The sequence below is a fragment of the Plecotus auritus genome (genome assembly GCF_963455305.1).
Source record: "Plecotus auritus genome assembly, chromosome: 5".
NCBI classification, from domain to species: domain Eukaryota; kingdom Metazoa; phylum Chordata; class Mammalia; order Chiroptera; family Vespertilionidae; genus Plecotus; species Plecotus auritus.
In genome coordinates, this window is record NC_137776.1 from 128,038,808 (window position 1) to 128,327,165 (window position 288,358).

Consider the following 288,358-nt stretch of genomic DNA (forward strand, 5'->3'; position numbering starts at 1 on the left):
AAACATAACAATCAGCATTCTCAACAACATCCTTACTCCTAACACATCAAGTTGCAAAAAAAAAACCTGTTTCCGATGCTGGCCCTCAATAAAAGCCAAAGGCATCCCAACAGAGTAAATTAAAGTAAAAAGAATGGCAGTAGGTGCCACAGTAGTATGATTGAAGTATATTGATCTCTGAAGTCCATTTTATACAGGTGTATTTTTTAGACTATATAAGGCAGATTGGCCTTTGACTGCAACAGGCTTCACATCGGAGTGCTTCTACAAACACTAGAAATTCAGTGATTTGTGTGTCCTGCAGTTGATTGACATGATTTTGTCTCTTTGTTTTGTCCCCCTTATAAGATCTATAATGTAGGTTTAAAATGTAGGTTTCGTAGAGAGCAGTGTCTACATCTTATAATGAACACAGATATATTACGTGTTAAGAAGACACGTCCTTGACATTGTTAAGTGTTTTCCAAAGGTCTAGATTTTTAGTCCATAATGTTATGTCTTTCAGAGACAGTCTAGTATTCTAATAGGTCAAAAATATTACCATCTGACAGGCAAAGGCAAGAGGCTCCCAAAGTCCTTATTAGTATACACAGAGTAAAAAGGCAATGTGATGTTCCTAAAATACTTTAGATGTTACAAGGACATGTTAAAACACAGGGTGTCTGGGAATGTCTCGTTTTTCCTGATGAAATCAACAGAGGTAGGCCAGGATAGGAGAATCCTTATGGCCTGCAGATATGTAATTTGCACTGTTTCTAATTTGAAAACTGGAATAGATTTTTAATTTATGGTTGAAAAGATTGAGTTCACCTTTGAACAGTTTAGGTAAATTAGATTGCCCCCAAGTCAGACTTGAAAAGCACCACAACCACCACCATCAGTTTCAATTTGTAAAATGGAGCCAGTGAAATAGATGCTAGGGGCACATTCACACACCTAGCCCTTAAATTATGCATAAATAAGAACCACCAACACTTCCAGCAAGCAAATTAATTTCAAAGTGTGAGGATTTCTACTGAGAATACCATGTTCAAAAGTTCAACTCAGCAATACCAGCAGGGCTGTACTAATGAATCAACTCTATAGCCACGACAGAAATGGAAGAGAGATCAGTGTTTTGTTATGGCCAATATTTCTCTGTGTCAGATGTCTGAAATCCACTAAAGTATGCTAGTCTAAAAAAAAAGCTTGGTGAATTTAACTGCCTAATATTAGAAACTATATGTTTAAAGGGTCAAAGAAACCCAAAAGAAGGTAACTAATATAATTCAAATTTAAATTCTTAATTTCCTCTCCTTCTCTAAGCAAACGTATAAGAACATTATAAGGGGAAAAATGTCAATTGCACAAAGATTTAGAAGGCAGCAATGGGTCTATGAGTTCTCATTAAGTTAGTTCTATAAATCAGACTCTATAGAATAACTGTAAAAAGCAAACCTTGTCTTATCCAGGAACCCCACGGTATGTATTTAAAACCTCATAAGATTCTATTTCTGATGCTGTATATTGTGCTAAGTAAGCCCATTTAAAGTATACACTTTAGCTTCCTTAAGCCAATGATTTTACAAGTTCATAACCATGACAAAATATATTGCTTTTTAGAATAAATATCCTTTATACCTATCATAAGTACATTCTACCAATTTAATTACACCAACATTTGTGGGACAAAGTTCTCAGAAACAAAGATTGTGTTTAATGCCTTCAGTGACACCTACTGGTTATGAAGTACACCAAATTCTTGAAGATATTTGAAAATAATAATATCATACGTCTTGATATAATATCACCCTCAGGTCTTGAAATCACCATGCACCACAAATCCTTTCTTTTCATCAGCTAACTCATTTCAGTAGCTTTTTGGTAACATAAAATATATACAAATAACCTTTTCTTTTTGAGATGAAGGATTTGGCACGCAGTAGTTCCTGTTATCTTTGCTGAGTATGACGAATAAATGCCCTTTTTGTGGATAACAGATTGTCACAAATCATTTCATTTATGCTTATGCAAAACCAGATGTCTGTTCTTAGCCAAGATGTTCAAGAGAGATGGTGCTTCTGACAAACTGAGGAGAAAAGGAAGGGCAAGGAAGGCTTCCGCATGAATTGCAGATTTACAGGATGGTCCAACCAGTGCTTTCCCTGCTTTTGAGTTCTCATTATTCTCTAGTCTATGTTATACCATTAAGACATTGTTCACATGCTCTTCTGTAGTCATTGCTAATATTATATATAACAGAGTCCATTTGGGGATCATCCTCAAAAAGCTGGGAATATGGCAAACTGGATGTAATGACTTTAATCCTAATGACCCTTCAAGTTAGGTACTATTATCTCCATTTCTCAGATAAAGAAACTGATGCTCAGAGAAGTCAGATGCCTTGTTCAAAGTAATACATCTTGACAACGTTAGGATTCTAATTTCAATCTGTCTTGAGTCCAAACATCTTCTTCGATGATGACACGTGAATTTGCTATCAGACATTTCTTTCTATCTAAACTCTAGCCTTAGTGGCTGTTGGGAATATTCCATCCTCTGTAGGCTGCTCCCGTCCCTTCCACAAACTGACAGCTCTAGCAAGGGATGCTCCTTCTACTTGTCAGCACAGTTTCAGAAACATTGTTCTGCGTTTTGCCTGAAGGTTAAAGCTACTGGAAGGTGATAGGCCTATTATAATTTTGTTGACAGTATCATACTGCCTGGACATCAAGCCTGTCTTTGTGGCTCCTTACTGCTAGAGCAGTGGTTTACCGAGAGAGCCTTTAAAAAACTGCCAGTCTGTAAGATCCTCCAATGATAGACACATGTCACCATATGTCTGTCAAATCTCAGTGTGCAACACCAAGAGTGAGCCCTACTCTAAGGACTTGAGAGATAATGACCTGTCAGCGTGGTCATCATCGATATAAGAAATGTACCTGTGTGGTGTGAGATCTTGCTGAGGGGGGAGATTGTGCCTGTGTGAGGGCAGGAGGTATATGAGAAATTGCTGTACTTTATGCTCAATTTTGCTGTGAACCCAAAACTGCTCAAAAAAAAATTATTAATCAGAATAAAAAATCTGGCCCCACCCCAGCAATTAATTCAGAATCTCTGGGAGTGGACCCTTAAAGTTCCCCAGGTAATTGTAATGCGCAGCCAGGTTTGAAAACTGCTGTGCTGTGTCTCCTGTGTGTCGGGAGGGTCTCTGCCCTCAGGGGCTGAGTTTATCCTTTTCACCAACACTCTGGAGTCATCGCCATGGTGATTCCTCAGCTTCAGTCTCCCTTGAATTATGATGATACTTATGTTGGTTATATTGTTACTTATAATATATGTAATAATAAATTCATGTCACTGGTAAGTGGCCAGGTGTGCAGCTAATATAGCATATAAACACCCATCTCACTTCTGAGTCACTGCCCCAGAGCCCCTAACACAGGACATTCTTGTGTGCCTTCTGAGACTTAGATTAGAGTTGCCAGCCACTCCATTGTGGCTCCAGATTTGGCACTGGATGCCTATAGCTCTTGCCATAGTCTATATCCACATTTATTTATAGAGATCGAGCACTTCCTCCTGTGTTTCTCTCCTGACCATTGGAGTCCTAGCTATGCTGCCTCCTCTACTGTTAACCTGGTAAAGGTTAATTCTAGCTTTAGCTTTCATGAAAATGTCCATAGAACTCAGTACTAGAGGCAGCCCATGACCTCTAAGCACATTTACCATCCATGTACACCAGCTCCTAGGTATGAGTGAGCATACTTAAGTTCCACTTCATTTTACTGGACTGCAAGCCATCTGAGGGCAGAAAACACACCTATTCATCTTTACCACTTAGTACTGTGCCTGATAAACCTAGCTAGATATTTAAATATTGTAAGTGAATAAATTACTCTTTCCTTTCTGAGATTCTGAAATAAGTTTAGAAAATTAACACTACCTACTGCCATCTATATAATGGGTTTGGGCTGCTTTTTCAATTGTGCCAGTAAAAGTTTCTACTAAGTCATTCTACTGCTTCACTTGAACACTTTTTTGACCAATGTCAAATTATGAAAAGTTCCACTAGCTATTTAGTTGCATAAAATATTTGATGTTGTCTAAGCAATCAAATGATTCACCAGAGGGCCATAATATGTCATTTTATTAAGCACTTCATTTAATTTTGGAATAAGGGATAAACTAATCCCAAATAGGAAAAGAGATTCTTAAGGCAGAACATGGCATCTGCCATTAAGGCCCAACTCTACCATTACTTAGCTATCTGAACACCTCCAAGTTACTTAAAGATCTCAACTACTTTATGGGGTTTATTATTATGTGTTTCTTATAATAAGATTTATGTGCCACTTACAGGTCACATCACAATAATGGCAATTATTTTGGTCATTATTATCATTGGCATTTTCTTTACTTCTCCATAAAAAAATTTAAATCATTATTTTTCCTACAATTCATCAATCTACATTATTTTTGGAAAGGTTTGCATCTTGCTAAATTAGCCAATAGTCTTAAAATGTAGTTTTTCATTCCCAAGAATACATTGTTTAAAAGTAAGTTGGCCACTAATGCTCAGAAAATATATTGGCGATGTAAGGAAAGCTTTCATAAAGCAAATTGTGTATATTTATCATCTAGGTCAATCAACTAGTATCCAAAAAGCACTGTTAGGTTCTACAGATATTTTATGAAGAATGGACGATCTTAGGTTAGCTGAACCACCAGGTCTCTGTAATTTACTCCGACATCCTAATTCTCAGAGAATTTTGCCTCAGCAGTAGAAAAGAAAGATCAAGTCAGCTCTACGTGATATACAAGAGTTAGACGTTGGATCAGATACTCGCATATTTAATCTGCCTGCGATTGTTTTGCTGCCCTGTGAGTAGAAGATGGATATGTTGGAATAGGAAGGATGCAGCCAGGCAGACCAGATGTTTGTTTCTGTCTGTTTGCGGCTGCAGTTGTTTAAATACAATAAGACGAGGTCTAATGAATCCTTGCTGTGGTGATGATAGTCCCCGCAGTGCTTCCAAGGTTGCATTATTTCATCTGAATTTCAGCCTGATGTCAGGGTGCTGGTCCCATTATGCCATTTTACAAAACATTTTTTTGTTGCCTAATTTGGTATACATTTAAATGTATATATGTACACACATAAATGTTTGTGCTTGTTATTTGAGGTATTTCAAGTAAGCTTTAAAACATTGAAACCATCTGATTTGCATTTTTCAACAAGAACCAGCATTTGTATTTATTTATGGAAACATTTTTGGCATAAGACTTTCTATTAAATTATAATAAGAAGCTTTCTCTATCACCCTGGGGTATCTGGCAACCAGCCTACCTCCTACCCAGATCAGTCTTCCCCACCTACCCCTGCTTTTGCACCCAAAATATGCATAACTTGTAGCTGTAGCCTTGCCTAAAGCTGGTGTTGAGGAGAAATGAAAAGTTGAATAAGGCAATTATGTATGAACATGGCTATAATTCCCATGATTTCCCAGGTCCCACAGGAATGGACAGATTGACCATCTGTAATTTTCTGTAAAATGGACACAAAAGTATTTTATGTTTTAAATTTTAAAATGTATATTTTATATCTTAAAATAACACCCAAGAAAATAAGTGAGTACAATTATTCATATGCCCTAAGACTTGGAGAGCCACACTCCCTGTCAATCTTTAAATTTCCTAATTTAATCTAATTTATTTTACCAGTCTAAACTGGTCCTCCAAATAAAAACTATTATTTGAAAATTGTAATTATCATTAATTACTACCACTAAGGCAATAATAATAATAATAATAATAATAATAATTGCTTATTTTCTTTCAAGCAATACCATCTACACACTCTGTACTTTCATTATTTCATTAATTATCAAAATTCTACTAGGTAAGTTATGATAATGCCCATTTTGTAGATGATGAAGCTGAGAATTCAAGAGATTAAAGTTACCTGTTCACGATTATACACTTCATCTCAGTCTAAGAGATGAGGAAATTATTTGTCACCTCTGTGAAGGAAGGTGCTAATAGCTATTTTATAGATTGGTTGTAAAGGCTGAATTGATGTATATAATGTACTTGCCCATGATAAGCTAATATTATTGACTTGAAAACAAGGAGAGTGAAGCTTAGAGAGGTAACATAACTGGACGGGAAACATAGAGCCAATAGGGATGGCTGTCCCAGGAATCAGGAGGACATAGTGACCGTGCTTAGCTGCTGTCAGGAAGATCAGTTTACCTGTTTGCTCTCTTAGTGCATAACAACGAAATAGCCGTTATCATGTGTTTGTTTCACAAAGATCCAAATATTTTATTTAACAGTACATGGTATTGATGAGCTTGAGAGAAGCTAGGCACTCATTGTTGTAAGGAGTTTACATAAATTGTTATGATTTGTTAAGTGGGAAGTTTAACAATCTCTATCAAAATTTATGCCACAACTCTTCTAGTGGCATCCCTTCTACTTCTCTGCTGTTATCATATAGACAAGTACACATGGAGACTCACTTCATCATTGCTGCAGCAAGAAGACTGCACAACATCAGGGATCATCAGTGAGGACTGTCTTTAAAATAGGATGCGTTCATATAACAAAATGCTCTGTAACCGTTAAAAAGAATAAGGTAGACCTGTGACACTGTCTTAAATTATCTCTATTATATTTCACTAACTTTAAAAAGAAGGATGAAAAAGAGAACATATAGCATGCTAGCATTTGTGTAAAAACAATCATAAATATGTATGCTTATCTGACTCTAGAAATATACATGGGAAGCTAAGAACAGGGGTTTCCTCTGAGGTGAAGAGCCACATGAATAGGAATCATGGGTTGGTGGGAAATGAACATTCAATTCTTCTGGTTTTGCCACTTTCAATTTTTACCGTGTGCATGCATTAATTTTGTAAAATATTTTTAAACTAAAAAACAAACAAAAAACCCACAAAAAGTGTTTATACATAGCATCGCCTATTTAAATGCAACATAGAAATACTCTGTATTTAAAGTGAGCCTTACTCTAACATTTCCTTGCCAAAAATAAGGCACAGACTGGGAAAACCTTAGCAAGGAAAACCAGTTTGTCTAGAAGGAGGCTGGGGGAAGCTGGAGCTCGGGTGACAGAGGAAGGAGGAGCAAAAGGGGACTTAGCTCTTCCTGTGCCTTAGGAAGATATCAGTGGGGGAAACATGAACTCTCCCAGAAGTTCAATCTCTACCCCAGCCCAGAGTCTAGATCCTAAAAATGGCAACACATACATCAATGTTGCAACTTGCACCTGGAGAGGCAGTGGGCATGGAAGCTGCATCTGGGGAAAGGGAATGCAGTGGAAGTGCCCTCCTGGAGAGCTGCCTCTCACAGGTTTGAAGCAGGTCATTGCATTTCGTTTTACAGGTAGTTTCCACAAAAATACCAGACATACTTGATAAACCTGTAGCTGGGGGCTCACAAATCAGATGGCTTGAAAGTGGACAGCACAGAGCCTTCTTTGCAGCATCGGATATCATGGAGAACAAATAAAAGGTCAGTGAGCGTTTTGTGAGCATCCCACCATCCTTGAGTGTTCCTCTGGAAGTGGAAGTACAGTGATGGGGATGCAGTGGGTGTGGCGCTGATGTTTCAGGATCCCAGATGGTGTGGGCCAGCCATGCAGGTGCACTTGATGCCATTGACACCCAGGCTGCAGGGCGTAGGGAAGCTATGGTTTCAGTGGTGAAATATTCCCTAACATAAAGCATGCAAGACCAGTCATGACTTTTTTCCTACTGCTTTTAAATTTCTGTCGATATGGAAATGTTTAAGAATTTCTTGTGTAGAGGCCGAATAAATCACACCTTAATTTGTTAGCTATAGAGAGAGCAGTGTTACATAATTATGGTAGGAGCAATAGGAATTTGGCTATTCCTAGATAGGAGGGGTTCAATGTGCTGTTTACAGCAGCACTGGAATATGCAGTGCTTTTGCATGTGCATGATGTCAGTCTACAGAAGCCTGTGTGATAAATCCTACAAACATTTCATTTTGCCACTGTGAGAACAAGCCAATTCCAAAACATACTGAGAGAGAGAGAAAGAGAGAGAGAGAGAGAGAGAGAGAGAGAGAGAGAGAGAGAGAGAGAAACCAAGAGAGACACCGAGACACTGAATCATGTCTATACTTAGTGTGTAGGCACTTTGTAAAAAAAAAAAAAAGTAAGCTTAAGTAAATAACTTTAACTTTCCTAATAACAAAATATTTGCTGATGAAATACATGTCAGTTGACTCTGTTTTCTTTTCTTTACAAATAATCTAGTTGTTCTTAGTCATTTGCCATCCATTCTTGCACTTTTGGTAAATGCAATTCCTCAGTTTCACTTTATTGTTACTTGGGAATTTTATTGATTTATATTATGTCTCAACTGGTGAAAACTTCCCAAGAATTATCCCACATTCTAGCTTATTGAACCACTTGCCAAATTGATTTTACTTATCAAGCTTCTTTGTTTATTCTTTTAAGAAGCTATAATGAGAGTCGATCAGATTTAGTCTTTTTCTCAAAGAAATACAGATTGAGTTTTAACAGATGTTCAGATGTTTTAATTTCCAGAGTTTGCAATTCCCACTTGGCTTTAATGAGTTCATTCAGCAATACTGGCTTTTACTAGACACTGTATGTTCTCACGCTTGGTTTTTCAGCTCTAAACCACAAAAGAGTACTAGAAAGGAGAGGCAGTGAGGCAAGTTTATGGTGGGAATGGAATTCTCACATGCCTGTGGGTTCAGATGCAGGAACAGCCTTAGCTGAGGTGTAGGAGATGAGGTGCAATGATAAATAAGAAAACACCTCAAAAAGTAAACTTTCCACTATGAAATTTAGCAACTTGCCTCTTATCAAACAAATGCTAAATCTTCTTTGATATTTGTAACTCTTTTTGATTATAAATAATGAGTTTTTCTTTACTAGGTATTTGCCTGACAAAATTTTAAATGAAAATAAAAGGTTCAATATTTGCAGATTCTCTTCTTAGACTAAGTCAGATCAAATCAATTAGAACCTAATTTAAAAGTACAGATACAATCTTTGTAGTCATCTATTTCCAAAGCTAGGCTCTTCAGAGATAGAATTAATAGCGTTGGCTTCCATATGTCAATGACTCAGCATTTATATCAGTTATTCTAATGTTTCAAGTGCTTGGAACCAAATACATAATCATTCATAGAAATCTACACTAATAAAAGAGAAAGATGCTAATTGACAATACCTCCGCTATGCCCACCAGCCAATCAGGAGTGATATGCAAATTAACCAATCAAAGATGGTGGGTAAATTTGCATATGCAGGCAGGCCTGCAGCACCATGGCCCACCCCTGGGGGTCCGGGGAGGCGGGGGGGGGCAGCGCCAGACGCCACCTGCAAGGTACCATGGGGGTGGGGGAGGCGGGTGGGCAGCACCAGACGCCACTGCCGGGTCCAGGTCCATTGCAGGCCCTGGGAGGGGCAGCGGCCGCCTAGCCACTCCCATGGGGCCCCGGGAACATCGCTGTCCAGGGGAGGCACGGCTGGGCCTGCTTAGCCACTCTCATGGGGCCCCGTGAACATCGAAGGCATGGGGTTGCTGAGACCCAGACCGGGCCTCTGGCCACAGATTCACAGCTTCGTGGAGACCGACTCTACCAGGCCACCCAGAGGCCATGTGGCTGGGCCACAGGGTGCCTGTTCAAGATGTGACACAGAGAGGAGGTGCGGGAGGAAATCCAGAGAATGGGATGTGGGGGTTCAAGACTCACTTCCTTTGGGCTTTGTCCTTCTTGGTCTTGGTTCTTTTCTTTCGGGCCTGGAGCCCAAGCACTGCAGGAGAGAGGGTTGGATGAAGGCCGAATGTGGAATAAGAGGCGTGAGGCCCAACTGCGGGGCTGCCTGAGGGGCAAAGCGGCTGGCCAGGAGGCGGTCGTTCCAACGGGCATGGAGCAGCGCCTCACCATCCCTCTATGAGGACACCCACACAGGCTCTGCCTTTGCCAGCAGGCTCTGGGCCACATCTGCAAATGCTACTGCAACCTCTAACATTCTGGGCAAAGAACTGACCCTGTGCCCCTCTGGGTACCAGGCTTGCTAGGAGTGTGCTGTCACCAATGCCATAGATCAAAGGCAAAAACCTTGTGAGGCGGGTGCACCAGAAGGGGCTCAGGCTGGGGCAGGGGACCGGCGGGCAGGGATCTGCCTCGCCTGCAGAGAGAGAGGTTCTGCAGTGGCCCCAAGATGCGGGTGGGCCCAGCCAAGGATCAAGGGGCATGGAAGGACACCCAGGTGGAGAGGCAAGGACCCGCAGCCCTGAGGCGGGGGTTGAGGGGCAGTGCCACCTCAGTGGAGGGGTGACCCACTGCAGGGTACCGAAATGACTGATGTGATTCAGAGAAGCTCCCAGTGCTAACCGGCCTCGCCCAAGTGGGCTTCACACTTCAGAGGCGGCAACTCCTGCTCACACCTTGACCCAAAAGCAAGCCCGCGCCGACCTGTCCCACAGCAGAGCATGCCTAGGCAGTAAGTGTGAAGCCTTCCACCTGCTCCGGAGAAGGGGGGGCAGTAAAGAATGGGGGCGGGGGACCGGGGAGAGGAAAGAATGTGGAGCGTCCGCAATGAAGAGGTGCTTGAGAAAGAGGCTTGGAAGCCTGATGAGAAGGTTTGTTCTGTTTGCCCAGCGGCTGCCTCTTAGGAAGGGCAGAAAGCATGGCTCTGAGGGCTCCCTGTGCACTGAGTCAAGTTCCACCGCCAACTGGAATTGGCCTCAGTTTCCTGGTCTGTAACATGGATTAAGCATGTCCCAGTGCCTTCACTGAGCTTCGATGGCCAATTGAGATACTATATAAGGAAAGTGAGGGAAGAGTGAGAAAGAAAAGGAAAGGCGAACAACACAAAAGAAAGACTGGAAGGAACCTATAAACCCATTGTCACTTAAATAAGGAATATAGTCAATAGTGTTGTAATGATGGTATGATGCCAGGTGGGTACTGGAAATATCGGGGAACACTTTGTAAAGTACATGATTGTTTAACCACTATTCTGTAACTAATATAAAACATGAAACCAATACAAAATAATATTGAATGTAAAGAAATGAAAATTGGAGTGAAATTTTTATAAATTTCGAAGTTTAAATAAAGGCTGTAAAGGAAGGAAGGGGGAGAATAAAAATAGTGTTTTTCATTTTATCACTTTATTGTCTTTTCAGTACATGAAAAAGACAGTTGTCTTTATATGGTGCTTTTATACTTTTCTAAGTCATTATCTCATTTTAATTTCAGGGCAACTTAAAGACAAGATAATTATTCCCTCCACTATTCAAAGAAAGGAAATCTTGGTGTCTGGTCCCAATGATTCAATAATCGTCAAGCCCTTATTGTAAAGCAGGGTTAGTAAAATTTTCTGTGAAGGGTCATATCTATACTAATAAAAGCTTTGGGGGTGATCAGACCAGCAGGGGAGCAGTTAGGTGTCAATCAGGCTGGCAAGGGAGCAGTTAGGGGGCAATCAGACAGGCAGGTGAGCAGTTAGGAGCCAGTGGTCCCGGATTGTGAGAGGGATGTCCAACTGCAGGTTTAGGCCCGATCCCTTGGCTTGGGCCTAAACCTGCAGTCAGACATCCTCTGAGGGGTCCCAGATTGGCGAGGGTGCAGTCTGGGCTGAGGGACATCCTCCCCAGTGCACGAATTTTGTGCACTGGGCCTCTAGTATTAAATAAAATTCTTCTATTCTAGGGGATATTGTGCTAAGGACCCTGTTGTGATGGAATTAACTATGGGAACCAAAATGAAAATCCTTGCTTGGTATAATATGATATAGTTATATAACAGGTGTAAAATATTGGTATTACTGATTGCCGTAAGTTGATGTTTTAAGTTTTTTGATATAATACACATTATAATCACTTAGGTAAGATTTTTATCATATAGGCTTTCAAGCTATTGCTAGGTGTAAAAATGCAAGATTGATAGAGTTATAATGAGAAACACAATTGAAAGAACATAATAATTTTTTTCAGGATAAAAAAAAAAAGTTAATACAACAGTCCACTCATGTTATACTCTCTTCACCCTGGCTCAGACATAATTGCAAGACATTAATTTGTGGCCTTCTTTATTTATTACTTTTTGCTTTTTCACTTCCCCACCCTCAACTCTGCCTAGTGAAAAAATGACACCTTGAAATGTTAGATAAGCCACTTGTTTCTGAACTCCAGACTGTAGGAAACCAAACACCAAAAAAGGGGCTTTCGGTGATAAAGGGCTACTAAGATTTCAGTTATTCAAAGCAATTCATGCTTAAGCAAAATATCAATTTAATGGTGCTACTTTTCCTACCTACGTCTATTGTTTTAGATGGCTTCAAGGTAGCCAGGTGAGAGAGATTTTTTTAAAAATCTAAAATAAAATATTAGTAAAGTAAACTTAATTTGGATTATTCTGGGAATGAAAGGATGTTTTATTGATAGAAAACATTACAATATAAAAGAATATATTAATAAGTCCAATTTAAAAACACTCTCTCACTATATACATGATGTTCCCCCAAAAAAGTATACAAACTTTGCATACCATTATTAATTCCAATGGGTTAAATCTGAAAATAAAGAAACATCAATTGAGCTATCAGCTCTTAAAGTGTTTATACATTTTCTTGAGACACCCTGTATATGTCAAAATACAGAAAATAAAATTCCACAACCCTTCCTGCTAAAAGTCAGAAAATCACAAAGAGAAGTATATTTCCTAAACATAACTTAGGGCATTTATTCTACATCCATTGCCAAAATCATAATTATGATGAAAGCCAAGAGGCATTCTCAATAATATGAGAAAAATGACAAGGATGTGTGCTGTCCCAGTGTGATGTTTGCTCTCAGTTAAGATCCTGGTGGGAAACAGATAATGCACTCAAGCTGGGCAACAGGATTAGAGAAACACCAAAGGATTCTGCAGCATCCTAAATTAACAATAGCAGGGAATCATGACTGCTGACAAGGCCAAGGGGCAAGTGGAGGGACCCATTACCAGAACCTGGAATGGGGAGCTATGTGGAGAGGACTCTTGACAGGATTCAACTCAGACAACAATTGAGCAGGGAAGGAGTTGTGGAAATACATACATTCCCCTCACTTTCCTCCCTCTGATTTCCTGCCTCAGTGGGTGACTATAACTAGGAGCCAGAAGGCAAGGAGGCCCTACTGAGGCAAGCCTTAAAGACTTGTCTCCCCAGGCACAGAGCAGGGTGGAGGCTCAAGAGGGGCCAAGGAGAGATAGATATTCAGCACACCCAGCCTGCCCAAGACAGTAAGGGGTGCATCCAGATACAGATAAAAAACCTGGATACAGAAACTGAGGTTTAATTTCCATATTTATTGCATCTCCTAATCTTGAAAATACCTTTCAGATGATTCAAAGGGAAAAAGGATTCCAATCTCAGTGTCAGCAAGCATTATAAAATGCCTAACTACATTCAACACCAAAATCATAAAATAAATTGGAATAAACCTTAAAAATGTATAGGCGCTATGTAAGGAAAACATTTTCTAAAGGAATATAAAATATTGCTTGAATAAATTGTCAGGGAAAATATGCTCCTAAATTAGAATATTGTAAACTAGAGGCCTGGTGCATGAAATTCCTGCACTCGGGGTCGGGGGGGAGGGGAGGCGGGCGGTTCCCCAGCCTGGCCTGTGCCCTCTCACAGTGCCAGACCCCTGCAATCAATCTCCCCAAAGAGGTAGGTCCCACCCACCCATCCGGGGCTCCTCAGTGGATTGCCCCAAAGAGGTAGGCTGGAGCTGGAGGTCCCACCTCTGCACCACACAGAGCTCCATGGCTCCACGTGGAGCCGCCAGGACCCGCCTCTGCACTGTGCATGCAACCCGCCTCGCCTTACACGCAGCCTTGCCCACACACACATGCCCACTGCGCACGCAGCCTTCTGGTGATGGATTGTTACGGCATGAGGGCATCACGGCATGAGGGCATGACAACCTCATAGGCTTTTATTAGTATCAATATGTTGTTCCTTCCCAAATCAATTCTAAAATTAACCTAATCTCAAATAAATTCTTCAAAGGACTTTTTTTCACATTTACATTTCATTTAAGGCTGCTTTAAAAGAAAACTGGCCAAAAAAAAAGCGCTAAGATTGGTTTCTAAAGATTATTGAAGAAGGTACTTAACCATTCAGTTGGTGCAAACTTCATGAGGTGCAGCCTGGTAATAGGGATAGAAACCTTAAATATGTTCATACCCATTGACCCAGTAACTCAATGCTTAGTAATTTATCCTTAGAAGGTAATTCAAGTGCACAGTGATCTATCTAGACAATTAACATTTAATAACATGGAATTTGTTAAACTATGGAAAAGTCAGGTACTAAGATGCCATGCAGATTCTAAGTGCATTTGTTTAAAAATATTGAATAGAATAAAAATACTAAAATAGAATTTTAAAATGTATGGAGATTTAAAATATTTATGTGGAGTATTTTAGTAATCTATTAATATTAACAGATTATCATATAATAATAGAGTTGTGTTATATAATATATTAATAATACTTAATTGTATATAAGGAATATACATATCTATATATATAAACTATATGACTTCTTCTAAAATTGTCTCTTTTCTTAAGTATGCACAGGGAAATGAAGGGGGAGATACATCAAAATGTTAACATATGGTTTTCCCTGGTTAGTTTTGAATGCTATTACATTTATATTTTCTTCTTCATATGTCTCTGTATTTCTCAGATTTTCTATGGTAAAGAATTACTTATATAATGTGAAGAATGTGTGTGTGATTTTAAAATATTTAATTTTTAAAGATTAAGGTAAATTGCTATAATTAAAGCTCATTCAGGTTAAAGCATAGTGTAATTGTATCCTGCTGATGTCAAATACATATGTTTTTATAGAAGCAGGGAAATAAAGTAGATCCTAAAGTGAAGAAAGAATTTATGATAGTAGAGGAAAATTATGCAGATGACAGAATTTCAGCATTTTTCTAAATTAGGTCAGTTCTGTTGACTATCACCTAGAAAATGGCAGAGCAGAGTTATTTTAGCAAACAAAACTTTTAGAGTTACAATTCCCTCTAATACTTTTAAAAATAATTGATAGCCCTGGCTGGTTTGGCCCTGGCCCGGATTCGTGCACCGGGTCTCTAGTATTTCCATAAAGCATGCATTTAAAAACAGGTGCATTGAATTTAACAAATGAAACAATGAAGCAAAATACATAAATATAAGAAAATATTGCAAACCAATTAGAAAATTATAGATTGTTAATCAAATAATGGTGAATGATCTACTTTTAAACATATAATGCTAGATAATCACCAAACCTGATTTCAGATGCATTAGAATTATATAGCTAACATATAAAGTCTAACCAGAAGAAACAATGTAAACATAGCATCTTTAAAAATGGAAGTGTTTCTTATAAAAGAAATAGAAAATCATGAAGGAAACTATAATTAAATTATATTTAAAACTTGGTCTTTTTTAAAACCAGAGATCAAATCTCAAATTTAAATTTGAAAAAGAACTCCATTTATAAAATGACAAACCTTATTAATAGTAAAAATGCAGCCCCAGCTGGTTTGGTTCAGTGGACAGAGTCCCAGGTTCCATTCTGGTCAAGGGCATGAACCTCAGTTGCAAGTTCTATCCCCAGCTCTGGTCCGGGGCTAGTGTGGAAAGCAACCAATCAGTGTATCTCCCTCACACCAGTGTTTCTCTCTGTCTCTCCTCTCCCTTCCACTCTCTAAAAACCAATAGAAAAATACCCTCGGGTGAGGATTAACAATGACAATAAAAAATTAAATAGTCAAAATGCAAATTTAGACAAACATAGGACACATTTTTTCTCATCAAATAGTCAAAATTAAAAGTATATAATATTAAATCTATTGTAGCAGACACTAATTTCAAGAGAAAGTATAAATTGCAACTATATTTCTGCAAAGAAATTTAGCAATATATATAAAAATTTTAAGAATGTTCACTTGAATTCTTTCTTGGGTATTAACCATAGGAAATTAAGATAGTCTACTGTTCGGCCAGTCGCTATGACATGCACTGACTACCAGGGGGCAGATGCTCTGACTGGTAGGTTAGCTTGCTGCTGGGGTCCAGCTGATCTGGACTGAGCAAGAGGAGCCAGACACGCCCTGGAGCCCTCCTGTGGTCCCTCCCTGGCTGACCAACCTCTTGTGTCTCTCCCCAGCCCCAGTTGTGCACTGGTGGGGTCCCTCGGCCTGGCCTGTGCCCTCTCGCAATCCAGAACCCCTCAGGGGATGTTGAAGAGCTGGTTTAGGCCTGATCCCACAGGCCAGGCCGAGGGACCCCACTGGTGCACGACTTCGTGCACCGGGACTCTAGTATAGACATAAAATTGGGATTCCAAGAAATTTTGATGAGAACAGCCTTAATATAATACTGAGTTTGAATGCAGGCTACAGCACAGGTGACCCCTTTTGTGTACATATGTATGCTCACGTGACTGAAAAAATTAAAGCTACTAGTCTTTGAGCACATAGTATTAGATTCCAGGCACTGTTCTAAGTGTTTGACAAGATCTGCCAATGTGTCCATGTGTCACCATAGCAAATACTCTTCCATTCGGTGCGCCACAACCTGGCTCTTCTTAATAAAGTTTGGATGAAGGGAAAGGAAGGGGGCTCTAATGAGAATTATGTCATTGAGTGCCCATAAGAACTCTAGGTAATTGATTATCATCTATGTTATAAGTGAGAACACTGAGGCATCATATAAGAACATACAGATAAAAATCGATGAAAGCAGAATTTATTAATCCAAGCACTTTTGTTCCAAAGCATCTACTGGCAACCACGATGCTATACTGACATCTGAAATATTGAGGGTATTCACACAGATACAAAGAAGATATTGGAAGGAAAAGCAGGTACATGTATACGGCAACTATCTCAAAGTGGGGACCATTGCAAGTGTCTTATTTTACTCTGTGTACTTTCCAAATTTCCTTTTATACGCAAATATTAATTTTATCATCAGAACTGCATATGTAGGTTAAGAATGAAATTCTGAGGAACCCTCTCTGGAACAAAGATATTTCAGTCTTTACATGAAACCATACCACCAATACTAGTACAAAAAGTACAAATTCCGTAAGTATTCTGACAACCAAACGCACTCTTATTTCTACAGCCTTTACCCTTTCCTGATGTTCAGGTGCAATCAGTATCACTAAAAACACAATTCCAAGCTTCCATGAGAGCCATGCTTACAGTCCATTCAGCACCAAGGCAAGAATAACTGTAGCTAAGTTTTAATTTCATAACTACAATCCCACACAAATTTAAAAAAAACAAACACATTCATTATGGTTATGCCTGGCCTGGCTCCAGTCTGTATCATTCCCTATACTATACAGCTAATATTATTAACAGTGCAGAGCAAATTTATAATAAGTTTTCAGGAAACTAAACTATGAACATTATTTCCCGATTTCACATTATGTACTGTTATCCATCATTTCCCAAGGAAGCTTCTTTTTAACAAAACAAAAAAATTATTTGTCCTGAATTCTTTATATCACATGTGATAATTTACTCTCTACTTTTCCATTGACTGTACTACAATCTGTGACATTTTCCCCTTCTTATTCCTGAAATACACTTTCCTCATGGGGGTGCCTGCCATTCTGGGAGAATCAATCTCTTGATGTGCCTGATATTCTTACTACCCTGAAATGATTCAGTGTCAACAGCAAAGCAATTATTTTTTTACTTATAAGAAAAAATGGAATCTATACTTTTCCTGTATGCTTCTACATACATTCTGGCAACACAGTTGGAATCAGTATCCCTATGTTAAAAACAAAATATAAGCAGACGTTTTAAGGACATTTGTAATCACTTAAGAGAACTTCAGGTCAAAGCTCATTGTCTTAAAACAGTGGGGATTATTAAAGTTGTATATTAGGGATGTAAACACTGAGATTTTAGTTTTTTCTACTCATATTTAGAATACTGTTTTCAACTGTCCCATAGATAATAAAGTTTATTAGAATCTCATATGATCATAAGGGATCTTAATTATTCATTTTTATTAATTTTTTATTTGTACTTTCATCATACATTCAATTATTCAATCAATAAATATTTATTGAGTCATAAATAATGTCTGTAGAAGAGAAATACATATTCAGTTACTAGATAGCTAATATAAGCATAATTTATATATATAACAAATATGAAGACAGCATAATAGAACTTTTATAGTAATATCTTTATCCTCCATGCTAAACAATTGCTCAAATCACTTAGTCATCTTGGGCTGAAAGGATTGGCTTATTTCTTGCTCTATCTGTATTTTTCTTTTTTCATTGTTCAGGTTCTGCATCTTGTGTATTCCTCATTGCTCTTCTCTTTCACAACCTAAACCAGGAAGGATTTCATATGTAATGACCTTACTACTATTTGCAGGAAATTCTTATTCATTACATTTGCAATTACTTTATTTTATTTTTTAGAATAAAAACTTTATTTCCAATAGATTTGGTGGTATGTGTGCTACAGCAAAAGCTGGTTATTGTAAATAGTTTCATTTCAAACCTGCATTAATATATAAATTAGGCATTATTGGGGAATGATTCATTTCTGGTAGATTCAATCTAACACTACGCCAATTCTTTTCATTTATTGTAGACTCTATTTTAATACTAGAGGTTACATTTTCATCACCACAAAAATGAAAATAACAGCTACTACTAAGGCAAAGAGCTGTGAAATTCATTCCTCAGTGTTGCTTTGAAGACATACGGATAGGTTTTTAAGAGAAAATCTGGCTTTATCCAAATGTACTATTTAACTGGAATCCTTCAGTCATCATCTATTGTTGTCTTGACTGTTTCTCCTCTTTTTATTTGACCTCAACTGATTAAACACCAGTGTTTCTCAATTCTTCCACTAAGGGCGATTTCATTTCCTACTTCTGTGCACACAGGGTTAGTCAAAATGAGTTTGCCCAAATCGGCCTTGTGCACTGCCTCTTCCTCCAGTCGACAAGGATCCTATGTTCACTTCACTCTTAGACAACTTTTGCACCTTTGCTGCTTTCTTGTCTCCTTCAGTGTGTGCACCTAGAAGCCTTCCAAGCAGGAAATAGGAGATTTCCAATTCTGTGAAGATCTCAGGTAAATCTCCAACTGCACCAAGGACCTGCCCCAGCATTCTGGCAGCCCGGCAAAGTAGGGTCAATTTTTGTTCCAACTCCCATAAGACCTGGGAGCAGCATACTGAAGATCATTATACTCAGTAAACAGTGAAACAATTACTTTTTTAAGAAAAAATTGTTTAATCCTCACCCAAGGATATGTTTCTTTTATTGATTTTTTTAGGGGGTAGGGGATGGATAGAAACATCAATGTGAGAGAGAAACAGATCAGTTGCACTCTGATCAGGAATCAAACTCACCACCTAAGTATGTGCCCTGCCTGGGAATCAAACCCACTACTTTTAGTGTACTGAACAACACTCCAACCAACTGAGGCACCCGGCCAGGGTAACAGTGAAACAATTTTATAAAAGACTGAGTTTTCCTTCACTATCTTTGGAAACAAAATCAGGTCTAACTTCTATCTCCTGGCCCACCTTTAAAACTCCTTTTAGAATACTGCACCAGCTATACCCCTTTAAGGTCATCGACTTCACAGCCAGCTTTGTTGACATCAATGCGATTACTTATTTTTAATGTTTTCTCAATCATATTAATACAGAGGTTTTGCTTCCTGTGATATGTTTTGTAAATGACTATACTAGGTCCTTGTTACCAATAAAGCCTTTGTTTTTTAATCATTGAAGTTGTCTCTATTATAGGTGTCTGTATATCTTGCTTTGCCTTCTTGATTGTTCCTTCTCCTAAGGATCTGAGTGTCATATTAGAAGAGTAACTTCTAGATTGGTCCTCAGTAGGAAGGGGTTTCTCAAACTCAGAAACATGAGTGTCATGATACTTTCTGGGGTAAAGGTGGCCCCAATTTGCATCTTCAGCCAGGACTCCTGGAACATTCCCTCTTGGGAGCCCTGGACAGTCAGGTTCAAAGCCCAGCTACCCTGAGATCATCATCCTGGCTGGTGAGTCCACAGGTAGATGCTCTGGTCAATAGTCCCAGCCATGCTCAGCCTTCCAGTCATCCCTGCCAAGGTGCCAGGGCTTCATTTGAAGCCACCTTGGATCTGCCAGACCAGCTTACTCATTGGCTGAACTATCCATGTGACTTCCATTCATGCCACGTGGAACAGAATAATCACCCAGACCAGCTTGAATTCCTTACCTTTAAAATCATGAGATGTTAGAAAATGGTGGTTCTTTCAGCACATTTGTTTTTGGATAGTTTGTTAGGCAGTAATTGGTAACTAGAACTTTCTTCCCTGACTGCAGCAGTTTGGTGGTTTTATTCTTTAGACATTTCATACCCATTTTCATGTCAGCAACACTAATATGGTAGAGATTATAAAATATTATGCTTTTTCCCAGCCAGTGTGGCTCAGTGGTTGAGGGTCAACCTATGAACCAGGAGGTCATGGTTTGACTCCAGGTCAGGGCACATGCCTGGGTTGTGGGCTCAATCCTCAGTGGGGGGCATGCAGGAGACAGCCAGTCAATGATTCTCTCTCATCATTGATGTTTCTATCTCTCTCTTCCACTCTTTTCCTCTCTGCAATCAATCAATATATATACTTAAAAATAATTATGCTTTCTACAAAATAAATTGGGATGCAGAAACATTTATTCATCAGGTGAAATAGGATTTAAAATGTCCAGTTGGCCATTTAATTTAGTGAATTCACAGATTCAGTTCAACTAGAAAAATATTTCCTGGCAGAAGAAACAGATTCTTCATAGAATAGAATATGAAGGTACTACCCTTGCTCAGCATTATTTATAAAGAATAAAACACTAAAACTTTTCTTCAGGGTTAGGGCAGGGGAGGTGAAGGAACATTAGGGAGGCAGAAAAGCTCAAAGTACATTAGGCAATTTATGAGTTTATCAGATAACAAAATTCCTGATTTTTTCAAGTCCTTTGTTTTTTGTGTGTTTTTCCCTAAGTAAGCAATGTGTTTCTTGCCACTGCCATCATCACTATTTCATACTTGCATATGTAAGATACAATCTTGCCTCCTAAACTGAAGATAAGAAGAAATGTGAAGAGGTGTACTAGATCGTGAGCTATCATTTCTATCTGAATTTGAAAGATGAGAATCCTTATCAAAGAACATAGCTCACAAAGATCTTTGTTCTTCAAAGTAGTGATGCCCAAACCAGGCTATGCATCAGAATCGCTTAGAAAGTTTTTCAAAATGCTTTTTCTCCAAAAATTATGATGTGGGATCTGCGAATATGTATGTCTGTATTGGACAAGACTCTAAGTGATAAAAAAAAAGTAATTTAAAAAAATTAACTCAAACTGACAAGCAAAAGAGATAGTTTTATTAATTTCCATTACTGAATAGTCTACTCTGTTAGATGTTTCTATTGGGGTACAGTTGCTACTTCTGAATACCCTGAGTAGTTTCAACTCTTTGTTTTTCAGTTATCTACTGATTGCCCACAGTGGAAGATGAGAATATTACCAATCTGTCCCTTGTATGCCTCCCAACACCTCTTCTGTACTTTCAAATATTGTTCAAAATTCAGGATTATAAATTCTACAGTCATGTAGATGCTTATATATGAGCCATGTAAGTACATTTTAAAATTTATATGTAAACTCTCACTGTCTCTTAGAAGTATTAATCTTTTCTCAGTTTGTTCAAATACATTGTCTTGAATGAATTTCATCTTCTTTCACCTGGCTGTTCGTGCTCTAAGGGATTTCCTTTTGCCTCTCTCTTCTAATAAATTTCTTGCTTTCTGGCTCCCATATCTTGCTCTTTCTTGATTTACTCCCTTATTTTTGTAAATGGAAGATAATATTTTTGAGTCGCAGTACAGTTGAAAAGTATTATTAGATACCCTTAGTTGTGATAGCTAACTGAATTTAGAATTATAAATTGGAAATCTTCTCTTGGAATTTGAAGGCAATTTGCCTTTGTCTTCTAGCTCCCAGAAGAGCTGTTGCTCAAGCTCAGTGCCATTGTGATCCTTGATCTTTTATATGAAACATCCTTTTCACTTTAGAACCTTGTAGGCTCTTATCTTTTCCCCCAAATATATGCAGTTTCAAAATGATGTGCCTTGGTTGGTTTAGATCTATTTTGATCCATTTTGCTGTCAGGGGACTTTATATTCTGAAAACTCATGACCTTTAGTTCTGGGAAATTTTCTTTAATTATTTGTTTGGTGATCTCATCCCTCTGTTGCTTTTGTTCTCTCTCTCTGCATCCCTGATTGATAAAAAATTGGACTTCCAAGACTGAGCGTCTGATTTTCTTATCTTTTCTCTATTATTTCCACTCTTTTTTTTTATTGTTGACAATATTACAGATGTCCCCCTATTTTCCACTTTTTGTCTTGTGCCTTATCTCCTGGCAGATTTCAACTTAATTCAAAATTTTTAATGCAGTTTTTCATTTCCACCATTGTTTTTAAATTCTGAGACTCTTTTTTGTTTTCCCTTTTTAAAAATATTTTTTATGAATGAAATCTTTTTTTTGTCTGAACTTTAAGCGGCGGGGGCGGGGGCGAAGAGGGCTTTTTTATTCCATTTTTATTTTACATTTCCCTCTCCCTACATGGTTTCTACAAAGTTATCCTATGTGTTTAGTTTTATCTCTTTCATGTTTGAAGCTTTCCTCAAACTCCTGATGTTCTTTAAGTCCCCAGTGGTTGATATCATCACCAATCACCAAAACCTTGTTTTCCCTCTCCATTAGAGTACAGTAGATGGTCTCCAGTGACAGCTGCCTACATCACTCGATCCCTGTCTACTTCCCCTCCCTTAAATATGAGATTAACAGAGTGCAGCAGGAGTGGTACCAATCACAGGCAAAGGCCTTAACAAGCCTGACAACTTTCACTTTAATTCTCTTATATGGTTCTCACTACCATATAAGGAAGCCCATGAGGACTACTGAATAATGGGTTAGCCTATGAAGGAGAAACAAGGTGCTCTGATCAATAGCTGACATCAACTGTCATTTTGGGAAAGAGATGATATCTTGGCTATTTCAGCCCCTGCTGATTTCTTGGTTGAATGCAGCCACCTCAGTGATTCTGGCTGACACCACAGAGAGCTGAAGAATCACCATATCAAGCTTAGCCCATCTTTAGAATCATGAAAAGGAATACTTTAATACATATTGTATTAGGTCACTAAGCTTGGGGGTGTAATAGATAATGGATGGAGGGGATGTTACATATTCCCACTTTATGACATTAGACTTAGCCTTTTGACATGCTTTAGCCAATAACATGTTAGCAGAAGTGATGTCTGTCACGTCTGAGCTTTAAAGTCAGTACATGGTTTGCCATGCTCCTTCCTTTCTGCAAAAAGCCAGCGATAGAGGCTGTTCTCCAGAAGCCTAGATTTGCAATTGAAGCTGACTTTGAGCAGAACACAGCATTTCTATAAGCCACTGAGATTGGGAGGTCATTTGTTATTCCAGCACAACCTGCAAGGTAATCTCCCTTTCAGAGTCTATTTCCTGAGGAAACTAACTTAAAATGGTTTTTAAATTTTTATTGTTAAAAATATTTTAGGGAGGACTTAATATCAATATCTTTAGGAATTTATCTTGGATTTGTTGAATTCCTCAATAAGGAATTTTCTATTGTCATGCTCAAGAGTATAGGTCAGGCTGTTAGAGCTCAGGGAGCAGAATTGAGAAGACTGTTGGATATTGACAATTACTTTCTGAGCCTTCCCTTTAGTATCCCTATTTTCAGTAGAGTATCCTGGGCCTCAACTGCGCCCAATATTCTCCAGGCCAAAGACCTTTGGTTTTACTGTCCACAAAGAATAAACTGTCTTCTGCTGTGATGGGGAACCTATTTCTATTTAAAGGTACCTTTAGTCACTACAATTTTTTCACTATTCCTAAGTCTACAATGCAAATCAAGTAGTTTTTCAGCTTTCCACCTCTTTCAACTTCCAGATTTTTGTTATTGTGATCTCTTGTCTTTGTGTGTTCATGACTTCCAAAGATGGTGACAAACATCCCCTCCCATATCATCTGACCTTATGCCATGTGACTGCCACTCTTCACCAATGCCTATGCTATACCAATTGTTAAACATTTTGAATAGACACTGGCTCAATCTAGTCAACCTCAACCAGCTGCTGATTCTGGACCATGGTGCTATGTAATTTTCCTTCACTGGAAGGAAATGGAGCCATTTGGAATGGTTCACAAAGGCATCCTTTCTGGTGGCTGTCTAGATAAGAAATAGCATTATTGTTACTGAAGGATTTTACTAGACCAGCTTTTAGAAACACCACTGTGATTTTGAAAATCTTCTATTAACCAAAAGATACCTTGGTGCTTTCAACTCAAGACTAGCTGGTATATTGTGTAACTGCTTTTCACCTCTGATCATTGCATATTAGATCTGAATTTAAAGGATATATAGACATGACTGAAAATAAAATAGAACCAAGTCATATTCCACATCAGATAGTTAGCATCTAAAAAAATATGTTGTGTTTGTTTAGCTCCCAATTTATTGTATCAGAAGTTTTGTTGTGTTTACTGTGGTAAAGCTGGAGCAGTTGTTGTAAGATTATTTTAGCGCAATAGTAAAAGTATTTTAATGTGTTGTAATTGCAAAGTCCTCATAGGAATTGTTTTTAAAAAAATCTCAAAAATGATAACATTGTAATCCCTGGTTCTACATTAAGGACCATATTCTTCCCAAGATACTAATGCATAAAGTAGAAGAGTAATAATAGGTACTTGAAAATGTGTACTCAGGGAAGAATAGAACCTTTTAAAATTACTTACAAATGGAAATCCATGCACAAGGATTGCCAAAATACATTTCATCACAACTAAAACTAATTTTCTATTTTTGCAAATATAATTACACTAATGTCAAATGAATTCCAAGTGGTAAACTTAAGATAAACTTTCCTAATTCCACATTCACATAATACCATGGATGGTGCTTCATGAACTATTTCTTTAACTCAGTAGTTTTCAAACTTCCTAAGAGAGGTGGAGCCTGTCTTCAAATAAAACCTTAGCCAAAAGACTAATTGCTACAAAACCAATTAAAAAATAAGATTTCTCTAGTTGAAGTGATGATGGAAGGGCCCAGAGTCCTACCCAACAGATTCTCTGACTCCTAATTCTGCTAATCAGTTTCCTCAGAGAGGTTCATGAACCACTTCTGAGAAATTACTAACACTTTTGAGATGCTTAATACCACTGATATCTCATTTATTGGGTGTTTATAATATACTAGAGGCCCGGTGCACAAAATTTGTGCATGGGGGGTGTGTCTCTCAGCCCAGCCTGCACCCTCTCCAATCTGGGACCCCTCGAGGGATGTCTGACTGCCCATTTAGGCCCGATCCTCATAGGACAGGCAGTCGGACATCCCTCTCATAATCCAGGACTGCTGGCTCCCAACTGGTCACCTGCCTGCCTTCCTGATTGCCCCTAACTGCTTCTGCCTGCCAGCCTGATCACCTCCCTAACCACTCCCCTGCCAGCCTGATTGATGCCTAACTGCTCCCCTGCCAGCCTGTTTGCCCCTAACTACCCTCCCCTGCAGGCCCGGTCACCCCCAACTTCCCTCCTCTGCCAGCCTGGTCACCCCTAACTGCCATCCCCTGCAGGCTTGATCGCCCCCAACTGCCCTCCCTTACAGACCTGGTCCCTCCCAACTGCCCTCCTCTGCTGGCCATCTTGTGGTGGCCATTTTGTGTCCACATGGGGCAGCCATCTTGTGTGTTGGAGTGATGGTCAATTTGCATATTACTCTTTTATTTGATAGGAACATAGAGGCCTGGTGCACAGGTGGGGGCTGGCTGGTTTGCCCTGAAGGGTGTCCCAGATCAGGGTGGGGGTTCCCTTAGGGCGTGGGGCGGCCTGGGTGAGGGGCCTGTGGTGGTTTGCAGGTTGGCCACACCCCCTGGGGACCCAAGCGGAGGCCCTGGTATCTGGGATTTATTTATCTTCTATAATTGAAACTTTGTAGCCTTCAGCAGAGTCCAAGGCAGGCCAGGGCTGCGGAAACTTGGCTTCCTCCATCACCAGGGGCAACCCAAGCCTCCTTCTCTCTCCGTGGCCACAGTCATCTTGGTTGGGTTAATTTGCATACTCGCTCCTGATTGGCTGGTGGGCGTGGTTTGTGGGTGTAGCGAAGGTATGGTCAATTTGCATATTACTCTTTTATTAGATAGGATAGGGATGGGCAAAATTAGGTTTAAAGTTGTGAGTACACAAAACACAGGGTTTATTTTTGAAATTCATGCACGGGGGGGGGGGGGGGGGGGGCGGAAGGGGAGTGTCCCTCAGCCCAGCCTGAACCCTCTCCAATCTGGGACACCTCAAGGGATATTCGACTGCCCATTTACAGGGATCAGGCCATGGGGGTGTGGCTAGCCTGGGTGAGGGGCTGAGGGCTGTTTTCAGGCTGGCCACACCCCCTGGTGACTCAAGCTCTCAGCCCCTCCTTTTTTCCTTTTCTTTTTTTTTTTTTCAGCACCTCCTTGAGGGGAGGCCAGGGCCAACTGGAAGCAGGTATCTGGGATTTATTTATCTTCTATAATTGAAACTTTGTAGCCTTGAGCAGAGGCCAGGGCTGGCCAGGGAGGGCGGGAAGCTTGACTTCCTCCATCACCGGGGGCAACCCAAGCTTCCTGCTCGCTCCAGCTTTGTGGCCGCCGCCATCTTTGTTGGGTTAATTTGCATACTCGCTCCTGATTGGCTGGTGGGTGTAGTGGAGTGATGGTCAATTTGCATGTTTCTTTTTTATTAGTGTAGATTGTACTATTATGTATTATTATTATTATGAATCTATTATTGCCCACCCCTGTATAAAATTATTTAATAATTCTGGTAGAAGGAGAGCCCTAAACATTATAATACAGACAAACAGTATATTCTCTCACTTTGTATAATGAGGCAGGAAAACAGACCAAAATAAGTATGAGAACTCCACAAAGTTCAACAGTGACCTAAGCCTCTTCTATCTTTCTTCTGTGCCATCCTTGGTATAGGCTACCATCCTCAAGGTAACCACATGGTCCAAGATGTCTGCTACATATCCATCTGTCTTACCTTTATTCCAACCATAGAAAGGAGGAAGGGCAGGGGGTGTGTGGAGTTCACACTGGCTACCTATCATCCTCTAAGAAAACTTCCCACAAATTCCGCCCAATAATTATAGATCCTTGGCCAGAATTTAGACACCTGGTCACAGTTAGCTGCAATATACTTTCCACATGTCAAGTACGGAGTTTGATTTTACCTAACTTTCCCACTATTAAGTCATGCTGCTACTGTCTCATGGATGCTGAACAAAGAAAAGAGACTCCTGGGTCTTTCTTAATCATGGTACAGAATATTTGTGTAGATTGCCTTGCCCCTTAAGTTCCATGGAAATGATGCTCTGGACTGGATAAAAGCCTGCACAGACAATGGGTTGCATTGCAAGAGAAGAGCACTGAGTTTGAGGTAACCCAATATTTTATAGCAAGCAGTTAGCAAACCTGCTCTTGATCCTGCTTGATGCAAAACAAAACAAAACAAAACAAAAAACAAACCTGACAAATGACCTGGGTCAGGAGTATTCTTGGCATACCCAGCAAGGACATGTGGTCATGCTTAGGGCCCATGGTGGATTGCCTTTCCCAAGATGCAGAGTCACCCTGAAAAATTCAGGGTTCTGTCTCTAAGGAAGGAGGAACGAATGAAATTGTATATAAAATAGTAGTACCTGTCACATAAGCTTTCTGTATGTTCTGATATTTCTATTTTATATATTAATTTTAACAAAGCTTTAAATAACCAGTATATGCTAAAGTGTTAAAATAGGTGCATGATTGTAATCTACCAATCTGGTTAGGTTGCAATTGGAACTTGGATACTTAGAGTAGGTATGTGGAAAATACTCCTTCCCTAAAGAGCATTTATTTGATTCATGAGGTCTATGATTTGGAGCAAGAAGAAGAAAATTTTGTTTGCTTATTTTTTTGTTATTTGTGGGAAGGGATTTTTTTATTATGTGTTTGAGGTGAGCAGAGAATAAATGAGCATCCTTGAGAACTGGGATAGTACATGTTCATGTACTCAGCCTCACTACTTGGTTGAAAATCACTATTAGGGAGATAAAAATAACCTCAAGAATTTGTGTTTCTCAAAGGTTTTCTTAGACAGTGGCAACCACCATACTTTACATTGTTGTGACACAGAATGGGATAATATTCTAACACTCTTGGAAAAGTGGATGAAACTGCTTATGACTAAGAAAACCGACCCAGGACCTCTTAATGCCCTCAACCCTGTCCAACCATCCAGAGTGCTGAAGTGATAATCTCTCATCATGTATGGTATAGCTTCAGGTGGGAAGCTCCCTCTTAGGCCAAGTGTATTAACAGTGCTGCGAAGAGGACCTAGGATGAAAGCCATCTTTCCTTCCCACACAGTGCAGCCAGGCAAGATACCCTGAGTGTTCAGGTGGCCACAGCAGAGACCCAGCAGATCAGCATTCCCATAGACAGCAGCATCAGCCTAAGGCGTGCCTAGGAGCACTAAAAGAAGTGCTAAATAAAGACTGTAATGATTATGCATCTGTACACAGAAAACTCACCAACAGACTGGCAACAATCCAAAATTATGAGAGGCTGCAGTTCTGCATAGGTAGATGGGTTCTGAGAGGCATTATAAATCTGATATTGCTGATTGTGTGGTAACATGCATTTGAAGACTGGTGAAGTATCAGAAACCTGTCACAGATCCCTTATTTGTGTCGCTGCAAGGACTGAATCAATAATATTTTACATTATATGTTAGAATTATATGTGCTTAGGTTTTCATATGTCTGTGAAAACTGTGCAAGTTCTACTTACTTGCACTAACAGACATATATATGTATGTATGTTCTAGGGCAGCCGTGGGCAAACTACGGCCCGCGGGCCAGATCCGGCCCGTTCGGCTGTTCTATCCGGCCCGCGGAGCCGAAAGAGCAGAGGGTTCTCTTGCTCTCCCCTCCGCTCCTTCACCAGCAGCAGTGTTAACATGGCAATGTCGGGAAACACGGCCGCAGCTCCTTCTTCTGAGGGGGCGGATTTATATCTGCCCATTCAGTAGAAGGAACAACCTCTCAATCTTCCAGAGGCTCCTTGTAATGCCCGCGGACGCGTCCCCCGACATCACCCTGGGAATGCGTAGACACGTTATCGTGGTGATGTAGGGAGACACGCCCCTGGAGAGCACAGTATCAGAGCATTAGCTAAAAAGGAGACCAACAACACTGTTCCCACTGAAGTTGATGTTTTAAAGACCAAAAACCTTTCAACCCAGTCTACATTGCCATCTTCATCTACGTCCCGGGCATAATTTGGAAGTTGCACTAAAGAAAATGTTTAATTTACTGTTTACACATTTTGTTCTTTTCTATTTGTTTTAGTTTTAAATTATTTTATTATATTTAAGTTTAATTTGAAAGGCTTTTGTACCTTTCCTTTGTTAGGCAATTTTATTTTGCCTTTGCCATCTTCAATATAAGGTATGTTATTGTGCTATGATTCCTCCATTTTTTGAAGTTTCAAATTATAATAATTAGTGTTTACATTCTTCTTGTTAAAATGTTTGAAATGAATAAAACTACTGAAATAAAAAAAAAGACCGTACCCTTTTATGTAATGATGTTTACTTTGAATTTATATTAGTTCACACAAACACTCCATCCATGCTTTTGTTCCGGCCCTCCAGTCCAGTTTAAGAACCCATTGTGGCCCTCGAGTCAAAAAGTTTGCCCACCCCTGTTCTAGGGGAAGTATTTTAGACTTCAAACCTAGCTCTTATTTAGACATCTTAGTAGGACTTTCTAATGAGAACTGAAGTACTTTGACCAGGGGTCCTCAAACTTTTTAAACAGAGGGCCAGTTCACTGTCCCTCAGACCATTGGAGGGCCGGACTATAGTTTAAAAAAAAAACTATGAACCAATTCCTATGCGCACTGCGGGCCCGGGACGAGTCGGCTGCTAAGCAGGACAGGCAGCGGCACCCGGCGGGCCGGATAAATGTCCTCAGCGGGCCGCATGTGGCCTGCGGGCCGTAGTTTGAGGACGCCTGAATAACCTGCCATGACTTGCAAAAGCTTAACTTAGAAGAACCATAGATTCAAACTCTATGGAGAGGAGATTTTTTAGAACCATAGATTTGCCTTTCATGTGAAATTTCTATAGAAACGTTGGCTATGAAACAGATTTAAGATGTTGCAATAAATGTCACTTTAGGGCTTATAATATTAAGTTGACCATTAAGAATGAAATATGGTTATTCTGTTCAACAAAATAACTGTGCTGCAAAGAACAAACTCTGATTTGCAAATTATTAAGTTGCCCATAAATACAACATACTAAGCCTAAAAAATCATCAATGGTAGAGATCAGAAATTATACAAAGTCCTCTGAGAAAACACAAAGTTCCACTTTTGCACATTGCAATTATACATTTTCACAAAGAAAATTATCTAGATTGTTCCCATTATTTTAAATCAGTTTCTCAGCATTACTCAGTTTTATTGTGTGTGAACTAAGAGAAGCAATTCTATTTCTTCAAATAGTTTTTTTTTTTTTTAACCCATGATGTAGGTAATAATAAGTACATGCTAGAGCTGTTGAAGAATTATAGATGTCATCTATGATCTTCTGGCTCCTTATTATCTCAATAAGATTGGCTCAAATCCCCAATTTCATAATATATGAACGGGCAAAACTCTCTTGAGAATTTCTGCAAATTCCTGAGTGGCATTTGATCCTGTGGTCACCCCTGTTTTCCAGTTCCTGCTTATACTGTATGTACTTGTGACTCTTCCACTTCATGACAATCCAACTGTGAAAACTGTCCCCTTTCACAGTCTGCACTTAGACACACACACAGCACACAACGTTTGTGGCTGTAGATGCACTAAAGTTCTGTAGTTAGGTGAGGATGGAGAAGAAGATGTTATCACTGTAAGGCAAGAAAGCCAAAAGGAACATTAGCCATCCTTGGGAATCCTACATCAGGGAAATTTCTGCTCTTTGCTACCCTATATTTTCCTCCCATTTAATACCATCAGATTGATTCTTTTTTTTCCTTCTCTGTTCTGACCTCTTCCCTTCCCCTCCCTCCCTGAAGTAATGGGGAGCTCTCAGAAAAGGAGGTCTTTGTGTCCTCTTGAAAATCTCATTTGCTATCAGTCATCCCATTCCACACAGGCCTCTCTATGTCCAAGTTCTGGAAACTTCTCCCTTCTCTCTCCTCTCCAGATCTAGGAGTTATGAAAGCTCCATCGTTACTAACCCCTAAGTACTACACTCTCCCCCAAGGCATCCCTACTCTTTGCCTACTGTTTCATTTTTAATGCCATCTGCTTCCTGCTGGAACCATGATTGATACATATGTCAAACACAATGCAGTTCCAGGCCTTCCCTTTGGCTGGTCTCTCAACCTGGATATCCTTATGGTAGTCAGGCCTCTGCTCAATGTGACTTCATCCAGAATGTCTACCAGGCCACGCTATCAAAACAGAAAGCTCATGCACCCCTACATTTCCTGTCTTCTTGTTTTTCTTCAATCCACTTACTACCACCTGACTTTTTAAAAAATTATTTTCCTTTATCTATTTCCCCACACAACCATCCCAAACACCTCAATTTGCCTGGGATTTCTCCAGTGTTAGAATGGAAATTCCTGTGTCCGGAGAAACACCCCCATCCCCGTCAAACAGGGACAGTTGCTTATCCTACCTAATAGTAGGATAAAAGCTCTGTGAGAGCGAGGCTGATTTTTGGTTTCACTGCTGTATGTATCCTCAGCAGTTAGAACAGTGCCTAGCTCTTGGTAGTAGCAAAATAAATATCTGTTGACTGAATGAATGGGTGTGCAAGATCACAGGAAAAGTGTGGTGGGAAGTAATCACCAATAAAAGAGCTGAAAAGCCCTTTGAAGCCAGCACAATCTTCATTTTGTACAAAGGGACACAAGTTAGTGGGTGTATCAGGGTCCAGGCAGAAAAACAGAACCTATGCCATCTAGTTTAGTAAAAGCAATTTAGTATGAGGAATGAGCTACAAAGGCATTAGAAAAGCATTAAAACCAAAGAGGGAATGGTGAGACTTCCCATATATTAACTATATCTGTCTGCCTCTAGTGCCTTTAAGATGAAGGGACAAAGGGTTAGGGCAGGTTAACCAGAGCTCAAGAGCCGTATGAATGGAGGTCTCTGTATTCATCCAGAGGGAGCAGGAATCTCCAAGGAGACAGGCACTGCCAGAGGCTGCCCAAAGCAAAGAGAAAGAGGGCAAAACTGGTTTCTTCCTGTCCTTCCATTGTGGAATTGAGCTGGACACCAACTGACCAAGGATCCTGAAAAAATGCTGTTTGCAAAGATAGGTAAGAGACACATCTCTTGTGGTTCCATACAAATGTTAGGATTGTATGTTCTGTTTTCATGAAAAATTCTGTTGTAATTTCAATAGGAATTAATTGCACTGAATGGGTAGGTTGCTCTGGATAGTCAGATATTTGAACAATATTAATTCTTCCAATCCATAAGCAAGGAATATCTTCCCATTTATTTTTGTCTTTCTTCTTCTTTTTTTTTTTTTTTTTTGGTATAGGTCTTTTATCTCCTTGGTTAAATTTATTTCTATGTATTTTCTTCTTTTTATGCAATTGCAAATGGGATTATTTTCTTAATTTCTTTATTCTGATAGTTCATTATTTGTGTATAGAACCACAATTGATTTTTATATATGGATTTTTATATCCTGAAACTTTACTAAATTAATTAGTTCTAACAGATTTTTTGTGTGTGAAGTCTTTAGGGTTTTCTAAATATCATATCTTGTCATCTACAAATAGTGACAGTGTTACTTCTTCCTTTCTGATGTAGATGTATTTTCCTATTCTTAACTAGTTGCTCTGGCTAAGACTTCCAATACCATGTTGAAAAAGTGGTGAGAGCAGGTATCCTTGCCTTGTATCTGATTTTAGAGGAGAAGCTGAAAGCTTTTATGTTAACTATGGGCTTGTCATATATGGCCTTTATTATGTTGAGGTATTTTCCATTTATACCCACTTCAACGAGAATTTTTATCATAAATAGATATTGCATTTTATTAAATGCTTTTTCTGCATGATCAGATGATTTTTATGCTTCATTTTGTTAATGTGGTGTATCACACTGATTGACTTATAAATGTCGAACCAGTTTTGAATCCCTAGAATAAATCACACTTGATCAAGGTGTATGATCCTTTTAATGTGTTGTTGAATTTGATATATATATATATATATATATATATATATATATATATACACACACACATATATATGTGTGTGTGTGTTTGTATGTATATATATATAATATATATATATATATATATATATATATATATATATATATATATATATAAATCCTCACCCAAGGACATTTTTCCCATTGATTTTCAAACAGAGTGGAAAAGAGGAAGGTGGCGGGGGGGCAGGGAGGGAGGGAGAGAAACTTAGACGTGAGAGAGACACATTAATTGGTTGCCTTCTGCATGGGCCGGCCAGGGCCTGGGATCGAACTCAGGACCCTTTGGTCAGCGGGCAATGCTCTAGCCATTGAGCAAAAGTGGCAAGAGCTGGTTTGCTAAAATTTTGTTGAGGATTTTTTTGCATCTGTGTTCATCAGGGATATTGGTTTGCAATTTTCTTTTCTTGTGGTGTCCTTTTCTAGTTTTGGTATCAGAGCAATGCTGGCCTTGTAAAATGAGTTTAGAAATGCTCCCCCCTCTTCTATGTTTTGGAAGAGTTTGAGAAGGATTGGTGTTAAGTCTTCTTTAAATGGTCAGTAGAATGCACCAGAGAAGCCATCTGGTCCTGGGCTTTTGCTTATTGGGAGTTGTTTTGTTTTGTTTTGTTTTCCATACTATGTTACTGAATTATTATAAAAGGTTGTAATTCAGGAACTGTTGGGCGGTTTTTTATTATTAATGTAATGTTCTTACTGGTAGTTAATCTGTTCATAATTTCTATTTCTTCATGACACAGTCTTAGTCTATTTCTCTTTAAATAAGCCCAAATTTAAAAATGTCTCCTCTCTTTGTGTCATTTTAAGCTAGGGCAGTGGTCAGCAAACTCATTAGTCAACAGAGCCAAATATCAACAGTACAATTGAAATTTCTTTTGAGAGACAAATTTTTTAAACTTAAACTTCTTCTAACGCCACTTCTTCAAAATAGACTCGCCCAGGCCGTGGTATTTTGTGGAAGAGCCACACTCAAGGGCCAAAGAGCCGCATGTGGCTCATGAGCCTCAGTTTGCCGACCACGGAGCTAGGGTAACAATTCCATTCACCACACTTTCAGGACTAACTGACAGATAATGCAAACTGTGGTCACTGGGTGCTATTTGTAGCCATTGGCTTTGTCTCTGACCTGCTCTTGCTCTGCTCCAGTTTCTTCGCCGCTCCAATTTCTGTACCGATCCTGATACCCAGCTATCTTTCCTGTTTGTTACTTTGCTTCTGACTTTGGACTTGCTTTTCCAGGCTTGACTTAGTCACGCCTTCATTTCCTTCCACTTTGATGAGCTGACTGTGCCCTAATCTTGCTGTACTCTACTCAGCACTGAACTTTTTGCACTGCATCGTTTTATATGGAGAGAAGGGAAAGTACACAAAACCTACTCAAAATATTTCAGTTTTACTTGAAAAAGAACTATCGAATTAAGAAAATATCTGGAAAATTAATTTGTTTAAGCAAAGTCCACAAAGATATAGGCAAAGATGATGATGTTGGAACAGTCTAAGTTAGGCAATTTTCATAGATCTATAAAAGGCCAGAACCATTTTTTTTTTCCTGGGACAGCTCTAAAGGGTCACCTTAGTTCCAGAGCACCCTGTAGGATCTGCACAGGGCTACGTTCAACAACTTCCTTTGCCTAGTTCTTCTTTCACAATCCCCTCACCCAGGTATTGACCCCAAGAGCATTCCCCAATAAACCTCAAACTCCCCAGGGAATCTGAGTGATGGAAAACGTTGATAAAGTAAGTACAACCAAAAAGTCAAGATATGAAGATACAATTATTTCAATAAAGAAATAGTTTATTTCTGTGTGTAGGTTTGGACGAAACCTTCCTCTTAAAAAAAAAAAATCAATACCAAAGCAGAGAATAATAAAAAATTTTACCAAAAAATTTTTTTACAGAAAGAAGGTTGGGAAGAAATAATCAGAGAAGAAGAATTACTTTAAGAGCAAATAAAATTTCAGGAAGAAAACATCTGAAACTGTTCCTTGGATCTAATCTAGTGCAAAAGTTGGTTGGGTAAAATGGCCACAGAGCAATTAAATAAATGTAATTTTGATGGGTCAGGGTTAGGATTTTCTGTGATCACATATTACTCTGCTGAGAAGTTGGATGTGGAAGAAAAACACTGCATGCAAGATGTGAAAAGAAGCAAAAAGTTATCTAGAGAAACAAATCAATAGTACATCAAGTTGGAGGAATTAAGCAAAAAAGAAAAAAAGAAACTACAGCCAATTTTACTAGTTCTGTTTTCAATAAAGGGGAAATTGTTCCAGAATTTAATTCTGGGAGTGGGAACAAGTTCACACCAAAATGTATGTATGCACAGAATGGTTGAGACCAGTGGTCAGCAAACTCATTAGTCAACAGAGCCAAATATTAACAGTACAACGATTGAAATTTCTTTTGAGAGCCAAATTTTTTAAACTTCAACTTTTTCTAACGCTACTTCTTCAAAATAGACTCGCCCAGGCCGTGGTATTTTGTAGAAGAGCCACACTCAAGGGGCCAAAGAGCTGCATGTGGCTCGCGAGCCGCAGTTTGCTGACCACTAGACCAGTGGTTCTCAACCTTTCTAATGCCACGACTCTTTAATACAGTTCCTCATGTTGTGGTGACCCCCAACCATAAAATTATTTTCATTGCTACTTCATAACTGTAATTTTGCTACTGTTATGGATCGTAATGTAAATATCTGTGTTTTCCGATGGTCTTAGGCGACCCTGCTAGCGGTTCTCAACCTGTGGGCCGCCTAAGACCATTGGAAAACACAGATATTTACATTTCAATTCATAACAGTAGCAAAACTACAGTTATGAAGTAGCAATGAAAATAATTTTATGGTTGGGGGTCACCACAACATGAGGAACTGTATTAAAGAGTCGTGGCGTTAGAAAGGTTGAGAACCACTGGTCTAGACAATATTTAAATACCCCACAAAGGCATGTAGGATGCTGGTGATGGTTGGAGTGGCATTGATGTGGGTCATGGAGTAGTGGAGGTGATGGTGGAAATGCAGGTGTGGTGTTGGTAGTATAGGAGCTATAATGGGAACGTCTTTACAGTCCTCATTGTAAGTAGCATTTATAGGCATTGGGAGATATGTCAGTGGGACACTATGAAGCCCTGAAATCAGAGATAATAGGGGATTGGAACTGGACAGTTTTATAAACTACATATAGATTCCGAACACATGATAAGGGAAAACCAGACTTTGGGTTAAAACTGTTATGAACATGGCCATTGAAAGGGAATAATATTGCTGAACATTTTTTATATCACCCCCATGTTTGTAATCAACTCTCTGTAGTATGCTCACTCCTTTCCGTCTTTGCCCCCAAATTCTAAGTTTGGGCCTGGATAAAGGCTTAAAATAATAGCCCTTGACCTGAAAAAGAAGGGAGAACGAAGACCTTGTCCTGAACATATCATTCCATCTGCCTTTTTGGTCTTTTAAGATTTGTCAAGTTGATCATTTTCTTCCCCACCTTAAAATTCCTCAGTAGCTCCTTAATGCCCTTAGAAAAATGTTACCGAGGGTCCTGTAACCACGGATTATAGCAGCAAATCCCCATGGCTGTCATCATGCACGCCTGCCTCTCTTTGGAATGTGATTGCCCTGGGAACAGGAGCTGCCTAGTCTTGTCTCTGTGAGGATCTCATACCATGTACTTAATCATCCTTTATTAAAGGATGAGTGGCAGTCATTCTCTTATCCCTGCTGTGTTTAAGGTTATTAATTACATAGGAAAAGTGAAACACCAGAGCAGAGGGTGCAAATGTGCCTTAAATAAAATAAGGCACAGGACACTCCTTTTCATTTTAGTCACCTGATAGCAGATTTTTCTGGGCTCTAAATTTCACTGGTCTTTGGAATGAATACAGAAAAGATCTTCCTCAGTCTTGTTCCTCTTTCTCCCCTCCCATGTTTACCTGATGCATCTATGTAAAAAAAAATTTAACATTAATTCAGTGAATCTGCATGCTACATATATATAATTATCATATGGCATAAACCTTTTATATATTACTACATTACATCAAGTTAATCCCTTTTTAAATTTTATCTTATACTAAATATTATACTGAATATTATTTATGTAAGGTTTTCACATGTCATGTATATGTGATCTAACTGCAACAGATAAAAGAAAAAAATCTCAAAATTTAATTAATATTAAATATAAACAAGCTCATACTTGTTGAATAAACCATAGCATGTTTTTTCAATAATTGAACTATTTCATAAAGACCAGGGCATGTATCACTGAGATAAAGAGCCAAAATTCAGAGAATATTATTGAGGCAAAGCCCTCTAAAGTAGAAACTCAAATATTCCCTTGAAATAATGTTACTAATTATGTAAGTTTGCTCTTGTCAAATTTTTCACTGTCCTTTTCTATTCTGCAATCTCATTATTGAACTAAGATTACTAATAATGTACCATGTTCATTCATTTTATATACTTTTAAAATAAAACATGTCTATGTTCACTTCATCTTCTTACAGCAAAGATAAGACCTTTCAGAGGGTAATTATTCAGTCTATGGATAATTTGAATCTTTCACTTTGAATATATATATATATTCAATTTCAGCAATCATTATCACAATGGGAAGATTAATAACTAATAATAGGAAGGCATAGACTTTAAAAGGTATGGATAATAACATCATGCAGCATATACTTTTAAATTGTTTTACTTGTCTATTCTCTTCACTACTCTTTTTCATCCAGTCTCCAGCTTCCTCTAAGTAAGCAGCATTTTAAAAGTATAACTGATAAAGCAGATCTGAGAATTCACTTAACACCCTATCATGACTTAACTTGCTAAGTGACCTCTGGCTGACTGATTATAATTTTAAAGAGAACTTTGGGAAAGAAACACATCTCAAAACCACTACTCTTAAGTATTCACTTCGAAATGATAGATTCCATAAAATCTACAATTGTTGCTATGTGTAAGAAAAGATGCAAATAAATTCAGATTCTATTAAAAGAAAAACAACCTAAAAATTCTGTTTGGATTATGTTTTGGATTATCTAATATTCTGGATTTTCATAAGTGGAAGTATATAATTAAGGAATTATTCTACTAGGTGAGAAAAAAATAGTAGTGAGAGGGCATGTTATTTTTTTACTTTTTTATTACAATTTGCATTCTTTAATATTTTGTATTAGTTTCAGGTGTACTGTATAAAGTGTTCCCTCTGATATTTCAAGTACCCACCTGGCACCATACATAGTTATTACAATCTTATTGACTATATTCCCTACCCTCTACTTTATAACCCTGTGACTATTTTGTAATTGTTAATTTGTTAATCCTGTTACCCTTTTCACCCAGACCCCAAGCCTACTCCCTTCTGGTAACCATCAGTCTGTTCTTGCAACTATGAGTCTGTTTCTATTTTGTTTGCTCATTTATTTTGTTCTTTAAATTCCACATATAAGTGAAGTCATATAGTATTTGTCTTTCTCAGTCTGACTTATTTCGCTTAGCACAATACTCTGTAGGTCCATTCATGCTCTCACAAATGGTAAGATGTCATTCTTTTTTATGGCCAAGTAATATGCCATTGTATATATGTACCACCACTCTTTTATCTTCCACATCTTCACTATTGTAAATAATGTTGCAATGAACATAGGGGTGCATATATTCTTTTGAACTTCTTTTCATGTGTCTATTCGCCATCTCTATGCCTTCTTTTGACAAATGTCTAATCAGATTATCTGCCCACTTTTTAATTTGATTGTTTGCTTTTTTGTATTGAGTTGTATAAGTTCTTTTTAAAGTTTGGATATTAACCTGTATTGGATGTATCATTGGCAAATATATGTTTCTATTCAATAGGTTATCCTTTCATTTTGTTGATGTTTTCCTTTGTGCAACAACTTTTTAGTTTGATGTAGTTCCATTTGTTTATTTATTTATTTTTTTACCCCAGGAGATATATATCAGAAAAAATATTGCTGAGAAATATATCAGAAACCACTGCCTATGGTTTCTTCTAGAAGCTTTATAATTTATAGTCTTACATTTAAGACTTTAATCCATTTTGAGTTTATTCTTATATATGGTGTAGGGAGTTGGTTTAGTTCCTTTTTTTCCCATATATCTGTCCAATTTTCCCAACACCATTTATTGGTGTTAGGAAAACACCATTTTCTCCAACGTATGTTCTTGCCTTCTTTGTAAAATATTGTTTGAACATTTTAGTGTGGGTTAATTTCTGGGTTCTCTTTTCTGTTCCATTGATCTCTGAGTCTCTTTTATGCCAGTACCATGCTGTTTTGATTAGTCTAACTTTGAAGTATAGTTTGACATCAGGTAGTGTGAAACCTTAAACTTTGTCCTTCTTTCTTAAGATTGCTGTAGCTATTCAGGTTCTTTTGTGGTTCCATAGAAATTTTGGATTATTAGTTCTACTTCTGTGAAATACTCATTTGACATTTTGATAGGACTTTTATTGAATCCATAGGTTACTTTGGGTAGTATGGACATTTTAATAATGTTAATTCTTCCTAGTATAGTATGTGCTTCCATTTATTTCTTTTTTTTTTTCAATTTCTTTCTTCAATCTATAATAATAAAAGCATAATATGCAAATCGACTGAACAGCAGAACGACCATCCAGACGCCCTTCCCTCCTCTGTGTGACGATCAATCGTGGAGCCCCGGCCGGTGGGCAGGGCCTACCTCTTTGGGTTGATCGATCGTGGGGCTCCTGGACTGTGAGAGGGCACAGGCCAGGCTGAGGGACCTCCCCCAGTTCACGAATTTCATGCACCGGGCCTCTAGTATCTTATAATTTTTCAGGTCTTTTACCTCATTGGTTAAATGTATTTCTAGGTATTATTTTATGCAATTGTAAATGAGATTGTTTTCTTAGTTTCTCTTTCTGATAGTTTATTATTGGTGCATAAAATACAACTGATTTCTGAAAATTTTTGTATTCTGCTACTTTGATGAATTCATTGATCTGTTCTAGTAGTTAATTTTTGCTGTGTGTTTTTGTGTGTGTGTGTGTATGGAATCTTTAGTGTTCTCTCTGTATAGTATCATATCATCTGCAAATAATGAGAGTTTTACTTCTTCCTTTCCAATTTTCATGTCTTTTAATTCTTCTTAACTGATTGCTGCGGCTAGGTCTTCCAATACTACGTTGAATACGAGTAGTGAAAGTGCACATCCCTGTCTTGTTCCTGATCTTAAGGAAAGTGTTTTAGTTATAAAGCTATAATAATTACAGCATGATATGGATGTAAGAGATGTAGGCACTATAATATGTGACTTTAATATAAGATAACAGAATCATTATCAGTGTCAATTTGTTGTCCTGAAGCTTTGGTGAAATCCTACATCTCTGAACTCAGGGATATTTGACCCACATATTCTAAATAGGAATACTAACCACATCCCCATGGCACTTACTAAGAAATGCAACATTGATCCTCACCCCATCACCTATCATCAACTTCCAGGCTACGATAAAAAAGAGTAGGAATTCAAAGAAGGGCTTTCAGAGTGAGGCTTTCTTTAATGAAAACTACACACTTGGTAGAGAGTGTTTCTCCTTCACTCCTCAGAGTGGGCAGAGTCTTACTCTTCACCATCTCCCCAGACAAGTGAGGGGAGCTTTTCAGAGAATCACTTACCAAATCTAATTTGTCTGACGGTGAATCAGCATTTCACTTCTCAGGCGGTGTGCTTGCTGAACGGTATGTAAAATCAAGCTCTTGCCTGGTGCCACTATTGAAACAGTGTGGTGAGAAAATCTTTATGGAAACTTGATCTGGGTCTTCTGGAGTTTGGGGAGCTCAGAGATTACTATCTGACGCTCCCCTTGAGAAGTTTGAATGTGAGGGCTATTATAATGCCTGTGACCACAGGTCCCAGACCACGTTGCAGATTTGGGTGGAGCTAAGTTGCTCAGTTTCTCTGTGGTGCCATATAGGCAACTTGGAATGTCGTGAATCTAGACTATTACTATTTTGAAAGGGATTCCCAAAAGAACTTACTGTCTGGGAAGAGGTAATGTGGGGAAATCAGGAGTTGAAGTGGAATTTAGCAAGATCAATAGGAATGTATCTCATCCCTATAATGGGCAGATGTCCAAGGAGCCAGCGTGGAGGAAGTCTCCAAGCATTCACTGAATTACCCCATGAGAGAAGGAGTTAGCCTTTGGCTATCTGCCATGGAAAACAGTTTTCAACATCCAGCCAAGTGAAAAGATAATTTTGTTCCTTTTCATCTCATTCCCAACTTCTTACCCTTAACTTGGATGATCCAGAAAGAGCAGTGAGTGAATGGAGAGGAGATAGTGAATAAATCCTATAATATCCAGCTAAACCTGGGAGCAAACAGGAGCTAATTTAAATGGAATCCCAATTAAATTTTTAAAATTTTGTTTGGATAGGAATTTTTCATACTTGAAAATAAGAGCTATTTGTACTCCAAATTCGCTATAAAAGCATTGGGGGCCATGGTAGCTTTAAAATACATCTGTGCCCTGGCCAGTGTGGCTCAGTTGGTTGAGCATTGTCCTGTGTACCACAAGGTTACCGGTACAATTCCAGGTCAGGGCACATACCCAGGTTGCAGGCTTGATCCCCAGTAGGTGGTGTGCAGGAGGCAGTTGATGATGTTTCACTCTCACATCCATGTTTCTCTCCCTCTCCCTCCTTATCTTTCTCTAAAATAAATCTGCAAATTCTTTGATACTCCTTGAGTCAAGAGATAAACTCCTTGTATGTGGCGAGCATTTGTGATTGCCGTGATGAATGAAGTATAGCAGAAGTTGCACAAAGTGACTTCCAAGGCTGAGTCAGATGAGGAATGCAGCTGGCCTGCTGGCTTCTCTGGGGCACTTGGTCTGGGAGCCTTTACCTACCTACTATGTAAGAAGTTCAGCTGTTCTAAGGCTGTCATGTGCAGAGACCACAGGCAGGAGTCATACTGAGAAACAGACAAAGAGAGAAAGAGAGGCTCATGGACTATATGGCTGCAACTAGGGAGAGGCAAGTGAGGGGATTGTGGTATTCGCCTTGGGTGCAAAATTTAAGGTGGGGGAGGCACACAAAAAACACCCAATAATCAAGATAAATAATATTTTAGTGCAATATTTTTAAAAAGATACAAACAAATATAAATGATGAATAAAGCATTAACATTGTAAATAAAGGCAGGATCAGTATTCCTGATTGTTCCTTTAGTTGCTAACTCCAGTATGGCTTGGCAAGACACTGTTACTCATCTGATTGACTGGAATGAATACAAGGCAACTTTCTGGGGTGATGGACATATTCTACACTTGGTTTGTTTGATGTCTACCTGAACATATATAATTGTCAAAAGTCATCGAACATTGAACTGTATACTTAAGATCTATACACTTTATTGTTTGTAATTATACAATTCTCTATATGCGTATATGTTTTTAGAACAGGCATGTGATCCAATTCAGTCTAAGGAATGTTGGAGGAATGTTGCAAGAGGTTCGGGGGACGGAAATTTATTTTTTAAAGGAGAGCAACTGCAAAGTTTGGTCTCTGGAGGAGCATTCTATGTGAATGCCAGAGCTGGGACTCCCATGGGTATCTATCTGTTTGCTGTCCTGAAAAGGAAGTTAATTCATGGAGATGGGCAGAGCTGAGAGATATGGGCAGAGCCAGAGCCCTACCTGAACTATGCATGATTCACTGCGTTTACTCTGTGCCGTTTTAGTTACATAAACCAGCATCCTTTTTTTTATTTTATAACTCAATTTGGGTTGATTTTGAATAACAAATTCAGAGAGACACACTGAGAAAGCAATAAACAGAGTCAGTGAGGCAATAGGAGCTAGGAGTGAGCAGAAGTCATGAGATAAATAAACGGAGTGTAGACAGCCTTGCAGGCAGTTCCTCCCACCTATGAGGCATGCATTTATAGGGTGAAGGACAGGAAATGAGATAAGACAAGATCTCTGCTCTCCTGGAGCTCACCTTCTAGCTGGGGGTGGGGACAGGAGGAAGGACAGTACTAATTTTAGAAAGTGTTAAATACTAGAAAGGAAATAATACAAGGTAAGATGATGTGGAAGGGGCTACCGCTTTTGCTGGAGAGCCAGAGAAGCCTTCTCTACAGAGGTGACATGTGGGCGGTGACCCGGATGAGGAGACGCTAACCATCTGAAGCTCTGAAGAAAAACTTTCTAGGTAGAGATATAGCAGCACAGTCCTGGAAGACAGGAAACAGAAGAAAGTGTGGAAACTCCCTAAAAACTTCACTGTGCATATAAATCATCTGGAGATCTGTTTAAAATGCAGATCCTGATTCAGGAGTCCGGGGTAAGGTCTGAAAGTCTGCATTTCTAACAAGCTCCCAGGCAATGCTCATGTGTCTGTTTGTGCACCATACTTGAGAACAAGGCATTGGAGAACTGCTCTCCCAAGTGTCGTCTCCAGCCTGGCCCACAAAGGAATTAAAAGTTACCGTAAAGATCTTTATAGCCATTTAACATTGATGCAACATCCAAACATGTAATTATCCTTCTAGTCATTCATTTTAAGTTCACTGGTCAGTGATACCTTGGAAATTAAAAACAAAAAAACCTGACTCTCCACAGTGTGAGAAACACTGTCCTGGGTCCTAGAGTACTGCAGCTGGAGGGAGCTAATCTACCTACTGAAACTGCAAAGAAGCTGGGAACATTGGAATACCAGGTACAATGGAGAGTGGAAACAAAAAACATTAGGCACAAAACATGGGGATTGGAACAATCGACATTACCATAGCAACCACTGCCACATACACCCATTCAGACAGACATATACATACATACACTCACACAAACACACACACATACAAAGAGGGAGAGGGAGAGAGGAAGCAAGGGAGGGAGGGAGGGAGGGAGAGAGAGAGAGAGAGATTCTATTCAGAACTCCTAGAAACCAGGCATCTGTTTCTCAGACAAACACCCAAATATGTCCTCTCTAACTACATCAAATAGAATCGAGCAAAGCCTTCCTCATTCTGAACTTTAGAGACTCCCGAGTGTAATGCTGCCCTCTCCACAGTAAAGCACATGAGTCAACAAGCCTTTCAGTGTGGACAGTCTAGAGCTGCTTATTTCCTCATTATTAAGAAGAACAAAACATGAAGGATCATCAGACTTTCAAGGAACCAATGAAAACAAACATTGTTAGAGGCCGAAGGAAAGCGAGATAAATAGGGACAGGGCCGCACTGAGTCATAGTTGTGGTAGAGTTGCAAAGACTCCAAGAAAGCCTGGCCTCTAGAGGTGCATCCTCTGGAATGACCTTCCATTGCTCTCCATGTGCTTGTGATAGAACAGATTTCTCTCTGTGTTTCACCTATGGAAACCATTGCTAACTATTCTTTCACAAACTCCCGCTAACTGAGGTCATCTCAGTGTGTTCCTTGAAACTTAAAAGCACCTGTCTAGCTAGCTCACTGTGGATGGCTTAACATGTATATTGTATAAGTTTGAATTATTTTAGTTGCATATAACAGAAAACCCAATTCAATCTAGTTTAAGAACTAAAGGAGATTTATTGGCTCATGGAAATGGAAATATAAGGGGTGGGGTGGACTTCAGGTAATCTGTGATCCGGTGACAAGAGGTGATCTCAAACACACAGTTTTTTCCCTCTATTATTTTTCTCATCTCAAAGTAGGGGTATTACCAAAAAGATACTATACAACTGGAGCAAATTTATATATATTTCAAAGAGGAAGGGAGAGGGAGAGAGAGATAGAAACATCAATGATGAGAATCATTGATTGGCAGCTTCCTGCACGCCCCCTACTGGGGATAGAGCCCGCAACCCAGGCATGTGCCCTGACTGCGAATCGAACTGGGACCTCCTAGTTCATAGGTAGATGCTCAACCACTGAGCCACGTCGGCCGGGCTAGAGCAAGTTCTTTCCATTATCATCACGGCTGATTTTTCTTGACTTTTGTTTGGACAACTGACTTACACCTTCATAGCATGAATGACCCCAGAGAAAAATTTTGTAGGAGAGAGATTCCAACATGTCATTCTAGCTAGCTTACATTAACTTGAGTCAGAGAGTCTGGAACAGTGTTTGGATGTGTCCCAGCCAAAAGGTAACCTGTCCCAATGCGCTCTCCCACGATTTCCTTACTGCACTAGAATTCTGTGTGTACAAAAGCTAAGGAATTCAAGGTCAGATGGTCATGACCTCCCAGTGCCTTATCTTTCTCCCTTAGAGAGATGAGACCCAATCAGACACAGGAAGGTTTCAGTGCTTCTATTCTTCTATAAACAGTTTGTTATAGGCATAGAGACAGATAGCTCTACATGTTCTCAAGTGAGATATAATTTTACATTTTTCTCATGCCTGAGATTTTTTTTAGCCATTCCCTCCTCCTAATAGCTTTCTGCTAGACACACATATTCATTATCCTAACGTTCTCCTCTTTATTCTTCATCTTCTTTTTAAAAATCTTGTCTGTTTTCAGTAGAGAAAAAAACAAAGTTAAAGATTGTTTAAAATGGTCCATTTTCCTAACATTGAACAAGCTGAAAAAAAGAAAAACATCCTAACTCCTTTCTTTAATTTGATAAACTAGAGGCCAATTGGAACAAGCAGGCAGAATATAAAAATCTTTTTTGCAAATTATAATAAAGTAGACTGCATATTTGTTATAAATATGCAGTTTATAACAAACATGCCATCTAGCTTGCACTTAAAAGAAGCATTCGTAAGAAGAGTCAGGGCTGGTGAAATGTATGGAGATAGACCATTGCCCCATAATGAGAATCCCCCAAAGTCCCTTAGTCCTTGGGAAAGGATTTGGCTTGTACTTTGCTGACCCTGGAGCCCTGCAGTGACATGACCCACGAGGGACTGCCTGTTGCCCACCTCTAAGTCAGCCATTGTTAGAACAGACCAAAGACTGTGTGCTTGTGGGGCAACTAGAAGGGTTCTCTGTATCTTTGATGGATCAAAATGGAATTTCCAGGATCTATCTTTCCAGCAGACATTAAAGTTTTGAGTAGACAACTTGGGCCTTTCACCAGTTTCAAAGCTGTAGAGGAGCTACAAATGTAAAGTAATATTATGTACTTGATTTATGTTTGTACTTGTTAAATCATAATAAAAAAAATTTAAACCAATCCTGGAACTCCCCTCTACTCCCCACCCTCCCTTTTTTTCTTACAAAAATGGTCTGAGCATTATTCCAATTTAAGAAGGAAAAAAAAAAAGAATTTTTATGGAGGACGCCTCACTAGAGATAAAGATGGAATGCAGACAACATTCCTAGTTCCTTCATCTTCAGAACCTGAGGCTATGATTGACACTTAATAGAAAGAATTGTTAATCTATATAAATGGGGTGAGTGTCAATAGAAAATAGCAGCCCTACTTTATGTGCTTTAGACTTTGGCTTTCTCTATAAAATTTTACTTCTAGGAAATCTGGGACCCTCAGGGTTAGAACAAGCACAGGAGGACAGAGCACTAGCTATATGGGTTAACTTCAAAAGGGGAAGCTGCTGCTTGGATGCATCCTCCAGGGCAGGATAATTTTATGGAGGAACTAATGTAAACAGAGTAGTTTACTGTCCTCCAATTCACTACTCTTCAAAGTAGGATTCCCTTTGCTAAAGGAGACCAAAACAATAATCTCATTTATATACTTGCAGTAAACCAGGGGATTTCCTTAAACTTGCTTCTAATTCAATGTTATGAGCACTTCCATGGGTCATTTTCCAAATATGGTCCTTCTCAAATGCAAAAGAAAAAGGTGCATGAAGTGCCAGCTGCTAGGAGAAATATAGGGGGACAATTGCTTCACTAGCTATTAAAGGTATTCTCAGGGTCCTCAAAAGTAAAATGACATATATTTCTCCTGGCAGCTAGTACTTCATACTATTTCCTTTGCGTTAGAGAATGACCAGATTTGGAAAATGGACAAATAGAAGTGCTTTGCTATTCAAAGAATAGGAATGCATTGGAATTTCTAAGCATTAAGAGGATCCTCTCCAATGGGATGCCTTGAGATAATGACTATATGGCAAGAACACAAAAGTTATACATAGACTAATTGTTTGTTATTGCAGGCATATATTCATCCCATGCCATTTAAAAACTGGGTGTTAAATTGTGGAGTTTATGGTCTAGGGGGGAAAGGAGATATTGCATAAGTAATTATAACACTAAATATAAAATTACAAAGTATGATGAATACTGTGAAGCAAAAGTATAGGATACAATGAGAATGTATCACAATGGGTTTAAGTTAGTTTGTGGGAGACATGGAGTAATGTCCATGGCAGTGCCATTCACTGAGACACTGAACTGTGAAAGATGAGAAGAAACATCTTGGTTTTTGAGATGGTTCCATTGTGGATAATCTAGGTTTGAGATCGGCAAACAGGGATGTCAAATAAACACTCGAATATATGGTGAAGTCTTGATTGAAGATAAAAATTTTGGAATCCTTTACCAAGAGATGATAAGCTAGAGGTGAAAATAAAAATGAGGGTTTATCACATAAGGAATTCCAGAACTTAAAAGTTAAGGAGCCCTGGCTGGTGTGGCTCAGTTGGTTGGAGGGTCTTCCCATGTAGAGGAAAAGTGTTTAATATGGCAGGGGGGGCTTGGGAATTCTGATGGAAAGGATAGAGATGTGTTGAAGATACAAGGGAATAGATAAGCTCAGATGAGTTTTCCCTTCATCCGAACTTCATTTTCATTTGCAAAAGACCCAGAGGAGATGAATATCCATAGAGTCTGAAAAAATCTGGTCAGTGTCTTATTTCCTCAGTGGGCAAATCTACACTGATCATGTTTGTTAAAGCACAAGGGGCTTTGGGTTGACAGCAGTCTCCATCCAGGGTACTGAGCTCACATTACTTAACTCTCAATCATTTGCAGGCAAACAATCTGTTTTGCAGCTTTCAGAAAATATCCAGTCAAAAGCCCAAAATCACCCTGGTCAGCATGGCTCAGTGGTTGAGTGTCGACCTATGAACCAGGAGGTTACGGTTCGATTCCTCATCAGGGCACATGCCTGGGTTGCTGGCTCAGTCCCCAATAAGGGGCTTGAAGAAGCAGCTGATCAATGATTCCCTCTCATCATTGATGTTTCTATCTCTCTCTCTCTCCCTCCTTCTCTGAAATCAATCAATATATATAAATAAAAGACCAAATCAGTTTCCCCCCAAAATGTATATTTATATATTAACTGTGTTTCCTTTTAAATATTTGGTGAATATTGGAGAAATGCAAGGCTGTTTTTTTGTCTTTTTTTGTCTGTTGTTTTTTGTAGACAAACAACAAATTTACATGTCTGCCAAAGAAAATAGAACTTTTATTCAGGATATTAAAGGGAATTCTTTTGTTGTTGTGGTTGTTGTTTGTTTTTTAGAGAAAGAGAGGAAGGGAGAGAAATAGAAACATGAATGAGACAGAAACATCATCACATTTTCCATCGATGCCTTCTGCACACTCCCTACTAGGGATCAAGCTCCTAACCTAGGCATGTGCCCTGACCGGGAATGGAATGTGGACCTCTTGGTGCATGGGTTGAGGCTTAACCACTCAACCATACGAGCTGGGCTGAAAGAATATTTAAATATTTTAAACTAGAATTCCTGCACTGGGGAGGGGGGGTCCCTCAGCTCTGACTGTGCCCTTTCTCAGTCCAGGGGCTCTTGAGATGTCTGACTGATGGCTTAGGCCCACTCCCCGCAGGATCCTTAGCACTGCCTTGGAGGCAGGCTGCCATGCTTGCCAGCCTACAGCCTGGCTTCTGGCTGAGCGGTGCTCCCCCTGAGAGCGCACTAACCACCAGGGGGCAGCTCCTGCATTGAGCGTCTGCCCCTGGTGGTCAGTGCACATCATAGCAACTGGTTGTTCCTTGGTTTGGTTGATTTCCATATTACCCTTTTATTATATAAAATACAGTTCTAAAATACATCATCTATACACTGTATTGTGTGTTCACCACCTCAAGTCAAATCTCCCTCCATCAGCATTTATTCCCTCTTTAAGGAAAGACAAATCTTAAGTGGCACAAAATGGAAATAAATGCTTTTCCTGGACCATGCAATTCTGAACTCTTCCTCCATGTTTATTGTTTCTGTCTTTTAATAGGAACATATGCCTAAGAATTCACATTGATTTGCTAAAAGTAACTTATAAAGTGAAATTATTAGCTCCCCTTCGCCCCATGCCTCCTCATTAAAGCGCTTCTCATCACATTCTACTGCTTTAATAAGCTTCCCATGCAGAAAGCATCCACAGGACAGTCCACATATTAAAACGTTAAGTCCCTAGAACTAGAAATAGAGGTTGCCAGTTCCGACAGATTGTGAGACTTACAAATTAAAATACAGGACTCCAGTTAAATTCGCATTTCGGTTAATCAACGAAAAATATGTTTTATATAAGCATGTCCCAAACATTACATGGGCCATACGTGTCTAAAATAATGATCCCTCTCTATTTGACACTCCCATTTAACCGGGCGCCCGGGTCTCCTCTGGCCACCTCTGGCCACCTCTCAGGGCCCATTCCCCACCTTCCAGGCCCAGAGCCCGGGTGCTGGTTTAAAACTCGGGGCCGCAGGCCAGGCCGCGCCCCCTGATTGGCCGCGGCGCGCCCGCCCCGCCGACCGCGGGCGTCACGCAGCCCGAGCCGCCGGGGCCCCGCCGCCACCGCAGTCGCCGCCGCCTCCTCCGCAGCCTTGCTCGGCGCAAGTGCGGCGCGCGCTGGGGGAGGGGGCGCGGCGCAGCGCGGTTGGCGCGGGGCCCAGCGGGCGGCTGGATTAAGTTTCTCCGTCGCGCGTGACTGTGTCTGCGCGTTTATTGAAGCTCCTCCCCGGGCCGTTACTTCGGAAGAGGGAGAACGTGGGCGAGGCGAGGCACTCGGCGTCCTCGGCTCCCCGGCTCCCCAGCCCTCCGCCCCTTTGCTTCCCTGCCGGGGGCGGCCGCCGCGAGCCGGGTAAGCGGCGCCGAGATGGGGCCGCGAGGGCGGAGCGCGCGCCCGCGCCTTGTGCGCGCGCCGGTCGGGGGTGCGCGGGTTCCGCGGGCTCCGGGCGCGGGGCGGGCGCGGGCGCGGGCGGGGGCGCAGCCGGGGGCGGGGGCGCTAGCCCCACCCCGCGAGGCCCGGGAAGCCGCTGCTCCAATGGCTCTTAAAAAGGATGAGGTCTGGAAGTTTCTTTCCTCTGCTCCTGGCCCCTGAACCACAGTCCCAGGTCCTTCATTCCTCCCTCCCCGACCCGCTTGTTTTTGCTTACTTTAAGTGGTTTGAAAGTTTTTTCTTTTCCTTCGCCTGGAGGGGCACAGTGCCAAGAAAGGGGGGGCGGGGGGACCCGGGCCTGGCGCGCGGGCCGGTCGCAGGAGCCTGTTGCTCTCCACTGCTGTTGCTCTCCAGGCTGAACGCCTCGTCCACCGTTATGCGGTGCCGGGCTGTGAGGGGTGGGTAGAGGGTGGGGGAAATGTCCCCGCCCTGGGGTCTCACGCCCCGCCGGCTGGGGACCCAGACCGCGCCGCTAAATGGTACCCCCTCTCCTTGGCGTCTGTGCCTTTTCGTCTGCTGCCCACGCTGGTACCAGCATTTTGCTTCACATCTTCCTCTCCCCCACCCCACTACCCCGTCCCCGGCGCTGTTGGGGGGTGGGGAGTGGGGGGCTGCTTTTATCTGCGATTTCGCAGACAGACCCGGGATGCCAGATGCTTCCTGGGAAGCGCTGTTGGACGCTTTGTGTCTTGGGGAGTTGCGTGAGTGTAGGCAGTGGTGATGGTGTAAATTTTGGCTGGCGTTCTTTGCGAAGGCACAAAGGCCAGTTTATTTCCTGCAGATCACTTGGAAACTGAAGCTGGGACTGCAGAGAAGAGGAGGGGCCTGCGAGGGCGGGAGGTGGCCTCCGCAGTTCAGGGGTAGAGGCGAGTTGGGACCAGGAGAAATCTCGGTCCATCTCCGAGGGTGGGGCTGCTGAAGTTGCTCTCCTTGGAAGGAACCCGGGCGGGGGCGCTGTGTGCCTTGGGTGGGGAGGGTTTGGGTGGCGACTAGGGTTTCACGGGTATCGTCAGATAAGATGACCATGGCTTTGCCAGGCCAGAAGAAAACCCCTCCGTGCTGTTTTGATGTTGAGAGGGGAAGGTTGTGAAAAGTGGCCTGTCATCCAGCTTTGATGGACAGCTGTGGTATAAACATTCTTCTTGCGTTTGGGTAGACATTACTCATTTAGGATACATTTTACAGAATACATTAACACCTGATCTGAAAAACTAACCAGGTGATGGCTTGGGGCTTGGGAGTTTTTACACGTAGAACTTGGGTGCAGGTGTTTATAATGAACTTTTTTTTTTTTTTTTTTTTTTTTTTTTTAGGGTTGAATCATCTACATTTGTAATATATGCATTTAGTGCCTGGTAGAATTTAAGTAAACAATTGTATTTAAAAACCCAACAAAACTTAAAGTTCCTTGGCTTGAACTTCTAATACAGTGCAAAGCTCTGGATGGATGCACCTGTGCCTTGCCTGAGGGAGGGGTGGAGAGGGCTTAATCTTGTCTGGGATGCCTAGATATGCTGCTCCTTAATGGAGTACTTTACAAATGCGCGTTTCTGTCTAGATTGGGCTCTGTCCTTGCCCCGACTTCACATTAGGTTCAAACAAACAAACAAAAAAGCAGAGGGTGTGTAGATTGAAGGGCCATAGGCCAAGATGGCCTGCTGCAGTGGTTTTTGCCCCTGAGGTGTAGGAGCTAGGGATGGTTTGTACACTTTTAAATGGCTGAAAGACAAAATCAAAAGACTATTTCTCATGTGAAAATTATATGAAAATCAAATTTGTGTCCATATTTAAGTTTGGTTGGAGCACAGCCACACTTAATCCTATTGTGGGTGTCTCCTTCTTGCTGTGCATGGCTGCTTTCACAGCTAGTGGCAGAGTTGAGTGGTTGCATAGCTGAGACAGGTGTATAGCCTTCAGAGTCTGAAATATGTACTGTTACTCTGTAAGGAAAAGTATTGTTTAAATACTCCCTTTTGTGATAGGTGCATTGTTTAATTTTATTGCCTCTCAGGCCCTGTTTCTGGTGCCCCTTGAACTGGCAGACTTCCCCCCTCCTCCAAAATAGACTAATTATAAATCATTGTGTTGGATTTTCTCATTTCCAAGTTTCATTCTCAACTTATTGGTATCTTTCTCTGTTGGAATCTAGGATAAACTGGCGTTTCTGATGAGCAGAAATTGTGTATTTACATATTTTAACTTTAATATAGATGGCCATATTTCAAGGCGTTCTGCAATGAGTTCTAGAAACTTCTAACTGTTGTGTTACCTGAGTAGGTTTGAGGACTATAGTTTTGTTTCTTTAGGTAAAAAGAGCAAGGGGTTAGCATGTCACGGGTTCTTTCAGAGGGCAAGGCAAAGCTAGTGTGAACTCTTCCCTACTCCTCTTTTCTACCTCACTTGCTAAAACTAACAAAAAACTGATGAAAAAACTGATGAAATTTATCTCCAACGTATTAATAGGTCATTCAGATGGGTACCATACCTCTTACTTGTGTTCCTTTTCTTTCCTTGGCAGTATTTCTTCTCCTCTCTTTTGTTTCTGGTTTTTCTTCTCTCCTTAACACATATCTTCCTTTTATCTCCTCCGCCTGACTGTTGTGGCTTGGGAAAAGAGAGATGTCAATTTTTATTGTGCTCCAAATTCCTATCATGTAGACATTGCTCTCTTTGGCCCTTAAAGATGTCTTTCCATTTTAGATACCTTTTTACTGCACATATACTGTGAGGGAGTAGAGGCTTTTACCAGAGTTTATTATATCTCAGCAAGGTGGGTGTGCTCAGGACACGTTCATGGAAATCCTAGAAGTGTAATTTTGTCTTGATGCAGGACTTTAGTCTTGAGCTGCTGGCGTGGAGGCTGTGCTTTACAAATAAAGAAGTGAACCCATTGTCTAGAGCCGTGGTCGGCAAACTGCGGCTCGCGAGCCACATGCGGCTCTTTGGCCCCTTGAGTGTGGCTCTTCCACAAAATACCACGGCCTGGGCGAGTCTATTTTGAAGAAGTGACGTTAGAAGAAGTTTAAGTTTAAAAAATTTGGCTCTCAAAAGAAATTCCAATCGTTGTACTGTTGATATTTGGCTCTGTTGACTAATGAGTTTGCCGACCACTGGTCTAGAGTTAAGATTAAGGGATTTAGAAGCTGGCATGTGAAAATGAATTTACCTGGAAGATAACTGTCTGAGTTAAAGGCAGATTATTCTCTCCAGATTACATCCCAAGTCTGACATCATAGACTTGACTCTTTTAGGTTGACTTGCAGATTGGCTCCATTTTGTATATTTATAACATGCACAAAGAACTCTGTGACTTTCGTAAAATATCTTGAGCCCATAACAGAGTTCTTAAAGTTGATGTGTTGGACTGGAAATGTCCCCATATATGATGGAGCAAACAACACATCTGTCAGTGACAGATCCTGTACTTCAAAGTAAAGAAGCAGAGCGCTTCCATAGATTCAGAACTGCTTGATGGTGCCTGTGAATGACTGTATCTTACATCATGATTGTATTTCCCAAATAGTTATATCTGCTCAAAAACCACATGTTGCCTAAAGTAGACATTAGCTTGATAGAGTTACATTGTTACATACATTATTAACCCCATACTTAAGAGAAGAAAGGTATTATTTTTTCTCTTGTAAATTAGTGTCATTCATAGGAGAGCATCCATATAAATACAGTTGGGGAATTATGTTTAGTATGGTAAAGTTGGTATATTGAGATTAAATAATTATAGTGAAGTACCATATGGGCAAGTAAGAATGAGATGAAAAACTACTTCTAGATAAAGGAAACTGATGTTAAGTAATCCATTGTCTTCCTGTGAAATATTTCCCATGAAGGTCTGAGGTAGTTACTCATTTAGTAGATAGTAATAGATGGATTCGAAGGCATATTGTATAGGGCTATAAATCAATATACTGCTATAGTTTATTATCTTAATTGGAAAAATACACAGAGAAAAGAATAAAATGTTTTACATTTAATAAAAGTTACAGGGATTCAAATAAATTAGACATCAGCATGGGATTTCTTGCTGACTACTTGTAGATGGCTGCCTTCTCCCTTGTCTTCACATGGGCTCCCATCTGTGTATGCCTGTGTCTTAATCTCTTAAGAGGACACCAGTCATATTGGGTTAGGGACCACCCCAGTGACCTCATTTAACCTTACTTCTTTAAAGACCCTATCTCCAAATACGGTCATATTCTGAGGTACTGGTTAGGATTTCAACATACAAGTTTGGGGACATAAGTCAGCCCATAAAAGAGTTCTTAAAGAGATGGCAAGGCTCTCATTGACTGTAGGCTGTATACTGGTGAGACCTTGAAGAATGGACTGGTTCAGGGTAAGGGAGGGAGGTCATGTAGGGGCTGTTATGGTAGTATAACTAAGTATTATTGTGTAATTTGATGTTTGTGAATAAAGAGAAACTGCTATTTGAGGACAAGGTATTTTAGCTTTGGCCTGAGGCCACTTGTTTTCTTTATCCTGGTGTTTACTGGGAAATTGGCATTCATTTTTGTACATAGAGCCTTAATTTTCTTTTTAAATGCATCATAAAATATTTTCATGATAGTTTTGGAGTCTGATTTAGCAGCATTTTTTATTTAAATTACATTAATCTATAAACTATGTATATACAATGTGCATATTTTGTGGGCAAATATTTGGCATAATCTTTTTTCCCCAGAAATCTTCCCATTTTTGGAAAGATAAAAGATTTTAAAAGTAATAATATGTTTTCTTTATCACAAAATAATGAAAATGTTTTTAAGTGTTGCAATTATAATTATTTATAATGTTAAAGCAATTCTTTAGACTAAAAATTTGGCCAGCTGAGTTAAAATAAAAAAAAAGGTAAAAGGAGACTTAAGTTCTTGCTTTTTTTTTTTTTTTTTTTTGCCTGTGGTGGTGAAATTTGTTTGGTCTAGGGAATACATATTTTTATCCTCCTTTTAGTTTGATTTATATCTGTGAAAACAGCATTCATTGTTATTTCCTTGTAAACAACTCCACCTCCAGATCTAAGGTGATATAAATAAATGCATGAGGTGAACATGAAAAAGGAAACACTTGTAAGAAAGGAAAAAACAGAAATATTAGTAACACAAACACCAGAGAGAGAGAGAGAGAGAGAGAGAGAGAGAGAGAGAGAGAGAGAGATCTTGAGGAAAAACGTATTTAGATTGTGTTGATGACTTAATGTTGATCATTTGAATATGTCTTGATATAGTTTACTTATTAGTGCTTATATCTTAAAACTAGAATAAAATATGTAAGATAATTATTTCTTCTGGTAACTTTTTTATGATAAAAAAGCATATTTAAAAAATATGTATGTGGAAGACATAGACAAGCTCAAAGAAGGAAAAAATTTACCTGTAATTCTATCACCTAGGTGCAACCTCCTTTCCCCCAAAGAAAACACATATTTGTGAACTGAGGATGCTAAATTATTTTGATATAACAAATGCATAACTAGAGATGTTGATCAGCAGATTTCCTTGATTGCTCATTTTCTCAGTGAGGAAATGGGGTCTGAGATTATTAAACATCCATATCTTCTTTAATAGCATCTATTTGAACCAATGTCTCTTGACTCTGAGGAGGTTAACTACCATGTGGCACACAGGACACCAGTGGAGAATGCATGTTTAAATCTTGATTTCTGCTCAAAATTATTCGTTACCTGGACCTATAGTTAATCTTAGAATAGCTTTATCTTATGGAATTGAGTGGGCCCCTGGCATGCCTTGCATCAGGGAACTGGATGTAGAAATGGTCAGGAAATCTGTCATTCTGTGCTCTCAGAACATCAGTGACCTAAGAAAACCGTGAGGATAGAATCATGAAGTTAAAAAATGTTTCCACGACTTAAAAGATGCTATCTGATCTATACCAAGTATGCCCAGCTTTTCTTAAATGTTGCTAGGCCTCCTTAGCAGGTCCTGTTTGTCTGTTACTGGATAAAGTTCACACAGCTTTAGGTTAGGTGCTCCCTCGCAATGTGCCACCTCTCCCAGCCTCCCATGAGTATTTAATTTTAATTAGTCAAAGTGTGAAGTCTGCCTCTGGGAGACATTTATTTCCCACTGTAGGACCCAGGGAGGACTCAACTCTAAGCTTCAGTGGAGTTGGAATTCTGCCTTTCCTCCCACCCCACCCACTTCCTTCCACATTCATGGTTTTGCTGGGAATAGTTAAATAGATATTCTATTCCCACTTAGAAAAGTAGAGCACAGAATGGCTCTTTATTCTGATAGAATCTGCTGACTATATATGTTGGGTCAGGCTAAGTCACAGAGTACTTTTAGATCTGTTTTGAGGCAGGAAAACAAAAGAAGAAACACCCCTGGGCCTGGATTATTGGTCCCTAGCCAGCTCCATTAAGTTCAGTGGACATTGGTTGGGGCTGAACCAGGACATTTCAGGTTCGACCCTTTCTCAAGTCAGAGGAAGGATTGTTTAATTGCTGCATACTTTATAATTGACATGGTAAACTGCACAAATTGTAAGTGTACAATCTATTGAATTTTGGTCTATGAGAAACCATCCCCACAGTCAAGACAGTGGACATAAACTATGCTCCTGCCCCCGTGTAATCCTTTCCGGCCTCCCCTTCTGCCTATCTCCCATCACCAAGTAAACACTGACTTGCTTTCTGTCCCTATAGATTATCTCACATTCTCTAGAGCTTTATATAATTGGGATCTCACAGTATGTTCTTTTTGTTTGACTTCTTTTACTCTATATTTTGGGATTTATCCAGGTTGCCTGTATTAATAACTTATTATTATTTATTGCTGAGTACTAGATCATTGTATAGATATACCATTCAGGAATATTTAAAATAGTTTAGGAATCTTTTATGCTTTGTATGTTGTCTTGTAGAGTATTTGTTCTTGGTTTCAACTGTGTGTGTCAGACTTTTGTGTTTGACAGTATTTATAAACATAAAATTTAAGTGCCCTTATTTAATGTTACTATGTAAGTCATACTTTTAAAAAACCTACCAGTAATTGTAAAATGAAGAGATTTAAAGGTTTCTAATTTTTAAAGATTATCAGGTGATTATTTTTTTTTAAAGTCACATGAGTATTGAGACTTTCCACAGCTTTTGCATCCTGTCTTGTGAAGAGGAGAAGCACAGCATGGTCAGTTTCCTAAGCGAGCCAAAGTTTGTTGTCCAGACTGCTTGCCTAATGCTTCTGACTTGCTAATTTTTGGCACTTCTTTATTTTTTATTGATTTATCTATCACTGCTTGTGACAAATTTATGTGACACCATATAGTGAATTGGTTAACAAAGGAGTAATTTGGTGCCTAAATTATCCAAATAATTGTCACGCAGTATATGTTACAACTAAGACCATCAAATACAGTAAGAATTGAAGTGGGGATAACCATTATAGTGTGCAAACACAGTATTCTGGAAGAAATTATTCAGACTTTTTGGGTCACTTTAAGCATTTATATGTCTGTCTGTACTTTCTGATCAATTAAGTGAAATTAAGTGGCAAAACCCAAAAACAACACCATTTTAGGCAGATGTGCTCTCTAGATTTTAAAAAAGTAAAAATTGATTTATAATCTTATTAACATTTAGTCCTTGGAGTAGCATAGTAAAATACAGTTAATGAATGTTGTTAAGTAGAGGATAAGAAGCAAATAGTCATGTTTATTGAAAGAGAATAAAACCTTTTAAAATGTTTTTAGAGGGAAAATACCAGTTTTCAGGATGGCTCTAGTGAGTCCTATAGAATTACATATGGTAACTAAATAGTGTAGCCTATTATATTTATCTGTGAATCAGTAATTAGGGAATTGAATTGGGCCATGCTAATTTATCTTTTATGGCTAGGATGCTAGGGCTTATGTTCAGGTAGTTTCATATTAATTTTTTTTAATATATATTTTTTGTATCTGAACTACTTGGAATCTTGCCAGCATGCTGTAAACTGTGTAAACTGTCATTCCTTTTGCTGACTATTTTTTCTTTGCCTTTGCACCAAAGGTGGTCCAGGCTTTATTATATTGTTTCCTGTTGGTGAATGTGTGCTCTTTGTTCCAATCTTTCAGGTGAATTCATTCTTGTCCCAGAAACAAATGGAATATCAGGCAAAAACAGACAAAGAAGGATTTTAATTTCAATAAATTCCTCATGTTATTGCAGCAAAATAGCTATACATCAGTTCCTCTTCTCCTCTCCTCCCTTCTATCATCTCCTCAGTTACAAGAATAATCAATCACAGAAATACAGAATCACCAGTCAAATATGTAATGCCTTGCATAACATTAAGAGACAGATATTGTCATTGCAGGCATAATAAACCATCAAGTTCTTCCTAAAAATAACAACTTAGAAGTTTGCCTAGACTCTGGATTCATCAGTTTGCATATGGTTGGACCTGGCCTGTAATTTCTCATGTATATTTCACATTTTATTTATTTACTTTTACTGTTGACTATTACAGATGTCCCCAGTCCCTCCTCCTTTGCCTCAGTGTATTCTCAGCAATGTAGACTCCCACTGACTAACAAGATTATCAGCTGATTCAGACAGTGACACCTCTTCGCTGACAGAGGAATACAAGGTTTTTTCTAGTAATTCTTTAGTACAGATTATGGAAAACACTAATTTTATTACTGTGGACATTTTTTCTTGAGTATATTCGTATTATCCAAAGGTGAATGTTCTGATTGAGTATGGAAGTGAGTAAGAGAGGATTGTGGACAGTTTTATATTTTTTATAGTATTCTCCTCCATATACAGAGAGAGACTTTATTTTATCTTTAAACTTGCTGGTATGTTTTTTTATTCTACTAGGATTTTTAACTTACCTTACAAATAATTGTGTGAAGTCTGTTTAAAAAGATATTTTATCTTCTCTTATTTTTAATTTGACCTTATTAAGGTTATTTTCCATAAGTAATTTGTTTTCATGTTGGTATAGGAAGCAAAGTGATGTCAAGTAAGCTTTATTTAGTATCAGCTAAATAAACACGATTCCTGGCCTAGTATTTTGAGTGCTTGTGAGTGTGATATTTAGTGTGATCAAGCATGAAGGGTCTTTATTTCTTATTGATTCTACCACTGAGATAATTCTAAAATATAATATATATTTTTAATGTTCATGTTGACCAGTGTTCCATCCTCCTTCCGTTCTCCCCTCTTGTTCATCTCTACGACTTCTTACTGATAAATCAAATCTGCTTTAACTTCAGCAATACCTGGAGGCTAGTGATTTCCTTCTTCTCTATTTTTTAATTCTTTTCGCCTTAGATTCACAGATGTAATTGATTCACTCACTCTTTCAACAAATATTTATCAAGTGTCTACTCTGGGCCAGCCAATATTAGTGGTTCTGGGGATATAACCTTGTGAGGAAAAAAAGAAAAAAGAAAAAAAGAAGAACCACCACCAACAAAACAACAAAAATCACTGCCCTCGTGGCACTTAAATTCTGGTAATACCTATTTTACAAAGGTATTTCAAGATCAATATGTCGGAAAGGAATACATTTCCACTCCTTCCTCTAAAAACAGATGACATTCCTATTTCTGCAGTTTTTCTTTAACCTAAGGATGTCCCAATGTTTCTAGTTTCCCAGATTAAAAACTTTGAGAGTTGATCTCTGTTGCTGTCTGTCATTCATCCCACCTGCCCCCAACATACTTGTAGTGGTCAATGAATCTTTTTATTCCCTCTAATGAGCGTATTTTCTTTCTTTTTCCTTGCCACTGCCTTATGCTAAGCTTGCCTTATCTTTGATAGGGCTGTTTTAACGGCCTAACATGTGGTTGTATTATCATTAGTTCTTTTTTCTCTTTGGTGAATTATTTGTCCTTTGGCCAGAATTGTTTTTCCAGAAAATAAATTTTAGTAATCTCTCCTCCACTCCCCATTGTATCTACTCACTGTGCCTGTCTGCAGGGCAAAGTCCAAGGAGACTATGGAAACATTGCTTTTCTAGCTCCTGAAGTTCGGTGGCCTAGTACTATGAACCACGGTCATTAAATTCTCTGTGTTCGTTACGGTTTCATTGCCTTAGCAGACAGCCTTCCCTTAGCAAGAGATGCTTTTACTATTCATTGTTCTAATTGTTCATCCTTCAGGATGATTCACATGTCACATTTCCTCCAAATTCTTTCTGACTCATGGTGCCAGCATTGGATTCCTCTGTCCTCACACAGAATTTAGTGCATCATGTTGCAGTGTAATTATTGTTTTCCACTAAGTCTAGAACTCAGAAGTTAGGTGCTGTCCTTATTCTGCTTTTGCCATATGCTTCAGATATAGACAGATAGAGCTTTGGAGCGGGTGGAGTTTATAGAATTTGGGATGGTCCTCGTACATAAAAAGTAACAAAATTGTGAATTCAAAATTAGATTAAAAGTGCATGTTTATTAAAATGAGAGTGGAAGGATCCTGTGCCCCATGCCTAGGGAAATGTAAGTGCTTAGTTAAAACTTGCGTAAGTAATACAGTGGGGTTTTTTAATATGTTATAGAAATATCATATTTATGTAATTTTTTGGCTGTTGATTTTTTTTAAAGTGTTTTTCATTGATTATTAGAGAGGAAGGGAGAAGGATAGAGAAATAGAAACATCCATGAGAGAGGAACATCATCCATCAGCTCCTCCTGAACACCCCCCACTGGTGATCAAGCCTGGAACCTAGGCATGTGACCTCTTGGTTCCTGGGTCTAAGCTCAACCACTGAGCCACAGGGGCAGCAGGGCGGCTATTGATTTTTTTTAAAGTTAGGAAACGATAGTTAGCCATTCTGTTGCTAATACTGTTGTTAATAATAATGCCCAGAGCTTCAACAGCATTTCTCATTTTCTGAGCAAGATCAGATTTCACTTGGGTGGGAAATGATTCAGTCCTTCCTGTGCGTCTGTAACCTCAGCTGACACCCTGCTCCAGCTCCTGTTAGCCTGGTGAATGCTAAAGAATTTTCTGAGTGCTTTCTAAGTTATCTTTCTGCCAATCCATCTTTCTATTTCTTCTCTCTTTTTGCTTCCTCACCTCATTATTTCTTTTTCCTTTCCTCCCTTATATGTTTATCTGGGTCTTGCTGTACAGCAAACTTATTCCCTCCCCATCTGTCTTTTCTAGTAGATAACACTTTTAAATAAGTGTCAGTTCTTTGGCAAACTGAATTTTGGAGTTTGCAATTATTGACTTCATTTCTTCCTCTTTGAAATATTATAGGGGGTGATTTTGAAGTTCCTCAGTAGAACAAAAAGTATGTATAGTTTCCAGCAATGGGAAAGGAGATGTCCTAAAGCCACATGCTTTATTTACAGCATAGGGAAAACATGGTGCAATTTACAAGTAAGTCCCAGTCCAGAAATGATTGAATTTTATGTGTTTTAAGGGGTTACTTATTTAATAAACATGGTTAATCCGATAGCAAATTGGAAACGGCAAAACAGAGAGATTAGTGTCCAGAGATTAATAGAAGTCAAAATGATGATAGCAATAGCTTTTGTATACTCTCCTCCCTGGAAGCACTTAGTTCTTTACTTGATTCTGAATTACTTTATAACTGACTATATTATTTATTATTACTATAATAAACCTTTATTTTTTTATCATAAATTCTTTAAAAATTGAAAACTATATAATGTACTTCACTCCATAGATGAGTGATAAATTGATAATATTGAATGTATGAATTTAATATTTTTAGAACTATCAAAGTCATAAATGCATTATAAAAATTTTAGACATCACCTCAAAGAGATGATAAGAGATTTGCAAGTCGCACCACAGAGGTGACCATAATAAGTGGCTTGATGGATATCTCTCAGGCTCTGCCTCTCTCATTCTGTTTGTCTCAGTCACAGGCAGACTCATTCTCACATATGCAATTCTGCCTGTTGACTTCACATCTATGGGGTCTAACAGGTAGGATTCTGGATGCAGACAGTGGGTTCACGTGTCTCACATGAGAGGATCCATGAGGTCTTTATCTTCAGGCATGTAGAGATTCCTGCACCCACTTTAGTAGCTGCTCAGCTTCCCTCATCCATGTGGACCAGGATTGGTGGATCCCATCCCCTTTCCATGGACATTAGTGGTTTTTCCAATTCTGAAGGCTATTTTATCAATGCTCTGATGGGTAGTCTCAAAAATACATCTTTGAACAATTGTGCAAGAATTTCTGTGGGGTAACCTCCTGGGGAGCCCTGCCAGGTGCAGGTGTGCACCTGTGGGACTTTGGCAGGTCCTGCACACTGTTCTCCCAGAGGAGGGGCCTTTCCCCTGCTACCTCACAATGTCCCCAGGGCTGGTCCCCACCAGACCAGAAGCCTGCCAGTCTGAAGGTGACAGTGCTCTCCCCCCAATGTTGACCTTGGTGTGTCCCCATCAGGGAAGGGGGACATCTCTGACATGTACTGGCGTGTGTCCTGCCTCTCGTTGGAAGCCCTGTGTCCCTTTAGAAAACACCGATGACTTTCCAGCGTTTTCTGCACCATAGGGATGTGGCACCTCTCTCTGGCCTTGGGTTGTGAGGAAGGCTTTCCAACTGCCCCTGATGGGTTTTCCACAGGCTGCTCCTCTGTGGCAGGGACCAGGAGGGCAGATTCTGGAGAGCATTCTTCAGCCAGTGGTGGAGGGTCCTCAGTCATGTCTGGAGGATGGCCCCAGCTCCAGAACTGCAACTGGAGGGGCTGCTGGAGGTGGCAGGACCACTGAGGTGACACCCCTCCAGCTCTACCCCTGAATCAGGCTCCTGGGACTGGACATCAAGTGTTAAACAGGAGTCTGACAAGGAGAAACATTTCGAGAAGAGAAAAGATCACCCATGTGCCTGCATTTCCATGTGCCTCCTAAACACAGAACAGCCACAGCCCAGGACCCACCACAGGACGTCCTTCCCACCCGCAGTCCAGCAGATGGGTGGTCTGAGGCCGGTCTTTGCTCCTGGCCAGTCTCTGGGGGTGCTCCCTGTGTATCTGGCACCAATGCTTCCCCATAAGCTTGTTTGGTCCTCAATCCCCCATCCAACCCCCACCTTCTCACCATTGGGCTCTGCCTTCTTGGACTCTAGGTCATCTTGCCTGGTTTGATTAACATGAGCACAGATCTCTAGGTTGGATTTGGAAATCGTGAGCTGCCTGGGGAAACTGGTTGGCTTCATGGAAGGAGTCCTCGAACCATCCATGGGCACTGGTTCCCAAGACGATCCCTCCCCCCTTGCCCCCAGTGACCACACTCACTTTGGGCCTGCTCTGGCTCTTGGTTGTGTGACTCACTTGCCCCTCACTGGTGGAGACAGGTTGGGGGTCTTCATAGACTAGTTGATGCTCCTCGATGTCCTGGGTTGAGCTCTGCAATGACAGTGATCAGCAGTAGATCAGGAGGCCTCAAGCCCTACTCAATGCTGCTTCTGCCCACTGGACCCTCTGCTCCTAGGTCAGGCCCAGCCCTGTGTCTGTACAGACCTCCTCTCAGGGCAAATTAGATTCATCTCCAGGGCTTAGGATAAACAACTGGCAAAGGGCACTGCCCACACTTCCTATTCACCCAGCCAGCCTTGACCTGGGGTGTGGACATGACTGGTCCACCAATGCTTCCATACCTCTGTGCCTATTTTGTTCATCAGTTTATTTTGTTCATTAGATTCCACGTATAAGTGAGATCATATGATATTTGTCTTTCTCTGATTGGCTTATTTCACTTAGCATAATAATCTCCAGATCCATCCATGCTGTTGCAAAATATAAGATTTCCTTTCTTATGACCGAGTAGTATTCCATTTATTAAATGTACCACAGCTTTTCCATCCATTCATCTACTGATGGGCATTTAGGCTGTTTCCAGATCTTGGCTATTGTAAGTAACATTGTAGTGAACATAGGGGTGCATATATTTTTTCAAATCAGTGTTTTGGGATTCTTAGGATATATTCCTAGAAGTGGGATCGCTGGATCAAAATGCAGTTGCATTTTTAATTTTTTAGATACTCCATATTGTTCTCCACAGTAACTGCACCAGTCTGCATTCCCACCAGCAGTGCACTAGGGTTTCCTTTTCTCCACATCCTCGCTAGCATTTGCTTATTGATTTATTGATGATAATCATTCTGGCAGGTGTGAGATGGTACCTAATTTGCATCTCTCTGATGATTAGTGAAGTTGAGTATCTTTTCATGTATCTGTGGCCATCTGTATGTCCTCTTTGGAGAAGTGTCTATTCAGATCCTTTGCCCATTTTTTAATTGGATTGTTTGTCTTTTTGGTGTTGACTTGTATAAGTTCTTTATATATTTTGGAACTTAACCCCTTATCAGATATATCATTGGCAAATATGTTCCCCCATTCAGTGGATTCCCTTTTTATTTTGTTGGTGGTTTCTTTTGCTGTGCAAAAGCTTTTTAGTTTGATGTAGTCCCATTTGTTAATTTTGTCTTTTGTTTCCCTTGCCCAAGGAGATATATCAGCAAAAATATTGCTAAGAGAGATGTCTGAGATTTTACTGCCTATATTTTCTTTTAGAATGATTATGGTTTCAAGACTTACATTTAAGTCTTTTATCCATTTTGAGTTTATTCTTGTGTATGGTGTAAGTTGGTGGTCTAGTTTCTTTTCTTTCTTTCTTTCTTTGCCTGTACTTGTCCAATTCTTACAACACCGTTTATTGAAGAAACTGTCTTTACTCCATTGAATGCTCTTGCCTCCTTTGTCAAATATTGATTGACCATAAAGGCGTGGGTTTATTTCTAGGCTCTCTGTTCTGTTTTATTGATCTACATACCGTTCTTATGCAGTACCAGACTATTTTGAATATAATGGCTTTGTGGTATAGTTTGATATTTGATATTGTGATACCTCCAACTTTGTTGTTCTTTCTTAAACTTGCTGAGGCTATTTGGGGTTGTTAGGTGTGTGGCTTTTTTGTTTTACATAAGTTTTTGGAATTTTTTTTCTAGATCTGTGAAATATGTGATTGGTATTTTAGTAGGAATTGCATTAAATCTATAGATTCCTTTGGGTAGTATGGACATTTTAGTGATAATAATTATTTCAGTCCATGAACACAGTATATGCTTTCCGTTATTTGTGTCTCCCTCAATTTCTTTCCTCAGTGTCCTATAATATTTTGAGTACAGACCTTTTACTTTCTTGGTTAAATTTATTCTAGGGGCCTTATTTTTTATTGCAATAGTAAATGGGATTGTTTTCTTAATTTCTCTTTCTGATAGTTCATTTTTGGTTTATGAAAATTCCACTAATTTCTGAATATTAATTTTGTATCCTGCTAATTTTAGGTAATGACCAAATTTCTTTTTAAAAAATATATTTTAATGATTTCAGAGAGGAGAGGAGAGGGAGAGAGAGATAGAAACATAAATGATGAGAGAGAATCATTAATTGCCTTGCTCCTGCACTGGAGATCAAGCCTGAAACCGGGGCATATGCCCTGACCGAGAATGGCACCATGACCTCCTGTTTCATGGGTGGATGCTCAACCAGTGAGCCACACCGGTCAGGCGTGACCTCATTTCTTAATATTGTTTCACTCAGGTCGGTATAGAGAATTGAAGTTATATTTTGGTGGACAGTTAAATTTCATTGGTGGAAAGAGGAGTTTCAAGGGCAGGTGCTAAATGTTAGAGATGTTCAGAATAAAGAAAATGGAGAAAGGGAATTTTTAAATTAAAAAAAAATTTAAATACTCATTTGAGGATATGTTTTTATTGATTTTAGAGAAAGAGAAAGGGAGAAGGAGAGTGAGGGAGAGAAACATAAATTGGTTGCCTCCCATACACACCCCAACAGGGTATTGAACACGAAACCTGGGTATGTGCCCTGACCAAGAATCAAACCCGTGACCTTTTGGTGCACAGAACAATGCTCAACCACAACTGACTTAACACCAGCCAGATCAGAAAGGGAATTTTTAAAAGTATCGTTTGAGGTTATAATTTGGATCTCTTTCTATCACCCCACTTGGACTGCTATACTGTACTGTCAATCTCCAAATCTTCATGGCTTGAAGCAACATTACTTTTCATTCACATGACATATTAACTGGGCCACCTCTGACTCAGCTCTGTACCCTCTTCATGGCTGAGCCCAGGCTGAAGGGCCCGTCCTAAATGCTCTGTGACAGGCAGAGGGAAGACAAAGATGGTAGAAGCACTACTTTAAGGCTCTTAAAGCTTCTGCTGGCAAGTGGCATTTGTCACTTCTCACCTTGCTGTGCTAAAGTGACATGGCCCAGTCTGACATCAGCAGGTATGGAGATGTAATGCTCCCTCAGTGGGAAAGCCATGCATTTGCAAATCTACCATGCCATAGTAAATCAAATCCTTTAGGAAACAGGTTCTTTGAAGGAGATATGCTGGCAGGAATTTTATTGAGGGTGCTCTTAGAATAGCACCTGTGAGGGAGTAAGAGAAACAGTTTGGAGCAGAGGGAAAAGGTGAACTATGAGGATTGACCCAAAACACAGTGTATGGCCTGCTCTGTGAGGCTGACCCCATTAAGTGGAATTTGCTCCACCAGGGTCTGGTGCTTGCCAAAATTTGGTGGTGTGCTCTTTTAAGAGCATTTTATAAAGCAGTCTGGGAACTGTGAAAGCATAGCTGCCTAGGACTAATCTGAAGGTAAATACCTTTTTGCTCTTCTGGTGTGTTTGTTTTTTTAATCCTCACAGGAGGATATTTTTCCCATTGATTTCTAGAGAGAGTGGAAGGGAGGAAGGAGACTGAAAAAGAGAGAAGGAGGGAGAGAGAAAAAGAAATAGAGAAACATCGATGTGAGAGAGATACATCAATTGCCGGCCTTCTGCACAACACTTGCTTGGTCTTGACTGGGAATTGAACCCTTGACCCTACATCCCATTGGCTGATGCTCTAACCACTTGCAAACCAACCAGAGCTTGCTTTTCTTTACTATTATTATTAGAACCTAGAGCTATGATTTGGTGGAAGAGACTTGCTTCGATGTCAGTCAGAATTGGGTAGGCTTTAAACGTTCGCTCTGTTACAAGCTTTATGAATGTAAGGAAAAACACTTTATCTCTCTGAGCCTCAGTATTCTCACTTGAAATTGGGTGTAGCTAATACAAAGCTGTTGTTGGGAAATGCATGTGTGCAAACCACATGCTCTGTTTAAGGAGATATGAAAGCTTTTTCAAACAATAAAATGAATGGTGGTTGATTGCCTAAAAATCACACTTACAAAAACTATTTTTATACCCTGGAGAAGTCATTATTACAGTAGATGCAATAGCAATCAATTCTTAAATGCAGTGTTATCATTAGTTGTTATTGAATAGCAGTTTGTAAAAGTGTCAAATAAATGACTGCTTCCATTTGTGTTCCAACCAAGCCTACATTTTAGACATCCAAGGGTGAATATATATTTGAAATATGTTACCTCTTGGAGGGAGTATTTGGTGATAAATTTGTAACTGAGGAATAAAATTGTTGTTGGTTCTTATTTGTTTGTTTTTAATCAGCAAAGTGGCATGGAAATTTAAACAGTTTATTACTTAGGGAATCTACTCAGGATACACACCCAATCTGATTGAGTAAGGCTTTTAAGCCTATAATTTCTTCTTTATTTTCTGCCTGCAAATTTTCTTGGAGCTGAATTAGATTATTTTTGGCTGAAACTTTCAGATACTTGTTGATGTTTTATTACATAGACTCTCAGTACCTCTGCATAATAATGGCTGTAGAAATATGGTTGCTTAATAAAATGCCCAAATTACGTGACCTTGAGAAAGTCATCTCTTTGACCTTGTATTTCCACATCTGTGAAATGTCGTGTTAGCAAGTTATGCTTTAAAATGAATAAAAGCTCACAAAACTTTATGTCTTCAGATAAGAAGTTTGAAATTATTAAGCATTAACAATTTGTTAAGCATTAATACTTTATTAAGCATTAATAATTTCAGATAAATTTGAAATGACTTCTTCTGGATGAATTTAAGAGTTCTAAATTGCTCCATGAAAAGTATTGCAGAGAGAGAGAGAGAGAGAGAGAGAGAGCGAGAGCGCATTCATGAGCCCTTCTCAGTACACGTGTAGTGCTTCTCAGAGCAAAGAGCTAACACTAAACCCACTGGTCCCCACGGGCATGGTACAGGAAAGAAAAACAGCCACGTTAGATGTCACTCTAATATGCTGTTTTCTTCCTAGAGGATTTCCTGTCAGAAATTTGAGCCTGTCTTTTTCAAAGTAAGGTTTGAAACTTGATCTTTATTCCTGTCCAAATTCAGCAAAGGGAAATTATGAAAGGCACAAACTGAATTTAGGAGGCACTGATTGATGGGGAAGGATAAAAATATCTAATTATGTGTAGTTCTTACAGCTTGGTTGATACTAAGTAGGCGACATGACAGACGGCTTTCTTCATAATTTTTGTAGAAAAAGATTCCAGAATGGGAGAAACAATTTGGAGCAATAATAGGGAAATGGGGGGGGGGTAGTAGAGTTATTTTAAAAGTTATGGGGAACAGCCCTAGGAAGTGATCTTTGGTGAAGGGCATGAACGTGAGGTAGTTGGGTGGGGAAATAAGTTGAAGCAGCAAGGTTATAATATTTTGTTCTACCTTCCCACCTCCCAATTCCACAGGTTTGTCTGTATTAGAAAAGTGGTTCCTGTTCACTACACTTTAGGAGAGTAATTTTCATCTGGTGTGATTCAAGAATTTTAAAAACATTCAATACTGACTATTTAGTCATGGCACTGACCTCTTTTCCCTTAGATTGTCAAATAAAAAAAAGACAACAGCCAACACAACAATAGCTGTTTGATGTGAATGAATCAAAATTATACCTAGGGTTTTTTTTGTCAGATCAACAAAAACTATAAAATATTTTAGTGCTGTAGAATTTTAGTAATTAGTTTATGTGTGCCATGAGATTAAAAAAAAAAAAAAGGTTGGAAATCGCTGTTTTAGGACTTTACACTGAGGAATCATTCAGTCACAACTGACAAATCCACATATTGTTCTGCCCCACTATCAACATTGAGACCTCACAGACTCAGTGAGAATCCTGTCCCTGGGAGGGGGGCTGAGAAATGACGGGTCTTCTTTTCAGTTACCTCCTTCAGCAACTGACAAGTCCTACCACAGGGCAGCTGCCCGCCTTGTGGGTCTCATGGGGACACTTTGAGTATCCCTGCTTTTTCTAAGCACCATGGGCATGGCCTCCCTGGGCCCACAGGAGAACTGCGTCATTGCAGGCGGCAAAAGGGCAGGAGGCAGGGACCCAAAGCAATTTCTTCAGAGAATTTGTTGACAGTGGAGCAATTGCACCTCGGAATTCTGAGGCTCACAGAGTTTATCCCTGTGCGTAGTTTTTGGTTCCCCAAGAATAGAATGTGGCTGGAGTGAGTACTTTAGCGGCCTGGCCTCCCGTTGTTTGCCTGCAAGGACAGCCCTTGAAGGAATCCTCTGAATTCTGCCTAAGAAGCATGCCGTCCTGTTGTGACTTGGTCTTTAGCACTGAAAATGGGGTAACAACAGGGGCAAACTGCCCAAGAAACCCAAATTCCCCTGAGTTTAACTCGGAGTGAGAGCACAGGAGTCTAAATCTTCATTCTCAGAGGCATCTAAATCTTTTCTCCGAGTCATCATGTTTAGTGTGAATTAGCCATTGAGGGCCCCTGTCCTATAAGGCTGTATTAGGAGCGAACATTATAGATAGAAAATATGTAAAAGGGTGTCCAGAGAGAAAATATTGGAATCCATAGTTATCTAACATGTATCTATGTATTCATTTTGCTTATTTAAAAAAAAATCCTAGATCAGGGTGGAGGAGGAAGGAAATAAATACAATAGATCATAGAATAGATTTGTGTAATATATTAAAAAAATGAAAGTTCAGTCTTTCAAATAGGCAGCTGATTAATAATAGCAGCCGAGATTTTAATTGCAGAGTACATACAACTAATTTGTCATCTAACCATAACTCAGTGAGCTTTAGCTTGTCAGTGAGCTACATGTTTTGGGGGACTAATTCTAAAATTGACTTCATAGTTGGGTGTGAGCAATAAATAAGGGAGCTTAACTCAAAAGCATCCCAAAATATAATTAGTTATCCTGGAAGTGACTGTGAATCTGGTAAAATGTCTTTATAAAGCTAGTTTGTGCTTTAAGGATTCTGCAATTAAGGTAAGAACATGTATACTTTTAAAAAGACAATAAACCTTTCATCTCAGGCCGACAATCTTAAACGTGAAAGGAAGTAACTTTCAAAACCGAAATGATTTAGTGAACATGTTTGTTAGTATACACATTTGTTGTGTAAGTATGGCTATAAAATATTTTCACTTCTGTGTTACATATATTTTTCTTTGCAACAGGTTTGGTTTTTCTTGTCCCTATTAGGAAATTCCTAAGAAAGGAATGAGATATTATTTTTACCAAAATTTTGTTAGATTGTTTTAGTCTTTATTTCATCGTTTTCCCTCCTGGTTTATAAATTACAGATTCCGTATCTGTTTTTTAGTGTTTTTAAATTTTTGACATACATATTTGACTTCTATTTCTAGTGGAGCTTGCAGTGAAACTATTACTTTTAGCCTCCCATGTCTGGAATATTTTTGCTAAAAATACCATTATTTAAAATATTGTTCTCAGTTACTGTGGTTTCATTTATAGAATGAAACCTTATCAATCGGATCTAGCCTTGCTATTTCAATAGTGGATGAATGCTTTGTTTACTTGAAACCTGATGGCTTTTCTCAGGCGATGATCAAACGGAATACTTCATAGCATTTTATTCATCTGCCATAATAGCAGCTACCCCATGCCTTGTTTTTCTGATGAAATTAAGGATGCTTAATTATCTCAGTGGTCCTATCATAGTTATCTTTGCTTATAGCTCCTTTTATTGAAGTAGAGTGTTCACATGGAGGAAGGGTACTTCTTAAGCGGGAATGCTTGAGGGGATTGCTTTGTTTGGGATGTGATGGTATGGTGCTATACCAAAGCAGGTTGTTTGAATGGAAGAAAGAGCCTTACACTAATTACCTGTTGCCAAATGGAGTTTATTGTATGAATGGGTGCCAGTGACTGCATCTTAGGGACCAATCAGTCTGTTTCCATCCCATTGACTATGTTGGGTCTCCCAAGCTGTGTTCTTCTGTCTCTTATCAACTGACTTGTTTTGTTCTCTCATAACACAGGCTCGCATGTGCCTCTTCCTCCTTTACTCATCCTCCTTCCATCTTTTCAACTCTGGCTCCACCACTAGTTTATTCTTTGAATGTTTGTCTTCTTAAGTTCCCAGTAGAGACTCTAGCCCAGTGGACAGCAAACTGCAGCTCGCGAGCCACGGTTTGCCGCTCTGTTGACTAATGAGTTTGCCGACCACTGCTCTAGCCCATTCTACTTTTCAGATCAGCACTTAGATTGTCTTCCTTTGGGTAAGGAGCCAAACCCTTGTTCCACTGGTTCTGGTTGGAGGAGAGGGACATAGCACAGTGTGTAATAATGTATTTCTTAGAGCAGGAGCTGTGGGAAAGTTGAAATCTATAGGGTAGGTTCAAAAGCAGGTTTATAGTTGTCCATGGGAAATAATACAATAAATCTTATCTAATAAAAGAGTAATATGCAAATTGACCATCACTCCAAGACACAAGATGGCCGCCCCCATGTGGTCAAAAATGGCTGCTCCCATGTGGACACAAGATGGCCACCACAAGATGGCCTGCAGGGGAGGGCAGTTGTGGGCAGTTAGGGGTGACCAGGCCAGCAGAGGAGGGCAGTTGGGGGTGACCAGGCTGGCATATGAGGGCAGTTGGGGGAGACCAGGGCAGCAAGGGAGGGCAGTTGGGGGGGACCCAGGCCTGCAGGGGAGGGTAGTTGAGGGGGACCAGGCCTGCAGGGGAGGGCAGTTGTGGGCAATCAGGCCAGCAGGAAGGGCAGTTAGGGGTGACCGGCAGCAGAGGAGGGCAGTTGGGGGTGACCAGGTCTGCAGGGGAGGGCAGTTGTTGGTGACCAGGCCTGCAGGGAGGGCAGTTAGGGGTGACTGGGCCAGCAGGGGACCAGGCCTGCAGGGGAGGACAGTTGGGGGGGGGGAGACTTGCAGGGGAGGGCAGTTAGTAGTGACCAGGCCAGCAGGGGAGGGAAGTTAGGGGTGACCGAGCCATCGGGGGAGGGCAATTGGGGGCTACCAGGCCTGCAGGGGAGGACAGTTAGGGGTGATCAGGCCAGCAGGGGATGGCAGTTAGGAGCAATCGGGCCGGCTGGGGAGCAGTTAGACTTCGATCAGGCTGGCAGGGGAGTGGTTAGGGGGTGATCAGGCTGGCAGGCAGAAGCAGTTAGGGGCAGTCAGGCAGAGGCAGGCAAGTGGTTGGGAGCCAGCAGTCCTGTATTGTGTGAGGGATGTCCGACCGCCCATTTAGGCCCTATCCTGGTGGGTCCCAGATTGGAGACGGTGCAGGCTGAGCTGAGGGACACCCCACTCCCCGTGCACGAATTTCATGCACCGCGCTCTAGTACAAGAATAAACTTTGTGTGTTGTATATTCACAACTGTAAAACTACTTTTGCCCCGACCTGTTCAATTTGGGTTGCCATAGCAAATACCATAGACTGGGTGGCTTAAATAACAAATTGATTTCCTCGTGGTTCTGGAGGTTGGGAAGTCTGCCATAAGATCTGGCAGGGTTTGGTTTCTGGGAGAACTGTCTTCCTAGCTTGTGGATGGTCACTGTGTCCTCACTTGGCCTATCTTTGGTGTTTGCATATGGAGAGACAGGGGAGGCAGGAGGGAGGGAGGGGGAGGGGGTTATCTCTTTCTTTCCTTATAAGGTCTTAGAAGTCTTATCTCCAAATACAATCACATGGAAGGTTACAGCTTCAACATGTGAGTTTTGGGGGCATACAATTCAATTCATAGCAGGATTGTAAGGTACAATAATTCAGCCTTTGAAATTCTTGATAAGGACAGATTTTATTTCTAGAACAGTCATGCCATTGACCTGCTAGTCTTTATATATTCTTTATCTAGGTGATTGGTATTGCCATTCAATCAGCAACTCAAGCAGGAAAGCTGGAATTCATGCTGGACTCATCTTCATTACATCCACGTTGCCAGGTCCTGTTACTTATCGCTCTTAATTAATTCTTAAATTTGTCTCCCATTTTTATTTACTTTTCACTTTCATCTCCATTTTTAAAAATTATCTCTTCCTTAACTTTCTTTTCTGTCATTTTCTCTTGCTTTTTACAAGTCTTCCACACCATTATCAGAGCGACCTTCTGAAACAAAATAACTCACTGTAACGAAATAAACTTCAAAATTAAATATTTGAGCTGGTTAAGAATGGTATGCAGGGCCCTCAGTCATTTAGTCTGTACCCACCTCTCCAGCCTCATCACCTCTGCCTCTGTCCTTTTCCTTCAGCCCCAATCCAAGTGTATGAAACTCCTTGCAGTTCTCAAGAGGTACGGTGCACCCTGGCCTACAGGAGGGAAGCTCTTTCATTATTCCTTCTGTCCCAAGTCCTGCCTGTTCTTCAGGACCCTGTGCAGGGGTCTCAGAAGCTTTTTCTTTCTGGGTTTGGTGTCCTTGTTTTCTTGTATTCTACGTGTTTGTTTACTAGTTTTTTCCTTTAGTCACTTGGCCTGTGAGTTCCCAGACTGTGTCCTCCTCATTTCTCTAATTCTGCCACCCACAACATGTCATTCATGTAGGTAGCCCATGTGTTGTTGAATCAGTAAGTAACAGAATTTGAGTTCTTTTTTAACCCTGGGGCCCCTGTACCCCCTTCCACATTTTCACTTTGGACAAGTGATTTATCTCTCCATTTTATAAAGGAGGGCAAGGCTATTAAACAGTATTTAAAGTGTGTTGTAAAGGCAAGGTTACTTGATACCTGCTTGTCTTTGGTATGTGTGTGTGTGGGGGAGGGGGGTAGTGTAAAATAGAGTTAATAAATTCTGTTATTGAAGGAATTAAAAAAATTCATAAATGTCAACTTGAAAATAAAAATATTGTTCGTGAATGTTTTTTCAATCAGGCCTATAAGAACGAGGGAGAAGTTCAGAACAGATGCTAAATGGCCGAGTGTTTTCTGTTGGATGACTGCTTGATGCTGGTGGGTAGTGGGTCATTTCCATACTTTTGGAGCAATAGTTCATTCAGTCGCATTATATTAGAATATGAATTTTGACTGAAAGTGTAAGTTTTGTTGTCATGGCCAGTTGACTTTATGACAAACTGCCTGCAAATGAGTACAGCCTTGCCTTTGCCTGCTAACTTCAGGTGGTGCCCATGCAGCTATGAATGGGACAAATGCTGGATTTAAATGCAGTAACAGGTGCTGAGCAACTTTGACAAGCCGCAAACTGTTGCAGCAAGCTTTGAGTGTTGTGCTCCTTTTACAGTCAGAATTGTTTAAGAAAACTAGAAAATTGTATGCATTTGGGACAGTTTCTCTTAGTAGAGTTATTTTCAGCCTAAAACATATTTTCACTTGTTAGTTGCCATATAATCTGCATTGGGCAGAATGGTTTGTTTTATGTCTCAAGCACTGATTGTCTACTACATAAAAGCTGTGCCTACACATTACCAGTACAGCTTGTTGAAAAGTAAAATGATTAGTCAGTTATTAAGTTTCCGTTTATCAGTAAAACCAAATATCCTATTTGATTTTTATCCTCTGCTGAAACTGGTGTTACCGACTCATCGTTGGAGAATCCTATGGTATCACAGCTAAAGTCTTTAGAGATTTCTAGAGGATTTGGCAACTGTCATTATGTTGAAGTTTTGCAGAAATCATAAAGGCCTTAAAAATGATTTTGAAAATTTGAGGTTTATTCTAAGGTAATCTATATATATAAAAGGCTAAGTGACAGTTGCATCCAAAACAACCGAATGGACGACCAAACAGGCTGTGTGGGGCGACCAGGCTGGCAGGGGAGTTAGTGAGGGGCGACCAAACGACTGAACAGGCTGCATGGGGCAACCAGGCCCGCAGGAGGGGCAATTAGGGGCGATCAGGCTAGCAGGGGGGGGGGCAGTGAGGGATGACCAGGCCGGCAGAGGGGGGGCAGTGAGGGGCGACCAGGCTGGCGGGGGGGGGGAGTTGGGGGTGACCATGCTAGCATGGGGGGCAGTAAGGGGTGACCAGGCCAGTGGGGGGCAGTTAGGGACAACCAGGCCATTGGGGGGGGCAGTTGGGGGTGAGCAGGTGAGCAGGGGAGCACTAACGGGCGACCAGGCTGGCAGGGGGGGCAGTTAGGGGCGACCAGGCCAGCAGAGAGGGCAGTTGGGGGTGACCAGGCCAGCAGGGGGGGCAGTTAGGGGTGATCAGGCAGGCAGATAGGTGAGCAATTAGCAGCCAGTGGTCCCAGATTGTGAGAGGGATATCCGACTGCTGGTTTAGGCCCGATCCCTAGGATCGGGCCTAAACTGGCAGTTGGACATCCCCTGAGGGGTCCTGGATTGGAGGGGGTGCAGCCTGGGCTGAGGAGGCCCCCCCCCCCCAGTGCACGAATTTCGTGCACTGGGCCTCTGGTATATAGATAAGTAGGGTTCTAGGTAAAATAATGGATGCCCAGTTAAATTTGCATTTTATTTTTTTTAATTTATTTAAATTTGAGTTGTTTGTTTTTGCACACCTTTGTTTTTATTTTTTTAAAAATATATTTTATTGATTTCAGAGAGAAAGGGAAAAGGGGGGAGAGAGAGAGTTAGAAACATCAATGATGAGAGAATCATTTATCAGCTGCCTCCTGCACGCAACCAGGCATGTGCCCTTGACTGGAATTGAACTCAGGACCCTTCAGTCTGCAGGCCAATGCTCTATCCACTGAGCCAAACCAGCTAGGGTTAGACTTGTATTTTAGATAATCAGTAACTTAGTGTTTAGTATGAATATGTCCCAAGTATTGCATGGGATATACTTATACTGCAGTGTATTTAATGTATCTGAAATTCAAATTTAACTAGGAAAGAGGAATGAGAATGGTAAGGTGAATTTTCTTCCTGTCAAGAGGCAGGATATTGGGGAAGTTAAATTGTTAGTTAATTCTGGATCCAAACTGCCTGGGCTGAAATCTTGGCTCCATCACTTACCAGTGGTATGACCTTGGGCGAGTTAATTAACCTTTCTGTGCTTCAGTTTCCTCAAGTGTGTGGATGAGGTGAGGGCTAGGACTTAATTGTGTAATATGCTTTGAACAGGGCCCAACTTGTGGTTGGTGCTGTGTTTGCTGCTATTATTACTTCTTCTACTTTAGCATTAGTGTTGACTACTTTGTTATTGTACCCACATCTCATTTCTTCTCTTTACTGCCCCTGATGCATCATCCTCACTGGTCACACGGATTGCCCTGAAAAAACCCTCAGAACTTGGCTTTCTTCTGATATGTATTGCATCTTTTTAAAGTCTTATCCACTGACTATGACCCACTGTTATCACTCAGATACCCTTCTGCTTCCATATAGTGTTGAGATGGGTAATGAGGGAAGGGTGATGGTGGGCTGGTGAAAGGGTGAGCAGGAGGAGTCGTGTCTGCAGTTTGATGGGAGTAGACTCCAGTTCTGCATCTCAAAAATTCTGTGATTACAAATGAGTTTCTTTATATTTAGAACTGAATCATTGGGATAGGCCACAATGGTCGGCAAACTCATTAGTCAACAGAGCCAAATATCAACAGTACAACGATTGAAATTTCTTTTGAGAGCCAAATTTTTTAAACTTAAACTTCTTCTAACGCCACTTCTTCAAAATAGACTCGCCCAGGCCGTGGTATTTTGTGGAAGAGCCACACTCAAGGGGCCAAAGAGCCGCATGTGGCTCGCGAGCTGCAGTTTGCTGACCACTGGATAGGGGTATAGGACATAGAAAGGAACACATTTTTTAAAATCTCTTGTCACTTTCATGGTTAATAATGGTGAAATCTGGAAAACCACCAAAAAAAAAAAAAAATGTCACACATTTATTTTAGGGACATCAGAACAGATCAGACAAGCTGAAATTAATTTTCTATCCCTGAAATCCAGAGGAGTGGCGCTCTCATCTGAGTGCTAATATCAGTGACTGCAGCTTGAGCCTTTAAAAAAAGAACTATGATAATAAAAATTTATTTGAAAAAGTAATTTCTTTCTTCACATAACTGACTTGTAGATGAACTCTTGGATGGCAGTGTTTTTCTCAGTTGGGAACTGACTACTCTTTCTCTGTAGATTCCTTCTAAATCAGTGGGCCTCTAAATTCATAGAGTGCCTCCCCCTCCACATCATGCCCATACTTCCTATCTTTCTGAAGTTAATATTTTATAAGGGAAATGGAATAGAACCAAATGTTATTGTGTATACCAAGATGTGGATATAATACTAAATTAATACCTATGCATATAATTTTACCCTTTCCAAACTTTATGAATACCATTCATGTGAATTAGAGATTTTCAAGTTCAGAAAAGATAGATAAGCAACTTAAACACATGTAGTAAGTGTTCAGGCTGAAATCATCAGACTCCCTAAGCCATGCTCTTTCATTGCTACCATGCTTCCTATGGGCAAATTAATTAACTATAACTATGTAGACCTGGACTTCTTTATATTGAAGTATCTGTACTTACACTTTTTAATTGTCAGACATGAATAACTTTTTTTGAGGGGTGGGGAACTTAATTGTATGCTATTTTATGAAGGAATGTTATAGTGTCCTTGTCAGTAAGAATAAACAATATGACTAGGGTATTTTTAAGATCTTGCTGCATTTTTCCATGGAATCATGTAATCAGTGCCTGATATTGGACTGCTCATCTATATGGGCTCAGCATTAATCCTGAATATATATTTCATAGTTACGATTTTTGTAGTGATCTGGAAATTGGTATATTTTATTTATCTCATTTATCACAGTATACCCAATGAGTAAATGTGTTTTCAATGAAACTAAGGTTCGGATGCTAGGCCCTTTGCTCAAGGCCACACCACTATTCAATTCCAGGCTAGAGCTAATGCCCTCTTGTTGTGGCACTTTTTAAAAAAATTTTTTTTGTCTTTGCCCAAGGATATTTTCTCCATTGAGTTTTAGACAAAGTGAAATGAAAGGGAGGGAGGATGGAAGGGGGGGGGGGAGAGAGAAAGAGAGAGAGAGAGAGAAAGAGAGAGAGAGAGAGAGAGAGAGAGAGAGAGAGAGACATTGATGTGAGAGAGACACATTGATTGGTTGTTTCCTGCACGTGCTCTGACTGGGGCCAGGGATTGAGGTACATGCCCTAGACTGAGGTACATGCCCTAGACCAGGAATTAAACCCAAGACCCTTCAGTCTGCAGGCCAACACTGTAACCACTGAGCAAACCTGCCAGGGTGAGGGCACGTTTTAAAAGGGGTGCCAGAGGTTAGCTATTTGTTTGAAATGGAGTTGATGTTTTAAATAGTATATTCTAAATTGAGGTAAAGAAAGTTAAGTATTGTTCTCTGTTATTACACAGCTAATTGCAGGCATTGATGGTCTATGCATGTGTTCATATACATCACATACTTTCATTCCTTCTAAATGCATTTTCTCTTAAAGAAATAATAAACTTGTTTCTTCTCAAGGAGATTCATTTTCTCCATTGAAGGAATTACTGACTCAGTTTCCTACAAGATAGAGGGTAACTGTAACTATGGAGACATTGTGTAAAATTGTTGGACAGCAAATATTAAAGATGGGTTAGTTATGTGGGCATTGTCAGTGGAGATCTGCTTTAAACTGTCTAGATAAGTATTGTCAGAGAAAGATGAGATCTGTGTTAATTGAAGGAGTTGAGAAGTTTTTATCTTTTTTTAATGGAAAGGAAGAGAATATTATAGTCAGGAGGGTATTTTGAAAATCTTTGAAGAACCTTCTTTTATTTATCACTCTTGTACCCAGGTTTTCATCTCTGCTTTCATGTATTATATTCCAGTGACTCACATTCTGCTTGAGTATCACAGTTCATTTCTACTTGGGATATATGATATCCCAAGTTAAGTATTATATAATACTCCCCAGTTAAGACTGAGTATTCAAGGCCAGGGCCACCTCTCCTTTTTATGTTGTCATTTTTTTGCCTATAGAATTTCTCATGCAGAGTCTAGTAAGCTTACTCTGCAGGTAAGGATATTTAAAGCAATGCAGGATTTTAATGCGCTGTGTTGAGCTCTTAAGGAAAGATTTGTATATGTCTGTCATCTTCTTTAAAAGATGCATTTTGCCTTATTTTGCAAGTATTACCTGCAAATAAAAGATAATTTTGAATTAGTCCTAAAATGATTACTTTTTTGGCCTATTAGGAAACTGTCTTATAAGTCAACAAGATTTTAATGGTCAAAGGAATTATAATAGCATCAAGTGCTTTTTATAATATATTAGAGGCCCATTGTATGAAGAGATTCGTGCAATAGGCCTTCCTTCCCCTGGCTGCCGGCACTGGTTTTCCTCCGGCACCCAGGACCCAGGCCTTCCCTCTGGCCGCTGCCTTCAGTCTTCGCCCCAGGCAGAGCGCCGCTCCTGTAGCTCCCTCTGCCCCCAGCCCTCCCGCTCATAGCAGGCGTCCTGCCCCTCCCGGCCACTCCATGCCTGTATGCGTGCTGCCCAGAGGCTTGGAGCGGCTGGGGGGGCGGGGTCGCTTCCATCTTTGTTGGGTTAATTTGCATACTCACTCCTGATTGGCTGGTGGGTGTAGCGAAGTGATGGTCAATTTGCATGTTTCTCTTTTATTAGTGTAGACTAGAGGCCTGGTGCACGAATTTGTGCACAGGTGGGGTCCCTTGGCCTGGCTGGCAATCAGGGCTGATCGGGGCTGTCTCACTCAGTCCCAATTGGGGCCGGCTGGGGAGAGGGACCGTGGGAGGTTGGCCGGCTGGGGGAGGTTGGATGTGGTCAGTGAGCATCATAGCGACGGTTGTTTGGTTGACTGATCATAACGGTCGCTTAGGCTTTTATATATATAGATAGTTTCAGAGTATAATCTTAAAGTTTTGATAAAACATAACCATTTCATTCTATTTCTTTTTTCCCTAGAGTTCTGTTTTGGTTGCTGTATAGAGAAGAACACTGAATTTTGAAAAGAAAATGTTAGAAACTATAGGTAAGATCTATTCCTTTCTGACGATTTTTATAAAAATTGAAACTCATTCCACTGCCATCTTTGAAAAACAGTTTGTTCTATATAACAGAATTCTATCATAACTTAGTTTTTAAAAGTCTTTATCTTCTAGCGTTATAGTAGATAATGTATTTCTACATTTGGACAATTTCATCTGAAGTGGTATAAAATATTTATAAGCAAAAGTTAAAAGCACATGAGATGTTTTACTAATTATGGGTTTTATGCTTAATGTAAACTCAATTCTTATGTATGAACCTAATGTTGGCTCATGTTTATTTCTGAATAGCACCAGAAAGTTTACCAGTATTTTTAATACTGAAAAAGGTAGTTTCCAATGCCATATTTTTACTTTATAGCAGGTAAAATACTACTGAGTGCTTGCTTTTAAGTTGCTAAAGATATTAGTAACAAAAACGTAGGCTGACGAGCTTCAGTGATGATGTAAGGCAGTTTAATTTCTACATGAGATCATTTAAGTTGAAATATTCAGATTTCCCCAGATCATGTGTTAATTTTTTTACACTGCTGTTTAGCTTTAGAGAAACTGGTTTGTGGAACTAGTTTTGGGTGTGTCAGGTATGGTAAACCCAGTTGCTATTGTTCCTCATCTGACACCACAGTCCTCACCTACTGCAGGGAACCCCTCAGGTGTGAGTGTGGAAAGGTATCCGGATTTCTGTCTGGCACCTTGATGAGTGCAGCTGGTGTCCTGGCAGCTGTGTGTGTTGAGGAGTAGGGTGGGAGTGGGTGGTAGGAAAAGGCAAAGGAACTGTTTTTCTGATTATGGGAATCATTACTGTGACTTCTGTTCCTGGTGCTGTGCCAGTAATGAAAATGGATGGAGCACAGTGCACGATACACATCCCTTATCATAAAAGAAGAAAATGCATGGTGGTACACTTCCTTCAGCACCCATTTGATACTAAAGGCCCACATGGTAAGGACTGCTCTCCACATAGGAAACTTCCTCACAGGAAAGTGGAAAGCAAAGGGGAAATTTAAGTTATTTAAATTATTTCTTTCTAATTTTTATTCTGCAAGTTATTATTGAGTTGCACACCTTCCAAGAAGTGACAGGGGAATTAGCACTCGATTTTTATTAAGAGAGACCATAGGAAATATGACCCAGAATAAAGTTCTAATGTGTCTCTTCTATCATTATTTGCTTTTAAAATTCTGCATATGAGTAAATAGTTTGTTTAAATTTGCATATGTTTGTGAACTCACAGTCAACATTAATTCATGCTTTAATTTCCAATTTCTGTATAATTCCACCTTTAATATTATAGAAAGTATCTCTGGTGATAATGTGCATATAATAATGCAATAATGTATATGTAAATTTGCTTTTTAAATTTTTGGAAAAACAGTTGAAGTATTAAAAAGTGGTGCTCTTGAAGAGATATGCATTATTGTGATGTATTTTCAAGTAAATTCTCAAGTATAGAATGCTTTGCTCTTAATATATGAAATTGTCATATTTTGAATGTTATAACATTATCCACATTCATTTATTTGTGAGTTAGTTATATTTCTGTTTTTTTTCTTATGTGTAAATAAAATTTTTAAAAGGTAAAAATATCAGCATTTGCAAGATCCCAGAGCATTTAGTCTTCAGTAGTTTTTATTAAAAAGTTCAAATAGCTGGCTTTAGAACTCAAATATACTTTATCTGACTTAGTTTCTGTACTTTACAATTAGCTGTGTGTAGCCTACACTCTAACTCCTGCTTCCAAACAGACTCTTAGGAGAGACCTCAAGGTTTGAGGGACATGTTTATAGTGACACATTTCAGTCCCTCTTTTTATTCAGAGTCAATTTTATGCTCTCAAAAGGAATAGTTTTAGGATGTCTGTGAGCATGGATTGATGTGTGTGTGTTTGAATCCTGTTATTGACTGATGCTGCTCTTTGGTGTAGACAAAAACCGGGCCCTGCAGGCAGCAGAGCGCTTGCAAGCCAAGCTGCGAGAGCGTGGGGATGTGGCAAACGAAGACAAGCTGAACCTTCTGAAGTCAGTTTTGCAGAGCCCACTCTTCAGTCAGATTCTGAGCCTCCAGACCTCTGTACAGCAGCTGAAAGACCAGGTAGGACATCCTTCACCCAAAGCACGCGTCCACAGTATGGCATAGATCTTGGGAAAGGCTTGTGTGGTTCCGAAAAGCTGATTTTTATATGTGTTAATGAATAGTTAATGAAGTCATTTAAACCTCCAAACGAGACACTCAGATTCACTGTGGCTTTCCCCCCCCTAGTTATTTTTGTAAAGGCTGTTGCTATATACTGTAGATGATATGACATTGTGTTGAAAGCTGTGTGAATGCTAAAGAATGAGCCCCTACAGGAGGAGGGGGTAATAGAATATGTTTAGGGTGGATGGCTGTAGACTTGGTTTCCATCATCACCACAGCTCATTGTTCCTGTGGTCTTGCTCTTTCAGATTCAGACATTCAGTACACTCACAAGATTTCAGATAAGCCTGGATTTGCATGTGTAATCGTGTGTGAGGAAGGGAAATCACCTCTATTTTGACAGTAAAAGGAATAATTACATTGTCATCAGTTAGAGGAATTGCAGTTCTCACTTCTTAAAGAAGTGTAAGTAGCAATTCCTTCCGTGACAGCATCAGATGGTGACAAACACTAGAACTTCTAAATGTAATAACACAGTGTTTTTTTCTGTAAAAATTATGAGCATTAAAAAGTCCTAGCATTTATATTAAAACCGAAACGTATCACAATGACAGAATGAAAATTGAAGTCAGCTGTCCTTTGGATTTACTTGTTTTAATCGCCATTTCTCAGGGCTTAAAGGATATATTTTTAAAATGGTTGTTATCCTCACAAGGCTTACAGTCAGTTGATGCCTCCATTCCAAGCTAACTCCCATTCTGATATTTTTCACATTACTTTAATCGTAATGGATGACTTGCTAGCAATCATTCTGCTTCTGCCTTAAAACGTTAAAAATGAAACTTGACGACTAGTTTTATAACTCAGTTGACAGTACAGCTCCAATGGAAAACACACACACACACACACACACAAAAAAAAACCTAAAAAATGTTCCCAATGCAAAAAGAACCAATAGTAGCGATAGAGAAGGAATTTGTTTAATGTCATGAAACTTCTTAATCTATATAGTTTGGTAGCCAAAAAATTAAATCAGGAAGAATCTTTAAAATTTTTTTTCTCTAGTGGGTTTCTATGTAGTGATTTTTAAAGTCATCATCATGAATTAAGAAGAAGATATGTTTTTGTTATATGCAGTCATGTTTATCCCCTTTGCAAGTTATTGAAAAGATTGGTTTTAGGTACTCGTTTTCCGAATGGATGGGTGAGGTTTTGGAGAACCAGTATCCTGAATGTAGGTGTGATTATGATGTGGAAAACTAGAGTTTATAAAGTTGAGCAGATGTCTTCTCCCCTTATTGTAGTGCGAAGATATGATTAGAATGAAAGGAAAAGTTGAAACAAAAAGTGCTAGTAAGTATGTCAGGAAATACTACAAGTCCAATGAGATAACTGTCAAAATACCCCTTCTAGTCAGCCTCATGTAAGCGGAATAGTGTTTGTACTTCCCAGGTCTGTGGGAGGGAGGGAGAAAGAGGCCTACGTGTTGTGGAGCTTGCTTTACCATTTCCAGGTAGAAGTAGGATATGGGCCCCACATGATTCAGCTGCAGCCTCCTTGGGAATGTGTGGCGCACAATAATATCATGAAGTCTCCTCGTCTGTGACTAGGTACAGGGTGATGTTGTGTTAATGATCGATGCTGACATATTTCAGGACTAAGTAAGCTGTGAGGTTGGTGAATTCTACAGGCATGTCTTAAGTGCCTTTGGACTTTTGGCTGTTTGGTCACCTGTCCAAGTACTGTAAGGGACCAAGGAAACCATGTGGCCGACACCCTGCTTATCACAACAGCTTAGAGAGATTGTGTGACTAGAACTAGAACTCCGTTTCCTTGGCCACAGCCCTTGTCCTTTTTTAACTCTGCAGCCTGTCTCACATCATCCACCCTCCCCCAAAGGCAGGTACTCAGCTGATAAAAGTTTAACATCTGTTAAAACCACTGGTAGCTTCTCGGTTGTATTGAATGGTCACTTTAGTCTCCATTCTTTACTAATTCAATTTCATTTGTTTATTGAACCAGATTTTTTTTTCTTGTATAACTAGAGTAACATTTCAAAAATTTGTATTATTTTTTGTTTTAAAGTTTAAACAAAAATATTCTAAACTTTATGTTAGATTTAAATTTTCCATATAGTTTTCCAACTGGTAATTTGTTAATATTTGTAGCTTAATATTTAATCAGTGCATCAAAGGAATGAAGTTTTTTTGTGCTTTGAAACCAGTAGCTACACAGATCTGATCAATGGCTAGCTTTTGTTTAGGCTGTCCCTAAATTATCTTTTCAGGTATATCATTTTATATGCACATTTTATAGGTGCAAGTGACTATCACCATCTTTTTTAGTATTGGTATATTTGACCCCTCTGTTTTTCTCCACCATAATTCTCCTGTCTTTTCAAAATCAAAGGGAGTGAATAATTCAAAAGCTTAAGGTAAATGCAGCATATTGGAGAACATGATCATATTGTTGCTTTACCAACAGATGCTGACATGCCATGTTGAATTAAGCCTACTATTTCTTCCTCTCAGATCCTCCTCATTACTTCTATTCAATAATGTTTAATTTTTCTAATTTGCTCTTCAGTATTAAGACTGCCCTTAGATATCAAACTGTTTCCCTTTGGCAAATTAAGCACTTGACAGGTGTGTAACTGAGAGGGCAAAGAAAGCCATGCCCTGAAGGGATGTGCTATTTAAATATTGTCAAAAATATTAACACGTCTGAGAGTATAATTGATGCCTCTGTTTAACTCTGCCACATTGTGTATTGTTCTAACCGCCAGCTAAAAGGATGTGTGCTATTAAACCTGAATAATCGCTAATGGCTCCAGTTTATTTCCTACTGCATGATTCCTGTTAAGTGAAGAGAAGGAAAAAAGAGAAATGGGACTGTGTGTCAATGATCTGTCAAGTACAAATTCTCCAGTAGTGTCCTCCCTGTCACCTAGCCATCACAGCTAATAACTGCAGAGCTCAGTGTGTATTCAGGACAAAAATCCAGCCATTGAGGGGCAAATAAACACGTTAGCAGTTTGATAATAGGAACTTGTCAGCCATGAGAAAATTGGATTTGCATATTTATTCTATGATGTTTCTCCAGTCCGGTATAGGTGCATGCTACTTTCCTGATGAATTAATTACTTTGCCTTATGAATTGACCATAGGCACTAAATCAAACATCTTTTACCCTGAGTTATTTGTAGGAAAACTGTGGATTAAAGTTACTAATTTTTTAAAAATTTATTTATTGAATTGATTGGGGTGACATAGATCAACATGAACATACAGGTTTCAGGTGTGGGTTTCTGTGTTACAAGATATGTATATAGCACCATGTGCCCACCACCCAAAGTCAGACCTTCTCCTGTCACCTTATATTAGGACTCCCTTCTCCCTTCATCCCCTTCCCTCTGGCATCCACCACATTGCTGTTTGTGTTCATGAGTTTCAGTTTTATATCCCACATATGAGTGAAATCATATGGTCTTAGCTTTTTCTGACTGATTTATTTCACTTAGCATAATGTTCTCAAGGTCCACCCATGTTAATAGAAATTTGGGACTAATTTTTAAAAATTTATATTGCTGAGTTTTTCTTTTTTAAGTTATGGCAACAAAGACCAATGGTAAGATTGAAGAAATGATGTGGGTAATTCAGGTTACAAGAGCTGCTGATGTGGGAACCAAGCCCCGAGGCTCTGAATATTATAGAGGACTCTCCTTGTAATGATTTTCAGGGTTTTTTTGGAGAGTAACACTCTCTTATTTTGTTTTTGTTCTTGTTGTTTGATATTTCCAGGCTCCTGGTTCATTCAGCTTTCTCCCAGAAAAGTCTTGGCTTCTATACATATCATCTACTAGTAGATGCATAATGTATATATACACAAAATTAAGCCAGATTTTTCTAAATGTTTCCTTGAAAATTTTGACATCACTTGAAAAAGCTGGAGAGATACTGACTTAACATAAAATCAAGTTGGAAGTTACTCTTTTGTGTTCGTGAACATTATTATATTCTTTTTCATTTTTATGCTTTTTAAAAAATATAATTTTATTTACTTCAGAGAGGAAGGCGGGGGGAGAGAGAGAGAGAGAGAGATCAATGATGAGAGAATTGGTTGGCTGCCTCCTGCATACCCCTACTGAGGATCAAGCTCACAACCCAGCCCTGTGCCCTGACCAGAAATGGAACTGTGACCTCCTGGTTCATAGGTTGACACAACCACTGAACCACACCGGCTAGGCTCATTTTTATTCTTGAAATATGGTTTTCATGGTATAAATTTTTGGTTTGTATTTCTATGTTTCTAAGTTTTCCCTTAGTTTGGTTTCTAAGTTTTACCTGCTTGGTTTATATTTCTTTGTTTCCAAGTTTTACTGTTCACATTCCAAAAACAAATTTAGCAAAACTTCTGATGGCAAAACATGTTGCCTAACAGGTGATTCAAAGATAAATCTAAACAAAGATCAATTAAAAATACCAGAAATCTAGATATTTCCAGGACCTTGGGTTCCTAAAATTGAGTGTGTCATCTAATTTCCATTTCCCAGGGGCAAAGACAAAACAAAATAAAACAAAAAAAGCTGGAGAATTATATATTGCTTGGTGTGAGAACTCATTCAGTGAACCAAATTTTCCCTTGACCATGGGAAGGTTATCTCATGGATGCTTTTATAAAAGAAGGCTCATAATCATTTATTAATAAACCTTTACTGAACACCAAAAATAAACTCTAGTGAATAAATAAGATGGAGGTTCTCATTATCTTGACAGGAAAACAGAACATATGTATTCTTATGTAATCAAATAGAAAAATAAGGAGGTAGGTGGTATGACAGGAATGGGTTGCTAACTTTGGAAGTTCACACTGGAGATAGCATGTACGATGGATCTTGAACAAAGAGTGGGAGTTTTCTGCAGAGATGGGGGATTATTTCAGGTGGTGGGAACAATGTGTACATGGGTATAGAGCAATTCTCAGCTGGGTGTGATTTTACATTCTCCCTTGCTAGGGGACATTTGGCCATGTCTGGAGACATTTTTGATTGTCCAATTTGGGGATGAGGATGGCATGCCGCTGGCATGTAATGGGCGTGCTGAACACCCTCGCTGCACATAACAACCCTCCTATGCAGAATGGTTGAGTCTATCAAGTGTGCAGGGCTGAGGTTGCCAAACTGTGGAATAGTCACATACAGACCTGTATTATCAGAAAAATAGAATATGTGCAGGCTATTGCCAAGAGAAGGAAACTTTCCAGCCAGATTGTAGAGGATTCTGCAATTTAAGGTTTTGTTTTTTAAACCATCTTTGCTCTTTTGCATTCAGCTTTCTGTGTCAAACTTCATTGTATCAAGTTGAAATTGTATTAATCCTATCTTCTGACCGTTCCATTAGATACAATATTTTAACCATCAGTCGTTTTTTTTATTTCTCCAAATTTTAAAAATTGTAGTAAAAGACACATAAAATTAAGGTCAGAGTTTTAATAACAGTTTGATAGATAAGAGTTTCAGTTATAATTGTAAAAAACATCAATTGGTCTCCTAAGAGGTGCTTCTTTCATCTTTCTAAGAATGAAATACTCTAAGAATACTAAGATTACATCACATTCTAATTTATAAAAGCGATGGCTTTTCTGCCAGAGTGTGCATGAGGGAATGTACATCCTGTTTTATTTTCTCTGATACTTTGTCTTCAGACAGGAGCAACTTTTAGAGAACGTAGAGAAATTGGTAGTCAGTGTGTATTTCAGAGAATCACTTTCAGATATATGATACCAGCTGGGGTGCTGGATGGAACTCCACTATTCTGGGGCATGCCTCCAGGGCCATCATTCTGTAGGTAAATGTGTGTAAGTCTTCTAAATCAAGCTCATGGCCAGAGTGTTGTGAAATATGCTCTGTTTAAGCAGTAGCATCAGTGATTCTTATATTTTCTTACATTTAGATTTTTATAATTGATGGAAAGATGAGAATTTTGATAGCTGAGCCTTTTGTTGCTCTGTTTTGACTTTGGTAATCACAACGATACTGTTTCGTGCCATTCATGCCTCCAAGAGCAGAAATGCCTGTTTCCTCAGCTTTATTTTACTCCTTATGTAAATAACAAAAATATGACCCCTCTCTCTATGGTTTCTAATTGGAGACTGAAATGAAGCTGATTCATCTGTAGGCTTGCAGTGATTCCTGTCTCTCAAAAATGTGTAAGTTAAATTATGACTTGGTGTCGGTAAGGGGAGGGGGACAGAGAGAAAGAAAATATGGCCCTCGCTGGTTTGGCTTAGTGCAGTGGTCGGCAAACTCATTAGTCAACAGAGCCAAATATCAACAGTACAACGATTGAAATTTCTTTTGAGAGCCAAATTTTTTAAACTTAAACTTCTTCTAACGCCACTTCTTCAAAATAGACTTGCTCAGGCCGTGGTATTTTGTGGAAGAGCCACACTCAAGGGGCCAAAGAGCTGCATTTGGCTCACGAGCCGCAGTTTGCCGACCACGGGCTTAGTGGATAGAGCGCCGGCCTTTGGTCTGAAAGGTCCTGGGTTCGATTCCGGTCAAGGGTACATGCCTGGGTTTTGGGCCCGATCCCCAGTAGAGGGCGTGCAGGAGGCAGCCAATCAGTGGTTCTCTCTCTCATCATTCATGTTTCTCTTTCTCTCTCCCTCTCCCTTCCTCTCTGAAATCAATAAAAATATATTTTTAAAAAAAGAAAGAAAATAAGCCTTGACCCCATTAACAGGAATTATCTAAAAACTGGAGTAGAATTCTTCCCAGTTCATATTGCTTGTGAGAATGAAAAGAGGTTTTTCGTATCCCTGAAATGGTTTTACTTTTATGGGAGAGTATTGCAGCCAGGTACCAGAAAAGTGTCTGTTTCTTGAGATTCTGAAGTACATGGTCTAAGAGAAGTTTAAAGAAAAGAAGTGATTCTTGTGTTTCTACATTTACCATAAAGTTTATTTACTGTAAGAATTTCAAATACTTTATTTTTGGTACAATAACAGCTTTTAAATGTTTGTTCCTTTAACTAAAAGTTTGTAAATATAGAGCCTTTGAACGGACTGAAATTCTTGTTTTATCATGGGCAAGAAGGCACTGTTCAAGCTTTTTATACAGTGCTGGATTAAAATGCAGCACCATCTTGCCATTGGGTATGCATGTGTGTCTAAAACAGCAAATGGTGTTAATTGTGTGGTGTTTTTGTGACAAAGTTAAATGCTCTTTGGAGTGAAAAAATGTGAAATTCACTGGGTATAACCTAAATGAGATTTTTCACCCAAGAATTTAAGAACAGTCAGCTTACCTTTGAAGCTATTGCAACAACAACAATTACCTTTATGAAGCCCTCATGTACTGTGGACTTTGTCTCATTTAACCAGTCCATCAGCTCAGAGGTAGGTGGGGGTTATCTCTATTTTGTCCAGTGAGGAAAATGGGGTTTAAAGATGTTATGTATTACAGTCCCACGACTACCAGTTTGTACATCTTATTTCTTTCACCGTCTCACCAACCACCCTCACATCTAGCAACCATTAAAATGTTCTCCGCATCTTAAAAAAAAAAAAAAAAAGAAAAGAAAAGAAAGAAAGAAAGATGTTATGTAACTTAATCTGGACCACAAAATTATTCATTGGTTGATTTAGGAGAAGAATATAAGTCTGTCTGATCATGAAGCCAATGCTTTTTACTTTTAATTACATTATTTCTGAACTCTTAATTCTCTAATATAAAGGAACAAATAAGTTGGGGGGAAAATAGTTAATATCATTCCTAAAGAGAATTGCACTTAAGCGAAACATTTTATAAGCTCAAATTTATTAAGATTGTCATTTGTCTTAAATTCTGCCCCCACATTTTAACCAGAGGGCCTTTAAATATAAACTAAAACTTTCATTCTCATTTTATTTATAATTATGCTCAATTTTAAAGTAAATGAAGATAGTGGAATGGATAGGCAATATGGCAAAGTAATATTAGCCTTCATGTGTTCATTTTCAGATACAGGGGTTTACAATGGCGATTACACAAAACAGAATGAATGAAACTGTTATAATTATCGCAACGTGCATGTCTTTTTCGATATGAACTGTAAACCTATTTTTGCCCACCTTTGTATTTATACTTGCCTGTAAGGTTTTGTTTTATTTTTATTTTTCTCTAAGCAGATTGTGAACAGTGAATCCATTTTGTCTTCTGAAAATGTGGGACTGGTAGGAAAAACACTGCAAAAATTCTAACATGTCGTTTGCCTAAATTTTCATTTTCTGAATTACTGTTTGTCTTGACATTTAAATTAGATTAATTTCATTTTGATATCTTCTCCCCTTTGATGTAGAAATTTTCTATGTCAGCATTTTTTGATAAGAACATTATTTTTGCTTAAGCTACGTTCTTTACATTTTTTTCCCTTGGCAGTTTTGCTAAGAAAGCACAGAAGTGTTGAGATTTAAATAAAGAAAAGACATTCTGCAAATACCCGTCCACACACATGCCTAGGCTGGGTGTCTGTGCTGTCCTCCACTTGCCATTTGTTCTTCACAAGCGTGCACAGCAGTGAGGAATGAATTGTAGTTCAGGTTTGTTTGGAGTCCACTTACTGGGAATGAAAACCATGCCATTTTCATCTTTGAATACCTTCCACCTAACATGATACTTGACTCACACTCAGCAAATGACTGCTTAATTAATGAATACATGAATATTTTTAAATATCCAGAACTGTTGTACATTAATAATTTATCTTTCCTTATTAGAGAACTAATTTTTAACATAAATAAATTAGCCAAATAAATGAAGTTGCATTGAAAATTTAGAGTTTTTCTCATAGTAACCATATTGATAAGATGTTCCTCTTTCTCCTCCTCTTCCTCTTCCTCATCATAGCAATTAGCAGGTATTAAGTTCTTACTGTGAACTATTCTGTACAGTTACCTGTTTCATCATTACAACAATATTATGAAGTATATAATGTTATTTTCCTCATTTTACAGATGGGGAAACAGAGGCACAGAGAAGTTAAGTGGTCAAGCTAGTATTTGAAAGCAGGCAGGCTGGCTCAAGAACCCAGGTCTTAATCATGAAGCTGTGTCATGTTCTGTTTCGCTGTCCTCATAAACATCTTAATGAACATATTTTAATTATATCCTTGATAAGCAAGGGTTTATTTCTTAAAATGAAAATGCACATGTAGTGTGTGTGTGTGTGTGTGTGTGTGTGTATCTTCATTGACTCTCTTTTTTTCCTTCTTTAGCTGTAAAATGGAATCTAAATAACATGGATCTAGTAACTCTAAGGCATAAGCCTGATGCTTACCAAGCACTTAATAAATATTAGTTCTCTTCTTATTCCTTCTCCTCCTATTTGAAATTTAATTGTCTAAGGCAGTAGTTCTCAAACATTTCGGTCTCATGACCTGATTTTATTCTTAAAAATTACTAAGGACCACAATGCACTTTTATTTATGTGGTTTTTATACATAAGTGTTTATGAGGTTAGAAATTAAAATTGAGAAGTATTTAAAATTTTTATTTATTAATAATTTTAAACTAGCTGTAATAAACCCATTGTATTTAAAAACTAATGGCCCAGTGCATGGATTCGTGCACCCACGGCGGAAGGTGGAATCGCATAGCCCGCGAGGAATTAGGCTCTCTCCTCTCTGGTTCTGGAGTGTGTCACCTGAGAACTGCAGCTGCCACGTCACCACAGCTCGGCAGCTCCTGCATTGAGCATCTGCCCTCTGGTGGTCAGTTTGCATCATATGTACTGGCTGGTCAGGCAGTCGGATGGTCACATGGTCACTTAGCCTTTTATATATATAGATTAGTGAGAAGGGTGGCATTGCTTTACATGTTTGCACATCTCTTTAACTTAATAGAACACAACTGGATTCTCATATCTGCTTATACAGTTGATCTGTTTGGATTTGTGATATTACTCAGTTGATACATTTAGAGAAAATCTGATGTCACACAGATATTTAGCTCGGAAAAGTTGTAATGTAGCCTTTTTAGATACTTGTGGATATTTTTCTTTGATAAGGCTACCAAGCTCTTCTTGGTAGTTTCTCAAAGTTTTTTGTTTTTTTTTCCACTGATTCCCATTTTATTTTATTTTTCATTTTAATTTCTTTATTGATTGAGGTATTACATATTTGTCCTCATTCTTCCATTACCTTCCCAACCCCTCCCCCCACTCATGCCCTCACCCCCCTGTTGTCTTTGTCCACTGGTTAGGCTTATATGCATGCATACAAGTCCTTTGGTTGATTTCTCAAAGTTTAGTTACAATGTAGACTCTGAAACCAAATCAATGAAAATTTTGTATTTTATTAAAGTCTGTTTCTCTTGCTCTTTGAATATTTTATTTTATTTTAAATATATTTTTATTGATTTCAGAGAGGAAGGGAGAGGAAGAGAGAGATAGAAACATCAGTGATGAGAGTCATTGATCAGCTGCCTCCTGCACGCCCCCCAGTGGGGATCAAGCTGGCAACCAGGGCATTTGCCCTGACCACGAATAGAACTGTGACCTCCTGGTTCATATGTTGATGCTCAATCACTGAACAACACTGGCTGGGCTGAATATTTCAAACCTATGCATAATTTTGTATCATATTGGTCATCTGGAAAATGTGAAAAGTGGAAAAATTATGTTTCATTGTATAATACAAAATTACACTTGGAGCTTCTCATCTTATCAACAGAGTCTTTAAATTACGGAAAGTTGTCATGCTTAAGGTGGCAAATACAAGTTTTCCAAAATTCTAATTATCACTTGAAAGATCAAATTTTATTATGGCAACAATTGCTGTCAGTTGTTTTCCTTGAAGTGACAGGCTTACTTCATTTTCAAGAAATTATCTGCCATATATCTAGGTAATCACTTTTTGATATTTAGTATTTTTTTAAAGTAATATGATGCTCATGAAAAAAGTATAGCTAGTTCAGATTGCAACTCAAACAATAGTGGTTTTCCTCTAGAAAATAATTGTATTTTTTATGCAGCACAAGTACTTTAAAAAGACATACTATACACCAAGCATGTCAAACTTGTGGCCTGCAGGCCGCATGCCTCGTTTATTTGACCTGGGTTAGCCTTTGAGTTTGACATGCTTGGTGTACACACTTGAGTCAAGATATTAAAAGATTAATAATTCCACTATTCCATCAAGAACTTTTTCTAGTGATTCGGTGGGTTGGAGAATAGACTGTTGCTCCTGATGAGAGGAGATGAGAAGAATTTGCTGTCATTTTCCTTTTTCATCCTACCACAGATACCTCCCCCCACAGCGATGCGAATAAAAAATAAAGGTATTATTAAAATAATCAAATAGTGTGACAAAGAAACCACTGTTTTTGAAATTAGGGGAATCTAATTGGACTCTTAGTAGAAAGTTGGGAGAGATTAAAGAATCTTGTTATATTTTACTTCATTATTGGACCTAACTTTTTTTAAGTGGTAAGCTTAAAAACATTTTTATAACAATGCATAATGAAAATAGTTTAAAACAAAACTGTGACTTTTAATTTCAAGTTATTTTCTAGTCTTTATCAAAGTGTTCATATATGTTTTAGGAAATTGGTGGTGGGGGTGTCTGATCTTTTTATGTAGAGTATTTCTAAATAGTTTAGTTAAATTTAGACCTTCTTTAAAATTATTTTATAAAACATACATGAGTACTCTGCATTATGCTGTCTGAGGCCAACATTTTAGTGAGTATGCATTTTAATCAATATATTTTATGATCTATTTTAAGAATGAATAAAATCTTTATAGATGCAGTTTTGTGTGAAAACTAGAACATTATGAAATAGCATAACCTGCTACTTGGCCTTTCACTTAAGTTGATGACAGTGTATAAAAGTACAAAGTCTTGTACTTGATTTTGTCACTTAATAAGCTAATTCAATCAGCATTGGCTTTGGTAAGTTGGTAATCATCCATATATAGTTGTCTAAATACCGAAAGAGAGAAGACAAGAATCTTACTTACTCTTTAATACATTTTCTTCCTTAGGTTTAAGTGTTCTTGGCTTTCCATCTTGAGTTTCATGGTTCATAGTTTATCCTTTTTAGCACAGGGAGATTTTAAGACAAATATGGCACTAAAACTGTATACTTTATACAGAGGGACAGGAGCAGAAAATTTTCATTTTGATTACTTAGAATGACTCCTTAAATATTCATTTTAAAACAGTTTTTATTTAGCTAAACATTCTTGGGTTAAGGAATTATTCTCTAAATTCAATCTCCTTACCTTTTAAATTGATCAGCTAATGATAGTCAACAGCTACTTTAAAATATCTGCAAATTATAATGTGGTTTTTAAACCACTATCAGCTTTGCTACTCAGTAATCATATCTAGTAAAAGAAAAGTGGGTGAACTAATCCTGGTGGAGTAATTTTATAGGATATTTAACATATTAGTGATTATAGAAAGCATTTATTTGCCTCTTTCTTTTCAACTAGAGCCCAATGTCTTGAATATTTGAGGTGCTCACTAAGTATTTAAATGAATGAAAGGAAGGTCTCATAGAAAATGTAAAATTAGGCTTATTTCATTTGAAAATGTCCCTCACCCCTTTATAACTTCCTGCTACATTTTGTATCTTGTTTAGTTCAGGAGCTGTGAGCATCTTTATGTCCAAAATAGTCTCATCACATTAAGCTAATCCCCTTTGAACATGCAACTCAATTTCTTTGATTAGCTTTAAAAATAAGGATCATTAAATCAAAGTGCCACCATCAATTATTGTGCTAGGGTTTTTGCCTGTTCAATAATGCATCAGAGTTGTGCTCTAATCAGTATTTCACTGAAAGATTTATGTAAAAGGAGGCCTCCTTTGGTCGCAAACTTGAAATGCAGTTCTATTATGTATAAAAAATATTTTTCCTGTGATTGCTATGATTTTAGGTGCTGTATTTCATCGAATACCCTCAACATCCTATCCATCTTTGATTTCATATTTGGGACCAGTTCCAGAGAGTGTTTCACAGCATTTTTGTAAATTCACATTTTTTTTGTTAGTTTTGAAAAAAAAAAAAAAGTACAAGGTGCAGATTTTAAAAAGTCTCCATTTCTATGAGGTACATCTGTTTTGTCAGATTACCCAGAGAGTGCCTATTTCTTATTTCTCATTATATTAAGGAATTACAAACAAAAAAATGGGAAATCGAACAAGATTATAAGTTTATAAATTTTTTTGAGTCTGTGAAATTAGGGTTGCAAAAAAAGTGGTCATTTTTCTTGCTTGCTTCAAAATAGTATACATTTGGCTTTCAAATAATAGAAATGTAATACCCATCAAATGTCCATAGTGCTTGGATCATTTTATTCTCGTTGCTATACTGAGCATTCAAAGTTGCAGTAACAGAACCACAGGTAAATTCCGTTTGATCCTAAGCAGTCATCTTTATAGACAGTACTTTGGAGAGATTGATGTTAGCCATTAAAATAGGACTAAACACATTAACTTCCTTTTCAATTAACAACCCAGGAAGGATAGATGAAACTTAAGAAGACAGTATTTCAATATTTTTGTAGCAGATTTAGTTACGTGACTCTGCATATTTGAAGAATTTGGTTAAGCTTAAGTACTTAGATCATATTAATATAATCAAAATATTTAAGTCATTGATTTTTGGGGTATTTTTGGAATGACATTAATTTTATAGAATAGGTATTATTATTGAAGAAAAAAACATAAAAAGCAGTTTATAATTTTGAAATCACTCAATTATGTCAGCCTAGTACCAGTATAAGATAACATAATGGTTATTTTTTCTTCTTGTAATTTGATCTGCAGATAAATGATTACAAGTTTCAAAAATGCATAATTGTTGGGGGTAAAACACATTTGCTGATGATTCACATTGACTTGAGTACCTGTTAAAGGATTTATTCTGGGAATGGAAATCAGCCCGTTAAATTCATAAGAAGTCTGAGGGGGGTCATCCATCACAATAATAGAGTAAGCTTCATCTTCAGATAGACATCTACTCTCTATTGCCCCTCTACTTAGGGTGAATGCCTGGTAATTGAACTGTAAATTCAGTGTCATAAAAGGTTTAGCTTGATATGTAGAGGCTATTTCTACTTTTTTTTAAAGGGAAGTAGTTTTATGTCATCCATTGTGGTGTCCAGATTCTGTGTTCTGGTTGTATCAGTTATTTTGCAAACTTTTTAAAAAATGTTTAAAAATTGTTTACAGTAAAGGGCAAAATTATATAGCTCAAGGATTTTTACAAATCAAATATACACATATAACCCTTCACCGAAATCAAAATATATACAGTTACCACCACTCCATAAGATTCCCAGTGTTCCCTCAGTCAGTCCTAACCTTCTACCTAAAAGGAATCACTGTGTTTTGTGTATCCTATTTGAGATATAACTAATATATAACATCGTGTAAGTTTAAGATACAGAACATGATATTTGACATACGTATATATTGTGAAATGAATGCCACAATTGGGTAAGTTACCCATGAACTTACATAATTAGCTGTGTGTGTGTGTGTGTGTGTGTGTGTGTGTGTGTGTGTGTTGAAAACATTTAAGATCTCTCTTAGCAGTTTTCAAGTGTGAAATACCGTATCGTTAACTGTAGTCACCATGATGTATAGATCCCTGTAACTTATTCATCCTTTAACTGGAGGTTTGTACCTTTGACCACCATCTCTCCATTTCTCTCTGTACCAAACCTCTGGCAACCCCCAATCTGCTCTCTCTTTCTATGAGTTTAGCTTTTTTAGATCCCATGGAAAAGTCAGATAATACACTGTTTTGACTTTTATCCCATAAATAAGTATTTGAATTTTATATAAATGCAGTCTGAGTGTGTGGGTGTATGTATATACTATATAATAAAAGAGTAATATGCAAATTAACCATCACTCTGCTATACCCACAAGCCACGCCCACCAGCCAATCAGGAGCGAATATGCAAATAAACCCAACCAAGACGGCCACAGAGAGCAGGAGGGAGGCTTGGGTTTTCCTTGCCGGCCTAGGCCTCCACTCAAGGCTACAAAGTTTCAATGATAGAAGATACATAAACCCAAACAGAAATGGCGGCAGCCATGGAGCTGGAAAGAGCAGGAGGCTAGGGTTGCCCGTGACGATGGAGGAAGCCAAGCTTTCCGCACACCCTGGCCAGCCCAGGCCTCTGCTTAAGGCTACAAAGTTTCAATTGTAGGAGATAAACTCCAGATACAAGGGCCTCCGCTTGGGTCGCCAGGGGGCGTGCCCGGCCTGCAAACCACCACAGGCCCCTCGCCCAGGCCGCCCCACTCCCCAAGGGAACCACCACCCTGATCCGGGACATCCTTCAGGGCAGACCAGCCGGCCCCCACCCATGCACCAGGTCTCTATCCTATCTAATAAAAGAGTAATATGCAGATTGACCATCACTCCAACACACAAGATGGCTGCCCCCATGTGGACACAAGATGGCCACCACAAGATGGCCAGCAAGGGAGGGCAGTTGGGAGGGACCAGGCCTGCAAGGGAGGGCAGTTGTGGGCGATCAAGCCTGCAGGGGAGGGCAGTTAGGGGTTACCAAGCCGGCAGAGGAGGGAAGTTGGGGACAACCAGGACTGCAGGGAAAGGCAGTTGGGAGGGACACAGGCCTGCAGGGGAGAGCAGTTGGGGGTGACAAGGCCTGCAGGGGAGGGCAGTTAGGGGTGACCAGGCCTGCAGGGGAGGGCAGTTAGGGGCAAACAGGCTGGCATGGGAGTGGTTAGGGGGTGATCAGGCTGGCAGGCAGAAGCGGTTAGGGGCAATCGGGAAGGCAGGCAGGTGAGCAGTTGGGAGCCAGCAGTCCTGGATTGTGAGAGGGATGTCCGACTGCCCGTTTAGGCCAGATCCCGGGATCTGGCCTAAACAGGCAGTCGGACATCCCTCAAGGGGTCCCAGATTGGAGAGGGTACAGGCTGGGCTGAGGGACACCCCCTCCCCCGTGCACGAATTTTGTGCACCGGACCTCTAGTATATCTATATATATATAAAGAGGTGACAGACAAATTAGCCAGGATGCCTTAAGGCGTCAAGACCGGCTCAGGAGGAGGCTGCATCACAACTGGCTCAGGAGGAGCTGCACACGCATATGTGGGAGGGGACTGTGTGCTGCCGCCAGCCCCAGCGGCCACAGGGTCGCTGGGGCTGGGGTCAGGCCGGAGCGGAGACACAACACACAGGGGTGCCTGCTCTGAGCCTCTGTGGCGTAGCTGGGAGCAGGCCCCCAGCGGATACACACAGGGGCGTGTGCTCTGAGCCACCGCAGCCAGACTGTGTAGGACATCCCCTGAGGGCTCCTGGACTGTGAGGGGGGCAGGTGCACGAATTTTGTGCACTGGGCCTCTAGTGTATATATATTGTGCCTGGCTTATTATTCTTACTTTTTTGTCTGTGACATTCACTTACATTGTATATATAGCTGAAGTTCTTTTCCATTTTTCATTGTATGAATATACTAGAATATATTTGTCCTTTCTTTTGTTGATTGTAATTTTGTTTTCTCCAGTTTGGGGCTATTGTAAATGAAACTGCCATGCACATGTCATTTGATGCTCATAAGTATTCGTTTCTCTTGGATATTTACTTAAGAGTAAAATTTCTATCTCCTGAGGTATACATTCAGCATTTGTAGATTCTGTCAAACTGTTTTTCCAAGTTGTTGTAGGTCTATACCAGGGGTGGGCAACTTTTTGACTCAAGGGCCACAATTGGTTCTTAAACTGGACTGGAGGGCCGGAACAAAAGCATGGATGGAGTGTTTGTGTGAACTAATATAAATTCATAGTAAACATCATTACATAAAAGGGTACGGTCTTTTTTTTTTATTTCAGTAGTTTTATTCATTTCAAACATTTTAACAAGAAGAATGTAAACACTAATTATTATAATTTGAAACTTCAAAAAATGGAGGAATCATAGCACAATAACATACCTTATATTGAAGATGGCAAAGGCAAAATAAAATTGCCTAACAAAGGAAAGGTACAAAAGCCTTTCAAATTAAACTTAAATATAATAAAATAATTTAAAACTAAAACAAATAGAAAAGAACAAAATGTGTAAACAGTAAATTAAACATTTTCTTTAGTGCGACTTCCAAATTATGCCCGGGACGTAGATGTAGATGGCAATGTAGACTGGGTTGAAAGGTTTTTGGTCTTTAAAACATCAACTTCAGTGGGAACAGTGTTGTTGGTCTCCTTTTTAGCTAATGCTCTGATACTGTGCTCTCCAGGGGTGTGTCTCCCTACATCACCAGGATAACGTGTCTACGCATTCCCAGGGTGATGTCGGGGGACGCATGTGGGCATTGCAAGGAGCCTCTGGAAGATTGAGAGGTTGTTCCTTCTACTGAATGGGCAGATATAAATCCGCCCACTCAGAAGAAGGAGCTGCGGCGGTGTTTCCGACGTTGCCATGTTAACACTGCTGCTGGTGAAGGAGCGGAGGGGAGAGCAAGAGAACCCTCCGCTCTTTCGGCTCCGCGGGCCGGATAGAACAGCCGAACGGGCCGGATCCGGCCCATGGCCCGTAGTTTGCCCACGGCTGGTCTATACTCTCATTCTAATTATGAAAATCTCATTGTTGCACATCATTGCTTACACTTGGCACACTGGTTTTAAATTCCTTTTTTCCCCAATTTTAGCCACTCTGGACTTACGTTGCAATATCATATTGTTTTAATTAGCATTTTCCTGAAAACTCATTATGTTGAGTACCTTTTCATATGCTTTTTGGTCATTTGGATATCCTTTGTGGAGTTCCTGTTTCCTTTGCCTACTTTTCTATTGGTTTCTAAGTCTTTTTTTGTATTGATCTACCAGTTTTTACATATAGGTTATCCCCAAAAAATACACACTTTGAATGATTATAAAATTAGTATTTATTAACATACAGTTCATTTTCAAAATTTAAAAGAATCTACAGAAATGTGTTTTTTTTTTGTGTGTGTGTGTGTGTGTGTGTGTGTGTGTGTGTTTTTTGTCAATCCCTGTTTTCAAACTGATGACCATTCTGGTCCAGACACTGCTGATAACATGAAGCGATGGAATTGCAAAAATCACGAATCATTTTATTCAGTTTTTGTGTGCCCTCAATTTGTCAATTGTTGCCAGTTTTGTACCGTAAACTTGATCTTTTATGTATCCCCACAAAAAAGGTCTAGTGGGTAAATTTTCTTTGTTCAAAGCTTAGTCTGGCTTCACCCATGATTTCAAATCAGTTAACCCTGAAAAGGAGTGAAAATTAAGTGAGTTATCCACTGTTAAAGTGTGTATTTTTGGGGGGACACCTTACATTTCTGGCATTGCCCTTTTAGTTGTAATCATTGTCTTCTTAATGTATCTTGGATTTAGTGTGTTAACATTCTTGTTAAGATTCTTGTTCAGTATTTTTGTATCTATAATTTTTCCTGTCTAGTAATGTCCTTCTTATGTTTTTGTCAAGGTTAAATTGGTCTCAAAAGTTTAGAGCAGTTACTTCTTTTTCTTGCCAATGAAAGAGTTTAGAAAATTGATGTTAATTTTTTAAGTATGTGTGGGAAGATTTTTAATAATGGCTTTAATTTTGTTAATAGATACAAAATTATTGACATTCTTTTAAAATATAGTTTTATTGATTTCAGAGAAGGGAGAGGGGGAGAGAGATTAGAAACATCAATGATGACAGTCATTGATTGGCTGCCTCCTGCAGGCCCCACAATGGGAATTGAGCCCATAACCCAGGCATGTGCCCTAAGTGGGAATCAAACCCATGACCTCCTGGTTCATAGGTTGATGCAGAACCACTGAGCTAAGACGGCTGGGCAAAAATTATTGACATTTTGCTAAATTTGTTTTTTAAGGTATTAGTTTATTTCATATCTTTTTTTTTTCAGCAATTTTGCTATAGATTGTATCTTTGGTAAGCAGCATGTACTAGTATTTGTCTTTTATTGTGTATACCTATAGAGTCTAATTGGGTCCCTCTTTTTATTCCCAATGTTGAAAATTCATGCCTTGTGCAGGTTTTTTTTGGATCAACGTTGTAGGAATTTAACAATTTTATTAATCTTTTCTTCTTTCTAAAGACCAAATTTTGACTTTGCGGAATTACTTTAATGTATTGTTCTCTATTTTCTTGAATTTTGGTCTAACATATGTTATTTTCTTTTTCAAGTTTGATATGCTGTTTTGTTTCAGCTTTTTTTTTAAATCTTTCATTTCTTCTATTAGTCTATTTCATAAGTCCATAAATTTCTTTCTAAGCATTGCTTTAACCGTACCCCATAAATTTGATGTGTTGTATCTTTATTATTATTATTCAGTTTCAAATGTTTAAATTTTTATTATTTCATGAAATATATTATCCAATTGACTAAGATTTTTTTTCTTGTTCTTTGTTTTTTTTTTATTTCTAGCTTAATTCTTCTGTAATCAGAGAGCTTCTGTATGCTGTTAGTTCATTGAGATGATGATATGTACTTTAGAAATACCTATAGTCTACTTAGATAAATATTTATTTTTAATTTAAAAAGAATGTGTATTTAGCAGTTGTTGAGTGCAGTGTTCTATATTGGTCAATAGGTCAATTTTATTTAGAACTAGAGGCCGGGTGCACGAAATTCGTGCACGGGGGGGAGGGTGTCCCTCAGCCCAGCCTGCACCCTCTCCAATCTGGGACCCCTCGAGGGATGTCCAACTGCCTGTTTAAGCCCAATCCTGGTGGGATCGGGCCTAAACAGGCAGTCGGACATCCCTCTCACAATCCAGGACTGCTGGCTCTCAACTGCTCGCCTGCCTGCCTTCCTGATTGCCCCTAACCGCTTCTGCCTGCCAGCCTGATCACCCCCTAACCACTCCCCTGCCAGTCTGATTGATGCCTAACTGCTCCCCTGCCAGCCTGTTTTCCCCTAACTGCCCTCCCCTATAGGCCTTGTCACCCCTAACTGCCCTCCCCTGCAGGCCTGGTCACCCCTAACTGCCCTCCCCTGCCGGCCTGGGTCCCTCCCAACTGCCTTTCCCTGCAGGCCTGGTCGCCCCCAACTTCCCTCCTCTGCCGGCTTGGTCACCCACAACTGCCCTCCCTTGCAGGCCTGGTCCCTCCCAACTGCCCTCTCCTGCTGGCCATCTTGTGCTGGCCATCTTGTGTCCACATGGGGGCAGGATCTTTGACCACATGGGGGCAGCCATCTTGTGTGTTGGAGTGATGGTCAATCTGCATATTACTCTTTTATTAGATAGGATAGAGGCCTGGTGCACGGGTGGGGGCCAGCTGGTTTGCCCTGAAGGATGTCCCGGATCAGGGTGGGGGTCCCCTTGGGGCATGGGGTGGCCTGGGCGAGGGGCCTGTGGTGGTTTGCAGGCCGGCCACGCCCCCTGGTGACCCAAGCAGAGGCCCTGGTATCTGGGGTTTATTTATCTTCTACAATTGAAACTTTGTAGCCTGGAGCGGAGCCAAGCCTTCTGCTTGCTCCGAGGTGGCAGCCATTTCTGTTGGGGTTTATGTATCTTCTATAATTGAAACTTTGTAGGCTTAAGCGGAGGCCTGGGCTGGCCAGGGCTGCAGAAAGCTTGGCTTCCTCCATCATCGGGGGCAACCCTAGCCTCCTGCTCTCTCCAGCTCCATGGTTGCCGCCATTTCTGTTTGGGTTTATGTATCTTCTATCATGAAACTTTGTAGCCTTGAGTGGAGGCCTAGGCCGGCAAGGGCAGGCGGAAAGCTTGGCTTCCTCCATTGCCGGGGAAACCCAAGCCTCCCTCCTGCTCTCTGTGGCCATAGCCATCTTGGTTGGGTTTATTTGCATATTTGCTCCTGATTGCCTTGTGGGCGTGGCTTGTGGGCGTGGCTTGTGGTGTATGGGAGTGATGGTTAATTTGCATATTACTCTTTTATTAGATAGGGTGTTGTTCATATCTTCTAGACCCTTACTAATTTTTTTCTATTCCATTAGTTACTGAGAGAGATGTGTTTAATCTCTACTTATGATTGTGATTTTGACTATTTGTCATTTGGTTTCTGAGTCCTTTTGACCTATGTGTTTTGAGGTTATATTTTTAGATTACTAAGGTTGTTTCATCTTCTTACTGAATTGAACCTTTATCTCTGTGATTTGTCCCTCTTAATTTCCATGCTTATGGCCTTAAACTCTGCTTGCCTGATATTAGTTTAGCTTTACCAGGCTTATTCTGGTTAATGTATGTATGGTATATCTTTTCTCTGTCTTTCTATTGTTCTCTTTATCTTTTTTCTTTATTATTAACTTATATCTTTGGTAAGCAGCATGTATTTGGCTTTTATTGTATTCTATAATTTGACAGTTCCTCTTTTACTTTACATAGTTAACCCCTTTACATTTAATATAATTATTGATAAATTTTTATTTTATTTGCCATTTTTTGTTTTCTGTTTTATTCATTCAGTTTTGTCTTCTTTTGTGTTACCTTTTTATTTCATCTTCTTTCTATATTGGTATGTTATTTTTCCTTAATTTTATTATTCTCTTAGTAGTTACTCTAAAGATTACAGTAAATATACTTGACCTATTTGAGTCAACTTTTAAAAAATATTTTTATTTTGCAATAATTCCAGATTCACAGGAAGTTTTTAATATAGTACAGAGAGGTTCTGTATGTATGTCTCCAAGTTTCTTCCAGTTGTTACATCTTAATAATTATAGTAAAGTATCAAAAGCAGGAAACTGATATTGGTATAATGTGCATTAATGTTTTCCATTTGTGCCATTTTTATTACTTGGATAGGTTGTGTGGCCACAACTACAATCTAGGTAAATATCTATTCCGTCACCACAAAGATCTTCCTTATACTACCCTGTGATAGTCATACCCAGCTCCCTCCCCACACCATCCCTATTGGTTGGCGAGTGTTTCTATCCCTGTAATTTAATAATTTCAAGAATGTTATAAAAATACTAGAGGCCCAATGCACGAAATTCGTGCAAGAGTAGGCCTTCCATCCCCTGGCTGCTTGCACCAGCTTCCCTCTGGCACCCAGGACCTGGGCTTCCCTCTGGCCGCAGGCAGGCACCCAGGACCCAGGCTTCCCTTGCAGCCCCGGCTTTTTCCGGAAGGTCGCCCAGAAGACCCTCTGGTCTAATTAGCATATTATGCTTTTATTATTATAGATAATCATAATGCATATGACCTTTTGAGATTACCCAAGTTGTTGTGTATATTAATAGTTTTTATTGCTGAGTATAATTCCATATTATTCAATGTTTTGGATGTACCTATGGAGGGACATTTTGTTTGTTTCCACTTTTTTACTATTATAGATAAAGCCTGTTTTTTCATGGACATAATTTTTTAATCTCTCTACAGTAAGTGTCCAGGAGTATAATTACTATGCTACATGGTAAATGCATGTTTAGTACTTTTTTTAGAAACTGACAAACTGTTTTTCAGAGGGGCTCTAACATTTTACCTTTCTACCAGCAATGTCTGAGCAATCCATTTTCTCCACATCCTCTTCAGCATTTGGTGTTGCCACTGTTTTTTATTTAATCATTTTGATAGGTATATAGAGATACTAGAGGCCCGGTGCACAAATTTGTCACAGGTGGGGATCACTCAGCCTGGCCGGCAATCAGGGCTGATCCGTGGGGCCAGCCAGCGTTGGGGAGGGACTGTGGGAGGTTGGCCAGTGCTGGGGAGGGACCACGGGAGGTTGGCTGGCCGAGGGATGTTGGTTGTGGGAGTGCACTGAACATCAGGGAGCAGCTCTTGCGTTGAGCGTCTGCCCCCTGGTGGTCAGTGCACGTCAAAGCAACCAATTGACAGGTCGACTGGTCTGGTTGTTTGGTGGCTTAGGCTTTTATATATATAGATTCTTTATGCTTTTCATTTGCATTTACCTAACGGGTAATGATGCTGCAAATTTTTTATATTCTTATTTGAAATCCATATAGCCACATTGCTGAAAAGTTTTTATTGATTTTCTAATTGAAATATGTACTTAACTATTAGGTCTTGAGTTTTCTTTATATAGGCCAGATATGAGTCGTTTGTCAGATACCTGTGCCCTTAATTCATTTGTTTTTTTACTTTAATTAGTATTTTCACTACTTCCTGGAAATTGCAAGGAACTTAATGCACTTAAGCCCCATTGACTCTACTCCTGTGTTTTGTGTGATTATCCTGCAGTACTTTAAGTCTACATATATTTAAACCTCAGCCCTAGCTAGTTTGGCTCAGTGGATAGAGCAATGGCCTGCGGACTGAAGGGTTCCAGGTTTGATTCTGGCCAAGGGCACATGCCTGGGTTGCAAGCTCGATCCCCAGTAGGGGGAGTGCAGGAGGCAGCCGATCAATGATTCTCTCTTATCATTGATGCTTCTATCTCTCTCTCCCTCTTCTTTCCTCTCTGAAATCAATAAAATATATTGAAAAAAACGCAATAAGTTTAGATTGTTTATTGTTTTAAGCAATTTCTATTGATTTAGTCCCATTTTTAAATTCTTCTTTGTGCTCTTCAATCTTGTCTGCATTAGGGAAATTGCACCAGGGATCATTTTCTTCCTGCCTAATAATTTTTTTTGTTTGTTTTTTTGTTTTTGTTTTTGTACAAATCTGAGACAACACAATACTTTGTGTGTGAGGTGTGGGGAGAGGAGGTGTTTTGAAAGCGCTACGTTGCCAAGTATTTTTGTTCTTATCCTTAATTGTTAAATTCTGTTGTCTTCTTTCATTGATTCACTTAACACAGTGGTCGGCAAACTCATTAGTCAACAGATCCAAATATCAACAGTACAACAATTGAAATTTCTTTTGAGAGCCAAATTTTTTAAACTTAAACTATATAGGTAGGTACATTGTTATTAACTTAATTAGGGTACTCCTAAGCTGGCCTTGGCTAAAAACTCAAGGGGCCAAAGAGCCGCATGTGGCTCGTGAGCCGCAGTTTGCCAACCACTGACTTAACACATTGGGCACCAGTAACTTTACCCAGTGGCAGATAAGTTTCTATTGAACCAGTACAAAAAACGTTTTACAAAGTATCATACTTGAAAAACATGTAATAAATAACTTCAAAATGCAGTGGGTATTTAATTTTAAGACATGCCTTTAACATTTTTGTAAAACATTGTGTAATATGAATACAAGAGAATGCTTGTGATCTGCCCGCAATGTGTTAAGTCAGTTGTCACTTTTATTTTTCTTGGAAGATAAAATGCTTTTTGCTGTGGTGGCTCTTAAGATTTTTCCTCTGTCTTGGCTTTCAGCTGTTTTGCTGTAATAGCTGTGTTAGCTTTTAAGATCATCTCTGCCTTGTGAGATCTCTTCATGCTCTTGTGTGATCTCTTCTCTGTAGTGTGGGCTGGGCTTATTGAGTTGCTTCTAATTCATAGAATATAGCAGGAGTGATGTATTCTTTTTTATATATTTAAAGCTTTTTAACATTTTTTTAATCCTTACCTGAGGTTATGTTTAAGGAGAGAAAGAGAGAGAGAGAGAGAGAGAGACACTTCCATGTGAGAGAGAAACATCAATCCGTTACTTTCACTATTTGCGTGTCCCGACCAGGGATTGATCCTGCAACTTTAGATGTACAGGATGATGCTCCAACCAACTGAGCGACCTGGCCAGGGCTAAAACTAATTTTTTAAAAAATAATTCTTTATATAAATCTTTCAATTGCTCATAGTGGAAGGGTTACTCTGGTAGAGCTATTCCCACAGGGTGAGCTTAATTTTATATAGAACTGAAGGTGATTTTTGTTTTCTTGGGATGCTACTATAGCAGAAGGAACTATCTTAGCATACATGCTCCAAATAAGTGACTTTCTGGGTAAAAGGTTACTGTCCATTTCTTCTGTATGACATACTGACTTTTGTCCAGAGCATTAAACACTTGTTTATCCAGGTATTTTCTTATTTGTGCTTCTGCAACACTTATCAAGTAAGTGTATATTTATCAGAAACTATACCTTTTTATGTTAGTTATAAATATTTTTACAATTCTGTGGCTTTATTATCTATACTGGTGGCCCAGTGCATGAATTCGTGCACCTTGAAAGGAACTGTGGGCCACAAGGCTGTGTTGGGCACAGGGGCGGATCTCAGCCCATCCTCCACACCCTGTCCGGCCCCTCCTGCCACGGCCCTCGGTCCCCTGTCTGCCAGCAGCCCCACTCCTGCCGCCGCCACCGCTCCCACGTGCTGACAGGCGCGGGCCCCACTCGCACCCACAAACGGCACCAAGTGATTGGGACCGGCACCGGGCATTGGCAGCGGGTGTGAGCAGTGGCTCAGGTGCCGGCTCCAGTGGGCTCAGCTGGCTCAGGTGCGAGTGAGGCTGGCACCGGCAGCAGGTGCGAGTGCTAGATGGGACTCTGGTATGTGGGAGCAAAGAATTTTCAGTAACCACCAGAGGCTCGCCTGATGTCAGCAACTGGTGCCCCGCCTTGGTCTGGTGCCCCCACTCACTTCCACCATCCCGCCACTACTGACACCCATCGTGTTCCACCCTCTGCCACCTGCTGCCAATGACTGCCATGTTCTGTGCACGCCCCTGGTGGTCAGCGCACATCATAGCAACTGTTTGGTTGTTCTGATGTTTGGTCAATTTGCATATTAGCCTATTATTATATAGGATATATAAAAGCCTAAGCAACCGTTAGGACAGAACGACCAGTCGACCAGTCACTATGACATGCTCTGACCACCAGGGGGCAGATGCTCAATGCAGGAACTTCCCCCTGATGGTCAGTGCACTCCCACAGCCAACCTCCCGTGGTCCCTCCCTGATTGACCTGATTACAACCACCAGTGGCCCCTCCTCCCGGCCAGCCAACCTCCCTCAGCCCCTCCTCCTGGCTGGCCAGCACCAGTCGCCCCGATCATAACCTCCCGTGGCCTCCCATCCCTTGTTGACCCCGATGGGCTATGATCTGGACTAGATGAGACACCCCAGTCAGCCCAGATCACCGGCCAGGCCAAGGGATCCCACTTGTGCATGGATTCGTGCACCAGGCCTCTTGTCTATATACTGAAAGCCAAAGCGACCGTTATGGAAGAACTACCAGAACGACTGGTTGTTATGATGCGCACTGATCACCAGCGCAGACGCTCAATGCAGGTGCTGTCCGCTGGTGGTCAGTGGGCTCCCACAGGGGAAGTGCCGCTCAGCCAGAAGCTGGGTTCACTGCTGGCGAGCACAGAGGCAGTGGCTGGAGCCTCTCCTGCCTCTGTGGCAGTGGTAAGGAAGGAACAGCAAGCCGAGCGGTAAGGAGCAGCATGCAGGCGGGTGGTAAGGAGTGAGAGGTCCCAGACTGCAAGAAGGATGTCCGACTGCCAGCTGCCGGACATCGCCTGAAGGGTCCCGGACTGCGAGAGGGTGCAGGCCAGGCTGAGGTACACACACCCCTAGTACATGAATTTCATGCACTGGGCCTCTAGTATAATATATAAACTTATGACAAAAATTTATGAAAATTTATTTAAATGTTTTGAAAAACTACATAGATTAATGGATAAAACTAGTCCTGGTGAATTGGTTGTGTTTGACTAAACTATAAAACATTGAGTAAAAGAGCTCATAAAAATTTAAGTTTCTTTAATGAAATTGTTTCCCAAGTGTTCAAATTCTTGCTCTGTGTTTAGAGGCTGAATTTGAAAATAATGCCTTATTATATGAATTTGATTTATGCAAGAAAGAAGGTGGCGCCCTCCCTTTATTAAGATATTTGTGAATGAATATACATATGTTTTAAGTTAAGATAAAGTGCTTAAGTTATATATTTGTCCTTGGTTATTATTTCTGCTTTATCTGACCTTTTAGAATAACAACCAAGTACTGTTTTTAACTGCATCTTACAAGAGGGCTTCTCCTAGACTTCTAAATACTGAGAAGGTATTTCATTTAGGAAGAATTTAACAAGTTTTTAATCGAATACTTTACATGATCTTTATTTGAATTATGTTTTAGTTATTTGAACTAATTAAAACCCATTAATTAATTTATATATTTATTTACTAAGAACATAAAAGGCCTTTTTAGGTTGAAATATTCAGCCAGACGTTAAATATTGAACACATAAGTTATTTGGTAACTATTGCTCATTTACTGGCAACTTCCATAAATTATACAGATTGTTTATCTATATGTAAAAACCACCATAGTTGTGTTTCCTTCTGTTTATTTAATATTCTGAAAAGCAAGATGTGAGTCAGGTTATTTTTATTAAACATTTCTACTGTCTGCTATGAACAAGCTTACTAAGGAAAATAAAATCCATTCTCGTTTCTCAAGGAGAGTAGTTCAGAAAGCTGTTTTAATAAAGTCATAGCAAAATCTGAAGGGGTCTTTGTGCTTTTTTTATGGGCATAAACTTGACCCGGGGAGGCGCGGGGTGACCAGAGGAGGTGCGGTGTGACCCGGGGAGGCGCGGGGTGACCGGGGGAGGTGCTGGGGTGACCAGAGGGGGCGCTGTGGTGATCGGGGGAGGCGCGGGGTGACCCGGGGAGGCGCATGGTGACCCGGGGAGGCGTGGGGTGACCCGGGGAGGTGCCGGGGTGACCTGAGGAGGCTCTGGGGTGACCCGGGGAGGGACCCATCTCCCGCAGAGCTGGGCTGTTGCTCGCACCTGCTCGGCACCGACAAGTGCTCCCCGCACGGAGGGGGGGACGCCCAGCCCTGGTTTCTGTATTAACTCCAGCTCCGCCCTCTCCCGGGGCCTCTGTGCAGCTATTCAATGTGCCGGATGGAAGGGGACCTGGCTCCTGCCTGAGTCTACCACTCAGAGCAGTGGGTGGGCCCGGCACACGTTCTGGGGGGGCAGGGCGGGGTACTGGGGACAGGAAACCCGTGGAGCCTCTCTCCTTCCTGCCCAGGAACCACCTGTGGTGTCGGCACCCATCCCAGGCTGGTTTCTGTCTGTCACTGCTGGTCCTTTATGCTTATGGTTCATGTCTATCTCTCGCAGGGGTGGGCACACTTTTTTACTCGAGGGCCACAATGGGTTCTTAAACTGGACCGGAGGGCTGGAACAAAAGCATGGATGGAGTGTTTGTGTGAACTAATATAAATTCAAAGTAAAGGAGCGGAGGGGAGAGCAGGAGAACCCTCCGCTCTTTCGGCTCCACGGCTGGATAGAACAATAGCCGTAGTTTGCCCACTGCTGTCTCAGAGCAATCCAGCTCTCCCAGAAGCCTCTCCGCCAGGTCACACCACCAGAAGCGGGGAGCTGACTCACATAGAGATGGCTCCGCCCCTGGACCCTGATTGGTCTGCCCTTATGCAAATGAGGACTCAAATCCTCACAGTTTGATTGGTTCAAACAGCACTCTCCTGGTTGATGTGGGACTGCTCTGTTTGGTCAGTGAGGGTGCTAATGGGGCTACAGCGCTGATTGGATGGAAACATGCAACTCCATGTGTCCCTGCTTCTGGCCCCATTTTGCTCACCAGTCTATTTGCTCACCTGCCTTCTTCTTCTTCTTTTTTTAAGTAAATCTTTATTGTTCAGATTAAAAAAAATAAAAATAAATAAAAATAAATAAAAATAAAAACAAGCCTTTTGTATGATAACATAATTAAATTATAGTTTTTACATGTGTGATCCCTTTAATTTTTGCTTTTTTTTTTATTCACAAGATTTATTATTTATTTTGTGTTCATCCTCACCTGAGGATATTTTTCCAGTGATTTTTCAAATTAACTCTTTATTATATTACATATGTCTCCTTCCCCCCCCCTGCATTGACCCCTTCTAGCCTACCCATACTCCCCACCCACCCTATATGGGGCCTTCACCACCCTATCATCTGTGTCCATGGGTTATGCATATATGCATACAAGGTATTTGGTTGATCTCTTCCCACCCACCCACCCACCTCTGCCTTCCCTCTGAGGTTCCACAGTGTGTTCCATGCTTCTATGTCTCTGGATCTGTTTTGTTCATCAGTTTATTTTGTTCATTAGATTCCATGAACATATGAGTGAGATCCTGTGATACTTGTCTTTCTCTGACTGGTTTATTTCACTTAGTGTAATACTCCATTTATGTGAACCTCAAGGGCCAGGAGGAGACAGGAGGAATCATTGACATTGGCTAAACCTCTCACATATTTGGAGAAAACACTGATATTTAACACTTTTATACATTTTTGTATAATAATATACTTGCTGTGGTCCTATAGCTTTACCCTTGGGGTGCCCTCCCATTTTGTCTTACATGTATCAGAGCTTATACTTCATCAGTTAACTTCATATGGATACACTCTGTTCTTGGAATGTGATTTGTTCATCTGGCTTACCATAGTAGAAATCCAAATATTTTTACTCTGAAATACCCCACAGGCCTTAGGTCCGGGTGTGTGGGATCTTTAGCATGTCAAAAACTTCATTATGCCATCTGCTTCAACCTGAGCAGTGTATCTTCTGCTGGCAGGCTTTATTGAAGTGCCGTGGCTCAGGATAAAAAAATAAGCAGGTTTGGCATAAGAAGCTTGCTTTTGAAAAAATAATAATTGATCATGTGCCTGCTCTAGATTTAAAATACCCATTTGAAAGGATTCCCAGAAGCCTCTTCTAAGCACATTGATCTCTTTTTCATCTGTGGTTGAAGATAGCAATTTTTATGGTTGAATAATTGGTAACTTTGGTAAGTTGTTGAGTTTTCTGTTTTATTTTTAAGGATATGTAACTCTTAGGCACAGATTGGTGATACATTGTGAAATATTTTGATTACTTCTGTTAATGGAAGCTCTTTACCTAATATCTTATTTGCAGAAATGATATCTTAAATGACTTTTTTTCTATATATATAATACAAAGGTGATAAGAATGCCATGACGAAAAAGAAGCTAGCTAACTTATACTGTGTCGGCTATATACTCTGTGTGACTTTACTAATTTTGTCACCTGTAAAATGAAAATAAAGTTATTTGGAGGCTTGTTGGGGAGATGATATCAGAGTAGGTTCTTATAAAATGAATCGACATTTATTCTGCAAATGTTTGTTGAATTTGTCAACTCTGTGCTAGGCACTCTTCTAGATAATGAGAATGTAATTCAGAATAAAATAGTCAGATTCCTCCACTGGAGAATTCCACATTCTAGTCTGTCTTGACAGATTAGGATGAAAGCTCCATGGCCACAGGGTACACGCTAGGTGGTAATAAGCACCATGAAGGAAAATGGGGCCGGGCAAGCTCATGGAGTGCAATGGTGCGATGCTTTCTTAAATAGGGGTGTCAGGGAGGACTTCTGTGTGGTGGCATTGAGCACACCTGAATGGAACAAGTAAGCGTGTAGATACTTGGGGGAAGGATGTACCTGACTGGTAAAGGGGGCAACTTGGCAGTGTGAGGAAAGGTGAAGTAGTCAGTATAGCTGGAGCTGTGGGACACAGTGCAAGGAGATAAGTTCAGAGAGTGATCCCGAAACACAATTGGTATCGCCTTGCTGATAAATAGTTATAGGTATAAAGTTAGATTCCAGACACCCTATAGAAATAGGAAATCAGGATTGGCTGTTTGCACTCTTCTGTCAATTATTTTTTTTATTTTTTTATTAATTTCTTTATTGATTAAGGTATCACATATTTGTCCTCATCCCCCCATTCCCATCCCAAACCCCTCCCCACGCATGCCCCCACCCCCCTGTTGTCCATGACGACTGGTTAGGCTTATATCTTCTGTCAATTATTTGGCTTTAACTTGGGGCTCCGTATAACAGGCACACAAAAGTAATTATAGAACACTTTTCCAAAATGGAATTATTTTTTGTTGTTGTTTACTTTATATCATTGTATCTGGAATTTGCCAGTTTGTGAAGTTTGAAGGTACAGTCCTCCAGATTGGCAACGCTGTCCAAGACTTTTGAGAGCAACAGCAAAGGAGTTAAACTCCAAATACAGAGTTAGAGGGAAGAATCTCCACAAGACAGAACCAATAGCAAGTTTAGGAGGTTTGTTCCCAAAACTACCCTCCAACATTTAACAAGAAGGACCAAAGAACTTACTGAGCTATTAAACTCATGGGTGTGGTCTATTTTACAGAAAGGATACAGGTCAGATATTAGCTAAAGGAAGAGACACATAGCTCAGTCTGGTAGGATTTCAAATCAGAGCTTTTATTTTTCTTAGGAAGTATCTTCCCCCAAATCTATGCATGGCAGTATGCATGGAGTATTGCCAACCGGCAAGCTCACCTGAGCTCTGTGTTCAGAGTTTTTATTTGAACTTCATTTCATAGGTATGATTCATTGATTGATTGCCCAGGTGGCTGAACATAGTCTCAGAATTGGAGCTCATATCTTGTGACCTTGAGGCCTACCATGAATAACAAAGACACTCCTATTGTCTGGGAAATCCCAAGGGTTTAGGATTTACTTCCTAAGAGCCACAGACAAAACGCAGACTGCTCTTTGGGGAAGACCAAATTCTTTGTTACATACATTGTTATAAAAATTCACACAATATGGAAAGGAAATGGCCCCATGGAGTCCCATCTCTCTGGAATAGTGTTAGTATTGCTTGTTTGTTTTATATTGTTCCAATGTTTAATAAAGTTCATTGAATTATATTATACATATTGTTCTACAACTAGCTTTTTTTTACTTTCAAGTGTATATGGGTGTGTATGTTTTTGCATGTGTTTTAACAGTAACCTGAAGTTGAACACTGGATATAATTAGTTTTAAAATATTTTGTTATCTAATAAATAGTGATGCATTGCACATCTACACAGTTCCTTGCATGTTATTCTAATTTTTCTCATTGGAATAAATTTTTGAAATAGAATTGCTTAATTAAAAGGCATGACCAGTTTGAAATTTGGTATTTACTTCATTATTTCCCCTCGGGATGTTTTCTATTTAATAGTTTATGGAATGTTAAAATTGTTAATGATTTTCATATTACTCTTAGGTAAACATTGCAACTTCAGCAATTTCAAATGTAGAATGTACCCATATTCCACATCTCAACCCGGCTGTAATTACTACTCTGCAAAATGAGTCATTTTTATCGTCCCAAAACAATGGGAATCTGGAAGTACTTACAGCTTCAGGTACTCCAACCATCAATGGGAAAACTGCTTGTGATGAATTTGATCAACTGATCAAAAACATGGCCCAGGCAAGAACATTTTGTCTTCTTAGTTGTGATAGAATGTATAGTATCTTAAGAATGTAATCAAGTCCTAGATAATTTGAAGAATATTTATATGTCTATCTTATGTAAAATGTTAAATATACATTAAATATATATGTACTAAATGTAATATTAAATATATTATTATTTATTAAGACATTTATAACATCTGGAAAAAAATTGAAATGAAAATGAAGTAGATTTTGTGTGTTTGGATGGCTCAGAGATTTTTCTATTCCATTTCTTTAAATTATCACATTTTCAACTGAGTATTATATTTTATGTTCTAGAAATATTCTCCAGGATAAATAAAATGTCTCAGTCTAGGTGATGAGGGATCAAGATTATTTTAGAAAAAAAAAATAATTTGTTGTGTTTTTTTTTTAAAACAAATTAATGCCACTAACAAGATGACTATAAGTGCAAGGATTAGCTTTTAATTTTATTTCTTGCTTTGCTTCCTGTTTAGGGTCGCCATGTAGAAGTTTTTGAGCTCCTCAAACCTCCCTGTGGGGGCCTCGGGTTCAGTGTTGTGGGACTGAGGAGTGACAACCGGGGAGAGCTGGGAATATTTGTACAGGAGATCCAAGCGGGCAGTGTGGCTCACAGGTGAGACTGGCGGGCTGCGATTCTGGGTTTGATACCACATTTGGGAGGTGTTGATCGCCCTTGGAGAATGTAGAGAAGCAAAATGAATGAAAACAAACAAGAATCCAAAAATAATGATATTAACCAGTTTTTTTAGACATCATTAGCATTGCTATGATAAAAAGAAAGTCATTTTGAAAGAAGAGTAGCCTTTCAATATAGTCATGACTTAATCACTCTTTAGTAAGGAAAGAAAAATTTGATGAGGACATGTTTTCAATGTTAGTAAATGGACTCTTCTGATTAGCTTTTAAAATTACTGTTTAGGAAACTATACATGGAACCCATGATAATTTTAAAGAGATTTTATTAATATACTCAAAGCAACAAGAAAATATATGCCTCGTTGCTTTTATTTGTAGAAGATAGGAACATCCAAGATATAATGCAAAGTTTGGGTAGCTAAAAGAAGAGGGCTCTAAAATGGGGGAGTTCATTAGATCCACTGGAGCCAAAGTATATGCTTTTAAAAGTAGAAGTCCCAGAAAAAGCTACTTAATTGTGGACATTAGAAAATAGAATTAAAATAATCTGATACTATACGCCAGGAAAGCTGTCCATTGTCTTATGAGCCATCAGATATCTTTTACCTCCTTTCTCATTCTTAATAGAGATGGAAGATTGAAGGAAACTGATCAAATCCTTGCTATCAACGGACAGGCACTGGATCAGACGATCACACATCAGCAGGCCATTAGCATCCTGCAGAAAGCCAAAGATACTGTGCAGCTCATTATTGCCAGAGGCTCCTTGCCTCAGCTTATCAGTCCCATAGTTTCCCGCTCCCCATCCGCGGCCAGCACAATTTCTGCTCACTCTAATCCGGTGCGTATATAAAATTTTCACAAGGAATAGAACCCATTTTTCTACTTTTTTATGTTTTTATAGGTTTCTAGATTACTATTTTACATTTTCCTTAGGTTCTTGGTATTTCTTGTTTTTGCCTTTTTATTATTTTATCTCTCCCTCGCCCAGAATAGTTACCATTTAATTTTGATAAGTTTCTGGCTTCTAAAACAATTTTTACCATCTTTTGTATAGTTTCTTTTTTATTTTGTAACATCTCTCAAATGAAAAAAGAATTACACCTTTTACAGAATTAACTCTATCTGCCGACAGATATTATCTTGAGTTTGCTTTGTAATTTGTCAATTATACTCTGTATTATTGTTACAGTTAGCTGTCTATGATGACTTTAAGAAGTAATGTAATTTGGAATCTTGCAAGGCAGGATTATGCAGAAAACATTTTTAATACGTAAAAGTTTTTTTTTTTTTCTTGATCTTTCCTTTTTTAAAGAAAAAGTTCTACAAAGGATCTCCCAAATCAGTGCTTAGCTTTACCTGGTTAAATGTGGTCACTATGATGATGTATTGATAATTTCAAGATTGATTATGCAGTAATAATCTTTTGAAAGGGAAGTGTAACTAAACAAAAGAGACATGTCTTATGACTCATTTTTATGTTTGAACGCAATTATTTAATACACTACTCATAAAATAATTTTCACAGAAATCTCAACTGTAATGAAAATTTTAGTTTATCCTAAATATGTTCAGATTATTATAGGAGCTTTGTTTTCAGGTTCACTGGCAGCATGTCGAAACTATTGAATTGGTGAATGATGGATCTGGTCTGGGATTTGGCATTGTCGGAGGAAAAGCAACTGGCGTAATAGTAAAAACCATTCTGCCTGGAGGAGTGGCTGATCAAGTAAGCTACTCCCAACAGGTGTTCGTGCTGTTTTATTAAATAACATGGCTTCATCTTTTACATTATCTGCCAGAAAGAAGAAACTGTGGCCTTAGATAATATCAAAGAATCGAGTTAGACGCTTCTGTTTTGCTGGGCTGTCCCTAAATTGTTTTTTTAGACTTGGGGAGAAATACCATTGAAAGGGGAAGATTGATCTTAATTTAAAGGAATAGACCCCCAGACTAAAGCCCAAGTTATGGTTTTGATCATTGTAGAGGTAGCAGTTCTTTTATTTTATGATCGTAAATCAAATTTATAAACCTGGTCCCAACTGTTTTATGGCCGCAAGATACTATTGAAAAAAGAATAGTTTGCTGTAGTAGAAAAAAACACAAGATTCATCTTGTCCTTTTAGTGATGGGTCACTGGTGTCATCTTTGTCCATGAAACCTGGCCTGTTTTTGTTGCTGAGAGTTGTACATTAAAGAATTGCCATTTATGCTGGAAGTGCCATGTTGGAATATATGTGACAAAATTTTAGTTACTTATTATACTTTACTAGAGGCCCAATGCATGAAGATTCATGCAAGAATAGGTCTGCCTTCGCTCCGGCCAGAGCTGCCTTCCGCCTCTCGCCTTGTCACGTCAGTTTGCATATTCTCTTCTTATTGGCTGTGGGTGCTGCCAGCTTTGTTGCGGAGTTACGGTCAATTTGCATATCCTGTCTTTATTAGATAGGATATTTTACTTAGATAAGTTCAGCTAATGAAAGTATATTTGTGCTTTGATTGTAACATTTCATAATGATGTTTGTTTTTATAGGTGTGTTTGAACTTAGGAGTCATGTTCATCAAATATTTGTCATATTCATACATGAAAGTCAGATTTATTGGCAGAGATATTGACAGTAACACAATAGTTTGACATTTTTTAAAATATTAGCCAATATCTAGCAATATCTGGTGAAATCCCCTTAGTTGACAGACTTGTGATAAATAAGTTTTATCTTCAGTATAGAGCCACACTGTTCAATACTGTGGGTAATTGCCAGATGTCACTTTTTAAATTCAAATTTAAGTTAATCAAAATAAATAAAGTTACAAGTTTAGTTCCTCAATTGGTCTGGCTACATTTCATGTGCTCTATAGCTGCATGTTGCTTGTAGCTGCAATATTGGACAATACAGGACATTTTCATACTTGCACAAAATCCTAGTGGCCACTGTACAGAGGCTTATAAGACTGCTTGCCACTCCCCATCTATCTGAATTTTTATCTCACCATGATATCATCTGCAGATTAATTCTTTAGAGATATTTATAACTTAAATGGCAAGGCAGAAAATTGTGGTGTTAATTCATTGCTTTCTTCTGGTTCATACTATATTTTATGTAATATATACACTGAGTGGCCAGGTTATTATGATCTCTGAACGCATAATAAGTTGGCCACTCAGCATATATATATATATTAGAGGTCCGGTGCATGAATTCATGCATGGATGGGGTCCAGCCAGCCTGACCAGGGGGAGGGGACATGGGCGGTTGGCCGGTCTGCCTGCTGGTCGAACTGGTCGAGCGGACAATTTGCATATTAGCCTTTTATTATATAGGATATACACTGAGTGGCCAGATTATTATGCATTCAGAGATCATAATAATCTGGCCACTCAGTATATTTGTATAGTGACTTATACTATATCTTTGTTTAATGGCATTTTCTTTCTCTGTCCCTCAAAAAATTCACAAAAAGGCTTAATATTTTCTTGTATCTAGTAGGTAGAAATCAAAGTGAAAAGCTTATATCGACTCTCAATTTAAGGAATATTTTTGAATTTTAGTTACTTATATCACATTGAGTGATATTAGGCTGCTTCAAAAATGTAGTTAAAAAACAGTTAAAATCACAGCCACATGTCTAGTGTCCTATGATTGATATTTCATATCACTGATTTTTTTTATTCCCTTTCCCTCATTTTGGACTTCTCTGATGAAGGTAATAAAAATAAAGCCTGATAAACCAATCTCTTTTTATTCAGCATGGGCGATTGTGCAGTGGAGACCACATTCTAAAGATCGGTGACACAGATCTGGCAGGGATGAGCAGTGAGCAAGTAGCACAAGTCCTCAGGCAGTGCGGAAACAGAGTTAAACTGATGATTGCAAGAGGTGCCCTAGAAGAACCGGCAGCACCCACCTCTCTGGGCATCACTGTGTCCTCATCCCCATCCTCTACACCAGAGATGCGGGTAAGTAGGTGAAAGTTAAAGGGGTAGGTCATAGACAATAGCACCTAAATGATAGGATGTTTGTTTTGAAACCAGATTTATTAATCCTATATAATAAAAGAGTAATATGCAAATAAACCATCACTCCACCACGCCCACAAGCCACGCCCACAAGCCAATCAGGAGCAAATATGCAAATAAACCCAACCAAGATGGCTACGGCCACAGAGAGCAGGAGGGAGGCTTGGGTTTCCCCAGCAATGGAGGAAGCCAAGCTTTCTGCCTGCCCTTGCTGGCCTAGGCCTCCACTCAAGGCTACAGTGCCCCCTATCCTATGAGGATCGGGCCTAAAAGGGCAGTCGGACATCCCTCGAGGGGTCCCAGATTGGAGAGGGTGCAGGCTGGGCTGAGGGACACCCCCTCCCCCTTGCATGAATTTCGTGCACCAGGCCTCTAGTGTTTACATATTAGTGATAGATGTATAACCGATTGACACAGACACTAGTGTGGTGAAGGCTTTAGGGTGGGGCGGCAGGTGTGGGCTAAAAGGGGTCAGTGGGGAGACAGAGGGGACATTTTTAATACTTTGAACAATAAAGATACTTTTTAAAAAATATATATTTAATTGATATTTTACAGAGAGGACAGGAGAGGGATAGAGAGCTAGAAACATCGATGAGAGAGAAACATCGATCAGCTGCCTCCTGCACTCCTCCCACTGGGGATGTGCCCACAACCAAGGTACATGCCCTTGACCGGAATTGAACCCGGGACCCCTCAGTCCGCAGGCCGACACTCTATCCACTGAGCCAAACCAGTTTTGGCTACATTTTTTAAAATGAAACAAAATTCAAATATAGAGATGTTTTGCACGATATGTTATTAATTAGGAATAATGTGTAAAGATGAAAAATAGATTGCTTAAAAATTCTAGATGGCTATTTTGCATTTTTCTCTAAGCAGTACATTTATGAGGATAATGTTCTGTAGTACAGAAAAGTTTTAAGGAATTATTTGCTACTAATACCTAAAATGTTGGATACTTTCTCTTACATTGAAGGCCCTCAGTAAGGTGTGGTAAATAAAGCTTACTAAAACCTTTTAATATTGTTTTATGGTATATCATACAACTGTTATCAGATTTATGAGAAGTCATTATCTTTCACCCAGTTATTATAAATTTTTAAACCAAAGTTATGTTTTTGAGATTGTAACAAGAGCTTTACCCATATGCATAGCCTCCCATCTATGTTTGTAATGATATAACAAGAGCTAGAAAATTTCAGAATTATTCAGATGTGGTGGTTATCACAAATATTTCAGATCACAATATGACTGTAGTGCATAAAAAATCAACAAAACCATTTTATCTAGAAATCATATATTTAAGGAAAGAATTACACTCAATTTTTAGATTAGCTTTATAGCAAATGTAAGTTCTACATTTTTCTCCAATAGTTCTAAAAACATCTGATGTTTTTCTATTGAAGTTTTTTTCTAATCAGTTGCTTTGAATTCTTTTTTTAGTATCCTAACCTCCTCCACAAACTCTTTTAAACTTTATTAGAACACTTGAAATTTCCATGATTCTCTTGTTTTCAGGATTGAGTTTGGTTGCTATTTTTTGCAGAAAGAAAGAAAGCTTGTTTATGAAAGTATTTAAGTGGCATTCTTTTGTGGTAAACAAAAACATTTTATTCAGCATATATAAATGAATGCAATACCGAGACCCACTTGATGTAATTGAAAGCTTAGAAAAATATCTATTCTGTGCATATCATCATTTCTGAAGCTTGTGCCCCTTTTAAAACCATTCGATAGTCAAATTGCCACCCTCTAAAATAGCACTCGCATAAGCCTTATTAAAAATAGAAAACACATTTGTTTCCATTGAAGCAGATTTCATCCTGTCATTTTCTTGTAATTATCTAAACTTTAAACTTTTTGCTAAGTTTGCACAGATAATTATGTGCAGTGAGAAAAACTAAATGAAACTTTACAATAAAATTATATCTCATTTAGGTGAATTATCAGTGAGATACAATCAGAGTTTACTTAAAAAAAAAAATCAGAAAACATTACCAGCTAGCCCCAACCAGCATGTCTATTCAAACTCATAGCCTGAATTCTGTCTTGTTCTTAGGGTTATCTGTAAAATGCTGACACCCCTTTAGTATATAATGCCAATAGCTTAACGAGAACTTACTGCACTAATCCACTAATACTTAATTCAGGGACTCTTGCCCTTTAGGCCCATATAGAATTAATAGCAATGCTGCTTGTTAGAGAAACTTGCTTTCAGCTATCATTGCAGAAAGTAAAGAAGTCATAGCAGAAAGGCATACTTTCCTTACAAATAGCTTTTACCATTAAAGTATGAATTTACAAAACAAATAGAGAGACCATTTTAAATGGCTCATGGGTGCATTTCACTGATTTAAAAAAAAAAAAATAATAATCAGTCCTAGCCGGTTTAGCTCAGTGGATAAAGTGTTGGCCTGTGGACTGAAGGGTCCTGGGTTCCATTCTGGTTAAGGGCACATGCCTGGGTTGCAGGCTCCATCTCCAGTAGGGGGCGTGCAGGAGGCAGCCAATCAATGATTCACTCTCATCATTGATGTTTCTATCTCTCTCTCTCCCTCTCCCTTCCTCTCTGAAATCAATAAAGAAATATATGTTAAAAAAATAATCAGTCTATTAAGAATATTTCTGAAGGATAGATGAAGTCATACTTAGAATCAACTATTACCTTGAGATAGTGACAGTAGCAAAGTGTCCTGAGAGAACACAGTGCCCCCTGCATTCTCCTGGGGCTTTACATTCTGCAGAGCATTTAAGAGCCGGGGTTCTGCAACCAGCCTGTCTGCATTTGAATTCTGCCTCTGCTAGGATGCTTCCTGTTTGTCCTTGGAAAGGTTTATGTTCCTCCGTTTCCCCAGAGAAAAGTTGACAGTAATTGTGCCCACCTCAGTAAATGTTAGCTGCACTTGTTATCCTTATTCCTGATAGACATTTGAAAATTAGAAAAATTCAGTAGCAAAGCCAGATTTGAACTTGATCTGAATTCAAAATGTGAGTTCTTTCAACCTCCTAAATCCTTAACAAATGCAGATGAGCATCTTGGAGAATAGAATTTGATAATAAGAAACTATTTGATTTCTGAAGTTTTGTATACACAAACAGTATTGTATTTCTGTGATAGGGGGTGTGTTTCCTGCTGACATTCCCTTGTAGCACAAAGGAATGATGCTCAGTACACGTTAACAAGACTGAAGTAGTAATCTCACAGTGGCCCTCCAGCAGAGTTCTCTGACACCTAATTACACCTTATTCCAAAATAAAGATGTGGCTTTTTGAGTTATCTAGTTTGTTTACCTGTTTATTTTTCTGTGTATTTACTTACCTATTTTATTTTAGGTTGATGCTTCCACTCAGAAAAGTGAAGACAGTGAGACATTTGATGTAGAACTCACTAAAAATGTCCAAGGATTAGGAATTACCATTGCTGGTTACATTGGAGATAAAAAACTAGGTAGTTTTAAACATTGATATATTTTTTTAACTTGACAGTTGCCTCTAATGTAATTATCTTATGAGTTATTGAATCATATTTGTATATTTTTTATATTATTAGATAAACAGATTGAAAACATTTCTAGGAACAACTTAATGTATGTGAATGTATGTGATTGTGATTTTGTATTTATGAGACAAAACCATTGTCTCATCCTCTGGCCTGTTTCTACTACTGGTTTTGTTTGCGTGGATTGCTGATTTATATTTCCTCAAAATTAGGACTTTATATTTGGATATTAGAGGATGGATATTATTTATTTGAGTGATTTTCATAAGTAGTAAAAAAAAACTATTTTCAATCTTAGAACCTTCAGGAATCTTTGTAAAGAGTATTACAAAGAGCAGTGCTGTGGAACATGATGGCAGAATCCAAATTGGAGACCAAATTATAGCAGTAAGTAGCACATTTAATTTTGCTGTTAATTGTCATCGTTGAGAAGTGCATTCTCTTTCTTTACTCAGTTTTGAGAACTACATTTAGCTTGATAGTAATTTAAGCTTGCTTTGTTAATTTGACTCTCATTACATTGACCAGTATTTTTTTTTTTTTTTTTTTGGAATTAAGAGCATTCAATAGAAGCTTTACCGATTTCACTTCTAAAGGTGGGACTTCATTTGTGAATAATTTGTGATATATCTGATTTCTGATTGTAACATGAATGTAATAGCTATACATTAGTTACATTCATGTCATAGTTAGACTTTAGTTGCAGACACCAAGGTAAAGACCAGTTGTCATAACCTCTGTTTTGCTTGAATCTGAATTTGGGATGTGTGCATTTTCTTCCTTAGGTTAGCAGAATGACACTGTTATTGTTGACTCCATCACCAAGGCTACTTTTAGCTCTAAGACTATACAAGAATAAAGAAAAGATGCAGCCTCTCTAATCAACCCATCATTCTTATTGTGGTAACATCACTAGGCTTTGAGCACATGGCTATTCAAGGCAGTGTACAAAAGAATCTAACTTCCAGTTCAGTGTTCACTGGAAATAGGACTACCTAATTCCTCCTTAGAACACAAACCCAAAAGACCCTACAAAAGGGGCTTCCTGGTTAAAAACTTCAAGAAAAACTGCAGGTGATGTATTCTCTTAGGGATTCAAAATGCACATGGAAAAATCAAAGACTGAGAAGTTCTACAATAGAGAAACTTGTTTAACTCTTTTACATCAGTGTTTCCTAAACTTCTGTAATAATGGGTTCTTTCTATCTTCAAACACATGTTAATATCCTTTGGAAGACATTTTGAGGAATGCCAGTTTAGTTTAATACTAGAGGCCAAGTGCATGGATTTGTGCACATTGAAAGGAAATTAATTAGAGGATGGCCAGTGGGGCGGGACTGGGCAAGACGGCCTGGACACGCCCTGGAGCCAACCTCCTGCAGTCCCTTCCCGGCTGGCCGCAACTGGGGTGGCACCGGGGCTCGAAGGGTGTCTGCGGAGTGAGCGAGGTCCTTCCGGCAGGTGGGGTCCCTCAGCCTGGCCTGCGGGGATCAGGCCAAACCTGGCAGTCTGACATCCCCCGGGGGGTCCCAGAGTGTGAGAGGGCACTCTCTAAAGATGCTGTTGCTGGGCAGCTCCTGAGTTGAGCTTCTGCCCCCTGGTGGTCAGTGCGTGTCAGACCTACCGGCAGTCACTTGGCCTTATATATATACAGACATAGACTAGAGGCCTGGTGCACAAAATTCGTGCACTTGGGGGGTGTCCCTCAGCCCGGCCTGCACCCTCTTGCAGTCTGGGACCCCTCGCTCCTTTCTGCCCTCCTGCTCGCTGCTTCTTTCCGCTCTGCTCGAATGCTCCTTAGTGCTGCTGCGGAGGTGGGAGAGGCTCCTGCCACTGCCACTGTGCTCGCCAGCCATGAGCCCAGCTTCTGGCTGAGCAGTGCTCCCCTTGTGGGAATGCACTGACCACCAGGGGACAGCTCCTGCGTTGAGCAGCTACCCCCTGATGGTCAGTGCGCATCATCATGACCGGTCGTTCTGCTGGTTCTGCCATAATGGTCGCTTAGGCTTTTATTATATACAGTAGATGTGTTTGTTTAAGCTTAATTAAGTTTCTGTGGTTTCCTTGGGATTATAAGAAAGTAGAATGTTAAAATAGAATAGTTCTTGGTCATAGCAGTATTATTCACAGTAGCTAAGATAAGGAAGTGACATTGGTGTCCATCGATAGGTGAATGGGTAAACAAAATGTGATGTATATACAATGGAAAATTAATGATACAAAGAAGGAAATTCTGCCACATCCTACAACATGGATGAACCTTGAGGACATTATGCTAAGTAAAATAAGCCAGTCACAAAAGGACAAGTACTATTTGATTCCACTTACAAGAAGTGCCTAGAGTAGTCAAAGTCATAGAAGCAGAAGGTACAATGGTTGTTTTGAGGGGGTGGGTGGAGGGGGAAATGGGGAGCTGCTGTTTAATGGGTACAGAGTTTCACCTTGCCGGATGAAAACATCTGGAGATCTATTGTATGACAGTGTGAATATACTTAACACTCCTGAACTGTATGTATAGTTAGAAAGGGTTAAGATGGTAAGTTTTATGTTAGGTGTTTTTCCTACCATAATTAACAGGAAAGGTAGAAGTGTCCTTTATCTCTGACATTTGCTCCTGTATTCAACTCCCTGAGTTCTGGGGCTTAGTTCTGTACAGCTCCCAACTGCACCTGTTCACCTCTTAATCGACTATAAAGATCACATTGTGCTTGCCCCTGAACTGGCTGGTTCCTGTAAGGAGCCTTCCCACTGTATCTCCATTTTAACGTACAATGAAAATTAACTACTTTAAGTTTTTTTATTTGGAGTAAAGGAAAGGAGAGTGAATAGATACAGACTCTAAATACATATTTGATACTGAATTAAAAATTGAAAACACAGCTACGTATTTTTTCCCTAAGCTGTATAATTTAACTCATTAGAAAGCTTTTTAAAATTCTCTTGAGATATAATTCACATGACATCCAATTTACCCATTTAAAGTGTATAATTCAGTAGGTTTTGGGTACTCACAATTGTGTATCAATTATCACAATCAATTTTAGTATATTTTCATTATCCTAAACAGAACCCCCATATACATTAGCAGTTACTCCCTAATTTCCCCATCATCTCAACGCTAGACAACTGCTGATCTAATTTCTGTGTAGATTTTCCTGTTCTGGACATTTCATGTGAATGGAATCATACAGTAAGTGGTCATTTGTGATTGGCTTCTTTTGCTTAGCATAATGTTTTCAAGGTTCATGCGAGTTACAGCATATAAAGAAATTCGTCATTTCTGAATGATAATCCACTGTATGGGTATACCACATTTTATTTATTCATTCATCAATTGATGAGCATATAGGTTGCTTCATCTTTTGGGGAGATAATGCCTCTATGAACCTACATGTATAAGTTTTGTGTAGATGTAAGTTTTCATTTCTTGGGTATATACTTAGTGGAATTGCTGAATCATATGATACTTTAAGTTTTAGTAAGCTTCTTTCACCTACAAAATTGCAATAAGGAAACATCTCTTATATAGTTTTTAGGAAAACCATATGAGTCATTTATTTTGAATACCTAGTGTAATACTTTGCACCTAAGTGCAATTTGATAAATTAAGCAGATATTTATTAAGGGCCTGAAATGAGGCTCTTACACATTTGAAAGAGTCTCGTGGTAGCTTCCCTCCTCCTTGTCATTCTTTTCATTTTTATATAAGTGGAACCTTAAATATAATTTTGCTTAGGCAAGGTCAGTGATAAAGGAAATTGTTGACCCAAAAGTGGAAGCAGCCTTCTTGTGAAATTTTTTTCTTATTTTTAACTTTTAGCAACATTTTTAGAAGCACCTTAAATGCTTAGGGAGCATCATGAAATGCTTTGATTATGCCTTAAATTAGTGCAAAATATCACCATCTTGTGGACTTTTGAGATACTGGTAGTCAAGTTCTTCACACCAGTTGTGTTTTCACAACTGCATTTGTTTTCCTCAATCTCTGTTTTGGTAACAGCTATTTTGAGCTATACATTATTTTCATTTTATAATTGTTGGGTGGTGAGAAGATTAAGAAATTATTTCTTACTATTTTGAGGAATTATTATTTTATAACATTAAATTTTTTTTGTAGGATTCCTGATTCACAGATTGTGCTCTGTGGACCCCTAGGGTTTAACTATAGACCTTACAGGGCAAAAGAATAGAATAAATGAACATAGTTTCCCCACTTTATTAATCAGTATGTAAGAATTATATGATAAAAGGACTCTATTTTTAAACTTGGGCAAACTTGTCATTAAATAAAAATACATACACTCATCCTTTTTAGATTGATATACAGAGAACTGGGCCAAAAGCAGTATGAGGTTATGATTAATTAAAATATTATTAAACAAGCATGTGAATATGGAAAGATGTCAGATGTTGCCTATGATGTTCTGTGACTTTTTATACATACTAGAGGCCCGTTGCACGAAGAGATTCGTGCCATAGGCCTTCCTTCTCTTGGCTTCCAGCACTGGTTTTCCTCCGGCACCCGGGACCCAGGCCTTCACTCCAGCTGGAGTTTGCCTTCTTCGTCTTCGATGCAGCCTCTGGCCGGAGTCTGTCATCTTCGTCTTCGCTGCAGACTCCAGAGTCTGCAGTCTTGTCTTCGCTGCAGCACTCTGCTCCTGTAGATCCCTTCGCCCCCGCCCTCCCTCTCATAGCAGGCATTCTGCCCCGCCTGGCCACCCCGCACCTGGAGCAGCTAGGCGGCCGCCATCTTTGGCCTTCTACTTTGCATACTCTGATTGACTGTGGGCGTAGCGGAGGTACAGTCAATTTACATGTTTGTCTATTGTTAGGTAAGATAGGTATAGGCTGTGTTGGAGGACGGCTTGGCCAGCTAATTGAGTGTGCTAAGAAGCTGGGATTTTTGAATTGTTCCAGCTAGTTTTTCTCCCTATAACTGTTCCTGTTAATTGATACATCTGTAGTATGCACTGTGAGAATGTTAGATCTCTTCTTGAGATAGCACAAAGGCAGTTTTCTGACACTGCAGTCTTGTCTGTGGCACCATTGGATGTGAAGCCACGGCTTAACTCTTCTATAATGAGGGACCAGAGCTGGTCTGGGGCCTGGTTTAGGCTTTGGTGACCTTGTCTCATAGGTATGATGGGTCTAATTATATGGAACAGAAACTGCTCCCATGAAAGCTTGGGATTTTCATGTTTATTAATCACTTCTTCACTCTGCTACTAATGATATCAGCTGATGAGTATCTTCCCGGTCCAAAGTGCCATGCACTGTAATTTTGGGAAGTACCATTATTCCAATATTACAGATGGAGATACTGAGTAATTTGAACTGAAGTCTGGAATTAAAAGTCCATGATTATTCCATTATAGCAATTTCTTTGGTGCTACTACCATCTCTGACATTTGTTTTCTTGGGAGATCCTCGTATAGATATTTGACTTAACTTTACATAGCAAATGGTGGATTTTTCATCTAACTTACTCTTCCTTTTAGCCCCTTGTTTCTCAGCAGTTTACTCCATAGATTCTTTCTTTTGGGTACCATCGTTCCTGAGGGTTACTGGGTGCTCTTGATGGGTTTCAACATGGCCTGAGCCTGGCTTTCCATGGCAGTGGCATTCCTCTAGTCTCCTTTCCAACAAAGTCAGGTTGTTGAGCAGTTCCCAACATAACAGCAATTTTCTCTTGCTTCACAGTCAAAGTCTTTTTCTTATTCTTATACACTAGAGGCCCGGTGCATGAAATTCGTGCACGGAGGGGGGATTCCCTCAACTCAGTCTGCACCCTCTCCAATTGGGGACCCCTTGCAGGATGTCCGACTGCCATTTTAGGCCTGATCCCAAGGATCGGGCCTAAACTGGCAGTCAGACATCCCTCTCACAATCTGGGACCACTGGCTCCTAACTGCTCACCTGCCTACCTGCCTGCCTGATTGCCCCTAACTGCTTCTGCCTGCCAGCCTGATCACCCCTAACTGCCGTCTTCTGCAGGCCTGATGTCGCCCCCAACTGCCCTCCTCTGCTGGCCAATTTGGTTCTGATTGGTCAGTTCCTATGCCAGCGTCAAAAGCTTCACCTCCTAGGCAGCCATTGGCTCCCCAAAGCACCCAGATTTGGTTCTCATTGTTTGGTTCCTATGCCAGTCAGGGTCAAAAGCTCTGCCTCCTAGACAGCCATTGGCTCCCCACAGCACCCAGATTTGGTTCTCATTGGTCGGTTTCAATGCCAGTCATTTTCAAAAGCTCCACCTCCTAGGCTCCCCACAGTACCCAGAGTTGGTTCTCATTGGTTGGTTCCTATGCCAGTCAGCGTCAGAAGCTCCGCCTCCTAGGCAGCCATTGGTTCCCCACAGCACCCACCTTTGGTTCTGATTGGCCAGTTCCTATGCCAGTAAGCATCAAAAGCTCCACCTCCTAGGCAGCCATTGGCTCCCCACAGCACCCACCTTTGGTTCTCATTGGTCAGTTCCTATGCTAGTCAGCATCAGAAGCTCTGCCTCCTAGGCAGCCATTGGTTCCCCACAGCACACCTTTGGTTCTGATTGGCTGGTTCCTATGCCAGTCAGCATCTCCAGGCCTATATCTGGGCCTGATCAAAGAGGCGGGGCTTAACAGCAGCCCCTGGAGGCCGGGAGAGAAAGAAAAGACTGGCTGCTGGCGAAGGTCAGAAAGAAAGAGGGAGAGAAAGAGAGAGGTAAGTACACTGATCAACAGCTTCCACTGAGGCTGCAGATCAGACCCTGACTCACTTTCTGGGTCTCAGCCACCTGGGCAGTCAGTGTTGGGTTGCCAGACTGCAGCTGGGCAACCCAGCACTGACTTCTGGATGGTCTGCGTTTGGTCGCAGGCTCAGCCCCTTCCCAAGCCCCAGGCTTTAGGCTCGGCCCATTCCTAAGCCCCAGGCTTTAGGCTTGGGAAGTGCCCCGCCCCTCCGATCACAGGCTCGGCCCCTCCAATGGCCGGCTGAGAGTGACCTGTGTGCCGAGGAGGTTCCCGGGACCCAGGTATGTATGCAAATTAACCGGCATCTTTGTTGGGTTAATTTGCATACTCACTCTGATTGGCTGTGGGCATAGCAGAGGTACAGTCAATTTACATGTTTCTCTATTATTAGGTAAGATAGTTCCCTGCATCCTTCCCTCCTTGAGGTGACACAGCTCTTCTCACTTGAGGTCAAGGAAGAACCATCTAAGTGCGTGTGGTAAGGACTCAGCAATCTTCTCTCTTTAAAACAAAAACAGGCCTCTTAAATTTCCCCTTACAACCCAGCTCTTTCATGTCCTAAATGTACACAATGTTTAATTCTTAACCACTTAATTTAAATATCTTCTTGGTGGCCCTTCTCACTACTTAGTTTAGCACAGGATATGGATAAGAGTAGCATCTCAACCATAATTTCATTTTCACATACATTACACTGAGTATAAAGTTCGCAATTCATCATTTCTTCACCATAAATTCTCTGGATAGCCTGCTTACTCTGGCTCCTAGATGCTGGTGGATTCTTTTTTCTTTTAATCTTTGAGATCCAAAAATTATACCAGGATATGTACAGATGTTAGGTGTTTTCATTTTTCATTTTGTTTTCTGGTATTTCATGTACCTCTTTGATTTGTAGACTCAGGTAAATTTCCCTACCTCCTAATCTGATTTTTCTCCTCACTTATTCTCTTCTTGTGAATTCTTTTCATAATTATGTTGATTTACTAGGATTAGCCTATATTATTAGTCTTATTCCTCTGATGATTGTTATCTATTTAATCTTTTCCTCTGAAATATGGGAAAATGGTATGTTCCTGTCTTCCATTTCCTGTCAATTCTATTGACTGCCATCACTATAAGAGTTATGTTTTTCATTTTAGGTAGATATTTTTTTGTAACTATAATCCCTATGTCCATAAAAACAAGGAAATATGAATCTCTTTGAAGGGAAGTTTCAGGAAATATATTTTTTTCTTTTTCGCTGCAATAATGATTTCATTGGAAGGCGCTTGCACTGATGCTTCAGTGCACACACCCTCTTTTGGACTGGGCCATCTAGTTCCACATTTTGTGACCTTTAGTCATTGTCAGTAAGAAATATGCTTGTATAAATGGGATCTGAGATGGGTCCTGGTGAAGACTGTGTAGGTTTTATCCAGATGGCTAGGGCATTGGCAAATCAAGAAGGAAGGGGAAAGTTCAGATTTACCGTTTCACTTAAGATTAATAAAATAGAGAGAAAGCCAGTGTTAGAGCATCACGATGGGGCCTTTGCCCTATGTCCTGGGCAGTTGTCTTCTGTGTTTGTTGTGTGGCCAGGAGGTGGTTGGAATTGTGTATATATGCACATTGTGTATGATGTGATTTTATAACATATATGTAATTCTGTGCTGCTGCATGCTCCTAGCTTGTTGTGGCCTCCTGCATTTAATGTATATTTTGGAATTACTGGTTAGGGTCTTTTTATTAAAAAAAAAACCTTTATTATTTAAAGTATAACAGTTGCCCTCTCCCCCTACACCCGCAGTGCTCCCCTCCACCCCACTCCTGCTCCCTCCCCAGGCCTTCACTGCACTATTGTCTGTGTCCATGGGTTATGCCTATATGCATGCAAGTTCTTATTCCCTCACATAGGGAGATTCAGCTGGCCTGCCTTCAGTTTGGTTATGTCCAGATCATTCCGAGTAGAAGTTTCTTCTCCAACTTTCTGGTTTGGGACTTTTTGTTCTCCTATGACTTCCAATTTTGTGGGAGTGTTTTCTGTTATTACATATATATATAATGTATTACACATTATATGTTACATATTACATATTACATGCTACATATTGCATATTATATATTAAATATATAATATATATCCTATATAATAAAGAGGGAATATGCAAATTGACCATCACTCTGTCACAAAGATGGCGGTGCCCAGAGTGGAGGCAGGGGTTTCCGTAACACAAGATGGCTGCATCCACAGCGAAGGCCAGGTTCCCATAATGAGCCTTAAGGAGCAATCAGCAGGGACCTGAGGCTGGTCCCCCCCGTAGGGCTTGACGGGGGACCTCAGGCCTTGCCCCCTGCCCCGATGCCAGGCTGGGGAACCTCAGGCTGCACCTCCCACCCAGCGGGGCTTGACGGGGGACCTGAGGCCATGCCCCTCACCCCAGCACCAGGCCAGGGGACCTGAGGCCGTGCCCCTGCCCAGTGGGGCTTGATGGGGGACCTTAAGGTGTGCCCCCCACCCCGGTGCTGGGCCAGGCAACCTCAGGCTGCTCCTCCTGCCCCGGGGTGGGGGACCTCAGGCCACGGCCCCCGCCTGGCGGGGCTTGATGGGGGACCTTAGGCCATGCCCCCCACCCAGCAGGGCTTGACAGGGGACCTCAAGGCATGCCCCCCACCCAGCGCTGGGCCAGGGGACCTGAGGCTGTGCCCCCTGCCTGCCGGGGCTTGACAAGGGTGGGACCGGCCGGGTCTGGATCTAGCCCAATGGGGGTGGGGCCGGCCAGGTCTGGGTCTCGTGCGATTTTGAGGGGCATGTGGGTGGGTGGGGACTTAATTCTGGGTTTTGTGGTGCACCCCAGACTCTGACAGGAGGAAGATTTTAATATACATTTCAGTAATTTTCTTTCATCTCTGACACTTCTATTATAGAGAAAGGGCAAATAGCAATATTAAAATATTTCCTCTAATTAATCTCCTTTTAATGTGCACAAATTTCATGCACCAGGCCACTAGTATATATATAAGCAGCTAATATGCTAAATGTCCCTCCTACTGTCCGGCCGGTTGCTATGATGTGCACTGACCACCAGGGGGCAGATGCTCAATGCAGGAGCTGCTGTGAAGGGCACTGGCCATGTACAAAGAAACTGCACTGTGGATCTGGCACTGACAAAGCAACACTCGACTTCCCTCAAGTGGGACACAGGCCCTGCCACCACCCTGGAGCGACAGCCCACAAAATCGCAGCCAATGCTGCTGAGACCCCATGGCGCAAAACGTGGCTCACTGCCCAGCCCAGCCCAGAAATGGTCACTGTGGGCGCTAGATAATGATGTCATGTTGCAATGCCCGGCTTCCTCTCCCTAGCGACTAGCCTCCTTGGAGTTTCTTTATCCCAGGAACACAACTTGCCTTATAGCCAGGTGCAAACATTTCACAGTTTAACCAAATGTCTGTGAAGCATTTTCCTGTGCCTCATCTCATTTGATCCTCACAGAAGTCCTGGAGTAGGTATATAGAAGACTCGGTAGAATCCTATTTTCTTTTCATTAGCTGGAAAATGGAGATTTAGAAACTTAACCCAACTGAAAAGAAATAAGAAATGGTGGACCTTGAAAATGACTTAAGATTTTCTCTCTATGCAGAATATAGTCAAACACTGCTGCAGTTACATATTCTACCCTTTGTTCTCCTTGCATGATCTACAATAATAATCTGCTTCATGTTGATATTTACTGCTGTGTTGCTGACAGTTACCTGAAGGAGAAGTTGGGGTGCTTCACTGGGCTGGAAAAAGTTTAGCTAAGTCAGAAGCAGGTCTAATTAAACAAGTTTATTCTCTCTATATAAAAGTTGCACGATACATACAAAGCTTTTGCTGGCACCAATTGCAGGTGTGTGTTTCAATCTGTCCTTGTCCATCGTGAATTTTGTTGACACTTCTGTTATAGAGAAAGGGCGAATAGCGATATTAAAATATTAAAATATTTCTTCTAATTAATTTCCTTTCAATGTGCACAAATCCATGCACCAGGCCACTAGTATATCATATATATACTAGAGGTCTGGTGCACAACATTTGTGCACTGGGTGGGGGGGGGGGGCGGTCCCTCAACCCGGCCTGCACCCTCTTGCAGTCCGGGAAACCTCAGGGGATGTCCTCCTGTTGGCTTAAGTGTAATAGAACTTAGGGGAGTGGGCCTAAGCTGGCAGGCGGACATCCCCCAAGGTGTTCTTAGCAATGCCATGGAGGCAAGAAAGGCTCCCACCACCACTGCTGCACTCACCAGCCGTGAGCCCAGCTTCTGGCTGAGTGGTGCTCCCCCTGTGGGAGTGCGATGACCACCAGGGGGCAGCTCCTGCCTTGAGCATCTGCCCCTGGTGGTCAGTGCGTGTCATAGCAACCAGTCATTCTGCTGTTGGGTTAATTTGCATATTAGCCTTTTATTATATAGGATCTTTCTAAGTGGGAATCAACAGGGTGGAGGTAGGAGGAAAGAGGAGAGAGTTAGACATTTGTTCAAGTTTTCATGTAGCTCAAAAGTATCATACAAAGTTTAAATAACTTGCAAGTATTAAAATTATGCCTTCCTTCTCTTTTCTCCTCTGTGTATATACGATATACATTGTTTTATATATGTACTATTTATTGTTTTATAAATAAATAATATGTACATTATATGTGTGTGTAAAACAAATGGGATTTTTAAATGTTTAATTAAAAGTTTTATTAACTTCTTCTTGGAACTTCTGCCGTAAGGGAACTTCATCTTAGAAACTGCTGATTTATGTCTTACTGTGATTCTCATTCATTTAGTAAATATTTGAGTGTCAGATGTGACCAGCACTGTGCGTAGAAAAGCTTGACTCCTACACAGCCATTTTATATCCATTTCACAATTCAAAAGAAGTGTCAGCGACTTCAAATTTCAACATCGAATGCATTGTTCTTCTTTTCCAAATTGTATTCAATGTGACTGTACAAATATTTAAAAATAAGGTATCATAATCTGCTTTTATTTATTCCAAAAAGCAATTTGCTTTACAAATCAATATTTGACACCAGTCAGTGGCTCTGCCTCCCCAGGGGTAAATATCTACTGGCAGATGGCGCTGTGTTTTGGTGACACACAGAGGCTGTCCTCTTGGAGCATGCAGTCAGAAACCAAATAACAACTGACATTCAAAATTAAAATTCTGTGCTATGAAGGAGAAATGCTAATGGGGGGCTTTAACCATAGTCTGGGACAACAAGATAGGTTAATTGTGGAATAACCATTGGATTGAGACCTAAGACATGGTAGGCATTTTCTAAGTGAGCAGATAAGAAAGACCATGCATGGAGCGGGCTGCCCAGAGAGTCTGGACTGAGGACCAGAGCGTGCAGAGGCCTCGTGGCTGAGGGCAGTCCGTGTGTCAGAGGAAAGGAAATGAGACCTTGGTGGCTGGAGGGCAGAGGAGCAGGCATATTATTCAGGGTGAGGATAGGGATGGGATGTGAGGACAGTGGCACAGGCCATTCCAAGAGAGAGATGGGAGCACTGATTGTCCTAAGGAGTTTTCTGTGAAAGGCAAGTAGGTTCATATGATTATATCTTCAGTTTGGAAAGCTCACAGGGGCCTCTTCAAATGTCTTGTCATTTGTGAACTAGAAAAAAATCACATACGTTTTTTGAAGAGGCAAATTAAAAGGAGTGCAGTTTCGTTGTCTTTCCTTTTTTAAAGTGTGTGTGTGTGTGTGTGTGTGTAATGATTTTGGAAAACATTAGCACTCCAAGTGACCACTTTTGTCACTGTCTTCTATGCTTTTCTATCTTGCATAAAACTGGTTTCCAGACATGACTGTGCATCCGGATCACCTGAGGAGTGGAAACAAAATATTTTTAATGGTATAGAATCCTGGGGCCCATGCTAGAACTGTTAGCTCATAATTTCTAGAAATGAGACCCCATATGTATTAAGCAAAACAAAACCCTCCTGAGTGATTCTAGTGAATGTAAACTAGTACTGGTCCCCAAACAGGCATCAGCCCATTCCCTTCTAGGGGAATCCTCATTCCCCATTCTTCTCACACGAACAGGCAAGTAACTACACATTTGGTGAACCTGTAATACAAATATCCATTCAATTTTTAACATGCCTCATTCTTACCAGGTAGATGGTACAAACCTTCAAGGTTTTACCAACCAACAAGCAGTAGAGGTATTGCGGCACACGGGACAGACCGTGCACCTGACACTGATGAGGAGAGGAACGAAGCAGGAAGCTGAGCTCACGGCAAGAGAGGACGTCACAAAAGATGTGGTTTTGTCTCCTGCTAATGCCAGCATCAGCAAAGGTAATGCCGTGTTACCTGGTTTTCAGTTACACCCTTAAAGCATTTCAATGTTTTTCTAATTCTAAAATCATTTAAAGAATAGTTTTTAGTCTTCACTATTTAGTATGAACCAAGTAAAAAGGAAATTTAATAAAGTTGGCATGAACTGGAACAATGATGTGTTCATTAACTATAGAACGGACTTCAGAATAAAGCAGATTACTTCCAGTCCTATTTATTCATTCACCATTTCCGAGTTGGAAACATACACAGTCATTGACCTTGCTGTCCCTGCCTTACTTTTTCAATGTCCTCATCATGTTTTCTCCTTCGGCGGAACCTATCTGCCTGGATTATGCATTTGAGCCCCAGGATGTTTCTGACTCCTCAGCCTTTCCTTGAAGGAATGGATTTTAATTTCCCATTTAGAAATGTCATTCATAACATGCTTACACATGAGTATTTCTGGGAAACACTGACATCCCTATGTAGCTCACCGGGCTCAAGGTGTACTGGTAGAAGTCAGGCTGTTGGTTGGAAAGTGCTGCTTCATTTCTCAAAATGCTAACCATTCTGGTATTTATGTCATAAACTACCTATTACAGTACGAGGAGACAGGGAGGCAAATCACAGGAGAAATTTATTACTTCTTTGTTCCATTAACAAGAGAACATTCCTTTAAGAATAAGTGGTTATTGAAGAGTTTCCTTACAAAAACAATTTCTCATTTAGGCATTCAAATATATACAGTAGGGTTTGAAAAATTCAAATGTGTGATTCTATAACAGATATAACTACTAAAATATTCTTTTCTTTAAGAAAATTATGAAAAAGATGAAGATTCTTTATGTTTGAGGAGAAACACCAGCATATTACCCATTGAAGAAGAAGGTAAACACCTGGAGCCAGGTTGCTTTGTTCTTCATATACTTTATAGATGAATGACTTCTATAAATGTGCGTAAGCCTCTATGGACATATTGTAAATTACAGAAAAACACTTTCAAAAAGATGTTTGTAAATCCTTATTTATATATGTGATTAATTGCTCTAGTAGATTAAAATAGTTCATTTATAGCTGGCATATTTTCTTACTTGATCTTTTCTTATACATTTTTTTAAACTAGAACCCTTTGGGACTCAATCAGTAAATACGTGGTTTTTATTTCAACCCCAGTATTTCTGTACAGCCAAAATATGTCTATCTTAATGAACAAGCAAACATAAAATTATAAGGCATATTTAAAATAAATACAAGGGAATCTGTAAAGCATAAGCTACTAGGAACAAAACTGTCAAATTTGGGGAGGCTTTTTCATCTCCATTTTTTAAAAAGTTCTAAACTTTTAGAACTTTTAGTTCTAAAAAAAGTTTAGTTCTAAACTTTTTTAATATTGGGAAATTGGTTCCGAAAGCAATATTAGAGAGAAATTAAGCCTTTCTGAGATTTCTTTCACTTATAAACCAGGTTTCGATGACACTGTTTTTAGAGCAACATTGTTTTAATATGTAATTATGCCAGAATGTTGTGGTGATCTTTTTAGACTGGGTGCTATGTGCCTCCCTTCTCTGTCAGGTTGCTCTCGGTAGTTTAGTAGCTTAAATCCACGGAACAAAGAACAAGACTATGAAATAATTTTATTGAAGCTTTGTAGTTCTTTAAAGTATCTACTACTCCATTATTAAATTATTTATTTTTTGCTGAAATTTTTATTTATATTTATTATTTTAAAGCAGTATATGTGTTTGCAAAGATATACCTGGAGTGAGATGTGTAAGATCCACTGGTGTTAATTGCATTCTGCCATTTTTACACTAATAGGTTAAGAAATTATTTAGGCTAAAGTGTAAGTGAGTATCAGGAGTAGGGAGAAAGGATAAAAATTAGATAGTAAGTGGGGATGGGTGCGGGCATTGTCTGGAAGCTCAGACCATCTAGTTGGCTTTGTGTGCAAGGATAGACGGGTGAGGCTCTGGACTGAGAATCAAGGCTCCCAAATTCCTTTGGAAAAACTTGTGTCCTAATGCATCGATGCTAGTGCTTGGTCCTTAGACAAGGGAGTAAGTTGCCACCTCCACAGAAATTTGACTCATTGTGTGAGCCTGGACAAGTTATTTGGCTTCTCAGTAAGATCAGAGGACTGGACTTCAGGATTTTAAAAATCTGTCTGAAATTTTGACTTGGGCAGTTGGGGAAGGAGGAGAATGGAGGATTGTGCGTGTGGGTTGTATGAAGACAGATCTCAGATTTGTTAGCAGCAGCATACAGATTCCCCACTTTCTGCACTCAGAAGCCCACCCTGTTTGAATCACTGCCCAGCTCTGTATGGGACAGCAGAATCAGAGAGAGAGGGTGAGTGAGGAGGTAGGGCTCTGAGCTGACTCCTCTTTCTAACCCTTATCAAGTTGAAGGAATCTGTGTTCACCCCTGCATGGTGATGCCTCTCTGGACTGAATTTAATTTTGAAAAGAAAACACCCATTTGGGTGGGCTAGTCTCCAAATTAAAAAAATATAGTTTATTGTTTTCAGTTTTTCAAAGAGAAATCAAATCATTTTATTAATTCAAGGCATAAGATGTTCAGAATAGACCTAGAGTGAAAGCTCATTAATTCCATTAAATAGGCAGTTAAGAAATCTGAATTTTACAACACTCTTTACATTTGACATTTGAATGCTAAAAAGGATATTCAAGTTTTAACTTAGAGTGTGCCTTGTAGAGATTTTTTAAAAGACAACCTTCATGAGGAAGAACTATGATGAAATATGGAAATATTTGAATATGACTTGCAAATTCTTTTCAACCAGTTTTTTACTTTAGCTAAATATTTTAACTCTATATTGTTTACATAATTTGTTTTGTGAATTTCTTTCCAAATTTTTTTTTCTTTTTACCAATTAGTGCAATTCCAATTATGGGGTTTTATTTTAATGTGCATTCTGTTTCTCAAGTTTTTCTTATTTTTATACTCATTGTACATGAGTTTCATATATTATTTGTTAATTTCTTCTGTTTTTGTTAAGGTGTGGCATGGTTCTTCTTTACTCTGTAGAACCAATGAAAATGAAATAGATAAACTAACATAAAAGGCAGCATGGTTTTTTACTATAGAGACACCAAAAGACCACCAAGGGGTCCTGGAGGGACTCGGGGTCCTGGTTCTTTTAAATAAATGTCAGATAATATATGGATACTTTCATGGAAATGTGATCAAGATTTAAAAGACTTCTCAAAAAAGAAAATAGCGTTTGAACATGCAGATGTTAGGGTTCTAAATATGTAGAGAAGTAGAGTACCTCATCTATTGGGTGATGAGTCAGACTTTGTATGATAGACAGGTTCTGATCTCCCCTGGTACAGAATGTTAAAATAAGGATAATTTTTGTGGTTTGTCACTAACTTAATTGTGTTGACTGTTTCAGGGTATCCCTTACTGTTAGCTGAAATAGAAGAAATGGAAGATGCACAGCAACAGGAAGCTGCCCTGCTGAAAAAGTGGCAAAGAATTATGGGAATTAATTATGAGATAGTGGTAGGTTACCTTACCCTATTTGATCAAGAAGTTCATGAGAGCAATAAAAGTGTTGGTCATAAAGAGTCTTTGAGAAGTAGCAAATGTCCAGCGTTTTTTTCAGAGATTTAAATGTGCTGACTCAGGTATTTAAAAAATTCAATTTGGAGAAAGTTTGATAGTAACCAGGAAACTGAAATAAATGGCATTGAAGTTTTAGAACTCATAAATCATCAATGTTTTAATATTCCTGGTGGTAGTATATTTTATATAGATACTAGGAAGGTGGTTTTTCTGATTATTAAACTTGGGATTCATAGAAAGAATCAGAAAAGAATGACAATATTTACTTAAAAATAAAACAGAAATGAATCATGACCTATATACAAAATTGTAAAAATACTTTTCCTATTACCACTCTCATGTATTTATTTTACTTAAGAGGTATGTACTTCTGTCTGCTTTTTTCATGTCACTAATGCCATATTGAATGTTTTATGTTTATTAATAGTTTGCATAGCTAGGATAGCAGTTGTCATTTGCTTCCTAAAAAGAGGTTTAATAAAGGTGACACACATTATCAGCCTTTAGATGTGCACCAGCAAATTTCAGGGATTTCAAAAGGAAAAATGTAATACTAGATTAGGTTGAATTTATGTTATTGCTTATAATATCCAAGTAACTATAGATTAGAAGAGATAAAAGACAACAGATTTCATATATTATTAATAACTAACATTTATTGAGCACTTTGTGCCAAGCAGTATTCATTGAATGCTCATGACGACAATCTTTTTTTTAAAAACACTCAAGTTGTTTAACAGTCAGTTAAGAAATGAGTAAGTACAGCTGTTATTACCATTCTAAATTGCATTGAGGAAAAAATACAATAAAGCCCAGCTTCACTGTGGTTAATTTAACATGAAAAGAAAGTTGAGATGTTCCGTCTATGAGGAGGCTGGTTTGCATAACTGAGACTGCACCTCTTCTGCTGGTAACTGAATAGTGAAGGGAACCTTTTGACTAGCCAAATGTTGACTAGTCAGATGTCAGACCTGAGACTGGGAACTTTTAATGGCCTTTGTGCACATGACACTCCCAGTCTGTCAAGGGCAGAAGTGTGCTGTAAGTAAAAAAGAATTAAGCTATTTACTGCCTCTCAACAAAAGTAAATTAGACATAGATCTGACTTTAAATTGTTGGCTACATAGTTATACGGCATAAATGTAATCACAGCGGGGAGTGGTGCAGTAGAAAGGAGGATTGATGGGCATTGTGAGTGGGGTACTGGAAGACTTCTCAGGGGAGGTGATATATAAAATGGGATTTAAGAAGTGAGAAGGATTTCATCCAGCATTAGATTTCAGAGTCAGGTGATGTAGCTTCTGATACTAACCCTGCACATGTTATCATTAGGATGTGAGAGCTTTGTAAATCAGTATTTTTCTCAGGCCGTCTATCCCTCAGTTTTCTTAAGTGAAAAACACACGGATTAAGTAGATCATCTTTAGTATACCCTACGATTTTAATATTATAGTGAATGGATTCTTTATGTAAGTGGGTGACTTTGTAATATTCTTCATTATTTTGTAAAATAGTATGAAATAGTAAGTTCATTTTCTTGTTTTAAGCTTTGATTCACTTTTAAAGACCAATGTTGTCCCTCAAAACAGCATAAGTGAGAGGTGTGGGCTCTAAGTTCAGACAGCTTAGCTTCAAAGCTCTTTTCTAGCTGTGTGACTGTGGTTAAGGTAATCTCTTTGGGAAACGAGGATAGAAACTATATCTATTCCTGAGAAGAAAATGAGATATTCTGTGTAGTGGGGGTTAGCACAGTCCCTGGCACACAGTAAGCGCTAAGTGGGTGTCTTTCCTATACTGTTGTTTGAGCTCAGGTGTTTATTTTATCTGTGGTAGTTTAGACTACCTTCCATCCTTATCAGTGTCTATAGGCACAGCAGAGTATCTGAGGTTCTTGCATCTCGCTGCTTCCTTTTGGTTTCTGTTGGTTCATGAAACTGATAGATAATCAGTACTCTTTCAGAGGCAAAGCTTTGCCACTTTACAATACAGTTTTTGAACTTTTGTGAGAAAGTTGACCTGCTTTGAGCAAACATCTATATATATAAAAGGCTAACCAACCATCTGACCAGCCGGTAGGTATGACATGCACTGACCACCAGGGGCAGACACTCAATGCAGGAGCTGCTGAGCTGCAGTGACTTGGCAGCAGCGGTTCTGGGGTGATGCACCCCGGAACCAGAGGGAAGGGAGCCCAATTCCTCACAGGCCCGCGTGATTGCACCTTTGGCCTAAGGTTATATTGTTGCACACTGGTACTCCGGGACCCCTCAGGGGATGTCAGAGAGCCGGTTTTGGCCCAATCCCCGCAGGCCAGGCTGAGGGACCCCACCTGCCAGAAGGACCCCACTCACTCAGTAGAAGCCCTTCAAGCCCCAGTCCCGTCCTTCCTTTCCATTATACAGTATATTCAGATTAGTCTCATATCCATTATCCAATACCTTTTCTGTTAGTTCAATGTCACATAGGTAGTGGGCAATGATATTTTATTTCATTGCCCACTACACAAAAGGTTTTGGATAATGGATATGAGACTAATCTGAATATACTGTATAATGGAAGTCCTGGCACCTTCTAATTTCCTTTCAATGTGCACGAATCCATGCACTGGGCCACTAGTAAAATACATATGTGAGAATTAAAAAATAAAAGAATATTAGAATTGTGATGATTTTTCTTTTTTTAGGTGGCCCATGTGAGCAAGTTCAGTGAGAACAGTGGTTTGGGGATAAGTCTGGAAGCAACAGTGGGACATCATTTTATCCGATCTGTTCTACCAGAAGGTCCTGTTGGACACAGTGGGAAGCTTTTCAGTGGAGATGAGCTATTGGAGGTAAGGAGCTATGCCATTTTACCCTCCCTCCCCAAATAGAATTCTTAAAAGGCTGCAGGAGGCTTCATGGTGAATAAGTAAGTTCTTATTTAAATTTCCCCTCTAAAGGATACTCAAGAGAGATCTACACATAAAATTCCACCCAAAGTAGAAATTTCAAATCTATATTTGAACTGATTTTCAGACCTAATTCCATGCTGAGTTTGTTTGTTTTCATTACAGAGAACTATAAAAACTTCTTTAAAATTTTTAAAACATTTATTCAATTTTTAGAATATGTAATACATTTACATATTTCAAAAATCACAAAGAATGCAAAAGCTTTACAATAAAAAGCCTTTTTCCTATTTCAATTCACCCAGTTCCTATCTCCTTTTCTTAGGTAACTAATTACATTTGTTTCTGTGCAACCTTCTGGATATTTTTAATTCATAAATACTAAAGTTTGAATGTATTATTTTGCCTCACTTTTATAAAAAGCATGCTAGTGCATAATATGTGCCATTTTCCGTTTTGACAATTTCACTTAATAATAATATAAAATGTAAATTTTAAAAATAATCCATTTTCCCATTCATCCTTTGGGGAAGTTTTTATTAACTCTTCCTTCCAAACTACTACTCTGGGAGATCATACATGGATGCAAGCTAGTGATCTTTCTGAGTGCTGTAGAAGGTCCAAGTCTAACTACAGTTCTGAGCACAGGAGAACTGTGGTAATAGTAAAATTTATATTTACTTAATGAAAAACTGTTCTCTAAAGAATATTCATGCTATGAAATGTTCTTTCTTGGACAACTTCTCTTTTTCCTCAGGTGAATGGCATAACATTGCTTGGGGAAAATCACCAAGATGTGGTGAACATTTTAAAAGAGTTGCCTATAGAAGTGACCATGGTGTGTTGTCGTCGCACTGTGCCACCCACCACCCAGTCAGAATTGGATGGCCTGGACCTATGTGACATTGAACTAACAGAAAAGGTATTGGATAATGGATATGAGACTAATTGAATATACTGTATAATGGAAAGGATAAATGGTGTTTGAAATTGTTTTTAGGCCTCTTTTATTTGGTGTTTGGTTTCCTTATATTGTGCTATGGCTCATAAAGATAGACCTCAGAGTCAGACAGACTAGGTTTGAATCAGGCTTGGCACTTCCTAGCTCTGGGACCGTGGGCAAGTCACTTCACTTTTCTGAATCTCAGTTTTTTCCTCTGTGCAATGTAAGTCATGTTGCCTGTCTTGGAGCATTACTCTGCAGCTAAAATAAGGTCATGTAGGCATGTTTTATTTCATTGCCCACTACATGCTTATATAATTTATTCATACTACCAGTATGAAGTCAATACTTATATTATCCCCATTCATGGAGCAGAAAATCGAAGTATGTAAATAGTGAGTATATACGATCTTTGTGGTGAGTGATACTTTTATGTAACCTACTGAGCTCAGGGCCTGGCACACATTACTGCTCAGGGAATGGTTAAAATATGGATAGACACATCATTTCTACATATATTGGTCTTATTTGCACACTATCGACACTTTAAAAAATGAGAAATTTGAGCTCGTAACATTACATGTCAGATAATACTCTGTGACATCCAGAAACTCCCATTTTTATGTTTGCTCATTCTTTTCCATTCAGATCAAAATGTCAAGAAATGGAGCTCATTGGCTTTTTCGAAGACTCACAGTAGATATCTGAAGTTATGATTTGGACTTTGTATATTTACAATCTAAGTGAAATCCCATTTAAGATACAGTGAGAGATGATGTTAGGATTTGATTTACATTATACTGAAGGAATCAGTAAAATGAGATAATTTTGAAAACTTTGAAGAATAAAGTGTATAGTTTAATATTCACATGGGTGATTAGAATAGGGTAGAATAATAAACATAAGTCCAAATTGTGTAGTACCCCACATAACTATACACATTTTTATGTGATATAAATGCGATTATTACAATAAAACAGATAGACAGATTTGCATCCATGGTCCTAGGCTGTGCAATGATTGAATAAAAGCAAAGAGAGTGTACAAACTAGGATTTAATGTATTCTTCTAGATTAACAGCTGAATTAATCTAGAGTCACTTTAATGTATTTTTATCAAAGAAGCTAACAGTTTGAGCCTCTGTTTCTGTGCCAGATGATTTATCGTTACCTCATTTAATCTTCAAAAATCTATGAGATGGGTAGTTACGAAGCCAAGGTTAAGAATATTGCGCAAGGCAGCACATGAGAAATCCTTGAGACAATTTTCAAGCCCAGGCCCTTCTGACTTCAAATCTTGTCTGGCCACTGTGCATGTCAATTTATTAGTGAAATAATCTTTTTTTTTTTTTTAGAGATAATAAAAAATTTACAAAATATATCTTAAGCCAAAATGTTGCCCAAAACGTATAAAACTCAATTTTTAAAACTTCACTAGGAAAGGCAGGCACTGTCCAGCTGGTGGCCACAACCTCTGGGAGCTGCCGGCTGAGTGCGGCCCAGCCCGGCCAGGAGGGCGAGCAGCGGCAGACTGGACCGCTCCCGGACGTCCTGCTGGTCACGCAGCGGGCTGCCCGTGGGCAGGCGGTGCCAGGCCATGTGCGGGTGGCAGTGAAGGGCACAGGCTCAGGTCTCCACCAGGATCTCCACCACGTGGTCCAGCTCGCCCAGGTCCCGCTTGCAGCTGGAGCCAGGGGGCGGGGCGCCCGCAGAGGCCAAGGTCTCGAACCCGTCGCCAGGGACTGACTTGGCGCCCACCATGCCCATCAGCACGATGGATGTCCAGGTCGTAGCAGGGACCGTGCACGTCCGCAAACAGCCCTTCCCCCGCACGGGGGGCTCTGCTCTCCAGGGTCTGGAATATCTGGTCCAGGGACTTCTGAAAGCTGCCCCTGCTCTCCCGGGGGCTGTCCGCCTCCCACAAGCAGCTGGGGGCGCTCCTCAGCGCCTGCGCACTCGGGGCCGGCAGTTCGGAGAGGAGGTCTGACACAGGGCTGCCTCCCTAGTCAGGAGCAGAGTGCCCCCCCTGCTGCTTCCAGGGGTTCCACACAGGATCTCGGTGGAGACGAGGCGCTCCAGCGGCCCCCGTAGTGAAATAATCTTGTGTAAAAGACAGAGATGCTTAGAACCGTTGTTTGCATAAAACATGGAACTTTTACATTGAGCCATTGCTTCTTGATTTGTTATTTATCATAATAATTACTTTTTATTATCAAAAGAGCTTACTGTTGCCGAAACCGGTTTGGCTCAGTGGATAGAGCATCGGCCTGCGGACTGAGGGGTCCCAGGTTCGATTCCGGTCAAGGGCATGTTCATTGGTTGTGGGCACGTCCCCCGTGGGAGGTGTGCAGGAGGCAACTGGTCGATGTTTCTAGCTCTCTATCCCTCTCCCTTCCTCTCTGTACAAAATCAATAAAATATATTTAAAAAAAAAAGCTTACTGTTTTTCTTCTGACTACAGAGGCGATTCAGACACTGATGAAAAAAAGTGAAAATCACCCACAATCATGCTCCGAGATGTAACTTTTGTGTGTGTGTGTGTGTATTTATATATATTTATACACATATATATTTGTATTTATATATTTATATATTTATATATTTATATATATATATATTGTTAATCCTCACAGGAGGGTATTTTTCCATTGATTTTTTTAGAGGGAGTGGGAGTCAGAGAGGGATAGAGCGAGAGAGAAGCATCTATGTGAGAGAGATACATTGATTAGGTGCCTCCTGCATCTGCCCTGACTGGAGCTGGAGATCAAACTTGTGACCTGGGTACATGTCCTTGATCAGGAATTGAACCTGAGACACTTTGGTGAACAGTCTGTGCTCTAACCACTTAGAAACACTGGCCTGGGCCCTTTGAATAATTTTATATGAGATTTTTGAACCATACATTTTTTAAATATATTTTCATTGATTTCAGAGAGGAAAGGAAAGGGAGAGAGATGTAGAAACATCAATGATGAGAGAGAATCATTGATCGGCTGCCTCTGGCAATGCAGGCATGTACCCTGACTGGGAATCCAACCATGACCTCCTGGTTCATAGGTCTGTGCTCAATCACTGAGCCATGCTGGCCTGGTGCATACTTTTTTTTTTTTTTTTAATCTTAGAGGGAAGGGGATGTAGGTGATTAAACAAAGAACATATATGCATAACCCATGGACACATACAATATTGCGGTAGGCCTGGGGGGTAGAGTGGGTGTGGGGTGGAGGGGTTCAATGGGGGAAAAGGGGGTAGATCTCCAATACTTTCAAAAATAAATATAAATTTACAGAAAGAACCATGTAATTTTAATGCCTGTTATAAGTTAGGTATTTCTTCTTGTCTAATAACTTTCCCTAATTATGACCTTAATTCCTAAGGGTTTCCTGATAAGTTGTTGCAGCCCTTATTTGAGAGTATTTTTTTCTGGAAAGACGCTAAGAATCTCCCTTTTTCTTGGAGTGCTGTTATGTGTATCCGCTCATCTAGGGCCTCTGAAATAAGAGCTGTCTGGTCTGTCACCAGCCTCATGTAGATCTCGGCGAGTTCATTGGGTCTTCGGAAACCGAGGAGCCTGCGCTGGAGATGCCCGATGTGGGTCAGGATGCAGGGAAGGTTCACGGACCTTTGGCCATGTGGGAGGCAGATGTTCAGCACATCGAGCTGGAGAAAGGAAGCAAAGGACTTGGCTTTAGCATTTTAGATTATCAGGTAAATCTATCCGACTTTTAACAGTTTTTTAAAATAAAAGATGCTATATACAAAGGCATGTTGTTGATAGCAGAGAAAAGGCAGATACTATTTTAATCATCAAAGGCATTTTCTTGTCCCTAGTAAAACCTTCAAATAGTAATTTATATGCTTCATTGATTATCATAAAGGATTTTTTTAAACATTGAATTCCTTGAGCTCTTTTATATTGTAACTCTTGAGGATTTGAAGAATATGCAGAATACATTTTAGGAATTTTGTAGAATACCTTTATTTTTTTGTTTGTTGTTGTTTTTTTGGACATTGGGGAGTATGTCCAAACTATTTTTATTTCCATGCACTTAATTGATGGTTCATATTTTAATGGTAAGACAGAAAGTATTAGATATTTATTGTGTGTGAAGTAAATAATAGATTTATAATTGGCTATATTATAAATTCCAGTATTCCTATCATTTGACTAAATTTCATATGAATAAGCTTAAATTGGTCAAATGTGACCTGCAGCCTTACCTTGCATTGTGTACTGCAGTGTGAGTAGCTGAGGGAATGCTGCGGCCCATTGGATAGACACAGCTGTTGCTCCTCATTAATTAATACTGAGCCAGTCGCCGTCTCTGATGTCTCCCCCAGGATGTGTCGTTCACAGGGCCTGATTCTGGAGCCTTGTGCTAATACTTACGTTGCTGTGTATCTTATACTGCATCACCAGATTCTGTACGGCCTCTCTTTATACTTCCTTTTTTCAAGAGAGAGGCCCTACCTTCAGTATGCTCACAACTACTGATGATCCAGAGCAGTTATTTCCTATTAAACAAATGCTGGTGTTAATAATTCATATATCTGACATCTGTCTACCCTCAGATGATAGTTATAAAATTTGACAAAAGTTAAAATTATTTTAAACTTACCTATACAATTTGAAAGGTCAACTCAGGAATGATGCCAAGAGAGGGAGCCCTGTTTAGGGTGAATTCTTCCTAAACTCTAGAGTGAAGGGAACTTTTGCCCAGATAATTCATTAGAAGGGTTAACGAAATTTTTTAAAGACACCCGAAACAGTTACCCATCCCTTACAGTTCAGGGGGAGCAGCATGTAAACATATTTCCCAGTGTAAAATGAAGCTGCCTGCTCTGTCCTTTTGCCTTCTCTCAGGACCCCGTAGATCCAGCGAGCACTGTAATCGTGATTCGTTCTTTGGTTCCTGGTGGTGTTGCTGAAAAGGATGGACGCCTTCTTCCTGGGGATCGCCTCATGTTTGTCAATGACGTGAACCTGGAGAACAGCAGTCTTGAGGAAGCTGTGCAGGCCCTGAAGGGGGCCCCGGCAGGAACGGTGAAAATAGGAGTTGCCAAGCCTTTACCCGTAAGAATTTGGATTTTACTGATTCTTTTCAATATTTGCAAACAAAATGGCTTGTGCACTTATTTTTAGCTTCACATGTTCTTATGATGAATCATGACTTTTGGTACTTTTTTATCAACACAATTGTTACTGGCTTTTGAGAGTAAAGATTTAATGTTGAATAATATTTTTTAAATATAAAGGAAATAAAACAGGAAGTTCAGAAATAAATCCGTAACATTGCTTTGTGCTTCACTTTTGACCTTTTGTATTTGATGATAATGTCATGATAATACAGAATTAAAATATTTTCAAAGAAATAATGCCTTAAAATATCTATACCTATATAGTAGAGTATTAGAGAAATTAACAGCATTAACAACTAGCAGCGGGATCTTTAATTTGGGTGGGATAAAGTAGAATCTCTGTAGAGTGGCTTGAGGTCCTGCATTCTGTCAATTTCAACACATTTGTTGTCTATTTACTGGAAAGCAAGAAAATGAACTTTACAAAGTGGATTCATCAGCGGGTGGCTTCCTGAGGGAGGGAGGAGCCCTCATGTCATTAATTATTGCAATATTAAAAATAACTAATGACATGCTTACATAATGTCAATACATTTAGTGGGTATAGTGATTGCAACACAGCACTTTAGACTGAATTGCAGTGAAATCTGAGAGACATTCTCACTCTGGGAGATTGTTTTTTCCAGTATATAAATATATTCTTAAATGAAAGGGCAAATATACCTTCTCCTAAGAAACCACAGACACATGGATATATTTGCATAAACATCAAGGAAAAATTTGTTGACTGTGAAGTAGTAAGCTTTGTTAGTATGTTTTAAATGTTAATTACATTTTTTTGTGCCTAACTTTTTACTCCACAAAGAATTGGTAACCTATGAAAATATATTTATAAAAAAAAAAGGGAGGAGGGAGAATATGTTAATCTAACCTGAAATCAAACCAGAATTGTAGAAATCACAACAGAAGATCAATATGAGGGTGGATGTAATAGGCCATTGGGACTCTGCATATACAGGGTGCGGCAAAAGTGGGCTTACAGTTCCTCATGTGGAAAATAATATAATCAATAAATAATAATACAAGAAGAAACTCTGTGTTTCACGTACTCATGTCTGTAAACCTATTTTGCCCCACCCTCTATGTTAAGATTGACCATACATTTGGTTCTGGTCTTTTTGTTCAACAAAGAAAATGGCAAACATTAATTCCATATATGTTTTTACTGCCCTCAGAAGAATCCATGCCAGTTATTAAGAAGCAGACTGTTTTTTCCTAACTAGTTCCAAAATAAATTTCTTTCATGAGAATGTTCACTATTTCAAATTCCATATGCATTGCAATAATATGAAAAATAGCTTTATATGAAGTGAGGTTTACTATCTACTAACTCATATTTGTGGAACAAGAAGAGAAACTTCTTTTCCTAAAATACTTTGGTATGTAACTGATGGTACAGGGTGATGTAGGCATGACAGTTATCTATAATAATCTATAACAGTGGTCAGCAAACTCATTAGTCAACAGAGCCAAACATCAACAGAACAACGATTCAAATTTCTTTTGAGAGCCGAAAACAGACTTTTGCGCATGGGCCACGAAGTTTCAATCGCACTGTACATGCGCGCCCGCACGTGGTATTTTGTGGAAGAGCCACACTCAAGGGGCCAAAGAGCCGCATGTGGCTCGCAAGCCGCAGTTTGCCGACCACTGATCTATAATAATAAAAGCATAATATGTTAATTAGACTGATGTCCTTCCGGACGACCTTCTGGATGAAGCTGGGGGCTGCGAGGGAAGCCCAGGTCCCGGGTGCCAGAGGGAAGCCGGTGCTGGCAGCTGGGGGAAGGAAGGCCTACTCTTGCATGAATTTTGTGCATCAGGCCTCTAGTCTAACTGTGTTAGCCTATTTTCTCTGAGGTTGGAATACAGATGTTAGGCTTCCTGTCAGTGTGATAAAAGTTGCCTTATTTCTATATGAAACTTGTTTAGCCAGAATATTTGTCAGATAAAAATGACCAGACGATTACTTTAGTATAAAATATTATGTTGTTATATTGTTGATTTTGATCATCTTTTATGAGAAGAATGAAAAAACTTAGTTGAAAGGGATTCTTATCTAATGGATGATGTTGGTATTCGAATAAATATCCTCATTGTATCTTAAATACAAATGTTAAATATGAATATCATATTTTATGTTCTATGTTAAAGTCATGTGGTATCATTTAAAAACTTTCCCATTTTTTTCTCTCCTCCTTTAACTTTTTCTCTCTCTTCCCTCTCTCCTCTTCCCTCTCTTTCCGTTCTCTTTCCTTTTCATGATCTCATCCTCACTCGCTGGACTTCCTTCTCCCTGCAGCTTTCGCCAGAAGAAGGTTATGTTTCTGCCAAGGAGGATTCCTTCCTCTACCCCCCACACTCCTGCCAGGAGGAAGGGCTGGCTGACAAGGCCCTCTTCAGGGCTGACTTGGCTCTGGTTAGTGGCCACAGCTTTTCAAGCTTTCTTTCAAAAATCTTATGTCTTATTTTATCTTGCAAAATATCCTAAAGTCTTACTATATTCTTTGTTCATTATATTTGTGAAACGAAACATTTTCTCATCAACTCCAATAGTTCAAATAATTCAAAATGGGAAGAAAAACAAACCTATGTGAAAACTATTTGTTGGATTTGCGGAAAATTTATTTAACAAGGCATATGTCAACAGGTAGAACTAATCTGTACATCATACCAAATTTTTGTCGGTGCATTTGTTTGCTCTCATTTCATACTGAGTCTTTCTAGGCATTCTTTTATTATTTTAGTATTTTGCCTACCTTTTAAGGAGATAACAGGTCTCCATGGACATTATGCTAATACTAGAGGCTTGGTGCATGAAACCCGTGCACTCGGGGAGGGGGGTTCCTCAACCTGGCCTGCGCCCTCTCGCATTCTGGGAGCCCTCAGGGGATGTCTGACTGCCACAAAGGCGGGAGAGGCTCCCACCACTGCTGCTGTGCTCACCAGCCATGAGCCCGGCCCAGGGCTTCTGGCTGAGCGGTGCTCTCCCTGTGGGTGTGCAGTCACCACCATGGAGGAAGTTCCTGCATTGAGCGTCTGCCCCCTGGTGGTCAGTGAGTGTCATAGCAACTGGTTGTTCCACCATTTGGTCGATTTGCGTATTAGCTTTTTACCAGGTGTACCAGTGAATAATGCAGATTTTATAATCAAAGAAAACATAATTTCAAAAGAAATATCAAAAGTGCTTTATTCAAAGTAATGTCCATCGCTAGCTACACATTTCCCCCATCTTTTAGGTAATTTGTGGATATTGTCCCAATAGAACTTTTCTTGTTTTGAGGCAAACCATTCAGAGTCCCAATTTCCCACTTCTTAATATGTTTTGAAGTGCTGCTCAGAAAGTGTGTGTGCCCTCAATCAGAACAAGTGGTAATCTGAAGGAGCAAGGTCTGGTGAATACAGTGGGTGGCTTAATAAAATACTTCCCAGGCAAGATCTTTTAATGTGTCTTTAACTGGTTTTAAAATATGTGATGGTGCGTTATCATTAAGCAAAATTACTTTGCCGTGTCTTCTGGCCCATTCTAGTGGTTTCACGATCAAAGCATGGTTCACTTTGGTTATTTGTTGTCGGTAGCGATCAGTATTAACGGTTTCACCTGGTTTTAGAAGCTCATAATAACACCACACCTTCCTGATCCCACCAAACCCAGAGCATTTGTCTTCTTTCTGAAGTGATTTGGCCTTGCAGTCGATGTTGATGGTTGACCTGGATCAACCCATGATTTTGTGCATTTGGGATTCTCAAAATCCTCTTTTCATCGCTAGTCACAATTCGATACAAAAAAGACTTTCTTTCGTGCCATTGAAGCAACATTTTACTGATGACTTTTCTGTTTTCCATTTGTCTTTCATTCAGTTGATGTGGCACCCATTTTCCTTCCTTTAATATTTTTCCCATTGCTTGTAAACGATCGGAAATTGTTTGCTGAGCAATGTTTAATCTTTCTGCAAGTTGTTTTTGAGTTTGACATGCACCTTCATCCAATAATGCTTGTAATTGTTGGTCTTCAAACTTTTTCGGTTGACCTGGACATTCTTTGTCTTTCACATCGAAATCATCACTTTTAAAGCATTTAAACCAGCGTTCACAAGTATCTTGAGGTGGAGCATGTTCACCATAAGCTTCCCAAAGTATACAATAACTTTCTGCAGCACTTTTCTTCAAAATAATGAATTAAAACTTCCCATAAATGCTCTTTTTTTGGCACGAAATTCGACATTTTTAAGCATAAAAATATCTGTGATGTTAACACTTTCAGAAAATTTGACATATGACATTTTGAAGCTTGCTGTCAATACAACAAAATAGCATACATATTAGATCGCATATATATCAACATATGTGTAACTATTGAAAAAAATATGCATTATTAACCGGTACACCTGGTATTATATAGGATTATGTTAACACTTCAAAACGAGATAGTTTAGAACTCTATGAATTACATAAAGTACTCTGGTATGATAATGTAAAATAGTCTCCAGCAACAGAAAATTCTTTTGAAATGTTGCAGGTCACAAATGTATCATTGTCTCTATAAGTGCCCGGAGAAATACATTTTTTTCTAGAGTTGACACAGCTTCCTTGAATCTCCTTAAATGCATACCAGTCAAAGAGAAGATTAGTTCCACTTTTCTGTGAGCTCAGCATCTTATGGTAGGAAATGTCCTGGGTCTTCTCTGTAACTAGCTACATAATCTTTTATTGGTCACTCAATGTTTGTGGACCCTGGTGTTTTTATCTCGACAGTAATTAGATGAATTGATTGTAGGATCTCTTTTAAGATTCTGAGGTATCAACTAAAGGTATACAAATTATTTTGAGACATTTTTTTAATTTTACTTAAAACAAATATTTTTCTATTATTATATATGGCCCAAGGCTTAGTTCATACTATCTATGTAGATAGCAGATGTTAAATATTTAATGTTTGGATTATTGTACACAATGTACATTCATAAAGGATAAATATCCACATAGATACACACTAGTGAATTTGAGCATGTATTGAAAAAATGTTATTAGAGAAGTTCATTTTGAAATTGTCCATCTGTATTCCTCTCATGTTTTTTGCAAGAATATGACCTGGTGTAATGTTTTAGTGCAACTTCTCCTGGCTAAATGTGTAAGTTGAAATCACAAAGATAGACAACATATCAGGTTTTGCCATTAAAGCAGAAAATGCTGGTAGTATTTATAAGGGTAGTATTTATGTCGGTTCTACCTTTTCTGAGATGTAACAGTGAGTGAATTGTAAGGAGAGCTTCAAGCTTACCATGTTTTGAATCTTTCACTTGGTTCTGCCACAGAAGATAGTAATAGGATTTTTAGATAATATGTAGTGAAATTTGCTACCTCACTCTGTGTGAGTTTTCCAACAATAGCTGTTTATAACTTAATAGTTTTACCATAACTAGATCATAATTAGGTACCTTGTTTGCTAGTGTAATTTCAGCATGAAATGCCAGATTTTTCTCTTTGGTTTCTGATGATCACCATTAAGTTTTGGGTCTGCAACTTGAATGATTTTTAAATCTATTTAAAGTCATTTTAAACAAAATATATCATCTTGGTGTGATTTACGAATAGAGGATTGTCTGGCAGTCCTGTTAAAGAAGTTTATGTTAGTTGAATAGGAAAAGAGCTGACCTCATTCACTTTATTATAAAATTCTAAGATTTGAGCAGGTATTATTTTAAAATAATGTGAACTGGGAAAAAGGCAAATATTTCCCTTAATTTATGACATTTCTAAACTTAGAATTTATCCAGGTGCTTTATTGATTGTTATCTTTAGCCCTTTAATGATGGAATAAAATAGCCTTTGACGCCAGCAGGCTCGGCTGCAGGTGAGCAGTTCATCCTTGTATTCTTGCATTAGCCTCTGAAGTGTTGAAGAGGGTGAAGAGGTCATATAGAAAATAGCATAGACAAAGGAATGACGCTAGGGACCTTTTGGTCTCCAGTGGAGACTTTGCAATAGAACAGAATTTCCAACTGACATTATTGTTTTTATCCCTAGGTGGACACAAACGATGCTGACTTAGCTGATGAATCTGCATTTGAGTCTCACTACTCTCCCGATAATGACAGTATCTACTCTACTCCAGCCTCTATTTTATCTCTTCACAGCAGTGCTTGTAGTGATGGCCTGAACTATGGTCCCTCCCTTCCATCTTCTCCTCCCAAGGTACAAAGGGAATGCCATCTCGTTTATAGAAGAACCTTGTGTGTACTTTTCCAGAGGGCACTGTTTATGCAGACTGTTTATGCAGGGTTGAGTTGTAGGAGTAGCAAGTCAGAGACATTATGTTTCCCAAGTCATGGATTCATTATTGGATTAAAGTCCAGTTTTATTTAGGTGATGTTGATTGGCTCATTTTTAGATTCCCAGGGACTGTTTAATTATAGGGTCTGTTATGCAGAGTGATGGACATAGAGGTTCAAAACTGTAATTAGGATTTTCTTGTTAAAATGAAAAAAAAATAATGAAACTTATTTCTCAAATTATGTTTTTAACTGTGTCTCCTTTGGAAAAATTATAATTATTTTGTGCGTGCAAAGTTGGATAGTAAAATATTTCTTGCATTTATTTAATATTTACTAGCTAAGTTAAACTTAATGCTGTCATATGATTTTATATAGAATGAGACCAAAGAATACACAAAAATCATTGTGAATAGCAAAATATGTTTAAGTCACTGGATATGAATGAAGAATTTGGTTGCTATTTGACATATCTGTGCCATTTCTATATTAGAAATAGATTATTGGTGCCCTGCCTGGTTTGGCTCAGTGGATAGAGTGTCGGCCTGCGGACATAAGGGTCCCAGGTTCGATTCCGGTCAAGGGCATGTACCTTGGTTGCGGGCACGTCCCCAGCGGGGGGTGTGCAGGAGGCAGCTAATCAATGTTTCTCTCTACTGATGTTTCTAACTCTCTCTTCCTCTCCCTTCCTCTCTGTGAAAAATCAATAAAATATATTTTTTAAAAAAGAAATAGATTATTGGTATAAATGCTCCAACTTTGTTCATTTCCTTAGTGATATGACCTATAATGTTTAATAAGTAATATTTTAAAACCTACCCAATCTTTCGGGTGTTAAATGGTATCTTACTATTTAATTTGTGGCTCCCGATTACTAGTGAGGTTGAATACTTTTTCATATATTGGCCATTCGGGTTTCTATCAGTGGCCTCTAAGTTTATAATGGGTTGCTTATCTTTCCATTAATTTGTTGGCATTGTTTATAGTTTCTAGACATTGATATACAAACCAATTCAGTGTATTTTTATGAGTGTGTGTATGTGTGCATGTGTTAAACTAAACATGTGTAGGAATCGTACCTTTCAACTTCAGGAAAGAAGTTATTCTTGAAGATAAAAGGAATCATGGAATTTAGCTTAATACATTTATTGTTGTGAATAGAGAGATTGAAGAAAATATGGCAAAATGTTAGGATCTGTTCAATCTTGGCAAAGCATTTATATGTGGATATATATGTGTCTTTAATTTTTATGTTGGAAATATACCACCAATAACAGTTATGATAAAAAGACTGGACAATAATTCTTTCTTAAATATGTGAAATATATATTTTCCACATAAGTTCAGTGGGAAGGGAATTTGAACCTATGAATAAGTTGGAAAGTAGAATTTTCCTAGGTCTAGCACAGTTTTCCTGAATTAACAAGTATTTTTGGCCAGAACAATCAAAGCATTTTCTTTTATGTTCGAGGTGCACCTGTTATCCTTGCAAATGATGCTGGGCAGTCTCTTTGAATTGGTTTGCAAGGTATAATCTTGAATGGAACATCTGCTCCTCTCTTACCACACCTGAGCCTGCTTCTGTGACTGTGTCCTGTCTGGACCCTGTTCAGCCTTTCCTGGCCTCAGGGCTGGAAGCTGAGTTCATCTCCTAATGGAATCTCCTAATCCACAGCATAGCACAATTCTTGCCAGTGGGACAGATTGCATTGTTTAACTTTGTAATTGTTACTTAAAGGGATTACACAATCTGCATACTGAGAAGCATATATTTTACAGGGCAAATGCTGGCTGTATGCAGCACAACATATTGGCTTACTAAAGTCTGTTTGCCTCCTATTTTTTTTTTTTTTCATTTCCTAAGCAGTTTACTCTTTTGTTGAAGCAAATTTTGGCAAGCTGGCTTATCAACTGAAATATTTAAACTGCAAAACAACAAAGAAAGCATTAATGAGGGTGTTTTAAAACAAATTGTGAAACTCCTCTGTGCTTTTAGTCTTCTTTGAGAGTAGCACTGTTCCTAGGAAGTGGTGAATCTCTGCAGCGTTTTTGTTTTGTTTTGATTTTGTTTTCTGTGGCATCTTTTTAGCATGTAGATATTTACTAGAAAATTGTGTGTAAATAAATAAAAATTAGATGATGCACTCATCTTTTTGTCTTTTTGCACTAAATTTATTTTCAAAAGACAGAATAGTAATTTGTTATGAAATTTCAAATTGACTGTTTTTCTTAAAGAAAGTGAGCTCAGATTGCGACTTTTTAATTGATAAAATAAGATTGAATAGCATATGATAACTGATGTGAAGAAGGATGAAATAGATTGTGAGGATCTCAGTGATTCCTCAAGTTTTTGACGTTGCTAAATATGTAATCCTATCTAATAAAAGAGTAATATGCAAATTGACTCACTCCAACACACAAGATGGCTGCCCCCATGTGGACACAAGATGGCCGCCACAAGATGGCCAGCAGGGGAGGGCAGTTGGGGGCGATCAAGCCTGCAGGGAAGGGCAGTTGGGGGGGACCCAGGCCTGCAGGGGAGAGCAGTTGGGGGGGACAAGGCCTGCAGGGGAGGGCAGTTAGGGCTGATGAGGCCTGCAGGAGAGGGCAGTTAGGGGAAAACAGGCTGGCAGGGGAGCAGTTAGGCATCAATCAGGCTGGCAGGGGAGTGATTAGGGGGTGATCAGGCTGGCAGGCAGAAGCGGTTAGGGGCAATCAGGAAGGCAGGCAGGCGAGCAGTTGGGAGCCAGCAGTCCTGGATTGTGAGAGGGATGTCCGACTGGCCGTTTAGGCCCGATCCTACTGGGATCGGGCCTAAACGGCCAGTCGGACATCCCTCGAGGGGTCCCAGATTGGAGAGGGTGCAGGCTGGGCTGAGGGACACACACCCGCCCCTGTGGACGAATTTCGTGCACCGGGCCTCTAGTAAGTCTTAAATAGCCTTAAATTGTGTCTGGAAGCACACAGGGAATTTTACCTGTGTTCTTACATTGGTGGGAGGTCTGGTGGTCAGGTGAGCTGGAAGTGGTAAGAACTGGTCCCCCAGAACAGGGACCCACCCTGAAGGGAGGACTTCCCCAGTGCAGAGCCTGGGCCCTGCAGCAGCTCAGACCCCCAGAGGACCTCACCCCAGGCGGAGTGAGCTCCTCTGTACAAACTCTCTCATCGGAGAGCCTGTTCGGCTGTCTTTTCCTTTTAAAGGAGTGGTGTCTGCTTACTTTGATTAATTATCATGTCAGGATTTAAGGGAAATAACCATCACTCACAAATCTGAAAAATATATCTGCTTCCAGTGCATTTGGATTAATAGAAACAGGCCATTGAAATGTGGATTTTAAAGATAGAAAGCCAGTGGGATTTTTCCTTTTTTACTGTTCTAGGTTTTAATTTTTTGATTAATCTTTTTTATCCCCTTTTCCTCATCACCTTCACAGACATAACAAATGCAGAGATAATTGTTTTCAAACTTAAATGCTTCTAGACTTTTGTTTAAAAGATCAACACATTTTGGAGGAAAGGATGCTTTCATTTATTTTTTTCCTATTTTGGCTTAAAAATAACACCCAATAAAAATATAATTGCTATGTAATGAGTCTCCCCTTCCCCTAATCCTCACCTGCAGGCCCCACCCTCGCTCTTGCTCCAGGCATGAAATGATTGCTAGTTGTACATGTCCTCCATTTCTGAGCATCAGTCCCCTAGGATATGCTGTTAATTCTAGTGCACAGTGAACTTGGTGTTTGTCAAGATAGAAACTCCTTTTTGCACCTCTTACACCAAACACATCTCATGGATTCTGTGATATTAAAAAAAAATCCCAAATCTTCACTTATTGTCATGCTATAGCCTAGAATATTGCTATCTTTACATCCCTGTTTAAAATATGTGTATCTTTTGGAGGAGTGGGTTAGTGTCAAAAACTAAATCACTCTAGTCAAGATGATGAAAATGGTTGTGGAAATCCTAGTGACAGAACTGCACGTTTTCAAAATATAAAAGATGTTGCCTTTCTGCAGAGGGCCAGTGCATAAACAATACAGGAGGTATACCCTATCTCAGAAAGAGTGGGGACAAGGTAAGTTGGAGTAGCTATGCTTATGGCATATTTCCCAAAAGTCTTAAGAAGCCTTCAGTGGAGGACTGCTTATTAGAGGAAAGCAGGTTGTGTCCAGTGAGTGTTTAAATTTAGCCAGCCTATGTAAAAATATATTACCTGGGCAAATACTGTGCCCAAGTATAATCTTAGCTTATTCATTACACTTAAGAAATAGACCTGTTTCAAGTAAATTTGACATTTTTATTTAACCTCTCCCCCGTTTTTTCCACAGAAAACGAGACTATATCAAGTGGAGGCACATGTTAGATGGATTTTTGGTATCTCAGCTTCATTTAGATACCAGGTTGCAGTTATTTTTGGACATATATGGGGGAAGAACGATTTTTCTTTTAGATCCATAAGACTTTTAAAAATAAAACTCAGTTGGTTGTTCAGCAACCAGAAATGTTTCTTAAGTAGGCTTATGTTGTCTGCTGTGTTGATTAGCTCTTTCTTTTTGTGTGTCTCTGTTAACTCCTTCATGAATAATGCATGGAAATTTGTTACTCGATTTACAGTAAACCCCAGCTAAGGAGGGCAGCTTGAACTCTTTTTCTGATGAAAAGTGGTTTTTGTTGTTATGTTTATTTAGGGAGTGGGAGAGATGACTTACTGCTAGTTATCATGATGAATTTAGAATACAGAAGCTAACCAATTGCCTTAGTAAGTACACTGCTATTTTTAATAAGACTGAAATAATCCAAGTTGGGTGGATGAGCTAACATGTTATTGATTAGGTTCTACGAGTGCAAGAGGAGGATATTTTTCTATCATTTTTTCCCGAGGATTCTAAAGATGTTAATTGCTTGTTTGGTATTTCCATTTTTCTCAGTTCTTTGTACCATGAACATGTTAATTCCAGAGAGATGAAAACTTTTTTGAGGGAGAGGAAAGATAATTGTGTTGAAGCAATTGATTACCCGCTTAGAAAATATGAAAAGAGACTCCATATCTCACACCACACCCTGAAATAAATTTTAGATGGTTTAAAACTGAATCTGAAAACAAAGCAATTCTAAAATAGAAGAAATATACTATAAAGAATTTTGTTTACTTTGTGCAGAGGAAGGACTTATTAAGCAACATTAAGTAAAACCCAAAAGCACACAAAAAAAATTGACAAATTTAATTGTGTAAAGAATTTCGTTAAAAAATACATAAAGAATTCTTGATTACATATAGATTTTAACTCCTGCATGTATAGACCCTATAAACTTAGAAGTAACAAGCTGAGGAAAGATTTCTAGTGTATATCACAAAGACTTTATATTAAGAATATGTCAATGGCCACAGTAAGTGAATACCATCTGATAGAATCATTGGTAAAGTATACCAGTATAAAGAGAGAGTTCACAGGAGGCATACTAATGGCATGTCCTCACCCATCGTCAGGTGCACGTAGTAAAGCACTGAACCACTAATTGGAAGCCCATTTGATATGCACAGCATTGCAAGCGTGCATATCATTTGAACAACAGCTCTAATTGTAGGAGTTTATACTAAATAAATTTTCACGGGTCCACAAAGATGTGCAGAAAAAATAACAGCAATGACTAATGGTTATCAGGCACTTTCTAGTAAGTCAGGCATGTTTTTAGTACTTTGTAATTTTAACTCTATCCTCCCACCATTCCTGTACTAGGTCCTATTATTTTCCCTAATTGATAGAGGAGGGAACCAATGCACAGAGTACATATGAGTAACTTGTCTAAGCTGAAAGAGGTACCTCCTGGTGGAGCCAACATCTCAGCTGAGGCAGCTGGGCACCAAAGTCTGCACACTAGGCCTTTCCAGACTTAGGGATATTTTGTAGCCTTAAGAAGATTGAAGTTGACTTTTATTCATTGACATGGGAATCTCTCATGTCAGGGTATAAGTTTACTTCAAAAGACCAATAGCACCCTGGCCAGGTATTTCAGTTGGTTAGGGCATTGTCCTGTACACCAAAAGGTTGAAGGTTCAGTTCATGTCGGGGCACATACCTAGGTTGCAGGTTCCATCCCCGGTTGGGTGTGCACGGGAGGCAATTGGTCTGTTTGTCTCCTACATTGATGTTTCTCTTCCTCTCTCGCTCCCTCTCCTTCCCTTCCTTCCTTTCTCTCTAAAATCAATAAACATATCCTTGGGTGAGGAAAACCTGTGTAGTGTATGGATCTGTTTAGGTTTTAAAATGTATGTATGAGCTTGGATGTGTGAGTGTGTACATTTGGAGATATATATATATATATATATGTGTGTGTGTGTGTGTGTGTACACACACATACACACACACACACACACACACACACACACACACTAGAGGCCCGGTGCACAAAATTCATGCACTGGGGGAGGGTGTCCCTCAGCCCAACCTGCACCCTCTCCAATCTGGGATCCCTCGAGGGATGTCTGACTGCCCGTTTAGGCCCAATCCAGGCAGTCAGACATCCCTTTCACAATCTAGGACTGCTGGCTCCCAACTGCTCACCTGCCTGCCTTATTGCCCCTAACCGCTTTTGCCTGCCAGCCTGATCACCCCCTAACTACTCCCCTGCCAGCCTGATCGACGCCTAACTGTTCCCCTGCCAGCCCGATCGTCCCCAACTGCCCTCCCCTGACAACCCGGTCACCCCCAAATGCCCTCCCCTGCATATTCCCTCTTTATTAGATAGGGTTTTTTCTTTAGCATATTGGACAGCCCTAATTGGTTTGGCTCAGTGGGTGGAGCATCGGCCTACAGACTCAAGGGTCCCAGGTTCGATTCTGGTCAAGGGCATGTACCTTGGTTGGGGGCACATACCCAGTGGGGAGTGTGCAGGAGGCAGCTGATCGATGTTTCTCTCTCATAGATGTTTCTAGCTCTCTATCCCTTTCCCTTCCTCTCTGTGAAAAATCAATAAAATATATATTTTAAAAAAAGAAACATTTAAGATTCCTCCATATCTGCCTGGCTGGTGTGACTCAGTGGTTGAGACCCCAGGCTGCCACCACTGGAAGGGGATCGCACCCCGGCCAGGCTCAGACCCCAGCCCAGGCTGCCGCAGCTGGCCATAAGATCGCGTGGCGGGGGTGCGCAGCCCTGCCGGCCTGAGATCCCCAGCCCAGGCTGCCGCATCAGGCTGGGGGATCGCGCGGCTTGGGTGCGAGGCCCTGCCGGCCTGAGACCACAGCCCAGGCTGTGGCCAGGGATCGTGCCAGGCACTGGCGCTTCCCAGCCAGACACCCCGGGCTGCCGCCACTGGGTGTACTCGGGGACTCCAGCAGGGCTAAGAGGACTGGGCGCCACCATCTTGTGGCTATGGGCGCTGCCATTTTGTTGTGGAGTGACGGTTAATTTGCATATTACTCTTTTATTAAATAGGATATGTAATGCAAATGAATTTTAAAATCTGATTCATAAACACACAACTGAAGCCAACCAGTTTTACTGGGGAGAGGACCAGAAGTAGGAGCCACACAGGAAGACTTTAATATAGTGTGCATACACATTATGCACCTGTATGGCTTGAAACTTTTCCAGTGACAATGTATTTATATACTACTTTTATACTTTCAAAACATCCATCAAAGAATTGAAAATTGATAAGTTTATTCAACAGCAGCAGTTCATGGAGCTACTGCTTGCCCAAAGCACATAAGTGATACAGTATATCTGTTGTAAGTACATATATATATTTATGTAGAACTATAGAATTTTATTAGAGTTTAGGGAAATTTAGAAATTAATATAAAGCCAAGAGAGGTTCTGTAATGTACAGAATTGTTAATGAGAAAGCCAGAATTAGAACCTATATCTTATAATCCCCATTTTAGTGTTTCTTCTGTTATATCTTGCACAATATTTATGAAAAATTTCCCTACAATAATATGAATTGTGTGGCTTTCTGTTCTTCTCCATAAATACCTATAAATATCTGTTGAAATAATTTTCCATTGAAGGTTCTTGTGAATCTGAATCAATTAATGTCATTCTCTGTATGCATTTGATCTTATAATACTTAGAAACTCAGGCTACTCTTTAAATAAGATTTGGAAATATGTTACTTGCTTTCCCATTTAAATTGAACTCCGGATGATTTTATTTGTGAATAGAACATACTAATGTATCTAAATGATCTCATATACAGTATAGTGTACAAGTATAACATGAAATGTATGATTGCAGGAAATGTATTGAAAAGCATTTATAAAAATAAAGGTATACAGAATATCAGCTAAGTGATGAATTTGTATGTTTGCTAATGCTTTTTAACTAATGAATAATTATGTTGTGGTTAGGTTTCTTCCCCACTAAGTAGTCAGTCATTAAGAAAGGATCCTACAAAATACATTGAAGTAATTCTGGCCATAATTTTTTCTTTTTTATTCTCTCATCATCAGGATGTCACTGACAATTCTTCAGATCCAATACTTGATCTGCACGTGCCCTTGGAAGAACTCTACACCCAGAACCTCCTGCAAAGACAGGATGACAGCCCACCTTCCATAGACTTGAGCATGGGACCTGCTTCTGGGTTTATTGTAAATGATTATACACCTGAACAACAATATGGATGTGAAAACACAGGCGTGTGGGCTGAGTCTCACCTACCCAGTGAAGTTATATCAAGTACAGAGCTTACTTCTCTGCTGCCAGATTCAACAGGAAAGGTACTATTTTAAAGATACAGTGTGTGTGTGAGGATGAGGTCATGAGGTCAGGGACAGAAAAGTATTCTGGCTCAGCTCCCCACGCGGAGCTGGTGCTCTCCTGACGCTGAGGTTTTCCAGAAGCCAACCTATGAACTTGTCTTGGTTATGGATCCTTGTGGAATCAAGCACAACCAATGAGAGAACATGTGTGATGTTGAAATCATATTCCAAAGTCTAGTTTCCCTTTCCATGTGACTTTTTTTTTTCTTCTTTCCGTCAGGGCTCTGAGTTCTTAAATCAGCAGAGCTCTCTGGCCTCTACTGCTGAGCGAGCCATGCTTCAGAATATATCCAGAGAGTTTTTTGAGAAGACGATTACCATTGCAAAAGGCAATTCTAGCCTAGGTAAGTTCCTTATTTTCCACACATACCTCCCCAACCAACCCCCTCAGAAAGAGGAAAAATTGAACCGGTTTTGATATTTTTGGCTATAGATAAGAAAATAGATGTTCTAAATTTTACTGTCGTTTTTATGGTTTCCCTTTTTATGTACTCATTATTTTTCCTGAAATGGTTAACAGGTTTGTTTAGTTCAGACTAGCTTAAATCCCTCACTCTCTTAATTACTTATAAGTATGTAGTGGCCTCATTTACATTCAAGTAAAAGATACACAGAATTGTTTGTGTATGAAATAGCAAATCAGAAAAGGAATTCTTAGAAAATGAAAAGTCAGCAATTTGGAATTCTAAATTCTTTGGAAAAGCAAATTAATAGCTTTTTTGAATGTTACCAGTTATGCATTAAGTCAGTTTGTATTTAATTTCTTTCATTCACTGGAAGAAAGACTAAAAAGACAGCCAGGTGTGCCACTACCAAAATATAAATGCGAGTTATAATAGTCCTTCCCAGGTGGCAGGAGTTTTGTGTCCTTTCTTAGCCAGAAGGGGTTGTGGCTAGTTAATAATCATACAGCCTTCAGAGTTGGGCAAAGAAAACTTTCTGTAAAAATGAAATCCTAATTTTAATAACTAAAGCTCTATTGAGGCAGAGCACATTTGTTCTTTTTTTGTTTTTCTTTCAAGTTAAGCTGTCATGTGACTCAGCTCTGTCCCTAGTGCTCTCCGATGGAAAGTAGGATGTAGGATGTTAGAACAGGTGCTCTGAATGCAGAGTGTTGTCCAGAACTCTGGTCAGCTCTGTATCACAGATGCTGCTCCTTCTGGGATGTGACCTACCAGTGCCCTTTACGTTGATATCTCACGGCAGGGTCTTGTTTCCTTGTTAAATTTGAGACTTGGCAAAGAAGTCCAGCAGGGCTTACGTGGTAAGTGGGATTCTAGTCTATGTCTCATTCTTGATTTTGTTCCATTTGGTGGTAGCTGGGTTCTACCAACAGCAGCTAAATGGAGAATTATAGTAGAGAATGTTTACTTAGTTATAACATTTTGTATGTATTTACATTTAATAGAATGGTATAAAATGTAAACTACAGAACTTTCTGTAATTCACTAATTTGAGACATATTATAAATATCAAAGCATGTCAGAAATAGTTCATCTGCTAATGCAGTGTTTCTGGAAGCATGTTACTTAGAACACCGGTTTTGCGGGATGTAAGTAGGAGTTATGCGTGGGTTCCAAGTTTAAGAGTTTGAAATGTGATGAATTTAAGGAGATGGACTTCTGTTTGTGCTACATCTCAGCATCTTTAATACTCAGATGTGCATGTGCCTCTTTAAGAAGAAGTTATAGAGTGCACCATTTCTCTCATTATTTTGCCATAAAACCCATTGTTTTTACCAACTCATAAAACAGAGATTTTGTAAAAATCTCTATTGTTTTGAGAAACTGTATTCTATTATTTTCACCCAACTATCGATCGTTCATTTTTTTTCCATATTATAGCCACTGTCTAGAGACACCATGAAGCAGTTACTTTTCTCAAGGAACATGAGTTTAAGAAATTAGCAAATTGACACATAAAGTTCTAAATGCATTGCATACTGTGATAGACACTCATACATAGAACATTGAAAGCTTAAAAGAGGGAATAACTGATTCCTGCTCTCCGAGTGTGTGCAGTTTAGAAAGGTTTCAAAGAGGAGAAGATATTTGATTTAGTGCTTTAAAGAGGAGGAATAGAGTTTTACCACATAGTTGAGGAGTTAGGAAAAGTTGGAAGTGATTAGAACTAAGGCAGAGAAATGTGAAGCATTACTGAGTTTCATTTGGTATGGATGAAGTATGGTGCAATGGTGAGCAAAGTAAGAAATGAAGTTAAAGGTAGAGTAGATGGAAGACGGCTGTGGGGTGGGTTCGTGGGCAGGACACAGGACTTCTGCTGTAACACCCTCCTGGCTTAAACTCCTACATACAGTGGGAGCTAAGGGCAGAAGAGTGACATGATGGGGTTTGTGTTTTAGGAAGATCATGCTGGCTTAATTTGGAGAATTAGATTGGAAACAGTTGGAGACTCTTGTAAGAGCCATGGTTTGAGTACATCTGATTTTACAATCTGAACCCTTTAGCTTGCTTGCTTATTTTTAGTTTGCTGAGAGAATGTTGAATTTTTCAAATCTTTTTCTTCATCTGTTCAGAAAAATCACATGGATTTTTAATATATTCTATTAAATCATCAGGACATTATTATTATTTTTTAAATATGTTTTAATTGATTTTTATGGAGAGGAAGGGAGAGGGATAGAGAGATAGAAACATTGATAAGAGAGAAACATAATCAATGGGCTGCCTCCTGCATTCCCCCACTGGATATTGAGCTGGCAACTCGGGCATGTGCCCTGAGCGGGAATCGAACTGGTGACCTCTTGGTTCCTGGGTTGATGCTCAACTGCTGAGCAACACTGGCCAGACACCTTATTTTTTAAGTGTGGTTCAAGATACCTAACATAAAACTTACCATTTTAACCATTTTTAAGTGTACATTTCTGTGACATTAGATACATTCACATTGTGGTACAACCATCACTACCATCCATCTCCAGACCTTTTCATCTTCTCCGACTGAAACTCTGTAACTATCTATATATATAAAAGGCTGAGTGACCGGCCTACTGGCCAACCACCCGGTAGATATGACATGCACTGACCACCAGGGGGCAGACACTCAATGCAGGAGCTGCTGAGCGACAGCAACTTTGCAGAGTGCCCTCTCACACTCCGGGACCCCTTAGGGGATGTTGGAGAGCCCATTTCGGCCCAATCCCTGCAGGCCAGGCCAAGGGACCCCACTGGCTGGAGGGACCCTGCTCACTCTGCAGACCCTCTTCGAGCCCTGGTGCCACCCCAGGGGAGGGACCGTGGGAGGTTGGCTCCAGGGCATCTCCGGCCCTTTTCGCCCAGTCCCGCCCTGCCAGCCACCTTCTAATTAATTTCTTTTCAGTGTGCACAAATCCGTGCACCGGGCCTCTAGTTAAATAATAATTCCCCATTTTCCCTGTCCCCTACCTCCTAGCAACCATCATTCTATCATCTGTCCCTATACATTTTGACTACTCTGGGTACGTCATGTAAGTGAAATCATGGAATATTTGTCTTTTTGTGACTGGCATATTTCACTTAGCATAATGCCCTCAAGGTTCATCCATCTATGTTGCAGTATGTTGCAGGATTTCCTCCTTTTGAAGGTAGAATATTTCATTATCTATATAAAAGCAAAGCGACCGTTTGACCATTCGACTGGTAGCTATGATGTGCACTGACCACCAGGGGCAGATGCTCTGACTGGTAGGTTAGGTTGCTGGCCATGGGTTAGCTTGCTGCTGGGGCCCTGTCAGCCCCGAATCTGGTTCACCCGCACCCTGGACCCAGAGAGGAGGGAGGAGGGAGCCCAATTCCTCACAGAATCAGCCATGGGTTAGCTTGCTGTGATATTAAAATATTTCTTCTAATTCATTTGCTTTCAATGTGCATGAATCCGTGCACTGGGCCACTAGTATATAAGTAAACACACATACCACTTTTTTATTGATTTTTTAGAGAGAGAGAAAGGGAGTAGGAGGAGAGAGAGAGAAACATTGACTGGCTACCTCCAGCATACCTCCTACCTGGGAATGAGCCTGCAATCCCGGGCATGTGCCCTGACCAGGAATCTAACTGTCAACCTTTCAGTACACTGGGTGATACTCAACCAACTAAGCCAAACTGGCCAGAGCAACCACAGGTTGCTTATTCATTTATCTGTTGTTGGACACTTGAGTTGATTCCACCATAGCTTTTAAGTTTTGATTTTTAAAATATACTAATCATGATTAATCTCTTGGGGGGAAAAATAGTGAAAGGTGAAGTATCCTTGCTTTCTGTTATATCAGAAAATCCATTTAAACCTCAATATCTTGATTTTAAAATTCACGTATAAGAGAGCCCTTTCATTTGTTGTGTGAAACTAAACCTAGAAGTATGCAAACATAGTACCATTAGCTTTTTAACCAAATCTATCTATATAAAAGAATAATATGCTAAGTGTCCTTCCCACTTTCTGACCAGTCGCTATGACGTGCACTGACCACCAGGGGGCAGACGCTCAATGCAGGAGCTGCTGTGACACACACAGAGAAATGGCACCTCGGACTTGGCCCCCAGAAAGCAACACTTGGCTTCCCCCAAGTGGGACACAGGCCCTGTCACCACCCTGGAGCGACAGCCTACCAAATTGCAGCCAAGACCCCATGGCGCAAAATGCAGCCCATAGCCCAGCCCACCCCTGAAAAGGTTGCTATGGGTGCTGGGTATGACAGCACGTAGCAACGCCCGGCTTCCTCTCCCTAGCAACTAACCTCCTTGGAGTTCCAGGAACACAGGTGGAAACATTTTACACTGTAACCAAATGTCTGTGAAGCATTTTCCCATACCTCATCTCATTTGATCCTCACAGAAGTCCTGGAGTAGGTAGATAGGAGACTTGGTGGAATCCAATTTCTTTTCATTAGCTGGAAAATGGAGATTTAGAAAGCTTAGAAATTTGACCCAACTGAAAAGAAGTGAGAAATGGTGGACCTTGAAAATGGCTTCAGGTTTTCTCACTGTGCAGAATATAGTCAAACACTGCTGCAGTTAAATATTTTACCCTTTGTTCTCCCTGCGTGATCTACAATAATAATCTGCTTCGTGTTGATATTTACTGCTGTTTTGCTGACAATTACCTGAAAGAGAAGTTGGGGTGCTTCACTGGGCTGGAGAAAGTTTAGCTAAATCAGAAAGCAGGTCTAATTAAGCATGTTTATTCTATATATATAAAAGGCTAAGTTGACTTGTGCATGTGCGATACATATAAAGCTCTTGCTGGTGCCAATCCCACGTGTGTGATTCCATCTGTCATTGTTGATCGTGAATTTGGTTGACACTTCTATTATAGAGAAAGGGCAAATAGCAATATTAAAATATTTCTTCTAATTAATTTCCTTTCAATGTGCATGAATTCGTGCACCAGGCCACTAGTTTTAATATAAATATAAGTAACTTTTAGTTTTACTTTTGTGATTCATTTTAATTAATTTACATACTCAAAATGTTAGATAGGGCTTTTCCTGGATATGCAATTTCCTGAGGCCCAGCATTTTGGTGTTCAAATTCACTTTGCTAAAGCGAGAACGTTTCTCTGTTGTCTCATTTGACTGGAGATGTTCACTATTCAGATGTCTACAGCACTTAGAGTAACTAAATGTAAACGAATTGTGAAAAAGGCCTATTATTAAAATCTGCGTAAAATATTAAAGTAATTTAGCTAAAGCATCCATTTAAGCTTTTGATGTAGGAAGGTGTTGCCTTTACAACTTGAAGTAACAAGAAATGTGATAATATTTTGGAAAATCCAAGTAGAGGCTTGCTTTGTGCTGATAGGTGTGTTGTGAAAGGTCTATCCGTGAACAAATGAACACTTTTTCTTAGACTCACAGTCTCCCCTTAGCTTACAAGAGCTTGTTTTAGGTTTTGTTTTCTGGATAGGTTCTGGAAAAGTTGTCATAATCCATTTGCTTTGATTTCATGAATCACTTTTTTTTAACTCTGTTAAATTTAGGGAGGAAATGTCATATGCAAATATATGCACATATGTACACATGCGTATAGTGACCTTTTAAACTTTTAATCTTGGTGATTTTTGGTAGGTCTGTGCTCCTTTCTGTAGTTACATTGTATTAGGACTTGAAGGTAATAAGGTAGGAGGGAAAGAAAGGTCTATCCTCTCTTCACAGATTAGGTACAGAAACATAAACAGACTCACTCACTTTTCTGAAAGTGCTCAGTCTTTAGGAGATGGAAGCAGAATTGAAACCTCAGTCTCTCTCTGGTTTTCACATATTACACATCAGTGCTTGAGTTACCCAAGGCTACATGGAGATTGTTGTGATAACAAGTGTCATTGTGAAGCTGAATTATGATTTCCTTTAGCCCTTAGAGAACAATGTAACTTTCGATTAGCATAGAGATGCATCTTAAATATATTTTGTGAGCTGTTATTTGTTTATGTTTTGTACTTTGTTGGGCACTTTGGGCCGAGCACTTTGAAAGGTATTCTACGTCAGTTTTTATTATGTATTTATTTTCTCATTTAATACAACCCTAAAAATAGGCATTATCCCCATTTTACAGATGAGTAAAATGAGGCCTACTGTGAGATTAAGTCAGTGGCCCGAGGCCACACTGATTAGAAGTGGTGGCACTCAGATTTGGAACCAGTTCTCTAGTTCTACAGTATATGATTTAGGCTATTCCTGCTATACTCCCTCCCAGAAGAAATTGGGAGATCTTATAAGTTACAATCAAAATCTAGTTAGTGGATATTACCTTGAAGTTGTTGAACCCTGAAAATGATCATTTGGTGAAAGGAAAATACAAGCTGAGATAACTGATGTCTATCTCTTGGTTTATGACAGCCTTAATAGCTGTTGGAGTTGGAAGTTAAAGATGCTATTAAAAATGAAGTTAGAGGTCATGTTGACCATAACTCATGATGTTTGCCCCAAATTTGTGGCTTGCTCTGTTGTAGAGTGTGTGGTGCTAGTGAGAACAAGATGATGTGTTGGGGTCCCAGTACGGGCCACTGAGTGAAATTTTGTTTTGAAGTCATACATTTCGATGTCACTGTAGTACATCGGTGGAGCTTAGTGGGAAGGGTGGCAGCATCAGAGCAAACTAGAGAACCTGTTGAAACATTTCAAAGCCAGCCTCTTTGTTCATAAGAGACCCACCTGGGATGAAACAGCGTCTAAACATGTTTGTTGGCTTATGATCAACAGAGATGTTTCCTTCATGACAATGCATTTAAAAATCATTATTGTGAGTCTTAAAAGAATATTTTGAATTCATTTGATAATGGTTCATTTCTGTCAGAAAATGGTATCTAGTAGCCTGGGTTCCCCATATCCAGGCATGAAATCTCAGGCTATAAGCAAATTGTAGTCAGGGTTGTTCTTTCAAAATATTTAAAAAATATATCTGATTTGGTATAATTAGAATTAATCTTTAGACAGAAAGTATTACTTTGTTTTTGTGTGTGTGTGTGTGTTTTAAATAAATAATTGAAGAGGGAATTTGTGACTTCCCTCAGAAAAAAAGTTTTTATAAGTACTCTCCTTACCTGGTTTTGTTAAATTATCTTGTTTTGGAAGGAACTTTTAGCACTTGATTGAAGTGAATTAACATTATTTTATGTAATGTGTTAACGTAATTTAAAAGGTTTTATATTTTTGAAGGAGTAGAGTGAGTGTAGGATGACAAGGGATTATAAATTCGGGTGAGGCTTGTGAATGTCATTTTTGAGGAAGTGAGATTGAAGTGAGGAGTTAGCTGTTCAGGAGCTGCTGAGAGAGGCTGTCAGTCCCTCTGAAATGGGGAGAGACCAGGTGAATTTCTGAAGCTTAGTTGCTGGAACATAGGGAAGCAAGGAGGACATTGGACAAGGAAGGGTGCATGTTCAGAGGGTCAGGCCACTAGACCCAGAGACTGTGCAAGTAGGCTGTATGTTAGCATTACAGTAGGTTATTAAAGGGTTGTTACCAAGGGAGTGATGTGATTTGTCATCTCTGTCTGCTGAGAAAAATGCACTGGAAGCCAGGAGACCAAACAGGAGGCTGTTTTGAAAAGTGAGGCAAGAGAAAGTGCTGGCCTAGTCTAGAGTTAGTAAGGAAATGGAGAAAGATGAATGGATTCAGGATAAGTTCTGGAGACAAAAATAACAGGACTTGGTGATGGATTAAGTATAAAGGGTGAGAAAGAGGTAGGAATCAAGATTGATTTCAACATATCTGCTTTAAGCAATGGAGAGCAGTATTGTGGTATCAACCCCAAAAAGGGGAAGACATGGAGAAACAAGGGGAGGTAGAAGCTTGGGATTTCAACTGTATGCATACTAAGATTGCATTTCCTGTTATGCATCCAGGGAGCATGTCAGGAGGGCAATTAAATATCTAGATCTGGAGTTTATAGAAATTCAGATTTGGAGATAAAATGGGAGTAGATTAGTATTAAGTTCACATCAGCTTAGTTCAACAGGCACTGTGATAGGCACTGAGGATAGGACTTAATACAAGCTTCTTGATGTTAGGAATTCTGTTACGCTTTTTTATCTCAAGCCACCAACATAGTATTTGGCACATAGTAAGCATATAAGAAGTCTATACTGAATGAACAAACGATTTGGGAATAAAGTAGTAGCACAGAGTTTCTTGATGTATTGAACTAATTTTCCATTCATGGTCCTGTTTTTAATTCTCTTATACATATAAGATGGACTCCCATTGTGAAATTGATTTGATATTGTGAAAACATGCCCCCTGGGAGAGCTTTCTATGTTAAGGGGTAACACATCAGTTCGCCTAAAGTACATTCCCTCCATTGTAGGCCTGTGTATCTTTCATTTTGATTATTTTTTATTGGCTTGAAAAATTAGTGCTAATTCATAGGGATTTATGTGATTTTCAAATTAAAGTGAATTTGAAAGTCACAAATTTAATCCACATCTGTGTTCCTCCATTACCATAGGGATGACAGTAAGCGCTAACAAAGATGGCTTGGGAGTGATTGTCCGAAGCATTATTCATGGAGGTGCCATTAGTAGAGATGGCCGGATTGCCGTTGGGGACTGCATCTTGTCTATTAATGAAGAATCTACTATCAGTTTAACCAACGCCCAGGCACGAGCCATGTTGAGAAGACATTCCCTCATTGGGCCTGACATTAAGTAAGTATCACGGGGACCCCACTTTGGCTTGGGAAATTCAGGAATTTCAGTTTATTAATCAGAGGTGTTTTTTTCCTCCAAATATATTTCTCTTTGATATACAAAAACTACATAATTACTTAATATAAATCACGGATTTGACTATTCCTGAATAGTTCTTGATTTTCGATCGTTTTGAAGATAACAGTGTTGAAATATTTTAGGACTGCGCATGCGTGCCTTGCACTCGCAGATCCTGGATGGGTGGCTGTTTGCAGGAGGACGCTGCCCCTTACTGTGGGGGCAGCTGTGGGCATGAGGACACAGCACTATGTGTGAGGGCTGCAGGCCATAATGGACAGCAAAAGTTTAAAGGCCACCCGCGAGGGGCTGTGGTTCAGATCCAGGTGGAGATTCCAGAGAGGATGTGCAACGGTCTTAATGAAAGACAGACATGAGTAGCAACCGGAAGCTGTGGGAGGGTGGCGCCCAGGGCAGCCACATGCTGCTCGTGTTCTGTGGTTCCATGGGGCAGCTGCAGCGAGGATGCGTGCGCCTGTTTCAGCACATTCCCATGTCTGAGAGCAACTTCATCCAGGTCAGCAAGAGAGAAGGAGTGATCGATGTGCACACAGTGTGTGAATGGTCACTGTGGGCACCGCATGTACCAGCCTCAGCTCCCAATACTGATGTCATGCTGCTGGCACCACCTGGTGTCAGCTGTGCAGTTGGTGCCAAACATGGCCACAACCGGGGAAGGGGACTCAGGTCAGCCAAGAGCTCAGAGCCAACCAGGCTGCCTCCTTTGAAGTCTGTAAGATGTCCATCTACCATCATGAGGGAAAACAGCTCCTCTTGAAGCTTGTACTGGCCACTCTTTTTACCTACAATTATGCCCCCTTCAGATGCAAAGGAAGAATCAGTTTGCACACTGGGAAGACTTGGTGTTCTTCCTGAGACCCCCAGTGGAGGCTTACAGTGGTACTCATGTCCTACCAGCTTGTGATATGATGCACATACCTGTGTTGGAGGCAGAGGACAGGGGGAGTCCAGTGACCACGACCTGGTCAGTGTCAGGAGCCTTCCCATGGTCGCTGAGGTGTCTGGGGCCACCTCTCTCGCTTATGCTAGTGGGGAAGGAGTCCAACAATATGCTTCATGCAAACACTCTGTGCTTAGGGACTCGCTGTCTTTCCTAACCCTGCACCGGCAGGGCCTGACCAGGGTGCAGTACCAGGGGCAGCAGCAGTAACACCCTGTGCAGTGTGAGTGTGGTTGTAGGAGGGAGATGACTAGCTGACCTATTACAGAGACCTTAGAAGGTCCAAGAGCTGGACCCTGCATCTCAGCCTGGCTGAGTAAAGACAGTGGAAGTGAACAGAATGGAGGCCAGAGAGTCTGCCAACGCCGTGCTGAAGCCCTTAGGAAGAGACAGGAAACGGAGAACACTCCCACCTGAAAGGCCCTCCCATTCTCGTAGGATGTGAGAGGACAAGTCAATCCTAAGATCCCGTGGAACCCCTCAGGGAGATTGAAAGGAGAAGGACCAGAACAGCCCAGGAGTATAGCAGCCTCAGCATCACCCAGAAGGGCTCTGATTTATCTCAAACAGTTGAAGGGGAGCTGATCTACAACTAGTATTGGAGGCATACTCCAGAGATCCTTTCCCTAGTCCCTCCCCATCCTGCAGCTCCCCTAGAATAGGAGGAAGCACTCTAGCCATTCCTGGAAGTCCTGCCTATCAGCTGGAATGGGTCTCCAGTGTATGGTTCACCCACCCCTTTTAAGAAGGGGAAACTTAACTTTTCTCAAGTGAGTCACTTCTTTAATTTCTTGAAATAAATAAATACCTGCTATTAAAAAAAGAAATATTTTAAAACAATGTTGCTTTCTCTTTGTAATTTTCCTTTTTAAATGATTTTTGCAAAAACCTTAAATATGAGATATTTAAGACATCTCTCACAGAACAGGAGAGTCCACTCTTAAAATCTTATAAAGAAGATATATGTCCCTCCATATAAGGAATTGTGCACTACCTATTTGACCTGTATGGATCCTAGAACTAAGCCGGTTGTTTGAAGGCCAGTAATGGGCAAGACCATATAGAACAGTGCCAGATGGAGCAGTAATTTACCTGTGCTGAACCTCACGAGCCAAGAGAATTCACCAATATGTTGATCGAGTCTGAATGTAGGTCTTGTAGGATATTCTGTGAGTACGTGCTTAAAATGTCCCATCATCCCATAATGCTCCCAGTGCACGTTATATATGTAGTTTGGTTTTTAAGGCATTAAACATTTCCTGAACCAACATAAAATTAGTTCACGATTTTATTGTCGTACCTCTTCCATGTAACAGCTTGACTTTTCCCTATAGCATTAACCATTGAATATTTGTATGTATTGTATAAGGGATAAGCTAGTAAAATAAGATCTCAGGGAAAGATTGCTGACCTTAAATTAATGTAATTGTTACTGTTAGGGGAGACTTTTTTTTATGAATGCTGTTTTATTGACTTCATTCTGTATTATTCTTTTGCATAGTACATATTGCTAGAGCTTAGGTAAGAAAAACAATATTTACAATCTGGTTTTCATTATGCCTTCAATAAAAAGTAGAAAAATATATATAGTTTGGAGTAGATTCTTCTCTCATAAAAATGTATTATTTTCAGGCAGAATTTCACTAATGGGCTTTCATATTTTTGTATGTCTTTTGATGTTTACTTTATGGAGGAGATCCTGTGACTATTCTATAATTATCTTATTAATAACATGAATGCAAGTAAACATCATTTAAAAATCAGTGTCTCTTTCTCACATGCGCGCGCGCACACACAGACACACACACGCACACAAACACTCCCAAACATACCAACATGATTTCTTTTTAAGTGCCCTACTGTAGCTGTGATTCAGATGGTTATGGTTTGACCATTGGGTGAATGGTGGAAAGAAATTAGAATCATATAATCCTTTTTCAGAAGAAAAAAAAAAGTGCTAAATGATAAAACAAATCTCCCTTTAGTCTGGCCAGGGCTGAGCAGTATGTTCCATGCATTTTGCATGAAGTGTTTTTGGCCCTATGCCTTCCAGATCTCTTGCTTTCATGAGCTAAGGGTTTAGAATTACCTTGAAAGCTATGAGTAATCCTCCCAAAAGGAAAGTCTAGGCCTCCATTACTCTGAATGGAGCCATGCATTGCTCCTGGCTAATTATGTTTTGTAGTCATTGCCTGGATTTAGGCTCCATTTCTGTTTCTTTCCTTTTATTTCTTGTTAGGAATTTAGGTTAATCTGGGGTGGTGGTAGAGAAGTGTATTGGAGGGACCCCCCCCCCAAAAAAAAAAAGACTTACTGGTTCAGTTACATGACTGACTGGTTTTAGGAAAAACATTGCTTGTTGAGACAATGCACCGGGTTTCTTTTTTGCCTTTTACGATTGAGAGCTAGGAACGTGGTGAGTGTGCATTCGTGCACGCCTGGGTAGCTAATTTGAGTTTCAAGAGTTCAAGAACAGCCAGTTTAAGTTCCAGGTTCCATTATTTTCTATGGAAAACCAGATGTGAAGCCTCACCAGAATGCATTCTGTTTCACTTCTCACTCCACCTTGCCAGGAGCTCTTATATTTCTGTAATAATAGCCAGGGTTTTGCGCCTAGCAGCAGCTGCTGGTAACATCTGCCAGATAATTACCGAGCGGAATCAGAATTCACCTGCCTTAACCTAAAGTGTGGGATGAATTCCTGATCAAGGAATAAAAGATTGATTGCAGTTACATTTTCCCATGCTTGTTAATAATCATTGCTATAGACACCAGTAGAGAGCAGATGCTTTTCTGGGGGAGGTGTAGATGGGGAGGGAGCTGGAAAGGGGAAAAACAACCAGGAGCACCCACTTTTAACTACATATGTATGCATCGCATATTCAGCACAAGACATTGACATTTGTTAACACCATTGTAAAAAGATGCCGCGGCGTATGCTTCACATTCTAGATTTTCTACAGCACCTGCTGACGATTGAGCCCCTTTTTATGTGTGAGTATCGGTGATTCAAAAAGCTCATTATGGCTGTGTGTTACAACTTGTCTGTGAAAACCGTTTCATGCTTTTGTACCATCCTGATGCAGGGATAGAGCCAGGCATAGATTCAGGGTATACATTTGGCTTCTTTTTTTCTTCATTTTATATAAGGACATAAATTACAACAGAGCTATGGGTTTGTTGCTTGTAAACCTATTTGAAAATCACATTTTCCAACTACTAAGATTTTAAGCTCCTTTGTCATGGGGTGATCCTGCTGCATGTGCAGGCACAGGCTCTGGGTTAAGAGCCATATCACATTTCGGCATCACGAATGTTCCTTTTTTCCTTCCACTTCAGGTCTAACTAAAGGTTAGTTTACATGTAGGAATTTTTAACATAACTCTCAAATCCGCAGTTTCCGTGTTATTTGCACAGTTCCTAATTTAGTTTCGGTGATTTGCTCTGCATGTGCCGTTGCATTATGGGATGCTTGTTCTGGTGGCCAGGCTGTGTATATTGGGCTATTTATGAAAACTGCCTTCTTTAACCTTTCTCACTGTTACCTAAAATATGAGAAAAATGTTTGTAAAGCTCCCCATCCCTCACCCTTTGAAAACGGTCTTTGAACAAGTATAGAGGAAAATTCATTCCAATATTGTTTAGTATAGGAATATATTTTCCTTCGCAAACGAGTTAAAAATTGAACACTTTGCACTGATTATCATTACTTCACCATTGTGTTCTAACCCCCCCCCCCCACCTGCCCCATTCCTGGCAGTTTTTCTAAATGTTTTAGTTATATGTGTTTGATTATATCGAATCTTCAGAAATAATACCAGTTTTCTTGAATATACTTTGTGGGCTTGGGATTTTATGTTTACCTTTATTTTTTATGTAAAATACAATCAGTCTTCTTTTCCAGTACCAGGTGTTTTGTATTTCTAACATTATTTTTGAAGGGCTAAATGTAAATTTACTATTGAGTATATTTTAACCCACAGAGAAGGTGTTTTTATAGATTAAGTTGGGTCAGAATTAGAGCACCTCTCTTTCACCCAGGCTAGTCCTAAACCCAGTTACCTGTGCTTTCTGCTCGAGTTTTTAATCCTCCAGGTAAAAGTGTCATGGAGAGATTTCCAAGGGTCCCTGAATTGTGATCAGCTGTGACGAGGCTCGCTGGTGCCCTGCTAGAACACTGCCTTATGTTCGTATTATGCCTCTAGTTTACAGGAGTCTCATAAAAAGGGTGTCCTTTTTGTGATGGAGAATACGGGATTGAGTGGTATGATTTACGCTCCCATCACGCTCCTGATGAGAAGGAGCACTGTGTATCCTGACTCCAGATCTAGGTGACCTCACAAAGTGAGGTCACTTTTTATAGAATAACCGCGATGTCTGAAATTATATGCCTTCCTCCTCAGTAATTACGACATTGATGTAATTCGTCTTTTATTAAAACATGAAAGACAGTGCTTTCATCCTGCACTCTGGTGCTGAGATTTTATATGTGCTGTCGTTATGGGTGGGTTATGGAGAGCTAGTTTAATCGTCTTTATGATTTTTATATATTCTTTCAGTTGTGCAAACATGTTGAACTGGCTTCAAATGCAGTATTTCTCTTGCCTTTTCATTAATTTGAGGATCTTGGAACAGCCTACTTAAGGGTATCAACTACAAAGCCTTCTAGGACAGCAGTCAACTTGAATTTTCAAATGTCATTTTCTGAACATTATAGTTGTGGTCAGCGTCTGACTCAGTGCCTTCCACATTATGGGCTTTCACCCAGGACTTGTTGAACTAGGAAGTGATTGTTCAAGTGTACACACAAGGCTTTCCTCTGAAACCACAATGAGCTCATAAGGAGTTGCTACAAATTAGTAAGAGCGTCTTTCCATAAAGCTACAATCTTAACTTCAGACTGGGAGAGTTCATAACTTAACAGAGCTAATATTTACTTGTTGATAATGCTTGTTAATACCCATAATTCTGTATTGTGTGAGACTATAAAGTTATTTACATAAAATAATATAAAAACTCAGTGTTTTAAAAGTGTATGGCTAATTTGTTTCTGCTGAGGATACCAAGAATCTTTGGATGAAATCAATGTTATTATGGACAAACATCTTCCTAAGAATTTATAGATCTTTCTAATTCCAAAAAGTTGTTTTAGCCTTCTCACTTGGGAATATTAATAATGTTGTTTTTTCCTCACCCATATGATTCTTGGAAAGCACCTAGTTTATCAGCAGAATTTGATATTTAATTTCTGTTATTCTTACCTATAGGATACGTTGTCTTTTTTGATGTTCAGATTCTCTGCTGAGTAAACTGATTAAATGAGTTGTGTGATAAAGCAGGAATAAAGGGGCAGTATAATTTATTTCTGTATTTTGGAAGCTTTTCCTAACAACCAAAACTTTGCTTCCCTTTGCTTTCATGGGTATGTTCTGTTGCAGAATTACTTACGTGCCTGCAGAACATTTGGAAGAGTTTAGAAGAAGCTTGGGACAACAATCTGGAGGAATAATGGCCCTGGATATTTTTTCTCCATACACTGGCAGGTAAATGAAACAGTAAATCTGCTACAATGATGAATGATATGGGTGGTTATAGAATTTTGAATCTAGAGTCAGGGAGGGCTAGCAATGAAAGAGGATTATTTTCCTTCTTCAACTTTAAGAAAATTTTTACCTTTCCCTCCTGTGCTTAAGAAATGATGACATACTGTGGAAAACTTGGAAAATATATGAAAATTCAAATCAAGAAATTAAAATCTCTAATTATTCCACTGAATATGGCACTTTTAATATTGAGTTTAGAGATTTCACCTTGGTTATGAATATTGTTTCATCAGTTCCTTGGAAGCTACAATTTGTGTAGTATTTTATCATGCTTTTCCCTATTTTGTATATATTTTTAAACATCTTCAGACACTTTATTTATTCCTTTTTTTAACATTCATACAGATTGAGAAACACTTTTAATGGTTATTTTTTATTCTTGGAGAATGTTAAGCTGAACATCTTGATATATATGCATGTTAGGAAACAGAGTGTATGCCTTTTATTTATTTTTTACTCCTCACCAGAGGATATATTTATATTAATTTTAGAGAGCAAGGAAGGGAGAGTGAGAGAGAAACATTGATGTGAGAAAGAAACATCAATCAGTTGCCTTCGATATGTGCCCTGAGCAGGGATTGAACACACAACCTGGGTATGTGCCCCGGCAGGGAAGTGAATCCATGACCTATTGGTGCATGAGATGATGCTCTAACCAACTGAGCCACACCGGCTAGGGCAAATGTATGCCTTTTCAATGATCTTGGGACACAATATATTAAGAACCTCTAAATAATACAGGGAAATGGTGTTTTTACCCCCGTAGGAAAGGTAGGAACTAGGTTTTGATGCTGCTGCTGAGTTCAGCACAGGGAGAGAAAGAACGTTAATGCTTTTCCAGGAAGAATGTGCTATGTTACACTTGCAGCCGTGGGCCGGTTTTTTCAGTTACATTGGCAGCTAAATACCAGGTTTCTCTTTAAGCATGCTGCAGAGCAGAAATGGCTTTGTATGCATGCTGAGGTCTTCTCCGAAGAGTTCTATGGTTTCTCTGGGAAGTCAGAACATCCCAGAACACTTGGGGGTCCAGTGACTCTGCAGGCATCATGATATGACATCATTATTTCCTCTGCAAATTGCGCATGACCATAGTAGTAAAGGAATGCCTGGCCCTTGGGACCGCAGGCATTTCATGGGAAAAGAGGTATTCACCCCACCCTGTCCATACAGAACTCAGCCGCACTCCACTCTGAATGTCCATCTCAGGATTAAAGCTGTCTTCCTGATGCTTTTTGCCAGAATGCTAAAAGCAGTCACTCCCATATCCCTCTGAAATATAATTTCGAATGGCTTAATTAAAGAATATGCCAAGGTAGCATCATATTCCTTTTAAACGCTGAGGCCTTAAATGCACTCAAAATGCGTTAGAGAGCACCACGTTCAGCACTGTGCTTCCCCCAGCACAGGAAGAAGAGCGGTCTGCATTGTGCAGCTCTGTCATGGCTGCCTCACTTCAGAGAAAGTATATTTTCTATTAATATAAAGGTGTTCAAAACAAAACGGTCTGCACTTTACAGAGTAGGAATCAGCATCAGAGGGAGGTGGAGTGACTTGGCCAAGTTTCGCAGTTAATACGTGGCAGAGCCAAGGTTAGAATGTGAGTAGGTAGGCTCCATGTTTTAAAACATTGGATCCAAAGAAAGAATTGCCCAACCGAGATAAAACTATGGGCAGCATAGCATGGAGGTTCGGAGCTCAGGTTTTATGGTAAAATGACCTCCATTAAAAGCTCAGTACTTCTACTTTACTGTGTGACCTTGTGCCAATTTCTGGCACCTAAATACACAGGTAAAGGGAGTCATAATAGCTGACAGAAATGCCGTTAGTATTCAACACCACTTTGGGCTGAGTGAGTGCCGCAGGAGAATGGGTCTTTCTGCTCTTTGGAACACAGAACACTAGAGGCCCCTAGACCAGCGGTCGGCAAACTGCGGCTCGCAAGCCACATGTGGCTCGCGAGCCACGGTTTGCCGCTCTGTTGACTAATGAGTTTGCCGACCACTGACCTAGACTCTCGATTCCAATACTTAACAGGCTGTTGTTGTTCCTTGTGATTAAGCCCCTATCAGTGGTCGGCAAACTCATTAGTCAACAGAGCCGCAGTTTGCTGACCACTGCCCTAAACTGCACTCTGGGCCAAGTGAAGAAGAATCGGCACAGTTTCAGGAGCATGTCTGGGGCAGCAAAAGGATTCAAGGCTATAGAATCGTTTGAAGAGAATGAGGCTTTTGTTCTGGGATTCAGGATACTAGTCTCCTCACGGCTAACGAGGCATGAGTATGAGGCACTGTGTCAGAGTGCTTCTGAGTAGCTCCCACAGCCTAGAGCCCAGGGTGAGAAACCTCCCCACCCCCATGGCAGTCACTGAATATTTTAGGGCCTCTTTCTAATAAGTTCTTATTCTTGTCTGACTTCCACAGCTGCTTTTCCTGTCATATTCTCTCCAGTTATGTTTCCAGAGGCTTAGTCCTAGTTTTCAACTCTCTACCTGGTTTCATCTGGATAAAAGCTTCACTCATACTGTCTCATTTTCAGTCAGCATCTTAGTATCATTTTAACACCCCCCCCCATCCCCTACCATCCCCAACAGTCCTGCCCACTGTCAGGCTTAGATTCGCAGAACCCCAGCCTCATGCACAGCCATGTTCCTCAATGTGCACAGGAGGGGAATTCAATCACACAACCAATGGGCAGGACCTGTGGGCAGGTAGGCTTCCTTTTAACAGTTGAAAACTGAAAACTAACATTCAGGTCAAAGAGAAAAATAAGAACTTTATGTAAAGCCTGGACATTTACTTGCCAGACATGTTGTGAAACACATTCAAACACAGGGGGATTGTTGGATTAGGGACTTCAGCTCTCACAGTCTAAAGATTCATCTGACAGAAGTCAGTAGTCCTGTCAATGGAGATGGATAAAATTTGAACATATACTGAGTGGCCAGATTATTATGATCTCTGAATGCATAATAATCTGGCCACTCAGTGTGTATATCCTATATAATAAAAGGCTAATATGCAAATTGTCCTCTCGACCAGGAGTTCAACCAGCAGGCAGGCCGGCCAACCGTCCATGTCCCCTCCCCCTGGCCAGGCTGGCTGGACCTCACCCATGCACGAATTCATGCACCAGGCCTCCAATATATATATATCCTCCTGTCGAATAAAGAGGGAATATGCTAATTGACCATCACTCCGTCACAACGATGGCTACACCCACAGCTGAGGCCAAGTTCCCATAAGGAGCCTTAAGAAGCAATCAGCAGGGACCTGAGGCTACACCCTCCCACATCCCCTGTGGGGCTTGACAGGGGACCTCAGGCCTCGCCCCCCTCACCCAGCAGGGCTTGACGGGACCTCAGGCTGCGCCCCTCGCCCTGGTGTCAGGCTGGGGGACCTCAGGCTGCTCCCCCCACCCAGGCACCAGGCCAGGGGACCTGAGGCCATGCCCCCTGCCTGGCGGGGCTTGATGGGGGACCTCAAGGTGTGCTTCCCGTCCTGGTGCTGGGCTAGGGGACCTCAGGCTGCTCCCCTTGCCCCAGCGCCAGGCTGAGGGACATCAGGCCACACCCCCCCACCAGGTGGGGCTTGACAGGGGACTTCAGGCCATGCCCCCCACCCTGGCACCAGGCTGGGGGACATCAGACCGCACTCCCCGCCTGGCAGGGCTTGACAGGGGACCTCAGGCTGCACCCCCTGCCCCAGCACTGGCCAGGGGACCTGAGGCTGCACCCCCTGCCTGGCTGGGCTTGACAGGGGACCTCAGGCTGTGCCCCCCACCCAGCCGGGCTTGACAGGGGACCTCAAGTGCACCCCCAGTGCTGGGTCGGGGGAACTCAGGCCACGCCCCCCACCAGGTGGGGCTTGACAGGGGACCTCAGGCTGTGCCCCCCACTCAGCGGGGCTTGACAGGGGCCCTCAGGCCATGCCCCCCACCCAGCGGGGCTTGACAGGGGACCTCAGGCTGTGCCCCCCACTCAGCGGGGCTTGACAGGGGACCTCAAGGTGCACCCCCAGTGCTGGGTCAGGGGAATTCAGGCCGCGCCCCCCGCCCAGCAGGGCTTGATGGGGGACCTGAGGCTGTGCCACCCTCCCAGTGCTGGGCCGGGGGAACTGAGGCTGCGCCCCCCACCTGGCGGAGCTTGATGGGGGACCTCAGGCCAAGCCCCCCACCCATTGGGGCTTGACGGGGGACCTCAGGTCATGCCCCCCGTCCTGGCACCGGGCCAGGGGACCTGAGGCTATGCCCCCTGCCCGGCAAGCCTTGACAAGGGTGGAACTGGGCGGGTCTGGATCTAGCCCAATGGCGGGGGGGGCGGCCGGGTCTGGGTCTCATGCAATTTTGAGGCACATGTGGGTGGGCAGGGACTTGACTCTGTGTCGTGTGGTGCGCCCTAGACTCAGACACAGGAGGAAGGTTTTCATATACATTTTACTAATTATCTTTCATCACTTCTATTATAGAGAAAAGGCAAATAGCAATATTATTTCCTCTAATCCCCTTTTAATGTGCACGAATTTCATGCACCGGGCCACTAGTGTGTGTGTGTGTGTGTATGTGTGTGTGTGTGTGTGTGTGTATACACACACACACACACACACACATATACATGCACTGAATGGCCAGATGATTATGCGTTCAGATATCATAATAATCTGGCCACTCAGTGTATACTTTCTTTCAGTTTTTCCGTTTCTGTAAAAGTCAATTGAAAATCACTTTTGAATCAGAATGTTATAGCCTCTCCTTTCAACTAAACATGTGAGCATGTTTCTCTAAAAATCCAATTTTTACTAACAGCATAGGACACACCATCCTCTGTTGCTCTTACATGTTGCTTGTCTGGACATATTTTGTTATATGCCTGGCATTTGGCAAATCGGAACTCCTACAGAAAGTGAGAAGTGACTCTGTACTCAGGTTCATTGCAGGCTGCTTCCTGTGTGAAGTGTTCTGGGTCTGGCCCCTCTGATGGGCTGAAGCTGGACCATAAGCACTTCCATCTTTTTTCAACCATAGAAGGGAGCGAATCAGGCCACTCCTGGGAAGCAGAGGCACTGAACTCCTGAGTGCCGACTGATAAGTTCTTTTAGGGCAGGAGTTGTTAACCAGGGCTGTGCAAGGTCATAGCCCATATGGTGCTTCAGTCTGCCTGCACGTGGTGTATAGTTAAGAAATACTTGTTGAATAGTTGTTTTCTTTAAAGTCTGGATTTATCCCCTTCTCATTTTAGTCCTTTATTCTCCCATGTATCTATCATCAGGAAAGAGAGTAGGCAAGACTCTTAGTATTCAGCTGTATCTTCAGACTAAGTTATAGATTGATTCTTTTCTTTTTTACAGTTACTTTTTTATTGAATTTACTAGAGGCCTGGTGCACGAAATTTGTGCACTCGGGTGCGGGGGGTGGTCCCTGAGCCTGGCCTGCACCTTCTCGCAGTCCAGGAGCCCTCGGGGGATGTCCAGCTACCTAAGCCAGCAGTCGGACATCCTTAGCGCTGCCGCAGAGGCAGGAGAGGCTCCCACCACCGCTGCTCAGCTCGGCAGCCATGAGCCCAGCTTCTGGCACTCTTAATACCAGAGGGCAGCTCCTGCATTGAGCATCTGCCCCCTGGTGGTCAGTGCGCATCATAGCAACCGGTCCTTTGGCTGTTCGGTCTATTTGCATATTAGCCTTTTATTATATAGGATGGAGGTGACATTGGTTATTAAAATTATACAGGTTTCAGGTATATAATCCTGTAGCGCATCATTTTTGTATTTTATTGTGTATTTACCATCCCAAGGCAAGTCTCCTTCCATCACTATATATAGACTGATTGTAATATAAAGTGTGGGTTTTCTTGTTTAATTGGGTTTTATTTTCCCCTTAGTGTAAAATGTTGTATACTTATTGGCCAATTATGGTGAAAATAGAAAGCAGTTCTGCCTTTTTTAGCCAAATCAATAAAGGACAGTCTTGCATGGGGTTACTAGGATTTTTGGGTATTCACTGTATAATTCTTTAACAGAGACATTCCAGAATTACCAGAGCGAGAAGAAGGAGAGGGGGAAGAAAGTGAACTTCAAAATGCAGCGTACAGCAATTGGAATCAGCCCAGGCGGTAAGGACTGTTTCTGTCTTCAGCCTACTCAGTGTTTAAAAATAGGGAGGTGTGCTTTCAAGTGCTGTATGATAACTTGATACTGTGACATTAGGCAAGTTGTTTAATATTCTTATGTATGTGTACAGTGGAGAAGAGAATATGTATCACACAGGTTTAGAACTAACATGTATACAAGTGTTTGGCATATATTAGGGATTAAATTAACTAGAGAAAATTATTCATAGGTGGTTTGAATGGATATTTTCTGTAGGGTTTAATCTTAAATATACCATCAAATGTTAATTTAAATTTCTCTTGCATTTGTACAAACTATATATTCAAAACTCATGTGTCAGTAAGCATCTTGTTATCCCAGGCTGCTGTTATTCAAACCCATGTTTTATCTATAATCAATTTAATGTATAACAGAAAAGATGACTTTCCTAAATATGATCGGATATATCACCATGCATCACTACGCCACATTTTTGTGTTCATGCTAAATAAATTCAAATTCAGTTTAATAGAAATTTATTGAGTTCTGATTATAGACCCAGACAAGAAGCATATGATTTTGTGACTAACAGAGAAGAATAAGACATATATCCTGCCTTCAGAGAAGCTATAATTTTCTTAGGTAGGCAGCATATAGATACACACAAAGTAATTAAAGAAACATGTAAGGTATTTTGCATTAAGTGTAAAATATGGGTAATCATGGGACACTCCCTCTAAGCAGATGTAAAGGTGACCATCACATTGTGCGTTTTCCTTAGTAAATATTTAATCCATATTTTACAGTAGTAAATACTTAATATTTATTCTACAATAATAATATTTATTCTACAAGAGAGAATAATTTCTGCTCTTTAGAGATATAATACAGTTTCATTATTTTCTTTATTCACAAATGAATATGAAGCAGCAGCCATCACATTTAAACATTTTCTAGGTTGAGTCACATTTAAAGTCTAAAAAAACTTAGGTTGCTTTCACAAAAAAAACTGTAAGCATTTCCAGCCATTCTAAATGATTTCTTGATCTGAATTCTTGAAAAGCTATTTAGCCCATTTAAAAAAGTCATGGTCTCTGTACATTACCCATAATGAGAATAGAATATAAGTTCTAGATCTGTGGCAAAAATATGAATTATAAGATATTAAGTTTCTTATTTGAGGCTGGAAGCAAAAGAACGTAGATTAAATTATTTTGTAGTTGGCGACCATAATGACAAACTTGAATTTGGTTGGAGGACAATAATCACAGGGAAATAAAAAGTTCGGTTGGACAGTTTTAATAACATTGTGGGAGGAAACGTAGTTTTTAGAAGGCACTGTGCAAAATGTTTGGAGTAATCAGAGCTATATTTGAATTCTAACTTTGTCACTTTCTAAGACAAGATTCTAAATCTCTGCTAGGTCTGAGTTACGTCATTTGTAAAATGGGATTGATAAGAGAACCTTTTACATTTTGGGGACAATTCAGTGTCATCATTCATTTAAAATTCTTAGCAGAATGAGTTTCAGTTGTTGGCCTTGTCAGCAGTCACCATCATCATCATCACTGACAACTAAGCAAATAGAAAGTCTTGAACACAGGAATCATTACGAAATATTCTTGTTTTTCTCATTATGAAATATTCTTATGAGAAAGAATTAATGTAACTTCTGGACGGGAATGTTTTTCAATTTTTTGCCCTAAATTTTTTAACGTTTCATCAGCCTAAGTCTCTAAAAGTGGTAGCTACCTTATAGAGAATGTCTGGAGCTTCCATAATTCTTAAAGAAGATACTCTTCTATATTCTTTACAGAAGCATTAGGTACTTTGTGGGGCGGGGGGGGGGGTGGTTCATAAAGTATTATGTTCATACACTACTATGAGGAAACTTACCAAAATAATCAGGACTTTTAGTAAATGAGGAATGAATGTTTTATGACATTGGAAACCTGCTGGGACATTTATTCATGCAATCAAAAATTTCCCTTTGTGTGGAAATAGAGAATACTATTTTAAAATTGCAAATAAGCTGTGTTCCTGTTTTATCTGGCATGTGATTTTCATTGTCTGTATCAGTTTCCAGCTCGTTTACTTTCCTCTCTCAGTCCAGTGTTTTGGAGATCTTTCATGTTGATTCTTGAAGACCGAATTCATTCAGTTTAGTTGCCATGCATTTCAGTATGACTATACCATGGTTCACTCCCAGATTGATATTTGAGTAGTTAATAGTTATTTACTACTATAATAATTCTGTACAGTAAATGTATCAGTTTCCTTATAGAGGAATTTATCTAGGTATATACCCCAAAGTGGAATTGCTGGCTCATAGATTTAAATGTATTATATACTTACCTAGAAATTGTCAACTTGTTTTATAAGATGGCTCTATCACATTTCCCTTCTTTTTCTAACTTAAGAGAGCTCCCTTTTCCTCACATCCTTAGTTACTTCATCTTATGGTCATTTAAAAAAAGTTTTTGTCAATCTGATGGGTAGAAAATGGTGCCTTGTCTTAATAAAAATGTAGGTATAACAGGATCGAGGTGGTGGAGTTCACATTTACCCATGTGTCATATGGATAGGATTTTATATATTGCTTAATTACATCATGTCAGGAATCATAATCATAGTAAGAGAAATAGTAGACTTACTGGTTGTTTAATGTGTGTCAAGCTTTGTTTCATGCTTTATATGTTTTCATCAGTTTAGTAATCACAGCAGCAATCTCATGTAGAGACTCTTATTGGCTCCATTTCACAGATGAGGAAAGCAAGAGAGAGGCTAAGTAGGTTGCCGAGGGCCTACAGTTGTTAGTAGCAATAAAGCAGGACTTGGACCCAGAGACCTTCTGTTCAGAGCATGGGCAGCCTGGCCTCAGAGCCATTTTACTTCTGCTTTTCTGAACTTCATTCTATTTAAATCTCTGTCTAGGTCTAAGAAAGGCTGCCATCTTCCCATAAAACTAACTCCGAATATGTTCTTATGAAATATTTCTTTTTGGTGTCTTCTTTTTCTATCCATGGAATGCTCACCCGCTCCATTTGGTGATGAGTCGGTTCCTCAGCACTGTGGTCATGTTGGCAGTACCTCTCTCGTTATCTCCTCCAGTGCTTTCAGTTGGCACAGCCTTTCTTCTGGGCAGTGGTGTATTCGAAAACCCTTTGCTCTCCGTGCCAAACCTGCATAAGCATATCGTACTTTTATGCAAAGGTTGTTTAACCTCTCTGTGCCTCTTGCCCTCTTTGTAAGATGGGGTATCCACCCCACAGGGATGATGTGAGAATTAAATGAAAGTGTATGGAACTCGGATAATAATGCTGAGCACATGATAAGCCCTCAAGAAGTGTTTGCCGCTGCTATTTTTATCATCAGGAAATTATAAAAATCACTTTTTAATTTACACCCACCACAGAGAACCCTAGGAGATATTTTCTTTCATTCTTCCTTTTCTTTTCTTTGTTTCATTTTTTAAGAGAAGAATTAAGGAGGCCCACACATGTATTCTGGATTCTTAGATATTAAATACAGTGACTAAATTTGCTGACTTCCCTACTTTGCCATTTTACTTTAGGAACCGCTTTAAAGAGACAAGGAAGTGTGTTGGTTTTTGTCTTTCACAGAATTCCTAGACTGAAAGGAAGTGATGAAGAGCATGATAAATAGTTTAAACTATTCACACAGATTTCAGGAGATCAAGGATCATGGTGAGAGCTTTGAAACTAAACAGGTAGAGTCTCTAAGATTATAGATTTCTAGTAAAGAAAAACAAACGAACGAACAAAATGGAACAAAGCAGTGTCTCATCATCTGACTGTCAGACCGGTAGCCAGTCTCTCACTCCACATGGGGGCTCCATTATCCCCTGCCTTTTCTTACTGGGACCTCCATTCACTGGAGTCCTGGCTTCAACCTCTCCTCCCCTCTGGGAGCACCTCCAATGTCAAGGTTGAGGGCACGTTGGGCCATGCTTTCTTCTCCTACTTAATGTCTAGCATTGTCCCCCTTTTGCAAGGGGCCGACTGCAGTCTCACTGCCTGTCTCAGAGTTCTCTGTGTGGTAACCGTTTCCCTGAGCTGCTCCCTCATCTTGGCCAAACACCTCTCTGCAAATCAGCTTATTCTTATATCCCAACCTTTTCACGAGATGTGTACTTTCAACTCATTCACAGCTCTTAGAGATATTTGCAGTGATTATATATGAGGTCATGTGTTTATTAAGTGAGTAGGTGAAGCGTATTCAAGACAAAAGATATCGCAAGTGTCAAGGCCCCAGGCAGGAGAGCATGTCTGCTGAACTGAAGGTGCTGCAAGATGCTGTGGTTGCCCACTTATTGAGGGCTTATCATGTGCTCAGCATTATTATCTGAGTTCCATACACTTTCATTTAATTCTCACATCATCCCTGTGGGGTGGATACCCCATCTTACAAAGAGGGGAAGAGGCACAGAAAGAAATTTTATTCCATTAAATTTAAAAATAGGTTTTTTTTAAACCAGTTGAATCATTTTTAACTCTGCAGATTAGTGACTTCAAGTATGTTCCTACTGCTGTGTATCCATTAACACCATCCATCTGTGGAACTATTTTCATCATAAAATTCAAACTCTGTACTCATTTAATAATTCCCCATTTCCTCCTCCCCCACCTTGTTGCACCCACCCTTCTTCTTAGGTCGCTATGGATGTGGTTATACTAGGTACATCACATAAGTGAAATCATATAGTATTTGTGCTTTATTTCACTTAGCTGGCTTATTTCACTTAGCATGATATGCTGCTCAAAGTTAATCTATGTTGTAGGTTGTGTCAGAATTTCCTTCCTTTTAAAAACTGAATTATTTACAGTTATTTGTATATACCATTTTTCTTATCTATTCATCTGTACATGGACACTTGGGTTGCTTCTACCTTTTCATTATTGTGAATAAAATTTCCATGAAAGTGGTGGTACAAATATTTCTTTAAGACCATGCTTTGAATTAATTTGGGTATATACTCAGAAGTGGAATTGCTGGATCATATGGTAACTTTATTTTTAATTTTTTGAGGAATGTCCATACCATTTTCCTAGTGGCTACAAGCTTTTACATTGCTGCCAGAGTGCACAAGGGTATCACTTTCTTCAGTTTCTCTATATCCTTGTCAGCACAAATTTTCTTTGTTTTTCTTTATAGTAGCCTTACTAGTGGGTGTGAGATGGTATCTCAATGTAGTTTTGATTTGCATTTTCCTAATGATTAGTAGTGTTAAGCATCTTTTCATGTACTTATGGGCCATTTGTATATCTTCTTTAGAGAAAGTCTATTCAAGTCCTTTGCTCATTTTTTAATCAGGTTATTTTTGTTCTTGAGTTTTCAGGGTTCTCTATATATTCTGGATATTAATCCCTTATCACAGTGGTCGGCAAACTTCGGCTCGTGAGCCACATGCGGCTCTTTGGCCCCTTGAGTGTGGCTCTTCCACAAAATACCATGGCCTGGGAGAGTCTATTTTGAAGAAGTGGCGTTAGAAGAAGTTTAAGTAAAAAATTTGTCTCTCAAAAGAAATTTCAATCATTGCACTGTTGATATTTGGGTCTGTTGACTAATGAGTTTGCCAACCACTGCCTTATCACATATGAAATCTCCAAATATTTTCTCCTGTTCTGTGGGTTGCCATTTTACTCTTAAGTATCATTAGATAAACAAAAGTTTTTAATTTTGTTGAAGTCCAGTTTGGCTATTCTTTTTGTTGTCTTTGCTTTTGGTGTCATTTCTAAAAATTAAAAAAAAATTGCCAAATCCAGTGTTATGAACTTGCCCCCTCTGTTTTCTTATTTTTATTTTATTTATTTTTTATGTATTAACCTTTTATTTATTTTTTACAGTGTTGAACTTTGGAGAGAACCAAGCAAGTCCTTGGGCATCAGCATTGTTGGTGGACGAGGAATGGGGAGTCGACTAAGCAATGGTGAAGTGATGAGGGGCATTTTCATCAAACATGTTCTTGAAGACAGTCCAGCTGGAAAAAATGGAACCTTGAAACCTGGAGATAGAATAGTCGAGGTACCCTCCACTGAGCTTTCTGAGCTAAAATTGTCCCCTTCTTCCATGCTCTTTACCAAGGAAATCATCACCATTACACTATTACTTGACCAAACATTAGAGAAAAATGTGTCCGCAGTTAATGCATTTCTTATTTTGTTTCTTTCCACCCATAATTGCTCCCTTCAAAATATGGTGACAGATTATATATCTTGATGTACAGACTGATGTTTGAAGGTACAACCTACCAGTTTTAAAAACATTAGCCCTGAGATAAAATAATTAAGTTCTGGTTAAAAGAGCAAAGCAAATTTCTTGGGGAAATAATTCTTTAATAGTATATACACACACACACAAAATACGTTCATTATAATTAAGTTTCCAATGAGATTTTATTTCTAAAAGTACTTTATAGTTATTTCATCCTAAACTTTATTAGATGAAATTTTTTTCCGAGTATTTTTTTGTGCTAAGACCCTGATTATCTTGCATATAAATGCCCCCACCTTAGTCTAAGCACAGATTTTCCTCCTCCTCAGTGCTTTCCATTCATCACTTAGGGCTGTGTGTGTGCCCACACATGTGTGCACACACACATGTGTGTATACATATAAGTGTATTTTATATACGAGAGAGAAGCATTTGGTTAAATTGTACCTAATTCTTTAATTCAAATCAAAGTTTAATATTTTAAATAGACTCTTCCCTCAGGAGTCACTCACTCATTTGCTTAACAAAATATTCCTCGAACAGTTGTTGCATTCCAGGCGCTGTAGCAGGCTCTGGGCATCCCACAGTACACAGGGCACTGTGCCTGCCTGCCTGCCATATGGGACAGGCCTGAAAAGTCACTGCAGAGCAGTGTGATAACTTTTTTGATCAGGAAAAGCATGGTTTTAGTGAAGAGGATAGAGGAAGAGATACCTGCCCCAGATTTGCTGAGTTGTTAGGATTTACAAAGTTAACTGAAAGAGACAATTTCCAAATAGAAACCGATTGCTTCGCTATTGTAAGGACCATTATATTTACTTTATGCAAATGATTGACCCTCGTTTTCTCAGTCCTTATAGCTTACACATTAAAATGCCTTAATTGTTTAAAAGAAGGTTATACATTAACCATTATTTTAAAATAAGCATTTGGGAGACATTTTGTTTATTACTTGATTGATTGATTATTACTGGGATAAAGCAAGGGCTATGTATGTGTTTTTTTTTCCCCTCTTCTGACCACTTACAAGGAAGAGTGGTGGGTTTTCTCTCTCTTCCTGTGTACTTACCTCTCATTACATCTTAGCCTTCTTCTAAAGAACTCTTTTTTAGTTGGAGTACTATCTAAAATTTCCATTTTTAGATTATCACAAGGCAGTTTTTATTATGAATACTTCATTATTAAATATCTTTCACCTAAGTAAAAAAAAAATAAGAAATATTTATAATTAATTCTGGAAAGGATTGATCATAGTTTGCACCAAAATATCGTTTAAATGTATTAAGAATGTTAAAGTATCCATTAGAATTGAAAAGGATTTTTGTGTGCGTGGGAAAATACTGAATGCTGTTTAGCAGTGGTTTGTTGAGGGCTGTTATGTTTGGGGGCTTTTTTCATAAATAAGATAGCCTTAGGCTTCTGAAATCCTAGGGATTCTATAACATGTTTCTGCTAAGAGTTTCTGAAAATGTATGTAGATTAGATGGGTAGAGACCTGCAACTGATTTCTAAGTAGAGTTCTTTAAACATGAGCAAAGATACTAAATGTCCTGTTAAACTTTCCCACTAATGGGATGTATAGTACTCACAAATACTAACTTTTATTCTATAGAAAGTTAGAAGTCATTTTCAATACCCACTGAAAGAGATGTTAAGTATCATCTAAGTATCAACCTGAGGGAGGTTTTCAATTAAAATATATGTGTGTGTTTTTTAAATATGATAATGTTCTATGCAGAGATCTAATAATTTTCTTTTCCAGAATTGTGTCCACTCTGATTTTGCTATTTTTTGTTGTATATACTATATTGTGGTCATTGGAAATGATAAAACTATATAGTATCCTATAGTTTTCTAACAGGATTATCATTTGGCCTTTCAAACTGTTTTCCTCCCTCACAAACCATGGTCAACAAAAGGTTACAAAGTAACTTCCATTTCCAAACTATTTGTATAAGAATTACTAACAAGTAAGCACAATTTCTTGGCTTCTAGTTCCTGTCGTGTACTGCAAAGATTCTTTTGCAAAACTAACCTCACCATAACATGTAACTTCTGAACGCCAGAATTTTGTTTTTAACTTCAAGCATCCCTGTACAGAGAAAAATACACAATGCATCAGCCATCCACTCCCAAACCACTCTCTAATGATTTTGGAAAATATTTGTACAGTGACTTTCATGATGAAGTTAGTGCTACTAGGCAGTTCCCTTATATTATTTCTTTAATTATGCTGATTTATTAAAGGAGCAGCCGAGCAGTGTAAGGAAAGCAAAAGCAGAGCCTTGATTCTAATTGATGATTATTTCAGTTGATTATTGAAGACAGAAATCTGTGTCCAAAACGGGCCCACAAGTCTGCTGAACAGATGAAAAGTTCGGAAGCCTCACAGACAGCCTCAATTATTTTTTATTCTGACACTGATTTTTCCAGGAGCCTCCCCCAGGATCCTCAGAACTCCAGACCCACAAATTGTTCTCTTGTTCTCTAGCTTCTTGAAATGTTAAGCTGAGGCCTTCCATTGCAGGTGGATGGGCTGGACCTCAGAGATGCAAGCCATGAGCAAGCTGTGGAAGCCATTCGGAAAGCAGGCAACCCTGTAGTCTTTATGGTACAGAGCATTATAAACAGACCAAGGGTAAGCATATGCAGAGGGCAAGGGAGGCACATCCAAGCAGTGTTCAACTTGGAATCTAATGTGTCAAGGGCCAAGTTGTCTCAGGAAGCAAAGAAACCGAGTCTTGAAATCTTAGGAAACTTGTTAAAAGATTGTTTTGCTTGTCTTTTTAATTGAGTTTTTGTGGAAATCCCTTCTACCTTGTTTACTAAGCACTTGAAGTCTGTTTTCAACACACAGGAAGTAGGATTCATTGGTGGCCAATGATATCTAGGTGGACAATTGTTAATTTCATTATAGTCACAGAGTATTTGTAAGAGGAATGTGGTGGAGTCTTTTCCAGGTTAATAGTCTGGGACCTCTTGGGAAGTCCCTTAGAAGCCAGCGAGATTACATTTTCTTTATAAATTTATTTCCTTCGACAGAATTTTTAGTTTTTGCTATCCCATGATCACCTGTGAATGATCTTTACTGTATTTGTCTATCCCACTGAACATTAAATTTCCACATGGTGGATTTCGTTTAAACTGTATGTTTCTATACCAGTGACTTCATAACCACTACCTCCCAGCCCTAATCACTGTATAGCTCTTCATTGCTGTATGGTGGACAGAAACGTACTAACTCACTTTACCATCAGTCATCACAGGTAAAATGGCTTCAAACATATATTTTAAAAGCATAAGTGCATTTAGTGAAAGTTGTTGATGGAGACGATACTATGTGAGTCTTTGTGTATTTGATACGCCCTAATGTTGCTGAAGAGGAAAAACATGCCAAGAGTTTAAAACTATTTTTCTATGCCTTCTTTATCCTTCAGTAAAAAGAAAACTATTTTAATGTGCGGTTCTTAAATATATTTGGACCGCAACCCCCTTAGAAAATTCTTCAGAAACATACATGTTCACTGAAGGGCTTGCACACCAATTACAGGAGTTGCCTAGATGTAAGTAAGAATCCCTGACAGGCTGGTTCTCTTTGAGATACTTTTATTAGCTTTTGGGGTTGGCTGTCTTTAAAAGATGTCAATATGTGTGAGGGGAGGTAAAAGAATGATCTAAAACTTAAAATGGGGAATTTTTATAGAAAATAAATTGAACTTTTAATATTCGGGATTTAAGATATCAATGCCCCAGTGATGGTAGAAGTAGCACACAGCTCTGTGGGTGAGATTTGTCAGCCCTCTGAGCCGTGGAATAAAAGTGACTAGATCTGTCCCACGGTCCTTCCCTTTGTTGCTAAGACAGGTGTAGCGCTGCTCTGGGTGTACTGTAAGGAATGAGTTTAGTAGTTCTTCATGGAAGCCTTTATCTTCACATCTGCAGTTTTTAATCACTCAGTTGTTTATTGTTCGGTAATAATTATTCATTCAGATAAGAAAATCTGCCAAATGGAGGGCTGCATCATACTGCATTCTTTTCACTATGCTATTCAGTTTGTTTAACTATAAATCTTTCTACACTTGTTTCCATTTGTTGTGTTAAACATAGACACAGCATGGTAATATTGGTAAATGGCTGTTTAAGTTAAAGCTATTTTTTGTGTGGGTGGGCTTTATTCCTTTTTTTTGTTTCACTTTTAATTTCAAACTTTTATATCATTTAGGACAATACTGTAAACTGCTGAATAGGATTCTCCATATTACTTTTTTAAAACTTAAACTACAAACATTTCTTTCAATGCCAGTCACATTTGCTAATGAGCTGAGAAGTGGGGTTTTTTTCTTTCATGCACCTGGAAAATATTCCTGTTTCATTATATGTGGTATAATGATGCCTGATTTTATAGCAATTATTCCAGAATAAATCTTGGGTAGAATGACATATTTACTCAAAAAGGGTTCAGGACATGCTACCCCAAAATATGGCATGTTGGCTCTTGAATATTTTAAGCTAAAAGAATTTGAGAAAAGGCGGTTGCTGGAATGACTCTGGTTTCCCTTCTCCCCCTGAAGCAGCTTGTAAGATCCTCAGTGGGAGGTGCCCTTCCTGCCTGGAGAGAGGAGCATCCTTGTCTCCAAGGTGGAAGGATCTGAGAGGAACTTGAATGAACTGACATTACTGACCTCCCTGCTCCCCCAGGTCACCCCACTTAGCTCATACTCTTTTGTCCGATGACACTTTCCCTGACCACCCACTCTTCATCCATCCTAATATAAGAACACTCGGGTTTACCCTTTCTCAGGTCTTTATTTCCTTGTGAAGGGTCCGTGTCCCTTAAAACTTATAATAAATCAGTATGTATATACTTTTCTCTTGTGAATCTGTTTCTTATTACAGAGATCCAGCTGGGAACCTAAGCAGGGTACAGGCATCTTTTTTTCCTTTTCTACATGTGCATTTTGCTTTGGGAAATTAGAGTTAACTTTGTATTTGAAATGAGCTATACTTTGTATTCAATGATTTACTTCCCTATGGAAAGAAATCGAGTTTCCCATAATCTCAAGGAAAAAAATCACAAATACCTGAGTCTCTTAACAGTAAATGTGGTATTTGTAGGTGGAATAGAGCTTTAAGGAAATCTTACCCAGAGGCTGAAAAGCTAGTTGGTGGCTCTCAGGCTGTTCAAGAACAAGACTTCCCAGGTCCAGCCCTGCTCATCCCTCTGGCGTGCACTTCACAGAATTCCGTCCGGCTGCACCGTCACAGGAAATGGTGGGCCCATGAACATGGGCTAGAGAACGGTTCTGTCTTCCCCATGCCGCTTCTTAGTTAATAACTTTTCTATTTTTATCAGCCCTTGGAGCTATAAACAAGTTTCATCATCAATTTATTAATGATATAATCTGTTTCTATAAATCGTTCCTTTAGCAGACTCATCCACCACTTTCTTTGCTGTGCTCATTCTGTACTTTTATATTCTAATCTCGGGGCCAAATTCTAATCCTATAAGAACTACATATAAAAAATAAGAAAGAACCCAAAACAACACAAAAAAACTGGAGCTCTCTTTACATACTGTATTTCTTGCCGTTATGGTTTCATTTTACGTTATTCTGAAGGAAATAGACAACCGAATAATTCCGTGTGTGAGGATTGCAAATCATCTCCACCTCCCGCAGCATTGGGTTTTCTGCCTAGGAAGCGTTTCTGATCTCTGCCTAGTCATTTCTCCCACTTTGATATGCGGGCACGTCCTAGGCATTTGTGATCTTCTCTTTTGTAAAGCAGGCGTTGGCATTTTCAGCTGAAAAGCAGAGCACAAGTTGAGATGAGCAGAAATGTCATGGTGCCCATTTCCTTTTCCTGTCTTCTCTCTGTAGGAAAAACATTGCTGGAGAGCAGATTGGAGGGTGAGGTGGCACAAGCTTAGAACAGGCTCTGAGGGAGGGCAGTCTCCCCAGAGAGTGCTCCCAGGCGGGGCGGTGTCACGTGACTGCCTCTCTGACTCTCCAAGCTTGCCAGGAGAGCTTTTTTTATAGAGAGAAGCAACACAAACATTTCACTGGAGCCAGAATGAATTTTAAATGTCTGCAGTTTCTCCTGAAAGATGAAGTCAATAAAAGAAAAAGATAGTGGGTATGAAGAGAAGAATTTATTGTGTTAAGGAAATTACTTTTTTTAAAAAAAACTATGAAAATGCTAAATTCTATCTGGCAGTCATCCTGCCTTTAATGTGTATATTCAAAGGCAATAGTCCTAGCTTGGTATATCGCAGGCAAGCCACAAAACCTAGGAGAAACACTCTAAGGCCGCTCTTGCAATGTTATTCATAGCCTCATAAATGCCCCAGTAATGTGGGAACTTTTATAGGGAATTTTAAAATATATACCAATCTTTCTACCTTCACAAAAAAAAAAAAGTAGGCAGAAATAGAGAACACCACCATATGGTGGTTCGTTTAAAAAAAAATGTTGATTTCAGTTTTTAATTAAAAAATACTATTGATCTTAAGCAAACTTAACATCTAGTCAAAGTATGAAAAATTTTCTTATTGGGAATGAGATAAAAGACTAATGAAGTTTACCCCTGAACTAGCAGACAAATATTTAATTTGCATTCTGGAAAAGATAAACTATTTGTTTTACCAAAAAAAAAAAGCATAATTAAATGTAAATTTTGAAAACTGATATGATTTCAATTTTGAAAGGTAGTTACTGATACGCTGGGACATATATTACAATATAAAGTGGGCAGATATATATGTATCTGTCTGGTAATAAAGTCATTCAGTGAAAACAAAAGAAATTTGGGATCCATTGGACAGACTCATCTCCCACATGGTTTGTGGCCAGATTGAGATCAAAGTGTAGATGCTAGTCACTAGAGATAAACCTTCCATTCCAGGTTGTTTCATAAGATGTTGTTATTAATACTAGATCTGGCAGGAGCTAGTTTTACACAGTCATTTAAATCAGTAAGTACTTTGTTCTTAAAACTGAGTTGTTTGGGATCCATTTCTTTGGGTTCAGCACCTCTTATGTTTCCTTTTAGAAATCCCCCTTGCCTTCCTTGACGCACAGCCTTTACCCTCAGTACAACTTCAGCAGCACTAACCCATTTGCTGATTCTCTGCAGTTCATCGCTGACAAGGTTGGATAATGCCCATTGTCTTGCCCTTGCCTTTTGCACATGTTTTGTTCTGTGTTACTGCTGTGCCTTTGTCCCAGTTTACTGTTTACTAGATTTGGGCAGGGGAAAAAACAAAACATGACAACTGTGTGTGTGGAGTGGGCATGTAAATCCTTTCTGAAGCGCATTCTGGCCAGAACGTTTTTATAGCTGAATTAGATGGTCCTTCTGAAGAGTAAGAGGTGATTGTGAGTTCAGTGCCTTTTCTGTATTTTGCTGTGCGTTAAATTTTCTGATACTTACGTCTTTGTTGTCAGATATATGAACGACTGCCACATAATTTCTTTAAAACTGTGTATTGGTTTAAATCTTGAATAGACCTAAACAAGGTGGTTCAAAAAGCTCTCCTAGGAGTTAACCACTCCACGGAAAACTGTGTACGTATAGGAGTCTGTGCAATAGTCATACAGTGCATCCATGTTAATGCCTGACTCCGGAAATGTGTAGCTGGTGCAGTGCTTGTAAATCCGTACTTGGGATATTCTCTTAACTGATGGAATTATAAATCCAAAACTGAAACCAAAAATTGCAAGGCTAAAGATACTATAATGCGATTGTGAAAAGGAAGAAAGCTGTGAACAATTTCTCTCAGGAAGCATTTTATGAATATTCATTGGAATTTCATGGTATGGTAACGAGGAAAACCAAAGACTATGTCTCTGAAGGAATATGTTTTCTGTTACTGTAGGAATTGCAGAATTCAAGTAGAGTTGTCTTCCATTGTTCCCCAACTAACCCTTTTGCTCCCACACCATTTAAGGTTTGTCCTAGTGTGAAGTTTTCATGAGTATGTAGTGTGCTGTCGTGTGCTGTGTGTGTACATTACACTGTGTGCGTACATGGCATGAGTGATTTCAAGTGCTGTTGCATGTTTACCAATGAAAACTAATCCATCTTTGTTAAACAGCTACATTTTTATTAACAGATTTTTAAGAAGTGTCAGTGACAAGCTACTATACCATCTCAGTGAGAATGAATGTTTTAGGGGCAGTGAAATAGAACACCTGGTTGCCTTTAGTAAACACAGGCGTGGATTCGTTTTATGATTCCTCAGTTATGGGAGTATAAATTCCTCAATTTATACTCACAGCATAGAAATATGCCTAAGATCCTGAACAGTTTGTAGGCAAGCAGGCTTTGTTTGTTTTTAAGGAAAATAACAACTCAGAACCATTATGCAGTAAGTATCTATAAAATGTATACCCATCAATTTATTAAAATATGGGAAAGTTAAATTGATTTTATTCTGTTTTTAAAAGTTAAATGAGCTTTATTCATGTTTGCTAACATTTTCCACTGTCACAAAGAAGTAATTTTTTTATTTTAATTAGAAAAATTTTAAATTACATATCCCCCACCAACTTAGTATGTTTAATGAACCTTTATTGGGTCACATTAGGTTTTTTGTTTATTCACTTTTTATTTGTACATTGTAAATTTGAGAGTTTTGTGGCCCAGCATTTGGGAAGGTAACAAGGGGGTTGTTTGCACTAGTGATTCTTGTCTGTTTGGGCAATTGTGTGTAAACTGAATATTTTAATACAGCACATTCTGTAATTTGAAAAATCAATTGCCCTGTAAGTTTCTATCAATAAATTTTGCCAGAAAAGCAGTAGTAATTCATGTTTATTATGATCATGTGTGGTAGCTTAGAATCCTGAAGGGCTTTATGAATCATTAAAGAAAGATTACATTCAGTGCCATATAATTTTATTATTAGGTATATTTTGTGGTATTCTGATTCTGACACCAATTAATAATCCCTAAGTATTTGTGCCTGTCATTTTGTGTGTTCTGTAAGAAGTTTTCTATTTTTAAATCACAGCCTTTTTTCCAAATATACACATGAAAATAAAATAAGGCATATTATAGGGATTTTTGTGTAGAATGAAAGGTAAAATAAAGAAGGATAGGAAAATAGAGATTCAAGGCATCAGGGATAGTGTCATACCAGGGTTAGAACGTTAGCCAGGTCTCTCTGAGCCTTGAATTAGGTACTTACTGTCTTACGGTGGAAATTGGACGAGACAGCCTGCATGATGGAAAGTACATTGGGTTGGGTTAAGAATTAAGCAAAAAGATCTCTAGTGCTACTGTGTGATTTCAGTCAAAACATTTCACTTTTCATGGCTTCAGGTTATTAATCCACAAAATGAATTCATTGAGTTAAGGTCCTTCTAAACCCTAATATTTTGTTTGATTATCTGCAACTTGATGATACCAAGTCCTTTCTTTGGATTAGGACCTCTGTGGGCAGCAAGTGTACCATTCTTTGGGTTTATATGCAGTTTTTCCCATGTTTTCTCATTTACCTTTCGAGCTACTTTGGCAAGGGAATAAAGGTGCTGTCCCTCAAAGCCATCCCTCAGACCCACGTCTGTGTCCTCCATGCTAACAAGCTGGCTCCCTGGGAGATGAACCTGCATGCATAACATTTTCAGGGATGCATTGAGTCATTTGGAGAGAGGATTCGGGTAGCAATAAAAAATTATTTATATGTAGTCTTACTAACAGGCTTTGAACGTCTTTGTTTTTTTTATTAATTCGTGGCTATTTTTTTTTTTTTAGTTTCTTGGAAGACTTTTCTAGACACCCCCCTCCCCCGAGATCTTGCCCTGACCCCTGGACATTTATGATAACTTTTGAATGAAAGTTCTTTTCCAGAAGGGGAAGTTATATAATTTTTCATCTTAAGTTATTTAAGTTATTGAATAGTTTATCACCTTAAAATACCAAATAACAATTTAATGAGTTGTTTTCTGAATATACCACTTTGTTTGTATGAAGTTTACCTGAATCCTGTCTACCAATTTGTAAATATATCTATTCCCCCCCCCATTTATTTATGTATCATATCTTTTAAAGCCAGTTTTTTGTTTTTTACATTATTTTCTTATTTCTTTTCCTTTGCTTTTCCCCCTTTGATCTGCGCATACCCACAGCATTCCTCTTGTTCCTACAGGCACCCAGTCAGTCAGAAACAGAGCCAGAGAAGGCTCTATTGTGCCATGTGCCTCTGCCCCCTCCTTCAGCATTTGCAGAAATGAGCAGCGATCATGCCCAGTCACCTGCAAGCAGGGTCTCAGAAGAAGGGGACAAAGAGGATGAGTTTGGTTACAGCTGGAGTAAGTTGTCTTTTCGTAATGCATTTAATTGTCAGAGGTATTAAAATAGCTCTGTGTTTCTCAAGGCTGATGCCCTGGATGAATAAGGATGTTTCAGCTTTGGTTATAAATACTGCAGTTTTGTGTAGGGGGAAAAAAACACTGTTTTTGGTTGAATACAGCATGCATTCCCAAGGCATGAAATCATTTTCTTCCCTTCCTTCCAGTCTGCATTCCTGTGAAAGCCCACTTTGCCATTTACATGAGAACTAAAGAGGGCGGGGCACTCTCTCAGAAGCTAGTACTGGGCCAGCTTCCCGTGGTCTTGAACTAGTAGTCTCCCCTCTCTAGATCTCAGAATCCTCCCATTGTTGCTATTCTGCCTGGAATTTTGGTATTTTCTCTACTAGGGTGGTAAATACAGTGTAATTGTTGAGATAACAACTTTGGGCATTTGGCATTTGTTTAACCACCTCTAAGTATTAGCTTAATAGTTTGTCCCTCTTTTTAAAATACAGTGTTTACCTCCAGTTGCTAACATTAAATTAGATAATGTCTGAGGAATGCTGACCACGGTTCCTGATGCACAGGAAGCATCAAAAGGCAGCTGTTGTTAGGATCACGGGGGTGTCTCTTGTTTCCTAAGGAGATTAACCATTTTACAGGGCAATATTAAAAATTCAGCCAAAAGTTATAACTGTGTCAGTACTTTAAAAAGTTTCATTTAAAAAAGTATAATTATTTCCTTTAAGATAAATGGCATGCTTTTCAGAAGTAAAGAATGTAAAAGGTGTGTTGCTAGATTTTAGGATTCAGGAAATGGCAGTTTATGAAATTGATCCAATTAAGAATCAATATAGAATACATGTCATCAGCAATGTAGTAACATTTTCTAAAGTTTACAGTTCTCAGTTTATTTTCAATGAAATTAGAGTATATTACTAATCCACCAGAATATACTCTGAGGAAAACATTAAATGGAATATTTCAGTTACATATTGTCATGTCACAAGCTACCCAACACTTCATGGCCTAAGAAAGCAGTGTCTTACTAATCTGTCAAGGAGCTGTGGTTGAGTGGATTCACTTGGACGGGGCCTCTAGCATGGCTCCCTCACAGCCTGACAATTAGTGCTGCTGCTGGCTGCTTCCTCCACTGTGCCTGTGGCTGGGGCCCTACACTTGACCTTGCCTTCTCAGTTTAAAGAATAAATTCTAACGATTGAACATGTGGGATGGAAGATATGGATGGTCTAATCTACTTAGGACAAGTGTCCAAAAGCTGGGACAGGTACATCGAATTGTCCTGACCTGATGGCTCTGTGCAATAATGAACCCATTCCCTTTATTCCGGATATATGGACCAAGCAACTGTGCAACATGATGTGACACACAGTGTAGATTTTCCTGTGGGAGAAAAGCTTCCACTGACCAATCAAGATGAATACTCCTGCCCTGGACGGGTAGCTCAGTTGGTTAGAGCAGTGGTCGGCAAACTCATTAGTCAACAGAGCCAAATATCAACAGTACAACGATTGAAATTTCTTTTGAGAGCCAAATTTTTTAAACTTCTTCTAACGCCACTTCTTCAAAATAGACTCGCCCAAGCCATGGTATTTTGTGGAAGAGCCACACTCAAGGGGCCAAAGAGCCACATGTGGCTCGCGAGCTGCAGTTTGCCGACCACTGAGTTAGAGCATTGTCCCAATACATCAAGGTTGCGGGTTTGATCTCTGGTCAGGGCACAGGAAGCAAACCAAGGAATGCTTATATAGTGCAACAACAAATCTTTCTCTTCCTCTCTCTCTCTAAAAATCAATAAAAATATAAATTAAAAATAAATGGCCTGGCCAGCATGGTTCGGTGGTTGAGCATCAACCTATGAACCAAGAGGTCACAGTTCAAATCCTGGTCAGGGCACATGCCTGGGTTATGGGCTTGATCCCCAGTGTGCAGCATGCAGGCGGCAGCCAATCAATGATTTTCTCTCATTGATATTTCTATCTCTCTCTCCCTCTCCCTTCTCAGAAATCAGTAAAAAATATATATATATATTTTTAAAAAGATGAATACTCAGTGTTCTCTTCTCCTCTGAAAATGATAAATTTCTGTTTTAATCACAAGTTGAGAGTTTGTTAATGTGATCACTCTTGGTCCTGATCACCCAGGTACACTGATTAATCAGACATTATACTCTCTGCATCCTCGATGCAAAGAAATTCCTTAAAGTTTGGGTAATCCAGGAAACCCAGGTGGCCAGTCTACTTCGCTTTTCTTAACTGCCAAGCATTATTTTGGTACAAATAATGCCCTTTTGAGGCTATTCTAAGTAGCATTTGACTATGAATTAACTCTCAATACCTATACTCTTATTATTGTTACGTGTAGAAAATATCAGAGAACGTTATGGGACTCTGACCGGTGAGCTGCATATGATTGAACTGGAGAAAGGTCGGAGTGGTTTGGGTCTAAGTCTTGCTGGAAACAAAGACCGATCCAGGATGAGTGTCTTTATAGTGGGGATTGATCCAAATGGAGCAGCTGGGAAAGATGGTCGGTTGCAGATTGCAGATGAACTTCTAGAGGTAATTTCTTGTGGAAAATGCTGAATTTACTTTTGCAGAATCGGTGCAGAGGAATCATTAGTTTCTAGAAAATTCACCTGGGCCTCATAGAGTGACGGAGAAAACTATTGCTTGCCTAATAAAATAGATGCATTACAGCAAATTTGGCACTAAAGCAAATCTCTACTAAGTAGCGTCCATGTTCCCATTAACTTTAATTTTAAGGTCATGACTATGTAGCACCAGAAACAATTTTTGCCCCAAGACAGTAATAAAGATTACACTTCAAAAACTTTTTTTGTGTGTGCTGCATTTTTATTAAGAGCTTTTGAAAAGCCAAATGACCAATCACTCCCCGTTATGAGATTGGCCCACTGGACATTCTGAAAGTTGTATTGCTAATAGTACAAGTGACAGATGTTGGGTGCTTTGGGGTCAAGGTTAAGTCTAAATAACTAAAACAGTAACTCAACCCTCCAAACAATAAACTTGTGAACCATACTTTATAGTTTTAGAACTGTATCTACTTGTTTTGTTTGCCCTTGCCTCCTATCTCCTATAGGCTGGGATCCATGTTTTTATATTGCCTTAATGATCTTCCCGTACTTGTGTATTTTCTATTGGTTAGAAAGGCCCAGTCAGCAATGGCTAAATGACTAGAACAGCGGTCACCAACCAGTGGTCTGTGGATCACTGGTGGTCCGTGAGGTCCGAAAGGTTGGTGACCGCTGGACTAGAAGACCAGCAGTTTTCATCAGGTGCTGTGCTGCATAGACACAATGTACTGCCAAATCCTGATTCTATCAGCATTGCTTCTCCCAGTGGCCCATGCCCAAGCCTTGAGTTTTGAGACTAATTAGAAAATATGACATTATAGGGCTTCTCTGGATGCCCTGTGCAGGTCACATGTGCTCCCACAGAGCCCCTGCTTCGTACAAAGTGCACTGAAGCCCAGTGCCTGCCAGGAAATTCACTGTCTGCTCTCCTTCAGTCAGTCCAAGTGTTGCCTCCTTAGCTCTTGGAGCTCAGACCATATGATACCATTTTAATGTTGGCTTCTAAATGAGCTTAAGTCAGCTTCATGTTCTGGAAAGGATGGATATATATATTAGAGGCCTGATGCACAAAATTCATGCAAGGGCCCTGGCCCTGGCCCGCTCCCACTGCCACCACGGCCCCCGCCCACTGAGGCTTTGTCCGGAAGGATGGATGTCCGGTCTAATTAGTATATTATGCTTTTATTATGTGTGTGTGTGTGTGTGTGTGTGTGTGTGTGTGTGTGTGTATATATATATATATATATATATATATATATATGAAATATTATTTTAAAATAAGAAAAACAGCCCTAACTGGTTTGGCTCAGTGGATAGAGCATCGGCCTGCGGACTGAAGGGTCCCAGGTTCGATTCCAGTCAAGGGCATGTACCTTGGTTGCAGGCACATCCCCAGTGGGGGGTGTGCAAGAGGCTGCTGATTGATGTTTCTCTCTCATCAATGTTTCTAACTCTCTATCCTTCTCCTTTCCTCTGTAAAAAAATCAAGAAAATATCTTTAAAAAAATAAAATAAAGAAAAACATATATTTCATTAGCTAGATAGGATGATAAAAATTTAAAAAATTAAAATTCCAGGCTCAATTAATGACATTTATTTCCCATAGATCAATGGGCAAATTTTATATGGAAGAAGTCATCAGAATGCTTCCTCAATCATTAAATGTGCCCCTTCTAAAGTGAAAATAATTTTCATCAGGTGAGCATTTTCTTTTTCTGGTTTACTAAATAATGTTCGTTAGCCTTTCAGTTCTGTTATTTTGAATGAAAATAAAGCATTTATAAACGTTTTAGTGTTGCAGTTCCAGGTCTTTGGGGTTACAGAATTTTCTCTATTAATTTTTCTGAGTCTTAAAGTAAAATGTTGAAATAATATGAAGCATTATGATGTGATAGGTCAGTGCATTTCCTTTTAGGAATAAAGATGCAGTGAGTCAGATGGCTGTGTGTCCTGGAAATACAGTAGAATCTTTGCCTTCTACCTCAGAGAATCTTCAAAATAAGGAGGTATGTAGCTCGTGTTTGTTTCTCCAGGAAGATTTGATTGATATGCCACCTCTTAATTCAGCTAACAATTATAGAACCCTTACAAGGCTGTCAAAGATAAATAAATCATAGCCTTGGCCCCCATGGATGTTATAACCCAGTATAAGAAGCACTCGAGTAAGTAAGCTCACCACTAACATGAAGGCTATTAGTAAAGTTCACTTAGGGAATAATGAAGGTAGAAGAGGAGGTGCCGATTCCACATTAAGAGAGAGAGAATAGGATTTATAGAGGAGGTAAAACGTGTAGGTTGGAAGTAAAAGACTTGGGGGCACAAAGAAGCAGAGGGTTGAGGAATGGTGTGGAAGATCTGGCAAATGCAGACAATTGAAAATTGCAGAGCATACTGAACAGCATGAGGTAGGGAATGGGGAGCTGGTGAGGCAGGGTCACTGGCAAGGGAAGGAGGAGGGTCAGATCATAGGAATATGATGAAGACTTTGTCTTGGAGGCCATGTTGTTGGGAACTCAAAGAATCAGAACTGTAATTTTTTAAGACATTTCTGGAAATGGTGCAGAGAAAAATCAGAGGTTGCTGGGAAGAAAAGTCAAGTAAAGGGAAATAAGAAAATTATCAGAGTACAGGAGAAATATAATAAGGTCCTAACTGATGTAAAAAATAAAAAAATGAAAAATGGAAATGGTGACATCAGATGTTTAGGACCCAAATTGACATTACTTCATCCCCAACTAAATGTACTCATTAATGAAAAAATTAGTGGTTGAGAATTTATTTATCCAAATAAATTGTATCAGGTACTGTTCTTTGGGCAGGGAATAGACTGGTGGGTGAAACAGGTAAGATGTACAAGGCTTCCAGATGTCTGACTTGGTGACTTGATGGACGGGTGACTTTTACCAAAATATGGAAATAAATAAAAAGAGGAATAAATATTTGTAAAACTAGAAGACATGTATTTAGGCAGCCTAAGAGTGAAGTTTAGTTTACATTGGGACATTTGGTCTAGAGTTTAGAGATGAATTCTCTTAGATGCAGATTTAGTGTGAAAGCTGAGACACTTGACTACAGAGAACATTTAGGGAGAACAGGGCCAAGGTCAGGATTATGTAATAACAATCAGGAAGAAGGCTGATACATATGGTCAGAGATGATGAAGTAGAGCCAGGTGGACATGCTGCATAGCAGTTGATGAGACCACATTTCAAGAAGAATGGGCCCTGGCCAGTGTGGCTCAGTTGGTTGGGCATTGACCTGTGTACCAAAAGGTTGCTGGTTCAACTCCAGATCAGGGCCCATGCCCCCGTTTGCAAGCTCCTGGTACATGAGGCAGCTGATGTTGCACTCTCACATGGATGTTTCTCTTTTCCTCTCTCTCTAAAAATCAATTTAAAAATATTTTCTAAAAAGCCATGGATCATCATTGTCCCTATAGTTAAAGCTGATATATCTATCTATATAAAAGCCTAATATGCTAAGTGTCTGACCGATCGGTCGACTGTTTGGTCAACTACTCAACCAGTCATTATGATGCGCACTGACCACCAGGGGGCAGATGCTCCGACTGCTAGGTTAGCTTGCTGCTGGGGTCCAGCTGATAGGGACTGGGCGAGACGGGCTAGACACACCCTGGAGCGCGCCTCCCCCCCCCACGGTCCCCCCGCAGCCAGCCAACCTCCCATGGTCCCTCCCAGGCCAGCCTGCCGGCCCCAATCAGCCCCAATCGGGACTGGGCGAGACAGGCTGGACACTTCCTGGAGCCCTCCCATGGTCCCTCCCCAGCCTCTAAAATATTTCTTCTAATTAATTTCCTTTCAGTGTGCACAAATTTGTGCACTGAGCCTCTAGTATATAAATAACAACCCACCCAAACATTAAAAAAAATAGAAGGGTATATTCTACAACCTTGAATACTGCAAAGAGGTAAGAAAATGATTAAAGAATGTCCATTGGAGTTGGCAATTAGGAGATTATTAGTGATTTCTGAGAAAGCAAATAATGGGTAAGAAGTTAAGACAAAGAAGGCAGTGGCTAGAAGGTGACAAAAAAAAAAGTTTTTGGTGGAAGTTCTGTTTTTATTTGGAAAAGCTTTGGCTAAATGTTTCCGATGAATTGAAGGAAGTAATAGAAAAAATAGAGAGAAAATTAGAGGAGCCATGAGCATCATCAGTGAGAAAAGGTGTATGAAAGGAAACACTATTCCCTCAGTAAACATATAAGCATTGGGCTTTATCTATACATATAAGCATTGGGCTTTATCTATACAAAACAAACTATTGTCTCCTTCTGGTGAACTGAATCAAGTGGTTTTCCATGATTAAAAAGGAGAACATTTTATTTTCATATGGATTGTACCAATCATGTCCCTTAGTGAAATGGAGTATTAACAATTTTCAGGTAGAACATTTAATAGCTCCTAAATTCACTTGATGGCTAACACAGTAAAGAATAGTGAACGGTACCTCTGCTGTTGTTCTGTGTTTCAATGAGTTTCACTGTTTTGTAGCTGGGTTGCTACTAGATTTCATTATAGTATAAATCAAGGCAGCTTGAAAAACCACATTGTGTCTCTGCTCTAAAATAACTGCTGTCTAAACACACCTCAGTAGTATTTTTGAGAGAATATACTGTTTACCCCAAATAGTAATAGTGAATTGCAATATATAAAATCATTTTTGAATAAGTGGCTCTTATATACATGACACTCCATTGCCCATTTTGCCATTTCTTTCTATCAGGCTGAACCAAGTGTTGCCACTTCTGATGCAGCTGTGGACTTCAGTTCATTTACAAATGTGCAACATCTGGAGCTTCCCAAGGTAAATCTGCTTTGAATGGGAGTGAAATGATATTCACATTGCTGTCTTCATCCACTGGTTCTCAAAAGTCTGGTCTCCACCAGCAACATCTGTCAGCATTACCTAGGATCTTGTTAGAAATGCAGGTGCTTGGGGCCACTCAGACCTACTGAGTAGTGGGGTGGCCCACAGTCTGTTTCAGTAAGCCTTCTCAGTGATTGCAATGAATGCTAAAGGGTGAGAACCTCTGTGCTAATTGATATTTTAGTAGGGACACTCCTTTTCCTCCTTTATGGCACCCCAAGGTATGAGATTTTGTGGTCCCTCCTTTGATCTATTTACCAGGGATCTGCCAAGAGGGAAATTAAAGAATAAAGCAACAGAAATGTTGGTTTGTTTTCCTTCATAAAACTGAAAGCTCAAATTCTAGAGGTTTCGCTGATAGACATCGATGAGGAATTTGCTTTTGAGAAGATCAGAACTTAAGTTCAAATGACCACTTTGAAAAAGTAGTTTGCTGAATAGAAACCTGTACAGGCTGTTAGGTGCTGCAGGGCCATGCTGGTCTGCAGGTGGACAGTGGATGAACAAGAGTACAGGCAGAAAGAGCATTGGAGAGCTGAGGGAGAAGAGGAAGGAGGGAGAAGGAGTGTGGAATAGGAGGGTACTTACATGAGATGCTGTCATGCTCCAGGTGTGAGGCAGTGCAGCATGATGCTGAGGCTGAGCGTTAGAAGCAGTGCCTCAGGGTTGAGTCCCCACTTCATCACGTATACACTTGACACATTGTGTGATCTTCCTTGGCCTCAGTCTTCTCGCCTGTAAATTGGAGAGGACAATATGATCTTTGATGTAGGTAATTGTAAAGATTAAATGAGTTGTTTATCAAGTGGTTGGCATAATGCCTGGCACATGGTCAGACCCTGTTAAGCATTTAGGAGAAAAAAATACTGTGACTTTATTGATTGCTTTTTTTACAATAGATAATTCTGCATATACATGTAAGAGAAGTCCTTCTTAATGGGCAATTCGTGTTGTAGGTTAGAGAGAAAAGAACAGAAGTCATTAAGGCCTTTTCCTCTTCTACCAAGAAGTCTATACACTTCAAGAATCCCTCATTCTATTTCCATGTAAGAGAGCTAATACCTTCCTCTTTCCCCTGCTGATTTCAGGGTTGTGTTACTTTTCCCAGGTCCCGAATATGTTCCTTGTAAGAATCCTCTACTTCATCAAACTGACTTGAATCAAGAGCCCATGAAGAGTAGTTTAAGAATTCATCTCTCCTTGCCTTTGCTTATATCAGGATGTCCTGTTTTTTTAAAGCTTATCCAAATCCTACATAACTCAAGACCTAGCATAATCTCACCTCTGTTTATTTAGAAATATTTCTTCAATATTCTGGCCTATATAACGCTTACTATTAATGTCTTAATTTACTTGTCATGTAATCAAGAACATATCTCTTATGCTAAATATTCAGGTGAGTGTATTATCTATACATTTAAATTGCATGTTGAGAGAAGTAATAACTCTTACACTTTCTCTCCCGTTATCTTATGTGGAATTGTGTACCATAGTTCATACTAAGCAGTAGGGAGGGAATAGTGAATGTATGCTTACACATAGTATGTGCACAAGGGGAAAGATGTTAAGATCAGGAGAGTCAGGAAGGAGAGAATAGTTTTTATATGAAAATTCGAAAATCATGTAACAGGTCATTTTGAGTTCTGTTTTGACTCCTTAGAAACTCTCTTGACAGGTCTATTATCTTTTTTCTTTTTAATTCTTTTTTTAAGTGGGAAAATAAAAGTATGAACAAAAAGCTCACAATGTGTATGTGGGTTATAAATGAACACCCAGTGGCTGACTGAAATGCTAATTCAGTTTAACAGACATATTTTTTGTTAAAGATTTCTTTTTAGCACATTTTGCTGTAGGGAAATACATAGACATCAAAGCAGGTAATAACATTACATGATTGCCAGAGCTCTGTTTCATTTCCACTTAATTTTATACTATGACTAGAAGCTCAGTGCGCGAAATTTGTGCACGGGTAGGGTCCCTATTGGCTGCCGGCTGCCAGCCAGGTTCTTCCTTCCCCCGGCTGCCTGCCTCTGCTGCCGGCTGGGGCCTCCTTTCCCCTTGGTCGAACTCCTGGTCAAACTCCCGGTCAAGGGGACAATTTGCATATTAGGCTTTTATTATATAGGATGACATTCTTCAAATACAATTAAGAGATTTTCTTCTAAATTTTTCGGGTCTCTTCCAACTTTAAAACAGTCCTCCTGATAATAAGAGTAGTTTGTTTAGTTTATTTCTACTTTTAATTCCTGTTTACTTTTTTTAGCTCTTTAATTGTACAACTGTTCCTCCATAAATACATTTCCTTAATTTGTTTCACATTCCCCTTATGGTGATGTTTTTATTTTTTATTTTTTGGTGATGTTTTAATAACTAGCTCAAAACAAAGTTTCTAAGATCTATTTTTATTAAGGACTCTGTGTGCTGTGCCTGAAGTGAGGTGGAAAGTTGAGCAATTAGAAAAGAAATTGCACACTCACACCCCATTATCCTTACTTATCTGACAATCCATTATTGTCTATAGATGTGTATGTTTTTGTTATTGTAGTAAATTCTAAGTGGGATTGCAACGTATTTATACAAAAACAGTCTCCATCAGTCTTAAAGAATGGATTTGTGGCCTCAGGACAGTTGACCTTGTGGCTCAGCAATGTCATCAGAGCCCATTCCTCCTGCTCCTGCACATCTATACACAGTGGCAGCTTGACCCCAAGACTGGTCGTGTTCATAGTTTTAGAGTGGCTGCGAACCATAATAGGGGTCAAGGGCTACTTCTTTCTCATGCAGTGGGGGTTGGGAGATAGAGTGACTCTCAAAATTCTGAGCAAAACTCCTGAAATTCATCCTAATTGAACCAGTTCAGATCATATACCTTCTCCTGAGCCATGGAATAGAATTGTGCAGCTAACTTCAGTCATTCGGACTCTATCTGTGGAGCTACTTCTCTATTGCTACATAGGAAATTCCCTCCAAAGTTAACAATTAAAACAGTAGACATTTATTATTCTCACCGTTTCTGTGGGTCAGGAATTTGGGAGCAGTTTAGCTGGGCGGTCTGGTTCAGACTCACTTGTACAGTTGCCAAAAACTGCCAGCTAGGGCTGCAACTCGTCTGAAGATTTGGTTGGGGCTGGAGGAGCCACAGCCAACCAAGGTCGTTTACTTACAGGGCTGCTGGTAAGACACCTTATTTCCTCTGCATGGAGCTGCTTTAGTGCCCTCATGGCATGGCCCCTGGCATGGCAATGACCCAAGAAAAAGAGCACAGAGGAAGCTCAGATGCCCTTTTTGACAAAGTTGTGGAATTGCACATCATCACTTCTCCTTTATTTTGTTTATTACCCTCACATCACCAAGTCCAGCCCTGCTCAAGAATCCCTTCTCGAAGGGAAGAGTATCAAAGGGTTTGTGTACATATTTGAACACCATCACTGAAAACATAGGCAGAGAGAGAGCGGGAGAGCGTGTGTGTTACTTGAGGCAGCAGAGGGAAGGGGACTGGATAGTCTAATGAAAATGAGTTTGTATATGAGTTTGTACAAAGGAGTAAGATGAGAATGAGTGTTAGATAAACAGCCAGCAAACGCCTGCTGTAATAGTAAAGAACTTGCCTGACTATAATAGAGAATAATAGAACAAATACTCTGTGTCTCACTATAGAGTATATCTACTGTATATCTCACTATAGATACAGAGTATTACTTATTCAAACAAATGTTTCTTTGTAATAATAGGAAAGACCATTACTGTGGAAAATCCTAAATAGAGGCTAACCAAATGGTTTACGCTTTGCATTGGCATTGGGATTTGCCAGTGCAGTAGCACACCGACCTTCCTACTCCTCAGTCCTGATTCTTTGACTGCTGGATCAGAGTTTGGGGTTTCAGAATACTGGCATGTTTAAAGAACTCATCTGAAGTAACTTTGGTTTTGTCCTGTAGAGTTATTAGCAGAAGGAATATGTGTCAGAACAACACTTGTATAATGCATCAAGCTTTCAAGCCCTTCCTTACTGCACTTGATCCTCACAGCAGCCTTGTTGTTGGGCAAATATTATTATTCCTTTTTTGTTTGTTCTTAGATAAGAAAGTTGAGGTTTAGAGATATTAAGTGGCATATCCAGATTTCTACAGCTAGGCAGGAAGTAAATTAGGACTGAGTTCTGTTCACCCTAAAAGTGCAGTTTTACCTAACCGGTCCTAGGTTCAATTCCGGTCAAGGGCATGTACCTTGGTTGCGGGCACATCCCCAGTAGGAGGTGTGCAGAAGGCAGCTGATCGATGTTTCTCTCTCATTGATGTTTCTAACTCTCTATCCTTCTCCCTTCCTCTCTGTTAAAAATAAATAAAATACATTTTTTGGGGAAAAAAAAGTGCAGTTTTGTCTTCTATACATGACCGATTGCCTGAAGGAGAGCAGTGATGGACAGATGCACAGGGAGAGCCTGCAGGTTGGCAGGCGTTGAGTATCTCCCTCAGAAAAGCCACATGCTGGCAATCTTTAAAGTTAGGGAACCTTGCCTGGATGTCACGGTCATGATCCAAAAGGCCTGATAGCGAGCTTGGGCTCTTGTATACCTTTCAGAAGAAACATGGTGAGATTCCCTTTTCTCTTTTTTGCTTTACATTTCCCTGGATGGAGACTGTAGTGGAAGAGGAGCCCAACTCAAACCAGAAAGAAAATGTTAAATCCTGTTTTAGTTTTGTGAGCACTAATATTAAAGTAAACAGTATTACAGAACATTTGGTTTTGATAAGAGCAAATGTGGAAAATACAAAGTAGGTGTGGCTGTCTAGCCTTGCCAGGTTTTCAGGGCAGGTCTTTGGGCTCAGAGTTGAGAGCATTTTCACGCTGCACCAGATCAAAACATAGGTCCCTAGAGAAACCGCGCTGGGTCCGGAACCCCAGAAGGGACACAGCTTGCGGCCGTCATTGTGGCCTAACTGCTAAAGAAAGGCGCAGAGGGGGCGAAGGAGCCAGGCTCGGGTGTTATTTGCAAGCCTAGGCCAGAACGAGGAAGCAGGGGGATACTTTGATTCAGCCAGCCAGTTACATACAAGAAAATTCTCAAACGTCATATACTCATTGAATTATTGAATGCATTGTTGTTCCCAGGATATTTTGCTAAGTTACTAGAGATATGTTGCTGTATACATATGCTAAAGATATTAGAGGTAGTAGACACTTGGGAGAAGTGAAAATACCGGGTTAGGCCAAAGTAGGTTTACAGTTGTGGGTATGGAAAAGACAGTTTATTCCTGTATTATTATGGATTAATTATTGTATTAGGAACAACTGTAAACCTACTTTTGCTCCACCCTGTATTTGAATATTTGATGGAGGAGAATTTATTCCCATTTAAAAAACTTGAAAGGCTGCTTAAGAAAAGAAGAAATTTCTAATAGTAAATGTTAGAACAGTTTGAGTTTCTTTTTTAGCCCCTGGGCAGATGATGTTCAGAAATTATGGCCACATACCTTTACTTTTGAATAAATTTAATGTTTCAGATTTTCTGAGCAGTCTTGTTTGTATTTCTCTAGGATCAAGGGGGTTTGGGCATTGCTATCAGTGAAGAAGACACACTCAGAGGAGTCATCATAAAGAGTCTGACAGAGCACGGGGTCGCGGCCAAGGTGAGGCCTCCCCCTTTTCATGTCAGAAAGTGGTGGAGGAGAAAGTTACTTCTGCAGAATCATTCAAACCTGCCATGCTTCCATTTAGGATGGGCGGCTCAGAGTTGGAGATCAGATCTTGGCTGTCGATGATGAAGTTGTTGTTGGCTATCCTGTTGAAAAGGTACTTTTTTTTCTTAAAACAAAAAAAAAATTGTGCTGTGAACCCATCCTTAAGCATGGCCACAGTATGTGTGTGTGGGTCCCTGTGTTTGTCTGTGTGGTTGGCCATAGGAAATTAGAGCTATGTGGCTATAATAGACAGATAGCCTTAAGGAAGAGAAGAGATTATTTGGAAGTTCTTCAATTTTTGTTTCTATTTTTCAGTGAAGGCAATGTTGAGCTATTTTCTGTTGCCTGGTAAATTCAGTAGTTAGTGGACGTTTTTTATAAATACCATTTCCATTTTCTCTTAGGAAAAGTTTAGACTTCTAAACAAGGGTCAACTTAGTGTTAAGACCAAAGGAACATTTTTTATGAATGTTAGGTCCCATAACTAGTCACTATGAGCAGATTTTAGGATTCAGCCATTAAATATGAGATAAAGCCAGCTGAAGTTAGTCCAAAAGGTATGTATAACTTTTATTGGGATTAACATTTATTTGTACCTGCATTTCCTCTTCCTCAGAAGCGTTCATAATCCTTAGGAATCTCACTTGAGGCCTTTCATACAGAAGTGCTAGGAGCAGGACTCTTGAGAGTTGGTGTGCGAGTGTTTCCATTTCTACATTGGCCAGCAAGAAGCTGAAATCACTTGTTCCATTTCGTTTTAATTGTAGAGGTTGATCCCTTAACTCAGTGGTCGGCAAACTCATTAGTCAACAGAGCCAAATATCAACAGTACAACGATTGAAATTTCTTTTGAGAGCCAAATTTTTTAAACTTAAACTTCTTCTAATGCCACTTCTTCAAAATAGACTCGCCCAGGCCGTGGTATTTTGTGGAAGAGCCACACTCAAGAGGCCAAAGAGCCGCATGTGGCTCACGAGCCGCAGTTTGCCGACCACTGCCTTAACTCACATAACTCCATTTGACTTGATTTTTCTGTTGCATAGTTTTCCTTATCCTGCTTTTTGTTTTCAAATCTTTATTGGGAGTGTTACAGATGTTCCCCTCTCCCCCCGATTCCTTCCCTCCATCTAGTTCCCACCCCAATTCCATTTTTTAAATGTTTGTGTAGGCTGCTTCAGATTCTCTGTAGAATCAGGAGTGGTAAAATACCCCATATATAGTCCAGGGTTGTAGTGATCCAAAGAAATGGACATACCTAATTGGAAATATACAAAGTTGAAAGCCCTATACTTACATAAGGAAGAGTAGAGTCAGAACTGGACTTACAGTAGAAGGTACCTGTGGCCTTAATATTAGACAATTAAGGAAACTAGAATGAAACTATAACCATTCTTTCTTGGCCCCTCAAATCTTGACAAGGAAAGAATTTGCCTCTGACTTTTCTCTCCACCATAGATGGTTTTAGATTCCAACTATAATAGTGACTTAATTGTATACATCTACTAATTTGTCTTTGAATTTTGTTTCCCCTTCACACCAACCCCCTGCCAGTTTATTAGCCTTTTGAAAACAACAAAGACGACAGTGAAACTTACCATTCGGGCCGAGAATCCAGATTCCCAGGCTGTTGCTTCAGCAGCTGGTACAACCAATGGCGAAAAAAAGAACAGTTCCCAGTCTCCGATGGTCCCGCCACCTGGCTCCCCAGAACCGGAGCCCGTCCGAAGTAAGGGCTGGTCCTGTGAGTCCTGCACACCTGGCACCCTCAGCACACTCAGGCTCAGCAGCGGTCTCCACGTGGGAGCCAGCCGCCCGCCTGGAGATCAGTGTCGAAAGGCTGGAGTTAAGACACCCAGTTCCCTTTGGTGCAGGCTGTATAAAGGGCAGGAGTACTGACCATTAGTTGGGTGATGTGTGTGCTGCATATTAACCGGCCTTAGGAAACCCATCCACCCCTCTGAGTTTCAGCCTCTTCATCTCTAAAACAAAGGAGCGGTACCCTTTGTTCCCCAAGGACCTTTTGCCAAGGGTACCTTGACTCTAGGTATCTGACTAATCAATTAAAAACATCTTTTCGTACATTTCCTTTTTTTTCAATCCTCACCCGAGGAGTGAGGATATTTTTCCCATTGATTTTTAAAAAGGGTGGAAGGGAGGAGGGGGAAAAGAGAGAGAAACATCAACATAAGAAAGATACATCGATTGGTTGCCTCTCACTCATTCCCAGACCAGATGTGATATGTGCCCTTGACCAGGAATTGAACCTGCGACTCAGTCCTTGGGCTGACGAATTAACTGATCTAACCATTGAACAAACAAGCCAGGGCTGTACATTGTCTTTTTTATACTGAGCAGTAATTTAACTTCTCTAAGCCTCAGTGTTTGAAATGGATACACTGTAAAATGGATACAGTGATGCCATGTCATCAGAGGAATCAAAGTTGCCTGACACTATGGGAAACTCTTAAAAATGCTAGTCATTGCCACAGGTGTTTGTAGTCAACCCGAGCTCTGTCATTTGGGTCTAACCGTAGATCCTGTCAAATGAAATGGTTGTATGTGGCCAATGGGACAACACTTTTCTCATTAAAATGCCAGTCTAGTATATTGGGACAAACTATTCCTTCCAGTTATCTTTTTAAGAAAAATTACGCTGGTGTTTACTAAAACAGTAAGTTTCAAGCTTTGCAGCATTAAAAAAACACATTGACTTTTTCTGCAATTGGTGAAAAAAATCTATTTTGGCTTCTAAATTGCAATATTCAGTTCTTTGGACAGTTTTTTAAGGAAATAGCAGTTTAAGTTATACATATCTAATGAAAGTGATTATTTAGAAAGACAGGGTATTTCAATGAATTATTTAAAGATTGAATGGAAGTTTTCTCATTTTTTATTTTATGTTGATCCCTAAATAGCATTGTCTATAAAAATATGAACTGCTAAATTAAAACATAACTAAAAGAAAACATCTTACACCTGCTCGTACCATTTCAGGAGCAAGAAAATAGTCTGTCTCCGATTTCCTAAAAAGAGCATCTTGTCTATAAAGCTGCTTTACCAAGTGTCCCAGCTTTCCCCAAATATGCTGTTTGCTGGCTGCTCTTTGGTGTATCATTAAACACAGGCAATGAAGACTAGAATAAAATGAGGTGTGAACGTATGTTCACCTTGGTTTTTCATGATCTATTCTTGTCTATCCAATTATGAGCATACTAGCAGCCCTGCGCATGAATCCGTGTGCCAGTAGTTCGCCAGTCACTCGCTGCCGCCCTCCAGTAGCTCTCCGCCTGCTGCCCCGCTCTCCTATAGCTCCCCCCACCTTCATAGCTTGCTGCCCTGCCCCCTCCTGTAGCTCTCTGCTGCCCGCTTATAGCCAGTTGCTCACTGCCGCCCTCCTGATCCCTCTGCCCACTGCCCCACCCTCCTGTACCTCCCTCTGCTCCCCCCTACCCCCCTCATAGCTTGCTGCCCTGCCCACCCTTGTAGCTCTCCGCCACCCACTTGTAGCTCGCTGCCTCACCCTCCTGCTGAACCGTGATCCGGTCGTTACACGGTCGGTCGTTACACTTCACCACTTCATGGCGTAATGACCATTGCATATTACATCTTTATTATATAGAACTAGAGGCCCGGTGCACAAAATTCGTGCGCTGGTGGGGGGGGGCTGTCCCTCAGCCCAGCCTGCACCTTCTCCAATCTGGGACCCCTTGGGGTAATGTCCGACTGCCAGTGTAGGCCCGATCCCTGTGGGCCTAAACCAGCAGTTGGACATCCCTCTCACAATCCAAGATTTCTGGCTCCCAACCACTAGCCTTCCTGCCTGCCTGATTGCCCCTAACCACTTCTGCCTGCCAGCCTGATCGACACCTAACTGCTCCCCTGCTGGCCTGGTTGCCCCCAACTGCCCTCCCCTGTAGGCCTGGTCCCCCCCCAAATGCCCTCCCCTGCCAGCCTGGGCTCTCCCTTGCAGGCTTGGTCACCCCCAACTGCCCTCCCCTGCTGGCCTGGTCGCCCCCAACTGCCCTCCCCTGCTGGCCTGGTCACTCCTAACTACCCTCCCCTGCCAGCCATCTTGTGGTGGCCATCTTTGACCACATGGGGGCAGCCATCTTGTGTGAGGGCATGAGAGTCAATTTGCATATTACATCTTTATTATATAGGATATGTAGCAGTATGTAATATATGAGTTTATAAAACATCAAGTGTGATGCAGGAAAGATTGAGTGTGTCTCACTTGACCTTTTATAAACTCAGGTATTAATTAAGTTCAGCTGTGTAATGCTCAGACTGGATGCAGAAGAAGAGAGACTCTGGGATAAGAAGAAAAGGAAACAAAGACAGAGAAGCCCCTGAAAAACAGGCGCAGTGACCAAAATTGTTCACGTTCCTTGTGCTCTGTGGCCATCCCAGACTGTGTTTTGGGTCCTGCCACACACCTCATTTCTGAGCTTACCAACCACGATTTCATAGGAAGTTTGTTTGGCTCCAGTGGAATGTGGAATATTGGAGTGAATTTGAAGTCTTCTTTGTCCCCAGTCTTGGGCCCCTTTTTCTGCTCATTCTCCCAAAGACAACCAGTGTGTGAGTTTACTGCATATGCCTTCTAATCACTGTATTTCATTTCATGTTTAGGTACAAGCAGGTCGTCAACACCAGCAATCTTTGCTTCTGATCCTGCAACCTGCCCCATCATCCCGGGCTGCGAAACAACAATTGAGATTTCCAAAGGGCGAACAGGGCTGGGCCTGAGCATCGTCGGGGGGGCCGACACACTGCTGGTGAGGACATGGTCAGAGATGCTTTGAGACACAGGCAGCCCCTTCAGCCAGCCCTGAGAGCATTATCAGGGAGCTTTCTATCAATTTTATTAAATTACATATAAAGGCTTGGAAAAATGTATCATTCCTTGTTATTTTCATTTGTAGGGAAAATATTTAATTGGGTGGGGATTGGGGTTTTTATTTTGAGTTGGCCAGTCTGACTGAGTGAGATTCTGTTATACTTGTGGTTGTGACCTTTAGGTTCAAAATATTTCTGTGAGCTCACCAGTCCTTGCTGTATTTTCATTTACTTTTTACTGGACATGGTTGGGATAGACACATACTGAGAGGAATCTATGCATTATTCATAGGCACATTTTTCTTTTTTATTTTACTTATTTAAATCCTCACCCAAGGATATGCCTTTTTTATTGATTTTAGTAGGAGAAGAAGGGAGAGAGAAACATAGATATGAGAGAGAAACATCAATTGGTTGCCTCCCATACACTCCCCAACTTGGGATCAAAACTGCAACATAGGTATATGCCCTGACCGGGAATCAAACCCAAAACACTGTTGATATACGAGACAATGCCCAACCAACTGAGCCACCTGGCCAGGGCTAGGCAAATTTTTCTAAATGTCAAAAATGCTTGTGAAATCCAATCATTGCATGTGTGGATAGGAGAAATGATGTATATCTATTATATATGTGTGTGTGATTTATATATTTAACCATTTTTTCTTTAAGCCTCTCGATCATTAGAAAGAAGTTTAATCTTCTTTGAGCCTTTTTAGCAAAAACATTGTTGTTATACTTTTCTTTGAATTTTGATGTGTGACTCACATATGGACCCAGTGAGTGTGTAACCCTTATCACTGTCTATAAAAATGCAGTGTGTCTTGACTCCATTTCTGCTCACCATCCCTAGGGAAAATGGGATAAAACATGGGTGTGTCTTGTCTGGGTCCTTAGGGTGCCATTATTATCCATGAAGTGTATGAGGAAGGAGCAGCATGTAAAGATGGAAGACTGTGGGCTGGAGATCAGATTTTAGAGGTACAGATGCTGTGTATTTGACCTTTACAGTTAACAAAGAAAAGGCTACTCTGGGGAGGGTGGTCTTTGTGTGTCTATTTCTCTTTTCCTTCCTCCCTTCCCCCCCTCACTTCCTTTCTACTCCTTTTCCTCCCTTCTCTCCTCTCCCCCCTCTTCCTTAATTTTCCTTAACTCACTGGGCTCCTCAGAGACCGTGTCCCATTTCTGTACAGGTGAATGGCATTGACTTGAGAAAGGCGACACATGATGAAGCAATAAATGTCCTGAGACAGACGCCACAAAGAGTGCGCCTGACACTCTACAGAGATGAGGCCCCATACAAAGAGGAGGATGTGTGTGACACGCTCACCATTGAGCTGCAGAAGAAGCCAGGCAAAGGCCTGGGATTAAGTATTGTTGGTAAAAGGTGAGAGAAGGGCAAACACAGTGACTTTTCAGAAATGATGAAGTCTAAGGTATTTTAAAGAGAACTAGCAGTAGTAGTGTCTTTATCAACAGCTAGTGTTCTGTAAGTGTGGAACATCCAAAGACATTGGTTTTGGACTTTTTCAGTGAGTATTTTGAGGGCTTTTGAAAGTACCCAACAAAAAGCTATTTGTTACTTTTGAATTTTGATGTGTGACTCACATATGGGCCCATGTGCCGGGAAATAGATTCTGGAGAACAGAGTTAAGTAAGACATGGTACCTGACCTCAGAAAACTCTCAGTTTGGTAAGTGAGAATTAAATACATTCTTACAACAAAGGAATCTATTGATGAGTGACAGAAATGCATTGTGGGGATCCATGGAAGCAAGGGCGAAATGAACCAAATGACTATTTAAGGGAAGTAGATTAGGAAACTTCTTTAGAAAGAGGTGCCTGAGCTGAAGCTAGAAGTGGTAAATGATAGTTGGTTTCTAAAAGGGGATGGGAGGATATTACAGGGAGAGGATCAGCATGAACAAGAGCATGCCATCAAAAGGGAACAGATAGTACCAAATTTATTTGAATATTTATATATAAGAAATATTAACAAATATATAGGACAGTAAGTTCCAACACCTTTATTCTGAAGATGGAAAAGCAGACGATCAGATGGTGAAATGGCTTGAGGCCACGACCTTGGCAAGAGCAAGTGGTGCAGTTCACCTTTCAGTTGCCTTTGCATCTCAACAAGAAGTTGTTGGTTTATTTATAGGTTTTTTTTAATGAAATATTGGAATAGGTTAGTATTTGTTCATTTTACGTAAATCTCTCTTGATTGGAAGTTAGATCTATAATGATTTAAAATAAAAGGCAGCACAGCAGGAGTACTTAAGTTTGGGGTAACAAATGGTCTTAGTTTGAGATACACAATTGTTATTAGTTTTTAATGTTAATGATGTTGATGATAGCAGCATATTTTCATAGGCACAGGTTTAAGGCTTCATTATGATGTAGAAAGAATAATAGATTTCATACCCAAGGACTGACTCTCATCTCATATTTTGCCATTTGGTAGCTGTGTGAACCATACAATGAGTATTGTAGTAGCCACTTCTACACATAGTATATAGTTGTTGAATAAATATGCTTATGCAAGACATATTTAATCTATGAAATGTATATATATAAAAGACTAAGCGACCAAATGACCGGTCGACCAGTTGCTATGACACACACTGACCACCAGGGGGTAGATGCTCAACACAGGAGCTGCCCCCTGGTGGTCAGTGTGCTCCCGCGGCCAACCTCCCACGGCCACCCAACCTCCCTCAGTCCCTCCCCCCAGCCAGCCAACCTCCTGTGGTCCCTTACCCCAGCCAGCCAGCCAACCTCCCACGGTCCCTCCCACAGTCTCTCCCCGCAGCCGGCCAGCCACCCCCTCCCCACCCCCCCCCATTGGCCCTCATCTCCGGCCAGCCCAAGGGACCCCACCCGTGCACGAATTTGTGCACCAGGCCTCTAGTATATAGTATATATTATAAGACATCAACTATTATTTATCATAAAAATTAATTCTAATAATATTGCCCCAGTGTTGATTTGAGAAGAAAAAAAAACTTGTAAAAAGTACATTTTTCAGTTAAAAGACTTCAGCCTTTTATTAAATAAGCATTGCATTACAGTTCAGAAAAGGTAATGTTGAAAATCAAAATTATGTTTGCAGAAATGACACTGGCGTCTTTGTATCAGACATTGTCAAAGGAGGAATTGCAGATGCCGATGGAAGACTGATGCAGGGAGACCAGATACTGATGGTGAACGGAGAAGATGTCCGTAATGCCACACAGGAAGCTGTTGCCGCTTTGCTAAAGGTAAAAATCAAATGCCCAGAATAATTGTGTGCCATGATATAGAAGAAGGGGAATTTAACCTTGAGCTAGCTCAGTGCAACAAGAACTGACTCCTCTTTATTTAAAATGTTCTCACTAATAAGAGATAAGTAAGAAACTATATTTCCATAATAAATAATCTTCAATACACAAAATCTTCATGCACATGAGGTTTGTTGCAGTGTTATTGGTAATAATAAAAAAAACTGGAAGCTATACAGTTGACAAAACTATGGCAAGGGTGCATGGCAAGCATATCTGTTTCAAAATCATGTTCAGGATAACTGTATTAATTAACATGAAAAAACATAGTAGAGAAGGTGAAATAAAATTTTATTTACAGTGTAGAAAAATCTATGTGAAATAAAATCTTATAATAAGTCTTTTAACGATAATTATGAGGTGATTATTGGAACTGTGGAATCCTTGGTTCTCCTTCTTTTCTTCATTTTCAAAATTTTCTATAGAAGATGAGTTGCTTTTATAATAGAAAATTTGACTTAAACAATTTTTTTAAATTTCTTTATTGATTTCAGAGAGGAAGGGAGTGGGAGAGAGCGATAGAAACATCAATGATAAGAGAGAAGCATTGATTGGCTGCCTCCTGCACGCCCCCTACTGGGGATCGAGCCTTCATCCTGGGCATGTGCCCTTGGCCGGAATCGAACCTGGGACCCTTCAGTCCGCAGGCCAACACTATCCACTGAACAAAACCGGCTAGGGCTAAAAAATTTTTATAATAATAGATTCCCTTGACATTTAAATGAGATATGTTGCAAGTAGATGAAAGAGGTATAATTTCTCACATTGAATAATTAATGCATGGAGTTTGTTAACCCCTGTAGCTATATAAGCTGGAAATATAAGTAGATTCAAGAAGAGTTTGATAAGTTCCTGCCCCTCCCCCCAAAATACCAAACAAACAGAAAAACAACTTATGAATAGTGCAGGTCAGGTTTTGATTTTTCAAAATTTGATTTGTGATCAATACATTTACGAGTGAAACATCTCTTGTAACCCCTGTCATAGAAGCAGCATGATAATACCTATGGAAGTACTAATTTGTGCTAGACACTGTCTGAAGTTATCCTATCACAACCATCTAGAATGGTCTCCATTTTTAAAATGTAGAGACTTATCAAGCTAGACATCTATTAAGGTCTCACAGCCAGTAAATCACAGTCTGATTTAAAATAGTGTGTCTGACTGCAAAAGCCCAGCAGCCCAACACCCCCTTGCGCTGCGTCTGCACCAGAGACTGTGTAGCATTTCTTGCAGCCTGTGATGTAATGCTTTCCCGTAAGGGCCACTGGGAAATGGTCTTCAGTCCTTGTTTTGTGTTTATGGTAACGTGGCTAATTTAAGTATTGTTTATTCAGGAACAGTGGAACAATAGAGAGCTCAGCCATTTATCTGAGTATCTCTGCTATTAAGAGCAAAATAAGTTGCTTTATTGTTTGTTTTGTTTTTAGAACCTGAGTTATTTAGTTCATTTAGGCTATCTAAATCAGTGTGTTTCCTGAGATAATTGCCCAGTTCTCAGTGTAAATTATGAGTCTCCATGTAAATTATGAGGTCATAAGACAGACATTTGTTGTGGCTGTTGCTGCTTGTTGTTACTACTTTGACTAATTCTATTTTTAAAAAAGCGTCTTTCTACAAAGTATTGAAGGTATCCTTGACTATGGAAATTCCAAAAGGAGCATGCCTTTAGAAATTAAGTCTTAAAGAATAAAAAGTGCTCCTAAAGATGACTATAGCACTTTATTTAAACATTTCCATAAACCCCTGCTCCCCCAGTGTTCCCTAGGCACAGTGACCTTGGAAGTGGGAAGAATCAAAGCTGGACCATTCCATTCAGAGAGGAGGCCCTCTCAGAGCAGCCAGGTAGGTAACTTTGGGATTCACCTGGGCAATGCAGGCCACACGCCAAAAGGAACTCAAAGATGGTCTTGCCTGTGGGCTGGTTCAGGGTCATGGACACAGGCCTGGCTCTCCGCAGCTGGGCACAGTGAGGCAGAGTTTGAGGTAGGGAAGAACAAGAGCTGAAGCACAGGTAAGCAAGGCGTAGCTCTTGAGTAGTAAATATTCTAAGGAACTTAATTTATTTTCTGACATGATTCTTTTTTCCATAATCTCAAAAGTTAACCAGTTAATGTAGGAAAGCCTACCAAGGTAATATATTTTCAAAGAATTTTATAATTAACATTGATCCATCAGTACTCAACTGAACAGAATCCCAGGTAAGTGAACTGCAGATGCACCTCGCACGTATAAAATACAGTGTTCCACAGTTCAGGTCTCCTGTCAAGCCCCTCTCCTCAGTCCTGTCTTCTGATGATAGAAGCCCATTTTCATCAATGTGTCCATGCAGACCCCTTGTTCACCCCTCACTGACGACCATCAGTTTCCTGTTGACTGGTCCCAATTCTGTCTTTAAGCCCCATCTGTGTACAGCATCAGTTTAAATTTAGAGGATTAGCTTGAATGAGATTATGAAAATCCACTAAAACTTTAGGTAGACTGGAATCTTTTTCATCCATCCTTTTAGCTTCAATTTATTTAGGTCAATATGCAAAGTCTTCCTTAAAAAGAATATAAAATCAGTAGAAACTGCTTAAATGCCCATCGAATTATCAAATGCCAGTGTTACTTAATAGATGTTTCTCTCTAGATGCATTAAAAGAATTGATTCTGAAATAAGTGGCATGGAGGGGCTATTGTTCTTTCACACTCGCTAAAATAACTGTTTTGCGTGTGTAGATGAGCGAATGCAGCCTGTCGTCCTTCACTTTCCCGCTGTCTGGGTCCAGTGCCGCCGAGTCGCTGGAAAGTAGCTCAAAGAAGAACGCATGTAAGATCGGTTACATGTTTAAGCATGATTTACTGGTTTGAATTTGACAGATTGTCCTTCCTGCTTTAATTTACCCCTGAGCTCTCTTTCCCCCAAATCTTTCCACATACTATTCCAGGTGGAAAGATGTGTGTTGGCAAAATCTCAGAACAACGTGAAGCTATGTCTACAGTAGTTTTTCCCGTTTTATGTTTACCCTACAAGACATACCAAACATTAGAATCGCATTCTGTATTTTTTTTCCTACTGAGCCTATTGGTGTATTGGATTTTTATTTCCCCTGTTTTATGTAACACCAATTAATCAGAAGATGCCATTAAGAGAAGCCTTCCTTTTCCATGAGGACTGCAAAATTTTTGATTGAGAAAATTAATATGATCCTCCTGTGTTTTAATTACATGAAATCATGATGCAGAGGGGTTTTGGCTTGAAGCATCCATTGAAAGTTGTTCAAATTGAAGAAAATAACCATATGGCATTCTCTGTTTGCAATATGACTAATATTCTAGAAACTTAGGCATTTCTGTCCGTGAATTCTTTTTAATGCATCCATGACTTTATTCCTCTCAGCTGTGCACATGTGTCTTTTTGTCCAAAACACATTCTGTCCTTGTCTCACTCAAACGGGATTATTCAGTTAAATAACTCGTGCTTGAAATAAGAAGGAAGAAATGGGATGGTGTGTGCATTTTTCCAACTGGAGAAATAAAGAGTTCTTGTGTGAGACAGACTTAATCATGGTTTCTAGCAGCTTTAGAGCCCTTTAAAAAAAAATAAGGGTGTGTCATTTAGTCCCATCCAGCTTCAGACATTGACTGAATTTTAAAAATGCTTTAATAACCATATTTTGTCTTTTTCACCTTTATAGTGGCATCAGAAATACAGGGATTAAGAACAGTTGAAATAAAAAAGGTAACTCGGGGGTTTGTGGGGGGAAGAAAACAGTGCAAATCCTGTTGACTTCACAGGCACCTGCATAGGTGTTTTCCTAGAAGCTACCTTACTTTTGATCCGGCTGAAAAGTTATGTACGACACACAGGAGAAATAGCTCAGTCAGTCTTAGCTGAATTTTCTCATTATAGTTCCTTGTTTGAAAAGTCATTGTTGGCACATGCTATATTGTCAGAAACGGCATCAGCATAGCCCCGACCTCTCACTGATGAGTAGGCCGTCGCCTTCAGCAGATAGTTCCTATTTCCAGAAACAGATTCCCTTGACAGCCGTGCACCAGAGAGAAGATAAAAGCAGCTACGATTTATTGAGCCTTTTCTGTGTGCTGAACACTCTTGTAAATGCTCTGTGCCCCCATCACCCTCTCATTTAATGTGCACTGCAGCGCTTTGTGAGTGAATGTCTACTATTCATTGAGAGGAGTGGACTTGTTCCAGGTCCCAGTGTCTGTAAGTGGGGGTTCCTGGCTTTGAACACAGGTCTCTCTGGTTGGAAAAAGTGTGCCCTTTTCACTTCATCAGCTTACCTACTCTTTGTCAGTTCACGACATGATTTTCACTTCACGAGTATGATTTCTTTCGCAGATGCTTATTTCCCTAACTAAATCACACGAAGGACCTGTGTCAAATAAAGTAATGCAATTTTTTGAGCTTCATTTTTCACCCTTACACCTAGAGGATCAGTTAACTATAGAATATTGTGCCAAAGAAATCAAAAGTCAATTAAAATATTATATTGACCAAAATACTCTCTCTATTCCATGGCAGGGGCCTACTGATTCACTGGGAATCAGCATTGCTGGAGGAGTGGGCAGCCCACTTGGTGACGTTCCTATATTTATTGCAATGATGCACCCGAATGGGGTGGCAGCTCAGACCCAGAAACTCAGAGTAAGTTGAACTAATGGCCTTGGCCGCCTTTGCAAATTTGGCCAAAGTTTTGATAAACCTTTTGAATCTGCCACCGGTTGCAGGCAGTTTTAAATGTCTGTATTTGCTTTTAAATCAGCGAATCCATCCACAGCAGGGCTTGCTTTGAGTAAAAGATGTAGAAAAGTAAAAGAAAGGAGAATTTGCTATTGTATGCAAATTTGCAAGCAAATTAAATTTTTTACTTGCTTGAAACTCTATAGAAGAAGTTGAAAGAAAACAGTGTTTCAGAATACCAGTATGAGGTGAAAATGTTTCCCTTACACATTTCATTGGTTTAAATGCTGATTTAACTTTTTGAAGTTGAAAATGATCATTCATGTTGCATTGGATTATCAATTTTGCAAAAGTTCAATATATAAGCATGGACAAAAGTAGGTTTACAGTTGTAATAAAAATGCATAATACAATAATTCAGAAAAAATAATACCAGAATATACTCTTGTGTTTCAAGAAGTCACAAACTGCAAGCCTCCTGTGAACATGACATAAATTGTCAAACTGTACAAAACTTGCTTCAAAGTTGAGGGATTATCCAAACGTGGAGCACTATGATGGAATTTATGCGAACCGTTCAGTTGTGAAATCACGTAAATATTCCATTCACGTCTATAAAGTAAAATCTGTGTGGCCTCGTGTTAAAATGGTCTGGAAACATAGCCACCTCTGAGTTTAAATAATGTCTAAATGGGGGGTGGTCCAGTCTCCTTTGATATCTAAATATATGAACGACACTTAAAAATTGATTGTCACACACAGCACAAGGGTCAGAAAACCCTTCTGTGATAGGCCAGTAGCCCTTTTAGGGCTTGTGGACATGAGGGTCTGTTACAACTACTTAGCTCTGCCTCATGAGTGCACCCAGGTAAGTATAGTAGACTTTGTTCACCAAAATAAGCAGTGGGTCAGACGTGGCCTTTGGGTCACAGTTTGCCCACCCCTGACTTATATAGTCATGTGTAATGTGTATAATACTAATGTCCAGAGAAATTCTGGTTTCCAAAGAGCATCAGATATCTTCTTCTTTTTTTTTTTTTTTTTTTTTTTTTTAATAGGAAGCAATGTCTTATCCAGGAGAAACAAAGAGAAGAGTGATTTTCCCCCTCCCCCTGGAGACTATAGGACTCAGTCATCATGTGTAACTTTGTCTTATGGTTGCTGCTGCTTGGAATTAGCGGTTTCTTTGGGTAGATTCCCATTGCTGATAGCAGTATATGTGTGTGTGTAAGGTAGGGAAGGAAAGGATTGCTCAGGCCTCAGTGTCCCTCTCTCCACAGCTGCTTTTGCAGATGGCTGTTTCTTTCTCTTCCTTGCAGGTTGGAGATAGGATTGTCACTATTGGTGGCACTTCCACTGAGGGGATGACTCACACCCAAGCAGTTAACTTACTGAAAAATGCTTCCGGCTCCATCGAAATGCAGGTAAGATTTTTCTCCCAAGCACGACTCAGAATATGGGGAGCATGAGGACACATGAGCTTTCATGTTAAACCAGTAAAAATGCTTAAATCTCCTGCTCTTATTTCATTCACCATTTCCCTTGAACATAAATGATTACATTGAGAGTTCTAAGAGAGTAGGTTAGAAATACATTCTGTCACATTTATCCTGATGCATTTGTTGTTTCACACATTATATCCAAGAGGGAAAAATGCAAGGTCTTAGCAGTAAATGGTCAATTGCCGGAATGGTGTAAGTGGCTTATAATCTAAAGATCTTTAAAAATTAATTGCATGTGAGACCATGTTTGAAACCATCAAAGATCTTGATAGAATTGAAGTAGTAAAATATTTTTATTGTCCATGAAAGAGGCCTCTGGACCTTGTGAAATTTCTTTCTCTTTGGCTGTATATCATATTAACAAATGATTAAGTGTACAATAAAATACATGTTTTAGTCCAAATGCGGCTTTTGAAGAAAGATTACTGATCCTTTGCCACATGAACTTGTGTTTTTCTCTTTCTCCTCCTCCTCCGCACAGGTGGTGGCTGGAGGAGATGTGAGTGTGGTCACAGGGCACCAGCAGGAGCCTGCCAGTTCCAGTCTTCCTTTGACTGGGTTGACATCAAGCAGTATATTTCAGGATGATCTAGGGTGAGTTCATATGTTATGGTCTGTATGTCCCTACCACTCACATAAAGGTGAAATAAAAGGAGATGAGGGATAAAATATAAAAATCAAGTGTTTCTAAAATTTTAAGTAATTATGGCATTGATTTATTTTATCAAAGATAGATAGATAGACATGTCACTGTGCATCTTACATTGTCAGCTCTGAGTTTTTGGGGAGTACATTTTAGTCTTGATGTCACTACCCTGTGTGACAAATGAACAAGCCAGACCTGTCCTTTTAAAAATTCCAACATTGCCTACTCAATTATCTTTTTTATTAAAAAATTCAGTTATTCACCACCTGAGGACAAAAGAATTAGAACATAAAGAGAGGAGAAGAGAGGAGCATATTAGCATCTACACTAATAAAAGAGAAAGATGCAAATTGACCGTACCTTCGCAATGCCAATCAGGAGTGAGTATGCAAATTAACCCAACAAAGATGGCGGGTTAATCTGCATACACAGGCACCTAGCGGCAGGGGCGGGACACTCTGGGCAGCATGGGAAGGTGGAAAGGCAGCTCCGGGCTGGAGCAAAGGCAGAAAGGTGGCTCCAGGCCAGAGCAAAGGCAGAAAGGTGGCTCCGGCTGGAGCGAAGGCGGTGCCAGCAGTCAGGGGAAGGAAGGCCCATTCTTGTACAAGTCTTTGTGCATTGGGCCTCTAGTTTTTAAATAACTTGATTCAGCTTTTACATTATTGATCATTGATTTTTCTCTCAGAGCTTGGGAATACTGGTGTTTATGACTTATTCCAAGATGGTCCTCTACACTTTAGCCCTCTCATTTTATTTTATTTTATTTTATATATTTTTATTGATTTCAGAGAAGAAGGGAGAGGGAGAGAGAGATAGAAACATCAATGATGAGAGAGACTCACTGATCGGCTGCCTCCTGCACACCCCCTACTGGGGATAGAGCCTGCAACCCAGGCATATGTCCTTGACTGGAATCGAACCTGTGACCCTTTAGTCCACAGGCCAATGCTCTATCCACTGAGCCAAATGGGCTAGGGCAGCTCTCTCACTTTAACTAAACTGGAAAAAGAATGAGTTTTTCCGTGCAATGAGCACCTGCTGTGAATATGTTAGTTTAAGACAGTGGTCGGCAAACTCATTAGTCAACAGAGCCAAATATCAACAGTACAACAATTGAAATTTCTTTTGAGAGCCAAATTTTTTAAATTTAAACTTCTTCTAACGCCACTTCTTCAAAATAGACTCACCCAGGCCGTGGTATTTTGTGGAAGAGCCACACTCAAGGGGCCAAAGAGCCGCATGTGGCTCGCGAGCCACAGTTTGCCGACCACGGGTAAGAGAACTGATAATGAGTAATAGAGTTAGGGTGTTAAATAGAATTTCATTGGATTATGTAAATTTAAAATGCTGAGCGCAGCACACACTGACTGACAATTCAAGCATGCCCAAAACACCCGTAATGTACTCACCATCAATAACACAGAGAATGATGCTAGTTTTTGACAATCCTTAACTTGCAGGTGCACAGTAATATGTAAATTCTTTTAATCCAAACACTTTTTTTCCTTCTTTTTACTATAGACCTCCTCAGTGCAAGTCTATTACACTGGACCGAGGACCAGATGGCTTGGGCTTCAGTATAGTAGGAGGGTACGGCAGCCCTCACGGAGACTTACCCATTTACGTTAAAACAGTATTTGCGAAGGTAAGATTGCAAATTTTAACCACCCTCTCCCCCCCACTAAACATTCATTAATTGTGGTCAGCAGCTGGCTTATTAGTTTATGGCCCGAGGTAACACCAAATGGTTAGCAGTTGATCATTTTCTTTTGGAACTCCCTACAGGAATGGATCATTAAATATTTTTGTACAATTTGAGGTTTAGTTATGTTTTAAGGAAAATAGGCTCAAACTGAAATTCCATGGGAATTCTTGACAATATACAGGAAAATATTAATGACCATTAGACAGTAACGCCTGATTTTTTTCTTTTGAAAACAAGTGGCATGTGACTGAATGTCTTGGAAAATAGGGCACTTTAAATATGTATGCTCTAATATGCTGGCATTTCTCTTTTTTTGGTATTTTTTTGTTGTGAAATATAAAACAGGAACAGAGAAGTATATAAAATAGATATGCAGATTAATTGGGCATTTATTTTGCAGTTTAATGTCATTGAATAAAATAGAAAAATAATAACTAAAATATTTTGAAGAGTATCCAGAAGCTCTGTCACCTGCAATAAATCAGAATTTGCAATTAAGGGATTTAATTTTTTTAAAAAGAAAAACCATTAGTATATAGTTGTAAGTATATAAAAATCTGTTCTGTGTTAAGAATGTTTAGAATAAGAAAGAATAAAGTTACTGTGGCATCGATGAAGTATTAAAATAATTTAAACCCATATAATTATTTGTTAATATATTGTTAAGGCATTTTTGAGGAGCTACAAAATTGGAACAAAATTTCCTATAGGAGAAAATCTAGAATCTGAAATTTTTACACAGCAAAGGAACACCACTTTTATCAAACCTATGGAATGATTTGCGACAGGGGCTTGAGATTAGTGCTGTGGTCTATAAAGTGCCTACCAATGGAGGTTTCATTCTATTATTTTGGAAAAAAAATTATTTTAACTAGTTTAAAGTGCTGTATATATGGCAATCAAGCTATAGACTTAATTTATGAGATTTTTTTAAAAGCCACCGGTAAGTCCAAGAATACAAACATTTTTGCCAGTGAATAGAAGAGTCACGCAGTCCTTTTCCTCAGCCTGGGAGCAGTTTATTTAAGGCATGCTAGTTAGAACATATTTTAAGAATTTCATCATTATGGATTCTCATTAACTTCTCAGTGTTTTAATCTTATATTTAATTGCATAAACGCCTCCCATAAGCATGTCTTAAGATGTGGTTCTTTCTTAAACAGCAATGTCTGTGTTTAGTCTTAATCATCAGGGCCCACAAAGAATATGAGCACTCCACCTCCCCTTGGGAAGTAAAGAACCAGCGAGCATGAGCTGCCTTTTTAAAACCACAGAGAGAATTTATGTTAGAATTGGCAGGATTTGTGCCTTGCCCTGCCCTTGTCAACGTACACATGGACTTTATGCTTCTGCAAACCTTTGGGTTTCACAGCCCTCATGCCCTTATCCTATTTTAAAAACTGCTCTTGTTCCCACCTAATCCTTAGTTTTCTTTCTGCAGGATAAAAAAAAAAAATCCTAGATTCTATGAAATCATTTCTACTAGGCAAATTCCCAAATACTCTTTATTAATTTGGGTTCCTACCTGCTATGCTGAAGAGCCAAACAAACCATTCAGCCAATCTATTGACTGCTAAATTCTCTCTCAAATGGGAATTTCATTGCTAGAACCATTTAGGAGAAAGGTCTCCTTTGTGTATGTTCATGATTGCTGAGGGGCTGTGGAGCACCCCAGGAGCACGGAGAGCTGGGTGGACCTGCAGGTCCACTTACATTCTTGCTCAGGTCTTGTTCTGTTGTAAGCCTGTGAGGCAGCATTTTTTGAGAAGTCATCAAGCCTACTTTACATTTGCAGGGAGCAGCCTCCGAAGATGGGCGTCTGAAAAGGGGTGATCAGATCATCGCCGTCAATGGGCAGAGTCTGGAAGGGGTGACCCACGAAGAAGCCGTGGCCATCCTGAAGCGGACGAAAGGCACTGTCACCCTGATGGTTCTCTCCTGAAGCGGCCTCCAGAATTGAGCCAACGCAACCCCTTGCTCCCATCCCACCCTGTGGGGAGAACAGAACTGGCCCTGTGGGTGCCTTTCCCACGCTGAGTTCCTCATGCTCTTCAAGGCTGTAGGGAAGACGCCATTTACGTGTGTCACTGGCACGTGCCAGTGATTTTCTCACTGACAGCCTAGCCTCATGTTTCCCTCCCTCCTTACCTATGGTGACCGTAAACTCAAAGGTAGGACTATTTGCATAGTGAAATCACTCGTTCTTCCGGAAGACACCTGACATTGTATAGTGACACGGGCAAGAATTATTACATGCTAAACTGGTTAGTAGAGGAAGAAAATAAAATAATTCTAAAGCTAACCATGAGAAATGGCTTTAGTCAGGGTGAAAATGAAAATATAAAATAAAGAAGGAAATGTCAAGTTTTGTAAAAATGCCTCGTTCTGTCAATCTACCCCCTCCCTATTACTAACTGAAAAAAAAAATCAGTTTTTTTTCTATTACAATTTTAAAAAAATACTCAGTATTTAAAATATTTGAATATTATAAAAAGTTACATCTCCCACCTTTAATATACACACATATTGTTCCCTCTGAAAGTGGGTTTCTGAGATGGAGGAAAGAGCAAATATCTAAAGCAGTGTCCCTAAGTTTGTAAAGAAAACATTTGAGGCACATCTCCATGGTCGTTTTCATTTCCGACCTGTTATAAAATGTTCCTGTGATTCCACAAGTGAGAGGATGATGCCACCCTGCACTGACTGTCATTTCGCTTGAAAGCAGCTGTGCTAACTGTGGAGGAACATCGAAGGCGCTCAGCACCCCAGCGCTGGCTCTAACGGATGCAACACTAAAAACGCGTTCACGCGCTGTGCAGTGGCTTTTCAGTTAGTATCATCTTAATGAGAGAGAAGAAAGCAATGTGTTCGTAATTATTTTGGTTGTATGCCATTAGAAAATCGATAGAAAAATTAAAGGGGATTAACATAACTTTATCCCATTGCTTTATATTAACATCTTATAATACAATGGTTTCAGACTAAGGGAAACAGATGGAGCTGTTTATTGAGACAACTGGTGAGGAGTTATCATGTGTTCATTCCCATTTTAGAGTGTGAAACTCCTACATTAGAATATATAAAGTCACTTTAAATATTATCTATATTTGTAACAGAGGTAGTGTACAGATATTTTATTGCAGCACTTTTGTGTAAATGCAGAATTGAAGTGAATAAAGAAGAAGTTTCATGGTACACGAATAAAGAAGCAGGCATATTTTTTTGTTTGTTCTTTTTACTGGGGAAAAATTTTGTTATGTTGTTCAAGGTTTATAATTTAAAATTGCTTTTTATTATATCTAACTGAACTTGTGGCATCCATAGTTATGGTTAGGGGAACTTTAGATGGTGGTATTATGAAAAGCTCAATATTCTTTACATCCAGAATTGTTACTGATGCTGAAGACGGACTCCTCATGGAGCAGAGGAAGATAAGCAGCGTTATAGAAAGAGAAGTGTCTGCCTGTGCGTGGTTTTCAGAGACGCTATTAATGCAGTAATATTATAAGTTGTTCTTTAGGGGAGTCCAAGATGAAGTGTATTCAGATGGAAAAGTCATAATGAAAATTATATTAACAAGCATGAAATGTCTGCTTTGAACACTGAGCAAGGATGGGGAACTTGTGTTGTATTGATTCTGCCCTTAATTAGCTAATGAACATGTGCATTTCCTCTGATTCATCTCATCTGTAAAATGATAGCCTATTTTGTCTCAAAATGTGTATCTAGTTCTAAAATATAAGAATTCTGTGATTCTTAGTTACATAAAATGAGTGGACAACTCTACACATGGGCAATTTGGGAGCTATTCTCCTTGTTAACCAATCATTGTAAACGGAGGTACTTGATGGAACAAAATTCATTTTAGTATCTCAGTGACACATCTAGCTTCTTAGTCATCCCTTAATGGCCCTCCATCATGAAAGTATGTCAGGTGGGCCACTGGAAGCTGAGCTACCCTCCTTTGTAAGTTTTAACTAGCAGAGATTTTTATGAAGGACACTATGTCAGATTCTAGGGAGACAAGTTAACAAACCAAAGTAAAGTGTGAGTAAATGTGTGGGAGTATCCTAAGGAGAACAGCTCAGCGGGTATCTCTACCAGCCTGATACCTACCCCCGAGTTCATCAGGAACCTCGAACTGTGACCTTACCTGGAAATAGAGTCTTTGCAGATGTAATAGTTAAATTAAGGTGAAGTCATACTGGATTACAGTGGGCCTTAAGTCCTTTGTAGCAGACCGTGTAAAGATGAGGGGGGAAAGAGAACTCCTGGGACCACAGTGGTTGGAGAAACGGAAGGATTTTTCTCTAGGGTCTTCAGAGGGAGCTTTTCACCTTGATTTCAGACTTCTGGCCTCCAGCACTGTGAAAGAATGCACTTCTGCTGTTATATGTTGTCTAGTTGGTGGTGTTTTGTTATGGAAGCCCTGGGAAACTAGTACAGTATTTTAAATATTTTTAAATCCTCAGCTACTGTCTGTGTCTGTCTAGTAGGAGAGGCTCTATACATTTTTGTTGAACATATGAATGACTGAATTACAGATCATTTCACGGTATTACCTTGTTTTAGTTAGCTAGCTCCAACCTGCATACTAAATGCAAAAAGAAAAAGAAAAGAAAGAAACAGTGAGAATGCTACTGCAGGGATATAAAAACACTTGGGTAAAACTCCCCTTCTGAATTTCCGTTAATTAACAAATTGAAGCACATGAGAGGAAGAATGGGAGGGAAGGAAGGAAGGAAGGGGGAAAGAAAAATAATAAGAGGAAAATAAGATAGATTCATCAGCTTTGGAAAGAAATGACAAAGGCTTATGCTTTCTATATCATTTTTTCTGGAAATATAAGAGTTCTGTGTAGTGAAGGAAGAAAGTGTTTGCATGAAGAGATTGAAGGCATGAATTTTATAGTGTTAATGCCGTGCACAACTCAAGATAGTGGATTGACCGTAATTGCTTCAATATAATTGCTTATGCCATTAAATCACAGTGGAGAATACCCCACATTTCTGGTGTTCTTTGTGACCCCTCCAAATGGCTCGTGGTGGTGGTGGTGGTGGTGGTGGTGGTGGTGGTGGTGGTGGTGGTGGTGGTGATGATGATGATGATGGTTTCACCTTCAGCACTGGCCGATATGTAACAGCAGGAGTAGCAATGAGCTGTAGCCAGTCAGTGGAATTCATACATCAGAACAATGATTGAGATGGAAGCATAAAAACATAAAAATTCATGAAAGATGAAACAAGCTAATGGAGAGGTATTTGTTATTGTTTCCTTGCTTGCTTGGTTTGTTTTTATGAATCTCGATCAGGCAGATTTTGATAGATTTGAAGAAGCAAAGGGACCTTTCCCTCCTGCCTCTGATCTGGTCAGCGAACTTGTCTGAGGATGAATGCTTCCCAGGGATTGAGAGCCTTTCTTCAGATCTCTTGTGGGAGTGAACGGAGGAGTTGGAAGGATGCCTGCAGGGAGATGGGAGTAAATAGGCTTTCTTCTTTTTCCTTTTTTTGTGTCTAGATGTGGGAATGTCAAAACCATCATCACCTGCTTTCAGCAGCCCTGGTGTGTTGTTTCATGTCAGCCACCACTATTCTGGAATGCATTTGATTTGTGCAGAGATGTTCCTCAACATTGTCTAGTAGGAATGAATGTTTAACGGAATATTTTTGTAACCTGGGATTGGCCTCTTTCATCTAAAGAGGAAAAAAAAGAAATGTTTGTGGTAAGAAAATTTCTAAATGAAAGAGCATGAAAATTATAGCAAATGTTCTTAGAGTGATTTTTAAAATATATATATTTTTTTATTGATTTCAGAGAGGGAGAGAGAGAAACATCAGTGATGCCAGAAAATAATTGATTGGCTGCCTCCTCCAAGCCCCCACTTGAGGATCGAGCCCTCAACCTAGGCATGTGCACTGACTGGGAATCGAACCATGACCTCCTGGTTCATAGGTTGGCACTCCACTCAACCATTGAGCCACATTGGTCGGGCCTTAGAGTGATTTTTATATACTTGGCACTGCAGCTTCTTTTTCCCTTCAACATACAGGTATTACATAATTGTCCATTTTGATATAAATTAGAAAGTAATTATATTACTTGTCTAAGAATTATATGTATCCGTCCAGTAAAGAGAGTTCAGTCATAGGCCGGTTACAAGAATGCTGTCTAGAAGGAGGAAAGTCTGTGATTGTGAGCTCGGGATCTCTCAATGAAAATGTTTCTTGGAAGTTGCCAGAAGTGCTACCATCCTGCGTGCTCAGGCCGCCTCGGGAGGGAGCTTCCATGCTCATTTAGCACCGGAAGTTTGTTCAGAAGGTTGTGTCGTTTGTGACTACGATGTGACCCTTTCTTCTCCGCTCCCCCATTCTCCACCTTCTGTGCAGATTTTCAGAAATAAAGTTACCCTTGGTAAACATACTTTTTCTCTCTCCCTTTGTTATCAATGTACTAGAAATTAAGATTTTTTTCACTTGCGTCTACCTTGAAATATTTGGCATTCAAAGTTCCACTCTCTTAAATTTAATTAACCGAAAGGTACATTATTCCATGCAGTAGAACTTACAAAGTTACCTTGCTTTGGAAAATTAGGCGACTATTTATCACACATTAATACCATGTACAAGATAAGCTATCGAGAAATGGTTGTAGTTGTGGTACGTATTATATCCTGGAAGACATAGAATAATATAAATGCAATAGTTTTATTTCATGGCCTTCAATTCTCATTATTGTATGATCATGTTCTTTTCTGAAGTTGCATGCAGATCAACTTATACCAGAATTTGATTTGTAATCCTTCATAGTGCTTCCCATGTCCTCATATAACGCTACTGTTAATTATTAAATATTTTCCTTTAAAGTAAACTGATTTTTAACTTAAATGTGCTTACAAGAGGAATTGTATCTCACTACCTTGAATGAAAAAGCAATACATTTTACAGAAATCAATGCATTTGCATAAATAGAAAGTAACTATGACAAAAGCCATGTTCTTAAATTCTACGAAGAGACTGTTGCCTCACAAGGACCAGAACTTGTTAGAAAGGGAGAGGGGCAAATGTTAGAATGGTGGTGGTGACTCAATAGAGATTCTCGCCTGGACTTCAATAGCACACCTTCTTCAATATGTGATTCAGTCTTCTAGTGCCTTGTCAGTGCCACTTAAAATGATCATCGCATGATTTACTCTCTTTGGAAAGACTCTACGGTACTCAAATCAAAAAGGTCTTGTTTATAGACGCTTTAAAAATATGAATCCAAGCCAGTCAATTTCTGTTCTTGAAAGTGTTCTTAGTTAATGAGCTTGTTTAAGATTTTGTTTATCAGGCTTTCACTAAGACCAGAATTGGGTCATCACCTTCAGTGCTTTAGTGTTGGCAATCCGAGTTTGAAATAAAGGACACATGACATAAATTAATGGAGTAAAATTAATGTTGTGGTAATATTAAATAAAGCTAATTCCTCTTGCACCTGGAGGGCTATGCAGATGGCAGGCGCACCTAATTATGCTCCCTGCTGCCTTTAAGTGTACTGATAAAAATCTCTCAACTGAGTCTAAAATATGTTCATCCACTGGCTCCAGACAAGTTTGCGTAAGGCAGCGATTTTCAACCTTTTTTCATCTCATGACACAAGCTAATTACTAAAATTCTGAGTCACACCACAAAACATATTTTTTGCCAACCTCACCAATAAATTGGTATAATTTTTATTCATTCCTATTAAGCAGGTATTGTTGTGTTAGTTGTCATTTTTTTTATTTGACAATCTAGGGGAAAAGAGGTCAGTGCCCCAGACTAAATAGTCAGGTATTGCATGTTTTAAAAATTTTTGCTGCACACAGGTTGAAAATTGCTGTTGTAAGGCAACACAATACACAAAAACACAGCCTAGCATGCTTACTTTTTAAAGGAAGAAACCACAATTCTATAAGTTAAGTGAAATAAATGTTTACCTAATTTTAAAAACAAGTCATTATTATAATCATGTTCTTTGTCCTTTCTGTAAATATAATAAAATATGTTGGTCCCATTAGAAAAAGTTTTTTATCAAACCAGTAAGAAAGTACTTAAGTTTACACTTTTACTTTTTAATTTCTTCATATTAGTTTAAGTTTATTGATAGAGTCATAAATAAGTTAATTTGGTTTTTTACTCTAGGTACAAACTGGATTAACCAATTACCGAACAGGTATTTATAAACTTGTTCAATTCTTTAAGAAGTAGCTACTCCAGTAAATATGTTGCTGTAATTAAGCAAATATGTTTTTGCTACAGATACTTCAGAGATGTCACTGGTCTTTTTAAAACTTACTATGCATTGTCTTCATGTAAGGAGTGAATTTCTATGAACTTCATTTTGTTGCAGTTGGATACCTATGCTGGTAAAAGCACAGCCAGCAATCTCTCATTTTAGCTTGAGAGTGATTTTAAATGCTTTTATAATATTTGTTCCACAAAACTGTTATTTTTCTTAGGTTTATATTTGTTACTTACCTTTTAAAAACAAAGGAAAAGTAAAATATTCTTTTTCAGACAGTTTCTGTCAAGATCTGGTGCAGTGTTCATTTTGTGATAAAAGATGCTGGTTCATTTTTGAAAAATTATTTGTTTTAAAGGGTAAGGAGCATATAATGTCTTCATCCGTTAAGCTTTAATCTCAGGGTTAATAAAGGAAGTATATGTTCAAGATTTTTATTGTCATTTGGAGAACAAATGGGTAAGAATTATATCCCATCCATTTACATTTATTTGTAAGATCCTGACTATTATTCCTTCTGTTAAGTAGTTGACTTTTTACTAAAGCTTTTCCTTTGTGTACGTTACAGGTAACTATGTAATGAAATCCCAAATGTCTGAGCTCCCACTTTGACGCCTTGCATGAATGTAAGTCATAGCTGATGAGTGTCTTATGCTGAAGGAACTCTAGATTTTTCTGAGATGTAGTGTAAACAGCATGGGCCCCCGGGTGCTACCCTGGCTTGGCTCTTGACTGGAAGGTAGCTGACCTCTCTGAGCCTCTACCACCTGGACTATAAAATAGGATTGAGACCATCTCTCTTGAAGCTCTACTAGGATCAAATGAGATAAGGTATCTGCACAGAATGGCACTTGATAAACGGCACAAATATTGTTAATACTAGAGGCCCAGTGCACGAATTCATGTATTGGTGGGGTCCCTGAAGAGGGAGGGGGGGAGGCGGGACTCCATCGGCTCTCCAAGTGGGCGGTGGGATGCCCTTGCTGGCCCGGGATCCAGATCTGTCCCGCTGACATTCACACCGGTTGTCAGGAGCCACCTGGCGGCCACTTTTATATTGTTTCTTCCTTGTGGAGTGTCTGGGGAGGGGAAGCGGCCGCGGTGCCCAAGACCTACTTCCAGGAGGCCAGCGGTGCTTTTGGGATCGGGCCAGTGGCAGTGGTCCGACGGTGCCTGGCCCGTTCTCCGGAGATTGGACCTGCAGGACTACTGAGGGAGTGAGTGGCTGCTGGCAGGCCGGTGGGCTGCAGGTACAGGTCTCAGCTGAATGGCACTCTCACTGTGGGAGTGCACTGACCACCAGGGGGCAGCTCCTGTGCTGAGCGTCTGCCCCCAGGTGGTCAGTGCACGTCATAGCAACCGGTCGTTCCGGTCGTTCAGTCGCTTAGGCTTTTATATATATAGATAGTAAAGTCAGTGTAACTTAAGGGCTGTGTGGTCCATATAGTGGAATTGTGGAGGTCATCTGGAGTGCCATCCCTAGTATTAATTCACATACCGGCTTTAAGAATAACTTGTAAAGTGCCCTCTTTCTTTCTCATTCTATAAATTTTCTCATAATTTGTACTAGAACAGGAAGCAGAAATCATCCCAGGAGAACTGCAAACTGCAGAGTCTCATTGGTTGGTGAAGTGAATGTGCCACTTCTTAATTTTTTAAATAATCTACATTTGGAATGAGGGTTATTAAACCTAGTAAGAGGTTTCTTAGTCAATCTAAAACCCCCATTGCTTGAATAATAGCTAAGTATCTAGCTTTAAAAGTAAACAGGAAATTGTACAATATTCATCACTCGTATCATCTCTCTTCCCCAGTCCTCTGTGTTAAATTAGGATAATTTTTATTTTCATCCTTCATTGTAGTTTTTGGTGTGTTTTTTTGTTTGTTTGTTTTGTTTGTTTTGTTTGTTTTTGGTTAATCACCTGAGGATATTTTTCCATTGATTTTTAGAGATGTTGCTACTTAGGTTACCTATTTTCAACATGCAAATGGAAAAAAGAAAAAGTTATTGGTAATAGGACCTTAACTTTTCATATGGGGATTCGGAATACTGGAAAGACTGGAAATTTTGTCACTAAAAAATTTGAATGGGATTACAGAAAATGTTCCAAATTTGATGGAGGAGGGGAAAAATACGATAGATAGCAGCTTGGAGCCATGAACCTTTCCTGGACTAGGGCCAAGTATTTAGTTTCTCTAAACATATTTCTTCATGGAGATAATATCCTACATTTTTAAAAGTTGAAATATTAAATGGATGTGAACGTTCTTAACATTTTAAAGCATAGAGCCTTATTATAAACTAGAGCCTGGTGCATGAAAATTTGCACTGGAGGGGGGTCCCTCAGCTAGGCCTGCCCCCTCTCACAGTCCAGGAGCCCTCAGGGGCGGAGGCGACCCGGCAATCAGGGAATGGCGATGCTCCCATCACACCTCTGCTGCTGCCACTGCCGGCAGTGCAAGCCTCAGCCAGCCCTGGTTACCTGAGCCTCAGGTGGCCCTGGGTGGCTGGGCAGCTGCCATCTGAAGCTTGCCTGTGCCTCGGGCCAGCCCTGGGCTGCTGGGTAGCCAACATCCAAGGCTTGCCTGCGACTTGGGCATCGGCTGAGCAGCCTACATCCGAGGCTTGCCTGCTCCTCGGGCCAGCCCTGGGCAGCTGGGGGGCTGAGGGGACTGGGGGACTCCGGAGGCAGGTGCACGGACGGGCAGGGCTGAGGAGACTGGGCGCTGCCATCTTGTGGCTGTGGGCACTGCCATCTTTGAGGGCATGGTAGTCAATTAGCATATTCCCTCCTTATTGGCTGTGGGTGCTGCCATCTTTGTGAAGGCGTGACAGTCAATTAGCATATTCCCTCTTTATTAGGTAGGACTAGAGGCCCTATGCACGAAATTCGTGCAAGAGTAGGCCTTCCTTTCCCTGGCTGCCAGCACTGGCTTCCCTCTGGCACCTGGGACCCAGCCTTCCCTCCAGCTGCCAGCAGGCACCTGGGACCCAGGCTTCCCTCACAGCCCCGGCTTTGTCTGGAAGGGTGTCGGTCTAATTAGCATATTATGCTTTTATTATTATACTGTAGATAGCAGCTAACCCATATGTTTATGTTTATGGTTATTTTGATTAAGTTATCAAATTGACCAATGTTATCTAAACATATGTTACTTTCCTGTTATATAGTCCTAGAAATGAATCATTTTTACTAATCCAATGCTTTATTAATGAATAACATATATCCAAAAGCATGAGATGGTGCATAATTTTTTCTTTGAGGCATTTAATTTTAAAATACACACACTAGAAACATTAAAGATTAAACTCACACTCATTCCCAGGTATGATCTTCCCACCATTTTTATCATAATTGTCTCTGGGAACTACCCATTTTATAATAGATGTGGCGTTGTGTTGTTTTATTTTGTTTACATTATGGGTTCTGTGACTACACTGAAAATAATATTTGCTCAGCAGTGTAGAAGGAAAGCAAAAGGAAGGGATGAAGAAGGAAAAAAAGTTAGTTTAGAATAAGAGGGAAAACGATTACCCTCAAGCCTATTCTGATAAAATTGCTACCATTGTATATGGAAGCTAAATATGGACTTATTCAGAGTCAATGGAAAATGAAAAGGCAGGGTTAATTTTAATTCTAGTTTGGGAACAAAAAGAAGAATTTACAAGAATCTGTTACATTGCATGTAATTACTAAGAGCTTCATGAGTGTTTAGTGATTATAAATGAATGATAGAATCATTTTTGGACAGATGTAGGAAAAGGAGACCAAGAAGAACATCAAGAAGGGCCAATGCTAGTTTGCATCTTCTATCTCTTTTTTTTCTTTTTTCTTTTAAAACGCTTTGTTTAACTTTGAGAAAATTAGACTAAGAGAATAGTGATTCTTAGAATATGTGTTTACAGCAGATAACGTGTCTCAAGGGCACAAAGGGCAGAATGCAACTGCTGCTTGTGTCCCCAGCCATCCCCAAAGCTAGGTCCGGTGGGTGGTGTCCGTGAGCACGCCTGGTACCTAGGTAGATGCTGGCTCTATGGTTGTAACTTTTCTGGAATGTGAATTCTTCTTAATCACTTAGAGTTGCTCCCCAAGATAGATTTTTATTATTAAAAAAAAGGAAGTATATGATGTGAATGTTATTTTATCAAACACACTTTCTACAACATATCACACTGGGTGCAGCATCAGTTGGGCAAACAGTTTGAGATGTGTTGGATGTCAGTGTTTGGGGAAACTAGGCTTCGTCAGAGGAGGAGGAGTGTACTACTTTTGTGGAGATTTTAAAGAAAACGATTAGCCATGTTCAAGAGCTCTGAAGACAAAGAGCTGGTTCTTTGAGTCCTGGCAGTGCCTTCTCTTTTCTTTATCTGTGTGCATCAGTGAGTGTTCTTCCCTCTGCTCAGCTGTCTCTTAGGCTTCCCACCACATGGAAAAAGGTGGCCATAGCTGTTGAGGCATCCTCAACTTTGCCCACATTTGCCCGTCTAATTCCACAGTTTTGTTCCAGTGAAGTCCTAGTCCAGTCATTCTTTTTAGACCTTTCCAAACATGATTGCCATATACTGCCCTCCATGTTTCTGTGTGTACATACCTTTTCCTGAGATGGCTTTTCTTCAACATGTCCTAGCCTAGGTTTTTCATCTTTCAAGACTGCAAATAAATCCTTTATTCTTCACAAAATTTTCTGTTTCAGGAGCTGTGTGTTAGAGTGCTTCTCATGGACAATACCTAAAACACTCAGAAAAGAGTAACTTTTTAAATCAGAACTCATCTTTCTTCGAATGCCTGTAAATTTTTATCTCTGCCACAGCATTTTCCAAACATTATATATTACTTATTAACAAAAATCTTCTGTGGTCCAAAAATAAGTTGTTGGAATATTGGTTAAACTCAGTTAAAGTGATTCATTATATGTCAGACTTAATCACAGTGGTCATATATAACAATATATTATAACTCTTCACTGAGTATAGAATACTCTTTTCCAAACCCAGTCTCACTAGACTCAAGTTTCAAGGAATAGATTTTTAGAAAACACACCTGTGCCACACCACATTTTGATCTGAGAGAGTTATTTAGCTAAATATTTTCTTCCCAACGGAGTTTGAGTTTTTGGACAGAAGGATTGAGCCTCGTTCAGCTTTTTAACCCCATAGAATATAAAAGATATCACATAGAAGGCCATAATATGTTTTACGTTTTTTTTTAGGGAAAAAGTTTTGGGGTTCTTTTTTTATATAAAGGAACTGGACAGGAGTTAAAAGCAAGGAAGGTAAAGAGGGTGTGTTTATTATTTTTGAGGAATTAACTGACTTGTGAGTGGTAAAAAGGATTTCTCTGTGCACCATCCACTATGCAGAAAGCATGGGCATGGAGAGGGAAAGATTGGGTCAGCTTTTGGCATACTCACTAAGTTGCAGCAAAATAAGTTAGTTGATATTGGAAGGTTAGGGTGTAGAGTAGAAGCCAGACCTTTAATGGTCAAGTTTGTTTCCAAGTTGGCTGTTCTCACTTGGAAAGTTCTTGTACATGAATATAGTTTAGTATTCCAATGACCTACCATCTCTCTAGCTTGTTAAATTTGATCAAATCCTCATCATCTGTGGGTGTGTGAGTTGGAGTTGATTTATGTTTTATCTGCCCTCCTCATGGCATTATAAGGCAAATCTCCTGTCAGTTTATTGCCATCCCAGGAACTAAGTCTTGGGACAGTTAATGAAAACAAACTAACCAAAATTGTATTTTGACTACTATTGTGGTTGCTCTTTACTTTAAAATATTTTTTTTATTTTTTCAATTACAGTTGATGTATAATATTAGCTCCAGGTGTACTACCCAGTGATTAGACATTTGTATAACTTACAGAGTGATCATCCTTATACGTCTAGTATCCATCTGGCATCATACATAGTTATTACAGTATTATTGACTATTTTTCCTATGCTGTTCCTTACATCCCATGAATATTTTGTAACTACTAATTTGTGATAGTTAATCCCTTTACCTTTTTCACTCATCCCCCCAAACCGTCTCCCCTCTGGCAACTGTCAAAATGTTCTCCATATCTATGAGTCTGTTTCTATTTCATTTTGTCACTTATTTTGTTCTTTAGATACTACTACATCTCCTGGTCTTGGTAGAGTGGCCATATGTATTAGGTGTCCTATAGGGCCCAGTGCTGCAACCTTTCAGGTGCACCCCCCTCTGTGGGCTATGTGCAGCCTCCTGTTGTAGTTGTGCCTTGATTGCTGTTGCCATGTCAATGGAAGGAATTCCCCCCACACACACCCAGCCCAGGTTGATCGGCTGTGGAGATTGGCTGCAACAACAATGGAGGGGGTGATGTGCAGGGGCCCACTCCATGGAGCAGGACTCACTTCATCAGGGCTCTGGTGCCCAATGAGTTTGCCCTTGAGTATGTCCTTTGTGGATGCTTTGGCATGCTCTGAACCTGTCTCCTGGGGCCTCTCAGGTAGTTCAAGCCGCTGCCAAGATCAGCCGCTGCCTTTGCCCTGCCTAGGTCCACCTGGTAAGAACTTCTAAGCGATCCCCAGATGGATTGTCGCCTGTGCTGAGCTTGGAGGTGCCCGGAAGAGGCCAAGCTGTAAACCAAGGCCAGCTGTCACTAGTGCTGGGCATGGGGCTGCTTAGCAACGGGTTCAGGGCACAGTGAGGCCAGATGCTCCCTGTATGGGATTTGTGGACCTTTGAGAGATTTTAAGAAATTCTGCAGCATGAACCAAGACAGTTCTTTTGTATAGAAAAGCCACTCGGAATGGATTGTATGGGCCTCACAAGTTGGGTGGTGCGACGTCTCAGGGAATGTCCAGAATGGGGCAAACAAACAGTGTGAGCCAGGTTGATTGGGACTGAGATATGGCTCCTGCCTGCTGGCTCTGTGGGGCAAGGGCTCAGCAAAGGAACAATGGCCTCTGTCAGCACTTCTGTCTAGAAGAAAACTGTCCCTCCAGCCCTCACCCTGATGCCAGACAATTCAGTTCTTCCCATGTGTCTCCGGTACCTTTATAGCTGCTGCTCCAGCACTGGAGCTCAGAGCCAGTGAATCTGAGTAAATCTATGTGTGGGCTCTATAAGAGGAACTGCCTGGGACTCCAGCAACCCTCTGACACATTCAGCCATGATCTCAGGTGGTTTTCACAGCCGTGATCTCAGCTGGTTTTCACAGCCATGACTTATGGGGGCTTTTATCCTAGCACTGGAACCCTTGGCTGGAGAGCCTGGTATGGGGTTGGGACTCCTCACTCCTCAGGGTGGACCTTTGTAGCTGAGATATCACTCCTGATATTAAACCACCATACGTGGGTATGGGACCTGCCCTTTTTGTGTCTCTGCTCCTCCGACCAGTCTGGCCGTGGCTTCTGTATATCTTCAGTTATAGGACTTCTGCTCAGCTAGACTTCAGGCAGTTCTCAATGACAGTTGTTCTGTAGTTATCATTTTGATGATTTTGATGTGGTCATGGAAGAACCTACTCTGCCATCTTAACCAGAAGGTGCTATTGTGGTAACTCCTGATTCAAGGTCCCCTACATAAGCTTGATTAAATGTCCATGTGACTGCAACATCAGCTTTTCAGACAGAAATATTTCATGATAATTTAATATTTTGTGCAGTTTGAAAAGTGTTTGTGTATGCAGTTGGAAAATGTGATTATAAAGGACAGTCAGTGAATGGAAGTGTATTACAAATTGATAAATTCAGATTAGTGACGAACACTATTAAGATGTCCTGGTATAAATTTTTTAAAGGTGCAAGGATTAGCCTACAGTTTTTGAGACACAGTAAATGTAACAGATGGAAGAACCTTGCACCCACATTAAAATATGAGGCTCTCCCAGGAGCATCAGCCGTGTAGTTGTCAACAACTAATATATATATATTATTTACTGTGTCTTGCTTTTCCTTTATTTTTTTCATGGAGAGAGTATTTTTTTTTTAAATTTTTTCTTTATTGATTAAGGTATTACATATGTGTCCTTATCCCCCATTGCCCTCACCCCCCTGGTGTCTGTGTCCATTGGTTAGGCTTATATGCATGCATACAAGTCCTTTGATTGATCTCCCCCCTCCCCCACCCTCCCCTACCTTCTTCCCTCTGATGTTTGATGGTCTGATTGATGCTTCTCTGTCTCTGGATCTGTTTTTGTTCATCAGTTTATGTTGTTCATTATATCCCACAGATGAGTGAGATCATAAATATCTTTCTCCGACTGGCTTATTTCGCTTAGCATAATGCTCTCCATCTCCATCCATGCTGTTGCAAATGGTAAGAATTCCTTCTTTTTTACCACAGCGTAGTGTTCCATTGTGTAGATGTACCACAGTTTTCTAATCCACTCATCTGCTGATGGGCACTTAAGCTGTTTCCAAATCTTAGCTATGGTGAATCGTGCTGCTATGAACATAGGGTGCATATATCCTTTCTGATTGGTGTTTCCAGTTTCTTGGGGTATATTCCTAGAAGTGGGATCACTAAGTCAAATAGGAGCTCCATTTTTAGTTTTTTGAGGAAACTCCATACTGTTCTCCACAGTGGCTGCACCAGTCTGAATGCAGACTGGTTCAACAACTGATACTGATTCGCTTGTGCACATATCGGGCAACAGTGACACCACTGGGCCAGGTTTGACTTACCGCTTGAGCTTCAAGGTCTAAAAAGAAAGTTAGATATTCACATGAAATAGAAGCCATTGGGGAGAATATGTATGTGGTTATGAAACTGGGCTATTGAACCTGGGGAGCTGGGAGGGAAATTTCCAGCAATGCCTTCATCATGCTGAAGCTCTATTTGGTTTGCTTCCATAATGACCTGAAAAAAATAAAGAACCAAATGATAAGTATGAATGATGAAGTAAAATATGACTGTTCCTGAAACTTTAGGAAATATCATTATTTGGTTAAAGACCTTTCCCTTCAGTTTAAATCCTCAAAGGGAAAATAAACCCACTATGGAATAAAGGAGATCCATGAGTTTAATTTTTCCCAGAGTACAACCACTAGAGGGCAGTAGAGCCCATGCTACTTCAGCTTTATTCTGCATTACCCACCCCTAAGTTCCTCACCCCTGCCCATCCTTCTCATTCTCAATGGCTAAATGGACTCTTCAGAAAGGGGGCTGTATTTCTTTCTAAAATACGAAGCAGGAGAATGTGAGATATATTCTTTTCCAGATTTGAAGATGTGATTATATTCTTTTTCTTTTGACTAAAAGTTAGTTCTTTTTTGAAGTAAATGCGTAGGGCATAGACAAGGGTATAACCACAAGCTTTCCTGTGGTTATTGAAAAGGAATAATACCGAGCACCACAACAATTAATTCTGAAGTCAATTTTTAAGAAAATCTCCCTTTCCTGAAAATCTAACTTTAAGAAAATACAAAAGTGATAAACCCAAGCTATTTGTATTCTGAATAATAAATTTATGTGATGAAACAGAAAATAAAATAACTTGATACTTAGAAGCCTGGCTTTCCATTGATGTTATTATTGCATATACACTGAGTGGCCAGATTATTATGATTCTGAACGCATAATAATCTGGCCACTCAGTGTATATCCTATACAATAAAAGGCTAATGTGCAAATTGTCCCCTCGACCAGGAGTTCGACCGGCAGGCAGGCCAGCCAACTTCCCATGTCCCCTCCCTCTGGCCAAGCTGGCCAGACCCCACCCATGCACCGGGCCTCTAATATATATATATAAATACACCGAGTGGCCAGATTATTATGCGTTCAGAGATCATAGTAATCTGTCCACTCAGTGTAATTGTTAGAATTTAGAAGAGAAACATGACTTTTTTTATTTCTGGTAAAATTAAAGATTTGGTTGAAATTTTTCTTTGACTTAAGTTGAAAATAGATTTTGTGAGTGCTTATTTTGTGTTTTATCCAATAAAGAGGTTATGTTGTGACACATGACTGATAAATGTAAAATCATTTTCTGGTTTCTGCTTCCAGCTCTATCAGTGATATCACTGAATCTTCAGCATTTTGTGCATAAAATTTCCTCTGCAGGAAAAAAAAAAAGGTAAATTTAGCTGGATCTTTGGCCTTGAAATACTTAGAATTAAAATTTTTTATAAACATACTTGAAAAAGTAGTCATTTTACTTGCTAAAGAATAGAATATTATAGAGAAACACTTGAAGAAATATCATCTTTCCTTAGAAAACTTGATTAGACATGGTTAGACCTTCACCTATGATTTTGAATATTTATTCCCCCAATCAGGGCTGGGCATAGAGTACATACTTAAGTTGTTCAACAAACATTAGCATCTATGAGATGTACCTAAATTCCAAACACTATGCTGGGAACTCTTATCTCTTCCTTATAGGAGCTAAATTTTATAAATCAATAAATGTTTGCTATTGCTCATTTTAAGGTAAATTAATTTTAACACTCGTATTTGCTAATTCTTGTTAAAGTTTTCATTTCTTCAACAAAGTGTTCCATGACACACATTGTTTTCCAGTTTAAGTGAACTGAATTATTTCGGTAGAGGATTTTTAAACAAAGTTTGAGGTCATTGCAAGCAAACAGAGTGTCTTAAAGTGTGTTGTCAGTTATTGGTGTGGGTGATTTTAATTTTCTCTGAATTCCCTATATGTTGTCACCAAAATTTCCTTTCGTAACTCCTACAAATAGTTTTGGCAAGCTGCCCTTCCTGCACAAATTCACTTTGGAGATTTGCAAGGGATTTAATTCTTGATGTGGCCGAGGGCTTGACAAGCAACTTCCTGGAAAGGCTCTGCAATAAGAGCTTTGTGGACAAAATCATCCTGGCTCAGTTTAACCTGCTCCCTTGTGTGTAAGTCTATTATTGCTCATACGATGGTTCAGTTTGCATGGGACCTTCATAGGGAACTATAAGGACATGATCTTAAAGAGACAGTGGCCCTCCTATCAAGAGAATCCAGTAATAATATTTTAAAAAGAGACTCCTTGAAAGACAGCCACAGATGATGCTAACACTTCTTTAAAAAAAAATCCAAGTTAATCTCAATTATGTCACCTTCACCTGCTTAGAGCAGAAGAGAAATCTTAGACCTTAAAGAGAGCATTGGTTTTTCAGGGAAAGTGATTTTTCCAGAAGTGGAAATCTGTCAGAACTCCTATTTATCTCATGAATATTGCCTAATTTGATAAAATAAATTTTTATTTGGCAAGTTTTACTAAGGAGGTATTTTTGGGTGTTTTTTTTTGTTTGTTTTGTTTTGTGTTTTTTTTTTGTTTGTTTGTTTTTTGTTTTTGTTTTTGTTTTTGTTTTTGTTTTTTTTTGTGTGTGTGTGTGTGTAGTATCTTTCTACTGATAAGATAATGCTTAAATGAGATACTTGATAACATTAAGCCGGAAAGAGGATGGTATTAGTTAAGCCAGGGTTAATCCAGTTTAACAGTCCAACTTGTACCACTTTGCCAAGATTCCTTCGGGTGAACTTGAGGACCAGCTCCGCCTGGAGAGTAACAGACAACGACTCTTCTTCTGGTGTGGCTCAGTGTAGCCCTCCTCTCACATGCTGCTAACTGTAGCATTACTTATGGGTGGTCTCCAACTTGTTAGCATTTTGTACAGGACTCTCTTTCCTATTCAACTATTACCACTGAGGGCTTATGATGACTTGATTCATTCATACAGTATAAAACTGGATAATGGCAACAATGATGTCCATTTTACAGATGAGGAAAATAAAGATCAGACAGGCAAATCATTGTTTTAGGTCTCACAGTTTAAATAGGGGCAGAGTGAGACTCACAAAGCCAAATTAAAGGGTCATTGTTACTGATGGGAAAATTGCACAGCCTTCTTGCACCTACAGACTGTACCATGCCCTCAACCGCATCATTAAAGCTCAGAATGCAGCTGTTCTGCTCAAGTCTTTAAATAGGAGGGTTGCGCCGAGATTTACGCCTATTAAGTGCCAGTGATATTGCAGCTATTTAATAGAGCAGCAAAACAAGTTTCAGCAGCCCAGATCTTTATCTGCCTCAGCTGAAAAGGCCAGTTACATTTTAACCCCAGTTATAAAATGATTGTTCTGAAAGCAAGCTCACACATCTCTAGAAAGACTTTTTATTCTTTCTTTGATGCCCCTTCTTTTTTTATTTTTTTTTTTAAGTAAAGAACAAATTGAGCTACATTAAATATAGAAAATTGTGTAGATCTCACTAATGAATGGATTCTGTGGTCAGGAGAACCAACTGTAACCAAAATAATCTTTAATAAGGCATAATTTATAAATACAATGTACCAGATTTATCTGTGGGAAATCAAAATGTTCTGCCTAATCTGTATGTCACTTATTTCCACTATCCCCAGAAATTTGTGTTTTTTTTCAAGTTCCCCTCCCCTCAGTTACCATACTCAGCACAGGCAGTCCCTGGCCTGCTTTCTGTCACTGCAGATTAGTTTTTCTGTATTAAAATTTCATATGAATAAAATCACGTAAAGTATGTATTTTCTTTGTATTGGCATCTTTTGCTCAGCCTGGTTGTGAGGTCATCTGTGTCTCATGGAGCAATAGTTCATTTCTGAGCAGTATTCCATCTGTAAGATACCCACAGTTTGTTCATTCATACCACTGTGATAGATGTTCGTTTCCAGTTTTCAACTGTTATGAATAAAGATACTAAGAAAATTCATGACAAAGTTTTTGTATACATATAACATTTTTATTTCTCTTGGTTAAAACCTACAGTAGGATTGTAGGGTCATAAGAGAAGTATATATATATATATATATATATATATATATATATATATATATATATCTTTATCTGAAACTTCCAAACTGTACCATTATCAAATATGAGTTTCTCCCTCTCCCTCTCCCTCTCCCGCTCCCTCTCCCTCTCCCTCTCCCTCTCCCTCTCCCTCTCTTTCTCCCTCTCCCTCTCCCTCTCCCTCTCCCTCTCCCTCTCCCTCTCCCTCTCCCTCTCCCTCTCCATGTCCTCAGCTGATGATTTTTTCTCTCTGCATGTCCTCGGCTGAGGATTTGAAAAACAAGTCTTAGGCTGTTATCATCAGTATGAGTATAGGAATCATCACAATTGTTTTCTCCTCCTGGATCAGTCCAGTACTGCCTGTGTTCCACTATCTGAATATAGCTTTCTCTGATATTTTGACCAGTTTGCAGGTTATTTTCCTTGAACAAGATGGCAAGTCTAACCTCAGTTACGTTAACATGGTCGGAAGTTGAAAGCCTGCAATGAGGATTTCATTTTCAGCAATTTCTGTGTAAGTTGTACTGTGGAAGGCAACGGTTCTATCAAAAGTCTATTTTATGTCTTGGTCAGATTTTGTTTTATTTCTAGATATATTCACACATATGTCAAAATATGAATCAATGCTGAATAAAAAGTACACCTAAGTATTCATGTAGACAGAGTCTAGAGAAATTCTAAAAATCCACATGCTCATTATTATAATAACTATCTTCACACATCCCTGAGCTTGTAGGTAAGTATACAGTGATAGCACGTGACATTAATCTGAGAGGATTTGCAATAACCTTGGAGAAAATAAAAATGAAAGGCAGTTATGTTTATTTTAACATATACTTTTGAAACTGGTTTTAGGACAAGAATAATCCTTTCAAGAAGGAAAGGGAGAAGCACAACAAATTTACATCCCGTACCACATGTGCTTTTGAATATATTTACTGAGGTGTGAATGGAATCTATGTGAAACTTTTTAAAAATTTAATTAAACATTTCTTCAGCACACCCTATGTTTCAATTAAGTGTGGTGTTAGGAGACAAAAATAGAAGACACATATTTCCCGACTTTAAGAAATTTACTATTTAGTTGGGGAAATACGACAGGAAAAAAAATCAGGCAGAGCCAAGTGAGTATAAGTGTTAGTATATGCTTAGGTCTCTGTAGTCTGTAGAGTATTCAGAATTGTTGATACACATTTTATCCGCCCGAATCTGATGGGATTCCATTGTGATAAGGTACTTTGTTGGGACCGAAAGCAACACAAGGCATCATGCCCTGCAACCTGCATGGCCAAATGCCATTTTCCTTCCTCAAAAAGGGTATGGCTCTCGGGCATCCTTTCCACTATTCCTGGGCAAGGAGAGACTTAAGTAGCTCAGACGGAAGCAGCATTCGAAGCTCCCTGTTCCAGCTGTGCTTCTGACAGCCATGGCATTCACTGGAAACCAATATTCTTTGTTTACTTGATCCATTTCTAAATCACTTACCTGAAGGTTTTCTGTGTCAAGTCTTAAGAGGCACTCCAGGGCAACTTAAAGTACAGCGGGTGTGGCTCTGTGTGACAAGAATCTCTAAGAGCTTGGTGGACAAAGGAGATGTACGCTTGGACTTCAGGCCATGCTGAGCAGTAGAGGGGATCACCCCAAAATTGTTTCACAAAATGTAATTTATAGCAGAGTGTCATTTGTATTCTATAAGAAAATAATATGAGCATGAATATTATAAATTTAATGTTGACCTAGTTCTAACACTATGTATTTCACCAGAAATTAGATGCCTTACAAATCAACGGGAGTTTCTTCCCTTTTCCATGCTCCCACTGTGGGCCCATGCATTTCTTCTCTTTTCACCCATGTCTTCTGTCAGGTTCCTGTTTCCTGGCCCCTCGTCTCTCTTAACCATTGTTTCCTTATTTTTGTCTGTGTGTGCATGAGGGAATAGATTAATATTTCTGAAAGATTTTATTAAAATCAGTATTTGGACATCTAAATGAAGGCGGTCTTCCACATCAATATCTTGGGAAATGATGCAATATGCTAATAACACTGTCATTGCTCATAACCTTTTTGGAATCCATCTTTCACAAATAGGTCATGCCATAAACATATTTAATTTCGGTTTTTAAAACTGAAATTCTATAAACAAAAATTTAGAAAGGTGTCTAAATACATTTTTCACTTACGTTACCTTCTAATGACTTGATGATTTCAGAAACTCTAAGAAAAAATAACTTTTGCTCACCACAGTTTGTTAAGGTGATCTGAAAAAGGAGTTTCCCAAGCATTTCATAAATGATATCATCACACCCCAAAGTTCTGGCCTCTTAAAATAAATGTAATGTTTAAAGTTTTTTCTATTTGAGTGCATAGTACAGAGTTCCCATATATCCCTCCTCCCAACCTAACACAATTGTCCTTATTAATATCTTGCACTGATGTGCTGCATTTGCTATGATTAATGAACCAATATCGATACATTATCAGTTACTAAAGTCCAACTTTACATTAAGGTTCACTCTTGACGTTGGACAACTTATGGGTTTTGACAAAGGCATAATGCCGTTTATCTGCCAGTACAGCACCATAAAAACAGTTTCATCATCCTAACCCCCATGCTTCCCCTGTTCATCTCTCCCTCGTCCCCTGGCAACCGCTGACCTTTTTACTGTTTTGATGGTTCCACCTTTTCTAGAATGTCATATAATATCCTATCTATCTAAAGAGAATAGGTTCCTTCATGGTTTTGGTGTCTCAATAGCTTAGTTCTTTTATCTCAGAATAACAATCAATTGTTATGGATGTACCAGTTTCTTTGTCATTCATGTATTGAGGGGCTTCTCAGTTTCTTCTAGTTTTTGGTAATTATGAACGAAGCTGCCTAACATGTACAAGCTTGTATGTGGGCATTAAGTTTTTAACTCAAATGAGTATGAATGCTGGGTCGTGTTTTCTTTTTTTAATATATATATTTTTTATTGATTTTAGAGAGGAAAGGAGAGGGAAAGAGAAATAGAAACATCAATGATGAGAGAAAATCATTGATTGGCTGCCTCCTGCACGCTCCCTACTGGGGATCGAGTCTGCAACCTGGGCATGTGCCCTTGACCAGAATCGAACCTGGGACCCTTCAGTCTGCAGGCTGACGCTCTATCCACTGAGCCAAACTGGCTAGGGCAAAGAGTAAGTTTGGTTTTGTAAGAAACTGCCAGACTTTCTTGCACAATACTTGTGGCGGTTTGTGTCCCCGCCAGGAGTGGAGGAGAGTTCCAGTGGCTCTGCACCCTCACCAGCATTTGGTGGTATCAGTGATTTGGATTTTAGCCATTCTGGTAAGTGTGTAGTAGTATCCCATTGTTGATTTAATTTATAATTTCTCTTATGCGATATGATGTTTAGAGTATTCTTACATGCTTATTTCCCATATGTATTTCTTCTTAGGTGATCTATCTATTCAGGCATCTTTTGCCCATTTTTAAATTGGGTTGTTTTCTTATTGTGGAATTTTTAAAGGTTCTGTGTCTATTGTACACAAGTAACTCTTCAGATAAGTATTTTGCAAATACTTCCTCCAAGTATATGTATGCCTTGTCTTTCATTCACTTGACAATATATTTCAGAAAACAGAAGTTTTTAATTTTAGTAAAATCCAACTTATTTTTCTTATATTTTGGCATATTTTTAGTGTTACATCTAAAAACTCACCCCCAAACTCAAGGTCACCTAGAAGTTCTCATATGTTATCTTCTAGGAATTTTATAGTTTTGCATTTTTCACTTAGGATTATGATCCATTTTGAGTTATTTTTTGTGAAAGATGCAGGGTCTGTGTTTGGATTCATATTTTTGCATATGAGCGTCCTGTTGTTCCAGCTATTTGTTGAAAGACTATCCTATTTCTATTAAATTGCCTTAGTTTGTTTTTCCTAAAGATCAGTTGGCTACATTTGAGTGGGTCTGGTATTATTTTTTTTGTATTTAAAAAGTAACACTTACTAGATTTTAAAAAATGAAATAAAATATAAGAAAAACACAAGTGATTTATAAAAGAGAAGGCTGCCATTTCGTAGATGATTGAATGAAGTTGGTTTTGCTCCCTTTTTTCAGAAATCTCTCCAAAGCAACAGTGATAATGGCAGATGCAAACACAGGTTATAACTTTGATGACAGTAGGAGATTTTTTTCTTTCTACTTTAAATTACAGTATCTAAGAAAAGGATTGCCAGGTGTAGTGCTGGTTAAATGACAATGCAAGTACCTCCCACCTAGATTTTTTATGTGGGGCTGTGAATCTCTAAACAGCTGGAATTCCCCAGAGTTTGCACAACCTCCTAGGAACAATGCATTCTTTGGAAGGGGAGGAATGGGTAATTGGGTTAGTGGCAGAAACTTTGCTGATAGCTGTTTTATACCACAAAGAAGTACACACACACACACACACACACACACACACACACACACACAATCCTGTGCCATACCCAGTATAAACCAGAAAGAATTTCTCCTATTTTGGAATGCTGGCCTCCCATGTATGAACTTTTTTAACTGGTAGAGGATACACTTACTTTGTTCAAAGATGACTAATTTTTTTTTTTTTTTTAGAGAAAGCAGCAGCCAAAGAATAGTAATAAAAATATTACCTGAAACGTAAGAAAATTGTGATCAAACATAGGTATGCATTTTAAAATTTTAATAAAACACTTTCCTCTTTATATCAAAGTGGATCAAAGCTGGAACGTGAAGACTCGGATAGCTTGCCAGTTTCACAATTTTCATCTAAAGAGCCCCAAGGAGATGGAAATACTAGAAGCCACTGATGATGCAAGTACCTCCCAACCCCTTCATGGATTAGGTGCAGTTATCATGAGGTGAATATGATTTAACAAGGGTCATAATCCAAGCCATCCCTCTCCAGTTCCTCCTCCACGTGCCCACCTTGGCATCGGCCTTTCCTTCCCCTCACACAAGACGTGAGAAAGAATGATACGCCTCTAGGTTGGTTGGGCACCTGTGTGCCAGCATGACCAGGACCATCTGGAAATGGCTGCTCTGGTGACCTGGCCTAAGCTCCTGTCCGTTTCTCAGTTGAGGTTTGTTGAATTGCAGAAAGCCTGGCTGTGAAGACGAGGGTCAGATGAACTGCTGTGCCTGGGAGTCGCAAGTCGCAAAACTGTACTCACCTGGGGAGAGCAGACACAGTACCAGGGCCTCCGAGAACTGGAGTAAGTACTTTTAGTCCACTTTGGAGGGAGGATGTCAAGAACACCAACGTTTTCCTGGGAAGGCAATACCTTTTGATCCCGTAAGTCCAAGTCTGAGGATTAGACTCTGTGAGAACTCATCGGCGTGACGCAGACACATTGACCTCTGAGAGTTGCTTTCCCGCTCGGGCAGTGCATGGGATGTTGCCCCGCCAGGGGTTAGCAGTGTGGATGCTGGGAAAGTGCTTAGGTACAGTGTCTCGCACGTAGCGGGCAGCATCGGGCTGGGATGTGCAGTTCCACGGGGCACTGTTCCCAGTGTGGGTGGCGCTGGAAGCTGTGGAACGTGGAGGCCCTAGGCAGCCAATTAGGACAACTACTCTTAGCATTCCTGGCTTCTCCTTTAGACACAGGACAGGAAATACACTCTTTGCTCTTTCTGTTTAGTTATTGTCACTTTATAGCCTCTATTGGCAGCAGGGTTTATTTTAAAGGGACCTAAGCTGATAAAAGAGGTTCCCTGGTCACAGTCCCCAGTTTTCTTAACTAATTTGGGAAAGTGTGTGAATTAAGGGACTTGGATCCCCAGTTTCCTCACCATTCAAATGAGAGCGTTAGACCAGATAATCTAATACTCTTTCCAGAATTCTCTGATGTACAGCCTGGGTTCCATTTGATCCCTTGATCCTGCCCAATACAGTTGTCCACAGGGATCTTGTTCTCAAAATGGCAATGAAATGCATTGAACGTGAACTCCCAGAAGATAGGGGAAATGGGCCAGACTTCTACAAATACGTGGCATCTAGAAGTTGGCAAGAAAAGGAAGCTGTCAGACTAAGCTTAAAATATCCCTCTTCTTTGATAAAGTACCAGTTCAATCTGCTTAATCATTACTGCAAGTGTTTCACAGGGAAAAGGTTGGTAGAGAGAGCTCAGGGAGCAAGCAGGTTATGGGAAAGAATTAAAAACTGTGCTTATAATTAAAGCAGACCCTCCTGTCCTCTTTTCCATCCTCCCCCTCGCCTTCCTCCTCCTCTTTGTAATTTGAAGGAGTTGAACAGTTGGCTCAGAGACCTCAGGAGGGGCTGGAGCTGTGTCCAGTGGGAGCACACCTCTGTCCTCATCTCCCCGTAGTTACCCACGGTAATTAATGCAGAATGAGGACACATAAGCCCCTTAGGAAGGAAAACCATCACATCTACTCCCACTTTCCTAACAGGTTTTCTAAATCTTCAATAAGTATTTTGTTAGCTGGGAATGAATGTCTGAATTTAGGCTTCAAAAATGTTCCCCCCCCACCCCAATCTGTATAATTACTGTTGTTTTCCTGAAGCCTTTCAAAATACTATAATTAACAGATTGGCAGATAACCCATATAACTGCAGTTAAGGCAAATATAGTATGCAGCTGTCTTTGCATTAAGTGATTAAATCAAATAGCATAGTTTTGAAGTGCATTTATAAAGCATAAATTTACCTCCTGGCAAAACTGTCTTAAGTAACACACCCTACACCATCTGTTCACTCAGTATTAATACCATATTTCCCAGGACTATAGCTATGGAGAGCAGAGCTACCAGCTGTGCAGAACCAAGAGGTGCTGAGGGATCCTTTTGAATACTCAGCAAGTTTTGGATCCTCTTAAGAATGCTTGCAGTGATGGTGCATCTGAAATACGACATGCATATAGACACACATGCACATACACCCATGTACATACACACACATGCACATGTATGCCCATGCACACACACACACACACACACACACACACACACCACTTCAGGATACAGATGACTGTATACTCCCTTTCCATGAACAAGTCCATACACTGGTATGAATTTAAATGCATTTATTCAAGCACTTATTCCTGCATTCAGTTATTCATTCAGTGGTGATTTATTTCATGCCTCTCTTGGTCTGACTAGGTAGTAAGTGGCAGGGATTACAAAGGTGAATGGTGGTGGCCCTGCTCTCATGGAGCTCACAGTCCAGCACAGACATCTCATTAATAGACTAACTACAATAAATTGTGGTGGTTTTGAGACAGGATAGAAACCCAAGCAACCTAACCTCATGTAGGGTTTATAAAATCAACACACATATTTTGCAATTCAAGAATATGGACAATAAGAAGGTTCAATCTTCAGAAATATTTCCAGAACCGGCCGTGAACAGCGGAAGACTCAGTGATCAACACAGAAAAAGACATTAACAGTCTGGGAAGGAAAACCAAAGCTAGCTGGGAAAAGGAATGCTAAATTGGATGATTCAGATGATTGCACAGGGTGTTAGAGATTCTGAGCAAGCGCTGAGAAATGGGAGGCCGGAGCTGGTTCGTGGGGCAGTGGTCAGCAACCCTGGCTGCACATTCCAACCATCTGGGAGTCTTCAAACTATCCAGGGCCAGGTCCCACCCTGTATAAATAAGATTAGGAAATCTGGGGAGGGGGCTTGGGCATGTCTCTCTTATTTCTACATTCCTGAAGTCATTTTAATGAGCCTTGGACGTGCAAGGATGGAGCTTACAAAGTCATAATTTACAGTTAGGAGGGAGTGTGCAGGTCACAGAGGCCAGGTCCTCATGTCAAAAATGAAAACATGGAGGTGCGGAGACAGGAAGTGGATTTCCACGGTCTCACAGCTAACTCAAGGCAGATAGGGAGCCAATTTTCCAGTTTCAAAACTGGGGGTCTTTTTATTTCATGTCACTTTCCCGATTTTCAGCATATAGTGAACATCAAAGCCAACCCCAAAACGTTCACTTTTTTCATCCAAGTTTTCAAAATGAGAGTACTTTTGGGGATGAAAGCAAAGAGCAAGCATACAAATTAATCAGGTGGAAATAAAAAATCAGATATTACTTTGTGAAGGAAAGTGGAAGTAGGCAAATATTGTGGTCTGCATAAAACACCATGAATGCAAGCATCTAAGCTCATCTTTTCTTGCTGTTATTATATGCTAGTTCTTCAACAGTACCGCTTATTTAACCTTCTGGGGGACTATTACACAAAATCTTTTCTCCCCAAGAATCCATTTCTCTCATGGAGCGGTAATGCCTTCTCCTTAGATAGACCCCAAGCTTTCTGTTCTTGCTGTTTCATCTAAAACGATAAAGACTTGCCTGGCCAGTGTGGCTCAGGGATTGAGTGTTGACCTAATGAACTAGGAGTTCACAGTTGAATAACTGGTCAGGGCACATGCCCAGGTTGCAGGCTTGATCCCCAGTGTGGGGCATGCAGGAGGCAGCCAATCAATGATTCTCATCATTACTGTTTCTCTCTCTCTCTCCCTCTCCCTTTCTGAAGTAAATATGTTAATATATATATAGACTTTCCCCTGATTAAGTCTGAGTGACACAGCTGCCAGGCTGGCCTGCAGGTTGCAGGCTGCCAAAGCAGATCTTCTGAGTTTTGTTTTACATCAACATTTATTACTGTATCAGCAGCTACATTTGATGTGCGTGTAATTTATTAGCACTCTTTATCTGGAGGTAGATCCAGATTCCATACTTCTTATGAATCACATACCCTCCAGGCATCTTTTTAATCTAACTTTTGTTTACTGTCACTTGTAAAGAACATTCCGCCTTGCCAATTCATAAAGAAAACGGGTATCTGGCCTACCCCAATATTTTTCATTTTATTAGTCAATGGGAGTTGGCTTTACACTCCCCAGCTTATAATTTATAACCGGAACAGGCAATTAAATCATTTTAGGATGTGTTCAAGCACAGCTCAAAGTTTTAACAAGGCAGCTCCCTTCTCTCGGAGCCCCTCCCTGTCGAAAAGGCTCTCACGTTTTAACAAAGCAACAGTCCTCCTTGTCTGTTTTCCCTTGGGGTCACATGTGCATTGAAACACTTTATCAGAACAGTCTTGTGGGAAGTGCAGTGAATCTCCAGGAAGGAAAAAACAAAACAAAACAAAACAAAAAACAAAACAAAAAAAACAAAACAAGGAGTCCCTTGAGGTCATATAAAAATTAAGTGAAAGGATAGCACAATTATTTTGACAGCAGGTGGGATCTCTAAGCTGTTAATTAAAAGACTAACCATGAAGAACATGAAGACTCAAGTTTCCAGAGGTTTGCTGATTCTCTGCTGGTATTTTGAAGAGATTTGGTTGTACAGTACTATTTCTAAATCTCATTTTATAGCTTTAATAAACAACAGAGGAAGCACCTGAACAGCATGGTCATCCCTGAGGGGACAGGGGTAAAAACCACTGTGTGCCAGGTTTCCATTGTACATCACGCAGAGCTGTGTACCCTGTGGACAAAAGACGGCTCATTGTGAGAATTGGGTGATAAAATTAAACATGCCCGTGCTAGGCCAACTGCTACATCAGGCGATTTGCTGCCCCAGGCAGCAGGCTGGTGGAATACATAGTTGGATGGACAGACTCAAGAATAAAGAGATAGGCAGGCAATATTAGTACTCAGGTGAACACATACAACCCAGTATTAGCTAGCTAGGCCATGTCCATGCCTAGTTTCCATGAACTAGGAAAGAGCGAGAAGAACCAAGAGAATGGCAAAAATGGTGGATGGGTTATACCCTCACTAATGACGATGAAAGTAGTGCAAGCAGCACTCTGAGTCCTTTCTGGCAGGGACTTTGTCTACCTTCAACATCTATCCCAGTTCTTGTCAGTCAGTAGTGGGAGTTCAATAACGTTGGAAAAATAGAGGTGAAAGGAAAGGAATAAGGAAGGACTCAGATGCAAATGCTATCAAATTCCCTATCGGTGAACAAGAATGGGATTTTCCATTAGAGTTGAAAAAAAATATTAATCTAGCAGAAGGAATACAACTAAATTAGAAATAAGTACATAGATATTACTCTAGAAAGCCCAGAAGAGGCCTTCATGAAGGGCAGGCAAATTAGAGACAAGGCTGAGGCATGGCTGAAATGTGCAGGGCTGTGTGGTCCATGACAAACCTGTGGGGCCCAGTTTCTCATATAAAATGTAGAGTTAAACTAATGCTCCCCTTAGATCCTTTCCAAGTTCTGAGGTGCATTTTTCAGTGCCTGTGCTCCATTCTTATCTGATTCCCTGGAAATAAACATGATGATTTTCTCTGCGGGGGAAGGTAGGCAGAGGGCAGAAATATTGGTCATTATATTATTTTCCAGCTACGTTGTGATTTGAAACATTTTTCTTGTTTCCCAATGTGATTTTTTGTTATAAGCAATTCTAACATGCTAAATCTCTGCAGGATTTCTTAAAAGTAACACCTGGAAAAATGAATTTGAGACAAAAATTGCTTTTAAAAAAAGTCTCCAAAAACACAGCTATATGCTGATATGTTTTTGCGACTACCTGTGTCAGGTGCCAAAACCTTTTTATTCTTTCTTTTTGAATGATAATCATTCAGTAATATTTAGTACAGGAGGCCCAGTGTACAAATTTGTGCACCAGTGGGGTCCCTGGCCTATGGGATCAGGCTGAAACTGGCTCTCCAACATCCCCGAGGGGTCCTGGATTGCGAAAGGGTGCAGGCCAGGCTGAGGGACCCCACTGGTGCATGATTGGGGTTGGGGAGGGACCATGGGAGGGCTCCAGGGCGTGTCCAGCCCTTCTCGCTCAGTCCCGATTAGCCAGACCCCAGCAGCAAGCTAACCTATTGGCCGGAGTGTTTGCCCCCTGGTGGTCATTGCATATCATAGCGACCAGTTGACTGGTCTACTATCTGCCCCTTGGTGGTCAGTGCATGTCATAGTGAGCAGTTGAATGGCCTTAGCATATCATTAGCATATTACGCTTTGATTGGTTGACTGGACGACCGGACTACCAGACACTTAGCATATTAGGCTTTTATATAGGATGGGGCTGTATGATAGAGCCTTATTTATTGTCTTACACTTTCAAGTCAGGAATTTTCATCTCCTCAGTCAAGAATCTGCTGAGGTCCATTCTTCATCCCCAGACGGGGCTGTCTGCACTTTCCAAATGCAATTCAGACTTTCATGCAGCCATAGATGTCCTCCTACACGTTTACACTGATGCACTCACAGAGTGCTGAGTGGGGGATACCTGTGCCCGCATTACTTGTTTCTATTCTGCAGAAGGCTGGCAACAGAATGTCCCTGTTAGAAAATGACAATTATATATTGATTTTTCAGAGAGAAAATGACAAATAAGGGAGACACACAAAAAGTCAACAAAAGGCATGGTAAAGCAAAACAGGGCAGGTTTATCCCAATGGAGAAATGCTTGGAAGAGAAAAAGAACTTCAGTGGCATCTGCTCACCCAACACTGGGAGGGGCTCAAAGTCAGAGTAAGGGCTGAGGTTAAAGGACTCGCTAGCAGTGGTTCTCAACCTTTCTAATGCCGCGACCCTTTAATACAGTTCCTCATGTTGTGGTGACCCCCCAACCATAAAATTATTTTCATTGCTACTTCATAACTGTAATTTTGCTACTGTTATGAATCATAATGTAAATATCTGTGTTTTCCGATGGTCTTAGGCAACCCTGCTAGCGGTTCTCAACCTGTGGGTCACGACCAACAGGTTGAGAACCGCTGCTGTAGAGATTAGACCATCAGAAAACACAGATATTTACATTACGATTCATAACAGTAGCAAAATTACAGTTATGAAGTAGCAACGAAAATAATTTTATGGTTGGGGGGTCACCACAACATGAGGAACTGTATTAAAGGGTCGCGGCATTAGAAAGGTTGAGAACCACTGCGGTAGAGGGTCACCAGGTAAAGGCTGAAATGGGGTGGGGCCGCCTTGGAGTTGGTCCTCAGCAGGTCAGCATTATGGGGCAGTGATGTTAACTTGAAGAAATAAGAAAAATGGAACTCTATCCTGGTTAGGAGAATCAAGCGATAGGATTGCAAGACTGTGTCCCATGGATTATTGAGCTTGGAGCTGGCTAGATGCACTCAGAAAATAAATGGAATCTTCTGAATAAAGACATTTCAGGTCCTGTAAAGCTCCTATTCTGTTAGTATTTTTAATAATAAGTACTATTTTTCAAGTGATGAGGGATTTTTACCTCGCTTTCCAGATAAAGAAACTGAAAAAGAAATAAGTAAAATGACATTTCCGAAATTATGCAGCTGGTATGTTGCAAGGTAAGAGTTTGAAATCATGATATTAATGTGATTCTTTTTTTTTCTTCTTATCCTCACTGAAGGTTATGTGTGTGTTTTTTTAATTGATGTTTTAGAGAAGGGAGAGAGAGAGAGAAATACCGATGTGAGAGAGAAACATCGATTGGTTGCCTCCCATATGCACCCCAACCAGAGATCGAACCTGCAACCTAGGTATGTGACTAGGAATGGAATCTCAACCTTTTGGTGTACTGGACAATGCTCCAACCAACTGAGCCACCAGGCCAGTACTGGTTCTTTTAATTTTTGTATTTTTAAACATAGTGTGCATTTTTATTCCCTTGGATTTTTCCCAATATTATTTAAAACCCATGACATTGTTAGAACCACAGTTGTAATAAGAAGATCCCAGTGGTTTTGTCTAAGGCAGAACCTAATAAAACTGTTGTAACATTGAAATTTTTCATTTTGAGGAGGTGAGTGTGATGGTGACAGCCGTGGACAACCAAATCTGTTCCTCTCCAAGGGATTTCAACTCAGTGGGACTGATAGATGAGCCATTTCTTAAACTATTTTATTAGTAAACAATTTGAAACTTATAGAGAAGTTGCAAGAATGGTAAAGGCTTTACTTAGTGTTTATCATTTGTCCAAATTGCTCTCTTTCTATCTCTATGACCATTATTCTTTGTTCCAAACTTTTGAAATGCGGTAGCATCCATCATGACCCTTTGCTTCTAAATTCTTCAGTGTAGATTTCCTAAGAAAAAGGATATTCCATACAGTTATCAACTTGCATAACTTTAACATGGACACTCTACTTTTAACTGATCTCTATCTCAATTTTGTCCCTTAACCCACCCAGACATTCCCTTAGCAGTGGTCAGCAAATTCATCAGTCAAATATCAACAGTACAACGATTGAAATTTGAGAGCCGAAAACCGACTTCTGCGCATGGGCCACGAAGTTTCAATCACACTGTACATGCGCGCCCGCACTTGGTATTTTGTGGAAGAGCCACACTCAAGGGGCCAAAGAGCCGCATGTGGCTCACGAGCCGCAGTTTGCTGACCATGGCCTTACAGCATGTTTTTCCTCCAGTGTGGGATCCATCGAGAATTACCTATGGTGCTACTTATTGTGCTCCTTTAGTGTACTTTACATTGTGTCCCTTTAGTCTCCTGATGTCTGTCTTTTAGGATGTTGACATTTTTGAATAATGCAGTCAATGAATCATTGTTAGAGCTTCTTCTTCTCACCTGGGCATAGTTTTCCTGGAGTTCATTTTTGCTTCAACTTTGAAGGATATTTTTAGATATGGGAGTCCTTTGGCCTTTAAAATCAATCAGGGAGCCCACTGGTATGGCTCAGTGGTTGAGGTCGACTTATGAACCAGGAGGTCATGGTTCGATTCCTGGTCAGGGCACATGCCTGGGTTGTGGGCTCGATCCCCAGTATAGGTCATGCAGGAGGCAACCAATCAATGATTTTCTCTCATCATTGATGTTTCTCTCTCTCTCTCCTTCTCCCTTGCTCTCTCTGAAATCAATTTTTAAAAGAATATATTTTTTTAAAAATGATCAGTCAGGGATACAGTTGGGCCACACATGATCATGCCAGAGATAGTAGAATGAATGAAGGGCATGCTCTGAATAGAAATGTGTTTATACTGGATCGAGAGTCAGTCAGGTTGGTCAGTCCTTCGTGGGCACGCAGCTCTGGAAATAGAAGAAAAGTAAAAAAGAGGAGCTGGCATCTCCTGAAACTTCATCCCAGGGATGGAGAAGGTTTGGGAATCTTGGGCAAGGTGTGACTTGTTAGCATTAACAAAGGAATTGTAAAAAAATCAAAGTAGGGAAATGATAAAGTGCTTGAGTTTTCCACTTAAGATCTTAAGAATTAAGGCCATAAGTAATATGAATCTCTTAAACATCTGGCTAGCATGGGTAGATAAAACAGAGAGGTACACCACGTTATAAATGGCCTCATCAGCTATGTTTTAACAACTTTATAAAGGTGTAACTAATACCCCAAAACTTCACATATTTAATGGATACAATTTGATAGGTTTGAACGTATGCATACACTTGTGAAACCATAAACACAATCAAGGTAATAAAGATATATATCACCTGCAGGGCAGGGCTGAGCCTCTGAAAACCTCCGATCAAATATTGTCAGAGGATGGAGCAGAGATGTTCCTAACGATCTGAGGATCTGTGCCCTTCAGCCAGGGACTGCTGGTGGGAATATCAACTAAAGACCTCATGCAGGAAACCTTTGTTACTTGACTTTTCAGAGAAGAAACAAGGGGGAATTATTTTTTACCCATGTTAAAAATGAGTAACAGGGATGAAAAACTGATCTTAATTGGTTTAATCCAGAAAAGCATATTATTCATGAATAATGAATGAATAGAGCTTGCCTAGAGAGAGGAGTGAGAATTAAGTCCTAGACTTTCATTCTTTTCTTGTCTTTCAGCATCAATCCAGAGCCAGGAAGAGGATCAAAGGTAGAACATTAACAGGTAAGTTTCTGCCCATCCAACTCTGTGCTTTCTAAGGATTAACTTTAAACTCTCCTTTCTGGGTCCGCAGTCTCTGAGATGTCCATTTCTGGAGGGAGACCTTCTCAGAAACAGCCTTTAGTAGGGAGGTCCAAGGTCCAAGGAAGGACATTAAGAACCTGGGGAGGGGAGGGGGGGAGGGAGGAAGGAAGGGAGGAAGGGAGGAAGGAAGGAAGGAAGGAAGGAAGGAAGGAAGGAAGGAAGGAAGGAAGGAAGGGAGGGAGGGAGGGAGGAAGGAAGGGAGGGAGGGAGGAAGGAAGGGAGGCAGGGAAATAGGGAGAGAGAGAGAAAAAGGAGGAGGGGAGGGAGGGAGGGAGGGAGGGAGGGAGGGAGGAAGGAAAGAAGGAAAGAAGGAAGGAAGGAAGGAAGGAAGGAAGGAAGGAAGGAAGGAAGGAAGGAAGGAAGGAAGGGAGAGAGAGAGAGAGAGAAAGGGAGGGAAGGAAGGAAGGAAGGAAGGAAGGAAGGAAGGAAGGAAGGAAGGAAGGAAGGGAGAACAGGAGAGAGAGAGAGGAAGGAAGGAAGGAAGGAAGGAAGGAAGGAAGGAAGGAAGGAAGGAAGGACCTGGGAAGTGCTCAGAATCCCTGCTCTGACCACAGGATTGAAAGAATGTTGGAACTGCCCACGCGGTAATGGTGTGAGATGTAGTGAGCATCAGTCAGGGTGATCAGACAAACAGCACCCTTAGGATGTGTGCACATAGAGAGATTTATTTAAAGAACTGGCTCACTTGATTATGAAGACTGCAAGTGCGGAATCTGCAGGTGGGTGAGTGGGCTAGAAACCCAAGAAAGAGCTGATGTTGTGGCTCAAGGCCATCTGTTGGAAAATTTCTTCTTGCTTGGGGGAGGTCATTCTTCTGTTCTATTTAAGTTCTTTAAGGGACTGAATGAAGGTCACCATTATGCATGGCCATATTCTTTACTCAAATGCACTGATTTAGATGTTAATCTTATTCAAAAGTGCCTTCACTTAAAAAATCCACTCTGTATGGGTGTTGACAACTGCACAGTCATATATCTTAATTTTTTTCCATAACTATTTTGTTTTGCCCCAACAAATTTCAGTTTCCACCTAATGTAATATTTGTGACAAATCTTCTTTCTTTTTTCATTTATTGCTCCAATCACATCACTAACTTTGTTATCTCTACTTACGTATTTATTTGAAATTATAAAATTTTCCATGATTATGTTTCTGGACTAGAAAAATAAGTTTATAATATCATTATTCTGAAAGCATTCATGTTAATTTAATTATCAATTAAGCTTACATAGATACCATAATAACCTGTCATGTTTTCATAAGAAACTCAAATAAACACATTACAGTGCTGCATTGGTGAATAGAAGAAAAAGAAAGTATTTGAACTGAATCCATTGGCACTGACTAAATCAACAATTATATATGGCACTGGAAAAGATGGGCCAGCACCTCACACATAGTACAATACATTACAAGATGCAACAGTTAGAGCAAAGTGGAAGACGAACATTAATTTATATATTAAAAAATAGTTACAACGGACATTTTTTTGCTTCCAGAGCTAATGTGAATAATGCTGTGATGAACATAGGAGATCAGATTTCTCTCTGAAATCCCAATTTCAGTTCCCTGGATATATATGTATCTCCAGAAGTGGGATTGCTGGATTATATGGCAGTTCTATTTTTAATTTTTTGAGCATCCTCCATACTGTTTTTTAAATATTTTTATTGATTTTAGAGAGGAAGGGAGAAAGAGATAGAGCATCAATGATGAGAGAGAATCATGGATCAGCTGCCTCCTGCACACTTCACACTGGGGATCAAGTCCACAACCCAGGCATGTGACTTGACAAGGACTCAAACTGTGACCTCCTGGTTCATAGGTCACTGAGCCACACTGGCCAGACCTCCATACTGTTTTTTATAGTGGCTACACCAGTTTATATTTCCATTAATAGTGCACAACAGTTCTCTCTTCTTTTTTAAAACAAAACATTTTTTAACTGATTTTAGAGAGAGGAAGGGAGAAAGAGAGAAACATCAAGGTGAAAGAAACATTGATTGGCTGCCTCCCACACATGACCTGACTGGAGATCAAACCTGCAACTTGGGTAGGTGCTGTGACCAGCAACTGAACCTGCCACCCTTTGGTAAACAGGACAGTGTTCCAACCTGAGCCAGGCCAACCAGGGCTACATTCTCTTTTCTCCACAGTCTCAAAATCTTGCTGGTTTTTTAATAACAACTCTCTGTAGAAGACATACAGATGTCCAACAGGTACATGGAAATGTGCTCAGCATCACTAGTCATCAGGGAAATGAAAATCAAAACCACAATGAGATATCACCACCTCAGCTGTGGACTGAGGCTGCAAACTTTCGAGGAAGCCCCCAGCCAATATCTGGGCATCTGGCAGGGATTCTAGCACCTGGCCATTTGGGCAGGCTGTGTCTAATCAACAGTCTTCTATTTGTAGTTCCCGTTGGGTGTGCCAAGAGTTTGTCCCAAGCTCCCCTACCAATCCTGCCCCCTGCCTGCTTATCTGTCCCAAGGGTCAGATCTGCACTGCCATCTTAGGGTGTTCCTTGCCCAAACCTGCTTCCCTCTTCAGTCTTTCATGGGCATCCCCATCCTCTCCCCCCATGATCCTCTTGCTGTCCAAATTCCATTTTCATGTCTGCTTCCAAGTGATACATTCCTTAAACTGTTCTCCTTTTCTTCCCCTCTGTGGTTGCTTGAAAATTTCATTGTCTCCCATCCCTTCTTGGGGACATTTTTAGATTTTCTGGCAGAATCCCGAGTATTTTTACATATAACATACTATAATCTACTTTGCTAAAGTCTTATCAAGAACTCTAAAATAATCTATGTTCCCATCTTCTAAAGTCTTTCCCCCCCCTTTTTGGTAATCCTCTGAATTTTAAATGTAACCTAACTCAAAGAATTCTAGAGTCACAGCCACCTTGCCCATCCTCCTTCTTTTATAGATGCTACGATTGAGCAGAGAGCCAGAGCAGTTAAGTGATTCATCTCAAATTGCTAGAACTATAAAATGAATTTCCTTTATAAGTTAATTGTCTCAAGAGAATTTCTCCACTCTCATGACATTTCTAATCAGGAAGTGTCAGCTCCTGGCACTAAGCTGCTCATTTACTCATCTTATTAAATTACTTTCTAATATATTTAACTAAGATTATTTTACTCGCTGAGGTTTGATAGATTAGCTCCCTGTATGTGATGAGTGGCTTTGCCTCGAGGGTATATATTCCATATATTCCAGGGAAAGCTCTTTGTGGCTAGATGAGCAGGTAACAGGATGATCACGGAAAGCCCATTGATATATACATTCTTTAATGAGGCTAGGCCAGAAAGTTAATATAGAGTACAGTATCCAAAGACACAAGAGGATGGATAATGAAAAATGAGTTTATATAATCTATAGCATGTTTTCTGAAAGTGCGTTAGTCTCTTTGTGCTATCCACAGGCCCCACCTCCTTCTTCTTCATCCAAATGGCTAATGCTCTGATTGTCCATTATGCGATCAACAGTTAACCCCAGGGGACAGTATCTAGGATTTCCTAAGAAAGCATTATCAGCCTCCTTCCCTGCAGACAGTGTGGTGCATCTTGGGAAGAGAAACTCAAATTAACTACCAAAAGGTAAGATAGAACTGGGGGGTGCCTCATCAGACTTGTGTAGGAGACAAGGAGGGAGGCAGTTTATAACAATTATACTTTACGGTCTTGAAAGGATTAAACACATACACACCCAGTTAATTTGCGCCCCCCCCCCCCCCCCAGGAGGCATGCAAGCGATTATCTTCCCTTAAGTAATTCTGTCAAATGTATCCATGTTTTCATTAACTGCTGAAATAATTTTTTCTAGCCATTGTAGGGTTATACTGTACTTTTTTTGTGTTAATAAGTATTTATCCTCTTACCTTATACTATTACAATCGTTAACTGTGGTGTGTAAATGTGCTAGTTATTACTGTCTAACTTTTGTTGGAAAAAAGCACAATAAGGGAGTGAAGGTGAAAAAACATCACACACAAAGCTTGTAGCATAGTTTCCTGCCAAGTAGCAAGGCACTGAATTTCTGACATTTAGTTCCTGTACCCAACAGCTATGCCCTGTGGTTTTATTGAAGGAGAATACGGATCAGCCCAGGCAACATAATATTCTTGAGAAATACACATCTTGGAATTTTGAAAAAGAAAGAAAGAAAGAAATTAGAGGGAAAATATCTATGAATTTCTTTCCTTCTCTCCTTCCTTCCTTCCTTCCTTCCTTCCTTCCTTCCTTCCTTCCTTCCTTCCTTCCTTCCTTCCTTCCTTCCTTCCTAATGGGAAAAAAATTCACTGTGGAGCAGGAAGGCATCAGATGTAAGATACAGGTAAGATATGGTAGTTTCTGGTCAGCAGTATCCATTTATAAAATTGGTTCACACACACACACACACACACACACACACACACACACACACACACAAAGTGTCCAGTGTAAGAACGAACCATTACCATAAGGAAAAGTGAAATTAAATGCTGGTAAGTGATAAAAAAAAAAAAAAAGGCATTACGGGGGAGCAAATGCATGTATACATGGCTCAGCTACCGAAAAAGAGTCTCCTAGCTGTCAAAGCACTTCAGGGAGGTTGTGGATAAGCAGTATCTTGACTATGATTTTTTTTGTACACAATATTTTAAATGAAACAAAATCTGGGGAAAATGTAGCAAGTGCTGCCTCTTCACTCTGCAGTATGTTAATGTGTCAGATTGGTTGTGCAGTTGAACAGCTTGAGGGAATGGCAGTATTTTAATAATATTATATGTTAACCTGGCCTTTAGAAATACTCTGTTTACCTGTAAGATGTTATTAGCTTAAGTACCTGAAATGCAACTTCTATAGAGATTTATCCCCCATTATTTATTATTTGTATTAGCAGAGTAGCATTTGTCTATTTTTAAGGAGAGGAATCGGATTAGATTTGGGGAAGGGAGTATTGATTATGGAAGGATAAAAACAAGGTGACTGTAGGGTTGTCACAGTTGAATACAGGACCCAGTAGTTCTTTATCGTGTCACTAAAGGGCCGGTGCATGAATTTGTGCTCAGGTGGGGTCCCTCAGCCTGGCCTGCAATTGGGACTGATCAGGGCCGTCTTGCCCAGTCCCAGGGCTGATCAGGATCAGCCAGCCTGGGGGAGGGACTGCGGGAAGTTGGCCGTGGGAGTGCACTGGCCAGCAGGGAGCAGCTCCTGCATTGAGTGTCTGCCCCCTGGTGGTCAGTGCGAATCATAGCAACCAGTCAACTGGTCCTTCGGTCCTTCGGTCACTTAGGCTTTTTTATATATAGATACTTTGTGACCGTGAGAATGAAAAACAAATGTTGACTCAGTTTCTTAATATTTGCAAACTAAAGGCAGCAATAATGGAGCATCTTGGAAATACATACATTATATGCAGTCCTAGTGTGTTTGTTTTTTCTTTTTTGTTCTAAAAGCCATTTCACACACACTGTTAAAGAAGGGCCATTGACCCAGATCAAGTCTCTGAAGTACAGAAAGGTGTCTGTGCTTAGCTCTAAGCTGCACTTATGTATGCTTCTTGTGCCTGGTGTATTAAAGAAATCTACATGTTTTTGCCCAATGTGGCTCAGTGGTTGAGCGTTGCCCTATGAACTGTGGTTTGATTCCTGGTCAGGGTATATGCCCAGGTTGCACGCTTGATCCCCAGTGTGGGGCATGCAGGAGGCAGCCCATCAGTGATTCTCTCTCATCATTGATGTTTCTATCTCTCCCTCTCCCTTCCTCTCTGAAATCATTAATATATATATATATATATATATTTTAAATCTACATGTTTTTATGACATTTCGTGTTTGTCTTTTTTTCATCAACTAATTTTCTATAAATGAACAATCTAAGTTGCTTGATTTACAAATGCCTTAATCCAATATCATTGGGAAGCGACGCTCCGGCAGCTGCCCAGCCCCTCTCAGCAGCATTTCCTCGGAGACTGATGGAGGTCTTGTCCACTACACTGAATTATGCATAACTGGACGGCGATTTCTTGGCAGGAAAAAAAAATGTGACACAGTCAATTAACGTTAAATATTGACTAGGCTTTCTCTTAGGACATGAATTAAAGAAAGAGGCCTCTTTTTCAAGAGTGACGTATGGAGGCCTTCAGTCATGTTTGCACAAAGGAATTTAACTGTCACACCATAGTGCAAAACGCTGAACCCATGATGCCCAGGTCAGCCCCCACTTCCGGCTGGTTTCAGAAGGAAGTCCCAGCTCTTCTCAGAAATGACTCCGTGATCAGGATCTCCCCGTGGCTTTGCTACTGTTTCACTCACCTCGTATGGCATTTGGCTGAGGGGGGCCTGCACTTCACCCACAGGCTGTGATTACGGGCAGTTCTGAAGCAAATTACAATAACGATGTCAACCATGAAACTCAGACCAAATCTCCCAGAAAGAGGCCCCTTTCCCGCCTCCCCTGGAAGCCCAGTGAGCGAACCGCTGGAGGTGAAGAGTCTGGAGAGAATATACGGGAGCAGCTAGGCGCCACTCGGATGGGCAGTTAGCAAACCTCAGGACATATCAACTCCAAATTTAGTGTCATTTGTTGGTTTACTTCCTTATTCGCTTCTTCTTCCCTCTCTTTAGTAACACATTGGAAGAGAATTAAAATGTGGTCTCTACTTTTCGAAGCAGACTTAGCTAAGCACAGCAAAGGAGGTTATTAGGACATGCCCGTTGCAGACTTGATGCCTCCTAACAGAGCCAGTCTTTGCAAGAGCCTGGATCACAATCTCTTAGGTCCTCGTCATGATGCCGCAGCTGACATTCAGTCCTGAGGCTTGGCTAAGGATGTGATAGGTCCGTGCTGTTGCAGGGATGGGCATGACGCTGGGTGTACATTTCTCCGCAAAGGAGGAGTTTTTCTGCACATTTAGGACTGCTGTATCCCATGGTGTTCCAGTGCCCCCTGAGGGCTGCTCAGTGCAACTGAAGCAAACAAACATGCGGCTTCACGTGAAATATTTCGCCTTGCAGAGCGAAGCTGGGGGTGTGGCTGAAGTAAAGATTAGCTGCCAATCATCAGGAAACCCAATGTCATTTGAAGTACGAGGTGCCACAAGCCAAAAGATAGAAGCCGTAAACACATGCAATATTAATAAAGCAATTACGGTAAGTGCTGTAACATTCTGCTTTGCAAATCTCTTGCCACTTCAAGAAACATCTGTCTCCGCCACTAGAAATTACTGTTAAAAAAAAACAACACAAAAACAAAACAAGCTGTGCTTTGTGTTTTCACTTTTCATTCAGTACCCTGATCAGTCAGTCCCCTGCCAGAGCTGCAATACCAACTTCAGAGTCTATCCCCTGGGTTTGTTTTCCAACCTATGTAGCCAATTGTGCTTGGTGAGCAGAGGGCAAAGAGCAAATCCACGGCATCATGCAAATCACCGGAATCCAATCACACACGGTGTCTCAGGAGGGTGCAAAGGAGATCCCAGTGACCAGATGAATCCTTAGTTAACAGAGACTGACTTGAACTTTACCTTCCCCAGATCCTGAAAGTTGTTGGTCCCTTATCTTTTTTTGTTTTGTTTTGTTAATCCTCATCCAAGGATATTTTTCCATTGATTTTTAGAAAGAGTGAGTGGAAGGGAGGAGGAGACACACACAAGAGAGAAACATTGATGTGAGAGAGATGATTGGTTGTCTCCTGCATGTACCCTGACCAGGGCTAGGGATCGAGCTTGCAACTGAGGTTTGTGTCCTTGACTTAGAGAATCAAACCTGGGACCCTTTGGTCCAGGGGCTGATGCTCTATGCTTTGAGCCAAACCAGCTAGGGCTGGTCCCTTGTTTTTTTGAAAAAGAAATTCCTTCTGTGACTTTGTTACTGGACAATAAAATTCAGATCTGGCTGGGAGAGAGGGGAGTCCCAGAGACCACTGGACATGGTTTCAGAAAACCTGAGACCTGGGTGCCGTCCCTGTTTGATCAGGTCTGGCACAAACTCTCTGAAAGTCTTGCTGTCTTCATTTTGGAATGAGGAGTTTCATTTTCCTCCAGCTGCCTTGAGGTCAAACAGAAAATGTTTGTGGAAATGCTGTGGGCACAGTAGAGGCACATAACAATGTGAGGACCTTCCACGTGGAGCATTGGATCCTGGAATAGCCCCTGGTTTCTTAGAGAATAATCAAGAAGAAAAGAAGGAAATGACGACATAAAGATAACCAGGTGTTGAATGTTGTATGGTTGGAAAAAAAGAAGAAGGAGAAAAGAAGACATGCCTGTAGGTTATTATGGAACTCAAGCAGGTCTTCCATTAAAAAAGAAACAATAAAACAATGTGATTCGGAAAAGAGGATGAATGAAGGTTTGCTTCACGTGTGAAGAAAGGAAAATGATAAGGCCATTATGATTTCTTAAATGGAAGATTCTAACAGAAGGTAAAATTTCCAAAGTCCACGCGCTTGGGGTTGTAGCTCTGAGGGAGCGATTAGGTTAAAACACCATTCACTCAGACGTTTTAGTTAGAAACTCTGAGGAGTCTACTTAGATTCCTTGTTCGTACATCCCAAATTCCGATTTAATTGGACACCAAATCTCTCTTCTTGCTATAATCTCTTAAAATGGGCTGCTTCTTTTTATTCTCCTTCCCACTGACTTTGTCCAGGCTAACTTCATTTTTTCTGCCTGGTCGGCAGTGGCCTGTTGAATGATCTTCTGCCTGTGGTCTCTTTCTCCTTTCATCTGTTCTCTCCAAATTGGTAGCAGATGTCTTCGTGAAATTCACCTGGTGTGTCGTTTCCCACTTACCTCCTCCAAATGGCCCCCTCCTCACCAACTGAAGGAAGGCCAAGCTCTTTATGTGGCCTGCAAAGCCTTGATGATCCATGGCTCTTTGCCGAGCTTTTGGGCTCCATGTGTCCGTACATGGGCCGTTCCTTCCACATGACTTGCAGTTCCTAGAAAAGGAGGTTCTTTGGAGTCTGGCAGTGTGTTCTCTTCACTCCTGTCCACCAGGCCCCTCACTTCGTATCTCCTCCCCTCTAACTTCTTAGATAACCTGGAACAGGGCTGGGTGCTCACTTCTCTCGCTACAGACCAGGTTTAGAGTGCCGTGCTCCATGTATATGAGACACAGCATCGTGACACAGTGGAAAGAGCAGAGCTTTGGAATCAAACGAACGTGGATTTACGTATGTGCTAGCTTATAACCTTCTGTGGCATGTTATTTATGTTCTCCGAGCCCCGTATTTTCCATGTGTCAAATAGGAATAGCAACGCCCACCTTCTCTGAGGATAGGCGATAACATACATGCAATACCCCTTGCTGTACGTGACTCACTGTAGGGACTCAGTAAATGGTAGCCCCGGTATATTTTATTGTGATTGCTTTGTTAACTGAATTATCTGCCTCCTCTCCTTTAAGCTATCATCTCCTTGTAAAAAGGGGTTACATCTTTTTTGTTTCCTTCTTGTTCATTTTTCTGGCCTGAGCACCAGAAAAACAAGTGAAGTGTGCTATTTCCATTACCTGGATATGAGGCTGCAGAGTGCCTGACACATGCACGCGTACAACAAAAATTTGCTCAAAGGATGGCCAAGCAAATAAAATAATGAAAACAAATACGAACAATGCAATCTTGAAATGTTGGACACTGGAGCGTTTGTACTGTGGAGGGATTAGACATTCTGGCATGGATAGTGTCTACACATTGCAAGCATATTTGAAACAGCATTAGATTTTTCTGGTTCTCGAACTCTTCTGAGCTGACAAATTAACCTGTGTGCTGGCTGTGTCTCTCCCAACAGAAGAGCCGACAAGCGGCATGAAAGGGAAGGCTCCATGGATGGCATGGCCCGGGGTTGATTTATCTACTTCCTCTGGTTGTTTGAAGATGAAATCTGTGATACCTACACGACATTGCATTTGACACTGAGGAGCGGCATGGCATGTGGAGCAGGAAGTGGAACGAGAGGGAGATGGCCAGTCAGTCAAAAGCCAGCCAGGGGCGTGCCTTGAAGTTCCTGTGTGTAATTTGCATACTAAGTCCTGTAGGGTATTTATTGGAGGGTTTAAACAGGGATGTGATAGAACCGTATGTCTGCTTAGAAACATTTTCGTGTGTGTACTAGTATAGGATGCTTCTGAAGGGAGCGATGTAAAGCAAAAACATCATTCAGGAGGTTGTTGAATATCAGGCGAGGTGATGGAGACCTGGCTAGGCAGCTGCAGGGGTGGTGAGCTGTGAAGGCACAGAGGGCCTCGGGCTTCAAAAGGCCTCGGGCCTGGTTTAGTGCTCTGTGGTCACCTTTTGAAACATTGAATAATTTTTGAAAAAGCGACCCGGCGTTTTCATTTTGCCGCGGCCCTGCAGGTTCTGAACGGGTCCTGGCAGAGGCTGCAGGAGGGAGCGCTTGAACCATGGGCTTCGGGACATGAGTGTTCTGCTGTGTCTTTGCTTTCCATGTAGTTACTTCCTTGGTGTCCTCAGGTTGACCCCTGTCTGACCCCAGTAAGCTGTGGGTGTTGGGGTGAGAGGGATATTCGAGCAACATAAAAGGAAAGAGTTAATAGTCAGTCTTCGTCCTTCAATAAGGAAGTCTCGAGGTCTCAGCCAGGCAATGGAAAGTCAGGATTTATTGAGAGTGGAAAAAAGTGGTCTATGTTCTTTTTATCACTCCCTGATTAAAACATAACATTTTATTTTATACCCCATCTAGGGGCAAAATCACATAAAGGATATGGGAAGCCCAGGGCCATTTCCTTCCAGCCTAGGATTGTGACAGGAAGCTATCAGAGAGGGGCTCAGGGGGAAAGTGGTCTCCTGGCAGTGAGGTTCCCACACCGGGCGAACTTCCTAGGCCCCGTGATGACAAAGAGGCAGCGATGACCGTGAGAGCCCGAGCTTCTGCCTCTGAGCAGCTGCCGGTGTTTCCGGATGACTGGCACACACGTGCTCTCCCGTGCCCCACGCCATGCAGGACTCCCAAGCTTTGTGGCAGTGTTTGACCTTGGAGCAGAAGAGAGAAATTCCCACTCCCAGTTGCGGTTGGATTTCCTGATGCCCTTTTGGGATGAGGGCTTAGAGTCAAATTTAAGTTAAATAAGATAAATAAGTGAAGTGTGCTATTTCCGTTACCTGAATATGAGGTTGCAAATTCATACCTGCTGCATATGCATCAACTACTGTTTGGCACTAAGAAAATAGAAATATAAAGACAGTCTTAATCTCAAGAAACCGATGTGCCTATGAAAGTAGTTGTAAGTATATAAAATTGCAGCTTTATATATATATAAGTTTACAAATAAATAAGCTTAACAGACCTTTACATTATTAGGAGTTGCATAACCACAATATAAGTCAACAGCTACTTTTTGTTAAAAATGGGACATTTTGCATTCCCTAACGGCCGTAGCATGGACTTTAGCATTATAATGATTCATTATTCCTTTCTAACAATTTTTATTGTAGCTTTCCCTTTTATCTTTGAACTAAGAACGACTTGTTTTTATGGGACCTTAAAGGGAAATATTAACTACCAGCATGAAAAATAGGTTTATTCCCACCTCCCTGATTGGTATGCACCTGTTAGGACACGCTAGGCTTGTGCAGTCCTCAGTACTTGTAAAATTCAAAATGTCCTCTCTCAATGCAGAACGTGTGGACCCGTCACTGTTTTGTGTTCATTATTTTGTGCTTTCTCAGAGCTCTGTGTAGAAGATTCTGGCAGTGATGCCTCTCCATCTTGATGTTCTCAGGTGCCCAAGTGTGTTGGGTGGCGCCCACTGCAGTCTTGCAGACACTCCTAATAGGACGGACATAGATTGGCCTGGGAGCAGCTCCATTTCCCATAGATGACCTGCCACCTTTGAGCTTGTATTAGGAACCGATAGCAGGTATACTAGTAGCCTTCTTATTATTTGTAACTAGAGGCCTAGTGCACGAAATTCATGCAGGGGTAGGGTCCCTAGGCATGGTCCGTGATCAGGGCCAATCTGTGGGGTGACTGGCGGGATGATTGGGGGGGGCCTCCCGCTGACACCCGCCTTGGCTGACCTGGGGCCTGCAGGTTGGGGGCAGCTCCTGCGTTGAGCGTCTGCCCCCCTGGTGGTCAGTGAACATCATAGCGACTGGTCGTTCCACCAGTCATTCTGCCGTTTGGTCGATTTGCATATTAGGCTTTTATTATATAGGAGGATTGGCCTGTAAGCACGGTGTTAACACGCATTGTTTTGAGTTTTGTGTTATTACCCTGATTATTGAAATTTAACATACTCGCTCTAGAAAATTAGGAAATGCCAAAACTCTTGATGAAGAAGTCAAAATAAAGGTATTTCTTATAAATTAACTTTTGATTTCTGTCCTGAATTATTGTATTTTCCTATAAACTCATAATTACTTCCAGTGAGAGTGTAGGCCATGCTGGCATTGTTCTAAAGGCTTCACATTAATTTAATTTTTACAACCCTATAAATTTTGTAACTTTCAGCATTTTTGATGAGGTAACTGAGGCTCAGAATGTTCATTAATATTTCCAATGTCACACATGAAAAAAGGGCAGAGGAAGGACTTGAACTCAGGGCTGTTAAATCTTGTGTTTATTCAGGATACAGTAGGGCCTAGTCTGAGCTTAAATGGAAGATGTGTTTTGTTTTCTTTATTTTTTTCATTGACATTTTAATGATACCACCAATTGGTATCTATTTGTCATTAAACATTTTCATAAATATAATCCCTAATAACTGTGAAACATTCACTATATGAAATTTTTATAACTCATTAAATTAATTTATAGTTTTTATGCCATTCTCCAAACAAATCTAGTCTTTAAGCTTTATTTTATTGATTTAATTATCATAAGCTTATATATTTAAACTAGAGACCCGATGCATGAAATTCGTGCAAGGGGCTTGGCCCTTGCAGCCGCGGCAGCTTGCCTCTGCCCTCTCAGCCCTGGCTTCATCCAGAAGGTCGCCCAGAAGATTGTTTGGCTGTCTGGTCTAATTAGCATATTATGATTTTATTATTATAGGTACATAGTAAGTTATAGATTTTCTGGTTGGGGAAGAAACACTAGTTAACTATGTTACACTTTAACATAGATTTCCCCGTGCATCCTCATTTCAGGAAATAATACACTGAGGGGGAGACACATCTCATGATGGAAGGAATGTAGAAACTACAAATGGTTTAGTCAGTGAAGGAGATGCAAGCATTCTGTGCTCCCTGAAAACCCCAGAAGATAGCACCTTCCACATGCCCAGTAAGTTGCAAACTATCAGGTGAGAGCTACAGGTGTCTTTGAATCACTGTGATGCTATAAACAATGATTTCTAAATTTTACAGGTCTTATCACTTTGGATTTGAAAAGTTTAAAAAAAAACAGTTCATTACAATCTAGGTATTTTCATTCACTGAACACTTGGGAGAGGTTGGGATATGGTGAATATTAATATCTAGCAGGTGTGGCTGTTCCTTGAATTGCTCTCTTCAGAATGTGCCAGTGCCATGGGAGAAGATATGGGGAAGCAAAGCAGGGCTAGGGCAACAATGAAGGCTCTGTTTTCAAGGTTTTACTTCCTGAACGTTGAAATAGTTCATGTGGAAAGAGGCACAGACGTGACTGAGAATCACCTAAGAACGAGAGCATTTGAACAGTAAAATATGCCTGGTATTTTCTTCCGTGCAATTGATTTTTCAGACATTCTGTGCACATGTATTGCAAATGTATAATTAGAGTGGATAGTGTGATGAGAGTGATGTAATTAAAAATAAATTTGTTTTTCATTTTCAATGATTTGAATATACTGTACTAAATTAAAATAACCAGGTAGTGTATTTTTATGAGGTCTGGTCTAAGGGGAAGTATTTAGAAGCTAGCAGTTAAATGAATATAGGAATTAATGTTTTTATAAAGGTAAATCTTCTAAAAGATTTTTGAAGTTATGCTTTTACTTACCATAAGTATATACATTTTTTTGTAATGTCAGCAAAATCTTTCCCAGACTTGAATTATTGAAAAGTAGTTTTTTGGTGGATTTTTTTTCAAGGTAGAGGAGCTTAAAATGGATTGGGTGATTTCCAAAACTTTCCAAATAATTCTAATCTGGCTTAAGACTATTATACATATTTTTCAAAGATAAGGCAATTTGAAGAAAAACATTTTTATCCTTACTTGAGGAATTTTTCCATTGATTTTTAGAGAAAGTGGAAAAGAGAGGGAGAGACAGAGAGAGAGAAACATTGATGTAAGAGACACATCGACTGGTTGCCTCCCGCATGCACCCTGACCAGGGCCAGGGATTGAGCCTACAACTGAGGTACATGCCCTTGACCTGAATCCGACCTGGGACCCTTCAGTCCTAGGGCCTATGCTCTATTCATGGAGCCAAACTAGCTTGGGTGAAGAAAATTTTAAAGGTGAACAAGAAATGGATTTTACAATTTAACTATTAAAAAGCCTAGTCACTATATATTCAATTCAACTCCAATAAAAATTCAAACAGGTTTCTTTGTGTGTAGAAATTTAAAAACTAATTCTGAAATTATATGGAAAAGAAATGTACCCAGAATAGCCAAAATTATCCTGAAAAGGAGCAAAGTTAGATGACTCACACAACCTGATTTCAAGACTTACTAGAAAACTGTAGTAACAAAAACAATGTGGCCAGGACAGGCAACTATCATTGGAACAGAATATGTACCGTCCATTAATTTTCAGCACCACATATACAGTCAGTGAATTTTTAGGCACAGCTGTTCCGTGGAGTGAGAAGGGTCTTCTCCACAGAGAGCCAGTATGACCTGATGCCCATGGGAGAAAGAACGAACGTAGACTCCTACACTATACACAGAAATTCATTCAAGATGGACCGAAGACCAAAACATAAAGCTACAACCACAAAGCTTCTGGAAGAAAATGTAACGTCCTTATAGCCTTTGATTCATGTAGATTTCTTGGGGAAGGAGTGTGTATAGGAGGGGGTACAAATAGCAGGAAACATAATATAAAAGGTAAAATTGTACATTATGAGAATTAAACTTCCATTCATCAAAAGACATGAAAAAGAAAGAAAATGAAAAGTAAAGCACACCCTGGGAGAAAATATTTGACAATACACATATCTGACAAATGCTCCATATCTAGATTATAGCAGTAACTCCCACAGATCAATAAAAAAGGATGACCCTCTTTTAAATGGGAAAATATTAGACAACTTTATAATGATAGATTCCTAAATGACCAGTAATTATGTGAAAAGATGCTCATGGAATTGCACATGAAAACCAAAATGAGATTCCACTTACACACATAGGAAAATGGCCAAAACTTTAAAAAGTAACCAAACCAGGACCGTCAGGGATGCAAAGCAGCTACTCCCATAAACATGGGTGGGAGGTGTAAAATGTTCAGCCACCACATTCATGTCCACCTGCAACCTCAGGAGGTGACCTTATTTGGAATTAGCATCTTTGCAGGTGTATTCAAATTAAAACGAGGTCATAGTGGATTAGGATGGGCCCTAAATCCAATGACCTACATCCTCATAAGAAGAGGGAGATTGAAATACAGAGACACAGGAGACATACGGGAAGAAGCCATGTGGGGATGGAGGCAGGGATTGGAGTTATGCTGCCACGAGCCAAGGATTTCCAGCAACCAGCAGAAACTAAAAGAGGCAAGCAAGGTCAGAATCTTCCCTGGAGCCTTCAGAGGGAGCTTGGCCGGGACAACATCTTGATTTCATACTACTTGACTTCAGCAGTTCTAGACGTTGAGCCCTGAGAGAATACGTTTGTGCTGCTTTAATCCACCCAGTTGTAGTACTCTGTTCTGGTAGTCCTAGGAAATTGCTGCTTTAGAAAACTTTGGCAATTTCTTATAACCTCGAACATATACACCTGCTGTAGGACCCAGCAAAGCCTCTCCTAGGTACCAACCAAAAGAAATGAAAAGATGTGTCCATACAAATACTTGTTCATAGCGGCTTTAGTTACAATAGCCAAAATGGGTAACAAATCAAATGTCCAAGAAGGAAATGGAAAAAAATTGTGTTATGTTTATATGGCCAATGCTAAGCAATAAAAAAGAATAAACTGCTGCCTGGCTATGGTGGCTCAGTGGTTGATCATTGACGTATGGCCCAGGAGGTCATGGTTTGATGCCCAGTCAGGACACATGTCCAGGTTGTGGACTTGATCACCAGTAGGGGCCTTGCAGGAGGCAACCAATCAATGATTCTCATCATTGATCTCTCTCTCCCTCTCCCTTCCTCTCTGAAATCAATAAAAATATATTTTTGAAAAAAGAAAAGAAAACACAGCAAAACAAGCCTGACACAAAAAGAGTAAAGGTCAGGCAAAATTATGCTCAGCTAATAAAAGTCAGACGAGTGAGGGGCAGGATTGATGTGAGAGGGCCTGAAAGAACCATGCAGGGGTTGCAGAAGTTTCGTATGTCTTGATTGTCGTGGTGTTTATATTAGTGTGTATACATTTGTCAACACTCATTGGACCATTTACTTAAGTGGATTCATTCATAAAATGTAAATTAGACCTCAATAAAAGTATTAATAAAAACAAATCTTGGAGCATTTCACCATATATAATGTTTGCCTCAGTTAAAAAAGAAAAGAAAAGCCTGGTTTAATTTAATGAAAATCTTTATCCCTTTTCTGTTTTTGAAAATTACATTAGCTATCTTCTTTCTGAACTCACTTTTAATTTTTAGCAACTAGGTGATTTTCACGTAATTTACTTTTGTTCTCTCAGTTTTCCAATCTACCTTACATGTAAGCATCCACATGCCTTATACTCTGTAGGAGGATACTTTTTATATGTTGGCAAAGTTTAGGCCTCAATTTCCTTAGCTGGGAGAGTTTTAATAACTCATCAGGACATAATTTGCTCTGTTGCCTATTTTATTTAGGAAGGAATAGGTCACTTGCAGGAGCCAATTAAGTGTAGAATAAAAAGACCTGTACCTCGGACTAAGAATGCACAGCTTTAAACAGCATTCAAAATGTTCTTAGCTATTTTTTCAGATGAGAGGAATATACAGAATCTGTCCTGTTGGAAACAACAACACAAAAAAATACCACGTTTTTCAGGTGGTCAGTACCCAGTTCCGGTCTGACAGCTTCTTGGCAAATATTATATGTATGAAGGAGGGCCTGAAGGGAAACACAGCCAGAGTGGGAGCAGGGGAAGGAGAGAGGAAGGCACCTGGAGGGACCTGAGGATTCCACACTGCCCCACTGCTTATGTTTTGTGGTGCAGCACCAGCGCCATCATGTGGTCGTCACTGGAACTTTAGAGGAGGGAACCAGTTCTTTCCCCACTACAACGGAAAATGGAATAATAAACTGAAGTCGTCCAAAGAGCCTGAAAGACCTCCAGAAGGATATCTCCCTGCAATGGATTTTCATCTAAAAGCAGGAGGGCTTCCTGACACCTTAATGAGTAAAGCATCTGGAATCATGTTTGCTCTCCAGGTACCTATTATTTGTTCCTTTATTCATCAAGTATTTCTAGAACTCTGTGCCAGAGACTGTGCTAAACAGGAGAAAAGTGGGCATCGTGTTCTAGCGGAGAAGAAAAAACCTGCGGAAAAAAATATTAGAGTGGTGTGACAGGTTCTCTAGTGCAGCAATAACGGGGACAGACCACGACAGGAGCCAAATGGGAGCGTTCAATGTTTGTCAAAGAGGCCAGCATGTTCCCCTTTCTCACTTGGGGCTGTACTTGCACTGTTGCCTTGAAAGCTTGTGTTGGTCCTATTATTTGGATCATTTGCCTACACCCTTTTTAAAATCTGGCTATAATTATGAATGAATTGATTGATTCAATAATTACATATTGAGAGCCTACTGTGTGTCAGGCACCGTTATGTGCTAGGGGAGACAGAGGCAGAGGAGAAAGTCAGACGATGTTTCTTCTTTCATTAAGCTTAAGTATGGGAAGTGAACCATCAAGAAAAATGAGTATGATATACATATATACACACACATATGTTAATCAAGCTATTTTTTTTACCTGTTTCGCCAGTTTATTTATTTTTTACTTTTGTACTTCCCACCCATGTTGTCCATTCCCCATTTATTAGATTGTAAACAATTATTTCAAACTATTTCAAGTTAATCTGAGAATTTTAAATCAACATGACTTCCTCAAGGACTTTGGGGAATTAACTTCCTATTGCTCAGAAGGGCACTTGAGTTTTATTTACTAGTTAAGCCACAAAGTGGGAATTTGGGGTAAGACTTCCAACCGTGGCTCTGTTAGTGATTTCTTTGTCAGACCTGCCTCCCAATCCCAACTTCTCCTGGCTGCTTTAGGGTCATGCAAATGGTAAACATAAGCAACCTGAGAATTTATAATCAAACGGGCAGGTTCTAGGGCGGTGGCAGCTGCTTGTGTCCTAGAGAGGACTGCGGCCCCAGCTCATGGGCAACGAGTCCAGCCAGGATCGGCTCTATTTCTCTCTGCTCCAACAGGGGAGTCAGAGCAAGAAAAAAGGACTCTTCTCACGACCCGAAATGGAGAGAAAATCTGAATAATCAGACTGGACTCACAACCATGCTATGAAAAGATAGGGTCTGAGTGAACAGAGTATGCACATTTGTTGAAATTACTGGGGAAAACACCTGTGTGATGGTTCGCTCTCAGGAAGTTGAGACTCTTTAGGAAACCATGGCTGCATCTCATGTTAGTGTATTTCACTAGGTCTGGTTCTTAGGTGCTCAGCCTTTATCGTTGGTGTTTATAATGAGGTTATCTTTCCTACTAACAAAAAAAATTGGAAAGTACCCCTGCAGTCCTGCCTGTGCTAAATCACCAAGGACTCCATGTCAGGGGAGAGGGGCCAGGAGGCCAGACTCTACCCGTCAGACTCAGTACTTCCCCCTCCCCCCCAAGGTAACCAGCTGGGGCCCCGTGCTTATAAGCATTGCTTCTTTGGAAGATTCTGAAAAGAATCATCCGTTCAAATTTGCAGAGAGATTTTTTTTATAAAACTGAAGGTAGAGAGTGTATTATTTCATATAACATATAATTTTTATGCGGTGGCAATGTTCTTTTAGCTCCAGGTGTTTCAAACTTTAAACACTGAACTGTCTCTAGACTCTGTAAATTTAAAGGAAAAATATCTTTCTATTCACAGTACCACTTAAGAGAAAAAAAAACAACCCATAGTCTTTGAAAAAAGCTACGCACAAAAAAAGCTTGTGATCCACAATGGAAAATATCCTCTGCCTAAATCTTTCATTTGTATGAGCTGGTTGCAGTTGCTAAAAAATTTCACAGCCTACATACATTTAATAGAAAAATTGAGATATTAAACAATTCTTCCATGCATCTCTGACTGAAACCCCTAAAGACACAAATCTAATCAGTAGGTGCTTGCACATAGGATAGAACAGTGACTTACAATCCAAATTTTAAACTATGTCTAGTCACTATTACAACAAGTTCAGTAAAAGAACTGAATGTTCATTTAAAATACAGATTAAAAATGTTTTTCAGACACCCAAAAGTCATCAGAAAGCATGCCAGGCAATTTGGTTTTTGAGGTTTTTGCTTTTAAGACACATGAACCAACCGTTTTCCCTTTTGAAAGAGAAACGGTGCTGCTCTCCTCTGAGCATGTGCTCTTCAGGGTATTAACTGCGTCCAGAAAACCATCATCAGTCGAACGATGAAGCATCCTCGCTGCTCAACAGCACAGGATGTACTGGCGCGATAACCCTTCCCTTTGTGCAGGCCATGGGGAGGGACAAGCTGCATTAATGGGCATGCATTTTTAAAGGAGCAGCTCACAACCAACTTTGCAGTTTTATTGCAACCCTTGCTAGACCTAAAAAAGACTTCAAAATCTAGGTCTATGTTACAATAATGGTCTAATTCAGTGGTTGGCAAACTGTGGCTCGCGAGCCACATGCAGCTCGCAAGCTGCAGTTTGCCGCTCTGTTGACTAATGAGTTTGCCGACCACTGGTCTAATTAATCAACTCTTACAAAGAAAATAACACTGTTTTGTTCGCAAGGCAATTGTATAGTGCATCGTGCCTTTAATATGCCATATTTTTCGGAGCTTGGATTTAAAAATCAAAATATAAGCTCCATAGAAAAAAATGCATTGTTTACTCATTCTCATAAAGAATAGAAAGGCTTTTATAATTAAACTAGAGGCCTGATGCACGAAAATCGTGCAAGAGCAGGCCTTCCTTTCCCCAGCTGCTGGCACCAGCTTCCCTCCGGCACCTGGGACCCTGGCTGGCTTCCCTCCGGCCCCCGCTTCGTCAGGAAGGACATCCGGAATGACGTCCGGAAGACATCCAGTCTAATTAGCATATTACTCTTTTATTACTATCGATACTGAGTAGAAAGAGTTATTTGCAGGTTATTACTTCAGTTCGTTGCTCTAAAAGTCCCTCACCTATGTCATTTAAGAGCAATCATGACAACAATAAAAACAATAATATAGCTGTGGTCCCAGAAAACAGTGCCAGATACTGTTTTAAACTCCTCACAGACACTAATTTATTTAACCCTGGCAGCAGTGTTATGAGGTCGGTGTTACCCCCATTTTATAGAAGAAGCAGCCAAGTCACAGGAAGGAGAAGTAACTTTCAGAATC

At 39.9% G+C, this 288,358-nt stretch overlaps 1 protein-coding gene and 1 pseudogene across 13 annotated transcripts; one reads left to right on the forward strand and one right to left on the reverse strand.

Moving 5' to 3' along the window:
* Nucleotides 1-18,868: 18,868 nt before the first annotated feature.
* Nucleotides 18,869-19,755, reverse strand: LOC308248316 (eukaryotic translation initiation factor 2 subunit 3-like; annotated as a pseudogene). The gene is made up of 2 exons: nt 19,580-19,755; nt 18,869-19,368 (listed from the first exon to the last, which is right to left on the reverse strand). The product of its transcript is annotated as a eukaryotic translation initiation factor 2 subunit 3-like (transcript).
* A 12,729-nt stretch (nt 19,756-32,484) lies between these two features.
* Nucleotides 32,485-236,476, forward strand: MPDZ (multiple PDZ domain crumbs cell polarity complex component). Of its 12 annotated transcripts, none has more exons than XM_080671321.1 (47): nt 32,485-32,546; nt 80,514-80,580; nt 82,521-82,687; nt 114,626-114,835; nt 115,320-115,459; nt 116,110-116,323; nt 117,083-117,211; nt 119,231-119,440; nt 122,837-122,951; nt 123,301-123,389; nt 135,857-136,040; nt 136,839-136,910; nt 139,441-139,550; nt 142,297-142,443; nt 143,258-143,422; nt 146,965-147,150; nt 148,307-148,516; nt 150,884-151,000; nt 154,609-154,776; nt 163,309-163,578; nt 163,841-163,964; nt 172,557-172,755; nt 179,215-179,319; nt 185,390-185,482; nt 191,327-191,504; nt 194,221-194,331; nt 198,744-198,842; nt 201,844-202,006; nt 204,374-204,570; nt 206,212-206,303; nt 206,521-206,611; nt 209,348-209,428; nt 215,029-215,121; nt 215,210-215,284; nt 216,724-216,898; nt 219,805-219,950; nt 220,909-220,992; nt 221,205-221,398; nt 223,124-223,271; nt 225,090-225,176; nt 226,053-226,143; nt 227,012-227,055; nt 227,863-227,985; nt 229,341-229,445; nt 230,005-230,117; nt 231,691-231,814; nt 233,670-236,476. In XM_080671321.1, exons 2-47 carry the CDS (start codon nt 80,565-80,567, stop codon nt 233,814-233,816), a joined length of 6,201 nt encoding a protein of 2,066 aa, XP_080527447.1. In that variant the 5' UTR covers nt 32,485-32,546; nt 80,514-80,564; the 3' UTR covers nt 233,817-236,476. The 12 variants fall into 12 exon arrangements, with proteins under 12 accessions (XP_080527447.1, XP_080527442.1, XP_080527449.1 ...); XM_080671316.1 differs by lacking the exon at nt 32,485-32,546 and adding an exon at nt 50,173-50,435; XM_080671320.1 differs by lacking the exon at nt 32,485-32,546 and adding an exon at nt 50,567-50,639.
* The last annotated feature ends 51,882 nt before the right edge of the window (nt 236,477-288,358 follow it).

Bases quoted from the DNA above. Each gene is read 5' to 3' on its own strand.
- MPDZ (XM_080671321.1), top strand. The intron at 136,911-139,440 runs GTAAACACCTGG...TGACTGTTTCAG, and splicing joins ATTACCCATTGAAGAAGAAG to GGTATCCCTTACTGTTAGCT. The intron at 220,993-221,204 runs GTACAGATGCTG...ATTTCTGTACAG, and splicing joins CTGGAGATCAGATTTTAGAG to GTGAATGGCATTGACTTGAG.